At 39.4% G+C, this 288,358-nt stretch overlaps 2 protein-coding genes, 2 long non-coding RNA genes and 5 pseudogenes across 68 annotated transcripts, besides 8 other annotated features; 5 read left to right on the top strand and 4 right to left on the bottom strand.

Moving 5' to 3' along the window:
* On the top strand, window positions 11,366-11,902 carry UBE3AP1 (ubiquitin protein ligase E3A pseudogene 1; annotated as a pseudogene).
* Window positions 15,409-15,909: an enhancer, noted in NCBI's record as "H3K4me1 hESC enhancer chr2:98025423-98025923 (GRCh37/hg19 assembly coordinates)". NCBI's record gives its function as "activates a minimal SCP1, AML or CMV promoter by ChIP-STARR-seq in naive H9 embryonic stem cells {active_cell/tissue: H9 hESC(naive)}" and the evidence as "EXISTENCE:reporter gene assay evidence [ECO:0000049][PMID:30033119]".
* LOC124907860 (uncharacterized) lies at window positions 15,635-23,898 on the top strand. Its single transcript, XR_007087144.1, has 2 exons — window positions 15,635-15,830; window positions 20,616-23,898. It is a non-coding gene; the product is annotated as an uncharacterized LOC124907860 (long non-coding RNA).
* Window positions 27,026-28,065, top strand: IGKV2OR2-7D (immunoglobulin kappa variable 2/OR2-7D (pseudogene); annotated as a pseudogene).
* Window positions 31,180-32,274, top strand: IGKV2OR2-8 (immunoglobulin kappa variable 2/OR2-8 (pseudogene); annotated as a pseudogene).
* Window positions 40,448-40,948: an enhancer, noted in NCBI's record as "H3K4me1 hESC enhancer chr2:98050462-98050962 (GRCh37/hg19 assembly coordinates)". NCBI's record gives its function as "activates a minimal SCP1, AML or CMV promoter by ChIP-STARR-seq in primed H9 embryonic stem cells {active_cell/tissue: H9 hESC(primed)}" and the evidence as "EXISTENCE:reporter gene assay evidence [ECO:0000049][PMID:30033119]".
* Window positions 40,949-41,449: an enhancer, noted in NCBI's record as "H3K4me1 hESC enhancer chr2:98050963-98051463 (GRCh37/hg19 assembly coordinates)". NCBI's record gives its function as "activates a minimal SCP1, AML or CMV promoter by ChIP-STARR-seq in primed H9 embryonic stem cells {active_cell/tissue: H9 hESC(primed)}" and the evidence as "EXISTENCE:reporter gene assay evidence [ECO:0000049][PMID:30033119]".
* On the bottom strand, window positions 71,807-84,968 carry LOC100506076 (uncharacterized). 2 transcript variants are annotated; one of them, NR_103732.1, is made up of 4 exons: window positions 84,941-84,968; window positions 78,900-78,995; window positions 78,678-78,807; window positions 71,807-72,145 (listed from the first exon to the last, which is right to left on the bottom strand). It is a non-coding gene; the product is annotated as an uncharacterized LOC100506076 (long non-coding RNA). The 2 variants fall into 2 exon arrangements; NR_103733.1 differs by lacking the exon at window positions 84,941-84,968 and adding an exon at window positions 79,512-79,750.
* Window positions 84,969-99,163: 14,195 nt separating this feature from the next.
* On the bottom strand, window positions 99,164-250,532 carry ANKRD36 (ankyrin repeat domain 36). 51 transcript variants are annotated; one of them, XM_017004009.2, is made up of 76 exons: window positions 249,749-250,532; window positions 245,507-245,621; window positions 245,168-245,341; window positions 240,692-240,798; window positions 239,088-239,225; window positions 236,551-236,618; window positions 221,017-221,045; window positions 220,850-220,922; window positions 219,139-219,167; window positions 218,973-219,045; window positions 217,169-217,199; window positions 214,324-214,390; window positions 211,746-211,806; window positions 211,151-211,181; window positions 208,944-209,010; window positions 205,518-205,578; window positions 205,030-205,097; window positions 201,547-201,586; window positions 199,374-199,402; window positions 199,216-199,288; window positions 196,080-196,108; window positions 195,918-195,990; window positions 183,919-183,947; window positions 183,752-183,824; window positions 182,059-182,087; window positions 181,892-181,964; window positions 180,198-180,226; window positions 180,031-180,103; window positions 178,341-178,369; window positions 178,175-178,247; window positions 176,459-176,487; window positions 176,284-176,356; window positions 174,570-174,598; window positions 174,395-174,467; window positions 172,679-172,707; window positions 172,504-172,576; window positions 170,799-170,827; window positions 170,632-170,704; window positions 168,931-168,959; window positions 168,768-168,840; window positions 167,064-167,092; window positions 166,897-166,969; window positions 165,194-165,222; window positions 165,027-165,099; window positions 163,323-163,351; window positions 163,160-163,232; window positions 161,455-161,483; window positions 161,292-161,364; window positions 159,589-159,617; window positions 159,422-159,494; window positions 157,717-157,745; window positions 157,550-157,622; window positions 155,846-155,874; window positions 155,679-155,751; window positions 153,976-154,004; window positions 153,813-153,885; window positions 152,111-152,139; window positions 151,944-152,016; window positions 150,238-150,266; window positions 150,071-150,143; window positions 148,356-148,384; window positions 148,188-148,260; window positions 146,480-146,508; window positions 146,313-146,385; window positions 144,607-144,635; window positions 144,439-144,511; window positions 138,806-138,879; window positions 129,814-129,955; window positions 122,206-122,419; window positions 119,656-119,839; window positions 117,614-118,528; window positions 116,057-116,209; window positions 114,471-114,541; window positions 114,040-114,133; window positions 113,512-113,541; window positions 99,164-99,447 (listed from the first exon to the last, which is right to left on the bottom strand). In XM_017004009.2, exons 1-75 carry the CDS (start codon window positions 249,943-249,945, stop codon window positions 113,518-113,520), a joined length of 5,748 nt encoding a protein of 1,915 aa, XP_016859498.1. In that variant the 5' UTR covers window positions 249,946-250,532; the 3' UTR covers window positions 99,164-99,447; window positions 113,512-113,517. The 51 variants fall into 51 exon arrangements, 50 of the variants coding, with proteins under 50 accessions (XP_016859498.1, NP_001341516.1, XP_016859499.1 ...); NM_001354587.1 differs by having other exon boundaries at window positions 99,164-99,356; XM_017004010.2 differs by having other exon boundaries at window positions 99,164-99,356; window positions 138,806-138,876.
* Window positions 115,925-116,510: an enhancer, noted in NCBI's record as "NANOG hESC enhancer chr2:97912912-97913497 (GRCh37/hg19 assembly coordinates)". NCBI's record gives its function as "activates a minimal SCP1, AML or CMV promoter by ChIP-STARR-seq in naive and primed H9 embryonic stem cells {active_cell/tissue: H9 hESC(naive and primed)}" and the evidence as "EXISTENCE:reporter gene assay evidence [ECO:0000049][PMID:30033119]".
* Window positions 249,793-250,022: an enhancer, noted in NCBI's record as "active region_16237". NCBI's record gives its function as "activates an Ori minimal core promoter by ATAC-STARR-seq in GM12878 lymphoblastoid cells {active_cell/tissue: GM12878}" and the evidence as "EXISTENCE:reporter gene assay evidence [ECO:0000049][PMID:35858748]".
* Window positions 250,143-250,272: a silencer, noted in NCBI's record as "silent region_11790". NCBI's record gives its function as "represses an Ori minimal core promoter by ATAC-STARR-seq in GM12878 lymphoblastoid cells {active_cell/tissue: GM12878}" and the evidence as "EXISTENCE:reporter gene assay evidence [ECO:0000049][PMID:35858748]".
* Window positions 250,353-250,732: a silencer, noted in NCBI's record as "silent region_11789". NCBI's record gives its function as "represses an Ori minimal core promoter by ATAC-STARR-seq in GM12878 lymphoblastoid cells {active_cell/tissue: GM12878}" and the evidence as "EXISTENCE:reporter gene assay evidence [ECO:0000049][PMID:35858748]".
* Window positions 250,983-251,082: an enhancer, noted in NCBI's record as "active region_16236". NCBI's record gives its function as "activates an Ori minimal core promoter by ATAC-STARR-seq in GM12878 lymphoblastoid cells {active_cell/tissue: GM12878}" and the evidence as "EXISTENCE:reporter gene assay evidence [ECO:0000049][PMID:35858748]".
* Window positions 262,811-263,098, bottom strand: RN7SL313P (RNA, 7SL, cytoplasmic 313, pseudogene; annotated as a pseudogene).
* Window positions 268,803-284,937, top strand: FAHD2B (fumarylacetoacetate hydrolase domain containing 2B). 14 transcript variants are annotated; one of them, XM_017003471.2, is made up of 10 exons: window positions 268,803-268,984; window positions 271,697-271,822; window positions 271,973-272,223; window positions 273,360-273,576; window positions 277,487-277,546; window positions 277,824-277,986; window positions 279,408-279,516; window positions 279,650-279,737; window positions 280,933-281,012; window positions 281,255-284,937. In XM_017003471.2, exons 3-10 carry the CDS (start codon window positions 271,979-271,981, stop codon window positions 281,277-281,279), a joined length of 987 nt encoding a protein of 328 aa, XP_016858960.1. In that variant the 5' UTR covers window positions 268,803-268,984; window positions 271,697-271,822; window positions 271,973-271,978; the 3' UTR covers window positions 281,280-284,937. The 14 variants fall into 14 exon arrangements, with proteins under 14 accessions (XP_016858960.1, XP_011509047.1, XP_011509050.1 ...); XM_011510745.3 differs by having other exon boundaries at window positions 281,157-284,937; XM_011510748.3 differs by having other exon boundaries at window positions 281,193-281,648.
* GPAT2P2 (glycerol-3-phosphate acyltransferase 2 pseudogene 2) lies at window positions 280,213-282,249 on the bottom strand (annotated as a pseudogene).
* Window positions 284,938-288,358: the final 3,421 nt, after the last annotated feature.

Genomic DNA, 288,358 nt, shown 5'->3' with positions numbered 1-288,358 from the left:
TGAGGAAACATATGGTGTATCAATTATATCACCAGAAAGAGGCTCATTTTAACCGTAAGATTCTAAGAGCAAAGAGAAGTTGGGCAAGAAACATGAAGACTGTATGCAAAAGATCTATTTATTGGGTGTGCCTGGGACCCATTGTTCTGAGAAAAGGTTTGCAAATATTGATATGATCCAACTTTAGAACTAGTGACTGACAGGTTTGTCTTTAAATGGGGTCACCAGAATTCTCCGTGAGGCTCTTCTTCAAGGTGAATGACGATGAACAACTCTCATCACGTATCTACTTGAATTTTACTCATCTCATTTCTATGAATGATATAGCAAGTAGGAAAAAGACTATGTTTTAGTTTCACCTTTCAATGAGTAAAATTGCCAGAGGCTTCAGTGCAGTCTTGGGGGTAGAAAATACTTTGAAGCAAATTGTTCTTGTTCTGTGAATATTACCTAATTTGTTTCATAAATTTAGAGGCACTAAGAATCATTGTTAAGTACGATTCATTTTCAGTACATAGGAATTTCAATTTTTTGCAGTACCAGAAAGACAGGGTGGTGATTCATGTGTCCCTGAGGTCATTTAGACTTTGTGAAACTTGTACGTGGAACCTCTTATATGTGGTGAGATGGACTTATACCTAACATGTGAAAATGAATCTATGATATTATGAAATATAATTTGATGAGATCTTTAAAAAATTCATTTGAAGTTGATTAGTTGAAATGACATTATGCTTTTATAGATTAATTTATTTAATATTTTTGTAGGGTAAATCCCACATATAAAAAACATAACATATTCATAGTATGTACATTTACAAGTCATAAGTGCACAACTTAATGACTTTTCAGACTGAACACACATGGGTGACCACCAAACATACCATGAAACAGAACATCGGCAGTCCACAATTACCCATCTCCCTTCTTATAGTCCTGGCCAGAGAGCCCTAAATTCACACTGGTGCCCTGTGCCCTCCTTTGAAACCATTCCACTCTCAAGACCCTGGCATGCTAGGCCTGTGATGGGAGTGGTAGCCTGATAAATCTCCTAAATGCCTTCAGGGACATTCTTCATTGTCTTGATGAATAGTATCTGGCATCCTTACATGCCCACTATTTTCTGTATCAAAAGTTCACTTGGCCACATCCTTGGTTGTACTCCCTCAAAAAAGCTTTTTCATTCTTCACGATCTGGCGAGACTGAGAAATTTTCCAGTCTTTAAGTTCTGCTTTCCTTTTGATTTTCTTTAATTCATATCTCTCTTGTCACCTTTTATGGTAAGCAGTCAAGAGAAGCCGTGTTGCACCCTCAACACTTTGCTTAGAGATTTATTCTGCCAAACATTCCATTTCATCACTCTTAGGTTCTGCCTTCTACAAAACACTGGGACACAAACACAATTCTGCCAAGTTCTTTACCACTTTATGACAAGAAATGTCTTTCCCCTACTTTCCAGTAGCGTGTTCCTCATTCACCTCTATTCCCCAAAGTAATGCCCTTTATTGTCCATATTTCTGCCAACATTCTCTTCTCATCCATTAGACAGTCTCTAAGGAGACTGAGGCTTTCTCTACAGCTCTGCTCTTCCTCTAAGCCCTCACCAGAGTCACCCTTTGTGGTCTGTTCGTGGCAATACAGGCTTTGCCAGCGCACACTTCCAAACTCTTCCATCATCTACCCATAGCCACTTCCACATTTTAGGAGTTGTGACAGCAGCACCACACTTCTTAGTAGCAATTCCTGTCTTAGTCCATTCTTGCTGCTATAACAAAATACTTAGACTGGGAAATTTAAAAACGTTAGAATTTTATTTCTCATAGGTCTGGAGATGGAAGTTCAATATCAAGGCACTAGAATATTTGGTGTCTGGTGAGGGCCTATTCCTTGTAGATGCTCCCTTCTCTGCATCCTCACATGGAAGAAATGTAAAAAATAATCTAGCAGGCTTTTTTGTGCACTTTGATAAGGGTGCTCATCTCATTTATAAGGGGAGAATGAGATATTTCCTTGTTGCATGAGGCATGAGAAGTATATTTTTCAAGCATCCACACCTGTGAGTCTGATCAAATGTTGTTGGCAATAAAATTGTTCTGAAACCTGGCTGTGCAGCTGAGTCTGAGGAAAAAATCAAGAATCACAATAAAATGTTTGCGGCAATTTACTCCTTACGACTTCCAAATTTTCAAAGAGAGGTAATAATGTTAAAAACCCAGGGGTCACCAAAGCAGTTGTCCACAAAAGCAGCAGCTGGCTTGATCAAAAGAAAAAAAAAATACCTATGGTGTTTGGAAAGGTTTTGTTTCATGCTGAATGAACGTTGTGGGACACACACTGCTATACTGATAAAGTGATAAAGTGCCAAATCTTCAGGCTCCGGCTTGCTGATGGTTCTCCCATGGAGGACCTACTTCCCCATGTCTTGGATCTAGGCTGGGCTCTGGCCTTGTTTTGGCCAGTAGAATGTGGTAAAAGGAAGTCTGTGCCCAAGAGCTCAGACCTTGCAGCTTTCACCTCCCGCTTGGAGTGTAAACTCATCTAACCTATTAGTAGAGGTCACAGAGTGGAGACCCAGGTGCCAAGCAACCACCAGCACCAATGGCTAAATGTAGGTAAAGCGGTTAGTGACATAAAGAGACATTGGGGGATGGTGAGCAGTGGAAATGGTCAGTAGGAAGAAGTATTTCATCTGATATTTATCTGATATTGTTCAGAATTGCCCATGCGTGTTTCTAACAAGAAGCACTTTTTAAAAAAAAAAGACCTTTTTTTGGTGGCAAGACACATTTTTTTTGTCTTAAAATCTTATAGACAGAGACTCTGTGGTCCTCAGGGTGGCTGATAACAGATTCACGGCTGTGGACACCTCTGCCTCCTGGTTAGCCCTGGACACCTGTGCCTCAGTTTCCTACTGAGAGTTAGGCAAAACACCTCACCACGTCACAATGTAATTTCCAAAACTCACTGAGGTCATTATCGCTGTGTCCAGGGTTAAGGCCCCTGCATGGTCTGCAGTGGGAAATGTACTCACCTTGAAAGCCCAGCACCAGGAGGCAGACGAGCAGGGCCAGGAAGCGCATCTTGGAGGGTCCAGGAAAACTGCTGCTTCTGGATCTAAGGGCGAGGAGAATGTGGTTGGGCTGGTCATTCAAGTCTGGGTTTCTCCAGAAGCGGGGCCCAATAAGCACAGGTTTCCTTGGAGTCGATTTGCATGTCTGATGACCTGAACCAGAGCCCTTATCCAGGGCTTCCCAGGGCAGGCAGGCTCATTCTACCTTCAGCTGCCAGGAGGTGGTGGAGGTGATGTTGTGCCTCAGGCCTCATAGTGACTGAGGCTGGGCAGAGCGGGGCCAGTGATGCTGCTCTGTTCACAGGGCTCCTCCCCAGGGGCTGGGACAGAGGTCACCCAAGAACCAGACAGATGTCTGCAGAGAGGACACTGAGCATTCTATTTTTATGGAGATGAGGCTTGTTCTACTTTATGTTCTAAGTAGATGCCAAGTTAAAAGTTGCTCTGAGCCCAGATAAGGCAGAGATCCTAGGAGCCCTCAGCTCTCCTGTGTTCATAGGGAAGCCTCTGGGCTCCGCTGGCCTGCTCTATCACAAGAATCTGTTAGGATATGGATGCAAGAAGTGGGTGGGAAGTGAGTCTCCCTAACAGCTGTCAGCAGTAGCTGAGGCCAGGGGAGGGGCAGATGAGCCAACATTTGATTCTTCTGTCCCAATTTCTAGAGATGATTGGGTATTATATTCCTAAATTAGGGATTTCTCCCATCTACTGTGTCAAAATATGACTAGCAAATGGATTCTTATATACTTTGCAAAACATTTCAAAATGTCTCACGGACTCAACTAAGAAAAAAGGAGACAAAATTATAGACATAGTCATTTCTTTACTTTGGACAATTTTGTCACCTCATTCAGCCCACACCAAATATACTTCCCTAGTCAGTAAAAAGGAGCAAGTGGGAGGCCAAGGTGGAGCTTATCTGAGTCAGGGGCTACCAATCCCTCCATGAGAGCTGAAAACAATCCGAGGTCAAGAGACTCACAGCCCATGACTATGCTCCGTAGAGGCAGCTTCTCCCAGATGGCTGAGGGCTGTCTGTGGCTGTATCTGTTCTCATACATGACAATGAGGGATAGAGCAGGTCTCTATGAAATCCTGAGCAAGGCCATCCTTGTTGTGCCCCTCTGACCTGGACATAGGTGGCACTGGATTCACTTAGAGAAGTAAAGTGACTTGTAATCATGAGAAAAACGAAAAGAAAGGGAGATGGGGAGAGAGCCTGTGGTGTGTGTATGAACAGAAAGAGTTGGTATTTTAATAGTTTAATACACTGAATATGGTCCCTAAGATGCCAGGTCCTCTTCCTTGGAACTTGTGAGTGTCTTTCTTACTATTTAGAGCACATTTGTAGATGTAAATTAAGGATATTGAGATGGAGAGATTATCTGGATTAACCAGGTGGGCCCTAAGTGCAATCACAAATATCCTTATAAGAGAAGCAGAGACAGATTTAACCAAACAGAAGAGAAGACAATGTGAACTCAGAGACAGAGACTGAAGGGAGGTGGCCACAGCCATGGAAACCTGCAGCCACCAGAAGCTGGAAGAGGCAGGGCAGCCTCCCCCTAGAGCCTCTGGAGGAGCCTGGCGGCTAACGCCCAGGTCTCGATGCAGTGAAACTGATTCCAAACTTCTGCCCTCCAGAACTAGGAAAGAATGCATTTCTGTTGTTTTAAGCCAACAAATTGTTGGCCATTTGTTACAGCAGTTCTAGCAAAATAACACAAAATGTGCTCTGGATTTTTCCAAAGTGCAATGGTTGTGTGCAATCTTCTTGTTCAACTTTCTAACGCTATACGTAAATGGATTGGTGGAGGATTTTATGGTGAAAAAAATGCACATGAAACCCATACCGCATAGTGAGGCACCTGTCGTAGAATAAATAATGATGACTTTTAGTTGAAAATGACATCTGGCAAGTAATATCTTACACAGCCTCTTAATTCTAGGAGATTCAGAGGTGCATAAAACAGAACACTGAGTACTTCTCGCTAAAAAGAACAGTTACATTTCATGGCATATCATCTGGTTAAACCCTCAGGACAGCCCTTGATATCTGTAGTGCTCCATTTCACAGATGAGAAAATCTATCATTAGAGGGCATGGGTGGTTTCACCAAAGTCTTATGGTCAGCAAGTGCTAGAGTGGGATTTGAATCCAGGTGTGTCTGACATCAAGTCTGTTCTATCCACAGATGGATCCCACAGCCTGTAAAATGGGAGAAGAGACATTTTCACAGGATGCTGTGAAATTCATAGGTCCCTGCCGCCTCTGCCCCATACCATGTGAACCCTAACATTAAGCTGAGCCTCTTCTGCAGTTTCTTCTATAAAATGCAACTTTCTCCAAGCTTTTACAACTCTGAACAGCTTTATTTCAGACGTGGAGGCAGAAGCACATCTTGCCTTGTCCTGACCCTTCCTCCCCTCTTCTACTCATTTCCATCTCTGACCCTGTCCTTCCCTCTCAGACTGTGTCACAGATCTAATTTGTTCTCCTACTATGAAACCCCAACCTCTCAGTAGCAGTGAAATCTGACCTCTAGGCTCTCACAGATACCCAGAATGTACAAAAGTTAATTGAAGGACTTACCCAGGAGGTTTTCTCCCTAAGAGGAATTCTGGTGCTAGCTCTCCTCATAGTAAACTATACTCTGTCTCTTGTCCAAATTGACTCCAAAGGCTGACAAGCTGGAAAGGGTTGGGAGATCAGAGAGAAACTATCCCCTCAGAAAGACAAATGCCATTCTCTCCCCATGTGTGAGTTTCCTGTAGCTGCTGTAAAAAAATCACCATATCCTTACTGGCTTCAAATAGCATGGGCTTATTCTCTTATGATTCTGGAAGGGAGCAATCTCACACAGGTCTCTCTGGGATAAAATCAAGCTTCCCTGTGGACACCATGGGGAAGAGCTTGTTTCCTTGCCTTCTCCAGCTTTTAAATGCTGCTGTCTCTCCTTCATCATGGCCTTTCCCTCACATCACTCAGCCTCTCCCTCCATAGTCACATCTCCCCAAATTTGACCTTCCTCCTTCCCTCTTATGAGGACAATAATGATTACAAGGAGCCCACGATATACTCCAAGATAGTCTTTCTATCTTAAGATGCTTCATCATATTTGTCAAGATCCTTTTGCCGTATAAGGCAACCTTCACTGGTTCCAGAGATTAGCACATGTAAACTTTTTAATGGGGATGGGAGAGGCAGAGTGCTTTACAGCCTACCAATCCCCCTTATCACCCCTCAACTGTCCTCCCCTAAGGAAGAATCCAGTGTCAGGTGGCTGGGAGAAGGAGAGATCAGGGAGCAGCCAACAGCTTTATAAAGTGAGAGCTGGAGGGATCTGAGTCAGGGCCCTCTGGTCTGGGGGTTTCCTGGGCTGGGGGATTCTTCTTCTGCTGCTGCTCTAATGCAGACATCAGAGTGTGGGGTATTTGTTAGAGGCTCCTCTGATTTTGTGACCCAGAAGAAAGGAATTGGTACTTAATCAGAATCTACGAGAGATTGGTAGAGGAAAATTAAATGTTTTTTTAAATTTTCTGAAGTTCTCTACTCACTATTGTAAGAGTTAAAGAAGGAAGAAAGAAACACGAAAAGTGGCTCAACAGTGAAAGACAGGTTTATTTTGGAGAATAAGCCTGAGAGGGGTGTCTGGTCGAGTTAGGTCAGGAGCACTCTCTCTTACAGACTAAGAATAGTTAAGGGTTCAGGGCAGGAGAGCTTATCACAGGCTTGGAATGTTTCTGTGTCTCTTTGTCTTGCCTATCTGGGAGGCAGAGTTTTTGTGTCTGTTCCCATGCATCTTCCTGCAGCTGCGGGCATACCCCCCAAGTCTGCTTTTAGCATCCCTTTCTTAGTGTACCAAAAGGGAAAGGAATGTGCTTATTAGGGCCCACCATTTTACTGGGGCCCAGTATATGAATGTGAAGTTTGGTGGTTACCAAGAAACTTTCCCTGCTCCTGTACCCAAGCTGTCTTATCTGTGTTTTACTGTCTTGGAGTGAGTTTGCATGTCTGATGACCTGAACCAGAGAAGTGATTTCCTTGAAATGCATGAGGTTAGAAAGGGAGCTGGAACTTTAGATGGTGGTGTTTGTCCAAGATGACGATGCTTCTGCTCTGTCAATTATAAAAGGAGAAGTGGCAAGAATTTGACAGCAGACACCACCACAATTGAGGATTTGCCTATAGTCTTAGGTTAAGTTTCTAACAACAAGGATTCTCATGGAAGTACCTTAATTACAAGCGGCAGGAAACCCTGAGACAGAAGGTGGAACGTGAGAGAGGGAAGAGATGATGGATGGTGAAAGGCCCATCAGCAAGCAGCTACCCATGAGGACCACTAGAGCTCGAGCCCAAGGGGAAACACAAGAAAACGTCTCTGGGCTATTCCACCTGAAAGGTGAGGGAGCTGGGGTATTTATATACCTCACCTTTTCTCACTGATTGAGGACTGTTCTAGGGGATGCTCATTTCAGGCCCTGAGGTCTGCCACATGTGCAGGCAGAGCTGCTTCCCCAACTCCAGCGACAGCAGTGAGGCACAGACATGGCCATGAGGGGTCAGCAGAAGTACAGTGAAGGGGAAAGCCTGCGAGTGAAGACAGACTGCACCATCCATGCAGAAAAGGTGTGGATGTAAAATCTGGATCATCCACTTGTGTTAGCTCTCTATGGAATAGGACCTTGACTGGTCAGTTATAAGCAGATGCCCTAGAAGATCAGACAAGTCTTCCAGGCAGAGCATCAACACCCATAAACCTGGGCTTCCCAGACATGTCTGAGGACCACATGATTGGCAATTATACCTTCTGTGGCAGATGCATTCTGGATTTATGTGGAGATCAAGAGAATCCTTTTTTTTCTAGTATTTGGATCTTTGCCCCCAAGCCTTTTAAAGGCTGTAGTTTAGATTCTCATTCTCTGTATTTAGAAAAAAAAAAATCCTACTTGGAATTCCAAGAGTGGCTTCTCCTTTGTGCTATTAATTCCAACTCACACAATAACTCAGACTCAGGTGTAATCATATCTTTTCCTAATAAAATCAGGAGAGGCATTGCCATGTCTGTGCTGCTGAGGATGCGGAGAAGGAAAGACTGTTAAGGTATAGAGGAAGCTTCATGGCTCCTTCTGCCAAAACTTTCCAGTGATGTCCAAAGCATGGCTGCAATTTGAAAAATGCTCTCTGCAGATGGAGGCACCAGGAGAAGCATCCGTGGCAGCCCACCCTCATACATCTGCTTCCCTTGATGGTTTATGTTATGACTTGTAACACTGTGGGAGTTACTGTTGACAGTAGTAAGTTGCAACATCATCAGGCTGCAGGCTGCTGATGGTTAGAGTGAAATCTGTCCCAGATTCACTACCACTGAACAGAGATGGAACCCCCGTTTGCAAACTGGATACCCTATATATCAGGAGCTTAGGAGCTTTCCCTGGTTTCTGCTGATACCAGGCTAACTGATTGGTAAAACTCTGACTCGCCCGGCAAGTGATGGTGACACTGTCTCCTACAGATGCAGACAGGGAGGATGGAGGCTGGGTCATCTGGATGGCACATCTGGCACCTGAGATTGGAAACATAAAAACAAATTTCCACACAATCAATCATGTTGTAAGAAGCCCTTCCTGAAGACCCAGACAGTACTGAGCACACTGGCTGAGTAAATTCCTAGTGTTCTCCTTCCTTACCTCAGAGCCAGAGCAGCAGGAGCCCCAGGAGCTGAGCGGGGACCCTCATGTCCATGCTGTGTCCTGACTGGGACTGACTTCTGCACAGAGTGTGACCAGTCAATTAAGAAGTCTTCAGGGCAGGGGCCTGTGCTGTAGGACATGCAAATCAGCAGGGGATGGGGCAGGCTGGGCACAGCTGCAGGGCTGGCTCATCTCAGTAACTCAGCACAGGGGAAGTGTCCCCAGGGTCCCAGGTCAGACCAGGGCAGCCCAGATTTGTCTGTAATGAAGCTGTTTTTTCCTGAAGGCCATTTTGTAATGAAGAACCTTTTCTTGATACTTGTCAAAATTTGAAATACTCCTGATTACTTGAGGGAGTAATGTATTCCATTGGTGTATGGCAATTACATAGGTGAATATTCTTCCCTTTCAGAAACACATAGTAAAGTTTTAGAAGGTGGGATCATGAGGTCTTCAATATACTCTGAAAGGGAGGGGGTGTAAAATTGTTCCTTCTTAAAAAAAAAAGAAAATTTATCAAGATAATGCTAAACATATTTGAAAATGTTTTGTAATGACCTTAAGCCATTCTCATTATTACTATAAGGTCAAGCAATTCACTGTAGGTACACAAAGATTATATTGTAAGTCCTCAAAGTATGTTTCACTCACAGATCCACCATAATGCAAGTAAGTAGACCTCTTTAATGCTGGGGATTTTATGGGTTGCATTTTATTTTTGGTGTGGGGACCTCCATATTCAACCCCCTTTTCTGTCATCGGGTATTATTTCCCAAGATTCCTCAACATGAAGGGCTGACTAGTGATGCCAGATCTGATTACTTCAAAATAAGACACTTAATTCTTCTTTCAATTTTAGGAGCCTGGATTAGGATAAACTTGAAATTATCCAAGGATCAATTATCTTAAAAGTATGAAGACCAAGATCATATCCCCTGGGTAATGCTCTGAGCTGCACTCCCCGCCAGCAGGTTCCTTGGGGCTCAGGTGCAGCTTCTCTGGAACCTGAATTCCTGGAGAGCAGGTGAGGGTGAGACCTTGGGAAAGACCAGGACATTGAAGCCTCTCTCTTATTGAGGGCAACTGCTACTTGGTGCATGTCCCTGCCTTGCACAATCAATGCCATTTTCCTCTTTTACTCTTTAGCAGTAAGTAGGGACATCACCGTAACTCAGATGCCAGCCTCCTGTCTCATATCCAGAAGAGAGAATGTCCATCTCCTAAGAAGCAAATGGCCAAGTACATGAAGAAATCACTTGGATCTGGATAAAACTGGACACAGATTTGTACACATTATATCACATCTCCAATGTGGTCCAGGGCATCTCAGCCTGGTTCAGCAGCAGAGGAAGTGGATTCAACTACATCAGCATCAGTGGGCTGCAGCCTGTGGTTCTGGGGCGTATTAATGATGCTTGAGTTAAGAATGGCCAAATTACTGTGGTGTAGCCTGTGCACACACCCTCATGCTGCCTATTCATAGGCTTGGGTTTTAAGGGAAATATCTTGTGTAGAGGGAAAAGTTTCTTTTGCCCTCTAAACGTTTGCTGAAAATATAGAAAAAAAGACAAATTATACTAGAAACAGGCAAATACATTTATTTTGCATGCTTGGAAAAAAATCACAGAAGAGGGATTACCCAGATAACTCAGTGAGGTCTAGGTGCTTATATATCCTTCACAGGGGAGAGGGAAGTGGGGAGTGTCGGCAACCTAGGGAGAGTAAATGACTCAAGAAAAGAAATGGATCCTCAAAAGAATACGTAAAACCCTGCCTGGATGAAGTCAACTTCAAATTTCTTCTGGATTTAATTTCTAGTGCATGTTAATATTCTCTGGTAGAAAAACATTCCCAGAGAGGGTTTTAATGACAATTGGCTTGTTTCTGGAGGATCTGCCTTTAGGAAGATAAGGGCGATTTAGGAAAAGCCCTTTTGTGCATTTGCTCTTTTCTAAACAACTTCAGTTTGAAGTAGTCGCCCTACCAATGTAGCTTATCTTGAGATGTTACTTCCCAGATTCCTTCAGTTGCAACTGACCTGCCAGGAAACACCATTCTAGAGGGATACAGCTCCAGGTGGAAAGTACAGGTGCTTTTTTCTAAATGGTTGGAGCAGTCCCTCTCTGCATCCCATGCCTTTCCCTTTCATTGCGATTCTGCTGATTCCCCATGGCCATCTCTGCCCCTCACTGCTCTCTCTGAGAAAGGCAGCTCTGCCTGCACGCATGGCAGACCACGGGGCTTAGAATGAGCCTTCCCTTGGATGGTGCCATGATTTCACTGTGTCCCCTCAAGTCTATCTGCTGTTAACTTAATCCCCAATGCAAGAGAATTGAGAGGTGGGGTCTAATGGGAAGTGTTCAATCATGAGGGCTCTGCCCTTATGAATGTATTAATGCTACTATAAACAGAGCTTGTGTTATGGATCCACAAGGTATTTGACTGACTTTGTGCAGCAAAACCGGTTATCCATACTGAGTTTGCAGCAGAAGACAGGAAGGCAGGGCAGCTAGCAAAGAGGACCAGGCATCTAATGCTTAAGTCTTGACCTCCCTTATGCCTTACAGGTAAGGGTTTTTAAAAGCAGGGGTAAACTTCAGTAAATCAGAAGTTATAGACAAAATTGTAAATCAATAAATACATAGATAGAGGTCATGTAAGATATTACTAGTCAGGTGTCAATTTCAAATCAAATTCTTCATCTTGGAGTACTTACCCAAAAAGCTGGTAGAGACCAGATTACCAGGAGAACCTCAGCCCGATGACATTGAAGTTAGCCAAATGTCAAAAATCTGTTAAGATCCTGATTTTAGAATTCACCAGCTCCTCAGAAGTTTGGTGAAATATGAGTTATTCAGACTACACTCAGATCAAGTTAGCAGCTAGTCTGGTGTGACAACCTGTTTTTAATCAATGACTCAAAGCTGTGATCACCCTGATGTCAAATCAAATTCTTCAATATTTATTCTACATCTAACAAGTACATCACTAAAGACAGTGAGGTTTCATGCACGTTGCTTCTGTTACCAGTGCATGGTGGCCAGGTTCTTGGCATTTTGAGCAAAGAATTGGACAAAATGCACAAACAAAGCAAGGAAGGGATTTATTGAAAATGAAAGTACACTCCACAGTGTGGGAGAGGGCCTGAGTATAGGGGCTCAAGGGCCCCATTACAGAATTTTTTGGGGTTTAAATACCCTCTAGAGGATTCCATTGGTTACTTGGTATATGCCCCATGTAAATGAAGAGGAGGGAGTAAAGTTACAAAGTCATTTACTTGGTGTAAGCCCTATGGAGAGAATATTTCCTATCATAGCTGAAGTGTGAATCGGCCGTATGTTCCCTGCCTCCAGACCCTATTTTCTTGCCTCATTTCCATCATAGAAACTTCTACCTATCTTTTGCTGCATAGCATGAGAAAGATAAGCAAGATGACAATTGACTATAACACTCTTGTTCTGGGTTGTCCTGGAGCCCCATTTGTGTTATTGTCAACTCTTGGTATCCTAAGACTATGGCCACAGGTCTGAGTTCTAAGTTCCTTCTCACACCCACAGCCTTTCCCAGGAATCACTTTGGCTTCCTTCGTGCTGGGACCCAACCTCTTGCCACCCTCCCTGGAATCCAGCACTAACTACTTGGAAGCTTTTCTAAGAACCATTATTAGTTCATTGATTTTCAGTAGGCTGGAATTTCAATGCTTTCCAGGACAAAAAAGAGAGTGGTGATTCATGTGTCCCTGGGGTCATTAAGATGTTGTGGAACTTGTGGTTACCCAAGAACCTCTTACATTGGATGAGATGGGCTTATATATGACATGTGAAAATGAACCCATATTATTACTAAATATAATTTGATGGGACTGCAGAAAAAAGTTCATTTGTGGTTAATTAGTTGAAATGAGATTATGCTTTATAGATTATTTAGTAAATTTTTGGTAGAGAAAATCTCACATATACATATACATCCACAAACCATAACACATATATTGTATGTACACTCACAAATCATATATGAACTATTTAATGAATTTTCAGCGTGAACACACCTGAATGACCACCAACCATACCATGAAACATAACATTGGCAGTCCCCAAGTACCCACCTCCCTTCTTATAGTCCTGGGCAGAGAGCCCCCAAATCACACAGGTACCCTGTGCCCTCCTTTGAAACTGTTCCACTCTCAAGACCCTGGCATGCTGGGCCTATGATGGGAGTGGCAGCCTGGTAAATTTTCTTCAGGATCATTCTTACATTGTCTTCATGAATAGCATCTGCAGTTCTTAAATCCCTATGATTCTCTTTATCAAATGTTCACTTGGCCACATCCTTGATGTTCTCCCTCAGACAAGCTTTTTCATTCTTTATAATCTGGCCAGGCTGAGAGATTTTCAAAACTTTAAGTTCTGCTTCCCTTTTAATTATAAATTGTGTCTTTAATTCATCTCTTTATTCTCACCTTTTATTGTAAGCAGTCAAGAGAAGCCATGCTGCTTAGAGATTTCTTCTGCCAAACGTCCCACTTCATCACTCTTAGGTTCTGCCTTCCACAAAACACTGGGACACAAACACAATTCTGCCAAATTCTTTACCACTTTATGACAAGAAATGTCTTTCCACTAGTTTCCAATAGCATGTTCCTCATTCCCCTCCATTCCTCAAAATAATGTCCTTTATTGTCCATATTTCTGCCAACATTCTCTTCGCAACCATTAGACAGTCTCTAAGGAGACTGAGGCTTTCTCTACAGCTCTGCTCTTCCTCTAAGCCCTCACCAGAGTCACCCTTTGTGGTCTGTTCGTGGCAATACAGGCTTTGACAGCGCACACTTCCAAACTCTTCCAGCCTCTACCCATAGCCATTTCTACATTAGGGGTTGTGTAGGGGTTGTGAGAGCAGCACCCCACTTCTCAGTAGCAATTCCTGTCTTAGCCAATTCTTGCTGCTATAGCAAAATACTTAGACTGGGTAATTTACAAACAATAGAATTTTATTTCTCATAGTTCTGGAGATGAGAAGTCCAAGATCAAGGTACTGGAATATTTGGTGTCTGGTGAGGGCCTATTCCTCATAGATGCTCCCTTCTCTGCAGCCTCAGGTGGAAGAAATGCAAAAAATAATCTAGCAAGCTTTCTTGTGCACTTTTATTAGGGCACTTCTCTCATTCACGAAGCGAGACCCCCTCATGAACTAATTATCTCTTGAAGGCCCAACTCTTAATATTGCTTTAAGGATTAAGTTTCAACATGAAATTTGGAAGAACACAAACATTCAGGTCATAACTACTTTCTCTGTAACATAATTTGCAATTTTCTCTGTACATAATCTTTTTATTTATGAATCATGATAGTTTTAATTCTTTCTTTTCACTTCTCATTTTTTTGTTTTTTTGTTGTTGTTGCCTTGTTGCATGAAGCATGAGAAGTATGTCTTTTTAAGCACTCACTCTTATGAGTCTGATCAAATGTTGTTGACAATAAAATTGGTCTAAAAGCCTGCTGTGCAACTAAGTCTGAGAAAAATTTGGGAATTAAAATAAAGGAATCAAAATTAAGAAACATTAAAATAAAATAAGTTCAGAGTAAATTACTCCTCAGAACTTCAAAGTTTCCAAATAAAGGCAAAGATACTACAACTGAGGGGCCACTAAAGCAGCTACTCATGAAGGAAGCAGCTTGTTTGAGGGAAAAAAAAGTACCTATGGTGTTTTGAAAGGTTTTGTTTTATGTTGAATAACTGTGAAATTCCAACTACTATACAGATAAGAGTAATCAAGTGCAAAATCTTCAGGTTCCAGGTTACTGTTGGTGAGAGTAAAGTACATCCCAGATTCACAGCTACTGAGCCCCACTGGGATGTCAGTGGCCCTGGTGAATGCACCATGCTTGAGCAGCTGGGGATCCTGCCCAGGTTTCTGCTGGTCAGTCAGAGCAGCCAGTGCTCTGAATGATCCTGCAGATGAGGGAGGCTCTTTGCCCTGGAGACAAAGACAGAGAGGTGGGAGATTGGTCAACGTAATTTCTCCAGTATTCTGACATTGGAATAAAACAAACAAGTCACCTATATAAGCTGCATCAAACCCAGTGTCTTCCCAGTACAGCCAGAATCACTGCTACACTGAATTTTAATTAGGATCCTTGCTCAGCAGTGGTGCCAGGTCAGAGGAACCCACAAGGTTGAGAGAGTTTCACTGATATGCAGCACCATTTCCTTCTCCCCTCACCATGTCCCCCTCATTTGACACCCAGAGTAACAAGAGACAGAGAGGCTGAGCTGGGGCTTCCGTGGTTCCCTATGGGTCCTAACTGAGCAGCTCTTCCCCTGAGCTCTTATCCAGGCATTGATAAGGGTTCTGATCAGCAGGGCAACCGGGAGGGACATGCAAAGCAGCTGGGGCAGGCACTGGGCTTCCAGCTGCAGAGACCACCTGCCTCCTCCTGTCTGCACTGAGCAGCCCCTGCCCAGGTGGTCAGGTCGGGAAAGGCCATTGGCTCAGCCTGAGGGTAGAGCTTCCCTGTGGCTACAGAATTTAATCCCTGTCCTCCTGCCTCACCAGTCACCTACACTCAGCCAGATGGTGTTTTGCACAAGCATGTTGAGCAGAGGTCCCCAATCTTTTTGGCACCAGGGATCAGTTTTGTGAAAGACTATTTTTCCACAAACTGGGGGGTGGGGATGGTTTCCAGATGATTCAAGTGCATTACATTTATTGTGCACTTTATATATTTATTTATTTATTTATTTATTTATTGCGGCAGAGTCTCGCTCTGTCGCCCAGACTGGAGTGCAGTGGCGCGATCTCGGCTCACTGCCAGCTCCGCCTCCCGGGTTCACGCCATTCTCCTGCCTCAGCCTCCCGAGTAGCTGAGTTCAGGTCATCAGACATGCAAATCGACTCCAGGGAAACCTGTGCTTATTGGGCCCCGCTTCTGGAGAAACCCAGACTTGAATGACCAGCCCAACCACATTCTCCTCGCCCTTAGATCCAGAAGCAGCAGTTTTCCTGGACCCTCCAAGATGCGCTTCCTGGCCCTGCTCGTCTGCCTCCTGGTGCTGGGCTTTCAAGGTGAGTACATTTCCCACTGCAGACCATGCAGGGGCCTTAACCCTGGACACAGCGATAATGACCTCAGTGAGTTTTGGAAATTACATTGTGACGTGGTGAGGTGTTTTGCCTAACTCTCAGTAGGAAACTGAGGCACAGGTGTCCAGGGCTAACCAGGAGGCAGAGGTGTCCACAGCCGTGAATCTGTTATCAGCCACCCTGAGGACCACAGAGTCTCTGTCTATAAGATTTTAAGACAAAAAAAATGTGTCTTGCCACCAAAAAAAGGTCTTTTTTTTTTTAAAAAGTGCTTCTTGTTAGAAACACGCATGGGCAATTCTGAACAATATCAGATAAATATCAGATGAAATACTTCTTCCTACTGACCATTTCCACTGCTCACCATCCCCCAATGTCTCTTTATGTCACTAACCGCTTTACCTACATTTAGCCATTGGTGCTGGTGGTTGCTTGGCACCTGGGTCTCCACTCTGTGACCTCTACTAATAGGTTAGATGAGTTTACACTCCAAGCGGGAGGTGAAAGCTGCAAGGTCTGAGCTCTTGGGCACAGACTTCCTTTTACCACATTCTACTGGCCAAAACAAGGCCAGAGCCCAGCCTAGATCCAAGACATGGGGAAGTAGGTCCTCCATGGGAGAACCATCAGCAAGCCGGAGCCTGAAGATTTGGCACTTTATCACTTTATCAGTATAGCAGTGTGTGTCCCACAACGTTCATTCAGCATGAAACAAAACCTTTCCAAACACCATAGGTATTTTTTTTTTCTTTTGATCAAGCCAGCTGCTGCTTTTGTGGACAACTGCTTTGGTGACCCCTGGGTTTTTAACATTATTACCTCTCTTTGAAAATTTGGAAGTCGTAAGGAGTAAATTGCCGCAAACATTTTATTGTGATTCTTGATTTTTTCCTCAGACTCAGCTGCACAGCCAGGTTTCAGAACAATTTTATTGCCAACAACATTTGATCAGACTCACAGGTGTGGATGCTTGAAAAATATACTTCTCATGCCTCATGCAACAAGGAAATATCTCATTCTCCCCTTATAAATGAGATGAGCACCCTTATCAAAGTGCACAAAAAAGCCTGCTAGATTATTTTTTACATTTCTTCCATGTGAGGATGCAGAGAAGGGAGCATCTACAAGGAATAGGCCCTCACCAGACACCAAATATTCTAGTGCCTTGATATTGAACTTCCATCTCCAGACCTATGAGAAATAAAATTCTAACGTTTTTAAATTTCCCAGTCTAAGTATTTTGTTATAGCAGCAAGAATGGACTAAGACAGGAATTGCTACTAAGAAGTGTGGTGCTGCTGTCACAACTCCTAAAATGTGGAAGTGGCTATGGGTAGATGATGGAAGAGTTTGGAAGTGTGCGCTGGCAAAGCCTGTATTGCCACGAACAGACCACAAAGGGTGACTCTGGTGAGGGCTTAGAGGAAGAGCAGAGCTGTAGAGAAAGCCTCAGTCTCCTTAGAGACTGTCTAATGGATGAGAAGAGAATGTTGGCAGAAATATGGACAATAAAGGGCATTACTTTGGGGAATAGAGGTGAATGAGGAACACGCTACTGGAAAGTAGGGGAAAGACATTTCTTGTCATAAAGTGGTAAAGAACTTGGCAGAATTGTGTTTGTGTCCCAGTGTTTTGTAGAAGGCAGAACCTAAGAGTGATGAAATGGAATGTTTGGCAGAATAAATCTCTAAGCAAAGTGTTGAGGGTGCAACACGGCTTCTCTTGACTGCTTACCATAAAAGGTGACAAGAGAGATATGAATTAAAGAAAATCAAAAGGAAAGCAGAACTTAAAGACTGGAAAATTTCTCAGTCTCGCCAGATCGTGAAGAATGAAAAAGCTTTTTTGAGGGAGTACAACCAAGGATGTGGCCAAGTGAACTTTTGATACAGAAAATAGTGGGCATGTAAGGATGCCAGATACTATTCATCAAGACAATGAAGAATGTCCCTGAAGGCATTTAGGAGATTTATCAGGCTACCACTCCCATCACAGGCCTAGCATGCCAGGGTCTTGAGAGTGGAATGGTTTCAAAGGAGGGCACAGGGCACCAGTGTGAATTTAGGGCTCTCTGGCCAGGACTATAAGAAGGGAGATGGGTAATTGTGGACTGCCGATGTTCTGTTTCATGGTATGTTTGGTGGTCACCCATGTGTGTTCAGTCTGAAAAGTCATTAAGTTGTGCACTTATGACTTGTAAATGTACATACTATGAATATGTTATGTTTTTTATATGTGGGATTTACCCTACAAAAATATTAAATAAATTAATCTATAAAAGCATAATGTCATTTCAACTAATCAACTTCAAATGAATTTTTTAAAGATCTCATCAAATTATATTTCATAATATCATAGATTCATTTTCACATGTTAGGTATAAGTCCATCTCACCACATATAAGAGGTTCCACGTACAAGTTTCACAAAGTCTAAATGACCTCAGGGACACATGAATCACCACCCTGTCTTTCTGGTACTGCAAAAAATTGAAATTCCTATGTACTGAAAATGAATCGTACTTAACAATGATTCTTAGTGCCTCTAAATTTATGAAACAAATTAGGTAATATTCACAGAACAAGAACAATTTGCTTCAAAGTATTTTCTACCCCCAAGACTGCACTGAAGCCTCTGGCAATTTTACTCATTGAAAGGTGAAACTAAAACATAGTCTTTTTCCTACTTGCTATATCATTCATAGAAATGAGATGAGTAAAATTCAAGTAGATACGTGATGAGAGTTGTTCATCGTCATTCACCTTGAAGAAGAGCCTCACGGAGAATTCTGGTGACCCCATTTAAAGACAAACCTGTCAGTCACTAGTTCTAAAGTTGGATCATATCAATATTTGCAAACCTTTTCTCAGAACAATGGGTCCCAGGCACACCCAATAAATAGATCTTTTGCATACAGTCTTCATGTTTCTTGCCCAACTTCTCTTTGCTCTTAGAATCTTACGGTTAAAATGAGCCTCTTTCTGGTGATATAATTGATACACCATATGTTTCCTCAATTTAAATTGAACAATTTAATTGTGTTAGTATATTCACAGAGTTATGCAATAATCACATTGTGAAAGGAAAATAACCATGGGGCCCAAAAATCACTAAGCTGAAGGGATTAGTCAAGCTGGGAAATTCTTAGGGCCAATCTGCCTCCCATTCTATTCAAATCATCCCTCTGCTCACTGAGATTAATTCATATCTTATTGCCTCTTTGGAAGCGCTAATCAGAAATTCAAAAGAATGCAACTGTTTGTCTTACCTACCTCTGACCTGGAAGCCCCTTCCCTGCTTGAGTTGTCCCGCCTTTCTGGACGGAACCAATATACATCTTACATATATTGACTGACGTCTCATGTCTCCCTATAATGTGTAAAACCAAGCTGTGCCTCAACTACCTTGGGTACATGTCATTAGGACCAGAGGTTGTGTCACAGGCTCATTTCCTTAACCTTGGGAAAAAAAAACTTTCTAAATTAACTGAGACTTGTCTCAGATATTCGGGGTTTATAACATGAATCACTTACAGAACGTTTCCATCAGCCTTAAGAAACCCTGTGCCTATTAGAAGTCACTTGGATTTTGCCCAACTCCTCAGGCAAACAAGAGTCTACTTTCTACATTTTTAAAATTTGCCTCTTGTGGACATTTCTCATAAATACATTCAGACTACATGTAGTCTTTTGTGACTGGCTTAGTTCACCGACCAAAAGGTATGCCGAGTATTTCTATGTTGTCATGTCTGTGAGTACTTAATTTCTTTTTATGACCTAATAATATTCTATTGCATATACATACCATATTTTGCTTTTCCATGTATCAGTTAATGGATATTTGGTTTTTTTCTAGTTTTTGTCTCTTTGAGTATCACTGCTACGGGCATTCATACACTTTTTTGTGTAGACAAACGTTTTCATTTGGGGGTGTATAATCCTATAAGTGGAATTGCTGGATTATATGGCAATTGCATGTTTTACCATTTGAGAAACTGCCAGACCGTTTCCCAAAGTGGCCGTAACATTAGCCTGTGTAATAAGAAGAAAGAATCTCTTAGTGAATGAGTATTGAGAACAGCTGAAATATTTGAGGGTGTAAAAAATAAATCTGAGGTAGCTCAGAGACGCTCATTCATTACTCTTTTAATTTTTCCCGCTCTTCATAAATGAGGGTCTCCAATTTCTGCCTTGTAGATGCCAACTCACTCCCAGAGTTATTGAGAGGACGGTACAGGCTGAGAACCACACGGGGAAGTTGGGTCACAGAAGGAGGAATTTGCTCAAGACACAAGCTAGGAAAAACAAAACAAAATTAAAATGGGGAGCTGAATAAGGAAAAATGAGAACTTCCTGTGGGAGGAACAAGAAATTGAGAAGGAATGCCTTGTCTTTATGCTGTGTGCCTATCTTTAGGTTTCTGGGCTCCTAAACTTCTGGACAAGAACCCCCAATTTGAAGTTACTGGGACACTAATGTCTACTCCTTTTACTAGTTAACTGTTTCATTGGCTGTCGAAACTCCTCACATAAAGTAGAAGAACCTCAAGAAGGCAGATTTTTTTTTATGCCTGGTTGAATAAATCCCATGAATCTCATATAACAGGAAAAAATATTTTATTAATAAACAACCACTGTGAGTGAGTTCTAACCAAAACAAAGGGAAAATATACGAAGGATCAAAATGCAAAGAAAATACGTTTTGCACGCGCATCTACAGTCTTAAAGTAAACACAGGAAGTTGCCTTCAGGCCTGTGTCTCTGTTTCAGGAAACTCATCCTCCTGCTGAGAGGAAGACGTTGCAGCCTCCTCAGCCTCCATGGTGTTGATGGTGACAGTGAAATGAGTTCCAGATCCAGGGAGATGGAACCAGGTTGGGACCCCAAGACCAGGGTGGAAGCCCTTAACATCCTTACCATGTCTTGTGAGATATTTATTTACTGCCCTTCACAAATTGAGTTTAAAATATTTGCATTTTATTTTCCGCCAACTGTTCTGCTGTCAGACAGCATTTTTTATCATGGGGGAGAGAGAGCAATTAGTCCCTCCTGAACATCTGGTCAGTGGTTAGTCTGATGAGAGGAGTTTTGTTAAGAGAATATTAGTGCTTCAGTTGTCCTGATTTAACATGGATTCTCTTCCCTTGGGGAGTGAATACAGGTTTTACTCAGGCCTTCACAACAGTGTGGAATCCAGAAGTGTTGGTATTAATGCCACTGTGGTGTTTTTTATGATTTTGTTTTCACACTTTGTGTTTTTGTTTTACTCATATTTTAATATAGTTTATTTTATTTGTCTTAAATTTTCCTTTAAAGATAATCACGAAGAAAATGATATATGCATACTTTAATTTTATTAAGCCTACATGAATCTACAATTCTGTATTTCCAAAGTCAAGAAAAAATTGGTGATTAATTTTCACCATATACTTAATTAGCGTAACAGCAAAACTGCTCCTTTTATTGTCTTCACCCTGACTCTGCTTTATGTTTTTGCATAAGGAATGTTATCATTCTTATTTAGATTTTTTAGATTATAATTATGTGGTATCATATTACATACCTTATATTTCAAGAATTATTCCTATACAGTGACTTGCATTTGTAAGTGAATTTTCAACTGACTTAGATTCTTGGTTTAATCATTTCTACTAATCAAGCAAGATTCCTTCCAGCAAGATTGTTTTGTTTTGTTTTGTTTGTTACATTTCCTGGTTTGTTATAAAGCATGCAACTCAGGAAGTGCCTAACTGAAGAGATGCATATGGCAAGATGACGGGGTAGGTTGAGACGGGGTGAGATGGTGCAAAGCTTCCATGTCCTCTCTAGGCAGCCACCTGCCAGCACTTCAATGTGTTTACCAAACCCAAAGGTTTTACTAACAGCCTTTTATTTTTATTTTTTTATTTATTATTTTTATTTTTATTCTTGAGATGGAGTCTTGCTCTGTCTCCCAGGCTGGAGCACAGTGGCACCATCTTGGCTCACTGCAACCTTGACCTCCTGGGTTCAAACGATTCTCCTGCCTCAGCCTCCTAAGTAGCTGGGACTACAGGCACCCACCACCAAGACCGGCTAATTTTTGTATTTTTAGTAGAGACGGGATTTCACCATGTTGGCCAGGCTGGTCTCAAACTCCTGGCCTCAAGTGATGCACCTGCCTTGGCCTCCCAAAGTGCTGGGATTACAGGTGTGAGCCACTGCTCCCAGCCACCAACAGCCTTTTAAAATCACAAGGCACAGCTTCCTTTACTGGAGCATGCTGCTTAAACTCTTGATGAATCAAAATAAATCTTTCAAGATTTTCTATTTTTTTACATGGTCATGAAATTTATGTTGGTGTGTATTTTCAAAATTGCACATTTCCTTCATATTTGATCATTTCCTTAGTTCGCAAGCATGGGCATAATGACTTTTTGTGGTTATGTAGCTATCACTACATTGTTCTCTGGGAACAGAGTTTGTAAACTACATTGCTGAAGCAAGCCTGATTTTTATCTCTGAAGAAAGAACCTCCCTTAGATTTTGGTTTTTTATTGGATCCTGATTTTTTAACATGTAAAAATCACCTGTGTGTTTGCTACCTAATTTTGCCTAGATTTCCGAGTCTGTTAAATTTGCACTCATGAATATATAACAGAGGCATAAATATTTTAAATTATGTTTCTCTTTATCACCCCTGTTCTAATGACTAGTATATAGGGAAATATTTCCTTATTGGGCTTGACTTTCAATCCTGTTTTTCTGTCTGTTTCACTCTTTCTTTTCTTTATTTAATCTCATATACCTCTACTTCATGAACTGAGACTGTTCTTCCAACTTTTATATTACTTATTTGCTCATTGGCAGGGCCAGTTCTGGTTGCTATGGTCCCGCCCCTTAGTTGCTTTTTTAAACAAGTACATTTAGATTTTTATTTTCTCATGTATCAGCAGTGTTGATAGATTACCTTTTCACTCGTTACATCTGAGTGAAATGAGTATGAAGAAATATGTTCGTTCCATTTTCATCCGGGTCCTGATATTTTTTCTTCATTCTATTGATTACATAAAATATTTTGTAGAAATTTTCTTTGAAAATTGGCAGGGTATTTAATTTTGTTTTTTTCTCTCTAATCTTTTAAAAATCAAGCAATTACATTTGTTTATTTCAATTAATAATACTCAACAATGATAATCTGTTAATTATAACGTCTTGATCATGACGCAGTTTCATCTATGGCTATTTGTTGTTTATTTATTCGAAACTCAGTCATTCATTTGGTGATTAGTAGCAATGTGATAAGCTCCTGTGACTCTAACTCACAAAATGCAAGTTGGGGCAATAACTTATATCTCATTTGAGGTTATCCACAATCGCACATTCCTATCTCCTAATGCAGTTTATTTCTTTTATATGTATGTATCAAATAACATTTTGTCATTTATTTCTTTAAAGCTACAAAAATATGTTAATGCAAACTAATTTATTAGTCTTTTCTTTCATGCTTAGTGCTTTGCATATTCTCTTCAAGAAATCTTTCCTACATGCATATTCATGAAATATCTTTTTATACTATTTTCTAAAAGCTTTCTTCTTTTGCCTTTCACATTTCAGTTTCTAATTTAGAGTTGATATTTGTATCAGTGTAGAAGTAAAATGAAGAGGTTAAGATTTATTTTGATGTAATATGGATATCTAATTGATCCAATATAATTCAGTTATTAGAATTTTTTTCTACTACATCACTGCTATGGCCTGAATGTCTGCGTCACCTCCAAAGTTCCTGTTAAAACTGAATCTCAAGGCAACAGTATTAGAAAGTAGACCCTTTGGGAGGTGATTAGGTCATGAGGGCTCAGCACTGGTGAGTGAGATTCCTGTCTAATAAGGTGGCTTTACACAGACTTGCCACTTTTGCCTTTCCACCTCCAACATGTGACAACACAGCCACAGGGTGCAATCTTGGAAGCAGGAACAGTCCTCACCAGACACTGAGATTGCCAGCATGTTGACCTTGGAATTCACAGCCTTTATAACCATGAAAAAAATAAATTTATGTTGTTTGTAATTATCCAATCTAAAGTGTTTATTTTTTTTTGTACAAATGGTTTGAGACAATTGCTGTAGCACTTTTATTGTAAATTGAGTGACTATATATACATGCAGATCTGGTTTTAGATTCTCTGACTCATTGCACAGGGTTATCTGTCTCAGCCTTCACCGATACCATACTGTTTTCATTCCTGTTGCTTAATATAAGCTTCAATACTGGGAAGTGTTAATCTTCCAATCTTGTTCTTATTATGTAAGATTACCATGGTTGTTTTTTTGTTTTTTTTTTGTTGTTGTTGTTGTTTTCTGCCTCTTCGAATGCCCATCTAAGTTAGAAACAGCTTTTAAATTTCAACAAAATTCACAGGATTTTGATTGTCACAGTATTCAATTAATTTGGAGAGAGTTATTATATTGACAATATTAAGTTTCCTAATACAAGAACATGGTAAAACCTTTCGCTTATTGAGTCTCCTTGATTCTCTCTCAGTAACCTTTTGTACATTTGCACATACTCTTTATAACTTTTTATTTTACCATAATATCAAACAGTGACAAGTTGGAAAAACACTGTAAGAAATATAAATTGGACCCAGATTCATCTACTATCAATAGTTGACTTTCTACTTCCATATTCCTTCTGTAAGTTGGTATTCTGGGTACTATTAATACACACGAAACAAACTACCCACCAACTTAATAACACATGAAAACTGCAATCAACTGCCTATCATCTCTATGGTTCTGGATGTTTCCTGGGCTCCACAAGGTTCCTGCCAGGCTTTCCTAAGGATGCAGTCAGTGAGTGGCTAGGGTAGGCGTCATCTCAAAGGTGGATGACATTAGACGTAAGGTTCTCAGCTGGAGTTGTTTGCCAATTCATGTGGCTGCTTGGTTTACTTGAAACTTCCAGAGGAGGAGCAGGCAGAAGTTATGCAGCCTCGATGACCTCTTATAGCCTCAGAAGACAAACAGCATTGCTTCTACACAGTTGCATGCCTACCAAAATTCAACAGAAGGAAGCATAAGGCAGTAGGTTCAATGGGAGGAGAGTCAAGATCACCCTGTTAGAAAAAAATGTAGGATAGGAGATCTTGTCACAGCCTTGTTGGAGAATACAACAGGCATCAGTCCACCCTGTGACCAAAGCAATTCACGTTCCTCCCACATGCTGAACACTCTAATTCTTACCTCAACATGCCCAAGTATTATTCCATGATAGTGTTACCGCATCATCAAAATGATGTCCTAGGGGAGTGATATCAGCAAGATGACTGACTAGGAGACACCAGCCTTCGCCTGCCTACCCCAAAAAATACAAACACAAAAACAAAAGCAAGACCAACAATGGGACAGCTATCCAAGATGGAAAATAGCCCTTGGAGTGTTCAAGAGCCCAGTTAAGAATGTGCAGGAACACAATTAGAAAAAACGCCCAGAATAACCATACAGAAAGCATCGCCAGAAGACGGCATGCCTGAGAGTCCTGAGACCTCTAAAATGAAAGAAGCAGGAGGCAATTGTTATCAGCCAGGAGGCAGGGTCACTGCACTCCCCATGGCCTGCTCTGTGGAGGACGCTGCAGCCTTTGCAGCTAATGACCTAAGTAAACCCCCAGGCAGCCCCGACCCTACAACATTCCCAGTGGATGCCCATTAGGATTCATTGTTGAGGATTACAGCAGCCTGCTCCAGAGGACACTGGTGCTTTTGGCATTAAGGTAACCTGCAGCTATAATCATATCACCCCAGAGAGGAAGATGCTGTGAAACCCTCCTCCCACACTCTCTCAAGAAGCAGCCCCTTCTGTGCTGCCTAGGATGGGGCTTCATTGCCCTAAACCCAGGCTCCAGGGCCTCATCCGTGGCTGGCAACTCAGACACCGAGCCACCTCCATGTGGACCAGCCCAGGCCCATGCCCAGATTTGCTGACACTCCAACTGCACTGTCACTCCAAGTGCACCAGCAGCCTGGCCCTGTGGCTGCTGTGGAAATTGCCTAAGACATAAAACAATATACAGCCACACAGTGGAGTGAAATGCAGAGAAAAACCACACAGAAATGATCACTGGGAGATGGCATACTTGAGAGTGCTGAGAAATAATGGCAAATACATCAAGAGTAATAAAAGACGTTGGTCTATAAGATCAAGACAAAAATCACTGAAAAAATAATGAAACTTATTCAGGATAAATGCCATGCATTATCCTAAATGGTAGTGTAACCATTCAGGATAAACTACAACTATACATATTATATAACTATACATATTATATAATTATTATATTATTTAACAGATAGTGTAACCACTCAGGATAAACTACAACTATACATATTATAGTTAAAACGCTGAACCAGACAAAGAGAAAATCTCAATTGTATCAAGAAAAAACGGGCTCATTTTACCAGAAAAACAATAATAGAATAATTGGCTAACTGTTCACAAGACTGATAGAGGCTAGAAGACAGCGGGATTACATATTTAAATGCCAGGTTCGGGGGACTCAGCAAAGGGTTCAATATCCAGTTAAAACATGTTTCAAAAATAAAGGTAAAGTAAAAACATTTCTTTATTAAAAAATGAAGAGAAATGATTACTTGCAGAGATGTGCTCTATAAAAAATTCAAGAGGAAATTCTTCAAAAATCACAGGAAATCACAGCAGATCGTAGCTTGAACGCACAGCGAGAAAAGAAGACTTCAAAAATAATAAAGAAACAAGAAAGAAGCAAGAGACAGCCAAACAAACGTGTTCACTTCTATTTATATGAGATTGTAGCACAGGGAAAACCAAATTATTATAATGAATATCTGAATACCAGTTACCTTGATTGGGATGGGGGAGCAGTTGATGCCTGGGAAGGTGCACAAGGGATGAATCTGGAGAATTTGAAATATTCTAGAGATTCATCTGGATGGCGAACATACGTAAAACTTAGTTGCATATTTAACATTTCCATCCTTTGTGAGTGTTTTATATCAATTAAAAAGTGTAAGAAGCCAATCCTGCACCCTGAATCCAATATGAATTTAAAAATAAGAATCATCATATGTTTACGGAATCTTAACCTTGCTAAGGAGAAGTGAGAAATGCACCTGGGAAATTCTAAGTAACGAGAAATCTAAGAGAGAAGACAAAGAGAAAAGGGAATTTATCCTACTCATGCAGCACAGATTTTATCTCTATTGGTTTCTCTCTAAACAGAGACAATATTTAAGTCATTTTGCCCTCAAGAGAGGCTCCCACCATCCCCTTGGCTCTTTCCACCCCACTGCACCCATCAGGGGATTTGCATATTGTCCCCTAGGGAGGACCTTCCATTGTGAGTCTGAGATAAAAGCTCAGCTCTAACCTTGCCTTGACTGATCAGGACTCCTCAGGGCACCTTCTCACGATGAGGCTCCCTGCTCAGCTCCTGGGGCTGCTAATGCTCCGGGTCCCCGGTAAGGACAGCAGGGAGATGAGGGAGGAGAATGGGGTGGGAGGGTGAGCTCTGGGGGCCCAATGTCTCCCATGTGTGTTCAGTCCACGTGTTAGATATGCAGGTCTTTTTCTGCAGCATGAGGCATATGATGTACTGATCTCTGAGAGGGAGGAAGATTTTAGAAGGAAGGATATGTGCCCTGAAGAAACACAAGTCTTAGAAAGAGGATGATGGTATGGGAGACCACTTTGTGCCTTGCATCTGTTGAGTTCTTTTTGAAATTGGATATTCCTGAAATTGCAAAGAAATTATACAGGCTGAAATAATAAATGGAAAATTATGAACATGATGCACAATATTTGTACATAACTTTGCCCTTTTCTGTCATCATTCCAGGATCTAGTGGGGACATTCTGTTGACCCAGACTCCACTCTCCCTGTCCATCACCCCCGGAGAGCCGGCCTCCATCTCCTGCAGGTCTAGTCGCAGCCTCCTGCATAGTAATGGAAACACCTATTTACATTGGTAGCTGCAGAAGCCAGGCCAGCCTCCACAGTGTCTAATCTGCAAGGTTTCTAACCGGTTTTCTGGGGTCCCAGACAGGTTCAGTGGCAGTGGGTCGGGCATTGATTTCACACTGAAAATCAGCCCGGTGGAGGCTGCGGATGTTGGGGTTTATATTACTGCATGCAAGCTACACACTGGTCCCCCACAGTGCTACATCCTGGAACAGAAACCTCTCTGCTGGGATTGCCCAGCTGCCCACATGTGCTGCTTGTCTGGGGAGCAGCTCAGCAGGGTCTCTGAGTCTGCAAAAGGGGAGGCTGTTGGAGAACTCAGGGGCAGGTTTGCTGTTGAGGACTCTGGGCCATGAATCCTCAGCTGTACCTCAAGCACTACCTGTTTGTTTACTTCTTTATGTTTTCAAGACAGGGTCTCACTCTGTTACCCAGCATGAAGTGCAGCGGTGTGATTATGGCTCATTGCAACCGTGAAATCCCAAGCTCAAGTGATTTTCCTACCACAGCCTACGGAGTAGCTGGAATCACAGGGGGCATGCCACCAAGCCTGATTAATTTTTGTATATAGTTTTGGTAGTCACGGGGTTTCGCCATGTTGTCCAGGCTGCTCTTGAGATCCTGGGCTCAAGTCATCCACCCAATTCGGCCTCCCAAAGTGCTGAGATTAGAGGCATGAGCCATCGGGCCCAATTCCCGCTCTTGCTGATGTACCTGTCACCTGACACAGCCTTGACAGTCATAAGTAACAGGGGTATGAGGAGGTTCTAGGGCCCTGTGAGTTAAAAATCAGGATGAAAGGGAAAGGAGAATGGAAGCTCATCTTCATCCTCCCTCCTTGCCTACAGTTGTTTATTAAATTTATTCAGCAAAACAGCCAGACAATTGATCATTTCTGGCAAGACACACTGAATACATCTTAGGGTTTAACAGTTTGGGATAGATAGATAGATAGATAGATAGATAGATAGATAGATAGATAGATAGATATAGATAGAGATATAGATATAAATATAGACATAGACATAGATATGGATTGATATAGATTTTTTTTGAGACAGAGTCTCCCTCTATCGCCCAGGCTGGAGTGCAGTGGAGCAATGATCGCAGCTCACTGCAACCTCTGCCTCCCAGTTTCAAGCGATTCTCCTGCCTCATCTCTCAAGTAGCTGAGATTACAGGCTCTCGCCAACATGCCCAGCTAATTTTTGTATTATTAGTAGAGACGGGGTTTCACCATGTTGGCCAGGCTGGTCTCCAACTCCTGACCTCAAGTGATCCACTGGGCTTAGCCTACCAGAGTGCTGGCATTACGGCATGAGCCAGCGCACCCGGCCATATTTTCAAGAAAATATTTGGTTATATTTAAAATTGGCATTTTCCTAGTTTGTTTTAACTTCCGCTTCTTCTATTTAGCACTCATTGCCCACTCCGTAAGACAGGAGAGACAGCATTCTCCACTAGTTCTCCTCAGAGGGAGCTGGCTGAGGACAGTCAGTGAAATCTTGGTAGTGAGCGTCAAATAGATTTTGTAATTTCATAGCAGATACAAGATACTAATACTGAACCTTTTTTTAATTACAATTATCTCTCACTGATAGAAAAATGGAGTTCTTGAAACTCCAAAAGCTGGTTTTAGAAATAAAAAGCAAATCCTGGAAGATGTAGTATACTAAAGATGTAGTATTTTCCATGGATCACTGGGAAAATAAAGGATGATGGAAACTTTTTTATTTCCCAAAGTTCAGAATTCAAGATTGGACAGACTGCAGGAATAGGGGCCTTAGGGGTACAGGAGAGGTCGGCTATTGTTCAATTAAACTGCCCTTGGTTTACGGTGGGTGGGATGTGGATGGTGGTGGTGATGGCAGTTGATGTGGACCCACAAAGGAGCCAAATATGTTTCTTGCGAAGAATCACAGAGTTGAAGGCACTGCTGCGTGGCTTCCTGGGCGGAGCCTGTGCCACTGGGAGTCTCACAGGAAAGTAATGTCGTGAGTAGGGCTTTAGGTGTGTAATCACCAAAGGGTTAGTGAAGTCCCTGTACAAGGAGACCTGAGGTCATGTCACTCAGTCTTAGTGAAATCACAGCAGCCAAGCAGAGCTTCTGAAACTTATTCTATCCTTAGAGGAGGTCTAGCAGAGACCACCGTCTGGGTCTGGGAGATGTCAGAAGCACTGACATGCTGAGCAGAAGGCCCAGCAAGACGTAATCCAGCAGGTTTTGATAAATGACAATTTTGATATTAAGTTGTCATAAAAAACAATAAAAGGTTTTGAAATAAGTAAATGTATTATTTTTACACAATGTGGTCATTGCCTAAAAATAAATCTGATTTCCATATTCTAACAGTAATGGTATAGAAAAATGTATGATTTGCATATAGTCACTTAAAATAATGCTCCAAAAATATTTATGAATTATTCAAGAGCATGTCTGTTACTGCCGTGAGGTGATATGATTAAAGTAATGTTCGTATCAAAAGGACAAAATATCTTTTTTTCTGGTTAAAAAAATGAATCACATCAGAAATTATTGTCTATTCTAAGATGATGGATCCCATTGTGAATGAATTTAAAATTGTATTTCCAAGCAGAAATGTCAAAAAAAAAGGAAATCATGAAATATAGCAAGTAATTTGTCACACGTACAAAGAATGACAAGTCTTTAGAGTAGTTTTCCATTCATGAGTGAGAACACACATCCAACCCAAAATCTACTGGTCTCACTCCCATAATCACTAGTGTGGAGACTAAAGGTAGTGCAATTTAAATTACATTCCTAACCAAAAAAAGGTTCAAAAACAAAGAAAGGATGCTTCATAGAAAATATCTTGCAAAACAAAGAATGACATGTCTGTAGAAGGTATTCACAAGCAGGGACTCACATCTAACCAAAATTCTAGGGATTTCACCATCACAAACACTACTTTGGAGCCTGGAGATGCTGCACATCCTCCTGTGAGCAGAACACTCACTGGGACCCTGCACAGTGTGATGGCCCCAAACATAAAGCTCTCAAGGAAGCTCCGCCTCTCAGCGTGGAAGGAGAGGCTGCGGTGCCAGGGGATGTGTCCACAGAGAGTCGAGTCAGGTGGGCTCAGGCAGTTGCCTGGAGAGTCTTTGAGGAAGAGGACATGAGGCCTCAGTCACAGGTACATGCTCCTCTTCTGTGTGAACAGGGGCCAGGTCTCTCCAGGGCACCTTCCAGAGCCTCTTCCTTCCTAACTCCTTGGGGTGCTCAAGCCCTACAGACCCTCCAGTGTTGGCTGCCACATCCTCACTGGACCAGCCGCTAAGGTTTCCTGCTGTCGTCATGGCTGCAGGGATGCTCAGTCACATCACTGGGAGGAGACCCTAGTGTGTCCCATCCTCAACTGCTACAGGCATACTTGACTTGAACTATGTTTGTTTTGCTCCATTGAACATTTTATGTCACATTGTTCACAGTAGAGACATACCCCCTCCACCACTGACCCTTTCCACACTGCTGCACCCACCAGGTGATTTGCATATTGCACCCTAGGGGAGGACCTTCCCTTGTGAGTCTGAGGTAAAAGCTCAGCTCTAACCTTGCCTCGACAGATCAGGACTCCTCAGTCCATCTCACAATGAGGCTCCCTGCTCAGCTCCTGGGGCGGCTAATGCTCAAGATAGAAAAAATATGAGGTGGGAAAATGGGGTTGGAAGGTGAGTTCTGGGAGCTCCATAGCTTCCCATATTTATTTCAACCATGTGTTAGAGGCACATGGTCTATGCTCCAGGAAAGAGAATTCATATTTTTGTCTTAAGAATAATCAGGATTCACCTCCAAGGAACAATGACCTCTGATTAAGATCTTGAAAATAAAGAGTTCCCTGCTGGCTGGTAAATAATGGGTTCATTTTAGAAAGTCTACTTTCCATGATATAAATCAAAACTTGAAAATATATGTAACTGTAAATCAGTATCATAGAGAAATCATGAAAGCTGCTCATAATGTGTCTATACAAACTTGCACTTCTCTGTTATTATTTCAGGATCCAGTGGTGATACTGTGATGGCCCAGACTCCACTCTCCTGGCCTGTCGCCTCTAGAGAGCCACCCCCATATCCTGTAGGTCTAGTCAGAGCCTCTTGTCCAGTGATGGATACACCTATTCGTATTGGTTCCTGCAGAAGCCAGGCCAGTCTCCACAGCTCCTGATCTATTTTGTTTCAAACCGGGCCTCTGGAGTCCCAGACAGGTTCAATGGCAGTGGGTCAGGCACTGATTTCACACTGAAAATCAGCCGGGTGGAGCTGAAGATGTTGGGGTTTATTACTGCATGCAGGCTCTGCAGCTTCCTCCCACAGTGGTACAGCCCCATAGAGAAACCTCCCTTCTGGGGTGTCCCAGCTGCTCACATGCACTGCTTGTCTGGGGAGCAGCTCAGCAGGGTCTCTCAGTCTGCAGAAGAGGAGGCTGTTGGAGAATTCAGGACAGAGTTTGCTGCTGAGGACTCTGGCCCATGAAAGCCTCAGCTGCACCTCAGTCCCACATGTTAAGGCTCCATCAGCTGCCACATGTAGCCACCTGCTCTGGGAACAGCCAGCTCTGATGAAGGAAGAGTGAATGAAGCTCATCTTCACCCTCCTTGTCTGGCCCACATTTGTTGAGTCCATTTATTTGCAGAACAATCAGATCATGGATGCAGATTAGTGGTAACAGAAGTGAAAAACATGTTGCAAACGACTGGTCTGGGGATAGTTTTATACATGGTAACAGTTGTTCATGTTGAGAAATTGCTATCTTCCCACTTTCCAAACTTTCTCTCTCCTTTACCACTCACACGAACCTGCCCTCCCTAGTACTATGGTGGAGAAAGCATTCTGCACCAGCTATTTTCACGGGAGTATGGCTAAGAATAATTAGTTATAATGTCTGATTGTTTTTTACTACTTATAGATTTTTAAAATCCAGGGGAAATATAAATCCTAATCCCGAAATAGTTTGATTTACCTCAATTACCTTTTGCTGACTGAAAATGGAGTTCTTACAATTCCAAAAGTGGGATTTGAAAATAAACAAAATAACTCAGGAGGAAAACATAAAGTTTATATAACATATCACAGGAACAATGCAGAATTGCATGAGATTTTTATTTTCTTCTCAAATTCTTAGAATTTTAAAAGTATTTTACTGACATAGTACTTTAGAGAGGAAATATCTAGTACTATGTTGTCATAAGAAAATCATTCGAAGAATGAATAAATGCATTATTTTTACATGACCCTATTTTTTTCCTGAAAATAAATCTGAATCGTCTATTTTAGTTGTAAATGCATAGAAAAATTATGCCCTTAATAGATTCTATTAACTCGTCATTTAGCATTAGGTATGTCTCCTAATGCCATCCTTCATCCCTCCCCCCACCCCACAACAGTCCCCGGAGTGTGATGTGCCCCACCCTGTGTCCATGTGTTCTCATTGTTCAATTCCCACCTATGAGTGAGAGCATGCGGTGTTTGGTTTTTTGTCCTTGCCAGAGTTTGCTGAGAATGATGGTTTCCAGCTTCATCCATGTCCCTACAAAGGACATGAACTCTTCATTTTTTATGGCTGCATAGTATTCCATGGTGTATATGTGCCACATTTTCTTTATCCAGTCTATCTTTGTTGGACATTTGGGTTGGTTCCAAGTCTTTGCTATTGTGAATAGCGCCGTAATAAACATACGTGTGCATGTGTCTTAATGGGTGCAGCACACCAACATGGCACATGTATACATATGTAACAAACCTGCACATTGTACACATGTACCCTAAAACTTAAAGTATAATAATAATAAAATTAAAATTAAAATAATAAATAAATAAATAGATTCTATTGACAATAATGTTCTAAATTTATATGCTTTCTTAATATGAGGGCTGCGGTCTGATACATATCTGTATACATTTTGCCATGGAACTTTTAAACCTAACAAATGCTTTCCGTTAAAAAAGCAATAGTGCTTTCTTCACCATAATACTAGAGAGGGCAGTTTCGTGTGAGTGGTAAAGGAGCAAGTTTGGAAAGTGGGAAGACAGCAATTTCCCAATATGACCACCTGTTACCATGTATAAAACTATCCCCAAACCAGTCGTTTCTAACATGTATTTCACTTGTGTTACCACTTGCCTGCTTCCGTGATCTGATTGTTCTGCCAAATAAATTTACATGAACCCGAGTAATGAGTGATGTCTTTTACATGTGAAAACACTGTGTAGAGACACAAAAGGCTCATTGAATCTGATGCAGGCTAACAGCTTAAATTATACTTGAGATGATTTATGTCAAGATAACGGATTCCACAGGAAGTGCAATTAAAATTCCCATGTGTCATTTCTGTTGGGTTGAAAAGTTGCATGGCAAAATGTATATAGATGTTTAGTAGACCATAGCCCTCAAATTAAGAAACATAAGCACTTAATATGTTATTCAAAAATACTAATTAATGTTTCTTTGAGCCTAAATGTTATTACAGAACGCAGTAAAAGAAAATAAGATGTAAGTAGCAACAGCAGGAGATACAGCAATTCCGTTGTCACGTTAGCCCTCCTGTGATTGACAGCACCTAGTCACCTTGAGTTTCTGCTTTTCTGTGAGACAGAAGATAAAATCAAAACCCATTCAAGGCGGTTAGATATATTCTTAGGAAAAGCAAACAAATGTACAACCTACCTGATGCTGATATCCCAAAGGTCTATATTCTCAAGTCAAAATGGTGAAAAGTAAATGATTCCAAATCTGAAAGGAGAGAGACACAAGGAGAATCAGAGCATAATTAAATTTATTACAAAGAAACCTCAAAATATGGTGGACTAAATGTGACAAGGTTTCTGTGTCTGTGCCATGGCAGTGCAGAGGCAGGCACGTGGCCTTGGTGGTGTGGGTGGCTCTGCTCCATGAGGTCACTCAGGTGGACAGGAGGCACGACCACCCTGAGAGCACAGCCTTCCTCCTTCCTCACAGTCACTGCCCCCATGGTCATCCTCAACAGCATGAGGTGGAACTGAATGGAGAGAAAGCTGTTTTCTTCTAAGGATCAAAAATAAATACAGAAACAAATAAAACCTCTAGCTTTCCATCAGGGACAAATGTACTTTTGACTCAGTCACAGATTTGAGAAATTTTCCATTGAGCGGGTCTGCTGGTAAACCCACGTTCATTGTTTGTTTGTTTTAATCTGAAAATGTGTTTACATGATTCTTGAAGATATTCTTTGACAAGAAACTTCCATATGTGGTAGCCTATTTGAAGTTGTCATTTACTATTTCATCATTGCTGCTAAAAAGTCATTTGTTAAAAAATCCGTGACTCTAACTGTTCTTGTTTGAAAGGAATACGTCTTTTTAAGATACTCAGATTCCTTTTAAGCTCTTCATCTGGCCCTCCTTTTTTCTGATTCAATGTATTGTTTAATTTTTTACTTATGACTAATTAATCAATTAATTTTCACAATCACAGAATCAAATGTCCGATAAGTTGCTATGTCAAAGACCTGTCTGAAGATGGCAAAAACACTCCACAATAAACAAAAGACAACACCATGGTCTCAGGAACACTGGGAAAGTAGGAGTGCTGGTGTCCCATTCTCAACAGGGAGCCCGAAAGGTAGAGGCGGGTCTTTCTTGTGACCTGGGCACCGGGGAGGAGCCACCCATGTGCTGAGTTGTGGGAACCTGCCCCATTCTCTGAGACTGGAAGCAAGGCCCCGGCTGTGTCCCACCTGCTATGGACTGAATTGTGCCCTCAGATTCATGTTGAAACCCTAATTTCAATATGACTGTAGAAATTAGGACCTCTAAAGATGTAATTGAGGTCATAAGGGGGGTCCCTGATCCAGTAGAATTCGTGTTTTGTTGTTTTTGCTTTGTTTTGTTTGTTTGCTTGTTTGTTTTTGAGGCAGAGTCTCGCTCTGTCGCCCAGGCTGGAGTGCAGTGGCGCCATCTCAGCTCACTGCAAGCTCCGTCTCCCGGGTTCACACCATTCTCCTGCCTCAGCCTCCCGAGTAGCTGGGATTACAGGTGCCCGCCACCACTCCCGGCTAATTTTTTGTATTTTTAGTGGAGGCGGGGTTTCACCGCGTTAGCCAGGATGGTCTCGATCTCCTGACCTCATGATCTGCCCGCCTCGGCCTCCCAAAGTGCTGCGATTACAGGCGTGAGCCACTGCGCCTGGCAAATTCGTGTTTTTATAAGATTCAGAGAGCTCTCCTTTCTCCCTTCTCTCTCTAATTGCCTTCCGCTCTATGGAAAGGCTGTGTGAAGACACCGTGAGAAGGTGGCATCTGCAAACCAGGAAGAAGGTCTTTACCAGAAAGCAAACCCTGCTGGACATCGATCTGGGCTATTCCAGGCACCAGAAATATGAAAATTAAATTCTGTGGTTTCTGCCATCCAATCCAGTTTTTTTGGTGTGGCAATGCAAGCTGACTCATCCACTTTTCCCACTCTCTCTGAGCAGGATCAGCCTCAGGAGACCCTCGTGGACGTGGGGACCTGGTGTTGCTCCTCTTCCTCCTGCTTTTCCAATTCTCTGGTGAAGAGGGAGAACTCGGGCTTCACCTTCAGTTTCAGTTCTGTGTATTAAACATGAATTTAATGCAGTTTCTTTGCATTAAACATCCTTCAAGATGAAGTCTGTCGCCCATTTTGCTTGTTCATCAGAATTCAGTCAAACTGAATGAAGTAGTTATTTAGAATTAACACTTGGGGATGTTCATAATTGTTCCCCACTTATGTGACAGTTGGGATATTGTGCGGTGCTCATCTCCAGGCCCCTCCCTGTGTTCCAGGAGACAGGGTCACTGTCACCAGCAGAGCCAGTCACGGAAATAACAGTGTCCTAGCCTAGCTCCACAGGAAATAAGGGCTGACGCTGATCTCCTGCTGGCTCCCACTGCCCCCTGGACACGATGCCCGCCTGGGTCAAGGGGGTGAGTCTGGACAGACGTCACTCTGGCCATCAACAGCCTAACTACCTTCATGACCTCCCATTGTGAACAGAGTCCCAGAAGTTGCTTGAGCCATGAAAGTTGGACAGAGAAATCCCACATCACTGCAGTCAGAGGGGGGCTGTGAAAAGACCGTGGGGGGGGGGTTTCATACTATGATCATGCAGCACTGAGCCATGGCTGCCACTCTGTCTGACGGGAGCCCCCGGGGGAAGATCCACTCACACTGTGCTCTAGAGGTCGTTTTTGTCACCATCTTGGTTCTAGCTGGTTTGGGCCAGTTTCTGTAGCGCATCCTCTTTTGTCGAGATCCTGTTCCAGTCAGCGTTGTCATGACCAATGTTGGGATCGGTGCTCAGAACACAAGTCCTGATGATCTCCTACCTTACACTCGCTGCCTTCTGTGAATCAGATATTCTGATAAGGATCCTGTTGGATCCTACTCGAATCAGGGGCCACACAGACCCTCACTGAGGGCTGAGGACCACAGGCATCTGAAGATAAGCAGAGGTCCAGAGAATGATAGCCCCTGACTGTCCTCTGTGAAGACAGCTTCTCCCCAGATGGCTGAGGACTATCTTTGGCTGTGTCCTTCTTTCTGAGTGATAATGAGGGATAGAGCAGGTCTCTAAGCCAAACCACAACATTTCAGGGACAATGATACCTATGCAGGCCCTCCTATGTGTGCTGCTCTAACCTAGACATAGGTGGCACTGGATACGCTTAGGGAAGTGAGGAGATTTATAATCAGAAGGAAGAAAGAGGGAACGAGAGGAGGAGAGAGAGAGAGAAGAGCGTGTGATGTGTGTATAGTACCAACACTGAAGAGTCATTCTATAATGGTTTAGTGCTGAGTATGGTGCTCAAATGATCAGGCTGTATTCCATGGAAACTATACAGGTACCTTTCACAGGAAAAGAGCCTTTGCACATGAAATTAAGGATTATAAAACAGGCAGATTATCCTGTATTGACCAGGTGGGCCCTAAAGGGGCCTGTCTTTGTTAAATGTCATTTTTAAAAATCCTGCAGAAGAGAAGGCCATCTGAAGACAGCAACAGAGATTGAAATGATTTGGACTCAAGCCAATGAAAGCTTAAACCAACAAAAGCTAAGAGAAGTAAAAAAAAATAGACTTGCCCCTGGAGACCCTGGAGCAGCTTTGTCTGATGACAGCCTGCTCCTGGCTGCTGAAACTGATGCTGGACTTCTGGCCTCCAGAACTATAAGAGAATATATTTCTATTTCTTTAAGCTACCAAAGTTTTGGTAATTTGTTATAGCAGCCCAAAAATACTAATACAAATGGGGCTTAGAATAAATCCAGCCTAAAGGTAGTATAATGATTGGGAATCTCCACGTTCGATTCTCTAATGTTACACATATTAGAAGATTTTATGAGGAAATAGCGTACAGGAAACCCCACGGTGTATACTGGAGCATCTGTTAATTATATAATAAATGTTGATAATTCTTAGTAGAGCATGACATCTGGGTAGTAATATCTTATCTAGAATCTTCATTCTAAGATATTCAAGGATGCAGAAAAGGGGCCCTAAGTAGTCTTTTCATACATATATATGCATAGATACATTTCCTGGTGCATCAACTAGAGAAACCTTCAGGACAGCCCTTGATATCCTTGGTGCTACTTTTCACAGGTGAGTAAACTGTTCATCAGAGCACAGGGGTGGTTTGCCCAAAGATACATGGCCAGCAATTATCAGGGCTGAGCTTGGAACCCAGCTTAAATATGTCGCTTCCACATGGCCACATTTGTTCCATGGAGGAATGAATGGCTTTTAAACTCAGAGAAGAGACAAAGCCGGAAGGGTGGTGTGGAATTCTCAGCAAGCGCCTTGCTACCTCTGAACCTTGCCATGATTACCACAATTATAAACTCAGGCCTTTCTGCAGTTTTGTCCACATAGCAAAACTTCCTCCAAGTCTTTAAAATTTAAATGTCTTTCTTTCAGATTTGAGGGCAGGAGCACATCTCGCATTGCCCTGAACACTTTGCTTCTTTTCTACCATCCTCATCTCCCTGAGCCGGCTCTTCCCTCTCAAAATGTGTCCTATCAATCTGATTTCTTCTCCTAATGTGAAAACAAATGAACAAATAGCCCCCTACTTTTGTCATCTCCAGAGAACACAAGAGCTAATCACATACCCAGAGAGTATGAGAGTTTAAAGGATTTATCCAAGAGCTTTTACACATAAGAAGTATTCTGCTGCTAGCCCTCTTCACAGTGAAATGCCTGTGTGTCTTGTTAAAACTGACACTAAAAAATGACAAGATAGAGCCATTTTGAAGAACGGAGGGTGACCATTCCAAGATAATTCAGGTGTTTCCTAAATTTTCTAAATATCCCTATGCGTTAAAAAAAAGATTTGACAAGAATTCAGACCATACCGTCCAAGAAAGAATGTTTTTCTGCTTTCTTAGGTTGGCTCTTTCAGGGATAATGATGCCTATGCAGGCAGCATGTTTATAATGCACAGGAAACACGGGGAGGAAACAAGGCAGTGAAGGAGGAAAGAAAGGAGGGACTCCAAAAGTCTCCTCAGCAAAGAGCTACCGCTGAGGATGGCTGGAGCTCAAGCCCACGTGGAAACAGGGGAAAATGTCTCAGTATTATTCCAGCTGAGAAGAGAGGGAGCTGGGGTATATACACCTCTCCTGTCCTCACTGATTGAGGGCTTTCTGAGAGGATGCTCATTCCAGGTGCTGTGAAAGGCCATGTGTGCAGGCAGGGCTGCCTTCTCCAGTTTGACATAGAGCAGTGAGGAACAGATATGGCCATGGGGAGTCAGCAGAAGTACAGCAAAGGGGAAAGGCAAAGGGTAGCAAGAGTGACTGCTACATTCACCTCCCCGCACAAAAAAAATGTGTGTATTTCAATCCAGAGCTTCTTCTCTCTGAACCTAAATCTTAGCAAGCAGTTTGCCAGTAATTTCCCTTGAAATTCAGGCCCCTGGAAAGCAGCAGGAGATCTGGGTACAGGCTATACCACTGTGGTCTGCTCACTCTTAGTGATGCGTGAGTAATGCTCCCTGGACTCCCCAGGTTCTAGTCTTCTCATGTCGATGTAGTTGATTCCACTTCCCTTGCTGCACAACCAGGCTGGGATGCCTGGGCAGAGGCAGACATGTGAGGTATAGGGGTTCAAATCTGTTTCCAAGTTTTATCCAGATCCCAAGTATTTCTTCACGTACATGGGCGGTGGCTTGGCAGGAGATGCAGATTCTCTCTCCTGGAAGTGAGGCAAGGAGGCTGGCGTCTGGGTAAGGATGATGTCCCCACATACTGCTAAAGAGTCAAAGAGGAAAGTGGCATCGATGGTGCAGGGCAGAGACATGCACTGAGTAGCTGCTGCCCTCACTGAAGAGAAAGTGTTCACTGACTTGGCCTTTCCCCAGGGCCTCTCCCTCCCCTGCTTTCCAGAAAGCCCAGTTTTTTGGGAGCTGTACCTGAACACCTGGGAACATTCCGGTGGGAAAGGCAGCTCAGAGCATTAGCAATGGTAAGTTACCTTGTTCTTCTTCCTGTGGAGACAATTGATCATATGGGTCAGCAAGACGGAGGTGCTGTCCATTTAGTCCCTGGTTATTACAGAGACCTATAGCTCTGGATTATGGAAGATCTGTGAGTGGCACAGGCATTGAGGAATCACAGCATCATTATTGTGCATCTGCAGGGAATGGCTTGAAAATAGACTGGTAATAACAAATGTTTCAGGTCACTACAAAATACCTTTGAATATTTAAATATGCTTCTGACAAAGACTTTTTTCCCACATGAAACAATGGGAGCAACGTGACAATCACAGAGGTGTTGTTAGTATAACAAAGGGATTGTCACTCCCACAATGTCCACTTAAATAACTTGAAGACCTGATAGCCCCATTCTCTAAGACATTATCAGACATTCCCTACAAATGGTCATACTCTCCTATATACTCCCGATACAACTCTAAAATATATGACTCCATGTAGTCCCTAGGTTTGAATTAAATTTTGACTTTTTTCTCCCAAAATATCTCTTGTCGAAACAACGGATGTAGAGAGAAATACATTCCCTCCAGGCAAATCTGTCAGGCCTGGTCTGACCTGGGACCCTGCGGACACTGCCCCTTTGCTGAGTTACCGAGATGAGCCAGCCCCGTGGCTGTGCCCAGCCTGCCCCATCCCCTGCTGATTTGTGTGTCCTAGAGCGCAGCCCCCTGCCCTGAAGACTTCTTAATAGGCTGGTCACACCCTGTGCAGGAGTCAGTTGCAGTCAGGACACAGCATGAACATGAGGATCCCCGCTCAGCTCCTGGCCTTCCTGCTGCTCTGTCTCCCAGGTAAAGAAGGAGAACACTGGGAAGTTAGCCACCCAGTGTGCTCAGTACAGCCTGGCTCTTCAGGGAAATCCTCGCATAACATGGTGAAAAGTGTAAATATTTGTTTTTGTATTTCCAACCTGAGATGCCAGATGTGACATCCAGATGACTCAGCCTCCATCCTCCCTGTCTGCATCTGTAGGAGACAGAGCCACCGTCTCTTGCCAGGCTAGTCAAAGCATTTACAACTATTTAAATTGGTATCAGCAGAAACCAGGGAAAGCACCTAAGTTCCTGACCTATAGGGCATCCAGTTTGCAGAGGGCGATGCCATCTCAGTTCAGTGGCAGCGGATATGGAAGAGATTTCACTCTCACCGTCAGCAGCCTGCAGCCTGAAGATTTTGCAACTTATTAATGTCAACAAGAGAGCATTTTCCCTCCCCCAGTGTGACAAGTCATAACATCAACTGCTAGGATAGCAGATGAGTGAGGCCGGGTTGCCCTAGATGCCCCTCCTAGTGCCTCAATCTGCTGAGTTGTTTTCCAGATGCAGCCAAGTTTTGAAGGTCGTCTGGAAATTTTGGTAAATTGTGATGAGGTGGCTCCTTTGCACCCACTCTCTTTCCTCCTCATCCCCAGAAGCAAAGACATGAAATGCGAGTCCTGATTTAATAAAGAGATTTAACCACCTGAGGAGTCTGTTATGGGATGATTGGAATTCTTGTAGCAAAAGAGAAGCCACTCTAGCCCTTCCAAGCAGGAATCGTTTTAATTTATGAAATCAGTGTCTAAACTACAGCTTTTCAAGGCCTGGTTGATGTTAGTCACGGAAGCAGATACTAGAGACATGATTCTCTGGTGCTCCTGCAGAAACCAGGGTGCACCCTACCCTGCAGGTGTGAGCTGCCTAGCCACATGGTCCTTGGATCTGTCTGAGAAGCCCAGAGTGCAGGTGCTGATGCTCTCAGCCTCCTGCAGTATGTCTCTAGGTGATTCTCTAGGTCTCAACTAAGTCCACTTGTCTGTCTGCAGGTGTCAATGAGCATTGAATCATTCTCTTCTGACTTCCAAATCTCGTGGAAGGACCCCTCAGTGAACAACTCTACAGGAAAGTATAGAGGGAAAGGTGGTTCTGAAGAATGCGCTTTCAGAAGTGATGGTGATAATGAGGAACTGACAGCTGAAAGCCCAACATGGTCAGTATTTTCACAAAATAGTGAAAACTTTTGCCAGTTATGCATGGCCTCAGAATACATTTGAATATACTTGCACTTGTCACATAGCAACATAACTTTATTAAGTCATAGACACAGCTTAAAAATCAGGAAATTGTATGACATACATAACAATCATTTTACAAACAAATGAAAAATATTTCTTAACAAAGAAACCAAAACAACAGAAAAACCTGAACATTGGTGTAACCTTTTTTAAATTATGAAAATTCTTTGCTACTCAACATGTATCCAGAATCCAGCAGGATCATTAGCACACTGAGAGCATGATACATATGCTAAATAGCAGAACGACCTTCAGTTCACTGAATGAGAACCTTTGTTTAGCCATGGTAGTTGATAACAGGTGACCTATAAAAGGTTTAAGAAGCTATGTTCTATGTGATATTTGTTTCAGCTAAAGAGATACCGTGGTGGTGGGCACCATTGGCCCCAGCTACCAGGGAGGCTGAGGCAGGAGAATCGCTTGGACCCAGGAGGTGGAGGTTACAGTGACCCAAGATCATGTCACTGCCCTCCAGCCTGGGTGACAAGAGCAAACTTCTGTATACTATTATGGCAATGAGGCTATTTTTAAAAATTTCAATGGAAAGCCACATGTTGCAGCCACACCCAGCTTTATTTTCTAATCCATGCAACATGACATTTGAAAACAATTGGAAGATTGTAAAGTTGGAGAAACATAATGATCTGTCCATGGAATAATAAAATGCTTTGATGTTTAAATGGAGGAAAAGTTTGTAGGAACCATAATAATTACCAAGGTGAAAGAATAACTTAAAATTGTGTGTATCTGTGTTCAAAATTATTAGACTTCATTCACCATTTCAACTTGGTTTGGGGAGGTTGCCCACTCCTGCTGCCTTCATCAGAATATGGTGCCTGGGTAGATACTGCCCTTTAGCCTTGACCTCAGATGAACACAATCCATAGGTTAGAGACAAGCTCTGCTCCCTGCAGCAAAACCACCCAGCTGAGCCCTGTCTTGAAGAGTCATGTTAATACTAAAATGATCATCCAGAAACACGATAAAACTTGATGTAATACACTGACTTTTAAGTAGTTGGTTATCAATCATCATTGTGCAAAAAAAGTGACCAATGTAATACTTACACATTCACCCATATAGGATGTATCTTATTATAATTAGTGGCAGAAGTATAAATATTTGGTAATGTATTTATAAAGCTACCAATGAGAAATTTAAAAAGAAATTTAAAAAATTATATATAAATAAAAAGTGTAAAATTTACCTTATTTATGGAAACTCCACATATATATATATAAACATTAATGTAGGTACATATATATATATTTATTTGATAAATAGTTGGGTGCGTGTAGTTCCATATGCATATATTCATGTCTAAATAAGGCCATTTACATATATATATGAGAAACATATGCATATTTACAAAATGTTTTAATAAATTAAATCTCTTAAGATAATTCTATTTATTCCTCATCAAAATAGTTGGTTTCTAGAACCAGATATAGTACCTGCTCTGGCTATAGGAATGTCCTTGAAATTTGATGTATTTCTAAAACACTCACCAAATTCATGTGTCACCTTAAAATATTTTTCTAACTTACTTGAGGTGCCAAAGAGTATGAATGGAGATGATTTTCCCTAATGTTAAAAATTATATCCTTGTCTCCTAGGTAAGTCCTCATTCTTTGTATGTCTACAATGATGCTATTCTGGACAGAGTTCTATCCATGGATGCTGGGCTGATGTCACATCATTCTCACAGTCAAGGATGGCCTGGAGAGTAAAAATCATAACAGTGAGCAAAGTGCAAGTGTTATATCCTTGTTCATTTTGCAGAGGGAGATCAGCCATTCAATGACATTGTCTATGGGTTTGAACAAATCATCAGACCTTAGAAAAAACAGAACAGAGGATTAGAGACAAAGTCATGGTGGAAGAGCCATGAGTAGACCTTTCAAAATGGGCCAAAAGTTGCCTAATCTATGGGGTAGAGAGCAAGTTGATCACGTAACTTGCTCAGGAAGAGCTTTTTGGGGTTGTGAAAATACTTTATATCTTGACTTTGGAGGTGGTTAGAAGGATTATTTATTTGCAAAAATTCATAAAAACTGTACATTTAAAAATCAATGTGATTTATTTTAACTATTATTATCCTCAATAAAGATAGTTAACTATATGTAGTCAGGGAGCTCAAGGTGCAACTGAGTAATGCTGTCCTCACATCTTCTATTCTTGCAGTGGACTGCAACTGTGTGAGCAAGAATGTCTGGGAGATTGCCTCAGACCTAAGAGTAAAGAGCTGTGTCTCTCTGGCAAGAGCCCAATTTTCTTTTTACTTTGATTTTGTCTTCTATTGGATGAGAATTTAAATAATTCTCATAGATTAGATCAAAGTAGCGGCTTTTTCATGTACACTTATTATTTATTGAAGCTAAAATTCCAAGCAAAATAAAAACTTATTCCAAAAGTGAAGAAAAGTTTTCACCTGTGAATTGCCACTACTCTTCAGCTTGGGAAACACAGCAAATCCTTGTCTCCAAATTAAAAGAAAAAAGGAAAATAAAACATTTAAATAAAACAATATAAATTTTTTTCTAAAATTAGTTAACTAAGCCTGTCATACCTTTCGTTTTATGACCATCACTCAGAAATTGCTATTATTAAAATTTACCTGAGTTTTAAGCATAAGAGCTGTAATGTGGCTTGCTACACCTGTTTATTAAATAGATAGAAATATACTGACATTCAATTTTATAGGCATACATAATTCAATATAGGGCTACATACATATGTAGCTATATACAGATATGCATTCATATATACATATATGTGCATTAACACACATATATGTACATTTACATATATACAGATATAGATATATTTAGATATCTATAAATACCTATATAGATAGATAGATATTTCAAATATGTATATATATATATGAACTACACATTACACATATATGTGCTTTTTATGCTTTTTATATCTGTGTTCATGTCAGATGCAGGAATTAATTTTTGTTTCTAATGCTTTTATTCGTTTTGGAAATGAAGTTTATTGTGACCACATATAATAATTCTGGAAGCATTTCCTTCTTTTTAATTCTCTTGAAGTTTGTGTAATTTTCACAAGGTTGGTTCCAGTAAACGAAACATAAGATGGAAATTTTCCTTATAGAAAAGTTTTCATTATAGAGTTCCTTTTAGTTTAGTGAAAATAGTTGCCATAATTTATTTCATTGTATTCTACTTTTATGTGTTTGCTATCCTGGGCTCTGTAATAATTTTCCCTTTTTAAATTATAGATTGTGTATTTTGCATCTTTTCTCTGTCTTTTTTATCCACCTTTCCTGCTTCATGAAGCAGCCATGGGGTTTAACTCCTTCCGGGTAATTTTTCTGAACTTTTACGCTCTGCTTCCCTTTTAAACGTAAGTTCCAATTCCAAACCATAACTTTGTAAGTGCATAAAACTGAAGGCTTTAAAGGGCACCCAAGTCATCACTTGAAGGTTTTGCTGCTTTGAAATTTATTTGGCCAGATACCTTAAATTAGGTCTCTCAGGTTCAAAGTTCCACAGATATTTAGGGCAGGGACAAAATGCTGCCAGTCTCTTTGCTAAAGCATAGCAAGAATCATGTTTATTCAAGTTCCCAATAAATTTCTCATCTCCATCTAAGACCACCTCATCCTGGACTTCATGGTCCATATCACTATCAGCATTTTGATCAGAGCCCCTCAACAAGTCTCTGGGAAGTTCTGAACTTTGCCACATCTTTCTGTCTTCTGAGTCCTCCAAACTGTTCCAACCTCTGCCCATTACCCAGTTCTAAAGTCGCTTCCACATTCTCAGGTATCTTATAGCAATCCCCCACTACCTTGATACCAATTTACTGTATTAGTTCATTTCCACGCTGCTATGAAGAAATACCTGACACAGAGTAATTTATAAAGAAAAGAGGTTTAATAGATTCACAGTATGACCCAGGAATTCCACTCTTCTCTATAGACCCAAGAGAACTGAAAACATATAGTCAAATAAAACTTGCACATGAATTCTTATAACAATGTTATTTATGATAGCCAAAAAGTGGAAACAACCCAAATGTCCATCAGTGCATACATGCAACAACGTGGATGAACCTTGAAAACATTAAGTTAAATGAAAGAAGCCAGTCACAAAAGGTCCCACAGTAAATTATTCCATCTCTATGAAATGCCCAGAATAGGCAAATCTATAGAAGAAGAAGGTAAATTAGTGGTTGTCAGGGGCTAGGAAGGAAGAGGATGGGAAATGGCTGCAAACAGCGTGAGGTGTTTTGGGTGGTGATGGAAACATTCTGCAGTGACATTGTGGTGATGGCTACACAACTCTATAGTAAAAGCCAACGAGTTGTTTACTTAAAGTGGGTGAACTTTATGCCATACAAATTATATCTCAATACAGATTTCTTTAAGTCTTCAAGAAGCCCTCTGGTAAAGAAATCAGCCTAACCCAGCCCTGAACTCATCTGACCACCAAAGCTTTTCCTCACATTGGCACCCTGAGAAACTGGTATTCTGAAGAACGCGCTTTAGGAAAAACTGCTTTAGACAACAGGAATTTGGTAAGAAGAACTTTGTTTCTGTGAACACATATTTGCATGTCAGGGTACATCCTTTTGTATTTTATTTATATTTAGTGTGTCTATGTCTTGTCTTCTTGGTAGCTTTACAAGAATTTCGAGGAGAGAAAGTATGATTTTGTCTCTTTGAATTCCTACTTCTCACCACCCATAATGTGGTGCACACATAAATATCTGTAAATATGCAGTTAGAACTTTGCATCACTAATGAGTTAATTAAACTATTCAACAAAGCCAAAAATACATATCATGGACCCTCGAGTGCCAGGCACAGTTTCGGGCACTGGGGATACAAAAATGAGGGAGCTTACGGTTTAGTCTGAGACCAGGCCAGGAGCCGCGCAGTAGAGGCACCTCTCCCTGGGGTGTCTGAAATCATTCCTGTGAACTCTAAATACCTGAGACAGGGCTCAGTCAATTTAAGAAGTTTACTTTGCCAAAGTTAAGGATGCTCCTGTGACACAGCCTCAGGAGGTCCTGACGACATGCACCCAAGGAGGTCAGGGTACAGCTTGCTTTTACACATTTGAGGGAGACACGAGCCATCAATCAATATGTGTCACATGTACATTGGTTTGGTCTGGTAGGGTGGGACAACTCAAAGTTGGGGCTTCCAGGTCAGAAGTAGATAAGAGACAAAAGGTTTCATTATTTTGCATACTCGATCAACCTTCCACTGAATACACAATTTAGTCTGGCTCAGTGAATCTGCATTTTTACATCAACAATAGGGCAGAGGAAGCAATTAGATATGCATTTGTCTCAGGTGAGCCTCAGAGAGATGACTTTGAACAGAATGGGAAGTAGGTTTGCCCTAAGCAGTTCCAAGCTTGACTTGTCCCTTTAGCTTAGTGACTTTGAGGTCCCAAGATTTAGTTTCCTTTCACATTCCCAAAGCACATTTGTCATGTAGTAGAAATTATTGAACACCTTAATGGAGGCACCGTGTTTGAGATTCACTCCCTTGCTATTGAAAAGCAGACACAACCAATTTCTTCTTCATTGTTGGAAAAGGTTGCTTTCCCTTTGGTTGGGCACCAGTGGAAGACTTGCACTGAACAGCTATTTTGGCCAAAACTATGTCTCTCAAAGGTGAGTCCCACTGGGGCAAATCCAGGTGCTCCTGGTCTGAGCAGCCTGTAGGAAGGACAGGCGCAGATAGAGCAAGGGATGCACCCTCCTCTACCCTCCACTCCGCATCCACCCTGTGGTATATCTAGGGTGGCACACAGAATGAATGGCACTGCCTAAATGACTTTTTCTTTATTTAAAAAATTTACTGCATTTGCTTAAGCATGTACGTGAGCTTGTCCTGTGACTCCCCAGTCCCGAAGCTCAGCTGAATATCTGAACACTGGGCTTTGAAAAAAAGAAAGTGACCCTGGAGACCAAAAGGACAGCTGGCTCATAGGAAAGCTGCTCATGGCAGGCAAAACTGGAGGGCAGAGAAACGCACTAACCTTGGTTGATACAGTTTAGATATTTGTTCCCTCCAAATCTCATATTGAAATGGGATCCCCAGTGTTGGAGGTGGGCCCTGGTGGGAGGTGTTTGGGTCATGGGGGAGGATCCCACATTTGGGCATGAAAGTACAAATGCCTGTTCCCATTTAGGGCTGCGGGTTTCCAGACTTGAGGGTGGGGGCGTTTGCTGGGGAACTGCCCTCTTCCACCCAGTATTTCCTTGACTCTTGTCTGTATCACCAAGATAACACACTACAAATATGGGAAGGAGCTTGGAAAGAACCATGGGAAGAAACTTGATGTGATCACAGCACCCCCAGTGAGGGCAGGCGCTCAGCAGGGCAGCTGTCTCTGAGTTAGCAGCATCAGGAAGCCTCCCCTGGAAGACACTGGCTGCAGGACGAGGCTGCCAGCCTCCACCAGGGACATCTGGAAGCCACTCTTGCTGGCTTCTGTGGAGGCCAAGGGCAGCCTTCTTGGCAGGCTGCCAGCTCTCTGGAGGCTCTTGGGGCCCATCCTACCCTCAGGGGACCTGGCAGGAAGGTCAGCTGACTGCTCCTGGGTCACTCACGGATGCCCCCTTTTTATGCCCCAAAATGAATCTGAAGAGAAGAAATCCTAGCCTCTGCCAAGCGCTGTCACCCAGCATTGCAGCCTGAACACATCCAAGGGGCCTGATGAGCAGCACCTGGTCCCCCACTGGCTCAGACGCTTGAAGCTACTGAATTTACATGTAATTAAAGACTCGAGTGCAGACCGCATTTCAAAACAGACACTTGGTCAGAGATAGGAGGCCTTCCCCATCAGATGGTTTTGTTTTGCTTTTTCTCTGCATATGGGCCTTATAATTTGCCAAGGTAAGGTTACAGGGGCCACAGTTGTTTTGTTTGGAGATGAGAAAGCTCAAGAATGACCTAACTCTGTCTTCAAATATGCGGAGGCATTTATTACAAGGAGGGAATGGCTGGCTGTTTTCTTCTTAAACTGCAAGAAAAGGTGGCTCAGCTGAAATCCTGAAGACCTGCACACATGGCCGCCACACGCAGCCCTTCCCCAGAGCACCTTGCATGTAGGAAGCACTTCTTGCCCTAAAGCCTAGGACTGCCTGCCTTTGAGAAGGAAGCTTAGGCCTTGACCATGGTTGAGGAAGGAGGCCCCAGTATCTATTTTGGAGAAGTCTAGTAGGTTCTGCCTGGTGGCTGGCAGCCAGGACACTGACTTTATGGCAGAGGCTTCATTATTTTAAAAAATTAAGGATCCTCAGTGAGGGAGGCCTTATTCATGGCAGGGCCCTTTGTGTGGCTGATAGGTGGGGCATCAAAGCTCTGGCACAGACGTGGCTGAGCTGAACTCCTCTGAATCATAGAGGTGGGGAATATGGAAGCCTATAGCTATGAGAAAGTCCAGGAGGAGACAGGAGAAGCTTTTACCCGTCCAGAAGGAGGGGCAGCCGAAGGAAGGAGAGAGGGAAGAGGGTGGTCCAGTGCAGGCACAGAAGGTTCCAAACAGGCTGCACCTGCACTGGACCACCCTCTTCCCTCCTTCTTTCAGCTGCCCCTCCTTCTGGACAGGTAAAAGCACTTCCGTCTTTTCAGTGTCATGGAGGGAGCCCGAGAAGAGCAAACATTGACATCACCACCGCTGCCCACAGCAGTGACACCACGGGCACACTTTTAAAAGGGTCGTATCCTGGACCGGCACTTCCTCAACTCTCTCTGTCCTAAAGCCTCTGGAGAGCCCTTAAATTTGTGGTCCTTGAAGCTATTGTAAAGGTAAGATCTTTTTTCTCCCCAAGTCCTACTCATCCTGACTTTTCAAGTTTGTGGTGTCTCTGATAATCTCTGCTCCTGTTCTTTGAGACCATCCCCGTCACTCTCCACTCTCCCACGTGACACCTGTAAAGTCTCTTCCAGGGATCTGGGGCTGCATTCCAGGGTCTCTTTGCTCTGAGCTCTCTGAGGCCTCAGGCTGTCATAATAAATCAAATGGCAGGGATCTTCTCCAACATCATCCTTCTTCCTTCTGCTTTCCTACGAGGGTGGCAGGTTCAACGTGTCTGTAGAGGCCTCGCTGTGTGAGGGTCTGAAGGGAATTTCCAATTTGATGCAGGGGAAGGAAGGGAGAGAGAGACTAAAAATTGGTTGATGGCCACCATGTGCCAGGTGCTCCCAATACAGTCTCAAACTCATGACATCTCCCAGCCAATGGATTCACCCCCTTTACCAGTTCCACCTGGAGCTCCATCTCCCAGACAAGCAAAGGCCATGTTGGGGGGCTTTGGAGTCAGCTGCCTGCCATTTCATCTCAGGTGTTACCGTGGGAAAGTTGTTTAACCTCTTTGAGCCTCAGTTCCCTCACATGTAAAATGGACCTACGAGTTTCTCACACAGGGTTGCCCTGGGGCCAGGATTGCCAGATAAAATATAGGATGCCTGGTATAAAAGTTGCATGGGACAGACTTATACTAAATATGCTCCCCAAATTGTTATAGCTCTAAAATATTATGGCTCCAAATCAAATGTCTGAACTCTATGAGACAGAGCAAAAAGCACGAACACAAAGAAGTAACAGGGTCAAGAGAAAAGAGCATGCACTTGGAGGGCAGACATCCAGGAACACCATCTCTGCTCTGTGTCAAGCCAGGCTGTCACTTTAACTGATAATTAAATGCTTCTGTGCCTCGCTGACTCCTCTGTGCCATAGGGACCTAAAGAAAGGCCCTACCTCCCTCACACGGCACAGCTAAGTACTTTGAAAACATTAAAAGCATGAAAACAGTATGTTTTACTCTCTATCTGGGATGGGCCAGGAGCAGTGGCTCACACCTGTAATCCCAGCAGTTTGGGAGGCTGAGGCAGGCAGATCACTTGAGGTCAGGAGTTCACGACCAGCCTGGCCAATATGGCGAAACCCTGTTTCTACTAAAAATACAAAAATTAGCTGGATGTGGTGGCAGGCTCCTATAATTCCAGCTCCTCAGGAGGCTGAGGCAGGAGAATCGCTTGAACCTGGGAGGCAGAGGTTGCAGTGAGCTGAGTTCGCACCACTGCACTCCAGCCTGGGTGACAGAGAAAGACTCCATCTCAAAATAAGTAAATACATAAATATAAATACACAGGATGTGTGCAGTGATATGCCAGGAAGTTCATAGAGTGTCAGTTTTCATCTCTCCCTCCTGCACCAAAAAGCAAACTCATCCATCTAAGAGCACTCAAGACTGAAGGAAACCTTTACAGAAAAATCTAGCCTGTTCCTTCTAATCAGCAGGACTGCACTGAAACCGTCATGGAGATTGGCATCCTTTTCTCTTTCTGAAGACCTCTGGGGAGGCAGATTCTACAAACAGCCTTGGCAGCTGATGTGCTAGCACAGTGTAGGATAACTTATAAATACAGTCAGAGCCAAGGAGGGCCTCCAGAATGCAGCCCAGCATGGTGTGCACTCGTGGAGCCCTGACATACAGCTAAGGAACATTCTGAAAACTCAAGCCATCCCTCTCATCACTCCTCTTCCTTTTAATTGCAATTGACCCTTCAGAAATCAAGTAAATTAAGGGGGAGGGGAAAGAAGAATTTGTGCTAGTAAGACAGATTCCGAAGAATGTAAAATGAAATAATACCAAACACACAGAAATAGAATACTTTAGGCAGAAAGAAAGGGATGAAGAGGTAGAGGGAAGCATTTTTCCTCCCAGTACATAGTAGGTCCTCAATAAACATTTGTTAAATGAATGCATTCTTAGGAAGGACAATCTGCTCATCCATATGAATGAGAAATGTTTTGCTGATACACTATTTGGAAGTGACTGTACTACAGCTGATTTAATGGTAAAGCCATCAAGTCTGCATTTCATCCTTCTACCTGGGTACTGGCTCCAAGAATCTGTTCTCTATCAACACATCAAGACCCTTGACTTAGAGAGCCTCATATACACAGCAGGAATAAAAGGAGAGGAGAAATAGAGAATGAAACTCAGCCTAACCTTCCTCATCTAGCCCTTTTCTAATTCATCCGGTACCTTTTCTAATTCTTCGCAAAGATACTGCGTAAGTTTTCAGAAGCTTTAGCTGGGCCACACCTCCAGGCTTCCAGGATTTGAAGAATTATGTCAATATAGAAACCAGTTTCTGGACAGCGAATAGCAAATCCAAAATCACTCTAAATTGGTGATTGTCAACCAGGATGGTTTTGCTCCTAGGGGACATTTGGCACCACCTAGAGACATATTTTTAAATGGTCACAACTAGCAGTTCTTATTGGCATTTAGTGGGTAGGGGCCAGGGATACTGCCAAAGTGCCTGTAATACACAGGACAGTGGCCCACAACAGAGAATTATCTCAATATCTCAGCAAGGAATTATGTCAACAAAGCCACAATTGAGAAGCACTGTGCTAGATTCAAATCTCTTCTACCGTGTCTTCTCAGACCAAAGTCTTACCCGTGACAACTTATAGTAACCTCTCTGCTTTGGTGTCCACACCTTAATCTACCAAGTCAACAGATATGTACCAAATGCCTATAGCTCTCTACCAGGCATGCAAGCAAGGAAAAAGCAGCAACTTTCCTCAAAATAAAACCACAGAAGTTAGTCAGAAAAGAAAGCGCAAAACAGTGGGTACCTTCTCAAGGAAATAAACCAAACAAAAAATCCAGACAGTAGCCAAGCACAGAAATGCATATAGTGTTTTCATCATTTCTGAGGAAATGAGTTAGAATATGGATGGCTCAGGCCTCCCGGGTTCAATCTGAAGTCTTTTTTTTTTTTTTCTTTTCTTAAGGAAGCTAATAGACAAGAAATTGAGAAAGAATGAGTGGAGGCCGTTTGGTTTAGTATGTTCTCTGGAACACTGTTGCGTTTCCCCCGTAGAAAGAGTTTACAAATGGTAGTTCAGTTCCAGGTCAGCCCAGAAGAGCTTACTGGACAATAGTCCAGCTGAGGTGCCAAAACCACAGGAGTCCGGGGATACACAAGCCCTGAGTTTTCTTGGAAGAAAGAAGGACAAAGGGATTATCTGTTTCTTTTCTCCTTAGACTCCCTAAGTCCCCTTCTCTACACCACCTCTCTCAGAGGTAAGAGTAATCCTAGAAAACCTTCAACTAGTTTTTTTGTTTTAATTTATAAGTAAAGTACATACAAATTAAAAATGTGCTCCTGGAAAAAAAAAAATCCCATCTCAGACCCATATCCTCAGGCTCTTTTCAAAGAGACAAAGTCACTGTTTATTACATTTCTTCCAGAAATACTCTCTGCATATACTCAAACGTATGCATGCATATATCACCTTTCAAATTATAGGCAGAAATGGAAGCATGCAGTCTGTTGTGTACTTTTTTTTCAACTATTTTAAGTTCAGAGGTACACGTGCGGAATGTGCAGGTTTGTTACATAGGTAAACGTGTGTCATAGTGGTTTGCTGTATAGATCAACCCATTACCTAGGTATTAAGCCCAGCATCTATTAGCTGTTTTTCCTGATGCTCTCCCTTCCCCCACCCCCGTGAAGGCACCAGTGTGTGTTGTTTCCCGCCCATATGTCCTTGTGTTCTCATCGTTCAGCTCCCACTTATACATGAGAACATGAGGTATTTGGTTTTCTGTTCCTGAATTAGTTTGCTGTGGATAATGGCTTCCAGCTCCCACCACGTCCCTGCAAAGGTCATGATCTTGTTCCTTTTTATGGCTGCATAGTATTCCATGGGGCATATGTAACACATTTTCTTTATCCAGTCTATTATTGATGGGCATTTGGGTTGATTCCATGTCCTTGCTATTAGGAATAGTGCTGCAATGAACATACGCGTTCATGTATCTTTATAATAGAATGATTTATATTGCTTTGGGTATATACCTAGTAATGGAATTGCTGGGTTAAATGATATTTCTGCTTCTAGATCTTTGAGGAATGGCCATACTGTCTTCCATAATGGTTGAACTAATTTGCACTCCCACCAACACGTATAAAAGCATTCCTTTTTCATTGCAACCTCTCCAGCATCTGTTGTTTCTGGACGTTTTAATAATTGCCATTCTGACTTGGCATGAGATGGTATCTCATTGTGGTTTTTAATTTGCATTTCTCAAATGATCAGTGACGTTGAGCTTTTCTTCATATGTTCGTTGGCTGCATAAATGTCTTCTTTTGAGAAGTATCCATTCATGTCGTTTGCCCATTTTTAATATTTTTTTCCTTGTAAATTGGTTTAGGTTCCTTGTAGACCCTGGAAATTACACCTTCGTCAGGTGGAAAGATTGCAAAATTTTTTCCCCATTCTGTAGGTTGTCTGTTCACTCTGATGATAGTTTGTATTGCTGTGCAGAAGCTCTTAAGTTTAATTAGATCCCATTTGTCAGTTTTTGCTTTTGTTGCAATTGTTTTTGGTATTTTTGTCATGAAATCTTTGCCCATGCCTATGTCCTAAATGGAATTGCCTAGATTTTCTTCTAGGGTTTTCACAGTTTTGGGTTTTACATTTCAGTCTTTAATTCATCTGGAGTTGATTTTTGTATAAGGTGTAAGGAAGGGGGTTACAATTTCCCACATATAGCTAGCCAGTTCTCCCAGCACCATTTATTAAATAGGGAGTCCTTTCCCCATTGCTTGTTTTTGTCAGGATTGTTGAAGATCAGATGGTTGTAGGTGTGTGGTCTTATTTCTGAGTTCTCTATTTTGTTCCATTGGTCTATGTGTTTGTTTTTATACTAATACCATGCTGTTTTGGTCACTGTGGCTCTGTAGTATAGTTTGGAGCTGGGTAGCATGATGCCTCCAGCTTTGTTGCTTCTGTTAGGATTGTCTTCGCTATTCGGGCTATTTTGTTTTGTTTTGTTTTGTTTTTTGGTTCTGTATGAATTTTAAAATAGTCTTTTCTAATTCTTTGAAGAATGTCAATGGTAGTTTAATGGGAACAGCATTGAATCTATAAATTACTTTGTGCAGTATGGTCATTTTCATGATATTGATTCTTCTTATCTATGAGCATAAAATGTTTTTCCATTTGTTTGTTTCCTCTCTGATTTCCTTGAGCAGTGGTTTGTAGTTCTCCTTACGGAGGTCCTTCACTTCCCTTGTTATCTGTATTCCTAGGTATTTTATTCTTTTTGTGTCAATTGTGAATGGGACTTCATTTATGGTTTGGCTCTCTGCTTGCCTGTTGTTGGTATAAAGGAATGCTAGAGATTTTTGTGCATTGATTTTGTAAGTTGAGACTTTGCTGAAGTTGCTTATCAGCTTAAGAAGCTTTTGGGCTGAGATGATGGGGTTTTCTAAATATAGGACATGTCATCTGCAAACAGGGATAGTTTGCCTTCCTCTCTTCCTATTTGAATACTCTTTATTTCTTTCTCTTGCCTGATTGTCCTGGCCAGAATTTCCAATACTATGTTGAATAGGAGTGGTGAGAGAAGGCATCCTTGTCTTGGTACACTTTCTTTTTACCCATAAATCTACCTTACTTCTTTAACGGCTGCAGAATATCCCATGCTATGAATGTACCATTGGTATCAACATTAGGACAGTGACTAGGAATATTTTGAAAAACCAAAAGTTCATCTTTCTCCTCTTACTTACTACCTCTTGTCCCTACCCTTGTCCTCCATATAGAGCTGCCTTGAACCCTTCACCTTATCTCTCTTGACTGGTTTTACTCTATCCCCTTTCCCAAAGGAGTCATCCCCCAAAAGCATGGACTTTCTGACTCCAACCCAAAACTCACCTTCTTTCAGAGTGGCTGGCCTGACTTATTTTATTCCAAAAGAAAGTAATTTGATTCTAACTAATTATTATATGAATTACCACCAACTCCTTAACCCTCACATTTAGAAAGGAGATGTTAACTAAGTTGAACTCATCATTGGAATTCCAGAGAGCAACAACTGATTTAAAAAAAAAAACAAAAAAACAGAAGCTGTCAAGAGCATACAATTATGGGTTGGGATCAGCCATATTGGCTATTATCTCATGTCAGAAAATCTAGGCACAGAGAGCTTCCTCTAACTGATGATATTCTGGGCAATTTCTTCATTTCTTCTAGCTAAAAGTCCAATTACTTTTCAAAAGCTCTAAGGTTTTCCACAATACTCTTAGTAAGGGGCCTGGAAAGAGCAGGCCAGCTGTCTATAGGTATAGGCCATTCATAAATGGGTATCCGTAACATATGGACCCACCGTTCTGAGACTGGCCACGAGTCAATTGAGAAAGAGTATGCCATCACTTGCAGATGCCCACAGGAGAACTTGGACATACAGAAGAGGGATAACTGAGTTGAGACTGGAGTTGTGCAGAATATATGTGTGTGTGTGTGTGTGTGTGTGTGTGTGTGTATGTGTGTAACTACATAATATATTAATATACGTACAGACATAATTTTAAAAGAGCACAAATGGAAACACATACATAACACAAACGCAGTTACATTAAGAGTGGGGGCCAGAGGGTCCTTTTATCACCTACTGTCAGTGAAGGGATCCAAAATGGTCACAAGAGTCTTCTCCTGCCAGTTTCCAGGCCCTATCCTGACGGCAAACACCAGGACGGTGTCTTTAATCAGAGCTGGCCCAAGGCCCATCACCCTGTAATGTGAAAGCTGTCTACTTTAGCCAAACTTTTCGATCAGGACAGGTACTCTTCTTTTGAAAATCCAAGGCGGAGAGGAAAAACGGCTAGGTCTGAACCCTCAGGATGTGCCAGGGCAGTACAAGTGTGGATGGCATCAGATGGTAGGGGGCAGAGAGAGTACCAGGCCAGGGCGGAACTGCACTGAGGGCCATTAGGGCCTTTTGGGGGCCAGGTAAGTGGCCTCAGATGGTGACAGCTACATGGTCCTGGGTAAGTCTGTTCTGGTTGGTTTCATTTGGATCTGGAGGGTCCTACAGGGCAGCCCTGAAGAACATCAAACTGGAGGCACACAGAGTACCAGGCTCCAGGGTCTTTGCCATAAACATAAGAAGCAGGGAAAACAAGAGGCTGACTTTGACAAACTCTTGTGCACTCAAATGTAAAGGGCAGGAGAAGAAAACCAGGTCAGTGGGAGACAGTTGAACCCTGCCACCCCCGGTGGATGGATGATGCCTGTCACCTAAATAGGGCCTAGCTTGTGGGGTGAGGCCAGTCACCATGGTGGATGTGAATGGCCCATGTGCAATCTGGAGGCTACAGAGAGAGAGCCCTAGGCACAAGTTTCTCAAACAACAGAAGAAGAAATGACCTGGCATGTGAAGTCCGATGTATAGATGCCACTATCCAAGCACCTATTCTTACTGTAACCTTAAGCTATTATAAAAGCATCAGCCATCTTGCCTTTGAGTTCTTATATTTTGTATGCCTCATATACATTAATAAATCTGCCTGCCTCTCCTTGTATTCATCTGCCTTTTGTGGGTTGATTTTCAGCATCATTTCACAGGGTGAAGTGGAAGTTGGCTCTTGGCCCATGCAACACATCTATTCATAAAGAAATATAGATATATTTAATTACATATATGTATTTATACATATATAAACAACTATATGTACATATAAAACAAACATAAATCACAAACACAAACAAACACACTGATGTAAATGCATTTATGCAGGGGCCACTAGGCCCTCTTGCCACCTGCTGACAGGGAAGGGAAATGCGAAAGCTACAGGAGTCTTTCTCTGCCATATCCACGTGACCTTACAGTGATGGCAAACACTGGCCCAGCATGTTTTAACCAGACCCAGCCCAGGTGCCACCACCCTCCAGTGCGAAAGCTGTCCACATCCCTAGAATCTGGCAATCAGGATAGGTGCTCTCCTTCTGAAGACCTTAAGTAAGCACATGCGTGGAGTTCCGGTTCAAGTGGGTAGAGAAGAGGCTCTCCCCAGAGAGAAAGAAAGGTGAGGTCTGAGACTTCAGGACGTGCTGTGGGACAGTGTAAATATGGCTGAAGTAAGATGGCCAGATGCTGGAAGGACAGCGAGGCTGGGGAAGGCCTGCACTGAGGACCATTTATAACTTTCAGGAACCAGGAAAATGGCCTCAGACAATGAAGCCACCCAGTCCTGAGTAAGCCTGTTCTGGCCTTTTCATCTGGATCTACAGAACCCTACAGGGCAGGCCTAAGGAACACGTAAGTGTCAAGGAGCTGTTTGGGGAGCTAAGTCTATGAGGCTTCTTCCATCTGTATAAAACATATAGAAAACAGGGTTCTGGCCTTCTACACTCCAAAATAGGTGGCAGGTGAGGAAGAACAAGCCAGAGTAAGTCTTTTTCACACTGCCACCCAGGTGGACAGATAATGCCTGTCACCAAACTAAACCCTGGCTTGTGCTGTGATGTGGGGCTATTGTGGCAGATGTGAATGGTGCGTACACAAGCTGGGAAGCTACAGAGAGCCTTGAGGCCCCAAGCTGGGCATCTGGCCTTGGTCAGAAGCATTGCTAGCTTCTCAGCTGGGCTCTGCATTCAAAGGCTAGGCTGAGGAGTGTGTGGCCCTAGAAAAAGCCCTGTGTTTTCTGCTCTTAAAATCTCATGGAAGTAGAGACCAGATAGGACTTGAATGGAAGGCCACCCGATATTACCTGGTTCCATAGGCTTTTGTCATCCCCATTCTCCCCAGTACAGCCAGCCAACTCTCTCTGCTGTATCCTAGAGCACCAGGAGGCTAATAATCAGTGCTGGAGTGGGACACAGAGGATAAAACCAAGTCTCAGAGGTAAGTGGCTAGGCAGGCAGTGGCTCTTCTGCCTCATTCCCTCTGCATGAACATTGTGGGGAGGTGGTCTGGGTGATAGCCACCCTTTGGAATCTCCCTCCTCCTCACTGAGGAATAGCAAGACCCTGACATCTGTGAGGACCCTACCAACATGGCCTCTGTGAGCAGTCACTCAGCAACCCACCACCTCTGCTCTGGATCTTTGGTACAAATTTTGATGATTTCTGGGGGTGCTGTAGGGCCATCACGTGCCTTCACAGTAAATGTGCAGGAACCAGGTTTTTTTTTGGCAGGAAGAGAAGTATTAATAGCAAGAACTCCTCAGCAGCAAAGCCTCATCAAGAAAGAATGAGTTGTGCTCAGGTGTTCCCTTCAAAAGTGCTTCCTCGCTGCTGCTTCTGCACCTCACTTGAGTGGCGAGAATCTTCTGTGAGGCAAGCCTCAGTCCTGTCTGCGTGGACACTCACCACCCAGCTGTCTCCATCAGAAAGTCTGGCCCAGGCCCTTTCCTGGGAACCAGAGACCCCTCTGCTCTTCTCCTCCAGACCCTGTGGAATAGCGGGGAAGAGGGGAAGGTGGAACATGAACTCTCTTCCTGCTCCTCCAGGATGCCAAGCCAGCTTCCGCTGCTTTTACCAACCTCACACTCCACCCCCTTCCTCTCCTTTATAAGCCCCTGGGGCCCTTCAAGAAACAAAACAAAACATTTTTTAAAATGTGCAGGTCCATTTTACTTCCACCCTGCCATGTCGCTTCCCTGAAGTAACACTGCATAAGTTCTTCCATCGGCTTGTTGGGGAGGAAGTTTCATCTGCTTGTGGAAAAGACAAGACAAACAAGGGATACCATTTAATATTTTAAAGACATACTATTTAAGGAAACCTATCATAAAGACACCGATTTACAAAGCCCACTATTTTGGTATAAATTTGTCAACCTAAAATAATCAAAGGACAAGAATCCCATTTTGAAGAGTTTATACCAGTGAAATGCTAGGAATGGCTTCTTAGCCTGTAAAGTGTAAGAGTGGAAGAAATAGTGCACTGAATTGAGTTCATCATCTCAGTTCGTCATTGGAAATCACCTCTCATTTTTCTCTATTTTCCACCGTTTTTTACCTCACTTGAATTTTCTAATTTTTCCACATAGGTTTTTACTGTCATGTGCTTGATATATGGCCCTGGAGATGTCTTTGAAAGTTACATAACGCTGTGCTTTCTGTGCGCATCTTTTATTTTTATTTTTGAGACAGGATCATCTCACTTTGTCACCCAGGCTGGAATGCAGTGGCACAATCTCAGTTCACTGCAGCCTCAACTTCACAGGCTCAAGTGATCCTTTCACCTCAGCCCCCAAAAAGTAGCTGGGACTACAGGCAGGCGCCACCAGGCCTGGCTAATTTTTCTATTTTTAGTAGAGACGGGGTTTCACCATGCTGCCGAGGCTCATATTACACTCCTGGACTCAAGTGGTACACCCTCCTCGGTCTCCTGAAGTGCTGAGATTACAAGTGTGAGCCGCTGCACCCGGCCATGTGCGTATCTTTTAAATATACGTAAGTTATTTATGTCTAGATAGCCATCTGCTTCTTAGAATATGCTTAATGTATTTGCACATCATTTTAAGCCTACCAATGGTGCTTTGTGAGTATGTATTGTGCACATATGTACATAAATATATATTTCATGTGGAATATATAGTTCATATATGCATATTACATCATGAATTTGTTTATAATAGCTGTTCCATGTCTTATGCATGAAATCTCCAAGTAAAGGGCATCTAAATTCAGTACAATTAGAAGTAGAATAAACTGTTGCAAATAAGATCTTTGAAAATGTCCTCTGATAGACTTCTGTGGCTGCTTCTCAGGGGAATATACCCAGGATGTGATGGTCAGGACGTAAAGTATACACATAATAATTTTCCCTAAGTACTAAGAAAATAATCTCCAAAGGAGTCTGCATCCTTGAAGTAAAACATGAACATGCCCATATCCTCACATTGTCACTAATGTTTGGCGTAATCCAAATTTCTAAAGTTAATAAACAAATATAAAGTGTTATTTTGTGTCACTTATTAGGTCACTAATATTTCTGAGTTGCTGTTCACATATTTCTAACCCATTAAAGTTTCCTCTACTTTGAATTACCTCTTCATATTGTGTTCAGAGTCTGCATTTCCCAAGTTTTTTCTAGGTAATATAAGAGTACCTTAAAAAGGTATTATTACTGTTGTAGAAGGAGTATTATGTGTGTCAAAGGATCCTAGTTTCTTTTTAATATTTATTGAATATTAAATAATAAATATTTAATATTTATTAAATCCCATTTTCCCTTAGAACGCCACACAGTCAGCTGAGAACATTATCATTTACGTAAACACTACGTTTCTTAGCCTCCCTTGGAGGTCATTGCGACCATGGAACTAAATTTGGGAAAGTGAGATGAAGGCACGATTATTTGCCTGTGACTTCCAGGGTCTTTCCTTACAGGAGGGTATCTTTTGTCCTTTCTACTCCTCTTTCATTACTGCAGCTTGGATGCACTTACATTTCCTGGAGCTCCAGCAGCTCTATGTGACTATTAGTAAATGAGACATGCCCTAAGTAAAGCTGGGGGAGTGTGGAGTCCCAGTGGCTCATGAGGCACAGCTGCCACACCAAACCCGGATGGCCAAGCCTCTGTCTAATTTTGTGTGAGCAAGAAGTATACTAACTTGTTTAGGTGACTGCTATTTGGGAGCTCTTCTGCCACCTTCAATTGAGCCTCTTTTTTCACAAAATTATTGTTTATTCAATAAGAACACATTTATCTTGAAATACTTTGTTTTTTTTTAAACTTTTATTTTAAATTCAGGGGTACATGTGCAGGATGTGCAGGTTTGTTACATAGGTAAACGTGTCATAGGAGTTTTTTGTACATATTATTTCATCACCCAGGTATTAAACCTAGTATCCATTAGTTATTTTTCCTGATGCTCTCCCTCCTCACCCTCCATCCTCTGGTAGGCCCCAGTGTGCATTGTTCCTTTCTTTGCGTCCATATGTTCTCATCATTTAGCTCCCACTTATAAGTAAGAACATTTGGTATAATATTTGGATTTCTGTTCCTGCATTACTTTGCTAAGGATAGTGGCCTCCAGCTCCATCCATGTCCCTGCAAAGGTCGTGATCTTATTCTTACTTTTTATAACTGCATAGTGTTTCGTGGTGTATATATACCACATTTTCTTTATCCAGTCTATCACTGATGGGCATTTAGATTGATTCCACATCTGTGCTATTGTGAATAGTGCTGCAATGGACGTATGCATGCATGTGTCTTTATAATAGAATGATTTACATTCCTTTGGTTATATACCCAGTAGTAAGATTGCTTGGGTGAATGTTATTTATTTCTCTAGGTCTTTGAGGAATCATCACACTGTTTTCCACAATGGTTGAACTAATTTATATTCCCATCAACAGTATAAAAGTGCTCCTTTTTCTCCATAACCTTGCCAGCACCTGTTATTTTTGGACTTTTTAATAATCGCCATTCTGACTGGTGTGAGACTGCATGTATGTCTTCTTTTGAAAAGTGTCTTTTCATGTCCTTTGCCCACTTTTTAGTGGGGTTGTTTTGAATTTGTTTAAGTTTCTTTTTTATTTTACTTTATTTTATTTATTTTTTCTTTTCTTTTCTTTTCTTTTCTTTTTTGAGATAGAGTCTCACTCTTTTGCCCAGGCTGGAGTGCCGTGGTGCAGTCTCGGCTCACTGCAACCTCCGCCTCCTGGGTTCAAGCAATTCTTCTGCCTCAGCCTCCCGAGTAGCTGGGATTACAGGCATGCGCCACCACGCCCAGCTAATGTTTATATTTTGACTAGAGATGTGGTTTCATCATGTTGGCCAGGCTGGTCTTGAACTTCTGACCTCAGGTGATCCTCCTGCCTTGGCCTCCCACAGTGCTGTGATTACAGGTGTGAGCCACCATGCCCAGCCAAGTTTCTTACAGATGCTAGATATTAGACCTTTGTTAGATGCATAGTTTGCAAAACTTTTCTCTCATTCTTTAGGTTGTCCGTTTACTCTGCTGTTAGTTTCTTTTGCTGTGCAGAAGCTCTTTAGTTTAATTGGATCCCATTTGTCAATTTTGGCTTTCGTTGCAATTGCTTTTGGCATCTTTGTCATGAAATCTTTGCCCATGTCTATGTTCCGAGTGGTATTGCCTAGGCTTTCTTCTAGGATTTTTATAGTCTGGGGTTTTACATTTAGGTCTTTAATTCATCTTGAGCTGATTTTTATATAAGGTGTGGGGCTGGAGTCCAGTTTCAATTTGCACATATGGCTAGCCAGCTTTCCCAGCACCATTTATTAGAGAATCCTTTCTCCATTGCTTGTTTTTGTCGGGTTTGTGAAATATCAGATTGCTGTAGGGGTGTAGTCTTATTTCTGGGTTCTCTATTCTGTTCCATTGGTCTATGTGTCTTTTCTTGCACCAGTGCCATGCTGCTTTGGTTACTGTAGACCTGTAGTATAGTTTGAAGTTGAAGAGCATGATGCCTCCAGATTTTTCTTTTTGCTGAGAATTGCCTTGGCTCTTCAGGCTCTCTTTGGGTTCCACATGAATTTTAAAATATTTTTTTTTCTATTTCTGTGAAGAACTTCCATGGTAGTTTAATGGGAATAGCATTGGATCAATAAATTATTTTGGGCAGTATGGCCGTTTTCATAATATTGATTCTTCCTATACATGAGCATGGAATGTTTTTCCATTTGTATCCTCTCTGATTCCTTTGAGCAGTGGTTTGTTGTTCTCTTTGTAAAGGTCCTTCACTTCACTTGTAACCTGAATTACTAGGTACCTTATTCTTCTTGTAGCAATTGTGAGTGGGAGCTCACTCATGATCTGGCTCTCAGCTTGATTGTTGTTGGTGTATAGAAATGCTATAACAATTTTTGCACATTAATTTTGTAACTTGAGACTTTGCTGAAGTTGCTTATCAGCTTAAGAAACTTTGGGGGCTGGGCGCGGTGGCTCATGCCTGTAATCCCAGCACTTTGGGAGGCCGAGGTGGGTGGATCATGAGGTCAGGAGACCAAGACCATCCTGGCTAACATAGTGGCTAACCCCGTCTCTACTAAAAATAGAAAAAATTAGCCAGACGTCGTGGCACACACCTGTAGTAGCAGCTACTCAGGAGGCTGAGGCAGGAGAATCGCTTGAACCCGGGAGGCGGAGGTTGCAGTGAGCCAAGATTGTGCCACTGCACTCCAGCCTGAGCGACACAGCAAGACTCCATCCCAAAATAAATAAATAAATAGCTTTTGGGCTGAGATGATGGGGTCAAACAGGGATAGTCTGACTTCCTCTCTTCCTACTCAAATACATTTTATTTCTTTCTCTTGCCTAATTGCCCTGGCCACAACTTCCAATACTATATTGAATAGGAGTGGTGACAGAGGGCATCTTTGTGTCAGTTTTCAAGGGGAATGCTTCCAGCTTTGGCCCATTCAGTATGATATTGGCTGTGGGTTTGTCATATATGGCTCTGATTATTTTGAGGTACGTTCCTTCAATACATAGTTTATTGAGAGTTTTTAACATGAAGGTTGTTAAATTTTATCAAAGCCTTTTCTGCATCTATTGACATAATCCTGTGGCTTTTGTCTTTAGTTCTGTTTATGTGATGAATCACATTTATTGATTTGTGTATGTTGAACCAACCTTGCATCCCAGGGATGAAGCCTACTTGATCACGGTGGATAAGCTTTTTGATGTGCTGCTGGATTCGGTTTGCCAATATTTTATTGAGGATTTTTGCATCAATGTTCATCAAGCATATTGGCCTGAAGTTTTCTTTTTTTTGTTGTATCTGTGCCTGGTTTTTGGTATCAGGATGATGTTGGCCTCATACAATGTTAGGAAGGAGTCCCTCCTTTTCAATTGTTTTGGAATATTTTCAGCAGGAATGGTACCAGCTCTTCTTTGTACATTTGGTAGAATTGAGCTGTGAATCTGTGTGGTACTGGGCTTTTGTTTTTTTTTTTTTCTGGTTGGTAGGCTATTTATTATTGCCTCAATTTCAGAACTCATTATTGGTCTATTCAGGGATTCGATGATTCAATCTTGGAAGGGTGTATGTGTCCAGGAATTTATCCATTTCTTCTAGATTTTCTAGTTTATGTGCATAGAGATGTTTATAATATTCTCAGATGGTTGTATTTCTGTGGGGTCAGTGGTAATATCACCCTTATTATTTCTGATTGTGTTTATTTGAATCTTCTCTCTTTTCTTCCTTATTAGTCTAGCTAGTGGTCAATCTATTTTATTACTTTTTTTCAAGAAACCAGCTCCTCGATTCATTGATCTTTTGAATGTTTGAGTGTGTGTGTGTGTGTGTGTGTGTGTGTGTGTGTGTCCCTATCTTCTTCAGTTCAACTCTTATTTTGGTTGATTCCTGTCTTCTAGATTTGAGGTTTGTTTGCTCTTGGTTCTCCAGTTCTTTTAGTTGTGATGTTAGGTTGTTAACTTGAGATTTTTCTAGCTTTTGAATAAGGTCATTTAGAGGTATAATTTCCCTCTTAACATTGCCTCAACTGTGTCCCAGAGATTCTGGTACATTGTCTCTTTGTTCTCATCGGTTTCAAAGAACTTCTTGATTTCTGCCTTAATTTCATTATTTAGCCAGGAGTCATTCAGGAGCAGGCTGTTCAATTTCCATGTAGTTGTGGGACACTTCTGAGCTTCATGAGCTCTTGTAAAGTTGGTCTGGTGGTAACAAATTTTCTCAGCATTTGCTTGTCTGAAAAGGAGCTTATTTCTCCTTTGCTTATGAAGCTTAGTTTGGCTGGATATGAAACTCTGGCCTGGAGTTTATTTTCACACATTCACTCATCACTTCCCTGCGCAGGCGAAGGGGTTCCCCTTGGCTCTTTGTCGCTTCTGGGTGGGCTGTCACCCTGCCCGGCTTTTTTCCATTCTCCATGGGTGGAGCTGTTTTCCTGATCAGTTCCAATGTGAGTACTTGGATATTTCAGTTGAAGGTGCTGTGTTTACTCATCCCTCTCATTCTTTTCTGTGAGAGCCATGCACCATAGCTGCTTCTAGTTGGCCTTCTTGGCCCCCTTCTGGCTGAGCCTAATTCTGTGTAATAGAGGTTGTACATAGATATGCCCTAGAAACACAGATTATAGAGAAGGATCATACAATATGATCATACAATATGATCCTTACATATGCACATACACGTGTAATATGGCTTTGCATGTGTCATGCATCAGTCAAAATTATTCTGTTTTTTACTTCAGGGTATTTTGACTATAGTGTTTCATATGTGTTTCTATTTTTCTCTGTATCACCATTTTAGATCATTGAATGGACTGCTGGGCTAGACCTGGAAAATTCTTCTGCCAAGTGTACTATATGTCTAGGTTCATGTCACTGTGTGATATCGGTGTCCTTGTGACAACTGTAGGGGGATATAAGAGCAACAGTGAAATAAAGTCATCTCTCACAGCTGGCATGTATATTCCTATAAATTTATGTGAACAGGAAAATAGACACAAATTGGAACCATGGAATTCAAAAAACGGTCTCTTAAATGAAGTCACAGAAACTACTTGGAAATTTAATTTAAAATGTTGAACTCTGTCCTCAATTGTATGCACCTCTGCACAACAGGTCTATCTTGTGGAAGGGCAAGGTATTTCTTCTCACATTTTTTTTCCTTCTGTCTTCTAAAGAGCTTCATGTGAAAGCAGAAGACTCATGAGAAGACATCTAGAGACTAGCCCTAAAGTGCTTTTCTCCACAGGAATGTCACCCAGGCACTACATCCAGGAGTCTCAGGTGCCACTGGGTTCCCATCCTCAGTGAGGCAGAGCTGGGAGAAGGCACGCAGCATTCAAATTTCCTTCAAGTCACTTGCTTAAGGTATACATTGAAGGTTCAAACTAAATTTGAAATCCTTTTTTTGTTGTTTTTTACAATTAGCACTTTTTTGTTATTTTTTTATATATTTTTTATTATACTTTAAGTTCTAGGGTACATGTGCACGACGTGCACGTTTGTTACATATGTATACATGTGCCATGTTGGTGTGCTGCACCCATTAACTCGTCATTTACATTAGGTATATCTCCTAATGCTATCCCTCCCCCATACCTCCAGCCCACAACAGGACCCAGTGTGTGATGTTCCCCACCCTGTGTCCAAGTGTTCTCATTGTTCAATTCCCACCTATGAGTGAGAACATGTGGTGTTTGGTTTTTTTTCCTTGTGATAGTTTGCTGAGAATGATGGTTTCCAGCTTCATGCATGTCCCTAAATAGGACATGAACTTATCATTCTTTATGGCTGCATAGTATTCCATGGTGTATATGTGCCACATCTTCTTAATCCAATCTATCATTGATGGACATTTGGGTTGGTTCCAAGTCTTTGCTATTGTGAATAGTGCCACAATAAACATACGTGTGCATGTGTCTTTATAGCAGCATGATTTCTAATCCTTTGGGTATATACCCAGTAATGGGATGGCTGGGTCAAATGGTATTTCTAGTCCTAGATCCTTGAGGAATCACCACACTGTCTTCCACAATGGTTCAACTAGTTTACAGTCCCACCAACAGTGTAAAAGTGATCCTATTTCTCCACATCCTCTCCAACACCTGTTGTTTCCTGACTTTTTAATGATCGTCATTGTAACTGGTGTGAGATGGTATCTCATTGTCGTTTTGATTTGCATTTCTCTGATGGCCAGTGATGATGAGCATTTTTTCATGTGTCTGTTGGCTGCATAAATGTCTTCTTTTGAGAAGTGTCTGTTCATATCCTTTGCCCACTTTTTGATGGGGTTGTTTGTTTTTTTCTTGTAAATTTGTTTGAGCTCTTTGTAGATTCTGGATATTAGCCCTTTGTCAGATGAGTAGATTGCAAAAATTTTCTCCCATTTTGTAGGTTGCCTGTTCACTCTGATGGTAGTTTCTTTTGCTGTGCAGAAGCTCTTTAGTTTAATTAGATCCCATTTGTCAATTTTGGCTTTTGTTGCCATTGCTTTTGGTGTTTTAGACATGAAGTCTCTGCCCATGCCTATATACTGAATGATATTGCCTAAGTTTTCTTCGAGGGTTTTTATGGTTTTAGGTCTAACATTTAAGTCTTTAGTCCATCTTGAATTAATTTTTGTATAAGGTGTCAGGAAGGGATTCAGTTTCAGCTTTCTACATATGGCTAGCCAGTTTTCCCAGCACCATTTATTTAATAGGGAATCCTTTCCCCATTTCTTGTTCTTGTCAGGTTTGTCAAAGATCAGATGGTTGTACATGTGTGGTATTATTTCTGAGGGCTCTGTTCTGTTCCATTGGTCTATATCTCTGATGGGACGTATCTCAAAATAATAAGAGCTATTTATGACAAACCCACAGCCAATATCATACTGAATGGGCAAAAACTAGAAGCATTCCCTTTGAAAACTGGCATAAGACAGGGATGCCCTCTCTCGCCACTCCTATTCAACATAGTGTTGGAAGTTCTGGCCAGGGCAATCAGGCAGGAGAAAGAAATAAAGGGTATTCAATTAGGAAAAGAGGAAGTCAAATAGTCCCTGTTTGCAGATGACATGATTGTATATCTAGAAAACCCCATTGTCTCGGCCCAAAATCTCCTTAAGCTGATCAGCAACTTCAGCAAAGTCTCAGGATACAAAATCAATGTGCAAAAATCACAAGCATTCTTATACACCAATAACAGACAGAGAGCCAAATCATGAGTGAACTCCCATTCACAATTGCTTCAAAGAGAATAAAATACCTAGGAATCCAACTCACAAGAGACGTAAAGGACCTCTTCGAGGAGAACTACAAACCACTGCTCAATGAAATAAAAGAGGACACAAACAAATGGAAGAACATTCCATGCTCATGGATGGGAAGAATCAACATTGTGAAAATGGCCATACTGCCCAAGGTAATTTATAGATTCAATGCCATCCCCATCAAGCTACCAAAGACTTTCTTCACAGAATTGGGAAAAACTACTTTAAAGTTCATATGGAACCAAAAAAGAGCCCGCATTGCCAAGTCAATCCTAAGCCAAAAGAACAAACCTGGAGGCATCATGCTACCTGACTTCAAACTATACTACAAGGCTACAGTAACCAAAACAGCATGGTACTGGTACCAAAAGAGAGATAAATTGGAAATCTAACAGAAGCATTCAGAACTACATGTCAAGCCCAAGTCACTTTTAGATATTTGAGAATGTGTACAAACCATATGGGTGTACTTTCCCCAAAAGTGTGTTTTTTGCAGTAGTGGTTAGGAGTATTCTTTTGTGAGATGGTATTTTTCTTAAGCAACCACCATTTAGATTCTTAGTTCTCTTAACTTTTAGGTTAACAACTCAATACATCTTCCAAGTGTCCTCGTATACTTTTTCCGGTTTGACTATTAGTTTAGGTGGTGCCTATGGCCCATTTAAACTCGGAGACTCTGAGGCTCTGATGTGTATCCATCTGGTTAGAGTATGTATGAGTAAAGCCAAGGTCAGTCAATGACTTGACCTCACTACCTTTTCCAAAATTTCTAGTTCTAACATTGGCTAGCAATTTTGAATGCTTGTCAGACAAATACCTCAGAGTCCTTGCCCTGCTAATGCAGTCATTATTAAGAGTGAAAATTACATTGTGTTGCCTTATTTAATGATGTAATGCTGAGTAAGCATTTATAGAGCACCTATTCTGGGAAAGATTAAAAATATACAAAGTGATAATAAATGGTCTCGTCTTAAGAAGCTTAAGAGGAAATATGACATATTAACAAGTTGCCATGAATTAAGGCATCATATAATAATACAATAAGAGAGTATAAACTATTTTAATAAACATGTTCTACAAAATGGAGCATTTGGATCCTGAAAGGGGGCTAGAATTTAAAAGTATGAGTTGAGAGAGAAAGCATTCCAGTCAGAGGTACCAGCAGAAAAAGTAGCTCTGAGACAGGCATTGGAATTATCAAATATATTTTTCTTCAGATTTTATGAAAGTATGCTTATCCATGAATGCTGAAGTGCTTATCTATGTCAACATTTTGTTAAAGAGTTACTCAAGCTCAGAAAATATAGGGAAATTTTATTTATATTTTCTCAGAAAATATATTTATTTAATTTAATTTTCTCAGAAAATATATTTATTTCTATATTTTCTCAGAAAATATATTTATTTCTATATTTTCTCAGAAAATATATTTATTTCTATATTTTCTCAGAAAATATATTTATTTCTATATTTTCTCAGAAAATATATTTATTTCTATATTTTCTCAGAAAATATATTTATTTCTATATTTTCTCAGAAAATATATTTATTTCTATATTTTCTCAGAAAATATATTTATTTCTATATTTTCTCAGAAAATATATTTATTTCTATATTTTCTCAGAAAATATATTTATTTCTATATTTTCTCAGAAAATATATTTATTTCTATATTTTCTCAGAAAATATATTTATTTCTATATTTTCTCAGAAAATATATTTATTTCTATATTTTCTCAGAAAATATATTTATTTCTATATTTTCTCAGAAAATATATTTATTTCTATATTTTCTCAGAAAATATATTTATTTCTATATTTTCTCAGAAAATATATTTATTTCTATATTTTCTCAGAAAATATATTTATTTCTATATTTTCTCAGAAAATATATTTATTTCTATATTTTCTCAGAAAATATATTTATTTCTATATTTTCTCAGAAAATATATTTATTTCTATATTTTCTCAGAAAATATATTTATTTCTATATTTTCTCAGAAAATATATTTATTTCTATATTTTCTCAGAAAATATATTTATTTCTATATTTTCTCAGAAAATATATTTATTTCTATATTTTCTCAGAAAATATATTTATTTCTATATTTTCTCAGAAAATATATTTATTTCTATATTTTCTCAGAAAATATATTTATTTCTATATTTTCTCAGAAAATATATTTATTTCTATATTTTCTCAGAAAATATATTTATTTCTATATTTTCTCAGAAAATATATTTATTTCTATATTTTCTCAGAAAATATAGAAAATATAGGGAATTTTTAGTTTATATTCTTTGATTTTACCATGAATCTGAATTTCTGTTATTTAATTGTTTAAATAGTTACTATAATTTTTGTGTTAAAGATAACACATTATAGAATATCTAATTTACTTATCACCTTCAGGAAAATCAAATAAGCATTTGTGAAGTGTCAACTATTTTCTCTGCAGTGGTGCTTTTCAAACTACCCAGAGTGAAAGACTTTTATTTTTTGTAAAATGTAAAATATTGTGGCAATGTCAGATTGCTATAAAAGGTTTTCAAATCTGTACTTCCAGGTACTTCAAAATTAGTTTGCAGATTAGTACCAGTGGTCTTAGTACAATTTGAGTAGCTACAGTAAGTAAGGAGTTGATACAAAAGAAATACAGCATATTGTCACCATCATTGGTATAAGAATGTTGTGGGGAGGACTAGGCTTACCTATGTAACCAGTGGAAAATGCAGCATATGGTACAATTACTAAAGATAAATATAGACATAAAGAAGAGCGATGATAAAACTGTTCTGGATCCCAGTTAAAATCTTTGGGGTTACTGCTTAACTCTCTGGACTCACAGCCCCGACCCACCATCCCCAATGTGCAGTTTCACTCATGGAAAAAAAGTGTCTAGACCAGCAGCTGAGGATGCATTTACTCTATGTTCAGCCCACTCAAAATACAGTTCTGTAATCAGAATACAAAAACAACCACCAACAACAACATCAGCCCAACTTTCTTTACTGTGTTTCATTTAATGCTGAAATCAGACAATGATTAGAACATGAAACTTTGTTTGAAAAAGTATATTCAATAAATTTTGTATTTAAAACAGAGCTCTTGACCTATAAAGTATAAAAAGTAATTACAATGAAATATTCTTCAGTAAATCTGACACTTTGGGATTCCAGGCAAAAGGATCGCTTGGGTGCCAAGAGTTCAAGACCAGCCTGGTCAACATAGTGAGATTCTATCTCTGAAAAAAAAAAAGAACAAAAAACAAAAGTTAAACAAATCAGTAAATCTGAGATGCACTGGTATAATTCACTGGCTTGCCCAGTTGGTACTCTCTTAGCCGTGGCTATTCCTGATGACTAACTGGCAGTAAAAGCCAGGAAATTATGGAGGTCTACTGAGGAGTCCCCTCTCGAAGTGAAGTTTTCCCATTATTTACACTTAAGAAAAAATTAATGTGAGATTGGATTTTAAACATCCCCATTAAAAACAGAAGAATGGAGGGAAGAAGGTGGGTGGGGAGGGAGAGAGAGAGCTGAATAAAACATTTACTTTATCATTTATCTTTTAAAGTCACATGGAATGCCAATTCCAAAATCACTTAATTTTTAGAACCACTGCAATCTAAACACTGTCATCAGAAACATGCCAAGTGTTGGTTCTCTGTGGTAGGTCTCCCATCTTACTTATATTTTCACTGTATTAAACTTTACCCTTGCATGGGTTTACCCTCCAGCCTCTGAGCCTTCATTAACTAGGACCCTATCTACCTGCATGTTTTGCTCTCCACTTTCTTTGCCATTCACTGGCCCCTTCTTTAGTGTTTGGTCTTCAGGTCGCCACTTTCCCTTTTAGCTAATTCCATTACTCTGATTTTCTCTGTTCCTTTAGCTACCCTATCCTAGAACAACTCTCCCAGGGATGAAAATGGGGACTTCAGAATTGAGAAATAAAAGGGAAGATGTTATGACAACCTTCCTATCTTATTTTTTGGTAAATCCACTCTTTCCCTGTCTCTATCTCTCTCTCACACACACACACACACACACTCACACACACACAGAAATTTACAGGGTAAGAGAGATTAGGAAGATAATTTTGGTGGTAGAGTCAAGAAGAGGTTGAAGAGGTGCTAATATTAAAAGAGAGATTTGAATAAAATGTTTTTAGAATTCATAGGCATTATGATATTCTATTGTAAAATGCTATTGGTTAAAATTATCTTTGTATGGGCAAACTGAGTCTCTGTCTCCAGCTGTCTGTGAACAAGCTATTCAGTTCACTAAACCTCAGCACCTCATCTGTGGAATGAGCACCATAGTAGCTCCTGTCATAAAGGTTAAATGATTTTGTAAAGGACAGATTACAAAGCATATATAAAGTATTTGATTTTTTGTTATTAAAATACTTATAATGTCTGTAATATTTTTAAAGTAAAGAGGTATAATGATTTATACTTCTGTTTATTCTAGAAACTGATTCTTAGTTGAGCTCGGAGGTTTTTCAACTTTTCTTTCAAATATTGAGATAAATAACATTGATCTATCTATTTATCTATCTATCTATTTTGAGATAGGATCCTACTTTGTCACCCAGGCTGAAGTGCAGTGGCCTTTGTCTTCCAGGCTCAGGTAGGATCCTCCTACCTCATCCTCCCAAATATCTGGGACTACCAGTGTGTGACACCACCCCCAGCTAATGTTTTTGATTTTTTTGTAGAGATGAGGTCTCACTATGCTGACAAAGCTGGTTTTGAACTCAAGTAGTCCTCGTGTCTTGGCCTCCCAAAATGCTGAGATTACAGGCATAAGCCACTGTGCCTGTACTTTTATTTTATGTAGATCACCATCCCTTACTGAGTATCACATAACTGTTATTATAAATCTTGAATAAGAGATTACATGTTTTGGCCAGGCACGGTGGCTCATGCCTGTAATCCCAGCAATTTTGGAGGCCAAGGTGGGCAGATCACCTGAGGTCAGGAATTCGAGACCAGCCTGGCCAAAATGGTGAAACCCCATCTCTACTCAAAATACAAAAAAAAAAAAAAAAAAAAAAAAAAAATTAGCCAGGTATGGTGGCACATGCCTGTAGTCCCAGCTACTGGGGAGGCTGAGGCAGAAGAATTGCTTGAACTCAGAAGGCAGAAGTTGCAGTGAGCTAAGACCATCCCACTGCACTCCAGCCTGGGCAAATGAGTGAGAATCCATCTTAAAAAAAAAAAAAGACTACATATTTCATACAGTATTCCAAAACCAAAAACAACACTATGCTTTGCTTTTCGTTACCATGAATCTATAAGTTATTAAGCTTTCAGTACTGCAAATATTGTCACATATTAACAGTTTGACTTGAAAATACGTGTAATTTCTACTAAAAATAGAAAAGAAAGGCCTTGTCTTTAGAAGCTTCCAAGGAACATTATAACAGAAGTTATATTTTCCACAATTTGGGTTCAATTAATCTTATATATTGCAATTGACTTAAATAAAATTTTAATTTTTGAACACTTTAAGGTTTACAGAAACATCGTGAAAATAGTATAATATTCCTGGTAAGTACCCAAACTCTGCTTTCTCTATTACTAAAATTTTATATTAGTGTGGTGCATTCATTACAATTAAGGCATCAATATTGTCATATTATTATTATCTAAAGACCATACTTGTTCAGAATTCCTCAGTTTTTATTTAGTTTCCATTTTCTGTTCTAGTGTACATCCTAGAATCTTATATTACATTTAGTCATTGTGAGACAGACTCCAGGTCAGTAAGTGCTGAAACAGGGGATGTTAAAAAAGAACCAACATAGATTACAAAAGGAAGACTCAAAGCTTCCAGAATGATTTTCTTTCTATCTAAAATCATTTTCTATCTTTCATCCTATCAGCACTCATAAATTACACACACTCATAACCTGCCACAATTTACTGGCAGATTGTGAAGCGGGAGCAGGCATGTCACACAGTGAAAGCAGGAACAAGAGAGTGAGGGGGGAGATACCACACACTTTTAAACAACCAGATCTTTTGAGAGCTCACCTGCTATCATGAGGAGTACCAAGGAGATAGTACTAAACCATTCATGAGAAATCCACCCTCCTAATCCAGTCACCTCCCTCCAGACCCCACCTACCACACTGGGGATTACAGTTCAACATGAGATTTGGGTGGGGACACAGATCCAAACTATATCACAGGGGTTTCCCTATGTTGCTTAGGCTGGTCTCAAACTCCTGGCCTCAGGTGATCTTCCTGCCTCAACCTTCCAACGTGCTGGAATTAGAGGTATCAGCCACCATGCCCAGCCAGAAATTTCTTTCTCAAGGGGCTTTTCATCTCACTGGAAATTTTAGTTTAGGGATCTCCCAACTTACAAAGGGTTTGTGTTCCAAAATTTTGTTTCTAAGTCAGGTAGGCTCACTTTCCTACAGAAAATGAGAAGAAGCCAGTCCCAAAGCAAGCAATAAAAGCCTGTTGCCTCACAAGTGAACTATGATGTTGCTAAATCCATCAGGAGTAGTTTTACTTTTGCTCTTTGTTGAATGGGCTACTGTGGGCCTGTGGGGGCACCTAACCACCATTTATCTTATTTCTTTGAAGCAGGTCATGCTGTCACGTGTGGTCAAAAGGGAATTAGTGATGATAATGGAGCTTTCTCTGCCTCTCTCCCTCTTGACTGCCAAGGTCCAGGGAAGTTCACATCTCAGTGGTCACGGGCTGGCCAAGTAGATCCCCACCAGTTGCTGGATAATGCCTGTGAACTACTGGCTAGCATCTATTCTGAAAACCTAGCTTCTGGTTTGCTTGTTTATTCACCAGTATCTCACATAATTTTCTTATGACCATCTGGCACCTAATATAGATCCCAAAAGAGTTTAAGAGGATTTACCCTTTAGGCAAAAAATACTGGCAGTGTTTATAATCCCCTCAAAAAGAGAGAGGGAGAAAAAAAGAAAGAAGAAATGTTTTTAAAGGAAGAGATAGCACCATGTAACTATAAATAACTCTCTATATCAGACTGAAAATAAATTTTTGTTTTTTCTTTATTTTGGCTCATTTGGTAAGCTAACAAACTGGAAGAAAAGAACCAGTTTTAACTAAACAACTCTAAAAGATTTCAGAATTTGAAAACTTAGAGTTATGAATAGATTTGATTCACTTAGCCCCAAAACTATCAAAAGAAGTATATAAAATATTAATAGTCACCAAAACCATTGAGCTATAGAATTCCAGATATTGAAATTCTAAGGAAATGTTGTTTTAGAATCAAATCATGTACTAGGCTGAAATTAAATCAAATACCATTACTGAGTATTGTTATTAGGATAAACATCTTTCCATACTTTGGTGAAATTGGAAATACTCTTGCAGAAGTGTTTTCATCTCTCACCCAGAAAAAGTAAATAATGACCTTCTTCCTTCTTCCACTTAATGTAAAATCCTACATTTACATATATTGTGTCATCCCTTGTTTTGTGATTATTTGCTTACAGATTTTCTCTAGGTGCTCTCTAAGCAGAGAGAACAGGGTACTGGTTAAGATTGTAGATCTAGGGGATCACTGATCTAGGTCCTATTCCAAATTTGATTCCTCACCTGCTAAGCTTGCAAGTGCAACTTATTTAAATTCTCTGAAGGTTAAATGTTTCATCTAAATAGGGATAATAATAAACACCTATAGCATAGAGTTGTTTGAGATTAAATGAGATAATACATGTAAAATTATGTGCCTGGCATACAGCAAGATTGTTGTTGTTGTTGATGATGATGATGATGATGATAATATTTTTCTATCCCCAGTGCACAACTGCTTGAACCTATTAGATAATCAATACATGTTTCTTGAACTGAGATCAATTTCCCCATGTTGTCTGACTGATGAAGCCCTACATTTTCTTCTAGAGGAGATGACATTTGAGCAAGATCTTAAAGAAAATCAGATGCCTTCACCTGACCACTGCTTGGTGATCCCATGGCACTTTGTACATCTCTCCATTAGCTCTCATCTCACCAGCCCATCATTATTGTATGTGCTGCCTTCTGAAGCTTGCAGCTGGCTACATCAGGTAGAATAAAATCATCCTTTCATAAAATAGTGACCTCCTTTTTTATTTGCATTTCCAAAGCCAAGCACGTGGTAGGTAGACAACAAATGCTTGCTCCTGGGCTGCGCTAAAGGCATCTATAACCACTAAGCCCAAAGAGTGTGGTGTCCCTTCAAAAGGAAGGAGCCAGTGTTTATATCACTTTTTCTTGACCTTCACGGCTCCACTCAAAGCCCACCTCCAGCATGAGGCACTATCCAGTCCAATCCACAGTGATCACTCCCTTTCTGAGTCCTTCTAGGAAATCAGACACAGTCATTTGAGGTGTGTGTTAGTAATCTTTCCTCAGATGCCCTGTGAGCTCTTTTGCACAGTACCAAGGCATGTAATAGGCAGGAAACGTATTTAATTGCTTGGCTTAGTTCTAGTTTTCAATGTGTACTTCTCCAGAATTATCCAATTAACCCTAACTTGAGAAGATAGGCAAACTGGATTTGCACACACTGGAGTCAATTCCTGATATCCCCGGGGGTGTGAATGAACAGAGGTCTTCTTGCTGGCTTCTGTAACAGTATCTCTCTTTGGCCAGCACCCAATTTTTGGAACCATTATGAGCACACAAAAACAGCATTTTACACAAATCAAGAAATAGCTCCCAACCATGTCTTTGTGGCATTGTTAAACAACAGTAAATTGTACTTTGAGTTCTATTTCCTCTAATTAAATGAAATGAGAAGTGGGCCCAAGTCCCCCAGAAAGAGACTGGAGGGAACCACGATGTTTCCTGTGATTAGATACACCACTAAGGAAATCTGACCCTGAGCAACTGAAAGCTGCCTATTCTCATTAAGAAGAGCTACAGACTGACCCTTTTCAAAGACTAGTAACTGGACACATTTCTTTCACAAATTATCTTCTTTTCCCTTCTTCATACCAGGAATTCTCAGGGATTATAATCCTCATCAATATAACAAGCCTCCAAAGTCATATTTTTTAACTTTGTGAAATGCCCTCCCACCTAACTACCCCATTTGACACCTGCAACCATCCTCTAGAGAGGCAGACAAGATCGACCGTCTCACTTTACAGAAGTGCAAAGAGTAGCTGGCCTAATGCCACAGCCAATGAACAGATGAAGGAGGCCTACAACCACCTAGTCTTCCCTACTTCTCCTCACTCCTCCCCTCTGACCTCCTTATGTCACCACTGACCAATGGATCACTGTGTGGCCGTTCAGCATCTTCCTATGCTGTGTCAGGCAAGAGAAATTCTGGAAAGAGAGCATCTCATGTTTATTAAGGAGACTGGGTGTCCTTGTAGAAAGTCCTGCCATGCACAACCCCGGTCTTAACTGATGTGTTTCACCATACTGAAGGCAAGTTGCCATCTAACATAGTTGAAGGGGAGCCAGTTGTGGTGATCTTTGTTCCTGCTGAAATATGGAAAGAAAATGAGGAAATGAGCTCATTTTCAAAGAAAATGAACATTCTTTCACATGAAAGAAATAGGAGCAAAGTGACAGGAGAGAAACAAAGCTTAGGGTTGGTGTGAGATACACAGACAGGGTGTTAGCCCCACAAACAGTGCTGCTGGGCCAAGTTAACTCCCTGTTTTTCCCTATATATGTGGTGTGGAAAAGCTATTTATAAAATGTGTTTAAATATTTAGGACCAAATAAATCAACATTGTTAGGAAACATTGACTCTGACCAGAACTCATTTCCTCACCCTAGTCCAATGTGAATAACAAAATGAAGAATATCAGGATGATTCGAGACCAGGAATACTACAGATGTCCAACACTTCCACCTGGAATCCCCAAAGAGGCCCGCTTTTAGCCTCCACACTGGTTGGTGACCTGACATGAGAGAAATGACAGAAATCTCAGAAGACTGGCCTCATGAATAATCTTCAGTTTCAATGTAACAAAGCAAGCCTTCTAGAAATTACCTGCCTCTGCAGTTCACTCTGCTGCTTCAGATGAAAATTTTCAGGTCTGTCTGCCACTGTAGTGAAGCACTGCTTTGGGTAGTGTCTGTGGAGAAACTTTTTAAAGGACATAGTTGAAATATTGTGCTACAAACCAATTCTTGAACACCACTCATTTTGTCCTACCTCTCTGTGACCGTGAAAGACGGCTGTGCTCTTGGCAAAGGTCATCTCTCTGTCATGAGTCTGGATCTCCTTTTCTTCTCCTGATTATCTGTCACTCAGTTATCCCCACTCTCTTCCACAACTTTAACTTCAGCTTCTCTATTCTAAGAGACTCTTCTCGCAGGCTCAAGGCTCTCCTACCCTCCATCATTCCTCCCTCTACCCCACACAGCCAGCATGTGTCCAGCTAGTCTATCCTTCAGCCAAACTTCCTTAGAAAGAGGCCTTACCTCACTGTCCCTACCCATCTACTCTCTGACTCACTTCTTAACTCCATGACTGGGTTCTGGTTTCTTTCCCTTGCCTGTTGTGACTTCCTATGGACACAGCCAAAAACCATCACATAGTCCTGTTGTATGGCATCCCCACCATCTTGAAATGTCCTCTCCCTCAGTTCCTATGTGTTACCACACACGCCTGCCTTGGCTTCTCCCTCTAGTTGTTCCTTCTCTGTCTTCTGTGGGCTTCTTATTGTCTGCTCACTCCTTCTTCAGTGTCCTCTCATGGGCTTCCTTCCCTTCTCAGCTGATGCCATCACCTGGGGAATCACAGTTACTCAGCAGCACTGGGGCCTCTCTATCTCTATGCTGGTCATGCCTATGTGTGAGCTGCAGACCCAGTGGAATTTCCATTTGTGCATCCCATGCCCAGCCCACCCTCCACCAGCCTCGAATGCAGCTGTTCAGCCCTACCCCAGTCCTCAGAAAAGTTCCTCTCCCTGGATCCCCTTTTTCCTTCATGAGTGCCCGGTTGCCCAAGTCAAAAACCTGGGAGTGATATAAACTCCCCACACATCCAGTCAGTCACTCATCAACTCTATTGATTCTGTCTGCTAAATATATCTCAATTGTATTAACTTAAACATATGCATAATACATCTTCTTCTTCACTGCATTTTTGTGGGCTGCACTTACCTTTCAGGTAACAACAACACTGGCCCCTCTTGCCCTTCTAGTCAGAAGTGCCAAAATGATGAGAGCTAGCCATGACAAACCCACAGCCAACATTACACTGAATGTGCAAAACTGGAAGGGCATCCAAACAGAGGAGGGAAGAGAGGAATAGACAGGAAGTCAAACTGTCTCTGTTTACAGATGACATGTTTCTATATCTAGAAAGCCCCATAGTCTTGGCCCCAAAGCTTCTTCTGCTGATAAACTTTAGCAAAGTCTTAGCATACAAAATCAATGTGCAAAAATTACTAGCAGTCCTATACATCAAGTCAAGCAGAGAGTCAAATGAAGAACACAATCCCATTCATAATTGCTACACACAGAAAAAATAAGATACCTAGGAATACAGCTAACCAGGGAGGTGAAAGATCTCTAGGAGATCTCTAGAAGAATTACAAAACACTGCTCAAAGAAATCAGAGAAGACACAAACAAATGGAAAAACATGTCATGCTCATGGATAGGAAGAATTAATGTCATTAAAATGGCTATACTGCCCAAAGTAATTTACAGATGCAAGTTATCCCTATTAAATTACCAACGGCATTCCTCACAGAACTAGAGCAAACTATTTCAAAATTCATATGGAACCAAAAAAAAGAGCCCTAATAGCCAAGCAATCCTCAGCAAAAAGAACGAAGCTGGAGGCATCATGTTACCCAACTTCAAACCATACTACAGGGCTACAGTAACCAAAACAGCATGATACTGATACAAAAACAGCTCATCATTTTGAGCTATGTTTCTTCAATACCCAGATTTTTTAGAGTTTTTAATATGGAGAGGCATTGAATTTTATTGAAAGCCTTTTCTGCTTATATTGAGATAACCACATGGTTTTTATCTTTAGTTTTGTTTATGTGATGAATCAGATTAATTGATATGTGTATGTTGAGGCAACCTTGCATCCTGGGGATGAAGCATACTTGATCATGATGGATTAACTTTTTGATGTGCTGCTGGATTTGGTTTGCCAGTATTTTGTTGAGGATTTTTGCATTGATGTTCATCGAGGGTATTGGCCTGAAGAGTGTGTGTGTGTGTGTGTGTGTGTGTGTGTGTGTGTGTGTGTGTGTGTGTGTCTGCCAGATTTTGGTATCAAGATGATGTTGGCCTCATAGAATGAGTTGGGGAGGAGTTCCTCCTCCTCAATATTTTCAAATAGTTCCTGTAAAAATGGTACCAGCTCTTCTTTGTATTTCTAGTAGAATATGACTGGGAATCCATCATGTTCTGGGCTTTTTTTGGTTGGTAGGTTATTTATTACTGATTCAATTTCGGAGCTTGTTATTGGTCTGTTTACAGCAAATCAATTTCTTCCTGGCTCAGTTGTGGGAGGGTGTATTTCTCCATGAATTTATCCATCTCTTTGAAGTTTTCTAGTTTGTATGCATAGAAGTGTTTGCAGTAGTTTCTGATGGCTGTTTCTATTTCTGTGGGGTCAGTGGTAACATTCCCTTTGTCATTTCTAATTGTGTTTCTTTCAATCATCCTCTGTATTAGTCTGCTAGCAGACTTTCTTATTAATATTTTCAAGAAACCTACCCGGAATTCATAGATCTTTTGAATTTCTTTTTTTCATGTCTCGGTTTCTTTCAGTTCAGCTCAGATTTTCAGTTATTTCTTGTCTTCCTCTAGCTTTGGGGTTTTGTCTTGCTTCTCTAGTTCTTTCAGTTGTGATGTTAGGTTATTAATTTGAGTTCTTCCTAACTTTTTGATGTGGGATTTAGTGCTATAAATTTCCCTCCTAACATTGTCTTAGCTGTGTCCAGAGGCTCTAGTATGTTGTAACTTTGTTCTCATTATTTTCAAAGAGCTTCTTGATTTCTGCCTTAATTTCATTATTTATTAAAAAGTCATTCAGGAGCATGTTGATTGATTTCCATGTAATTGCATGATTTTCAGCAATTTTCTTAGTCTTCTATTTTTACTGCACTGTGATCTCAGTATGTATTTGGTATGATTTCAGTTGTTTTGCATTTGCTGAGGATTGCTTTATGTCCAATTATGTGGTTGATTTTAGAGTATGTGGCATATGATGATGTGAGGAATGCATATTCTGTTGTTTTTGAGTGCAGAGTTCTGTAAAGGTCTATCAGATCCATTTGATCCAATGTTGAGTTCAGGTCCTGAATATCTTTGTTCATTTTTTTGCCTCAATCATCTGTCTAATACTGTCATTGGAGTGTGGAAATCTCCCACTATTACTGTGAAACATACTTTGTAGGTCTCTAAGAACTTTACTTATGAATCTGGGTGCTCCTGCATTGGATGAATATATATTTAGGATAGTTAGGTCTTCTCGTTGAATTGAAGCCTTTGCCATTATGTAATATCCTTCTTTGTCTTTTCTATTTTATTTTAAGTTCCAGGATACATGTACAGGATGTGCAGGTTTGTTACATAGTTAAACATGTGCCATGGTGGTTTGCTGCACCTATCAACCTATCACCTAGGTATTAAGCCCCACGTGCATTAGCTATTTATCGTGATGCTCTCCTTCCCCCTACCTTCCCAACAGGCTCCGGTGTGTGTTCTGCCCCTCCCTGTGTCCATGTGTTCTCATTGTTCGGTTCCCACTTATGAGAACATGTGGTGTTTGGTTTCCTGTTCCTGTGTTAATTAGCTGAAGTTTATGGCTTCCAGCTTCATCCATGTCCCTGCAAAAGACATGATCTCATTCCTTTTTATGGCTGCATAGTATTCCATGGTGTATATGTATCACATTTTCTTTATCCAGTCTATCATTGATGGACATTTGGGCTGATTCCATGTCTTTGCTATTGTGAATAGTGCTGCAATAAACATAAGTGTGCATGTATCTTTAAAACAGAATGATTTATATTTCTTTGGATATAAACCTAGTAATGGGATTGCTGGGTCAAATGGTATTTCTGCTTCTAGATCCTCCAGGAATTGCCACACTGTCTTCCACAATGGTTGAACTAGTTTACATTCCCACCAACAGTGTAAAAGTGTTCCTGTTTCTCCACAGCCTCTCTAGCATCTGTTGTTTCTTGACTTTTTAATAATTGCCATTCTGACTGGCATGAGATGGTATCTCATTGTGGTTTTGATTTGCATTTCTCTAATAAACACTAGTGTTGAGCTTTTTTTTTCATATGTTTGTCGGACGCATAAATGTCTTCTTTTCAGAATGTCTGTTCGTGGCCTTTGCCCATGTTTTGATGGGGTTGTTATTTTCTTGTAAATTTGTTTAAGTTCCTTGTAGATTCTGGATATTAGACCTTTGTCAGATTGGTAGATTGCAAAAATATTCTCCCATTCTGTAGGTTGCTTGTTCACTCTGATGATAGTTTCTTTCCCTGTGCAGAAGTGCTTACGTTTAATTAGATCCCATTTATCAATTTTTGCTTTTGTTGCAATTGCTATTGATGATTTCATCATAAAATCTTTGCTCATGCCTATGTCCTGAATGGAACTTCCTAGATTTTCTTCTAGGGTTTTTTACAGTTCGGGGTTTCACATTTAAGTTTTTAATCCATCTTGAGTTAATTTTTGCATAAGATGTAAGGATGAGGTCCAGTTTCAGTTTTCTGCATATGGCTAGTCAGTTTTCCCAGCACCATTTAAATAGGGAATCCTGGCCAAGTGCAGTGGCTCATGTCTATAATCTCAGCACTTTGGGAGGCTGATGCAGGTGGATCTTGAGGTCAAGAGATCAAGACCATCCTGGCCAACATGGTGAAACCCCGTCTCTTCTAAAAATACAAAAACTAGCTGGGCGTGGTGGCTCGAACCTGTAGTCCCAGCTACTCAGGAGGCTGAGGCAGGAGAATCACTTGAATCCGGGAGGCAGAGGTTGCAGTGAGCTGAGATCATGCCGCTGCACTCCAGCCTGGTGACAGAGTGAGACTTTGTCTCAAAATAAATAAATAAATAAATAAATAGGTATTCCTTCCCCCATTGCTTGTTTTTGTCAGGTTTGTCAAAGATCAGATGGTTGTAGATGTGTGGTCTTATTTCTGAGATCTCTATTCTGCTCCATTGGTCTGTGTGTCTGTTTTGGTAACAGTACCATGCTGTTTTGATTAGTGTGGCCTTGTAGTATAGTTTGAAGTCATATAGCATGATGCCTCCAGCTTTGTTCTTTTGGCTTAGGATTGTCTCGACTATTCAGTCTCTTTTTTGGTTGCATATGAAACTTAAAGTAGTTTTTTTTTAATTATGTGAAGAATGTCAATGGTAGTTTGATGTGAATAGCACTGAATCTATAAATTACCTTGGGCAGTATGGCCATTTTCATGAGATTGATTCTTCCCACCCATGAGCATGGAATATTTTTCCATTTGTTTGTGTCCTCTCTTATTTCCTTGAGCAGTGGCTTGTAGTTCTCCTTGAAGAGGTTCTTCACATCCATCGTTAGCTGTATTCCTAGGTATTTTATTCTCTTTGTAACAATTGTGAATGGGAGTTCATTCATGATTTGGCTCTCTTGCCTATTGTTGGTGTATAGGAATTGAAGAATATTGTCTATTGCTGGTGTATAAGAATGCTTGTGATTTTTGCACATTGATTTTGTATCTTCAGACTTTGCTGAACTTGCTTATCAGCTTAAGGAGTTTTTGGGCTGTGACGATGTGGTTTTCTAGATATAGAATCACATTTTCTGCAAACACAGACAATTTGATTTTATCTCTTGCTATTTGAACATGTTTTATTTCTTTCTTTTTTTTTTTGAAGGGTTTTTCATGTCTCTGTCTCCTTCAGTTCCACTTTGATCTTAGTCATTTTTTTTTTTCTCTTCTGCTAACTTTTGGATTTGTTTGCTCTTGCTTCTCTAGTTCTTTTAGTTGTGATGTTAGGGTGTCAATTTGAGATATGTCTAGCTTTATGATGTGGGCATTTAGTGCTATAAATTTACCTCTTAACACTGCTTTAGTTGCCTCCCAGAGATTCTGGTACATTGTCTCTTTGTTCTCATTGGTTTCAAAGAGCTTCTTGATTTCTGCCTTAATTTTATTATTTACCCAGAAGTCACTCAGGAGCACGTTGTTCAATATCCATGTAGTTGTGTGGTTTTGAGTGAGTTTCTTAATCTTGAGTTCTAATTTGATTGCACTGTGGTCTGAGAGATTGTTATGATTTCAGTTATTTTGCATTTGCTGAGGAGTGTTTTAATTCTAATTTTGTGATCAATTTTAGAGTGTCATATGCCACTAAGAATAATATATAGTCTGTTGTTTCGTGTTGGAGAGTTCTGTAGATATCTATGAGATTCACTTGATCCAGAGCTGTGTTCAAGTCCTTTCTTGTCAATTTTCTGCCTAGATGATCCAATATTGACAGTGGGGTGTTAATGTCTCCCACTATTGTTGTGTGGTAGCCTGAGTCTCTTTGTAGGTCTCTAAGAACTTGTTTTGTGAATCTGGGTTCTCCTGTATTGGGTGCATACATATTTAGGATAGTTAGCTCTTCTTGTTGAATTGATTCCTTTATCATTGTGATGTTCTTCTTTGTCTTTTTTTATCTTTGTTGATTCAAAGTCTGTTTTGTCAGAAACTAAGATTGCAACCCCTGCTTTTTTCTGCTTTCCATTTGCTTGGTAAATTTTCCTCCATCGCTTTGAGCCTATGTGTGTCTTTGCACATGAGATAGGAACCCTGAATACAGCACACCTGAATCTTGACTCTTTATATCCAATTTGCTGGTCTGTGTCTTTTAATTGGTACATTTAGCCCATTGACACTTAAGGTTAATATGGTTATGTGTGAATTTGATCCTGTCACCATGATGCTTGCTGGTTATTTTGCTCACTAGTTGATGCAGTTTCTTCATAGTGTCATTGGTCTTTGTACTTCAGTACATTTTTGCAGTGGCTGGTACCAGTTTTTCCTTTCCATCTTTAGCACTTCCTTCAGGAGGTCTTGCAAGGCAGGCCTGGTGGTGATAAATTCCCTCAGCATTTGCTTGTCTGAAAAGGATTTCTCCTTCACTTATGAAGGTTAGTTTGGCCAGATATGAAATTCTAGGTTAGAAATTCTTTTCTCTAAGAATGTTGACCATTGGACCCAACTGTCTCCTGGCTTGTGGGGTTTCTGCTGAGAGGCCCACTCTTAGTCAGATGGGCTTCCCGTTGTAGGTGACCTGCCCTTTGTCTCTGTCTGCCTTTAACATTTTTTCCTTCATTTTGATCTTGGAGAATCTGATGACTATGTGTCTTGAGGGTTGATCTTCTTGTGGAGTATCTTACTGGGGTTCTCTGGATTTCCTGAATTTGAATGTTGGCCTGTCTTGCTAGGTTGGGGAAGTTCTTCTGGATGATATCTTGAAGTGTGTTTTCCCAACGTGGCTCCATTCTCCTTGTCTCTTTCAGGTAGTCCAATCAGTCATAGGTTTGGTCTTTTACATAGTTCCACAGTTCTTTGAGGTTTTGTTCATTCCTTTTCATTCTTTTTTCTCTAATCTTCTCTGCCTGCCTTATTTTGGCAAGACAGTCTTCAAGCTCTGATATTCTTTTTTCTGCTTGATCAATTCAGCTGTTGATACTTGTGTTTGCATCACAAAGTTCCCCTTATGTGCTTTACAGCTGGCTCTGGTCATTTATGTTCCTCTCTAAACTGGTTATTCTAGTTAGCATCTTCTGTAATCTTTTAACATGGTTCTTAGCTTCTTTGCTGACAGAAGTAGGGTTCAGAAGGTGGGTAATAACAAATTTCACAGAGCTAAATGAGCATGTTCTAACCCAATGCATTGATTTCTCCACCTCCCTTTCAGGGATGCCAGTGATTTGTAGAATTGGCCTCTATATATAACCCCATACTTATTGGAGGTTTTCTTCCTTCCGTTTTATTCTTTTTTATTTTTGTCTGTCTTATTTTAGAGAACCAATCTTTAAGTTCTGGGATTCGTTCCAATATGTTGGGTTAGAGCGTACTCCTTTAGCTCAGTGAAGTTTGCTACTACCCACCTTCTGAAGCCTACTTCTGTCAATTCATCCATCTCAACCTCCACCCAGGACTGTGCCCTTGCTGTAGAGGTGTTGTGATCATTTGGAGTAAACAAGTCACTCTGGCCTTTTGAGTTGTTAGGGGTTTTTCATTCCTTTCTCATCTTCATGAGTTTGTCTCATTTTGATCTTTGAGGCTGCTGACCTTTAGATGAGGTTTTCGTGGGGACTTTTTGGTTGATGTTGTTGTTGCTTTCTGTTTTTCTTTCGACAGTCAGGTACCTCTTCTGTAGGGCTGCTGTGGTTTGCTGGGGATTCACTTCAAGCCCTATTTATCTGGGTCCCTCCCACACCTGAAGATGTCACCAGAGGGTGCTGGAGAACAGCAAAGATGGGACCCCACTCCTTCCTCTGGGATCTCTGTCCTTGAGGGGCACCCACCTGATGCCAGTAGAAATGCTCCTGTATAAGGTGTCTGGTGACCCACTGGGGTGTTTCACCCAGTTGAGGGGCACAGGATCCAGGACTTGCTTAATGAAGCACTTTGATTGTCCCTTTGGGAAGGGGGTATGCTGTGCCGGGGAAAATCCCACTCATCTGGGCTGCCTGGAATCCTCAGAGTGAGCAGGGGGAAAGAACAAGTCTTCCGGTTTGTGGAGACAACAGCCAGCCACCCCTCCCACTAGGGACTCAGACCTAGAGAGATCAGAGTTCTCTCCCTAATTCCCTGGCTTGAGTTGCTGGAGTTCCTGCAGGGAGGCCCCACCCAGTGAGGAGGGATGGGTCAGGGTCAGCCTAAAGAGGCAGTCTGGCCATGATCTGCCACAGCCAGTATGCTGCGCTGTGGGGAATACCTCTTGGGACCAAGCCGTCCAGTCTTCCTGGCATCAGCAAAGGAAAAACAGCAGCCTGGATCTGTAGAAATGGCTGCCGCCCTTCCTCCCCAGGAGTTCAGTGTCTTAGGCAGCTAGCAGCCACAGTGATGGCTGCTGTCCCTTCTTAGGGAGCTCAGTTTCCTCAGGCAGCAGGCAGCTGCAGTGATGATGACTGCCCCTCTCTTGGGAAGCTCAGTTGTCTTAGGCAGCCAGCAACCACAGTGATGATTGCTCCCCCTCCCCCAGGGAACTCAGAGGGTTTAGGCAGCAGGCAGCCACAGTGATGATGACCACCCCTCCCCAACTTGGGAACTCGGTAGTTTTAGGCAGACTCCAGCTGAGTGGCTGTTGAGAATCTGCATGGCTCTGTGGTTGGCACCCAAGGCCCTCGTGGTGTGGTCTCATGAGTGGGATCTTCTGATCTGTGGATTGCAAAGATCCATGGAAAAAGCAGTTTCCCAGGCTGGGTAGCATGCTCACTCACTGCCTCCCTTGGCTGGCTGAGGGTGAGGGCTCCCCTTGCCCCATGTGGCTCCCAGGTGGGCCAATCCACCAGCCCATCTTTCCTTGTTCTCTATGGGTCACGGCAACCACCTAGTCAGTCCTGATCATAGAACCTGGATATGTCAGTTGCTGCTGCAGGATTTGCACACTCTTTTAGTTCTTCTCAGTGGGAGCCTCAAACTGCAGCTGCTTCTAGTCGGCTATCTTGCCCCTGCCCCCTTGTCCTTTTGAAAAATTATTGTTCATTTGAAATCTGTTTTGTCTGAAATTAGGATTGCAACCTCTGCTTTTTTTCTGTTTTCTATTTGTCTGGTAGATTTTTCTCCATCCTTTTAGTTTGAGACGATGAGTGTCATTATGTGTGAGATGGGTCTCTTGAAGACGACATACCATTGGGTCTCGCTTTTTTTTTTTTTAAATCTAGCTTGCCACTCTGTGCCTTTTAAGTGGGGCATTTGCCCATTTACATTCAAGGCTAGTATCGATTTGTGTAGATTTGATCTTGTCATTGTGCTGTTGGCTGGTTATTATGTTGGCTTTTTTGTGTGGTTGCTTTATAGTGTCACCGGTCTGTGTGTTTAAGTATGTTTTTGCATTAGCGTGTAGTGGTCTTTCCTTTCTATATTTAGTCCTCCTTTCTAAAATCTCTTGTAAGGCAGATGTGGTGGTAATGAATTACCTCAGAATTTGCTTGTCTGTAAATGATCTCATTTCTCCTTCATTTAGAAAGCTTAGTTTAGCTGTATATGAAATTCTTGGTTGAAGATTTTCTTTAATAATGTTAAATATAGTCCCCCAATCCCTTCTGGCTTGTAGGATTTCAGCTGAGAGATCTGCTGTTAGCCTAATGGGGTTCCCTTTGTAGATGGCCTGCCCTTTCTCTCTGGCTGCCTTTAACATATTTTCCCTCATTTCGACCTTGGAAAACCTGATGTTTATGTGTCTTGAGGATGGTCTTGTGTAGAATCTTGTAGGAGTTCTTTGTATCTCCTGAATTTGACTGTTGGCCTTTCTAGCAAGGTTAGGGAAGCTTTCAAAGATGATATCCTGAACTACGTTTTCCAAGTTGTTTGATTTCTCCACCTCCCTTTCAGAGATGCCAGTGATTTGTAGAATTGGCCTCTTTATATAATCCCATCCTCCTTGAAGGTTTTGTTCATTCTTTTTTATTTTTGTCCATCTTATTTTAGAGAACCAATCTTCAAGTTCTGAGATTCGTTCCTCAGATTTTTTTTTCTGCTGTTAATACTTGTGATTGCATTGTGGAATTCTTGTATTGTGTTCTTCGGCGCTTTCAGATCGGTTAGGTTCTTTTTTATTATACCAGCTACTTTATCCTTCAGCTCCTGTAACACTTTACTGTTATTCTTATTTTCCTCGGATTGGGTTTTGCCATTCTCCTGAGTCTTGATGATTTTTTTTCCTATCCATATTCTGAATTATATTTATGTAATTCCAGACAGTTCATCCAGGTTAAGAACTCTTGTTGGAGAACTGGTGTGGTTGTTAGAAGGACATATGACACAGAGGCCATTTGAGTTACTGGAGTTCTTGCATTGGTTTCTTCTCATTTCCACCTATGGGTTTTCCTTTAATTGCAGTGTAGATTGAGTACAGTCCGTAGACTTATTTTCGGATGTTTTCACCAGGCTGAGGCTTTGTGCAGGGTCTTTATTTGAAGCTGACTTCTCATTTCTGGTTTCAGAGGGGAGTATATTAGTAAGGTATTTTTGATGCTGAAGCTTTGGGATGTGATCCAGTAGGTGGCACTTGGGCTTACTGGTCAGTTGGTAGACTCTTGCTTGGTCATGTGGCTCCCCTATGTTTCCTTACAGTTGCAGCCATGTTCCCTCTCAATGATCTGAAAATGTGCTTCTCTCCCCCTTGAGTGCTGGCTGTAGGTCATGGCTTGGCACTCCTAGGCTGCCCACTGCAGCTCTGGGGCAATCTCAGTGTTTATATTTCTTTCCTAACTTTGAGGCAGAAGAGGAAGGGACATTAGTAGTGGTTGTAGCCAAGGGTCTTTTGTTTGTCTCCTCAGAGTTCCACCACCCCTGGAGAATACAGCAACTGTTTACTGCAATCAGCAATCAGGATGGAGAATTCGTGCTGTGGGGGCCAATCCAGGGGTTCCCTGTCATGAGCAGTGGGGAGTGTGTAGAACCCATGAGAGATGGGCTTTGGTCAATTAAAGCTTGTTGAAGGTGTAGATAAGGGTGTTAGCTCCTTCATCAGTCTGAGGGTAGCAAGGACAGTTCCACTGCAGAAGCAGTGGCAGAGAGGCTTTCAGTTGCCCCTGGAGGCTCTCTCCAGGGAGTGGCTGAGTTGCTACTGGCTCAACAGTTCTGGTAGGGGGGGTTAGGTAGAGGTCCAGGCCTGCAAGACTTGCCTAGTGAGAAGATATAGGAATGGGAACCCAGGTAACAGTCTGGCCACTTTTCCATAGGGCTGCTGCAGTATGCCCAGGGCCCGCTCCAGTCTCTAGTAGCCTCAGATTTTCCAGTACCTGGAGTTATCATCAGTGAAGCCTGTGAAACAGCAAAGATGGCAGCCTACCGCTCCCTTTGGAAGCTTTGCCCTAGGGAGGTATGAATGAACTTGTTGCTGGCCCAAACACACCTGTAGGAGGTGGCTGGAGACCCCAGTTTGGAGGTTTTGCCCAGTGAGGAGGAATGGCATTGGGAAAGTGCTTAAAAACGCAGTCTGGCCTCATTTTTATAGAGCAGCTGTGGTATGCTGAGGGTCCACATCACCCCCTGGTCTCCTTGGACACTCCAAAGACTGAAGGTTGAAGTGGCTAAGTTGCAAAAACAGCAAAGATGGTGGCCTGCCCCTCCATCAGGGAGCTCCAGCCCAGAAAAAATTGAAATCACTGTCAGCAGGAGAACACCAGTGGGGGTGGTTGGAGGCCCCAGTTGGGAAGTCCCAAACAGTGAGGAGGAATGAATCCGGGACCTACTTAAAGAAGCAGTCTGGCTATGCTTTTGTACAGCAGCTGTGCTGTGCTGGGGGGCCATATCCGCCCTAAGTCAGCTGGGACTCCTTAAAGCCCAAAGGCTGGAATGGCTAAGTTGCCAAAACATCAAATATGGCGGCCCACGCCTCCCTCAGGGCACTCCATCTCAGGGAGAATTCAAATCTCTGTCAGCCTGAGAATACCAGAGTGGGTAGCTAGAGGCCCTGGTTGGGAGGTCCTGCCCAGTGAGGAGGAATGGGATTGGGGACCTTCTTAAAGCAGTAGTCCGGCCATATTTTGGTAGAGTAGCACTGTGCTGTGCTAATGGATCCCTCTGTCCCTGGTCCGCTGAGACTCTCCAAATCCCGAAGGCTGGAGCAGCTAAGTTGCCCAAACAGCAAAGATGGTGGCCTACCCCTTCTCTCAGGAGCTCTGTCTCAGGGAGGCTCAACAGTGTTGCTGGTGGCTGGCTGGAATTCCAAGCCAGTGGCTCTTATCCTGTGAGGTGCTGTGGAAGTGGGGCCTGCAGGCTGTTGCTGCTCAGCTCCCTGAATTCAGCCTCTTCCCTAGGGATATGTATGAGGGTCTCACCTCCCACTTTGCCACAGTTGCAGCTACTTTTGCAGGAAAGCCCAGGTACCTAAGGCTCCCAGGTCTCCATGTGTGCCTGAGTGGCTGCTGTGCCAAGATTCCACGTAGCTCTGTCAGACTGAAGGCCCTGGTAAAGTGGGTTCATGAGAACTCCCGACCCAAGGATTGCAAAGATCCATGGAAAAAGCATGGGTTTCCAGGGTCACACATTCACTCACTGCTTCCCTGGGTGAGAGAGCTCCCCCTGGCTCTGTGGTACTCCCAGGTGGGCTGTCGTTTTGCCTTTCTTTTCTTCATTCTCCCTGGGTCAAGTTGTTTCCTTGGTTAGTCCCAATGTGAGTACCTGGATGTTTCAGTTGAAGGTGCAGTATTGACTCTCCCCTTGTGTTCCTCTCTGTGAGAGCCAAACACACTAGCTGCTTCAACTCGGCCACCTTGGCCAGCCCACTGCCCCCTCACTGCTATATTTTTACATATAACATTTACAACTCTATAAAGTACTTCATTGTACTCATTTTACAGGCGAAGATAGTTTAGACACACAAAGACTGAATAAGATCTAAGTCCTTTCCTTGTAAGATGCAAAATCTGGAATTGACAATGTACATAACTGCTACGTGTCTCAAACCTAAGATGTAATTAGGCATTTCTAAAGCTCACACTTTTTAAATGTTTAAATATTTTGTTAGAGTTTTAAAGAATGATTTAGTTAAAAAATACGATTATGGGGGTGTGTGGCCAAGATGACTGACTAGAAGAAGCTAGGGTGCACGGCTCTCATGGAGAGGAATGAAAAGGGCAAGTCAATACAGCACCTTCAACTGAAACAACCAGGTACTCGCATTACTCACATAATCAAGGAAACAACTCCAGCCAGCCACCAGCAACAGTGTTTTACCTACCTGAGACTGACTTCCTAGGGGACAGGGCAGGCCACCATCTTTGTTGTTTGGGTAACTTAGCCATTCCAGCCTGTTGGGCTTTTGAGAACCCAAACCAACTGAGGGCAGAAGGGATCCCCCACGCAGCACAGCTGCTCTACCAAAATGTGGCCAGACTGCCTCTTTAAGTGGATCCCCAATCCATTCCTCCTCGCTGGGCGGGACCTCCCAACTGGGGCCTGCAGCTACTCCTGCAGGTGCTCTCAGGCTGACGGAGATTTGAATTCTCCCTGGGATGAGTTCCCTGGGGGAGAAGGGGGCCGCCATCTTTGCTGTTTGGGTGACTCAGTTATTCCAGTCTGTGGGCTTTGGAGAGTCCAAAGTGACTAGGGTGGAGGGGATCCCCAGAACAGCACAACTGCTCTATCAAATCATGGCAAGATTCTTTAAGTAGATCCCCGATCCGTTCCTCACTGGGTGAGACCTCCCAAGTGGGGCTTCCACCCCTTAGTTCTAGAGCTGACAGAGATTTACATTCTCCCTTGGATAGAGTTGTCAAGGTCCTGCCAATTAAGAAGAAATGGGTCAGGAACCTGCTAAAAGAATCTGCCTGACCAAGATTTTGTAGAGTAGCTGTGTTGTGCTGGGAGATCCCTTCTGCCCCGGTAGGTATGGATTCCACAAAACCCTCAGGCTGGAGTGGCTAAGTTGCACAAACAGCAAAGATGGCAGCTCATCTTTGGCCATTTCATCCCAAGAATTCAAATATCTTTGGGCCCGAGAACACCAGCAGGAGTGACTGGAGGTCCCAGTGCGGTGATCCCTCACCAGGCAGGACTTTGAGACCGCCATGCCAGGGATAATTGAAATCTCTGGCAGCCTGAGGACACTGGAGGAGGGGGTGGGGTGGTGGCTGGGGGCCCGAGTTGAAAGGAACTTCACTGGGCAGGAACTGGAGACCTCCATGCCAGGGAGAACTCGAATCTCTGTCAGCATGAGAACACAGGTAGGGGTGGCCGGAGGGCCCAGTTAGGAGAACCCTCACTGGGTGGGACCTCAAGAACTCCATGCTAGGGAAAATTCAAATCTCTGTCAGCCCCAGGACACTGGCGGGGGTGGCTGGAGGCCCCATATGGGAGGTCCCTCACTGGGTCAGACACCGAGACCTCCGTGCCAGAGAGAATTCACATCTCTGTCAGCCCCAGAACACTACCGGGGTGGTTGCAGGCCCTAGTTGGGAGGTCCTCACTGGGCGGGACCCCGAGACCTCCATGCCAGGGAGAATTCAAATCTCTGTCAGCCCCAGAACACTGGCAGGGGTGGCCAGAGACCCCAGTTGGGAGGTCGCTCACTGGGCCAGACCCCGAGACCTCCATGCCAGGGAGAATTCAAATCTCTGTCAGTCCCAGAATAAAGGCGGGGGTGGCCGGAGGCCCCGGTTGGGAGGTCCCTCACTGGGCGATACCCCAAGACCTCCATGCCAGGGAGAACTCAAATCTCTGTCAGCCTGGGAACACCAGTGGGGGTGGCTGGACACCGCAGCTAAAAGGACCCTCATTGGGTGGGACCTTGTGAATTACATGCCAGGGAGAATTCAAATCTCTCTCAGCATGAGAACACCAGTGGGGTTGGCTGGAGGCCCCGCTTGGGAGGTCCCTCACTGGGCAGGACCTCAAGACCTCCACACTAGGGAGAATTCAAATCTCTGTCAGCCCCAGAACACTGGCGGGGGTGGCTGCAGGCCCCCGTTGGGAGGTCCCTCACTGGGCAGGACCCCGATACCTCGATGCCAGGGAGAATTGAAATCTCTGTCAGCCCCAGAATATTGGCGGGGGTGGGGGGAGTTGGCTGGAGGCCTGAGTTGGAAGGACCCTCACTGGGCAGGAACCGGAGACCTCCATGCCAGGAAGAATTCAAATCTCTTTCAGCATGAGAACACAGGTGTGGGTGGCCAGAGGTCTCAGTTAGGAGAACCCTAACTGGGTGGGACCTCAAAAACTCCATGCCTGGGAGAATTGAAATCTCTGTCAGCCCCAGAACACCAGCGAGGGTGGCTGCAGGCCCCGGTTGGGGGGGTTCCTCACTGGGCAAGACCCCGAGACCTCCATGCCAGGGAGAACTCAAATCACTGTCAGCCTGAGAACACCAGTGGGATTGGCTGGAGACCCCAGCTAAAAGGACACTCATTGGGCGGGACCTTGAGAACTACGTGCCAGGGAGAATTCAGATCTCTGTCAGCCCGAGAACACCGGTGGGGGTGGCTGGAGGCCACGGTTGAGAGGTCCCTCACTGGGCAGGACCTCAAGACCTCCATGCCAGGGAGAATTCAAATTTCTGTCAGCCCCAAAACACTGGCAGGGGTGGCTGGAGGCCGAAGTCCTTCACTGGGCCAGACGCTGAGACCTCCATACCAGGGAGAATTCAAATCTCTGTCATCCCAAGAACACCGGTGGGGGTGGCTGGAGACCCAATTGGGAGGTCACTCACTTGGCAGGACCTGAAGACCTCCATGCCAGGGAGAATTCAAATCTCTGTCAGCCCCAGAACACTGGCGGGGTTAGCTGGAGGCCCCAGTTGGGAGGTCCCTCACTGGGCCAGACCCTGAGACCTCCATTCCAGGGAGAATTCAAACCTCTGTCAGCCCCAGAACACTGGCGAGGGTGGCTGGAAGCCACGGTAGGGAGGTCCCTCACTAAGCAGGACCTAAAGACCTCCATGCCAGGGAGAATTCAAATCTCTGTCAGCCCCAGAACACTGGTGGGGTTAGCTGGAGGCCCCAGTTGGGAGGTCCCTCACTGGGCCAGACCCTGAGACCTCCATTCCAGGGAGAATTCAAATCTCTGTCAGCCCCAGAACACTGGCAGGGGTGGCTGCAGGCCCCAGTTGGGAGGTCCCTCACTGGGCGGGACCCCAAGGCCGCCATGCCAGGGAGAACTCCAACCTCTGTCAGCCCCAGAACACCAGTGGGGTTGGCTGGAGACCCCAGCTAAAAGGACCCTCATTGGGTAGGACCTCAAGAACTAAGTGCCAGGGAGAATTCGAATCTCTGTCAGCCTGAGAACACCAGGGGTGGGTGGCTGGAGGCCTGAATTGAAAAGACCCACAGCGGACAGGAAGTGGAGACCTCCATGTCAGGAAGAGTTCAAATCTCTGTCAGCATGAGAACACAGGTGAGGGTGGCCGGAGGCCCCAGTTAGGAGAACCCTTACTGGGCGGGACTTCAAGAACCAAGAACTGCATACCTGGGAGAATTCAAATCTCTGTCAGCCCCAGAACACTGGCGGGGGTGGCTGGAGGCCCCAGTTGGGAGATCCCTCACTGGGCAGGACCTAAAGACCTCCATGCCAGGGAGAACTCAAATCACTGTCAGCCTGAGAACACCGGTGGGATTGGCTGGAGACCCCAGCTAAAAGGACCCTCATTGGGCGGGACTTTGAGAACTAGGTGCCAGGGAGAATTCAGATATCTGTCAGCCCAAGAACACCGGTGGGGGTGGCTGGAGGCCACGGTTGAGAGGTCCCTCACTGGGCAGGACCTCAAGACCTCCATGCCAGGGAGAATTCAAATCTCTGTCAGCCCCAAAACACTGGCAGGGGTGGCTGGATGCCGAGGTCCTTCACTGGGCCAGACCCTGAGACATCCATACCAGGGAGAATTCAAATCTCTGTCAGCCCAAGAACACCGGCGGGGGTGGCTGGAGGCCCGATTGGGAGGTCACTCACTTGGCAGGACTTAAAGACCTCCATGCCAGGGAGAATTCGAATCTCTGTCAGTCCCAGAACACTGACAGGGGTGGTTGCAGGCCCCAGTTGGGAGGTCCCTCACTGGGTGGGACCTGGAGACCTCCATTCCAGGGAGAATTCAAATCTCTGTCAGCCCCAGAACACTGGTGGGGGTGGCTGGAGGCCCCAGTTGGGAGGCCCCTCACTGGGCCACACCCCAAGACCTCCATGCCAGAGAGAATTCAAATCTCTGTCAGCCCCAGAACACCGGAGGGGGTGGCTGGAGGCCCCAGTTGGGAGGTCCCTCACTGGGCAAGATCCTGAGACCTCCATGCCAGGGAGAACTCAAATCTCTGTCAGCCTGAGAACACCGGAGGGGGTGGCTGGGGACCCCAGGTAAAAGGACCCTCATTGGGCAGGACCTTGAGAACTACGTGCCAGGGAGAATTCAGATCTCTGTCAGCCCTGGAACACCAGCGAGGTGCTCTACCAAAATGTGGCCATACTGGGTCTTTAAGAAGGTCTGTGATCCATTCCTCCTCACTGGGCGGGACCTCCCAACCAGGGCCTCCAGCCACCCCCACCAGTGTTCTCGGGCTGGCAGAGATTTGAATTCTCCCTGGCATGGAGGTCTGGAGGTCCTGCCCAGTGAGGCACCTCCCAACCGGGGCCTCCAGCCACCCCCACCAGTGTTCTGGGGCTGACAGAGATTTGAATTCTCCCTGGCATGGAGTTCTGGAGGTCCTGCCCAGTGAGGCACCTCCCAACCGGGGCCTCCAGCCACCCCCGCCAGCGTTCTGGGGCTGACAGAGATTTGAATTCTCCCCAGCATGGAGGTCTCGAGGTCCCGCCCAGTGAGGGACCTCCCAACAGGGGCCTCCAGCCACCCCCGCTGGTGTTCTCAGGCTGACAGAGATTTGAATTCTCTTTGGGATGGAGGTCTTGAGGTTCCATTCAGCGAGGGACCTCCCAATAGGGGCCTTGAGACACTCCCGCCAGTGTTCTGGGGCTGACAGAGATTTGAATTCTCTCTGGCATGGAGGTCTTGGGGTCTGGCGCAGTGAGGGACCTCCCAACTAGGGCCTCCAGCCACCCCTGCCAGTGTTCTGTGGCTGACAGAGGTTTGAATTCCCCCTGGTATGGAGGTCTTGAGGTCCTGCTTAGTGAGGGACCTCCCTACCGTGGCTTCCAGCCACCCTCGCCAGTGTTCTGGGGCTGACAGATATTTGAATTATCTTTGGGATGCGGTTCTTGGGGTCCCTTCCAGTGAGGGACCTCCCAACCGGGGCCTCCAGCCACCCCCACCAGTGTTCTGGGGCTGACAGAGATTTGAATTCTCTCTGGCATGGAGGTCTCGGGGTCTGGCCCAGTGGGGGACCTCCCAACTGGGGCCTCCAGCCACCCCCACCAGTGTTCTGGGGCTGACAGAGATTTGAGTTCTCCCTGGCATGGAGGCCTGGAGGTCCAGCCCAATGAGGGTCCTTTCAGCTGGGGCCTCCAGCCACCCACACCGGTGTTCTCAGGCTGACAGAGATTTGAATTCCTGGAATGAGTTCCCACGCGCAAGAGCAAGGAGCCATCTTTGCTGTTTGTGCAACTTAGTCGTTACAGCCCGCGGGCTCTGGAGAATCCATACCTACCGGGGCAGAAGGGATATATCATCAGCACAGCACAGCTACTCTACAAAATCTTAGAAGGCAGATTCTTTTACCAGGTTCCTGATCCATTCCTCCTTACTGGGCAGGACCTCGACAACTCCTTCCCGGGGAGAATGTAAATCTCTGTCAGCTCGAGAACACCGGTGGGGTGGTGGAGGCCCCAGGTGGGAGGTCCCACCCAGAGAGGAGGAAAGAATCAGGGATCTGTGTAAAGAATCTGCCTGGCCACTATTTGGTAGAGCAGTTGTGATGTGCTGGGGGATCCCTTCCACCCCCAGTCATTTGGGACTCTCCAAAGCTGGCCCCATCCTCTCCCCCAGGCCCCAGTTGGAAGGACTCCCACTGGGCAGGAACTCCAGAACTCCCTCCCAGGGAGAATTCAAATTCCTCTCAGCCCCAGACACCAGTGGGGTAGCTGGAGGCCCTGGTTGGGAGGAACAGATTGGGAATCCCCTTAAAGATTCTGTCTGGGGCCGGCCACGGTGGCTCATGCCTGTAATCCCCATACTTCGGGAGGCCCAGCAGGGTGGATCACTTGAGGTCAGGAGTTCCAGACCAGCCTGGCCAACATGGTGAAACCCCATCTCTACTAAAAATAAAAAAATTCGCTGTGCGTGGTGATGGGCACCTGTAGTCCTAGCTACTTGGGAGGCTGAGGCAGAAGAACTGCTTGAACCAGGGCTGTGATGGGTGCTGTAAGCCGAGATCATGCCACTGCACTCCAGCCTGGGTGACAGAGCAAGACTCCTTCTCAAAAAAAAAAAAAAAAAAAAAAAAAAAAAAAAAAAAAAAGGATCTGGGCACATGTTGGGAGAGCAGCTGTGCTATTCTAGGGATCCCTTCTACCCCACCAGTTTGCACTGTCCAAAGCCCACAGGCTGGAATGGCTGTGTCACCCAAACAGCAAAGATGGCGGCCAGCTCCTCCCCTGGGAAACTCATCCCAGGGAGCTCCAGCATCCTTGGCACAAGCTGGCAAGTATTGGCTGAAATGACAGGTGCCCTGGAGAAATTTGAAAGGGTTATCCACATCCGGCTGCTGATTATTTTCACAATTTTCCTGAGATGTCGTTATCATTCTTTGACTCTCCTTTCTATAGTCAGACATTTGGCTCTCAGAGGTGACTTTCTGGCTGAAGAATGTGGATTCGTCACTGTCTTGTGCTCAATGTAGAGGGGGCTCTTAATTCCAGAAATGTCCATATCTGATGAAAGAAAGCGAAGAATGAAACAAAAAGAGATATGTACCGTATTCATAAGTAGATTCAATGCTCTTAATTCCAGAAATGTCCATATCTGATGAAAGAAAGCGAAGAATGAAACAAAAAGAGATATGTACCGTATTCATAAGTAGATTCAATGCTATTAAGATGTCAGTTCTTTCCAATGTATAGATTCAATGCAATTCTACTCTAAATGAAAATGTTTATATGGAGAGGCAAAAGACCTTGAATAGCTAACACCATATTGAAGGAGAAGAACAAACTTGGAGGACAGACACTACTCAATTTCAAGACTTACCCTAAAGCTACAGTAATGGAGACAGTGTGGTATTAGTGAAAGAACAAACGGATAAAATGAGATAGAGAGTTCACAAATAGAAACACATTAATACATTCGATTAATTTTTGACAAAAAAGTAAAGGCATTATGATGATGAAACAGTTTTTTCAGGAAGGGCTGCTGGAATACCTGGATATCCACATGCAAAAAAAAAATAAATTGCAGACCTTACACCCCCACCAAAATTAACTCAAAATGGATCAGCAACATAAATATACAAAAAACTATAAAATTTATAGAAGATAATATAGAAGGAAATACAGATTATCTTGGGTTTAATGATGACCTTTAGAAAAAACACCAAAGTTGAAGTCAATAGAAGAAAGAATTGACAAGCTGGACTTGATGAAAATGTAACATTTTTACACCATTAAAGACACTGAAAGAAAAGAGAAACCACAGATGGAAAAAAATTTGCCAAAACGTATCTGATTAAGAACTATTATTCAAAACATATTAGTATTCTTAAAGCTGAGCAGTAAAAGACATGAGCTAAAGACCTTAACAAGTACCTCACCAAGTAAATTATACAAATGGAAAATAAGCATATGTAATGAGGCTACACATAATATTTCCTCAGAGAAATGCAACCATGAGATGCCACTGCACACGTATTAGAATAACCAAAATCTAGAACCACTGACAACATCAAACGCTGGCAAGGATGTGGAGCAAGAGGAAACTTCATTCATTGCTTGTGGGAATGCAAAATGGTGCAGTCACTTCTTGAAAGTTGTATTCTATGTACCTCAACAGCATGGCCTTCACTGTTCATATTCCTATTATCATTTTGGTCAACCACTTAACCAAGGTCTAATTAAGTTCCACAAGTTTCCTCATCTTCCTGACTTCTTTGCCTATTACCCAGTTCCAAAGCAAATTCTGCATTATCAGGTATTTTTATAGCAAAACCCCACTCCTTGGTACTAATTTCTGTGTTAGCAACACAGAATAACACAGAAAAGAGCAACACGGAAAAACACAAATTTTTGTGTTGCTATAAAAAATTAGCTGAGACTAGGTAATTTATAAGGAACAGAGGTTTGTTTGGCTCACAGTTTTGCAGGCTGTAGAAGAAGAATGGCAGTGGCATCTGCACAGCTTCTGGTCAGGGACCCAGAAGGCTTTTACTTGTGGCTAAAGGTGAAGAGACAACGGGTATGACACACATGGCTAGAGAGGTAGAAGAGACGGGAGAGGTGCCACACTGTTTTAAACAACCACCTTTCGTGTAATGCAGTGAGAACTCACTCATTAGTGAAAAAAGGGCAAGAAGCTATCCAGGAGAGATCAACCACCATGACCCAAACACCTCCCACTAGGTCCCACCTCCAACATTGGGGATCAAATCTTGACACAATATTTGGAGGGTACAAATTTGCAAACAATATCACTCTCTTTTTGTCTTTAACTTTGGACAATTTGATTATAGTGTATCTTGTTGTGAGTCCCTGGATTCACCTTATTTGGTTTCCTTTGGGCTTTCTGGATCAGGCTTTCTGTTTTCTTCCCCATGCTTGATAAATTCTCTGTCATTATTCCTTTAAACACTTTTCCGTTCCTTTCTTCCTCACTTCTCCTTCAGGCATGCCAATAATGTGTGAGTGGTCCTGCTTGATGGTGTCCCATAACTCTCTAAAGTTGTCTTCACTCCGTTTGCATTATCTTTTTTTCTGATCCTCAGGTTAGATAATTTCCAGTGACCAGTCTCAAAGTTCACTGATAGATTCTATTAATGGACACCTCTATTAAATTTTTTCAGTTCAGTTACAGTACACTTTAGATCTATGATTTGTTTGACATTATTGTATAACGTTTTTCCTTTTCTTGAAGTTCTCAACTTGTTCTTGCAAAGCTATCTTGACCTCAGTGATTATTGTTATGACCATTATTTGGAAATCTCTGTCAGATAAATTACATATCTGCACTTCACTCAGGTGCTGGAGATTTATCTTGTTTTCTTGCTTTGAATATATTTCCCTGTTTCTTCATTTTTCCTCGACTCTCTCTGTTGGTTCCCGTGCATTTGATAAGACTGGCCTCATGTAGGAAAAGGATCTCACCAAACTTTCCAGCCAGAGATCTTCAGGTACCTCTCAAGTCCTTGTGTGCTCTAGTATTGACTGTTTTTGGTGGCTCCCTGGAACTTAGGATGTGCCACGCCTTGTCAGTAACCAGAAATTGGTTAAGGTAGGAGCCAGACAATCCAGATGTAGCTAGAAAGTTAGAAGGCTGGAGGAGTGTTTCAGTTCTTTCTAGCTACATGATGAAGATTAGTATGGACATTTATCTCCCACTCTCTCTCCATTAAGCTTGGTAGAGGATCTGTGACAAACACCTATGCACACTCTGGATGCAGCCTCTGATCCTGAGGAGATAGCTTCTGAATGTGGGCCCATTGTATGCTTACTTCTTTGTTTTCTATGGTCTAAATACATTCAAAAATACAAAATCCTGTCGACTCACAGAGCAGAGTTCTTAAGAAAACAGTTCCTTGGGCACTAACCACGGAGGTTGTGGAATTTCAATGCATAATCAAGCTCCTTCTGGGAGCTTGATTCAATGCATAATCAAGCTCCTTCCGGGAAGAATGGGTAGGCTTGGATTTATTACTGGGTTGAACCCGACATAAGACTGGTAGTGTCAAACTATGGTTCCATCTGCCAGATGAATTGTACTTTGTAAGCCACATTAGCCCCCATGATGCCAGTATTTAAATACAAAGCTAGAAATGATTAATAGGGTGAGAAAAGCATGTTGAAAGCTCAGATAGGCTGAAAGCTAGGCAACTTACATCAAACAGTAAACTAAGCTGTGAATGCAAAAAAAAAAAAGTTCTTAAAGGAAATTAAACAGACTACTCCAGTGAATGCACAAATGATAAGTACAATGGTATTATTGCTGATGTGAAGACAGTTTTAGTGGTCTGGATAGAAAATCAAATGAGCCACAACATTTCGCTAAGCCAAAGCTGAATCCAGAGCTAAGCCCTAACATTCTTTAATTCTATGAAGTCTGACACAGGTGAGGAGGCTGCAGAAGACAAGTTTAAAGCTAGCAGAGGTTGGTTCATGAGGTTTAAGAAAAGAATCTTCATAACATAAAAGTGCAAGGTAAAGCAGCCAGTGCTGATAGAGAAGCTGCAGCAAGTTATCCAGAAGATCTAGCTAAGATCATTGATGAGGGCAGTTATGCTAAATAACAGATTTTCAATGTAGACAAAACAGCATTATACTGGAAGAAGAGGATACCTAAAACTTTCACAGCTATAGAGGAGAAGTCAATGCCTGGCTTCTAATCTTCAGAGGACAGGCTGACTCTTTATGTACTGGCTAATGCAGCTGGTTACATTAAAACATTAAAGGCAGTACTCATTTACCATTCTGCTACATTTTTAAGTTCTTCTAAACCTATGCTACCTATACTCTATAAATGAAACAACAAAGCCTGGATGAAAACACATCGTTTACAGTATGGTTTACCAAATATCTTAAGCACACTGTTGAGACCTATTGTCCAGAAAACGTGTGTGTGTGTGTGTGTGTTTGTGTGTGTGTATATGTGTATGTGTGTGTATGTATATATGTGTGTATATATATATATATATATATATATATATATATCTTTTAAAATATTACTGCTCATTGACAATGCACTCATAACCCAAGAGCTCTGATGGAGTTGTACAAATAGATTAATGTTGTTTTCATGCCTGCTAACACAGCATTCATTCTGAAGCCCATGGATCAAGGACATTTTATTATTTAAGAATACATTTTGTAAGCCTATACCTGCCATAGACAATGATTCTTCTGTGTATCTGCACAAGGCAAATTAAAAATCATCTGGATTTTTTTAGAAAGCAATCACTATTCTAGATGAAATTAAAGATATTTGTGATTCCTTGGAGGAGGTCAAAATATGAAGTTTGGAAGAAATTGATTTCAGCCCTCATAGATAGCTTGCAGGGTTTCAAGACTTCAGTGGAGGAAGTAACTGTGAGTGTGATGGAACTAGGGAGAGAACTAAGAGTAAAACTGGAGCCTGAGCCTGTGACTGAATTTCTGCAGTTTCATGATCAAACTTGAATGTACTAAAAGTTGTTTCTTATAGCCCATCCATCTGAGATGGAATCTATTCCTCGTGAAGATACTGTAAACACTGTTGAAATGACAAAAAAACACCTATCTTATTATACAAACTGAGTTGATAAAGCGGTGGCAGCATTAGATAGGATCGACTCTCATTTTGAAAGGTGTTCTACTGTGAGGTAAAATGCTATCCAACAGCATGGCACACTACAGATAAACCTTTCATCAAAGGAGTCAAGTGATGCAGCAAACTTTACTGTTGTTTTATTTTAAGAAATCGCCACAACCACCTCAATCTGCAGCAACCACCACCTTAATCATTCAGCAGCCATCAACACAGAGGAAAGACTCTTTATCAGCAAAAATTAAAATTCACTGAAGGCTCAGATGATCATTTGCATTTTTAGCAATAAAGTAGTTTTTAAAGTATGTAATTGTAGACATAAGGCTATTGCACACTTTATAGACTATGGTATAGTGTAAAAAACTTTTATATGCAGTGTAAAACCAAAAATTCAAGTTCTTATTACATTGTGGTTGCCTGGAATCACACCTGCAATATCCCTGAAGTATGCCTGTACAAGAAATCATGGATAACATACTAAAATAAATTTGGGAAACAATTCATTAACAGAATGATAGTTCTGAAGTAGAAATAGATATGATAACAAAAAAACAAATAGAAATTCTAGATATAGAGAATACAACAAACTAAAAATTTAATACAATGCTTCAGCAGCTGATTTTATTAGCAGAAAAAAAGAATCAGTGAGCTTAAAGAAAAAACATTTGAAATGATTCCATCGGGGAAAAACAACAACAAAAAAGAATAACAAATGCCTATGGCAATTATGGGACTCAATCAAACAACCCAACTTTCATATAATAACAGTTTCTGAAGGAGAAGAAAAAGAAAAAGGCCTAGCAAGCATATTTAATGAAATAATGACTAAAAATTTCCCAAACATGAAGAATGATGACAACATTGAGGTATGAAAACTGCAGAGGTCATGAATCCATTTCAATCCAAGAGGCATTTATCAACACACATCACAATGAAGTTATTAAAAATGAAAAACAAAGAATACTGAAAACAGCAAAAAAACAAGAAATACATCACATTCAAGGGAGCTTCAATATGGCTTTCAGTGGATTTCTCTGCAGAAAACCCTACAGTCCACGAGAGAGGGATGATGTATTCAAAATGCTAAAGCAAACAAGCAAGCAAACAAACAAAAATGCCAATCAACAATACTGTTCCCGGTTGGGTGAACTGGCTCATACCTGTAATCACAGCAGTTTGGGAGGCCAAGGCAGGTGGATCAGGAGGTCAGGAGTTCAAGACCAGCCTGGCCAACATGATGAAACCCCATCTCTACTAAAAATACAAAAATTAGCTGGGCATGGTGGCATGGGCCTGTAATCCCAACTACTCGGGAGGCTGAGGCAGGAGAATTGCTTGAACCTGGTAGGCAGAGATGGCAGTGAGCAAGCTTGAACCTGGGAGGCGAGATCACACCGCTGCACTCCAACCTGGGTGACAGAGCAAGACTCCATCTTGAAAAAAAAATGCTGTGCCTAGCAAAGCTGTCCTGTAGAAATGAGGGAGAGGGAGATATAAAAACCTTTCTATACAAAAAAAAACTAATAAAATTTATAATCAATATCCCTGATTGATCAGAATTACTAAAGGAAGAGCCTTACATTGAAATAAAAGGCTAAATAGTAAGAAAAAACACATAAAAGTAAAAAGCGTCAATGCTATCAGTAATACACAGTCATGTTCCAAATGCTCTAATATTCTAAGGGTGGTTTGTAAAGCAATTTTATCCCTACTAGTAGGGTTAGCAGACAAAGGTATTGAAAATAACTGTAGCTACAATAAATTGCTAAGGTATATAAGTATGAACTAAAAGGGTAAGTTTTGACATAAAATTGTACAATTGTAAGGGAGAGAGAATGAAAATGTAGACTTTTGGATGCAATTAAAGAGAAGTTGCTATCAGAAGTTGTTAGAGTAGTTTGTTATAAGAATATGATATTTTAGGTAAGTTTCATGATAACCACAAAACAAAACCTATCATAACTGCACAAAATAAAAAAGTTTATTTTGCAATTTATCCAAAATTTTAAAGCATACCACCACAGAAAGCCATCAAGCTATAAAATAGTTCAGCAAGAGAGAAAAAGGGAACAAAGAACTCATAAAACAATCAGAAAAAAAATTACAAAGTGGCAGTAGCAAGTCCTTCCCTATAAATAATTACCTTGATAGTAAGTGCATTACATTGTCAAATAAAAGGACATAGAGCATCTCAATGGATAGAATAAAAAACAAGATTCAATCATGTGCTGCCTACAAGAGACTCACTTTACCAGTCAAGACATATATAGGCTGAAACTGAAAAGATGAAAAAAGATATTCCATGCAAATGCAAACTAAAATAGAGCAGGGGAGCTATACTTACTATTAAAAGAAATAAACTAAGTCAAAACCTATAAAAGAGATAGGGTTCACTGCATAACGATAAAGGAGTTAATTCATCATGAAGACATAATACATGTAAATATATATGCACTCAAGGTCACAAGACCTAAATTCATAAAGCAATTATTAAATAATCTCATGAGAAAAATATACTGCAATACTATAATAGTAGGAGACCTCAATACTCCAATTTCAACCATGGAAAGATCATTTAGAAAGATAATAAATTAAGAAACATTAGATTTGAATCACACTTTGGAGCAACTGGATCTAACAGATATACCCAGAACATCCTATCCAACAGCAGAAGTGTACCTGTTCTTCTGAAATGTGGGTGGAACATTCTCCAGTATATGTCATATGTTAGGCCACAAAACAGATCTTAACAAATATTAGAGAATTGAATTATAGAAAGAAAATTTTTGCATCCCAATGGCATAAAGCTAGAAATCCGTAACAGAAGAAATCTTGAAAAATACATAAAATAGCAAAATTTAACATATTCATAAATGGCCCATGAGTTACAGAAAAAATTTAAAAACATATTTTAAGACACACAAAAATGAAAACACAACATACCAAAACTTATAGAATGTAGTTAAATCAATCATTATACCTCAATGAACTAGATGAGAAACAAAGCCAAGAATTAGCAGAAATAAGAAAATAGCAAAGATTAAAGTGGAAATAAATAAAATAGATATGAGAAACCCAATGGAAAGAATTAATACTGAACTTCTTTTTAAGGCGATAAACAAAATCAACCAATCCGTATCTAGACTAACTAGAAAAAGGACTATTCCAACAAATAAGATCAGAAATGAAATAGGAGAAATTACAACTTTTAACTCTAAAATACAAAGGATTACAATTGTTCATATAATGAACATTTGTATGCCAACAATTTGGATAACATGGAAGAAATAAAAACATTTCCACAAACATACAACTTACCAAGACTGAATCAAGAAGAAACAGAAAATCTGAATGGACTAATAAATAATAAGGAAATTGAAGCAGAATTTTTTTTTTTTGAAGCGGAGTTTTGCTTTTGTTGCCCAGGGTAGAGTGCAATGGCACAGTCTCAGCTAACTGCAGCCTCCGCCTCCCAGGTTCAAGCAATTCTCCTACCTCAGCCTTCCAAGTAGCTGGGATTACAGGCGCCCACCACCACACCCATCTGATTTTTTGTATTTTTAGTAGAGACAGGGTTTCACTACTTTGGCTAGGCTGGTCTCGAACTCCAGACCTCAAGCAATCCACCCACCTCAGCCTCCCAAAGTGCTAGGATTACAGGTGTGAGCCACCAAGCCTGGCCTGAAGCAGAAATTAAAAGCCTCCCATGAAAGAAAAGCATAGGACCAGAAGGCTTCACTGCTAAATTCTGACAAACCTTTAAAGAACTAATACTAATTACTCTCAAACTCTTTCAAAAAAGTGAAATAGAGGAAATACTTCCAAACTCATTTTATTAGGGTACCATCATTCCGATACCAAAGACAGACAAGGACACTACAAGAGACGAAAATACTAGGCCAATGTCAGTAACGAACCCTGATTCAAAAATCTTCAACAAAACATTAGCAACCAAATTTAAGAATATATGAATGGAATCATTCACCATGATAAAGTGGGATTTATCCTTTGGATGCAAGTTGGTTTCAACATATGCATATGAATACATGTGATAAAATGCATGAACAAAGTCAAAGACAAAAATCATACGATTCTCTCAATACATGCAGAAAAAGCACATGACAAAATTTAAAACCCTTTCATGATGAAAGCTCTCAACAAATTAAGTGTAGAGAAAATGTATCTCGACACAAAAAAGAACCGTGTATGACAAGCTCTTAGCTAACATTATTCTCAACAGTGAAAAGTGGAAAGCTTTTCCTCCATGTTCAGAGACAAGACAAGGATGACCAGTCTCACCACTTCTTTTCATCGTTAACAGTGGAATTCCTAGGCAGAACAATTAGACAAGAAAAGAAAAGCATCCTACTCAGAAAAAAGTGAAATTATCTCTAATTGCAGACAACATGATCCTGTATACAGAAAACCCTAAATATTCCACCAAAAACTGTTAGAACTGATGCATGAATTCGATAAGGTTTCAGGATACAAAATAATCTAACAAAGATCAGAAGTGTTTCTGTATACAAATAACAAACTACCTGAAGAAATTTTTTAAAAATCCCAAGTATGATAGCAACAGAAATTAAATACTTAGGTGTAAATTTAAGCAAAAAATTAAAGGTCCTGTATATGAAAAACTATAAAACACCAATGAACAAAAATTTAAAAACACAAGTAAATGAAAAAAAAATTCATGCTTGTGGATGGGATGAATTAATATTGTGAAAATGAACAAAATACCAAAAGCAACATATTTGATGCAATCACTATCAAAATTCCAATGCCATTCTTTTACAGAAATGGAAAAAAATCTTGACATTTGTATTGAACAGACCTAAAATAGACAAAATAATCTTGAGCAAAAAGAACAAAGCTAGAGACAGCATGCTACCTAATTTTATTACATATTGTAAAACAATTGTAATCATGGTAGTGGCATATAAATGGACAAATTTGCTAAACAAAATGGAAAACCCAGAAATAAATCCACACACGTCAACTTATCTTTGACAAAGGTGCCAAGGACATACAATGGTTAAAGGATAGTCTGTTCTACAAATGGTGTTGAGAAAACTGAATATCCACAGGAAAAATAAAGTTAGTCCCTTAACTTACACCACATACTAATATCAACTCCAAATGAAGATTTAAATAGAAGGCCTGAACTGTAAAATTACTAGAAGAAAACATAGAGTTAAAGCTCCACAACACTGGTCTCAGCAATACTGTTTTTGATGCAACCCTGATAGCAGTCAACAAAAGCAGAAATAGACAAATTTCTTGTGGCTTAGTTTTGAATTTCTGGTCATTTACTCAATCTGGTCATTACTTTCCCACACTTCATGGTTACAAGTACCAGCCAAGACATGGATCCACCTTCCTACTGCAGTATCTGAAAATCACTGTCTGTTCTATCCTCGGCCTGACCCTCTCTGGCATTCTCGGGATCTACATTTTGATGGAAATGTAATGCTCTGGAACCCTAGGCATATATGAACCAGAAACATGTATGCAGACTCTACTTACCGACAGCAACATAGTTGGAAATACAGTAATCACAGTTGGATAGGAACAAATATTTTATATCTCTTTCTTAGAGATCTGGATTCCACTAAAACGGATTCATGGATGTCAGGGCATTAGGGGTGTGGACTGATAACAAACCTCTCCTTTTTCAGTGCCAAACCAACTTAGAAATAAAAACAAAAGGTCAGATCAATATCCAAATACATTATTCCTCCTAAAGCTGATTTAGAAACTATGGCTTAATGTTGACCAAAAAAGACTTCTAATATTGCCCCCTAGCCTTGACTTTAGAACCTGAACAAAAAAAAGTTCATCTGAAGAACAGTCAGTTACCCACCCAGTGCAGGGAGGGTCTTCACCTGCCTTCCAAGTCTCCTGTTCAGAATCCAGAGGAGAAAGAGAGACTAGATGTACTCATTGATCACTGAGTAAGTTTGCCTTACTAATAGGCAAACGTGGACCAATGGATTTGATGGGACCAATGGATAAGATTTCCCATCCACCAAATAAGTCACATCTTCTCCTGGCTCTGGGAATGAGCCAGATAAAGGTGAAGAGTTGGCAGTGTTTCTACTCAATATTTGTGAGAAGACCGAAGGTGTTGTCAATGGGTAGATAGAACTGGAATGAGGTGGGAAAGTTTTACTCGTTTGACCAACTTCTTTTTATTCAAGTTGTATATGCTGAAGGTAGCCGCTAGAAGAATTGACTTCTGGAAAGATGATTCCCCTCACAATTGCTTGATCTTGAGTATTTTTATTTTTGTGTTAAAGAACTGATGTTGGTTTGTGTACACTGAAATAATGGGGGGAAGCTCTGTATGGAAGGAAAAGAAAGTTTCCTTTCTTTTCTAGAGCCGTCTGTTCAGGTTATCGGAGTCTCCCTATTCATGGGATGAGTGTCCACAACAAACTCCACAATCCTGTGTCTGCTCATTGAAGGTATGTATCAGAGTGACACTTGGAAGCATGGTATAAAGAGGAAATATGCATTTGTCAAATGAAAAATTAAAATATAAGAAAAAGTTTAAAAGGAAAAACAGAATGAGAAGGGCAGGGGCTTGATTAGAGTTTTGTCAACTGGGACAAACTTTGCAGTTTTAGTCAAATATTGCCATCTTTCTAGTGGAAGACTTTGACATGTAAGTTCTAGATTATACTTTCATTTATAAATAACTGTGTAGCTTAATGAGATGGCCCCTGTTAGTATCTTAGGCCATCTATTGAAGGTTTACTAAATTCTTCCAAGGCACGTGAGTCTGCTCCTCAGCAAAGCAGTGACAAACCTGCTTTTCCCTGGTTTCCCCAACTATGTAAAACCTTATTAAAGAATTCCTGAACAATATAAAGTTCCCTCAGCAAGACGGAACTTCCCAAGCTCTTGTCTCAGGAGAGAATGTGGATTATAGAAAGATTGTGGGTGTGAGTGGAGTGGGAAGTTATTTAGGTAGTAAGATTTTCAGGCTCGGTGCAGTGGCTCACACCTGTAATCCCAGCACTTTGGGTGGCCGAGGTGGGCAGATCACAAGGTCAGGAGATGGAGACCATCCTGGCTAACAGGGAGAAACTCCATCTCTACTAAAAATACAAAAAAAAACTAGCTGGGCACCTGTAGTCGCAGCTACTCGGGAGGTTGAGGCAGGAGAACCGCGTGAACCCAGAAGGCGGAGCTTGCAGTGAGCCAAGATCTCGCCACTGCACTGCAGCCTGGGTGACAGAGCCAGACTCCGTCTCAAAAAAAAAATAATAAAAAAATAAAAAGTTAAAGAGGCCAAGAAACATCATTTAAAACACGATATAAATTTTCATCAGACATAAAAGATAAAAAATATTTTCATTTAATAAATACTTTTGCATGTCACACATTTAACGGGAAACAAAATATCATGTTAACAGCCTAGTAATACAATTTTATTGTCTTAGATTTTTTTCGTCAGCATGTATTCTTTCTGTTTTGTTTTGCATTTGAGATGGAGTCACTCTGTTGCTCAGGCTGGAGTGCAGTGGCACGATCTTGGCTCACTGAAACCTCTGCCTCCCGGGTTCAAGTGATTCTCCCACCTCAGCCTCCCGAGTAGCTGAGACTACAGGCATGCACCACCACACCCAGCTAATTTTTGTATTTTTAGTAGAGACAGGATTTCACCATATTGGCCAGGCTGGTCTTGAACTCCTGACCTCAAGTGATCCACCTGCACTGGCCTCCCAAAGTGCTGAGAATACAGGCATGAGCCACTGCAGCCAGACAGCACATATTCTTGTTATGCTTTTAAAACTAGTTATTGATTTAAATTTTACTCATTAGTAGATTCTAGTGCAGAAGCTATAGAGCAGCAGTCCCCAGCCTTTTTGGCACCAGGCAGCAGTTTTGTGAAAGATAATTTTTCCACAGATGGGGGTTTGGGGGATGGTTTCAGGATGGTGATTCAAGCGTATTACATCTATTGTGCACTTTATTCCTATTATGACTACATTGTAATACATAATGAAATAATTACACAACTCATCATAATGGAGAATCAATGGGAGTCCTGAGCTTGTTTTTCTGTAACTAGATGGTCCCATCGTGAAGAGATAGGAGACAATGACATATCATCAGGCATTAGAGTCTCATAAGGAGCATGTGACCTAGATCCCTTGAACGAGCAGTTCACAGTAGGATTTTCACTCCTGTGAGAATCTAATGGCTTTGCTGATCTGACAGGAGGCAGAGCTCAGGTGATAATGTGAGCAACAGGGAGTGGCTGGAAATACAGATGAAGCTTCACTCGCTTGCCTGCCACTCACCTCCTGCTGTGCAGCCTGCTTCCTAACAGGTCATGGAACTGTGTGTGGCCTGGGAGTTGGGGACCCCTGCTATAGAGGATTCAGATTTAAATTCAGAAGTTAGAATGAAAAAGAATTATATTCTTTATCTAAATGATTTCACAGTTAACTAAGAGAAAGTCAGTATATGCTGAAAAGCTTATCAGTGTTAATAAGAATGAAAAATATGTACAATATGCAATTACTATTAAATATAATTTGCCCATAGTTGCACACCGAATTCATTATCATGGCAGTTAAGTATCAGAGCTTCTGGTTTCTCACTCTTCGTTCATGTATTCAGCAACCATGTGCTAAGGTACTAGGACAAGCACTGGAATTACAAGATAAAGATGATACGGTCCGCCCCTCAACAACTGTATGCTATAATCTGAAAAAACAAACAGGCAATTCCCATACAGAGTCATACATACAATGACAAGCATAAGACAGCACTTATTGGAAGACATAGAAGGGATACTAGCCCAGGTTTGTGTCAATATTGTAGGCTTTTTGGTAGAGGCAATTCATAGGTTGATATCTGAAGGGGAAGGAAAACACATGTAGGATAGAGGGAAGAAGTAAATGCAAACAGCTGGAGGTGAAGACGATCACTGTGGAGCTCCATGTAGTCTAGTTTGGCTGGATGCTAGAACAAAGGTGTAGAGTATGGTAAGTGGCGAAAGATAAGGCTGAATAACTTGACAAGAACCACACTGATGTGAGAGTTTTGATTCCATGCTAAGGAATTTTCAACTTTTCCCAGGGGCAAAAGTAAACCAATGACAAAGTCAATGACTAGAGATTTAAAATGTCACTGGTCAAGTGACTGCTTGTGACCTGTAATTGCTTAACTAATTATTATCACATGAGTGTGGGGTCTGTTAGCCTTAAATCACTACCTTAACCTTGAGAAGTTGATAATGCCTTTGTTTTGTGAGAACAGTTTCAGTGTGCAGGCTGATAGTCTATAGGGGTGGCAGAAGAAAAGTGTAGGGCCAGAAAAAAAGGGATACACAGATTTCTTGCGATTTTTTTAAAGCTATGAAACATGATGAATTAACAAAGCATAAGTATACCCTTCACTATGAATGTTTATGTTTTCACATCTTTCACTAGATGTGTGTAAGAAAAAATATTTAATGTAGCATTTATTAACCAAGCAATTGAGAGGGAATACCGTTCACTACTTAGAGTTTATTTCAGAAATCAATGATTTGAATTTAATTCATAAATTTTGGCAACATACCTTCATCTAGCTCTCAAACACCTGCAGCATCTGAAATAAATCAAATATTACTTATAATGTTTCAGTCAAACAAGAGACATTATCATGTAAACCCACTGTAAGTCAAGGAGCATCTGTACTGTAGATTGATCATCCCTAATCTAAAAATCTGAAATCCAAAATGCTCTACAATCTGAAACTTTTTGAGCACGGACATGACACCACAACTGCAACGTTCCACACCTGACCTCATGTGACAGGCTCTGGGGAAAACAGTAAAAACTTTCTTACCTGCAAAAAATTACTGTAAAACATTGTAGAGAATTACCTTCAGGCTATGTGCATAAGGTATATATGAAACACAAATGAATTTCATGTTTAGACTCAGGTACCATCCGCAAGATATTTCATTAGGTATATACAAATATTCCAAAATCTGAAAAAAATCTACTTTTGGTCCCAAGCATTTTGGACAAGGGATATTTAACCCATCCTACTGGAAAAATAAAATTCCTTTTCAGTATGACAGAAATTAAGAGATCAGCTTACCAAACTTGAATGCTGCAGGATTTTCTCAAGCCGCTCAATTTGGTCATCCTGTTTTTTAATAATTTTTCTCATCATCACATGTTCTACTTCAAGCCTAAAATGTGCATTTTAAAATAATTACTCTCACACGTAATTTTTTTTAAATCATGTAAATTCTAAACAAACTTCTGAAGGTATAATTACACAAATTCTTAGCAATCACAAAAGTAGACGATTGGGCTACTGTGTCATTTTCTACCTGTGTTTTGGTGATAATATGCAAAATTTAGGAATAATGTAGAAAAATGATGTATTTCGATATAGCTTACAAATGAAACTTTTTTGGCTTCACAAAGACATACTAATTATCATAACTGATACAATTTTCATACTACAGTGCTCTTTTGCTTTATAAATACTCAAGTTATTTTGTGTGCTGCTTCAAATTTTACTTTTGTGTGTCGCCTTCCATCTCCTTAGTACATCTTATAGTAGCTGTAAGTTGATCCTGTATTTCTTGAAACTGAAACAAAGAATTTTAAAAAATTACATTTGGAAATGACCTAAATGTCCATCAGTAGATGAATGAATCAACAAAATATATATGAAATATTTTAGACTATCACAATCTTTTTTATTTATAAAAGGTCATAATCTAGGAGAAATCATCCCATTACCTGTTTTTTGTAAGTAATTTTAGTGGGACACTGCTACACCCCTTCAGTCTGCATATTGTTCATGGCTACTTTTGTGCTGTAATTGCAGGGCCGAGTTATTGCAACAAGGATCTTATGGCTCACAAAGCCTTACATAACACTATCTGGCCCTTTACAGAAAAGTTCACAGACCCCTGCTCTAGGACTAAAACACAACATTCTTCTTGCTTTTGAATTACATTTTATCAATTAAATACTCAAACTTACAAACTGGTAAAATGTGGAAAGATAAAGGATTACCTCACGCTAAGCATTTATATTTTGAATTCCAAACACTACCACATCAACTATAATTTTATTTTTTGTATGTATGCATTTAGTTTTATTATAGCAAAGCAACTTGCACATTTTTAAATATTTAAAACTAAGCATCATCTTTCCTTTCTAGGGAAACAACAAGAAAATTTAAAAACAAGCAGGAACAAAATTAAAATCGACAAAGTCAGTTCCAAATAAGATCCTACAGGATCTTATTGACTCTCCCATTGAATAGCAGGACTCAGGTCATCATTAGGAGAGAAGTGATTTAAAAGCGTCATCTTAAACTGCAAAGATGTCCATTAAACATGCCAAAGGAGAAGCCCTGTTGTCTAAATGCCCACTTAACCAACCCAAACATCTCAAACCCATCCTTTGCTGACCTTCTATAACCCCCTTTTTAGTTTAGCTTTCTCTACAAATAAGAGAAAATAGATACATGTTGGCAAATGCTAACTGTCCATATTCATATAGAGACAGAGTGTGCTCTCTGAGCCCAATACAAAGGAAGTAAGGATTTTCATCGAAATAAAAATTTATTCAGTAAAATGGCCTTTCTGAACAAGTTAACCTGAAATCTAAGAAATAAGTATACACAGGTTCTTTATACATTCAGAAAAGTAGAGACTAAAAAGAAGATAATTTTCTGAAACATTCCATTAGACATTATCCTCTGAATTAACCTGGCTTGCCTCACCATGCCAATAGAGAAATCATTAAAAATAGACTGTTTAACAGGAAAAAAAAACTCTCTCAACTTCTGTGAGAAATGATGCATAATTCTCAACTTTCCTAAGGTTAAATATTTAAGAAAAAAATATATGTATAAAAAATGGCAGAATGAAAGCCAGAGATTAAGATATAGGTGCATTATAATAAAATCTTAATAAAATTAATAATAAGGAAAATACAGAAGAAAGCCATCCACTATAAAATTTTAATAACATTAATTATCATAAAAATACAAAAGAAAGCCATCCACTAAAATTAGTACCCCAAAACACTTTATATTAGTTAACTAGCTACAGATTAACAGTTGTTGGTGTGCAAAGTTGCATACATACTTGACTTCTCATCTGGTCTAATTTCTTCCTTGAATCCTGCATCCCATTTTCTAAATAGGTGCAGTGACGCGATGAAGCATCCAGCAGAGCTTTTGTTGCTGATCCTTTGTTTAAGACATCATCTCGTTTTTGTTGAAGCTGTCTCACAGCTACCTGATAAGATGTTATTTTTGTTACTGATTTTACAAATCACCTTATTATTAAACCATTAATAATATTTAACTCTAAAGCATACTCTTTGAAAAATATCACCACACAGACCGATTCACCTTCTTTTCCTCATGTGTACACATTCCTGTGTATTACTGAATCCAGTTAAGGATACAGAAGGTGTTATCTTCCTGCCAAACTGGTATTGTTATTCACACAACATATTCAGCCCACTAGTCATTCCTCCCTTGATGAATCTGCAATGCTTAAAAACCTTCTGAAGTCTCAAAAAGAAATGAGTATGTGGGTGAGACTGATGGTAGTAAATTATACATTGTGGAATGATTTCCCTCTTTTTTTAAATTAGAAACTCAAATCAACCTCAGAGTTCCTCACATTAAATCATCTGCTTAAATCCTTCCAATAGATGTCTATCTCAGAAGAAAAGTAAAATTCCAGTGGCCTTAGATGCTCTAAGTAACCCGCCCTCCACCTCCCGCCCTGACTCAGCTGCTATATCTCTCCTCCGTACTCACTCCATTCCTACTCTACGTGAATCCTGCCACTCCTCGTTAGTCTGAAATCCTCCTTAGTCTGAAAATGGGGATCCAGTGTCAAACTAATAAATCACAGATAGCTATGCCTCTCTTTGTCCTGGACAAAGTTATATCCAAATGATAGTAATTGAGCCTTGAAATAAAAATTATGAACAAATTTTTTATTTAAAAACTGAAAGTAAATTATAAATGCCAGTGGGAAGATTAAATCAAACATGATTTGGCTAAAATTTACTGCATTTGCCCCATATTATAATAGAAGTAAAATTAGATGCCTTGAAAGAATAGAATGGTCATATCTATACATAATTTGAGATTGAAATAGTTTCAGATTTAAGTCAAATTGACATGAAGAAAAACAAAATTTTACCAACTAAGACATATTTAAAGCTACTGAAGAAAAGTAATTATGAAATAGGGAATACACTTCAGTTCATCTAGGAAATCTGAAATTCACTGTCAAAGTACCCCACTTAATTGAATCAATTTCAAAATACCATTTTAGGTATGAGCATTTCCATATACCTGATTTATCATGGTCTTAAAATGTTGCAACATAAATACATTAAAATTATTACTTCAGCAGTATAAGACTACATTATTAATGTTAGTCTATGTTAACATTTTATAACTTAAAATTTTATAAGTGACACATTGACTTTAATCAGAGGAAAGCATCTCTCAGTTCTAACTTTGACTTGCTGGAGACAAGGAATGTTTCTAAGCAGATATATTTATCATATGTATCCTTTTTTATATTCAACTAGATCCAACATTCAGCTGTAACCAAATATTACTTTAAATTTTACTTCAGGAAGTTTGAAAAATACTTATTTTTCTTGATACTTACTTCTCTTTCTGCTTTCTCTTTTTCATATTGGCATTCTTTTTCTTTCGAATGATTCAGTTCATTGACCAACATTTTATTGTCTTCTTCTAGTAAAAGACGGTGCTTTCTGCACTCAGCTTGAAGGTTTTGTACTCTAGCATCACATCTGGCTTGAATATTAAGTATTGCTTTTTCTTGATTGTCAGCTTTGTTGCGAGCATCATCCAGTTGCTGTTGAAGCAACATATTTTGTTTTTTTAGTTGACAAAATCTTTCCTGTTTTTCTATGCATTTTTCCATTGTATTGTATCCACTTTTGTACATTTTTTCAATGTCCTTCATTTGACTCTGTTTTTGCTTTAGCTCACTTTGCACGTGTTCAAAAACCAAAGCCTTTTCTTTCAGAGCCTCTCCTGTGTAATGGAGCTCAGTTTTGAGGACTCTGGACTTACTCTCAGCTTTAGAAAGTTGCAGAGAAAGAATCAGAACATGAGAATTCAAATTTTCCTGTAAGTGACGACATTTATCTACTGTGCCCTGGAAAGCAAGCTCTTGGTCTCTTTTTGATGAGTGACTTTGATCATGATCACATCGAGCAGCATTCAGTCTACAATGGTATGATTGCATTTCTGTTTCCAGTCTTTGCCTGCTCTCTCTTTGCTTCTCCAGTTTGGAACGGAGCGTTGTGTTTTCATCTGTCAGAGCAGCAAGCTGTCCACTATAACAGGCTATCGTTTTTGCTAATGTTTCCCCATTCCGTTTTAGAGCCTTTTGAAGGTCTTCATGCTTTCTTTTCACAATTTCAAAGTCTTTTAAGTATTTCTTTTCCAGGTTTTGGTTTTTTATTGTGTCTTTTTCCAGCCTGAGCCTGGCAATTTCATCTTGCATCAAGCGGTTTTCATGCAGCAGGTCTTCTTTTTCATCAGTTTCAGAAACCTAAGTAAAACAAAGCAAACTTGTAACTAGTATCCAATAGGATAACATATTGTGATTGCTTCTGAAATTAAATAATAACCTGTACATTTATACAATGAGAGGTTGCCATAACTGGATATCTAACTGGGAAAAAAGAAGTTAAGTCAAAACCTCAAACCTCATACAGCATAAATTCCCCAAAGTTCAAAAGTTTATTTGAAGACAGTGAATCCATGAAAGCAAAAAAGAAGCCACTAGATAATTTTTTTAAATTTCAGGATAAAAAAAGGCTTTTACTGAATTACAACAAATTGCAAGGCATAAAGAATTAATAACTATGACCACATTAAAAAATTGGGTTTACACTCTAACATCTAAACTATACCTCTCCCTATAGTGAGAGCCTTAGCTTGGCAGATATTTGGACAGATGAATGACATTTTCCAAATTCTTTAAGTTCCCTTTTTCTAAAATATTGTATAGATATTCTACTTTTCTAATATTGTTATGGTCAGTTTTAAGAATGACATTTATTGATAAATGATAAAGCTAGGCATTATACTAAGCACTTTTACGTGCACAAATCAATGAACTCATTTAGTTATAATTCTATAGCAAAAGGTTAAAAATATAAGCAAGCTGCAGGATTTTTCCCAGCTTTTCTGACTCTATTCCTAGTGCTCTTCCACCAAATCAGTAACTTCTGTGAGGTAGATATATACATACAAAAATAATCTTTTATTTCAAGACACCAAAAGTCAAGAAAATTAGATCTATAAAACTCTTCTTAGAAAATCATGACATTATTTGCTATTGTGATAACTTTTATTCCTTTTCCATAACATTTGAAATGTAATTAACATGAAATAGGGGAAATATGCTGAACTATGTCACTAGGAACAAAATACTTACAATATCATTAAGTATATATTGTAGAATAGCATTGTTTTCAAAAGGCCTTTGAACTAAAATAAAATATTTCAAGGTTTATTATAAATAATTATAGCTATAAATGCCATGATTCATTTTTAAGATGAAATAAAATTTGGGGATTGTTCAGGCCTAAATAATATACGTTAAATGAAAGAGATGGTATAAGTAATATTAATAAGAGTAGAAATATGAAGTTTTACCAAACATTAATTTACCTGATTTGAATTATTTCCTCCTGTCTTCAATTCCACCTCTGCTGATTTGAGAGCCGGTTTAATTGGTTTTGTCACATCAGCTTCTATCCTATATTGCTCTTCTGTTATTCTTAACTTTTCCCTAACTTTTTGGTGCACCTCTTCAACATTTCTTCTTTTCTTTTTTTCTTGCTGTATGGCAAATCTGTAAATATACTTATCTTAGAATTTATCTTATCAGTGAGGACTAAGCTCTAATTTTTTATCTTGCCCAAATTCCTACCTAAGGGGTCCAGGGAGTCGTGCCCTACAAACCATGGATTCTCATCAGATGGGTTTTATTTGACCCTGTATATTGTGACTTGCTTTTCAATCTGACTCTGGCATAACCTTACGAGACAAGGAAGAAAATATTTAATCCAAAATATATTTCCTTGCCATGCCTTGAAATTGCCCTGCAAAGTCTCTTGTGGGAAAAATCCACATTCTATAGAGAACCCCCTTTCCCCTTTGTTTTCCTTCCTTTCTATGCAGATCCAGGGGATATTCAGCTGAGAGCCAGGCACCCTTTTGGGTCCGATAAGAAACATTTTACAATCTGCTCTCTCTGAAGTCTGCTGAGAGATTCCTCTGCACAGTAAAACTTGGTCCCCACAATCATTTATCTTAACCTGAACATTTCTTTCCATTAATCCCAGGTCTTCAAATAAACTCAAGCAATTGTCAACCAGAAAATGTTTAAATTTACCTACAGCCTGGAAGCCCCAGCTTTGAGTTGGCCTGCCTTTCTGAACCAAACCAATGTATTTCTTACATGTATTTGATTGCTGTCTCATGCTTCTCTAAAATGTATAAAACCAAGCTGCACCCCGACCACCTCGGGCACATGTTCTCAGGACCTCCTGAGGGCTGTGTCGGGGGCCACGGTCACTCATATTTGGCTCAGAATAAATCTCTTCAAATATCTTACAGAGTTTGACTCTCTTTGTTGATATTAGAAAATAAAACATTCATATGTTGGTTTATTATCCTAATAAAGTTTCTATGTTCTTAAATACTATTTTTCTTTCTAGTTCTCATGTTTTTAATTTCTCACCTCAATCTCATCCAAAGGGCATGTATAAGTTGAAATGTATTGATAAAAGAACATCCTGCATAAGTTTCTATTACTAGTAACTCTAGCAAATATTATGAAAAAGGACGTTGAAAATTATTCAGTAAAGTTACAAGATAAAAATTATCTTTTCTTCACAGTAATTACTCCTCAATTAGGATGAATCATTTAGAGTTAATTAACATAAAGTTACTTTTTATAAACAAGTTGGTACATTCACTAGAAATACATTTTCATCTTCATGAAACATTCATTGCAAGTATCCCTAAACATAATTTACATTGCAAGATAGCATTTTCGATGTCTTTATGAAACATATATCAGCAGATTACTGTAATCCAAGACTAGGTTAAGAAGGTAATATGTTACCCTACACTTTTTCAGATTGTTTTTTGGGTAACACTTTCAGTCTATCCTGCTGATTAGTATGTACTTTATAACCAATTGTAAAATCTGTTTTGGAACAACACAAGATCTAATATTTAATTAAACAATAAAGAATAATACATGTCTTCAGCATAAAACTGAATTAATTTTATCTACATAGCAGAGAGATGTTGAATAAGCTAATCAGTAATCACTTTACATTTTACTTTTCATTCCCTGCATATTAAGAATAAAACTGGATACATTTTTTTTTTTTTTTTTGAGAGGGAGTCTCCTACTATCACTGGGCTGGAGTGCACTGGTGCAATCTCTGCTCACTGCAACCTCTGCCTCCCAGTTTCATGCGATTCTCCTGCCTCAGCCTCCTGCGTAGCTGGGATTACAGGTACAACCACCATACCTGGCTAATTTTTTGTATTTTTAGTAGAGATAGCATTTCACTGTGTTGGGCAGACTGGTCTCGAACTCCTGACCTCGTGATCTGCCCACCTCGGCCTACCAAAGTGCTGGGATTACAGGCATGAGCCACTGCACCCGGCTGATAATTTTTAAAATAATTATTCTGGGTAAAGAAAAATATCTGTTTTATACTCTGTTGGTTGAATTATAAATTAATATGAACATCCTTAAGAACAATTTAGAAATATTGATCACAGATCTAAAACAGATCTAAAAAAGTTTCTATACTTTAACCAGAAGAATTTATCCAATGTAAATAATTAGAAATGTAGAAAACTATGTGTATATAAAAGATGTTCCTTGTAGCATTATTACAAAAACTTTTTAAAACCTGAAATTCAATTCATCAATTAAATAATGAGATTTCCAAAAGGTAAAATTCTATACAGCCATTAAAACTATGATTTAAAAGAATATGCATTTAATTATTAGAGAAGTATTCACAATTAAGAACTTGTGATATTATATCCAATAATTTCACACTCCATAAGATTAAGAAGCTTTCTTCCCTGTTAAATCCTAGAAGGAAAGTTCGCAATTACAAAACTTCTCCTTATACGTCTTTAATATAAAACAAACAGTTCAAACATTTATTTAAAACTAGGTCATACCTCAAACTACAGAGTTCTTTTTCCAATTCAAGTATTTCATGCTTTAACTGCGATTTTATTTCTTCTTTTTCAGATATTCTCTTTTGTAGTACACTAGCCTTATTTTTCAGTTTTCGAATTTTTACTCTAAGTTGCTCACAGTGGTTATCTTTAAGTTTTATTAATCTTTTCCATAAACAAAATGTATTTTTAATTTTCAATAGGTGAACACAATCTGTAACCAGGAAAAAACAAAGTAGAGATAAAATACATGAGTAGATTTTTGGATATAAAGGACTGTGCATTTTTAACATGTATTCATTCATACGTTGAACAAGTATGTACATATTGAGTGCCTACAAGGTGGAAGATATTATAGTAAGGTCTGCAGATAAGACAACACCTCTGCTATTGTTTTAGCTTAAAGTATAGTGAAGAACCAAGATAAAAAGGTGACAGTTATAAACTCAGATAGGTCCTGTAAAAAAAAAAAAAAAAAAAAAAAAAAAAAAAAAAAACATAGTTATGTGATTGCATAAGATAATTTGATCTATACTTCACCCAGGGAAGATTTCCCTGAGGAAGAGATGCTACACTGAGAAATGAAGGATGAGAAAGAAGCAGTTAAGCAAAGAAGAAAGCAAAGCACTCTGGCTAGTTTGCAGCATGTGCTGTGCTGAAGCTCTGCTGCAATCTGTTACTAGCTCTGATGGAGTAACAGATACTGATTTTTCATCTTATCTGAATGAATAAAAAACAAAACAGACACAATACATTAAACTGATTTTCAACACAGTGGACTTCAGGCAATGAAGATGGTAGGTGATCACTGAAAGACAGAAAACAAATACAGCAGGCCTTACAAATATCCCAGCTCTTTTGACAGAGTTTTGACGGAGGTTCGAGGCCATCACAAAGGGAGAAAATCTGACATAGAGCTGGGGTGATGACGCTGAGAGGCCAGTAAAACCAAAGCAGATAGAGATCACAGGACAGAAAACTGGAGAGAAAAAAGCAGTACAGGAAACAAATCCTGGAGATGTGCAGAGATTCCCTCTTGGGTATTTAGTGGAGTAATGAAAAGTGCTTGTGTACTAGGAAACTTCCTAAGAACAATGAAAAATAAAATAAAAAAAAACAACAGTTAAAGAAAATTAGCAGAAACGATGTCTGGGGTTCACACAATGACTGGAAGAGGGTCCATTCCCATGAGCCAGGCCAAAATACCGCATACTTCACAGGACAATGAATACTCCGAAAGGTCTTGCCTCAGGAGTGAGGAATTACCCCAAATCTAAAAGCAAGAATGGAAAGATTATAAGTAAATCTCTGTACTCCAAATAAAACTCAAGATAATAAGTGGAGGCAGGGAAGGTTTTTTTTTAAAAAAACACAAACCATACTTGTAGAGACACAAATTACATTGTCATAAGTAAAAACTATAGTGGATGGAAATAAACACAAATTAGAGATAACAAAGGAAAAATTCCTAAATTTGACACGATAAACTGCAAGAAACTTTCAAGCAGCTAATAGATAACTCCTCAAATAAAAAAGAAGAGACAGAAAAAAAATTAAAGAAAAAATGACCAAAAATATTCTAACCTTAACACAAACCATAATCCCACAGATTCAGGAAGGAAGTGTCTGGGACAGAAAAAAATGAAAATGTATCATTGTCATTTTTTATACCATCTAGGATGTATAATATTACTGAAGGTGAACTGTGATAAGTTAAAATTATATACTAAAAATCCTAAACACTAAGATAGCAAAACAGTTATCGCTAATAAACCCAAAAATATATATAAAATTGAATCATAAAAAACAGTTGACTAATCTAAAGGAAAGCAGGAAAAGAAGGGGAACAGAGAACAGTTGGGACTAATAGCAATCACACAGCTACCAGACAAACATAACTATATCAGTAATCACATTACAAATGACACTTGTCTAAGAACCTCAACTATAATACAGACTGTCAGGCTCAGCAAGAAAGCAAGACCCAACTACAGGCTGCCTATAAGAAATGCACTTTAAATGTAAAGACACAAATTGGTTGTAAGGATGGAAAAAGATACATGCTAACAGTTGGCAAAGGCAGCTGAGCAGGTGTGGCTGTATTAATACCAAAGTAGATTTCATAGCAAAAAAAAAAAAACATTCCAGCAATAAATAACAAAGGTCATGTCACAATAGTAAAAGGTTCAGTTAATCAACAAAACATAACAATCCTCAGTCTTTATGCCCCTAATAACAAACCAGCCTCACAATATATGAGACCAAAGTGGATAGAACTACAAAAAGTGACAGACAATTTCTAGGTAATCTGAGGTTTCAATACCCTTTACTCAATAAGTGATAGAACAAGAAGGCAGAAAATCAGCGAGAATAGACTTGAACAACACTATGCTTTCCAAGTACCCACGGAACACTTACCAAAATAGACCATATTTTAGGCCATACAACAACTCTCAATTAAAGGATTGAGTCAGAAGGATTTAACTCATACAAAGTATGTGCCCTGACCACAAATCAATCAGATTAAAGACCGATAACAAAAATAACTCTGGGAAATACACAAATATTTGGAAACTAAGTAACACACATCTAAATAACCCTGGGTCAAACAGGTAATGAAAATAGAAATAGAAAATAGAAAATATTCTGAACTGAATAAAAATTCATCAACCAGAATTTGTGGAATGCAGCTACAGCTGTACTTGAATACAAATTTTTAGCACTGCTGAATGTCTACATTAGAAGAGTCTTAAATCAATGACTTTGACTTCTACCTTAAGCAACTAGATAAAAGAAGAGTGACATAAACCCAAAGCAAGCAGAGGAAAGGAAATAATAAACATCTGCTGTGGTCTGAATGTTTGTCTTCCCCAAAATTTATATGCTGAAAGCCAATCACAGATGTGACGGTATTAGGAGGGGGGATTTTTACAGGTAGTTGGTCATGAGAGCGAAGCCCTAATGAATGGGATTAGTGCTTAGTGCTCTATACAACAGACCCCAGATCTCCTTCACCCCTTCTGCCAAGTGAGGGCACAGAGAAAAAGCATTCATGAACTAGGACGTGTTCCCTAACCATACACCAAACATGACAGCATCTGGATCTTGGACTTTGCTGAACCCACAACTGCGAGAAATCAACTTCTGTTGTTTGAACCAGTCTATGGTATTTTGTTATACTGTTGGTTCCAGAAGAAACAATAGAAAAAAATCAACAACACAAAACACCTTGAGGAGATCAATAAATGTGATAAAGCTCCATTTAGCCAGGCTGCTCAGAATAAAAGAAACAATACAAATTACTAATTTCAGAAATAAACAATGTGACATAATTATAGATTCTACAGATACTAAAAATATAACAAGATATTATAATTTCTATGTAAGTAAACAGGACAACTTAGATAAAATTAACAAATTCCTTTAAAAATGAAAATTAGCAAATCTCAATCAAGAAGCAATAGATAACGTGAATTGCCCTATATCTATAGAAGAAAGTTAAGTTATAGTTAAAAACCTTCCTAAAAGAAAACTCCAGACCCAGCTGGCTATGCTGGTGATTCTACAAAACATTTCTGGAAGAAATTAATACAATTATACATAAACTCTCCCAAAAGAAACAGAAAGAAGGAGTATATCTCAACTCAGTCTGTAATGTTAGCTTTACCCTGAACCAAAACCAGAAAATATTACCAACAAGAAAATTCCCTCATGAGCACGAATGTAAAAATTCAACCAATTTGTGATGCAACGAAGACATCCTCCCATAGTGGAGTGAATAAACTGTGGTTACACAGCCATACAGTGGAATATCACTCTACACATAAAGAAATGAGCAATCAATTCATGAAAATATGTGAAGGAACCTTAAATGCATATTACCAAGTGACATAAGCTCATCTGAAAAGGCTACTTACTGTATGGTTCCAACTATATGATCAGGAAGAGGCAAAACTATGGATAAAGTAAAAGGGTGCCTAAGGGTAAGAGACAGCAGGAAAAGATACATAGGCAGAGCACAGAGGATTTTTAGGGAAGTCAAAATAATTTATATAACATGGATACACATCATTGTACATTTGTCCAAATCCATACATGTAAAGTACCAAGAGTGAACCCCAATGCAAATTATGGGCTTGGGGTGATTGTGATGTGTCAATTTAGGCTCATCTATCATAGCAACTACCACTATGGTGAAGGATACTGGTAATGAAGGAGGCTAAACATGTATTGGATTGGGGGTATACAAAAAAATATCTGAACCTCCCTCTCAATTTTGACAGGAACATAAAACTGGTCTAAAAAATAAAAGTCTTTATAATAAATTCTAAATGAGACTTTAGTAAACTGTATCCGACAGTATAATGAAAAGGTAATACATCATAAACAAATGGGGTTTATTCCAGAAATGGAAGGTTGGCTTAACATTGAAACATCATCATTATTTACCACAAAACAAACTGAAAGAGAAGACCCATAGGATCATCCCAACAGACACAGGCATCTGATAAAATTTACTCCTGATGTCTCAAAGAAGAAACACTCTCAGTAACATAAGAATCCAAGGGAAGTTCTTCAGCATGATAAACAACGTCTATGATGAACCTACAGCTAACGTGCATCATAGTGAAAAACTGAATGCATTTCCCATAAGATGAGGAAGAACATGGGAATGTCTGCTTTCACTACTTGTTTGTAGCATTGTTCTGAAGATTCTAGTTAATGCAGTCAGGCAAGAAAAAGAAATAAGAGGCATCCAAGTTTAAAAAAAAGAAATAAAATTGTCTTTATACACAACCATGACCATAAAATAGGTATGGGTAAACCCCAACCTGTGGGCCAGCTTCTTGTCCGATAAGCTTTTATTGGAACACAGCTGTGTTCATTAATTTATGGATGATCTATGGCTGCTCTCATACTAAAATGGCAGAGTTTATCAGCTGCAAAAGAGACCCTTTTGCCACAAGCCTAAAATATTCACTATCCTTAGTAAGAGGGTAGTTTGAGAAAGAAAGGTTTAACAACCTTTGGTCTATGAAGAAAATCTGATCAAATCTACCAACAATGTGCCAGAACTAATAAGTGAGTTTAACAAGAATGAAGGATACAAATTCAATACAGAAAAATTAACTGTATTTCTATATGCTAGCGATAAACAATCAAATGAAAATTTTAAAACTATCATTTTCTATAGTTTTATAAAAGTGTATATTTGGATTAGCAATGCTCAACCTGTATAAAGAAAGTCAAATACATCTACACTAATTAAACTATCATTTACAACTTCATCAAAAATGAAATACAGATAAATCTGATAAAATATGAAAAGACCTATAAACTAAAAACTACAAAATACTACTGAGAAAATTAAATATTACCTCTATAAAAGCAGACATACACTTTATTGAGGAGTAGATTCGCTATTGTTAAGATGTCAATTCTCCCCAAATTAATCTATAAATATGACCCAATCCCAACTTAATTTCCAACAAGCGAGCAGTCTTTATTTTATTGATAAGCTGATTCTAAAGTTCATGTGAAAATGCAAAGGATCTAGCATAGTCAAAACAGAACAAAGAACAAAATTGGAGGATTCATTTCAAGAATTACTATAAATCAATAGTAACAAAAACAGTGTGCCACAGGTACAGGCTGAATATCCCTTATTCAAAATGCTTCAGACTAGAAGTTTTTCAGATTTTGGATTTTGGAATATTTGCATATACATGATGAAATATCTTGGGGATAGGACCCAAGTCTAAACACAAAATACATTTGTTTTTCATATTTACCTTGTACACAAAGACTGAAGGTAATTTTAAATAATACTTTTAATAATTTGGGGCATGAAACAATGTTTGTATACATGAGGTCGGATGTAGAATTTTTCCACTGTGCTGTCTATGTTGGCAATCAAAAAGTCTGGGGTTTTAGAGCATTTCAGATTTGGGATATTTAAATTAGCAATGCTCAACCTGTATAAAGAAAGTCAAATTCAGACAATCCCCAACTTAAGGTGGTTTGACTTACTGACTTTACAGTGGGTTTACTGAAGTATTAACTTGCTTTTGACTCAAACACTGGGTTTCCCACAATTTGGGGAGCATCTGCAAATTAATAAAATTCAACAGACAGTCCAGAAATAGATAACACATAAGCAACCAGCTTATGACTGACAAAGGCAGGATGGCAATGCAGTGGAGAAAGGATAGCCTTTTCAACATGCGGTGTTGGAACAATTGGCTGTCCATATCCAAAAAGTGAACTTGAATCCATACCTCACCTCACTCCATAGACAAAAGGAAACTCAAGATGGAGCACAGATTTAAATGGAAGATCCAAATCTATAAAATTTCTAGAACAAACACAGGAACAATCTTTGTGACCTTGTGCTAGGCAAACATTTTTACATATGACACAAAATGCAAAATCTGTAATTCAACAATTAAATTGGATTTCATTATGATTAAAATCTTCTGCTCTTCAAAAGATACTACAAAGCAAGTGAAAAGTCAACCCAAAAACTGGCAAAAATACCCTTGTAAAAAAGTAGCTAAAAGTAATAGTATCCAAATACATACAGAATTATTAAAATTCAACACGTAAGAAAACATCAACCTACTTTTTTATATGCAAAAGATGTGAAAAGACAGTTCAACAAAGAAGATGTACAGATGGCAAATAAACACATGGAAAGATGCTCAACATTTTAGTCATTAGGATCATGTACATTAAACCCATAAGAATATACATAATACACCCATCAGAATAACTAAAATTTAAAAAAATAAATACAGCAGTAGTGTGACAACATAGCAACTGGAATGGTCATTTACTGCTGATGAGAATAGAAAATAGTACAAATATTTTGGAAAACCATTTAGCAGCTTTTAAAAACAGGAATATGAAGGGCCATGAGGAGACGTTAGTGGGTGATGGATATATGTTGACTATCTCGATGATGGTAATAGTTTCACATGTGTATACATCTGTTAAAACTTATCAAATGGTACCTTTTACATGTGTGCACTGTATCGCATATCAATTTTACCACACTAAAGCTACTGATTGTAGGAGCAAACACCTAAGGCACTGGCTGTGGCACAGAGAAGGGTATGCAATGATGCAGTATAAAGCTCGAGGACTGAGATCCATATCTTATAGCAATAAATGGCAGCTGGGTTTTCAGCAAGCAGGTAACATGATCAGGTGTGATTTTTTACAACTATATAATTATGATTGCAGAACAGGCCATGGTTTTGGAAGGTGGAATAGTAGGAAAGACAGTTAGAGGGTTATCACAGTATTTCAGGTGGGAGGAAATGGTAACATGACCATGGGTAAATGGGTAATGGCATAGAAGAGAAGCAGAGTAAACAAACACACTGTGTGTATCATTCACACTGAGAAAAGTACAGTGAAATGATCATAGCTCTTTGGCTGAGAAGGTACAAGATACAGTTGCTTTCATTCTATTTTAACATAAGGCATATTTCTGAGATGAACATTCTTGTAACATATCAGTACTCTATGGTACAGTGTTAAGCAATGTGTGCATACATTGCTATAGGATTTTTAAAAAGCCTTATATTTATGCATTGGTCCTACCTTTACACTTCATTTCATGTTGATCAATGAGTAATATGACATTCTTACAATTACAGCAAAGCGAGTCACCGTCCTCTGAGACTGTTTGAGATGACTGAATTATGTCATCAAGGTCATCCCTAGAATGTATTTGGTTTTTCACCTACAAAATAAATAACACTGTTTCAAAATGTCCCCAAAATATTTATAGCATATACAAAATGTACAGAAGTGGGAATTGCCCATCTGTTTCTATGAGCACAAACACAGGTACCTGTTCCGTACTTTTTTTTTAAGCAATTTCCTTTATGTTGACTCTAGTTCAGAAGACCACATGGTCTATGGATAAATTAGTTTCCCAGTTCCTGTGCTATTTAGAAAACTGACAGAGAGACTTGGGTTAATTAAGGAACAAAGATTAAGAGAATGTCTTCCTGAGCTTGAGTTATTTTAATTGCAAAAACAATCTATTTATACATACAATTAGGTATTTAGATTACCCCATTTTACACAAGAGATTTTCATAAGTAAAAAAATTCAAATGGATCAAATAATTGGTGAAGAGAAAAACCAGAGTAGCAGCAAGTGACCCTCTAAGTCTTTTGGAAGTTGAACTTTCTCCAAAGCCAGGAACTCTACTTTACTTGTAATATGCTTACCTCATTCTTAAATCTTTGCATATATCACTTAATTCCACTTCTAGACATACTGCTGATGTTCTGTCACCATGTGGTGGAGAATAATGCACATTTTCTAATTCAAGTTTTATGCTTTCATATTTATTTGCACTACAGTTGTCACATAACGGCTTCTGGAACACATTCTGTATTGGTTTTGTACTGTTTGTAACAACAGAAACACCATCATCTTTTTTTTTTTTTTTAAATCACATGCTTCATTTCTTTGGAGCAGGTAAGCCACATACCTAAAAGGCTTTTTGAATCACTAAATTGAGGCATATGTCCGATGTTTAATTTCCAATTAGCGGTGTTTTGTTTTTTTGTCATTTGCCTCACAACCTATTTGTCTTCTTTTATTTCATCCATAACTACTTCTGGGTTTCTTGCTTTTGTACTTTCAGTATCATTATAAAAATTTTCCTTGTCTGAGTTAAAAACATGTTCAGTATCTGGTTTGTTGTCGTTTTCACAGTCTACTTTATTTGTATTTAAATAAAGCTCTGAAGGTGACTGGCAAGCATATTCTGGGGACCCAGAGTATGAATGAGAAAGAAAGGCATTTTTGAGACTGGGTTATTTTTGTTCAGGAAATATCTGGACTACTACAGAGACAGACATGCCAGATGCATCACTTTCCTGACAATCAGGTGAATCATTTGTCAAATTAGAAGGTTTTTACTTAAGTTTGTTCTTCCTGTAGAGTTATTATGTAGTTGCTCTTCCTCAATACAAGCAGTTTTGTAATTTTCACAAATTTCACCAAAACTCTGCTTTAACTTATTTGTGATGAATTTTAAAGGTTTTTTTTACCCTAGTTTGTCTTGTTTCATCCACATTCTCTCATACTTTTGTGCACAAGTAAGTCCTGCATATATAAAGAGGTCCTTTCTATCACAACACTTTTTCACTACTAGTTGTTGAGACAATTTTTGCACATGCAAAAGTGGAAGATAAATTTGCTAGTTTTCTTTCTTAGATGTCTTTTCTGTCAGAGTACATGTTTTAAAAATAACTTTATCTTTAAATAATCAAGTGTAAAAAGAGAAAAATTTTAAAATAATTAAAGTTTAATATCAAACTTCTTAATCTATGTTTACCTACTCCCAAATCACTGGATTGTAACTAAGAAGTGAAAAATAATTTGCATTAGCCTAAAATCAGTGAAAAACATAAACCATGAAACTTTAATTTGTCACTGTTTGTTTGGACTAAACTTGAATAATTCATTATGTGTTAAATTTCCCAAAAATGAATTAGGAGATGACTTGTGGTACTATAAAGGCACTGTCACTTTAAAAGATTTTATCACTATATGAACAGTGTACACTTGAGTGCTTTTTCCTAATATTACTAACTAATGATTAGGCAAACTTTAAATTATTAGGAGCCAAAATCACCACCAGTCAGTAAGAAAAGCAAATTCTTTGTCTGGCAGCCAAGACTGCTGAATAGGAACAGCTCCAGTCTACAGCTCCCAGCGTGAGCGACGCAGAAGATGGGTGGTTTCTGCATTTCCATCTGAGGTACCAGGTTCATCTCACTAAAGAGTGCCAGACAGTGGGTGCTGGACAGTGGGTGCAGTGCACCGTGTGTGACCCAAAGGAGGGTGAGGCATTGCCTCACTCAGGAAGTGGAAGGGGTCAGGGAGTTCCCTTTCCTAGTCAAAGAAAGGGGTGACAGACAGCACCTGGAAAATTGGGTTACTCCCACCCTACTACTGCACTTTTCCGACGGGCTTAAAAAACGGCACACCAGGAAATTATATCCTGCACCTGGCTCAGAGGGTCCTGCGCCCATGGAGTCTAACTGATTGCTAGCACAGCAGTCTGAGATCAAACTGCAAGGCGGCAGTGAGGCTGGGGGAGGGGCACCTGCCATTGCCCAGGCTTGCTTAGGTAAACAAAGCAGCTTGAACTGGGTGGAGCCCACCACAGCTCAAGGAGGCCTGCCTGCCTCTGTAGGCTCCACCTCTGGGGGCAGGGCACAGAGAAACAAAAAGACAGCAGTAACCTCTGCAGACTTAAATGTCCCTGTATGATAGCTTTGAAGACAGCAGTGGTTCTCCCAGCATGCAGCTGGAGATCTGAGAATGGGCAGACTGCCTCCTCAAGTGAGACCCTGACCACTGACCCCCGAGCAGCCTAACTGGGAGGCACCCCCAGGTAGGGGCAGACTGACACCTCACACAGCCGGGTACTCCTCTGAGACAAAACTCCCAGAGGAACGATCACACAGCAGCATTCGCGGTTCATGAAAATCTGCTGTTCTGCAGCCACCACTGCTGATACCCAGGCAGACAGGGTCTGGAGTGGACCTCTAGCAAACTCCAACAGACCTGCAGCTGAGGGTCCTGTCTGGTAGAAGGAAAACTAACAAACAGAAAGGACATCCACATCAAAAACCCATCTGTACATCACCATCATCAAAGACCAAAAGTAGATAAAACCTCAAAGATGGGGAAAAAACAGAGCAGAAAAACTGGAAACTCTAAAAAGCAGAGCGCCTCTCCTCTTCCAAAGGAATGCAGTTCCTCACCAGCAACAGAACAAAGCTGGACAGAGAATGACTTTGACGAGTTGAGAGAAGAAGGCTTCAGACGATCAAACTACTCTGAGCTACAGGAGGAAATTCAAACCAAAGGCAAAGAAGTTAAAAACTTTGAAAAAAAATTTAGACGAATGTATACCTAGAATAACCAATACAGAGAAGTGCTTAAAGGAGCTGATGAAGCTGAAAGCCGAGGCTCGAGAACTACGTGAAGAGTGCAGAAGCCTCAGGAGCCGATGCAATCAACTGGAAGAAAGGGTATCAGTGATGGAAGATGAAATGAATGAAATGAAACGAGAAGGGAAGTTGAGAGAAAAAAGAATGAAAAGAAACAAACAAAGCCTCCAAGAAATATGGGACTAAGTGAAAAGACCAAATCTACATCTGATTGGTGTACCTGAAAGTCACGGGGAGAATGGAACCAAGGTGGAAAACACACTGCAGGATATTATCCAGGAGAACATCCCCAATCTAGCAAGGCAGGCCAACATTCAGATTCAAGAAATACAGACAACGCCACAAAGATACCCCTTGAGAAGAGCAACTCCAAGACACATAATTGTCAGATTCACCAAAGTTGAAATGAAGGAAAAAATGTTAAGGGCAGCCAGAGAGAAAGGTCAGGTTGCCCACAAAGGGAAGCCCATCAGACTAACAGTGGATCTCTCGGCAGAAACTCTACAAGCCGGAAGAGAGTGGGGGCCAATATTCAACATTCTTAAAGAAAAGAATTTTCAACCCAGAATTTCATATCCTGCCAAACTAAGCTTCATAAGTGAAGGAGAAATAAAATACTTCACAGACAAGCAAATGATGAGAGATTTTGTCACCACCAGGCTTGCCCTAAAAGAGCTCCTGAAGGAAGCACTAAACATGGAAAGGAACAACCGGTACCAGCCACTGCAAAATCATGCCAAAATATAAAGACCATCGAGACTAGGAAGAAACTGCATTAACTAATTAGCAAAATAACTAGCTAACATCATAATGCCAGGATCAATTTCAGACATAACAATATTAACTTTAAATGTAAATGGACTAAATGCTCCAATTAAAAGACACAGACTGGCAAATTGGATAAAGAGTCAAGATCCATCAGTGTGCTGTATTCAGGAAACCCATCTCACGTGCAGAGACACACATAGACTCAAAATAAAAGGATGGAGGAAGATCTACCAAGCAAATGGAAAACAAAAAAAGGCAGGGGTTGCAATCCTAGTCTCTGATAAAACAGACTTTAAACCAACAAAGATCGAAAGAGACAAAGAAGGCCATTACATAATGGTAAAGAGATCAATTCAACAAGAAGAGCTAACTATCCTAAATATATATGCACCCAATACAGGAGCACCCAGATTCATAAAGCAAGTCCTGAGTGACCTACAAAGAGACTTAGACTCCCACACAATAATAATGGGAGACTTTAACATCCCACTGTCAACATTGGACAGATCAATGAGACAGAAAGTTAATAAGGAGACCCAGGAATTGAACTCAGCTCTGCACCAAGTGGACCTAATAGACATCTACAGAACTCTCCACCCCAAATCAACAGAATATACATTTTTTTCAGCACCACACCACACCTATTCCAAAATTGACCACATACTTGGAAGTAAAGCTCTCCTCAGCAAATGTAAAAGAAGAGAAAGTATAACAAAGTGTCTGTCAGACCACAGTGCAATCAAACTAGAACTCAGGATTAAGAAACTCACTCAAAACCGCTCAACTACATGGAAACTGAACAACCTGCTCCTGAATGACTACTGGGTACATAACAAAATGAAGGCAGAAATAAAGATGTTCTTTGAAACCAATGAGAACAAAGACACAACATACCAGAATCTCTGGGACACATTCAAAGCAGTGTGTAGAGGGAAATTTATAGCACTAAATGCCCACAAGAGAAAGCAGGAAAGATCCAAAATTGACACCCTAACATCACAATTAAAAGAACTAGAAAAGCAAGAGCAAACACATTCAAAAGCTAGCAGAAGGCAAGAAATAACTAAAATCAGAACAGAACTGAAGGAAATAGAGACACAAAAAACCCTTCAAAAAATTAATGAATCCAGGAGCCGGTTTTTTGAAAGGATCAACAAAATTGATAGACAGCTAGCAAGACTAAAAAAGAAGAAAAGAGAGAAGAATCAAATAGATGCAATACAAAATGATAAAGGGGATATCACCACCGATCCCACAGAAATACAAACTACCATCAGAGAATACTACAAACACCTCTACACAAATAAACTAGAAAATCTAGAAGAAATGCATAAATTCCTGGACACATACACACTCCCAAGACTAAACCAGGAAGAAGTTGAATCTCTGAATAGACCAATAACAGGATCTGAAATTGTGGCAATAATCAATAGCTTACCAACCAAAAAGAGTCCAGGACCAGATGGATTCACAGCCGAATTCTACCAGAGGTACAAGGAGGAAGTGGTACCCTTCCTTCTGAAACTATTCCAATCAATAGAAAAAGAGGGAACCCTCCCTAACTCATTTTATGAGGCCAGCATCATCCTGATACCAAAGCCGGGCAGAGACACAACCAAAAAAGAGAATTTTAGACCAGTATCCTTAATGAACATTGATGCAAAAATCCTCGATAAAATATGGGCAAACCAAATCCAGCAGCACATCAAAAAGCTTATCCACCATGATCAAGTGGGCTTCATCCCTGGGATGCAAGGCTGGTTCAATATACGCAAATAAATAAATGTAATCCAGCTTATAAACAGAACCAAAGACAAAAACCACATGATTATCTCAATAGATGCAGAAAAGGCCTTTGACAAAATTCAACAACGCTTCATGCTAAAAACTCTCAATAAATTAGGTATTGATGGGACGTATTTCAAAATAATAAGAGCTATCTATGACAAACCCACAGCCAATATCATACTGAATGGGCAAAAACTGGAAGCATTCCCTTTGAAAACTGGCACAAGAGGGCACAAGACAGGGATGCCCTCTCTCACCACTCCTATTCAACATAGTGTTGGAAGTTCTGGTTAGGGCCATTAGGCAGGAGAAGGAAATAAAGGGTATTCAATTAGGAAAAGAGGAAGTCAAATTGTCCCTGTTTGCAGACGACATGATTGTATATCTAGAAAACCCCATTGTCTCAGCCCAAAATCTCCTTAAGCTGATCAGCAACTTCAGCAAAGTCTCAGGATACAAAATCAATGTAAAAAATCATAAGCATTCTTATACACCAATAACAGACAAACAGAGAGCCAAATCATGAGTGAATTCCCATTCACAATTGCTTCAAAGAGAATAAAATACCTAGGAATCCAACTTACAAGCGATGTGAAGGACCTCTTCAAGGAGAACTACAAATCACTGCTCAAGGAAATAAAAGAGGATACAAACAAATGGAAGAACATTCCATGCTCATGGGTAGGAAGAATCAGTATGGTTAAAATGGCCATACTGCCCAAGGTAATTTATAGATTCAATGCCATCACCATCAAGCTCCCAAAGACTTTCTTCACTGAATTGGAAAAAACTACTTTAAAGTTCATATGGAACCAAAAAAGAGCCCGCATCACTAAGTCAATCCTTAGCCAAAAGAACAAGGCTGGAGGCATCACGCTACCTGACTTCAAACTATACTACAAGGCTACAGTAACCAAAACAGCATGGTACTGGTACCAAAACAGAGATATAGACCAATGGAACAGAACAGAGCCATCAGAAATAACGCCGCATATCTACAACTATCTGATCTTTGACAACCCTGAGAAAAACAAGCAACGGGGAAAGGATTCCCTATTTAATAAATGGTGCTGGGAAAACTGGCTAGCCATATGTAGAAAGCTGCAACTGGATCCCTTCCTTACACCTTATACAAAAATTAATTCAAGATGGATTAAAGGCTTAAACGTTAGACCTAAAACCATAAAAACCCTAGAAGAAAACCTAGGCATTACCATTCAGGACATAGGCATGGGCAAGGACTTCATGTCTAAAACACCAAAAGCAATGGCAACAAAAGCCAAAATTGACAGATGGGATCTAATTAAACTGAAGAGATTTTGCACAGCAAAAGAAACTACCATCAGAGTGAACAGGCAACCTACAACATGGGAGAAAATTTTCGCAACCTACTCATCTGACAAAGGGCTAATATCCAGAATCTACAATGAACCCAAACAAATTTACAAGAAAAAAACAAACAACCCCATCAAAAAGTGGGCAAAGGACATGAACAGACACTTCTCAAAAGAAGACATTTATGCAGCCAAAAAACACATGAAAAAATGCTCACCATCACTGGCCATCAGAGAAATGCAAATCAAAACCACAATGAGATACCATCTCACACCAGTTAGGATGGCAATCATTAAAAAATCTGGAAACAACAGGTGCTGGAGAGGATGTGGAGAAATAGGAACACTTTTACACTGTTGGTGGGACTGTAAACTAGTTCAACCATTGTGGAAGTCAGTGTGGCGATTCCTCAGGGATCTAGAACTAGAAATACCATTTGACCCTGCCATCCCATTACTGGGTATATACCCAAAGGACTATAAATCATGCTGCTATAAAGACACATGCACACATATGTTTTTGCGGCACTATTCACAATAGCAAAGACTTGGAACCAACCCAAATGTCCAACAATGATAGTCTGGATTAAGAAAATATGGCACATAGACACCATGGAATACTATGCAGCCATAAAAAATGATGAGTTCATGTCCTTTGTAGGGACATGGATGAAATTGGAAATCATCATTCTCAGTAAACTATCGCAAGGACAAAAAACCAAACACTGCATGTTCTCACTCATAGGTGGGAATTGAACAATGAGAACAGGTGGACACAGGAAGGGGAACATCACACTCTGGGGACTGTTGTGGGGTTGGGGGAGGGGGGAGGGATAGCATTAGGAGATATACCTAATGCTAAATGACGAGTTAATGGGTGCAGCACACCAGCATGGCACGTGTATACATATGTAACTAACCTGCACATTGTGCAAGTGTTCCCTAAAACTTAAAGTATAATAATAATAAAATAAAAAAAGAAAAGCAAATTCTTACATTTTAATGCAAATTACACATTGTAATATGATTGACAGTGTTATATATTTATATAGATTATAGGCTTAAGTTCTAAGGTCTACTAATGACAGTGGATTTAATAAATTTAACAATATTTAGAGATTTTCTATATTGAAATACATTAGGCAGTTATTGTTTGTACACTAATACCAAAGGTGCCATTCTGCAAGGTATAATTCTCTTGATAGCCAGTTGGGTTGATTTTATAACGCATTCTCTCCCTGAACATAGAAACTGAAGTCAGAGATCAAAAAGGAAAATAAATTTTTAACCTTGGTATTAGTGACTGGCAATAAAAAAACTGCAAAGTTTGAACCACTAGCAATAATTACTCCTTTAATCTGAATCCAGTACGGTGGTCATCACTGTTAAATTGTTCATAATTTCTATTGCTTAAAATTGTAATTCAATATTTGATGTTACCTTCTTTATTATAATAGGAAGTTATAAAAATAGAAGTGCAAACAATATCAGGAACTTTTTAACTCAGTTCCAAGAGTAAAGATAAGATACAAGTTGCTATAGATTCCAACACTATTTTAAGTTTTATAACTAGTTAAATGTTTTTAAAATGAAATATTAAATTATAATCAACTGATACTAAAAGGCTAATCCAAAGGTAAATTCATTTCAAATATGCTGTATTACCAAAGCTAGGAAAACAAGATTAAACCAGAAATTTGATTTTAAATTTTTACATACCTGTGGCTGGTTATTTTCATATTCTTCAAGCCTCTTTTGCTCTCCCTCTGATGCCATTTCTAAGTCTTGTTCTGCTAAAAAAATTATATATTTAGTTAAAATGAGCTACACAGAACAGTTAGATAAAAGCCATGGTCAGCGGTGGCTCACGCCTGTAATCCCAGCACTTTGGGAGGCCGAGGCAGGTGGATCACGAGGTCAGGAGATCGAGACCATCCTGGCTAACAAGGTGAAACCTCGTCTCTACTAAAAAATACAAAAAATTAGCTGGGCGTGGTGGCGGGCGCCTGTAGTCCCAGCTAGTCGGGAGGCTGGTGCAGGAGAATGGCGTGAGCCCGGGAAGTGGAGCTTGCAGTGAGCTGAAGATCTCACCACTGCACCTCCAGCCTGGGTGGCAGAGCGAGACTGTGTCTCAAAAAAAAAAAAACAAAAAAACAAAAAAACAAAACGATAGTCTTTCTAAAACCAGAAAATAAAAGTGTTTCAACGAAGCTTAATCTTTAGTATAATATTTACTTCTTTAAGAAAGGCTTTTAATCCTCCAAAACTTCAGCAAACCACTTGGGGAGGCACTAGATGTCACCAGGTTCAAGCCATGCAAACGTGGTCAAAGATTCACTCACAAATTCACCCACCCAACATCAATGAACGAAACCATCAGAAATAAAACAAAATGTAAAAATCCAATAGAAACAGAAAAAGTAACAGCACACTGTTCTTTACTTCACAATAGTACCTTTAGAACAGCACTTTGAGCCTGCTGTTCATTATTAATCATTTCCAAAATGACTGCTACTGTTTACACTTTCATCAATGTACAGTCTCTTCTTTATATCTAAAATATTTTCCTCAACTATTCTGACAGATTTCTTTCATAATTTAAGACTCAGACAGCTATGTGAAGTCTTCCTTGATTCTGGCTATCTTTCCTCAGATAAACGGTTTTATTTAATACAGGTTTTATAACATATGTAGTTAAGGTTTCTAAAGTGAGATTATGTCTCAACTAACTATAACTGAAATAGAAGAGTGTATCTATTCCAATGTAAACATGTTGACTGATAATGAGAAAAATGATCCTTATAAAGAATAGCAAATCATGATCCTGAGAGAGTAAGTATCAAAGCTGATGGGAGGATGCTATGGCCTATCTTTAATGCAATACTTCAGATTCAATTACACCATTATACTACAAGCATTTATCATGTCCAACTGTTTTTCCTATTATTTAGGAAGTACAAAATTGTGAGGACACTTCCAATAAATATACAATTTATTTCTCATCAGAGAAACTGTTTAAAATTAATCAGCTTAGATAGACAGTTGTAGAATAAAAATTAATAAAACTATTCATTTTTTTCATTCCTAGGTAGGCTACTGCTATGTCTACATTGCTTGTATCCTGCAGTTTGGCCCTGTCAAGAACTTTCTGAATCCACTCATGCAAGAAGATATGTAAACCACATCAAAAATAGTGTATAGGCTGGGTGTGGTGGCTCACGCCTGTAATCACAGCACTTTGGGAGGCTGAAGCAAGTGGATCACAAGGTCAGGAGGTCAAGACCAGCCTGACTAACATGGTGAAACCCCATCTCTACTCAAAATACAAAAATTAGCTGGGCATGGTGTCATGTGCCTGTAATCTCAGCTACTCAGGGGGCTGAGGCAGGAGAATCGCTTTAACCCGGGAGGTGGAGGTTGCAGTGAGCCGAGATTGTGCCATTACACTCCAGGCTGGGAGACAGAGCAAGACTCTGTCTCAAAAAAAAAAAAAAAAAAAAGTGTATAATAAGCTTTCAATATGTAAATAATTGTCAAAAATGAAAAAATTAAATTTCCACAGACTTATTAATAACATTTTATACTTCAAAATCAGTGCAACGTTCACTGATTATTTTGGTTTTGTTATTCAAAGAATGAATGCTATAACTTTTTGTTTCTAAAATTAGTTTGATTTGATATACCATGCTAATCTCTAAGGCACTTTCATGGAACTGTGATCTTATTAAAAAAATAGGTTTCTTAGTAAAATCAGTCAAAGTTTCTTAGTTCAAATAAATTTCATTTGATTAACTAATATCAACACTTCTATATAGCTCTCATAAATTATTCCCACCACAAATGAAGAGGAAAGCCTCTTAATTTAGCAGTAGTACCTTACATGTATAATTTCTATTTCCTAAATTTGTGTTCCTTTCCCTCTGGCTAGAAACATGCTCAGAAATAGTAGCAAAATGACACTGTTATGTTTCAAACTGCTATCAGAAGGCAAACAGGTATATGGAAAGGTGCTCGACATCACTGATCATCACAGAAATGCAAATCAAAGCTACAATGAGGTATCGTCTCACCTCAGTTAAAATGGCTTTTATCCAAATGGCAGGCATTAAGAAATGCTGGTGAGGATGTGGAGAAAGCAGAACCCTCCTACACCATTGGTGGCATTGTGAATTAGTACAGTCACCATGGAGAACACTATAGAGTCCTCAAAAAATTAAAAATACAGCTACCCACATGATCCAGCAATCCCATTGCTAGGTAACGATTCAAAAGCAAGAAAATCTCTTCACAGAATTGGAAAAAACTACTTTAAAGTTCATATGGAACCAAAAAAGAGCCCGCATCGCCAAGTCAATCCTAAGCCAAAAGAACAAAGCTGGAGGCATCACACTACCTGACTTCAAACTATACTACAAGGCTACAGTAACCAAAACAGCCTGGTACTGGTACCAAAACAGAAATATAGATCAATGGAACAGAACAGAGCCCTCAGAAATAATGCCACATATCTATAACTATCTGATCTTTGACAAACCTGAGAAAAACAAGCAATGGGGAAAGGATTCCCTATTTAATAAATGGTGCTGGGAAAACTGGCTAGCCATATGTAGAAAGCTGAAACTGGATCCCTTCCTTACACCTTATACAAAAATCAATTCAAGATGGATTAAAGATTTAAATGTTAGACCTAAAACCATAAAAACCCTAGAAGAAAACCTAGGCATTACCATTCAGGACATAGGCGTGGGCAAGGACTTCATGTCCAAAACACCAAAAGCAATGGCAACAAAAGCCAAAATTGACAAATGGGATCTAATTAAACTAAAGAGCTTCTGCACAGCAAAAGAAACTACCATCCGAGTGAACAGGCAACCTACAACATGGGAGAAAATTTTCACAACCTACTCATCTGACAAAGGGCTAATATCCAGAATCTACAATGAACCCAAACAAATTTACAAGAAAAAAACAAACAACCCCATCAAAAAGTGGGTGAAGGACATGAACAGACACTTCTCAAAAGAAGACATTTATGCAGCCAAAAAACACATGAAGAAATGCTCATCATCACTGGCCATCAGAGAAATGCAAATCAAAACCACTATGAGATATCATCTCACACCAGTTAGAATGGCAATCATTAAAAAGTCAGGAAACAACAGGTGCTGGAGAGGATGTGGAGAAATAGGAACACTTTTACACTGTTGGTGGGACTGTAAACTAGTTCAACCATTGTGGAAGTCAGTGTGGCGATTCCTCAGGGATCTAGAACTAGAAATACCATTTGACCCAGCCATCCCATTACTGGGTATATACCCAAAGGACTATAAATCATGCTGCTATAAAGACACATGCACACGTATGTTTATTGCGGCACTATTCACAATAGCAAAGACTTGGAACCAACCCAAATGTCCAACAATGATAGACTGGATTAAGAAAATGTGGCACATATATGCCATGGAATACTATGCAGCCATAAAAAATGATGAGTTCATGTCCTTTGTAGGGACATGGATGAAATTGGAAATCATCATTCTCAGTAAACTATCGCAAGAACAAAAAACCAAACACTGCATATTCTCACTCATAGGTGGGAATTGAACAATGAGATCACATGGACACAGGAAGGGGAATATCACACTCTGGGGACTGTGGTGGGGTCGGGGGAGGGGGGAGGGATAGCATTGGGAGATATACCTAATGCTAGATGACACGTTAGTGGGTGCAGCGCACCAGCATGGCACATGTATACATATATAGCTAACCTGCACAATGTGCACATGTACCCTAAAACTTAGAGTATAATAAAAAAAAAAAAAATTAAAAAAAAAAAAGAAAATTAAAAATTAAAAAAAAAAAAAAAAAAGCAAGAAAATCAGTATTATAAAAGAGAAATCTGTCCTGACATGTTTATTGCAGCACTTTTCACAATAGCCATAATTTGGAATCAACCTAAATGTACATCAACAGAAAAATGGGTTCTAAAAATGTGATACATATACGGCTCAGCCATGTGAAAGAATAAGATCCTCTCATTCGCAATGACATGGATGGAACAGGAGGACATTATGTCAAGTAAAATAATCCAGGCAAAGAAAGGAAGGCTTCACATGTTGTCAATCCTTTGTGGGTGTGAGAAATTTAAAAAATAGAGCTCATGGAGATGAAGAGAAAAATCACCATTACCACAGTCTAGGAAGGGTGTGGGGGTGGTAGGAAATGAGGATGCTTAATAAGTACAAACTATAGTTAGAAACAATGAATAAAATGTAGCATTTTATAGCACAAAAACATGACTACAGTCAGCAATAACTTGTCCATTTTAGCATTACTGAGGAAGTACAAATGAAAAGATAGCACAAAGAAATGGTTAATGCTTGAGGTGATGGATAACCCATTAACCATGATGTCATTATTACACATTGTATGCCTGTATCAAACTATCTCATCTACTCCATAAACATAAACACCTACAATTTACTCATTAAAATTAAAAACAAAAAAATAAAACACACACACACACACACACACACACACACACACAGTGTGCTAATCAGAACATCCGATTGGCTTAATATAATAAGTGTAACAAAATTGACCAGAACCAATAAAAGTTAAAACAAAATATGTTACAAAATAAAACATTTCATTAGCTAAAAGCCATAATTTTAATTGACTTTTAAAGCAAAACAAATATTTTACAGTATCAAAATTGATCTCTTTAATTCGCTAAAAACTATTGAAATTCCAAATTGGAAACTTCAGAGTATCAAAATGTAAAAGTAGAAACATCTGAATAAAACCTTATATTTTTAGGCCAGGCATGGTGGTTCACACCTGTAATCCCAGCACTTTGGGAGGGCGAGGCGGGAGGATCACCTGAGGTCGAGAGCTCAAGACCAGCCTGACCAACATGGAGAAAGCCTGTCTCTACTAAAAATACAAAATTAGCCGGGCATGGTGGGGCATACCTGTAATCCCAGCTACTCGGGAGGCTGAGGCAAGAGAATTGCTTGAACCAGGAAGGTGGAGGTTGTCGTGAGTTACAATTGAGCCATTGCACTCCACCCTGGGCAACAAGAGCAAAGCTCTGTCTCCAAAAACAAAAAACAAAACAAAACAAAAAACAAAACAAAACAAAAAAACCTTATGTTTTAAAAATATATTTTCTTTATGCATGTAAATCTCATTTTTGAAAATATAAATAAAAATGATAACAGCTGCATTATTTAGATGAAATCCTGAAATAAAATATAAAAAGTGAAATAATTGAGAATAGAAAGACTATGAGCATTACAAACAGATTAATGTACTTCTTTCCAGAGTTAAATCTACAATGCAAAGTTTACCTGGTGTGGATGTTTGTACATCCTTCATTTTGGTGGCTGTATTCAGAACAGAATTTTTATTTTCAATTGTAGCCTGAATGGGTTTTAAAACAAAGTGATTAGCACATGATGTATATTGGTATAGGTTATGCAGTTAATAATTAAAAATATAAATGTAAGAGTAATTACCTTCAAGGTGGGCAGATTCTCAGGATACTCTAACAAGCAAGAGAAATATATAATCAATCATATGTAAATATGGTAAGGCCAACCATACATTCGTGGAGTGTTAGCATCAAACTGAATACTCTTGCCTGTATTAGTGTAGGGTTTCATATTTTTCTAGTTTGTTTCTTTGGGACAGTAATATGATAGAAATGCAATGAAGAAAATAGGAATACAAGCTTCAAAACATACAGTTACAAGTTAAAAAGTGAGATTATGCACCACATCTATTGCTAAAAAAAAGTGTTAATATCAATGTGGGTATACTGATTAACAAGGAGAAATGTGATCTAAAATCAGAGGAGCAAGTCATAACCCTAGAAATAAGTGTAAAAGCTAGTGCTAACTGCGACTGCATGACTTTCATACAAGACATCAGAAGGCTTTATACCAGTATAACATAAACATTCATCATGCTCTATAGCTTGTCTGATAACTGAGAAGGTACACAATTACAATGACACTTCAGTTGAACATACACTTCACGTGTCTTCAGTGTAAGTGTCCTGAATTGATCTGCTTGGATATATGTTTGGTGAATCCTAGTAGTTAATATTCATTATTTATCATGCCCATGTGGTGTAATAATCTGCCTACATTTCTTATATCCTCTAGTTTAGCCTTCAGAAACTTTCTTCATCCACTAATGGCAAGAAGGTATAATATATAAACCCCATCAAAAAGTATAATAAATTATACATATTTATACAAAATGGAATTACTCCAGGCATTAGATATTAATAAACTTATACATTTGGAAATCAGTCTAATATTCATTGAAAATAATCACTTTAGGATTCAATTAATGAATTCAACATTATTTTTGTCTGTAAAATTAGTCTGCTCTGGAATATCACTTTACTATAAAGAATTTTCATTAAATAGCTATTTTAACAAGACAGCCAGCACTTTGGAAAAAAACTAAATATTCATATTAAACTTCAACTCATTTGAATAACTAATAAAAAATATATGTGTGATGTCTGATACTAAGAAACATGAATAATGAGGCACTGTGGTTTATCCCAATTCTAGCACTCCTTCCTGATTCCAGTAGTCATTGGAGCAGCCAGAAATCAGATGATCCGGTATGCAAATATTCAAAATGCATCTGAAGTGAGTTCACTCAGGCTTCCTCAGCAGAAACCCCAAAATTACCTAAATAACTTCTTCCTTCCCCTCTTTCTTGCCTTGCAATCCCTCTTTCTTGATGAAAATAATTACTACATCAGTGGTCACCTTGCTCCTCATTCTCCAGTGTTTATGGGTTATTATGACAACTTCCTCCCTCTGGTTTAAGTAGTACCATCTGACATCTATAATTTCTATTACTTTTTTCTCTTTCTCCTTCCCCTTTCCATAGAAACATGCTCTGAAATAAGAGCAAAATTATGCTGTCCCCGGATCCTCTTATCTCTTATGTCTTGAACTGTTTTCCAATGGTTCTTCTACACAATTTCCATGTAGGGAAGTCTATAAGCTTGTTACTAAGATCATGGCCAAGGACCAGCAGCATCAACAACACCTGACAACTCAGTAGAAATGCACAATCTCAGGCCTGCTGAATCAGAAAGTGCATTTTCAATGAGCACCCTGCTGATCTATTCAGGGGTGGGATGTTGTCTTCTATCTTGAGTGCACATGACATTAAATGTATATTGCTAAATTACCTGTTCCAGATTTCCAACCGCCTGTTATTCTTGTGGCAATATTCAAAAGAGAAACTTTCTTTTTAAATATAACCTGAATGGAAAGAGAAACAAAATAGTCAATACATAATATATATTTCATAGGCTATGCAATAAATAATTCAAAATATAAATGAAAGAGTAACTACCTTCTGGGCCGATTGTTTCTGAGGAGACACTGAAAAGTAAAAGAAATATATAATTCATCATATGTAAATATGACAAAGTCGTCCATACATTCATGCAGTGTTAGCATCAAGCTGTATCCTTCTGCCTGTATTAGGGTAGGATTTGATGTTTCCTACTTTGTGTCTGGGGATTGGAACATGACAGAAATACACTGAATAAAGTAATACAGCCTTCATGAAAAATATACTTACAATTTCAAGCATGGTATGATTTGTCATATGTCTAAAACTAAAATAAAACCGTGTCAATATCAACGTGGATATGCTGAGTGATGAGGACAAATGTGATCTAAAATCAGAGGATCAACTCATACAATTGAGAATCAATGTCAAAGTAGGTGGTACTTGATCCCACAGGTCTTTCATGCAAGAAATCAAAAGGATTTACACCATTATACTACAGACATTCATCATGCTCTTTAACTTGCCCCATAACTGAGAAGGTACACAATTACAATGACACTTCAGTTGAATGTACACTTCACGTCTCTTCAGTGGAAGTGTCCTAAATTGATCACCTTGGATATCTGTTTGCTGAAACTGAGTAGATAATATTTATTATTCCTCACACCCACGTGGTGTAATAATTTGCCTAAGTTTCTTGTATCCACTCGTTTAGCCTTCCAAAATTTCTTCATCCATTCATGGCACCAAAGGATAATATATTAGCCTCAATAAAAATATCATCAATTATCAATTTTGACATACTTCTACAAAGTAAAACTGCTACAAGCGTTAGATATTAATATGTTTTACATTCACAAATCACTCCAATATTCATTGAAAATGACCACTTTAGGAGTTAATTAGAATTCCACATACTTTTTGTTTCTATAATAGTCTTGTTGGGAGTATCATGCTATTCTCTAAAGAAGTTTCATCCAATAGCTATTTTACCCAAGAGTTAGCTCCTTGAACAATGAAGCCAATGTATTCATATTCAAGTTTATCTCATTTTTATAACTAAAATCAACAAAACATGTATCTCTGATGCCTAACAGTAACAAAGAGGAGTAACGAGTCAGTGTGCTTTATCCCAATTCTAGCATTGTTTCCTGCTTCCAGTAGTTCTTGGAGAAGCCAAAATTTAATATTCTTTTATGCAAATATTCCAAATTTATCTGAAGTGAGTTCACTCAGCTTTCCTCAACAGAAACCCCAAAATTACATAAATAACTTCTTCTTTTCTCTCCTTCCTGCCTCACAATCCCTCTTCCTTGCGGAAAATAATTACTACTTCAGTGATCTTGTTCGTTCTCATTCTATGCTGTTTTTGAGGTATTAGGATCACTTTTCCCTCTGTTTATAACAATATGATCTGACGCCTATAATATCTATTACTTCATCTCTTTCTCCTTCCCCTCTTGATGGAAACTTGCTGTAGAATTAAAGCAAAATGATGCTGTCCCCTGAGGCTGTTATGTGCTGAACCGCTCTCCTATGGCTCTTCTTCCCAATTTCAATGTAGGGAAGTCTACAATCTTACTACTCAGATCATGGTCAAGGACCAGCACCATCAGGGTCACCTGAGGACTTATTACAAATGAAGAATCTCAGGCATGCTGAATCCAAACATAAAACTTCAATGAACCCCCCGCTGATTTATTTAGGGAAGTGAATTTCTCTTCTATTTGATCGAACATTACATTAAAGGTGTATTCCAAAATACCTGTCCCACGTATTTGTCCATCCTTTATTTCTGTGGCTATATTCGAAACAGAATCTTTCTTGACACTTGTAGCCTGAATGGGATTTGAAACAAAATAATCAATACATAAAGTATATATTCATAGACTATACAGTTAATAGTTCAAAATATATATGAGTGTTTAATTACCTTCCAGGCCGGTTGTTTCTGAGAAGACACTGAAAAGCAAAACAGATACATAATCACTCATATGTGCATATGATAAAGTTATTCAAACATTCATGCAGTGTTAGCATCAAGCTGCCTCTGTCTGCAGTTATTAGTGTAGGCTTTGATGCTTTATACTTTGTGTTTTGGGATGGGAACATGACAGAAATACACTGAAGAAAACAGGAATACAGGTTTCAAGAAATATACACTAAGCATTTCAAACGTAGTATGATTTGTCATATGACTAAAACTAAAATAAAAGTGTCAATTTCAATAAGGATATGCCGAGTGATGAGGACAAATGTGGTCTAAAATCACAGAAGAAACTAATCACCTGGGAATCAATGTCAAAGCAGGTGGTACATGCACCCGCATGACTTTCATGCAAGATATCCGAATGATTAAACCATTATACTGCAAACATTCAACATGCTCTTTAACTTGCCCAATAACTGAGAAGGTACACAATTACAATGACACTTCACTTGAACGTGCACTTCACATCTCTTAAGTGGAAGGGACCTAAATCGATCAACGTGGATGTATGTTTCCTGAATCCAAGTAAATAATTCATTATTTCTCACACCCATGTGCTGTAATAATTTGCCTAAGCTTCTTGTATTCTCTAGTTTAGCCTTTTGAACATTTCTTCATCCACTCGTGGCAACAAAGTATAATATATAACCTCAATAAAAAGCATCATCAATTATCAATTTTGACATAATTCTACTAAATAAAACTGCTACAAGTATTGGATATTAATAAGCTTTTACACTTGGAAATCACTCCAATATTCATTGAAAATTACCATTTTAGGAGTCAGTTGTTGAATTCAACATTATTTTTGTTTCTAAAATAGTCTTGTTAGGAATATCATGCTATTCTCTAAAGAATATTCATTAAATACCTATTTTATCCAAGAGTCAGCTCTTTGATCAATGAAGCCAATGTATTCATATTCAAGTTTATCTAACTTCTATAAAAAACTAAAATCAACAAAACGTGTTTAAGTCTGATATCTAACAGTAACAAAGAAGAGTAATTAGTAAATGAAGTTTATCCCAATTCTAGCATTATCTCCTGCACCCAGTAGTTCCAGCAGCTGCCAAAATCAAATCTTCTTTATGCAAATATGCTAAATGCCTCTGAAGTGAGTCCACTCAGGTTTCCTCAGCAGAAACCCCAAAATTACATAAATAACTTCTTCTTTTCCCTCCTTCCTGCCTCACAATCCCTCTTCCTTGGGAAAAATCATTGCTATATCAGTGGTCTCCTTAGTTCTCATTCTACAGCGTCTACAGGTTATTAGGATCACTATTCTGTCTTTTTTATAGCAGTATGATGTGACGTCTGTAAAATATATACTTCATGTCTTTCTCCTTCTACCCTTATTGAAAACATGCTGTAGAATTAAAGCAAAATTATGCTGTTCCCCTGAGCCCCTTATGTCTTGAACTGCTCTCCATATTTCTTCTTCCCAATTTCAATGTGGGGAAGTCTATAATCTTACTGCAAAGATCATGTCCAAGACCAGCAGCATCAGCGTCACCCAAGAACTTATTAAAAATGAAGAATGTCAGGCCTGCTGAATCAGAATGTGCAGTTTTGATGAGCCCCACACTGATTTGTTCGGGGAAGAGAAGTACTTTTCTATCTGGACTGAACATGACATTAAATGTGTTTTGCAAAATTACCTGTTCCAGATTGTTGTCCATCCTTTATTTCTGTGGGTATATTCGAAACAGAATCTTTCTTGTCACTTGTAGCCTGAATGGAATTTGAAACAAAATAATCAATACATAAACTATGTTTCATAGACCACACAGTTAATAGTTCACAATATAAATGAGAGTTTAATTACCTTCAAGGCTGGTTGTTTCTGACAAGACACTGAAAAGCAAAAGGGATACATAATCACTCATATGTAAATATGATAAAGTTATCCATACATTCCTGCACTGTTGGCATCAAGATGTATCTTCCTGCCTGTATTAGTATAGGCTTTGATGTTTTCTACTTTGTGACTCGGGACTGGAATATGACAGAAATACACTGAAAAAGGTGAATACAGGCTTCACAAAATATACTTACAATTTCAAACATGGCATGATTTGTCATATGTCTAAAACTAAAATAAAACCGTGTCAATATCAATGTGGATATGCCAAGTGATGAGGACAAATGTGATCTAAAATCAGAGGAGCAACTCATACAATTGAGAATCAATGTCAAAGCAGGTTCTACATGATGCCACATGTCTTCCATGCAAGAAATCAGAAGGATTTACACCATTATAGTACAAACATTCATCATGCTCTTTAACTTGCCCAATAACTGAGAAGGCACACAATTACAATGACACTTCAGTTGAACGTACACTTCACGTCTCTTCAGTGGAAGTGTCCTAAATTGATCAGCTTGGATTATGTTTGCTGAAACCTAGTAGAGAATATTCATTATTTCTCACACCCCTGTGGTGTAATAATTTGCCTAAGTTTCTTGTATCCACTCGTTTAGCCTTCTGAAAGTTTCTTCATCCACTCATGGCACCAAAGGATAATATATTAGCCTCAATAAAAATATCATCAATTACCAATGTTGACATATTTCTACAAAGTAAAACTGCTACAAGCATTAGATATTAATAAGTTTTACATTCAGAAATCAATCAAATATTCATTGAAAGGACCACTTTAGGAGTTAATTAGAATTCAACATATTTTTTGTTTCTAAAAAGTCTTCTTTGGAGTATCATGCTATTCTCTAAAGAAGTTTCATTCAATAGCTATTTTATCCAAGACTTAGCTCCTTGAACTTTGAAGCCAATGTATTCATATTCGTTTATCTCAGTTTTATAACTGAAATCAACAAAACATGTATCTCTGATGCCTAATAGTAAATTACTCCTAAAGAGGAGTAATGAGTCACTGTGGTTTATCCCAATTCTAGCATAGTTTCCTGCTTCTAGTAGTTCCTGGAGCAGCCAAAATCAAATCTTCTTTTATGCAAATGTTCCAAATGTATTGAAGTGAGTTCACTGAGGTTTCCTCAGCAGAAATCCCAAATTACATAAATAACTACTTTTCCCTCCTTCCTGACTCACAATCCCTATTCCTTGAGGAAAATAATTGCTACATCACTGCTCTTGCTAGTTCTCATTCTACAGTGTTTTTGTGGTATTAGGATCACTTTTCCCTCTGTTTATCACAATACAATCTGACGCCTCTAATATCTATTACTTCATCTCTTTCTCTTTTCCCTCTTGATGGAAACATGCTGTAGAATTAAAGCAAAATGATGCTGTCCCCTGAGCCTGTTATGTGTTGAATTGCTGTCAGATGGTTCTTTTTCCCAATTTCAAAGTACAGACATCTATAATCTTAGTACTTCCATCATGGCCAAGGACCACAGCATCAGGGTCACCCGAGAACTTATTACAAATGAATAATCTCAGGAATACTGAAGCAGAACATGAAGGCTTGACGAACCCCCCGCTGTTTTATTTGGTGAAGAGAAGTTCTCTTCTACCCTGACCGAACATCATATTAAATGTGTTTGCAAAATTACCTGTCCCAGATATTTGTTCATCCTTTTTTTCCGTGGCCATATTCGGAACAGAATCTTCCTTGTCACAGATAGCCTGAATAGAATTTGAAACAAAACAGTCAATAAATAAAGTATATTTCATATACTATACAGTTAATAGTTCAAAATATAAATGAGAGCTTAATTACCTTCAATGCTGGTTGTTTCGGAGAAGACACTGAAAAGCAAAAGGGATACATAATCACTCATATGTAAATATGATAAAGTTATCCATACATTCATACAGTGTTAGCATCAAACTCTGTCCCCCAGCCTGTATTAGTGTAGGCCTTGACGGCTTCTACTTTGTGTCTGGGGACCAGAACATGACAGAAATACACTGAAAAAAGGGAATACAGGCTCCATGAAATATATCCTTACAATTTCAAAGATGCTATGATTTGTCATATGTCGAAAACTAAAATAAAGCCCTGTCAATATCAATGTCGATATGCCGGGTGATGAGGACAAAGTGATCTAAAATCAGAGGAGCAACTCATACACCTGAGAATCAATGTCAAAGCAGGTGCTACAGGATCCCACATGTCTTTCATGCAACAAATCAAAAGGATTTACACCATTATAGTACAAACATTCATCATGCTCTTTAACTTGCCCAATAACTGAGAAGGCACACAATTACGAAGACATTTCAGTGGAACGTACACTTCACATCTCTTCAGTGGAAGTGTCCTAAATTGATCACCTTGGATATCTGCTTGCTGATACCTAGTAGATAATATTCATTATCTCTCACCCCCATGTGGTGTAATAATTTTCCTAAGTTTCTTGTATCCACTAGTTTAGACTTCCAAAAGTTTCTTCATCCACTCATGGCACCAAAGGATAATATATTAGCCTCAATAAAAATATCATCAATTATCAACTTTGACATACTTCTTCAAAGTAAAACTGCTACAAGCATTAGATATTAATCAGTTTTTCATTCAGAAATCACTGCAATATTCATTGAAAATGACTATTTTAGGAGTTAATTAGAATTCAACATCATTTTTGTTTCTAAAATAGTCTTTTTGGGAGTATCACGTTATTCTCTAAAGAAGTTTCATTAAATAGCTATTTCATCCAAGAGGTAGCTCCTTGAACAAGGAAGGAAATTTATTCATATTCAAGATTATCTCATTTTTATAACTAAAATCAACAAAACATGTATCTCTGACGCCTCCTAGTAACAAAGAGGAGTAATGAGTCAGTGTGGTGTATTCCAATTATACCATTGTTTCCTGCTTCCAGTAGTTCCTCGAGCAGCCAAAATCAAATTTTTTAATGAAAATATTCTAAATGCATCTGAAGTGAGTTCACTCAGGTTTACTCAGCAGAAACCCCAAAATTATATAAAAGAATTCCTCTTATTCCGCCTTCCTGCCTCACAATCCGTCTTCCTTAGGAAAATAGTTGCTACACCAGGGGTCTCCTTAGTTCTCCTACACTGTACACGGGTTATTACAACAAGTTATCTGTCTGTTTTTAGCAGTACGATGTGACGTCTGTAAAATCTATACTTCCTCTCTTTATCCTTCCACCCTTACTGAAAACAAGCTGTAGAATTAAAGTAAAATTATGTTGTTCCCCAGAGCCCCTTATGTCTTGAGCTGCTCTCCGTATTTCTTCTTCCCAATTTCAATGTGGGGAAGGGTATAATCTTAGAGCGAAGATCATGTTCCAGGCCAGCAGCATCAGCACCACACAAGAACTTATTTGAAATGAAGAATCTCAGGACTGCTGAATCAGAATGTGCAGCTTCAACGAGCCCTCCGCTGATTTATTCAGGGAAGAGAATTTCTTACCTATCTGGACTGAACATGACATTAAATCTGTTTTCAAAATTACCTGTCCTAGATTTTTCTCCATCCTTTTTTTCTCTGGCTATATACAAAACAGAATCTTTCTCGTCACTTGTAGCCTGAATGGAATTTGAAATGAAATAATAAGTAAGGTATCTTTCATAGGCTATACGTTTACTAGCTCACAATATGAATGAGAGTTTCATTACCTTCAAGGCTGGTTTTTTCCGAGAAGACACTGAAAAGCAAAAGGGATACATAATCACTCACATGTAAATATGATAAAGTTATCCATACATTCACACAGTGTTAGCATCAACCTCTGTCCTCCTGCCTGTATTAGTGGAGGCTTTGATGGCTTCTACTTTGTGTCTGGGGATCAGAACATGACAGAAATACACTGAAAAAGGGAACACAGGCTCCATGAAATATACCCTTACAATTTCAAACATTATATGATTTGTCACGTGTCAAAAACTAAAATAAAACCGTGTCAATCTCAATGTGGATATGCCGAGTGATGAGGACAAATGTGATCTAAAATCAGAGGAACAACTCATATACGTGAGAATCAATGTCAAAACAGGTGCTACATGATCCCATATGTCTTTCATGCAACAAATCAAAAGGATTTACACCATTATACTACAAACATTCTTCATGCTCTTTAACTTGCCCAATAAATGAGAAGGCACACAATTACAATGACACTCCAGTTGAAAGTACACTTCACATCTCTTCAGTGGAAGTGTCCTGAATTGATCACCTTGGATATCTGTTTGCTGATACCTAGTAGATAATATTCATTATCTTTCACACCCATGTAGTGTAATAATTTGCCTAAGTTTCTTGTATCCACTAGTTTAGCCTTCCGAAAGCTTCTTCATCCACTCTTGGCACCAAAGGATAATATATTAGCCTCAATAAAAATATCATCAATTATCAACTTTGACATACGTCTACAAAGTAAAATGGCTACAAGCATTAGATATTAATCAGCTTTTCATTCAGAAATCACTGCAATATTCATTGAAAATGACTATTTTAGGAGTTAATTAGAATTCAACATCATTCTTGTGTCTAAAATAGTCTGGTTGGGAGTATCGTGTTATTCTCTAAAGAAGTTACATTAAATAGCTATTTTATCCACGAGGTAGCTCCTTGAACAAGGAAGCAAATTTATTCACATTCAAGATTATCTCATTTTTATAACTAAAATCAACAAAACATGTATCTCTGATGCCTCCTAGTAACCAAGAGGAGTAATGGGTCAGTGTGGTGTATTCCAATTATACCACTGTTTCCTGCTTCCAGTAGTTCCTGGAGCAGCTAAAAGCAAATATTTTTTATGAAAATATTCCAAATGCATCTGAAGTGAGTTCACTCAGGTTTCCTCAGCAGAAACTCCAAAATTATATAAATGACTTCCTCTTTTCACACCTTCCTGCCTCACAATCCGTCTTCCTTAGGAAAACTGTTGCTACACCAGGGGTCTCCTTAGTTCTCCCACAGTGTCTACGGGTTGTTACAACAAGCTTTCTGTCTTTTCTTGGCAGTACGAGCTGAAGTGTGTAAATTCTATACTTCCTCTCTTTCTCCTTCCACCCTTACTGAAAACAAGCTGGAGAATTAAAGCAAAATTATGTTGTTCCCCAGAGCCCCTTATGCCTTGAACTGCTCTCCATAATTCTTCTTCCCAATTTCAATGTGGGGAAGTGTATAATCTTACTGCGAAGATCATGTTCCAGACCAGCAGCATCAGCATCACCCAAGAACTTATTTGAAATGAAGAATCTCAGGACTGCTGAATCAGAATGTGCAGCTTCAACGAGCCCCCCGCTGATTTATTCAGGGAAGAGAACTTCTTATCTATCTGCACTGAACATGACATTAAATCTCTTTTCAAAATTACCTCTCTTAGTTTTTTCTCCATACTTTTTTCCTCTGGCTATATTCAAAACAGAATCTTTCTCGGCACTTGTAGCCTGAATGGAATTTCAAATGAAATAATAAATTAATAAAGTATGTTTCATAGACTATACATTTACTAGTTCACAATATAAATGACAGTTTCATTACCTTCAAGCCTGATGGTTTCTCAGAAGACACTGAAAAGTAAAAGGGATTCATAATCACTCATGTGTAAAAATGACAAAATTATCCATACATTCATACAGTGTTAGCATCAACCTCTGTCCTCCTGCCTGTATTAGCGTAGGCTTTGATGGCTTCTACTTTGTGTCTGGGGACTAGAACATGACAGAAATACGCTGAGAAAATGGAATACAGGCTCCATGAAATATAGTCTTAGAATTTCAAACATGGTATGATTTGTCATATGTGAAAAACTAAAATAAAACCGTGTCAATATCAACGTGGATATGCCGAGTGATGAGGACAAAGTGATCTAAAATCAGAGGAGCAACTCATACACCTGAGAATCAATGTCAAAGCAGGTGCTACATGATCCCACATGTCTTTCATGCAGGAAATAAAAAGGATTTACACCATTATACTACAAACATTCATCATGCTCTTTAACTTGCCCAATAACTGAGAAGGCACACAATTACCATGACAATTCAGTTGAACGTACACTTCACATCTCTTCAGTGGAAGTGACCTAAATTCATCACCTTGGATATCTGTTTGCTGATACCTAGTAGATAATATTCATTATCTCTCACCCCCATATGGTGCAATAATCTGCCTAAGTTTCTTGTATCCACTAGTTTAGCCTTCCGAAAGTTTCTTCATCCAGTCATGGCAACAAAGGATAATATATTAGCCTCAATAAAAATATCATCAATTATCAATTTTGACATACACATACAAAGTAAGACTGCTACAAGCATTAGATATTGATCAGTTTTTCATTCAGAAATCACTGCAATATTCATTGAAAATGAGCATTTTAGGAGTTAATTAGAATCCAGCATAATTTTTGTTTCTAAAATAGCCTTCTTGGGAGTATCATGTTGTTCCCTAAAGAAGTTTCATGAAATAGCTATTGTATCCAAGAGGTGGCTCCTTGAACAAGGAAACCAATGTATTCAGATTCAAGTTTGTCTGATTTCTATACCTAAAATCAACAAAACATGTATCTCTGATGCCTAATAGTAACAAAGGGGAGTAATGAGTCAGTGTGTTTTTATGCCAATTCTAGGATTGCTTCCTTCTTCCAGCAGTTCCTGAAGCAGCCAAAATCAAGTACTTTTTATTAAAATATTCCAAATGCATCTGAAGTGAGTTCACTCAGGTTTCCTCAGCAGAAACCCCAAAATTATATAAATGACTTCTTCTTTTCACACCTTCCTGCCTCACAATCCGTCTTCTTTGGGAAAGTGATTGCTACACCAGGGGTCTCCTTAGTTCTCCTACAGAGTGTACGGGTTATTACAACAAGTTTTCTGTCTGTTTTTAGCAGTATGATGTGACATCTGTAAAATCGATACTTCCTCTCTTTCTCCTTCCACCCTTAGTGAAAACAAGCTGGAGGATTAAAGCAAAACTATGCTGTTCCCCAGAGACCCTTATGTCTTCAACTGCTCTCCATATATCTTCTTCCCAACTTCAACGTGGGGAAGTGTATAATCTTACAGCGAAGATCATGTTCCAGACCAGCAGCATCAGCATCACCCAAGAACGTACTACAAATGAAGAATCTCCGGCCTGCTGAATCAGAAAGTGCAGCTTCGATGAGCCCCCCGCTGATTTACTTGGGGAAGAGAACTTCTTATCTATCTCGACTGAACATGGCATTAAATCTGTTTTCAGAATTACCTGTCCTAGATTTTTCTCCATCCTTGTTTTCTCTGGCTATACTCAAAACAGAATCTTCCTCATCACTTGTAGCCTGAATGGAATTTGAAACAAAATAATAAATAAATAAAGTATGTTTCATAGACCATATATTAACTCGTTCACAATATAAATGGGAGTTTCATTACCTTCAAGGTTGGTGGTTTCTGAGAAGACACTGAAAAGCAAAAGTGATTCATAATCAGTCATATGTAAATATGATAAAGATATCCATACATTCAAGCAGAGTTAGCATCAACCTCTGTCCTCCTGCCTGTATTAGCATAGGCTTTGATGGCTTCTACTTTGTGTCTGGGGACTAGAAAATGACACAAATACACTGAGAAAAGGGAATACAGGCTCCATGAAATATACCCTTACAATTTCAAACGTGGTAAGATTTCTCATATGTCGAAAACTAAAATAAAACCGTGTCAATATCAATGTGCTTAGGCCGAGTGATGAGAACAAATGTGATCTAAAATCAGAGGAGCAACTCACACACCTGAGAATCAATGTCAAAGCAGGTGCTACATGATCCCACATGTCTTTCACACAACAAATCAATAGGATTTACACAATTATACTACAAACATTCATCATGCTCTTTAACATGCCCAATAACTGAGAAGGCACACAACTGCGATGATGCTTCAGTTGAACTTACACTTCACATCTCTTCAGTGGAAGTGTCCTAAATTGATCACCTTGGATACCTCTTTGCTGATACCTAGTACATAATATTCATTATCTCTCACACCCATGTGGTGTAATAATTTGCTTAACTTTCTTGTATCCACTAGTATAGCCTTCCAAATGTTTCTTCATCCACTCATGGCACCAAAGGATAATATATTAGCCTCAATAAAAATATCATCAATTATCAATTTTGACATATTTCTACAAAGTAAAACTGCCACAACCATTAGACAATAATAAGTTTTACATTCAGAAATCATTCCAATATTCATTGAAAATGATCACTCTAGGACTTCATTGGAATGCAACATAATTTTTGTTTCTAAAATACCCTTGTTGGCAATATCATGTTATTTTCTAAAGAAGTTTCATTAAACAGCTATTTTATCCAAGAGGTAGCTCCTTGAACAAAGAAGCCAATGTATTCATATTCAAGTTTATCTCATTTCTATAACTAAAATCAACAACACGTGTATCTCTGATGCCTAATAGTAACAAAGAGGAGTAATGAGTTATTGTGTTTTTATGCCAATTCAACCACTGTTTCCTGCTTCCAGCAGTTGCTGGAGCAGCGAAAATCAAATATTTTTTATGAAAATATTCCAAATGCATCTGAAGTGAGTTCACTCAGGTTTCCTCAGCAGAAACCCCAAAATTATATAAATGACTTCCTCTTTTCACACCTTCCTGCCTCACAATCCGTCTTCCTTAGGAAAACTGTTGCTACACCAGGGGTCTCCTTAGTTCTCCTACAGTGTCTACGGGTTGTTACAACAAGCTTTCTGTCTTTTCTTGGCAGTGCGAGCTGAAGTGTGTTAATTCTATACTTCCTCTCTTTTCCCCTCCACCCCTACTGAAAACAAGCTGGAGAATTAAAGCAAAATTATGTTGTTCCCCGGAGCCCCTTATGCCTTGAACTGCTCTCCATATTTCTTCTTCCCAATTTCAATGTGGGGAAGTGTATAATCTTACTGTGAAGATCATGTTCCAGACCAGCAGCATCAGCATCACCCAAGAACTTATTTGAAATGAAGAATCTCAGGACTGCTGAATCAGAATGTGCAGCTTCAACGAGCCCCCCGCTGATTTATTCAGGGAAGAGAACTTCTTATCTATCTGCACTGAACATGACATTAAATCTCTTTTCAAAATTACCTGTCCTAGTTTTTTCTCCATCCTTTTTTCCTCTGGCTATATTCAAAACAGAATCTTTCTCATCACTTGTAGCCTGAATGGAATTTGAAATGAAATAATAAATTAATAAAGTATGTTTCGTAGACTATACATTTACTAGTTCACAATATAAACGACAGTTTCATTACCTTCAAGCCTGGTGGTTTCTCAGAAGACACTGAAAAGTAAAAGGGATTCCTAATCACTCATATGTAAAAATGACAAAATTATCCATACATTCATGCAGTGTTAGCATCAGCCTCTGTCCTCCTGCCTGTATTAGCGTATGCTTTGATGGCTTCTAATTTTGGTCTGGGGATTAGAACGTGACAGAAATACGCTGAGAAAAGCAATACAGGCTCCATGAAATATAGTCTTAGAATTTCAAACATGGTATGATTTGTCATATGTGAAAAACTAAAATAAAACCGTGTCAATATCAATGTGGATATGCCGAGTGATGAGGACAAAGTGATCTAAAATCAGAGGAGCAACTCATACACGTCAGAATCAATGTCAAAGCAGGTGCTACATGATCCCACATGTCTTTCATACAGGAAATAAAAAGGATTTACACCATTATACTACAAACATTCATCATGCTCTTTAACTTGCCCAATAACTGAGAAGGCACACAATTACCATGACAATTCAGTTGAACGTACACTTCACATCTCTTCAGTGGAAGTGTCCTACATTCATCACCTTGGATATCTGTTTGCTGATACCTAGTAGATAATATTCATTATCTCTCACCCCCATATGGTGTAATAATCTGCCTAAGTTTCTTGTATCCACTAGTTTAGCCTTCCAAAAGTTTCTTCATCCAGTCGTGGCACGAAGGGATAATATATTAGCCTCAATAAAAATATCATCAATTATCAAATTTGACATACACATACAAAGTGAAACTGCTACAAGCATTAGATATTGATCAGTTTTTCATTCAGAAATCACTGCAATACCCATTGAAAATGAGCATTTTAGGAGTTAATTAGAATCCAGCATAATTTTTGTTTCTAAAATAGCCTTCTTGGGAGTATCATGTTGTTCTCTAAAGAAGTTTCATGAAATAGCTATGGTATCCAAGAGGTAGCTCCTTGAACAAGGAAACCAATGTATTCAGATTCAAGTTTGTCTCAATTATATAACTAAAATCAACAAAACATGTATCTCTGATGCCTAATAGTTACAAAGGGGAGTAATGAGTCAGTGTGTTTCTATGCCAGTTCTAGGATTGCTTCCTTCTTCCAGCAGTTCCTGCAGCAGCCAAAATCAAGTATTTTTTATTAAAATATTCCAAATGCATCTGAAGTGAGTTCACTCAGGTTTCCTCAGCAGAAACCCCAAAATTATACAAATGACTTCCTCTTTTCACCCCTTCCTGCCTCACAATCCGTCTTCTTTGGCAAAATGATTGCTACAACAAGGGTCTCCTTACTTCTCCTACAGTGTGTACGGGTTATTACAAGAAGTTTTCTGTCTGTTTTTAGCAGTACGATGTGACGTCTGTAAAATCGATACTTCCTCTCTTTCTCCTTCCACCCTTACTGAAAACAAGCTGGAGGATTAAAGCAAAACTATGCTGTTCCCCAGAGCCCTTTATGTCTTCAACTGCTCTCCATGTATATTCTTCCCAACTTCAATGTGGGGAAGTGTATAATCTTACAGCGAAGATCATGTTCCAGACCAGCAGCATCAGCATCACCCAAGAACTTACTACAAATGAAGAATCTCCAGCCTGCTGAATCAGAAAGTGCAGCTTCGACGAGCCCCCCGCTGATTTATTTGGGGAAGAGAACTTCTTATCTACCTGGACTGAACATGACATTAAATCTGTTTTCAAAATTACCTGTCCTAGATTTTTCTCCATCCTTGTTTTCTCTGGCTATACCCAAAACAGAATCTTCCTCGTCACTTGTACCCTGAATGGAATTTAAAACGAAATAATAAATAAAGTATGTTTCATAGACCATACATTAACTCGTTCACAAGATAAATGGGAGTTTCATTACCTTCAAGGCTGGTGGTTTCTGAGAAGACACTGAAAAGCAAAAGGGATTCATAATCAGTCATACGTAAATATGACAAAGATTTCCATACATTCGAGCACTGTTAGAATCAACCTCTGTCCTCCTGCCTGTATTAGCATAGGCCTTCATGGCTTCTACTTTGTGTCTGGGGACTAGAACGTGACAGAAATACACTGAGAAAAGCGAATACAGGCTCCATGAAATATACCCTTACAATTTCAAACATGGTATGATTTCTCATATGTCGAAAACTAAAATAAAACCATGTCAATATCAATGTGGATATGCCGAGTGATGAGAACAAATGTGATCTAAAATCAGAGTAGCAACTCACACACCTGAGAATCAATGTCAAAGCAGGTGCTACATGATCCCACATGTCTTTCATGCAACAAATCAAAAGGATTTACACCATTATACTACAAACATTCATCATGCTCTTTAACATGCCCAATAACTGAGAAGGCACACAATTGCGATGATGCTTCAGTTGAACTTATACTTCACATCTCTTCCGTGGAAGTGTCCTACATTGATCACCTTGGATACCTCTTTGCTGATACCTAGTACATAATATTCATTATCTCTCCCACCCATGTGGTGTAATAATTTGCATAAGCTTCTTGTATCCACTAGTTTAGACTTCCAAAAGTTTCTTCATCCACTCATGGCACCAAAGGATAATATATTAGCCTCAATAAAAATATCATCAATTATCAATTTTGACATATTTCCACAAAGTAAAACTGCCACAACCATTAGATATTAATAAGTTGTACATTCAGAAATCATTCCAATATTCATTGAAAATGATCACTCTAGGACTTAATTGGAATGCAACATAATTTTTGTTTCTAGAATACCCTTGTAGGCAGTATCATGTTATTTTCTATAGAAGTTTCATTAAACAGCTATTTTATCCAAGAGGTAGCTCCTTGAACAAGGAAACCAACATATTCATATTCAAGTTTATCTCATTTCTATAACTAAAATCAACAAAAGATGTATCTCTGATGCCTAGTAGTAACAAAGAGGAGTAATGAGTTATTGTGTTTTTATGCCAATTCAAACACTGTTTCCTGCTTCCAGCAGTTGCTGGAGCTGCCAAAGTCAAATATTGTTTATGCAAATATTCCAAATGCATCTGAAGTGAGTTCACTCAGGTTTCCTCAGCAGTAACCACAAAATTATATAAATGACTTCCTCTTTTCCCACCTTCCTGCCTCACAATCCGTCTTCATTCAGAAAATAATTGCTACATCAGGGGTCTTCTCAGTTCTCCTTCTACAGTGTCTACGGGTTATAATGAACAGTTTTCTGTCTGTTTTTAGCACTATGATGTGACGTCTGTAAAATCTGTACTTCCTCTCTTTCTCCTTACACCCTTAATGAAAAGATGCTACAGAATTAAAGCAAAATTATGCTGGGCCCCAGAGCCCCTTATGTCTTCAACTGCTCTCCATGTTTCTTCCTCCCAATTGTAATGTGGGGATGCGTATAATCTTACAGCGAAGATCATGCTGCAGACAAGCAGCATCAGCATAACCCAAGAACTTGTTAGAAAAGAAGAATCTCAAGCTTGGTGAATCAGAACGTGCAGCTTCAACCAGCCCCCGACTGATTTATTCGGGGAAGAGAACTTCTTATCTGGACTGAACATGACATTAAATGTGTTTCGCAAAATTACCTTTCCTAGATATTTCTCCATCCTTTTTTTCTCTGGTTATATTCGAAAAAGAATCCTTCTCATCACTTGTGGCCTGAATGGAATTTGAAACAAAGTAATAAATAAGGTATGTTTCATAGGCTATACGTTTACTAGCTCACAATATGAATGAGAGTTTCATTACCTCCAAGGATGGTTTTTTCCGAGAAGACACTGAAAAGCAAAAGGGATACATAATCACTCACATGTAAACATGATAAAATTATCCATAGATTCACACAGTGTTAGCATCAACCTCTGTCCTCCTGCTTGTATTAGTGGAGGCTTTGATGGCTTCTACTTTGTGTCTGGGGATCAGAACATGACAGAAATACACTGAAAAAAGGGAACACAGGCTCTGTGAAATACACCCTTACGATTTCAAACATGGTAAGATTTGTCATGTGTCGAAAACTAAAATAAAACCGTGTCAATCTCAATGTGGATATGCCGAGTGATGAGAACAAATGTGATCTAAAATCAGAGGAGCAACTCATATACGTGAGAATCAATGTCAAAACAGGTGCTACATGATCCCACATGTCTTTCATGCAACAAATTAAGAGGATTTACACCATTATACTGCAAACATTCATCATGCTCTTTAACTTGCCCAATAACTGAGAAGGCACACAATTACGATGACACTCCAGTTGAACGTACACTTCACATCTCTTCAGTGCAAGTGTCCTGAATTGATCACCTTGGATATCTGTTTGCTGATACCTAGTACATAATATTCATTATCTCTCACACCCATGTAGTGTAATAATTTGCCTGAGTTTCTTGTATCCACTAGTTTACCCTTCCGAAAGTTTCTTCATCCACTCTTGGCACCGAAGGATAATATATTAGCCTCAATAAAAATATCATCAATTATCAACTTTGACATACTTCTACAAGGTAAAATGGCTACAAGCATTAGATATTACTCAGTTTTTCATTCAGAAATCACTGCAATATTCATTGAAAATGACCATTTTAGGAGTTAATTGGAATTCAACATCATTCTTGTGTCTAAAATAGTCTTGTTGGGAGTATCGTGTTATTCTCTAAAGAAGTGTCATTAAATAGCTATTTTATCCAACAGGTAGCTCCTTGAACAAGGAAGCAAAATTTATTCACATTCAAGATTATCTGATTTTTATAACTAAAATCAACAAAACATGTATCTCTGAGGCCTCCTAGTAACAAGAAGAGTAAGGGGTCAGTGTGGTGTATTCCAATTATACCATTGTTTCCTGCTTCCAGTAGTTCCTGGAGTAGCCAAAATCAAATATTTCTTATGGAAATATTCCCAATGCATCTGAAGTGAGTTCACTCAGGTTTCCTCAGCAGAAACTCCAAAATTATATAAATGACTTCCTCTTTTCACACCTTCCTGTCTCACAATCCATCTTCCTTAGGAAAATAGTTGCTACACCAGGGGTCTCCTTAGTTCTCCTACAGTGTCTACGGGTTGTTACAACAAGCTTTCTGTCTTTTCTTGGCAGTGCGAGCTGAAGTGTGTAAATTCTATACTTCCTCTCTTTCTCCTTCCACCCTTACTGAAAACAAGCTGGAGAATTAAAGCAAAATTATGTTGTTCCCCGGAGCCCCTTATGCCTTGAACTGCTCTCCATATTTCTTCTTCCCAATTTCAATGTGGGGAAGTGTATAATCTTACTGCGAAGATCATGTTCCAGACCAGCAGCATCAGCATCACCCAAGAACTTATTTGAAATGAAGAATCTCAGGACTGCTGAATCAGAATGTGCAGCTTCAACGAGCCCCCCGCTGATTTATTCAGGGAAGAGAACTTCTTATCTATCTGCACTGAACATGACATTAAATCTCTTTTCAAAATTACCTCTCTTAGTTTTTTCTCCATCCTTTTTTCCTCTGGCTATATTCAAAACAGAATCTTTCTCGGCACTTGAAGCCTGAATGGAATTTGAAATGAAATAATAAATTAATAAAGTATGTTTCATAGACTATGCATTTACTAGGTCACAATATAAATGACAGTTTCATTACCTTCAAGCCTGGTGGTTTCTCAGAAGACACTGAAAAGTAAAAGGGATTCATAATCACTCATATGTAAAAACGACAAAATTATCCATACATTCATACAGTGTTAGCATCAACCTCTGTCCTCCTGCCTGTATTAGTGTACGCTTTGATGGCTTCTACTTTGTGTCTGGGGACTAGAACGTGACAGAAATACGCTGAGAAAAGGGAATACAGGCTCCATGAAATATAGTCTTAGAATTTCAAACATGGTATGATTTGTCATATGCCAAAAACTAAAATAAAACCGTGTCACTATCAACGTGGATATGCCGAGTGATGAGGACAAAGTGATCTAAAATCAGAGGGGCAACTCATGCACCTGAGAATCAATGTCAAAGCAGGTGCTACATGTACCCACATGTCTTTCATGCAACAAATCAAAAGGATTTACACCATTATACTACAAACATTCATCATCCTCTTTAACTTGCCCAATAACTGAGAAGGCACACAATTACGATGACAATTCAGTTGAAGTACACTTCACATCCCTTCAGTGGAAGGGTCCTAAATTGATCACCTTGGATATATGTTTGCAGATATCTAGTAGATAATACTCATTATCTCTCACCCCGATATGGAGTAATAATCTGCCTAAGTTTTTTGTATCCACTACTTTAGCCTTCCGAAATTTTCTTCATCCAGTCTTGGCACCAAAGGATAGTATCTTAGCCTCAATAAAAATATCATCAATTATCAATTTTGACATACCTATACAAAGTAAAACAGCTACAAGCATTAGATATTGATCAGTTTTTCATTCAGAAATCACAGCAATACTCATTGAAAATGACCAGTTTAGGAGTTAATTACAATGCAGCATAATTTTTCTTTCTAAAATAGGCTTGTTGGGAGTATCATGTCATTCGCTAAAGAAGTTTCATGAAATAGCTGTTGTATCCAAGAGGTAGCTCCTTGAACAAGGAAACTAATGTATTCAGATTTAAGCTTGTCTCATTTCTATAACTAAAATCAACAAAACATATATCTCTGATGTCTAACAGTAACAAAGGAGAGTAATGAGTCAGTGTGTTTTTATGCCAATCCCAGAATGGTTTCCTTCTTCCAGCAGTTCCTGCAGCAGCCAAAATCAAGTATTTTTTATTAAAATATTCCAAATGCATCTGAAGTGAGTTCACTCAGGTTTCCTCAGCAGAAACCCCAAAATTATACAAATGACTTCCTCTTTTCACACCTTCCTGCCTCACAATCCGTCTTCTTTGGCAAAATGATTGCTACAACAGGGGTCTCCTTAGTTCTCCTACAGTGTGTACGGGTTATTACAACAAGTTTTCTGTCTGTTTTTAGCAGTATGATGTGAGGTCTGTAAAATCGATACTTCCTCTCTTTCTCCTTCCACCCTTACTGAAAACAAGCTGGAGAATTAAAGCAAAACTATGCTGTTCCCCAGAGACCCTTATGTCTTCAACTGCTCTCCATATATCTTCTTCCCAACTTCAAAGTGTGGAAGTGTATAATCTTACGGCGAAGATCATGTTCCAGACCAGCAGCATCAGCATCACCCAAGAACCTACTGCAAATGAAGAATCTCCGGCCTGCTGAATCAGAAAGTGCAGCTTCGATGAGCCCCCCGCTGATTTATTTGGGGAAGAGAACTTCTTATCTATCTGGACTGAACATGACATTAAATCTGTTTTCAGAATTACCTGTCCTAGATTTTTCTCCATCCTTGTTTTCTCTGGCTATACCCAAAACAGAATCTTCCTCGTCACTTGTACCCTGAATGGAATTTGAAACGAAATAATAAATAAATAAAGTATGTTTCATAGACCATACATTAACTCGTTCACATGATAAATGGGAGTTTCATTACCTTCAAGGTTGGTGGTTTCTGAGAAGACACTGAAAAGCAAAAGGGATTCATAATCAGTCATACATAAATATGACAAAGATATCCATACATTCAAGCAGAGTTAGCATCAACCTCTGTCCTCCTGCCTGTATTAGCATAGGCTTTGATGGCTTCTACTTTGTGTCTGGGGACTAGAACATGACAGAAATACACTAAGAAAAGGGAATACAGGCTCCATGAAATATACCCTTATAATTTCAAACATGGCATGATTTCTCATGTGTCGAAAACTAAAATAAAACCGTATCAATATCAATGTCTTAGGCCGAGTGATGAGAACAAATGTGATCTAAAATCAGAGGAGCAACTCACACTCCTGAGAATCAATGTCAAAGCAGGTGCTACATGATCTCACATGTCTTTCACGCAACAAATCAAAAGGATTTACACCTTTATACTACAAACATTCATCATGCTCTTTAACATGCCCAATAACTGAGAAGGCACACAATTGCGATGATGCTTCAGTTGAACTTACACTTCACATCTCTTCAGTGGAAGTGTCCTACATTGATCACCTTGGATACCTCTTTGCTGATACCTAGTACATAATATTCATTATCTCTCACACCCATGTAGTGTAATAATTTGCTTAAGTTTCTTGTATCCACTAGTTTAGCCTTCCAAATGTTTCTTCATCCACTCATGGCACCAAAGGATAATATATTAGCCTCAATAAAAATGTCATCAATTATCAATTTTGACATATTTCTACAAAGTAAAACTGCCACAACCATTAGATAATAATAAGTTTTACATTCAGAAATCATTCCAATATTCATTGAAAATGATCACTCTAGGACTTAATTGGAATGCAACATAATTTTTGTTTCTAGAATACCCTTGTTGGCAGTATCATGTTATTTTCTAAAGAAGTTTCATTAAACAGCTATTTTATCCAAGAGGTAGCTCCTTGAACAAGGAAGCCACCATATTCATATTCAAGTTTATCTCATTTCTATAACTAAAATCAACAAAATATGTATCTCTGATGCCTAATAGTAACAAAGAGGAGTAATGAGTCATTTTGTTTTTATGCCAATTCAACCACTGTTTCCTGCTTCCAGCAGTTGCTGGAGCTGCCAAAATCAAATATTGTTTATGCAAATGTTCCAAATGCATCTGAAGTGAGTTCACTCAGGTTTCCTCAGCAGTAACCCCAAAATTATATAAATGACTTCCTCTTTTCCCACATTCCTGCCTCACAATCCGTCTTCATTCAGAAAATAATTGCTACATCAGGGGTCTCCTCAGTTCTCCTTCTACAGTGTCTATGGGTTATTATGAACAGTTTTCTGTCTGTTTTTAGCACTACGATGTGACGTCTGTAAAATCTGTACTTCCTCTCCTTCTCCGTACACCCTTAATGAAAAGATGCTACCGAATTAAAGCAGAATTATGCTGGGCCCCAGAGCCCCTTATGTCTTCAACTGCTCTCCATATTTCTTCCTCCCAATTGTAATGTGGGGATGCGTATAATCTTACAGTGAAGATCATGTTCCAGACCAGTAGCATCAGCATAACCCAAGAACTTATTAGAAATGAAGAATCTCAGGCCTGCTGAATCAGAATGTGCATCTTTGACCAGCCCCCCACTGATTTATTCGGGGAAGAGAACTTCTTGTCTGGACTGAACATGACATTAAATGTGTTTCGCAAAATTACCTTTCCTAGATATTTCTCCATCCTTTTTTCCTCTGGTTATATTCGAAAAAGAATCCTTCTCATCACTTGTAGCCTGAGTGGAATTTGAAACAAAATAATAAATAAGGTATGTTTCATAGGCTATACGTTTACTAGCTCACAATATGAATGAGAGTTTCATTACCTTCAAGGCTGGTTTTTTCCGAGAAGACACTGAAAAGCAAAAGGGATACATAATCACTCACATGTAAATATGATAAAGTTATCCATACATTCACACAGTGTTAGCATCAACCTCTGTCCTCCTGCCTGTATTAGTGTACGCTTTGATGGCTTCTACTTTCTGTCTGGGGACCAGAACATGTCAGAAATACCCTGAAAAAAGGGAACACAGGCTCCGTGAAATATACCCTTACAATTTCAAACACAGTATGATTTTTTATGTGTCGAAAGCTAAAATAAAACCGTGTCAATCCCAATGTGGATATGCCGAGTGATGAGGACAAATGTGATCTAAAATCAGAGGAGCAACTCACACACCTGAGAATCAATGTCAAAACAGGTGCTACATGATCCCATATGTCTTTCATGCAACAAATCAAAAGGATTTACACCATTATACTACAAACATTTTTCATGCTCTTTAACTTGCCCAATAAATGAGAAGGCACACAATTACGATGACCCTCCAGTTGAACGTACACTTCACATCTCTTCAGTGGAAGTGTCCTGAATTGATCACCTTGGATATCTGTTTGCTGATACCTAGTAGATAATATTCATTATCCCTCACACCCATGTAGTGTAATCATTTGCCTAATTTTCTTGTATCCACTAGTTTAGGCTTCTGAAAGTTTCTTCATCCAATCTTGCCACCAAAGGATAATATATTAGCCTCAATAAAAATATCATCAATTATCATTTGACATACTTCTACAAAGTAAAATGGCTACAAGCATTAGATATTACTCAGTTTTTCATTCAGAAATCACTGCAATATTCATTGAAAATGACTATTTTAGGCGTTAATTGGAATTCAACATCATTCTTGTGTCTAAAATAGTCTTGTTGGGAGTATCGTGTTATTCTCTAAAGAAGTTTCATTAAATAGCTTTTTTATCCAAGAGGTAGCTCCTTGAACAAGGAAGCAAAATTTATTCACATTCAAGATTATCTGATTTTTATAACTAAAATCAACAAAACATGTATCTCTGATGCCTAATAGTAACAGAGGAGTAATGGGTCAGTGTGGTGTATTCCAATTATACCATTGTTTCCTGCTTCCAGTAGTTCCTGGAGTAGCCAAAAGCAAATATTTTTTATGAAAATATTCCAAGTGCATCTGAAGTGAGTTCACTCAGGTTTCCTCAGCAGAAACCCCAAAATTATATAAATGACTTCTTCTTTTCACACCTTCCTGCCTCACAATCCGTCTTCCTTAGGAAAATAGTTGCTACACCAGGGGTCTCCTTAGTTCTCCTACAGTGTCTACGGGTTGTTACAACAAGCTTTCTGTCTTTTCTTGGCAGTGCGAGCTGAAGTGTGTAAATTCTATACTTCCTCTCTTTCTCCTTCCACCCTTACTGAAAACAAGCTGGAGAATTAAAGTAAAATTATGTTGTTCCCCGGAGCCCCTTATGCCTTGAACTGCTCTCCATATTTCTTCTTCCCAATTTCAATGTGGGGAAGTGTATAATCTTACTGCGAAGATCATGTTCCAGACCAGCAGCATCAGCATCACCCAAGAACTTATTTGAAATGAAGAATCTCAGGACTGCTGAATCAGAATGTGCAGCTTCAACGAGCCCCCCGCTGATTTATTCAGGGAAGAGAACTTCTTATCTATCTGCACTGAACATGACATTAAATCTCTTTTCAAAATTACCTGTCCTAGATTTTTCTCCATCCTTGTTTTCTCTGGCTATACTCAAAACAGAACCTTCCTCGTCACTTGTAGCCTGAATGGAATTTCAAATGAAATAATAAATTAATAAAGTATGTTTCATAGACCATACCTTAACTCATTCACAATATAAATGAGTGTTTCATTACCGTCAAGGCTGGTGGTTTCTGAGAAGACACTGAAAAGCAAAAGGGATACATAATCACTCATATGTAACTATGACAAAGTTATCCATACATTCATGAAGTGTTTGTATCAACCTCTGTTCTCCTGCCTGTATTAGCGTAGGCTTTGATGGCTTCTACTTTTAGTCTGGGGACTAGAACGTGACAGAAATACACTGAAAAAAGGGAATACAGGCTCCATGAAATATACCCCTACAATTTCAAACATGGTATAATTTGTCATATGTCAAAAACTAAAATCAAACTGTGTCAATATCAATGTCCATATGCCAAGTGATGCGGACAAATGTGATCTAAAATCAGAGGAGAAACTCATACACCTGAGAATGAATGTCAAAGCAGGTGCTACATGATCCCACATGTCTTTCATGCAACAAATCAAAAGGATTTACACCATTATACTACAAACGTTCATCATGCTCTTTAACTTGCCCAATAACTGAGAAAGCACACAATTATGATGACACTTCAGTTGAACGTACACTTCACATCTCTTCAGGGGTAGTGTCCTAAATTGATCACCTTGGATATCCATTTGCTGATACCTAGTAGATAATATTCATTATCTCTCACACCCATGTGGTGTAATAATTTGCTTAAGTTTCTTGTATCCACTAGTTTAGCCTTCCTAAAGTTTCTTCATCCACTCATGGCACCACAGGATAATATATTAGCCACAATAAAAAATCATCAATTATCAATTTTGACATATTCTACAGAGTAAAACTGCTACTAGCATTAGATATTATTAAGTTTTACATTCAGAAATCATTCCAATATCCATTGAAAATGATCACTCTAGGACTTAATTAGAATCCAACATAATTTTTATTTCTAAAATAGCCTTGTTGGGAGTATCATGTTATTCTCTAAAGAAGTTTCATTAAATAGCTATTTTATCCAAGAGGTAGCTCCTTGAACAAGGAAGCCAATATATTCATATTCAAGTTGGTCTCATTTCTATAACTAAAATCAACAAAACATGTATCTCTGATGCCTAATGCTAACAAACAGGAGTAATGAGGCAGTGTGTTTTTATGGCAATTCTAGCATTGTTTCCCACTTCCAGTATTTCCTTGTGCTGCCAAAATCAAATATGTTTTATGAAAATATTCCAAATGCATCTGAAGTGAGTTCACTCAGGTTTCCTCAGGAAAAACCCCAAAATTATATAAATGACTTCCTCTTTTCCCACCTTCCTGCCTCACAATCCGTCTTCCTTGGGAAAATAATTGCTACAGGAGGGGTCTCCGTAGGTCTCCTTCTACAGTGTCTATGGGTTATTACAATCAGTTTTCTGTCTGTTTTTAGCAGTACGATGTGACGTTTGTAAAATCTATACTTCCTCTCTTTCTCCTTCCACCCTTACTGAAAACGCTGTAGAGTTAAAGCAAAATTATGCTGTTCCCCAGAGCCCCTTATGTCTTCAACTGCTCTCCATATTTCTTCTTCCAAATTTGAATGTGGGGAAGTGTATAATCTTACTGCGAAGATCATGTTCCAGACCAGCAGCATCACCATCACCCAAGAACTTACTGCAAATGAAGAATCTCAGGACAGCTGAATGATAATGTGCAGCTTCGACGAGCCCCAGGCCAATTCATTCAGGAAAGAGAAATTCTTATCTATCTGGACTGAATATGACATTAAATGTCTTTTGCAAAATTACCTGTCCCAGATTTTTCTCCATCCTTTATTTCTGTGGCTATGTTCGAAACAGAATCTTTCTCATCAGTTGTAGCCTGAATGGAATTTGAAAGAAAGTAATAAATAAATAAATCAATGAAGTATATTTCATAGACTATAGATTTACTAGTTCACAATATAAATGAGAGTTTAATTACCTTCAAGGCTGGTTGTTTCTGAGAAGACACTGAAAAGCAAAAAGGGATACATAATCACTCATATATAAACATGATAAAGTTATCCATACATTCACACAGTGTTAGCATCCAGCTGTATCCTTCTGCCTGTACTAGTGTAGGCTCTGATGTCTTCTACTTTGTCTCTTGGGACTGGAACATGACAGAAATACACTGGTAAAAGGGAATACAGGCTCCATGAAATATATCCTTACAGTTTCAAACATGGTATGATTCGTCATATGTCGAAAACTAAAATAAAACCGTGTCAATATCAATGTGGATATGCCGAGTGATGAGGACAAAGTGATCTAAAATCAGAGGAGCAACTCATACACGTGAGAATCAATGTCAAAGCAGGTGCTACATGATCCCACATGTCTTTCATGCAGGAAATCAAAAGGATTTATACCATTGTACTACAAACATTCATCATGCTCTTTAACTTGCCCAATAACTGAGAAGGCACACAATTACCATGACAATTCACTTGAAAGTACACTTCGCATCTCTTCAGTGGAAGTGTCCTAAATTGATCACCTTGGATATCTGTTTGCTGATACCTAGTAGATAATATTCATTATCTCTCACACCCATGTGTTGTAATAATTTGCCTAAGTTTCTTGTATCCACTAGTTTATCCCTCCGAAAGTTTCTTCATCCAGTCGTGGCACCAAAGGATAATATATCAGCCTCAATAAAAATATCATCAATTATCAATTTTGACATACTTCTACAAAGTAAAACTGCTACAAGCATTAGATATTAATCAGTTTTTCATTCAGAAATCACTGCAATATTCATTGAAAATTACCATTTTAGGAGTTAATTAGAATTCAACATAATTTTTGTTTCTAAAATAGCCTTCTTGGGAGTATCATGTTGTTCTCTATAGAAGTTTCATGAAATAGCTATTTTATCCAAGAGGTAGCTCCTTGAACAAGGAAGCCAATGTATTCATATTCAACTTTATCTCATTTTTATAAGTAAAGTCAACAAAACATGTATCTCTGATGCCTAATAGTAACAAAAAGGAGTAATGAGTCAGTGTGCTTTATCCCAATTCTAGCATTGTTTCCTGCTTCCAGTAATTCCTGGAGCTGCCAAAATCAAATATTTTTTAGGCACATATTCCAAATGCATGTGAAGTGAGTTCACTCAGATTTCCTCAGCAGAAACCCCTAAATTATATAAATAACTTCTTTTCCCTCCTTCCTGTCTGACAATCCATCTTCCTTGGGAAAATAATTGCTACATCAGGGGTCTCCTTAGTTCTCGTTCTACAGTGTCTATGGGTTATTACTATCAGTTCTCTGTCTTTTCTTAGCAGTACTATGTGACGTCTGTAGAATCTATACTTCCTCTCTTTCTTCTTCCACCCTTAGTGAAACCATGCTGTAGAATTAAAGCAAAACTATGCTGTTCCCCAGAGCCCCTTATGTCTTGAACCTCTCTCCATGTATCTTCTTCCCAATTTCAATGTGGGGAAGTGTATAATCTTACTGCGAAGATCACGTTCCAAGCCAGCAGCATTAGCGTCACCCAGGAATTTATTACAAATGAAGACTCTCAGGCCTGCTGAATCAGAATGTGCAGATTAGGCGAGCCCCCCACCCACCCTCCGCTGATTTATTCGGGGTAGAGAAGTTCTTTTCTATCTGGATTGAACATGACATTGAATGTGTTTTGCAAAATTACCTGTCCCAGATTTTTCTCCATCCTTTATTTCTGTGGCTATATTCGAAACAGAATCTTCCTCGTCAGTTGTAGCCTTAATGGAATTTGAAAGAAAATAATAAATAAATAAATCAATGAAGTATGTTTCATAGACTATAGAATTACTAGTTCACAATGTAAACGAGAGTTTAATTACCTTCAAGGCTGGTTGCTTCTGAGAAGACACTGAAAAGCAAAAGGGATACATAATCACTCATATGTAAATATGATAAAGTTATCCATACATTCACACAGTGTTAGCATCCAGCTGTATCCTTCTGCCTGTACTAGTGTAGGCTCTGATGTCTTCTACTTTGTCTCTTGGGACTGGAACATGACAGAAATACACTGGTAAAAGGGAATACAGGCTCCATGAAATATATCCTTACAATTTCAAACATGGTATGATTCGTCATATGTCGAAAACTAAAATAAAACCGTGTCAATATCAATGTGGATATGCCGAGTGATGAGGACAAAGTGATCTAAAATCAGAGGAGCAACTCATACATGTGAGAATCAATGTCAAAGCAGGTGCTACATGATCCCACATGTCTTTCATGCAGGAAATCAAAAGGATTTACACCATTGTACTACAAACATTCATCATGCTCTTTAACTTGCCCAATAACTGAGAAGGCACACAGTTACCACGACAATTCAGTTGAACGTATACTTCACATCTCTTCAGTGGAAGTGTCCTAAATTGATCACCTTGGATATCTGTTTGCTGATACCTAGTAGATAATATTCATTATCTCTCACCCCCATGTGGTGTAATAATTTGCCTAAGTATCTTGTATCCACTAGTTTAGCCTTCCGAAAATTTCTTCATCCAGTCGTGGCACCAAAGCATAATATATCAGCCTCAATAAAAATATCATCAATTATCAATTTTGACATACTTCTACAAAGTAAAACTGCTACAAGCATTAGATATTAATCAGTTTTTCATTCAGAAATCACTGCAATATTCATTGAAAATTACCATTTTAGGAGTTAATTAGAATTCAACATAATTTTTGTTCTAAAATAGCATTCTTGGGAGTATCATGTTAGTCTCTAAAGAAGTTTCATGAAATAGCTATTTTATCCAAGAGGTAGCTCCTTGAACAAGGAAGCCAATGTATTCATATTCAACTTTATCTCATTTTTATAAGTAAAGTCAACAAAACATGTATCTCTGATGCCTAATAGTAACAAAAAGGAGTAATGAGTCAGTGTGCTTTATCCCAATTCTAGCATTGTTTCCTGCTTCCAGTAATTCCTGGAGCTGCCAAAATCAAATATTTTTTAGGCACATATTCCAAATGCGTGTGAAGTGAGTTCACTCAGATTTCCTCAGCAGAAACCCCTAAATTATATAAATAACTTCTTTTCCCTCCTTCCTGTCTGACAATCCATCTTCCTTGGGAAAATAATTGCTACATCAGGGGTCTCCTTAGTTCTCGTTCTACAGTGTCTATGGGTTATTACTATCAGTTTTCTGTCTTTTCTTAGCAGTACTATGTGACGTCTGTAGAATCTATACTTCTTCTCTTTCTCCTTTCACCTTAGTGAAACCATGCTGTAGAATTAAAGCAAAACTATGCTGTTCCCCAGAGCCCCTTATGTCTTGAACCTCTCTCCATATATCTTCTTCCCAATTTCAATGTGGGGAAGTGTATAATCTTACTGCGAAGATCATGTTCCAAGCCAGCAGCATTAGCGTCACCCAAGAATTTATTACAAATGAAGACTCTCAGACCTGCTGGATCAGAATGTGCAGCTTCGGCGAGCCCCCCCACCCGCCCTCCGCTGATTTATTAGGGGTAGAGAAGTTCTTTTCTATCTGGATTGAACATGACATTGAATGTGTTTTGCAAAATTACCTGTCCCAGATTTTTCTCCATCCTTTATTTCTGTGGCTATATTCGAAACAGAGTCTTCCTCGTCAGTTGTAGCCTGAATGGAATTTGAAAGAAAATAATAAATAAATAAATCAATGAAGTATATTTCATAGACTATAGATTTACTAGTTCACAATATAAATGAGAGTTTAATTACCTTCAAGGCTGGTTGTTTCTGAGAAGACACTGAAAAGCAAAAGGGATACATAATCACTCATATGTAAATATGATACATTTTCCATACATTCATGCGGTGTTAGCATCAAGCTGTATCCGCCTGCCTGTATTAGTGTAGGCTTTGATGTTTTCTACTTTATGTCTTAAGCCAGGAGCATGACACAAATATACTAAAGAAAACAGAAATAGATGTGCCACGATATATTCCTAACTATTTCAAACATAATATGATTTCTCGTATATCTAAAAGAAAAATAAATCAGTGTCAATATCAAAAAGGGTATGCCAAGTGATCACGACAAATGTGATCAAAAATCAGAGGGGAAACTCAATCACCTGGGAAAATGTCAAAGCAGGTGGCACATGCACCCACATGTCTTTTATGCAAGATATCCAAATGATTTACGCCATTATACTGCAAACATTCATCATGTTCATTAACTTGCCCAGTAACTGAGAAGGTACACAATTACAGTGACACTTCAGTTGAATGTACACATTATGTCTCTGTCTCTTCAGTGAAGTGTCCTAAATTGATCAGCTTGGATATATGTTTCCTTAATCCGAGTAAATAATATTCATTATTTCTCATATCCATGTGGTGCAACAATTTGCCTAAGTTTCCTGTATTCTCTAGTTTAGCCTTCCTGGACATTTCTTCATCCACTCATGGCCACAAAGTATAATATATAAACCTCAATAAAAAGCATCATCAATTATCAATTTTGACATACTTCTACTAAATAAAACTGCTAAAAGCATTGGATATTAATAAGCTTTTATATTTGGAAATCACTCCAATATTCATTGAAAATGACCATTTTAAGAGTCAGTTGATGAACTCAACATTATATTTGTTTTTAAAATTGTCTTGTTAGGAGGATCATACTATTCTCTAAATAATATTCATTAAATAGCTATTTTATCCGTGAGATAGCTCTTTGATGAAAGAAGCCAATGTACTGATATTCAAGTTTATCTAATTTTTATAACAAAAATCAACAAAAGATATATGTCTTATGCCTAATAGTAGCAAACAGAAGTAATTAGTCAATGTGGTTTATCCCAATTCTAGCTTTCTTTGCTTCATCCAGTAGTTCCTGGAGCTGCCAAAATCAAATCTTTTTTGTGTAAATATGCTAAATGCATCCGAAGTGAGTTCACTCAGGTTTCCTCAGCAGAAACCCCAAAATTGCATAAATAACTTCATCTTTTCCCTCCTTCCTGCCTCACAACCCTCTTCCTTGAGGAAAATAATTGCTACATCAGTGGTCTCGTTAGTTCTCATTCTACAATTTTTACTGGTTATTACGATCACTTTTCCATCTGTTTTTAGCAATAAGATGTGACGTCTGTAAAATCTATACTTCAACTCATTCTCCTTCCACCCTTGGTGAAAACATGCTGTAGAATTAAAGCAAAATTATGCTGTCCCCTGAACCCCTTATGTCTTGATCTGCTCTCCAATGTTTCTTCTTCCCAATTTCAATGTGGGGAAGTCTATAATCTTACTGCGAAGATCAGGTCCAAGACCAGCAGCATCAGCATCACCCGAGAACTTATTACAAATGAAGAATCTCGGGCCTGCTGAATCAGAATGTGCAGCTTTGACGAGCCCCCCGCTGATTTATTCAGGGAAGAGAAGTTCTTTTCTATCTGGACTGAACATGACATTAAATGTGTTTTGCAAAATTACCTGTCCCACACTGTAGTCCATCCTTTATTTCTGTAGCTATATTCAAAGCAGAATCTGTCTTGTCACTTGTAGCCTGAAAGTAATTTGAAGCAAATTATCAATAAAGAAAGTATGTTTCATGGACTATACAGTTACTAATACAAAATATAAATGAGAGTTTAATTACCTTTGAGGCTGGTTGTTTCTGAGAAGACACTGAAAAGCAAAAGGGATACATAATCACTCATATGTAAATATGATAAAGTTATCTATACATTCATGAAGTGTTAGCATCAAGCTGTATGCTCCTGCCTGTATTAGTATAGGCTTTGATTTTTGTGTCTGGGGACTGGAACATGACCAGAAATACACTGAAAAAAAAGAAATACAGGTTTCACAAAATAAACCCTTACAATGTCAATCATGGTATGATTTTTCATATGTCTAAAACTAAAATGAAACAGTGTTACTATCAATGTGAATATGCTGAATGATGAGGACAAAAGTGATCTAAAATCAGAGGAGCAACTCATACACCTGAGAATCAATGTCAAAGCAGGTGCTACATCATCCTCCATGTCTTTCATGCAAGGTATCAAAAGGATTTACACTACTATACTACAAACATTCATCATGCTCTAACTTGCCTGATAACTGAGAAGGTACACAATTACAATGACACTTCAGATGAATGTACACTTCACGTCTCTTAAGTGGAAGGGATCTAAATTGATCAGCTTGGATATATGGTTGGTGAATCCTAGTAGATAGTATTCATTATTTATCATACACATGTGGTGGAATAATCTGCCTACATTTCTTGTATCCTCTAGTTTAGCCTTCAGTAATTTTCTTCATCCACTAATGGCAGGAAGGTATAATATATAAACCTCATCAAAAAGTACAATAAATTACACATATTTATACAAAATGCAATGGCTCCTGGCATTAGATATTAATAAGCTTTTACATTTGGATATCAGTCCAATATTCACTGAAAATAACCATTTTAGGATTCAATTAATACATTTAGTATTATTTTTGTCTGCAAAATTAGTCTACTCTGGAATATCATTGTATTATAAAGAATTTTCACTAAATAGCTATTTTAATGAAAAAGCCAGCACTTTGGAAAAAAGCTAATATAATCGTATTAAATTTTAACTCATTTGAATAACTAAAAAAAAATATATGTCTGATGCCTGATACTAATAAACAGGAATGAGGCACTGTGGTTTATCCCAACTCTAGCACTCCTTCCTGATTCCAGTAGTCATCGGAGCAGTCAGAAATCAAATCTTCTGGTATGCAAACATTCTAAATGCATCTGAAGTGAGTTCACTCAGGTTTCCTCAGCAGAAACCCCAAAATTACATAAATAACTTCTTCCTTCCCCTCTTTCTTGCCTTGCAATCCCTCTTTCTTGATGAAAATAATTACTACATCAGTGGTCACTTTGTTTCTCATTCTCCAGTGTCTACGGGTTATTATGACAACTTCCTCCCTCTGGTTTTAGCAGTACCATCTGACATCTATAATTTCTGTTACTTCTTCTCTTTCTCCTTCCCCTCTCCATAGAAACATGCTCTGAAATAAGAGAAAAATTATGCTGTCCTCCGATCCTCTTATGTCTTGAACTGTTTTCCAATGGTTCTTCTATCCAAATTCAATGTAGGGAACTCTACAAGCTTGTTACTAAGATCATGGCCAAGGACCAGCAGCATCAGCACCACCTGACAACTTACTAGAAATGCATAATCTCAGGCCTGCTGAATCAGAAAGTGCATTTTCAATGACACCCCACTGATCTATTCAGGGGTGGGACGTTCTCTTCTGTCTTGAGTGCACATGACATTAAATGTGTATTGCCAAATTACCTGTTCCAGATTTCCCACCACCCATTATTCTTGTGGCAATATTCAAAAGAGAAACTTTCTTTTTAAATATAACCTGAATGGAAAGAGAAACAAAATAGTCAATATATAATACATATTTCATAGGCTATAAAATAAATAATTCAAAATATAAATGAAAGAGTAACTACCTTCCAGGCCGATTGTTTCTGAGGAGACACTGAAAAGTAAAAGAAATATATAATCCATCATATGTAAATATGACAAAGTCATCCATACATTCATGCAGTGTTAGCATCAAGCTGTATCCTCCTGCCTGCACTAGTGTAGGATTTGATGTTTTACAGTTTGTGTCTTTGGGACGGGAACATGAGGAAATACACTGAAGAAAACAGGAATACACGCTTCCAGAAAATATACAGTCAGAAATTACAAAGAGGTATTATGCATCATGTGTGTATTACTGAAATAAAAAGTGTCAATATCAATGTGGATATGCCGAATGATGAAAAGAAATGTGATCTAAAATCAGAGGAGCAACTCATACACCCAGGAATCAATGTCAAAGAAGGTACTAAATGCTACTGCATGTTTTTCATGCAAGACATCAGAAGGATTTATACCATTATACTGCAAGTATTCATCACGCTCTTTTAACTTGCCTGGTAATTGAGGAGGTACACAATGACAATGACACTTTAGTAGAATGTACACTTCACGAGTCCTCGGTGGAAGTGGCCCAGCCTCAACAGCTTGGATATAGGTTGGGATAATCCTGAATATAATATTCTTTATTTCTCAAACCCATGTGGTGTAATAATGTGCCTACATTTGTTGTGTCCTCTAGTTTAGGCTACAGAAAGGTTCTTCATCCACTCATGGCAACAAATATAATACATAAACCTTATCAAAAAGTATAATAAATGATCAAATTTGACATACTTATACAAAATAAAGTTGCTACAAGCATTAGATATGAATAACCTTTGACATTTGGAAATCCCTCCAATATTCATTGAAAATAAGAATTTTAAAAGTCAATTAATGAATTCACCATTAATTTTTTTTTCTAAAATAGTCTGGTATAAAATATCATGTTATTCTCTAAAGCATTTTCATTAAATTGTTATTTTTATCCAAAAGTTAGCTAATTGAAAAGCAAAGCCAATATATGCATATTCATGTTTATCTCATTTGAATAACTAATATCAACAAAACGTATATCTCTGATGCCCAACAGTAACAAAGAGGAGTAATGAGTCACTGTGGTTTATCCCAGTTCTAGTACTCCTTCCTGCTTCCACTGTTTCCTAAAGCAGCCAAAATCAAAGCTTCTTTTACAAAAATGTTCAAATATGCAACTGAACTCAGGTTTCCTCAGAAGAAACCCCAAAATTACATAAATAACTTATTTTCCCTCCTTCCTGCCTGACAATCCTCTTCCTTGAGGAAAGTCATTGCTACATCAGTGGTCTCCTTAGCTCTCGTTCTACAGTGTTTATGGGTTATTACCATGATTTCCCCATCTGTTTTTAGCAATACGATGTGATGTCTGTAAAATCTATACTTCATCTCTTTCTCCTTCCTCCCTTGGTGAAAACATGCTGTAGAATTAATGCAAAATTATGCTGTCCCCTGACTCCTTATGTCTTTAATGGCTCTCCAACGTTTCTTCTTCCCAATTTCAATGTGGGGAAGTCTATAATCTTATTGCAAAGATCATGTCGAAGACCAGCAGCATCAGTGTCACCTGAGAACTGAAGAATCTCAGGCCTGCTGAATCAGAATGTGCAGCTTCAATGAATCCCCTGCTGATTTATTCGGGGAAGAGAAGTACTTTTCTATCTTGACTGAACATGACATTAAATGTGTTTTGCAAAATTACCTGTCCCAGATTGTTGTCCCTTCTTTATTTCTGTGGCTATATTTGAAACAGAATCTTTCTCGTCACTTGTAGCCTGAATGGGATTTGAAACAAAATAATCAATATGTAAAGTAGGTTTCATAGACTATACAGTTAATAGTTCAACATATAAATGAGACTTTAATTACCTTCTCAGCTGGTTGTTTCTGAGAAGACACTGAAAAGCAAAAGGGAAACATAATCACTCACATGTACATATGATAAATTTATCCATACATTCATGCAGTGTTAGCATCAAGCTGTATCTTCCTGCCTGTACTAGTGTAGGCTTTGATGTTTTCTACTTTTTGTCTGGAGACTGGAACATGACAGAAATACACTGAAAAAAAAGGAATACAGGCTTCACAAAATATACCCTTACAATTTCAAACATGGTATGATTCGTGATACATCTAAAACTAAAATAAAACCGTGTCAATATCAATGTGGATATGCCGAGTGATGAGGACAAATCAGAGGAGTAACTCACACACCTGAGAATCAATGTCAAAGCAGGTGGTATATGATCCCTCATGTCTTTCTTGCAAGAAATCAGAAGGATTTACACCATTATACTTCAAACATTCATCATGCCCTTTAACTTGCCCAATAACTAGGAGGTACACAATTACGATGACAATTCAGTTAAATGTTCTCTTCACATCTCTTCAGTGGAAGTGTCCTAAATTGATCACCTTGGATATGTTTCCTAAAATCTAGTAGATAATATTCATTATTTCTCACACCCATGTGGTGTAATAATTTGCCTAAGATTCTTGTATCCACTAGTTTAGCCTTCTGAAAGTTTCTTCATCCGCTCATGGCAACAAACGATAATATATTAGCCTCAATAAAAATATCAATTACCAATGTTAACATACTTCTACAAAGTAAAACTGCTACAAGCATTAGATATTAATAAGTTTTACATTCAGAAATCACTCCAATATTCATTGAAAATCACCACTTTAGGAGTTAATTAGAATTCAACATCATTTTTGTTTCTAAAATAGCCTTGTTGGGAGTATCATGTTAGTCTCTAAGGAAGTTTCATTAAATACCTATTTTATCCAAGAGTTAGCTCCTTGAACAAGGAAGCCAATGTATTCATATGCAAGTTTATCTCATTTTTATAAGTAAAGTCAACAAAACATGTGTCCCTGATGCCTAATAGTAGCAAAGAGGAGTAATGAGTCACTGTGGTTTATCCCGATTCTAGCACTGTTTCCTGCTTCCAGTAGTTCTTGGAGCAGCCAAAATCAAATCTTCTTTTATGCAAATATTCCAAATGCATCTGAAATGAGTTCACTCAGGTTTCCTCAGCAGAAACCCCAAAATTACATAAATACCTTCTTTTTCCTCCTTCCTGCCTCACAATCCCTCTTCCTTGAGGAAAATAATTGCTACATCAGTGGTCTTCTTAGCTCTCGTTCTACAGTGTTTATGGAGTTATTAGGATCACTTTTCCCTCTGTTGATAACAATATGATACGATGCCTATAATATCTATTACTTCATCTCGTTCTCTTTTCCCTCTTGATGGAAACATGCTGTAAAATTAAAGCAAAATTATGCTGCTCCCTTAGCCTGGTATGTGTTGAACTTCTCTCCAATGGTTTTTCTTCCCAATTTCAATGTAGGGAAGTCTACAATCTTACTACTCAGATCATGACCAAGGACCAGCAGCATCAGGGTCACCTGAGAACTCACTACAAATGAAGAATCTCAGGTGTACTGAATCAGAACGTGCAGCTTAGATGGACTCCCCACTGATTTATTTGGGTAAGGGAAGTTCTCTTCCATCTTGATTGAACATGACATTAGATGTGTTTTGCAAAATTACCTGTCCCAGATATTGGTCCCTCCTTTATTTCTGTGGCTATATTTGAAACAGAATCTTTGTCGTCACTTGTAGCCTGAATGGGATTTGAAGCAAAATAATCAATATGTAAAGTAGGTTTCATAGACTATACAGTTAATAGTTCAACATATAAATGAGACTTTAATTACCTTCTCAGCTGGTTGTTTCTGAGAAGACACTGAAAAGCAAAAGGGATACATAATCAATCATATGTAAATATGATAATGTTATCCATACATAAATGCATGGATAGCATGTTAGCATCAAGTTTTGTACTCCTGCCTGTATTACTGTAGGCTTTGATATTTTATACTTTGTTTCTTGGGACTAAACATGAAGGAAATACACTGAAGAAAATAGGAATACAGGCTTCAAGAAATATACACTGACAATTTCATATGTGATATGACTTTCTCCATATGTCTAAAACTAAAATAAAACCATGTCAATATCAATGTGGATATGCTGAGTGATGAGGACAAATGTGATCTAAAATCAGAGTCCAACTCATACTCCTGGGAATCAACGTCAAAGCAGGTGATACACGCATCCGCATGTCTTTCATGCAAGATATCAGAATGATTTGGAACATTTTACTGCAAACATTCATCATGCTCTTTAACTTGATTGATCAGTGAGAAGGTACACAATTATAATGACACTTTAGTTGAAATCTCTTCAGTGGAAGTGTCCTAACTTAATCAGCTTGGATATATGTTTGGTGAATTCTAGTATGTAATATTCATTATTTCTCACACCCATATGATGTAATAATGTGCCTACATCTCTTGTATCTTCTAGTTTAGACTTCTAAAAGTTCCTTCATCCACTCATTGCAACAAGGTATAATATATAAACTTCATCAAAAAGTGTAATAAATTACCAAATTTGACATACTTATACAAAATAAAGTTTCTACAAGCATTAGATATGAATAAGCTTTTACATCTGGAAATCACTCCAATATTCCCTGAAAATAACCATTTGGGAGTCAAGTAATGAATTCAACATTATTTTCACTTCTAAAATAGTCTGGTTAAAGTATCATGTTATTCTCTAGAGAATTTTTATTAAGTTGCTTTTTTTTATTATACTTTAAGTTTTAGGGTACATGCGCACATTGTGCAGGTTAGTTACATATGTATACATGTGCCATGCTGGTGCGCTGCACCCACTATCTCATCATCTAGCATTAGGTATATCTCCCAATGCTATCCCTCTCCCCTCCCCCCACCCCACAAAAGTCCCCAGAGTGTGATATTCCCCTTCCTGTGTCCATGTGATCTCATTGTTCAATTCCCACCTATGAGTGAGAATATGCGGTGTTTGGTTTTTTGTTTTTGCGATAGTTTACTGAGAATGATGATTTCCAATTTCATCCATGTCCCTTCAAAGGACATGAACTCATCATTTTTTATGGCTGCATAGTATTCCATGGTGTATATGTGCCACATTTTCTTAATCCAGTCTATCATTGTTGGACATTTGGGTTGGTTCCAAGTCTTTGCTATTGTGAATAATGCCGTAATAAGCATGCGTGTGCATGTGTCTTTATAGCAGCGTGATTTATAGTCCTTTGGGTATATACCCATTAATGGGATGGCTGGGTCAAATGGTATTTCCACTTCTAGATCACTGAGGAATCTCCACACTGACTTCCACAATGGTTGAACTAGTTTACAGTCCCACCAACAGTGTAAAAGTGTTCCTATTTCTCCACATCCTCTCCAGCACCTGTTGTTTCCTGACTTTTTAATGATGGCCATTCTAACTGGTGTGAGATGGTATCTCATTGTGGTTTTGATTTGCATTTCTCTGATGGCCAGTGATGATGAGCATTTTTTCATGTGTTTTTTGGCTGCATAAATGTCTTCTTTTGAGAAGTGTCTGTTCATGTCCTTTGCCCACTTTTTGATGGGGTTGTTTGTTTTTTTCTTGTAAATTTGTTTGAGTTCATTGTAGATTCTGGATATTAGCCCTTTGTCAGATGAGTAGGTTGCAAAAATTTTCTCCCATTTTGTAGGTTGCCTGTTCACTCTGATGGTAGTTTCTTTTGCAGTGCAGAAGCTCTTTAGTTTAATTAGATCCCATCTGTCAATTTTGTCTTTTGTTGCCATTGCTTTTGGTGTTTTAGACATGAAGTCCTTGCCCATGCCTATGTCCTGAATGGTAATGGCTAGGTTTTCTTCTAGGGTTTTTATGGTTTTAGGTCTAACGTTTAAGTCTTTAATCCATCTTGAATTGATTTTTGTATAAGGTGTAAGGAAGGGATACAGTTTCAGCTTTCTACATATGGCTAGCCAGTTTTCCCAGCACCATTTTTAAATAGGGAATCCTTTCCCCATTGCTTGTTTTTCTCAGGTTTGTCAAAGATCAGGTAGCTGTAGATATGCAGCATTATTTCTGAGGTCTCCGTTCTGTTCCATTGATCTATAGCTCTGTTTTGGTACCAGTACCATGCTGTTTTGGTTACTGTAGCCTTGTAGTATAGTTTGAAGTCAGGTAGTGTGATGCCTCCAGCTTTGTTCTTTTGGCTTAGGATTGACTTGGCGATGTGGGCTCTTTTTTGGTTCTATATGAACTTTAAAGTAGTTTTTTCCAATTCTGTGAAGAAAGGCATTGGTAGCTTGATGGGGATGGCATTGAATCTGTAAATTACCTTGGGCAGTATGGCCATTTTCACGATATTGATTCTTCCTATGCATGAGCATGGAATGTTCTTCCATTTGTTTGTATCCTCTTTTATTTCCTTGAGCAGTGGTTTGTAGTTCTCCTTGAAGAGTTCCTTCACATCCCTTGTAAGTTGGATTCCTAGGTATTTTATTCTCTTTGAAGCAATTGTGAATGGGAGTTCACTCATGATTTGGCTCTCTGTTTGTCTGTTGTTGGTGTATAAGAATGCTTGTGATTTTTGCACATTGATTTTGTATCCTGAGACTTTGCTGAAGTTGCTTATCAGCTTAAGGAGATTTTGGGCTGAGACAATAGGGTTTTCTAGATATACAATTTTCATATCCAGCCAAACTAAGCTTCATAAGTGAAGGAGAAATAAAATACTTTACAGACAAGCAAATGCTGAGAGATTTTGTCACCACCAGGCCTGCCCTAAAAGAGCTCCTGAAGGAAGCGCTAAAAATCGAAAGGAACAACCGGTACCAGACTCTGCAAAATCATGCCAAAATGTAAAAACCATCAAGACTAGGAAGAAACTGCATCAACTAACGAGCAAAATAACCAGCTAACATCGTAATGACAGGATCAAATTCACACATAACAATATTAACTTTAAATGTAAATGGACTAAATGCTCCAATTAAAAGACACAGACTGGCAAATTGGATAAAGAGTCAAGATCCATCAGTGTGCTGTATTCAGGAAACCCATCTCACGTGCAGAGACACACATAGACTCAAAATAAAAGGATGGAGGAAGATCTACCAAGCAAATGGAAAACAAAAAAAAGGCAGGGGTTGCAATCCTAGTCTCTGATAAAACAGACTTTTAACCAACAAAGATCAAAAGAGACAAAGAAGGCCATTACATAATGGTAAAGGGATCAATTCAACAAGAAGAGCTAACTATCCTAAATATATATGCACCCAATACAGGAGCACCCAGATTCATAAAGCAAGTCCTGAGTGACCTACAAAGAGACTTAGACTCCCACACATTAATAATGGGAGACTTTAACACCCCACTGTCAACATTGGACAGATCAACAAGAGAGAAAGTCAACAAGGATACCCAGGAATTGAACTCAGCTCTGCACCAAGTGGACCTAATAGACATCTACAGAACTCTCCACCCCAAATCAACAGAATATACATTTTTTCAGCACCACACCACACCTATTCCAAAATTGACCACATACTTGGAAGTAAAGCTCTCCTCAGAAAATGTAAAAGAACAGAAATTATAACAAACTATCTCTCAGACCACAGTGCAATCAAACTAGAATTCAGGATTAAGAATCTCACTCAAAACCGCTCAACTACATGGAAACTGAACAACCTGCTCCTGAATGACTACTGGGTACATAACAAAATGAAGGCAGAAATAAAGATGTTCTTTGAAACCAATGAGAACAAAGACACAACATACCAGAATCTCTGGGACACATTCAAAGCAGTGTGTAGAGGGAAATTTATAGCACTAAGTGCCCACAAGAGAAAGCAGGAAAGATCCAAAATTGACACCCTAACATCACAATTAAAAGAACTAGAAAAGCAAGAGCAAACACATTCAAAAGCTAGCAGAAGGCAAGAAATAACTGAAATCAGAGCAGAACTGAAGGAAATAGAGACACAAAAACCCCTTCAAAAAATTAATGAATCCAGGAGCTGGTTTTTTGAAAGGATCAACAAAATTGAGAGACCACTAGCAAGACTAATAAAGAAAAAAAGAGAGAAGATTCAAATAGACGCAATAAAAAATGATAAAGGGGATATCACCACCGATCCCACAGAAATAAACTACCATCAGAGAATACTACAAACACCTCTACGCAAATAAACTAGAAAATCTAGAAGAAATGGATAAATTCCTAGACACATACACTCTCCCAAGACTAAACCAGGAAGAAGTTGAATCTCTGAATAGACCAATAACAGGATCTGAAATTGTGGCAATAATCAATAGCTTACCAACCAAAAAGAGTCCAGGACCAGATGGATTCACAGCCGAATTCTACCAGAGGTACAAGGAGGAACTGGTACCATTCCTTCTGAAACTATTCCAATCAATAGAAAAAGAGGGAATCCTCCCTAACTCATTTTATGAAGCCAGTATCATTCTGATACCAAAGCCAGGCAGAGACACAACAAAAAAAGAGAATTTTAGACCAATATCCTTGATGAACATTGATGCAAAAATCCTCAATAAAATACTGGCAAAACGAATCCAGCAGCACATCAAAAAGCTTATCCACCATGATCAAGTGGGCTTCATCCCTGGGATGCAAGGCTGGTTCAATATATGCAAATCAATAAATGTAATCCAGCATATAAACAGAGCCAAAGACAAAAACCACATGATTATCTCAATAGATGCAGAAAAAGCCTTTGACAAAATTCAACAACCCTTCATGCTAAAAACTCTCAATAAATTCAGTATTGATGGGACATATTTCAAAATAATAAGAGCTATCTATGACAAACCCACAGTCAATATCATACTGAATGGGCAAAAACTGGAAGCATTCCCTTTGAAAACTGGCACAAGACAGGGATGCCCTTTCTCACCACTCCTATTCAACATAGTGTTGGAAGTTCTGGCCAGGGCAATTAGGCAGGAGAAGGAAATAAAGGGTATTCAATTAGGAAAAGAGGAAGTCAAATTGTCCCTGTTTGCAGATGACATGATTATATATCTAAGTTGCTATTTTATCCAATAGCTCCTTGAAAAACAAAGCCAATGTATGCATATTCACGTTTATCTCATTTGAATAACCAATGTCAACAAAACATATACCTCTGGTGCCCAATGGTAACAAAGAGGAGCAATGAGTCACTGTGGTTTATCCCAATTCTATCACTCTTTCCTGCTTCCAGTAGTTCCTGGAGCAGCCAAAAATCAAATCATCCCTTATGCAAATATTCTAAATGCATCTGAAGTGAGTTCACTTAATCTAAGAGTTATAATTTTAAAAATCATTTTATTTATACTCATGAAGACTCCTGATGTTTTTACATTTCCTGGATTCAGCAGTTCGACTTTCTCACTGTCTCTTCGTCCACTTTTGCAAAAACATACACATCAATGAAATAATGTGTAATCAGATTCCTATGAAAATAAACTAAACAAAGTTTCTAAATCACTAGAGACTTCTTTTCTTATAAATAACCAACCAATATGACATAATACATATATATACATATGTCATGATTGTCATGATTATTGGCAGTTATCTGTTTAGTACTCTTAAAATACATTCTTTGATTCCTTTTTTTTTTAAATCTAGTTTCACATGATATACCATCGGGGTCTCTCAGGTTCTTTTACAAAATAACTACCTCAGCAAACACAGCTTTCAAAAAAAAACCAAAAAACAAAAATCTGATGTGAACAAAGCATGTATCACTGATGTGCAAAACTTCTAGGGAGAAGAAATGAGACCCTGTGGGTTACCCTCATCCTTCTAACTTCTGCTTCTGCTTTCCATTAAGCGACTTCCCACAAGTCTCCTCATCAGAAACCTCCAAATTACCTCACTAGCTGCTTTCTTTGTTTACACCTGCCCAATTTGACATACACTCTTTTTTGTTCATAAATCTAACATCCATATTGGTGGACTTGATTCTTTGACCTCCACATTCGTTTCTTCATTATTTTCACCACCACTGTATGTGACATCTGTACAATCCCATTCTGACACATGTGAGGATAAGGTTTTGCTTTATTAAAATGTTAAATGTGTCAGACACTTGACTAACGTGTACAAATTCCTTCTTCACAAAAGCAGCCCCATGGCCTCCTCTCTCCCATAGACACTCTTTCACAGCTGTTCTTCACTCACATCGGTTTGAGTATCTATCATCTCTCATTTTGTCTCTATGCTTTCACCTCATATTATGAGTTATTATCATAGGCTCAGCAGCCTATCCTACCTGTTTTCCTCTCCAGCAGACAGTACTGAGCAATAAACTAGAATTTTCCAGGATATGAACACTTTTATGTACACAACACTTTGTGGAGCTATTTTATGTTTAACTACCCATAACACCACTATGTCTATGCTTTCCAGAGAAACAAGCTCTGAAATTTTATTCAATATAACCTATTTAGAAACTTCTTTAACTACAATGACAGTCTCTCCTTGATGCACCAAAATCTTCAGAAATAACTTGTGAAGACTTGAAAACATGTCAGTAATTGACATGAAAAATGAAGCACTGACATAATTTTTTGCAGGTATAAAAAAGACAAGCTGAGATCCTTACTAGATCCAAGAAGAGCAAAGTACATTAGACAGGAAATAAATATGGAACAGAAACATTTTCATTTGTAATGAAAATTCCTCTATTTACAGTTTTCAGAAGAGAAAAAAATACACACACATACACACACACACACACACACACACACATTCACACACAAAAACCAGAGCAATATGGCTTTACGGGGTGTTTCTTCATCAAAGTCCTATTTGCCATTTGACATCTGGGAACACTCTATAGGGATCAACAAAGGGGTTCTAAATTGTGATCTGAGTAGTTTAGAGTTTAACATTCATGAAGGGGAGCCAAGAGGACAAGTAACACTTTGACCATTGGCCATTTCCACTCCTTACTGTTAGTCTCTGAAAAGCACACACTGGATTTTCTCAGAGTCAGGACATGTCAAAAAGACATGCTTTAAGGGGGAAACAGGTGCAATCAACACAGCCATGGGAGAGATACAGCTATGCTTGCTAGGATTTCCAATACTTCTGTTTCATTTCTAATATAGTACAAATCAATAAAAGCAACCACATAAGCATATCCATGTTGGTATGTCATCATATTTAAGTCTATATGGTATCGGCATGAAGAGAGCATAATATGCTGTAGTCATCACATGGCATATCATGAGATCATACAATAAATCAAGAAATACCTCACTGGGTCAATGTGGATAGATCTGAAATATATATCACTGATTTTACAAAGACCAAGTTGCATTCATTAAGTGCACTGCCTGAACTTTTCTACAAGTTTTTAATATACAAAATCAAGTCCTACATGTTATCTATGAATGTGCACATGTGTTGTAAGAGGTTTTTAATGTGCATTTGGGTGATTTTTTTAAATTAATTCAAGCTCTTGATTACATGTCAGCAGTAAGCTTCAGTATTATAGGAAACCCAAAACCGTAACAGCTCAGAATCACCGTCTTAAAAGGCTGTGTCTACCAAAGAGTCAGGAAAGCATGACCACTTACTTTCTTCATTTTTGAAACTCAGAGGTACCTCATGCACACTCCCAAATAAAACTGCACAAGTTCCTTAGTTTAATTAGATCCCATTTGTCAATTCTGGCTTTTGTTGCCATTGCTTTTGGTGTTTTAGTCATGAAGTCTTTGCCCATGCCAATGTCCTGAATGGTATTGCCTAGATTTTCTTCTAGGGTTATTATGGTTTTAGGTCTCACTTAAACGTTTAAGTCTTTAATTTATCTTGAGTTAATTTTTGTTTTTTTTGTTTTTGTTTTTTTTTTTACAGAACACTTTTTTTTTTTAATTATACTTTAAGTTTTAGGGTACATGTGCACATTGTGCAGGTTAGTTACATATGTATACATGTGCCATGCTGGTGCGCTGCACCCACTAACTCGTCATCTAGCATTAGGTATATCTCCCAATGCTATCCCTCCCCCCTCCCCCCACCCCACCACAGTCCCCAGAGTGTGATATTCCCCTTCCTGTGTCCATGTGATCTCATTGTTCAATTCCCACCTATGAGTGAGAATATGCGGTGTTTGGTTTTTTGTTCTTGCGATAGTTTACTGAGAATGATGATTTCCAATTTCATCCATGTCCCTTCAAAGGACATGAACTCATCATTTTTTATGGCTGCATAGTATTCCATGGTGTATATGTGCCACATTTTCTTAATCCAATCTATCATTGTTGGACATTTGGGTTGGTTCCAAGTCTTTGCTATTGTGAATAGTGCCGCAATAAACATACGTGTGCATGTGTCTTTATAGCAGCATGATTTATAGTCCTTTGGGTATATACCCAGTAATGGGATGGCTGGGTCAAATGGTATTTCTAGTTCTAGATCCCTGAGGAATCGCCACACTGACTTCCACAATGGTTGAACTAGTTTACAGTCCCACCAACAGTGTAAAAGTGTTCCTATTTCTCCACATCCTCTCCAGCACCTGTTGTTTCCTGACTTTTTAATGACTGCCATTCTAACTGGTGTGAGATGGTATCTCACAGTGGTTTTGATTTGCATTTCTCTGATGGCCAGTGATGATGAGCATTTTTTCATGTGTTTTTTGGCTGCATAAATGTCTTCTTTTGAGAAGTGTCTGTTCATGTCCTTCGCCCACTTTTTGATGGGGTTGTTTGTTTTTTTCTTGTAAATTTGTTTGAGTTCATTGTAGATTCTGGATATTAGCCCTTTGTCAGATGAGTAGGTTGCAAAAATTTTCTCCCATTTTGTATTGCCTGTTCACTCTGATGGTAGTTTCTTTTGCTGTGCAGAAGCTCTTTAGTTTAATTAGATCCCATTTGTCAATTTTGTCTTTTGTTGCCATTGCTTTTGGTGTTTTGGACATGAAGTCCTTGCCCATGCCTATGTCCTGAATGGTAATGGCTAGGTTTTCTTCTAGGGCTTTTATGGTTTTAGGTTTAAATCTTTAATCCATCTTGAATTGATTTTTGTATGAGGTGTAAGGAAGGGATCCAGTTTCAGCTTTCTACATATGGCTATGTAGAAAGTTTTCCCAGCACCATTTATTAAATAGGGAATCCTTTCCCCATTTCTTGTTTTTGTCAGGTTTGTCAAAGATCAGATAGTTGTAGATATGCAGCGTTATTTCTGAGGGCTCTGTTCTGTTCCATTGATCTATAGCTCTGTTTTGGTACCAGTACCATGCTGTTTTGGTTACTGTAGCCTTGTAGTATAGTTTGAAGTCAGGTAGTGTGATGCCTCCGTTAATTTTTGTATAAGGTGTAAGGAAGGGGTCCAGTTTCAGTTTCCTGCATAAGGCTAGCCAGTTTTCCCAACATCATTTATTAAATAGGTAATCTTTTCCCCACTGATTGCTTTTTGTCAGGTTTGTCAAAGATCATACGGTTGTAGATGTATGGTGTTGCTTCTGAGGCCTCTGTTCTATTCCATTGGTCTATATCACTGTTTTGGTAGCTGTACCATGCTGTTTTCATTACTATAGCCTTGTAGTGTAGTTTGAAGTCAGGTAGCGTGATGCCTCCAGCTCTGTTCTTTTTACTTACAATTGTCTTGGCTATATGGGCCCTTTTTTTGTTCCATATGAAATTTCCAGTAGTTTTTTCTAATTCTGTGAAGAAAGTCAATGGTAGTCTATAGCATTGAACCTATAAATTACTTTGGGCAGTATGGCCATTTTCATGATATTGATTCTTCCTATCCATGAGCATGGAATGTTCTTCCATTTGTTTGTGTCCTCTCTTATATCCTTGAGCAGTGGTTTGTAGTTCTCCCTGAAGAGGTCTTTCTCATCCCTTGTGAGTTGTATTCCTAGGTATTTTATTCTCTTTGTAGCAATTGTGAATGGGCGTTCACTCACGATTTTGCTATTTGTCTTTTATCGGTGTATAGGAATGCTTGTGATTTTTGCACACTGATTTTGTATCCTGAGACTTTGCTGATGTTGCTTATCAGCTGAAGGAGATTTGGGGCTGAGACAATTTGGTTTCCTAAATATACAATCATGTTATCTGCAGAGACAATTTGACTTCCTTTCTTCCTATTTGAATACCCTTTATTTTTTCCTCTTGTCTGATTGCCCTGGCCAGAACTTCCAATACTATGATCAGAGTGAACAAGCAACCTACAGAACAGGAGAAAATGTTCGCAATCTCTCCATCTGACAAAAGGCTAATATCCAGAATCTAAAAGGAACTTAAACAAATTTATGAGAAAAGAACAAACAACCTCATCAAAAAGTGGGTGAAGGATATGCTCAAAAGAAGACATTTATTCAGCCAGTAAACACATGAAAAAAAGGCTCATGATCACTGATCATTAGAGAAATGCAAATCAAAACCACAATGAGATACCATCTTATGCCAGTTAGAATGGTGATCATTAAAAACTCAGGAAACAACAGATGCTGGAGAGGATGTGGAGAAATAGGAACGCTTTTATATTGTTGGTGGGAGTGTCAATTATTTCAACCACTGTGGAAGACAGTGTGGTGATTCCTCAAGGATCTAGAACAAGAAACACCATTTGACCCAGCAATCCCATTACTGAATACATACCCCAAAGATTAAAAATCATTCTACTATAAAGACACATGCACATGTATGTCTATTGCAGCACTATTCACAATAGCAAAGACTTGGAACCAACCCGAATGCCCATCAGTGATAGACTGGATAAAGAAAATGTGGCATATACACATCATGGAATACTATGCAGCCATAAAAAAGGATGAGTTCATGTCCTTTGCAAAGACATGGATGAAGCCTGAAACCATTATTCTCAGCAAACTAACACAGGAAAAGAAAACCAAATGCCACATTTTCTCACTCATAAGTGGGAGTTGAACAATGAGAACACATGGACACAGGGAGGGGAACATCACACACCGGGGCCTGTCAGGGAGATGGGGTCCTAGGGGAGGGACAGTATTATTAGAAATACCTAATGTAGCTGATGGGTTGATGGGCACAGTAAACCACCATGGCACATGTATGCCTATGTAAAAAACCTGCATGTTCTTCACATGTATCCCAGAACTTAAGGTATAATACAAAGCAAACAAACCAACATTAATTCAGGTTGTTGGTTACCTGTAGGCAATGAATTGTAGTAGTATCAAAGACTCTAAGGCTAAAACAGCTCAGAGTCATTGCTTTAAAACCCTGTATCTACCAAAGAGTCACGAAAAAATGATTAATGACTTTATTCATTTTCCAGAATCAGAGGTATCACACACACCCAAACTCACAAACAAAAGCGCACACACACATACACATGCAGAAATTCAAGCTGGTAATCAGAGCATGTGATTGGGTGAAGACTCGAAGGTTCTCAGTGTGACAACACCGACATAAAGAAGATGAAGTTCTAACACAATTGTAATGTCAGCTGGTATAGCTTTTCTCTAGGTAAAGGACAGTATTGCAACCAGAAATTGAAGCACTGAAAAATATTTATAGTTTCAAAATTCATCTCCTTGAACCCCTAACATGCACACAAATTCCACATTGGGATCTTTATCACAACCTAAAAGGAAAAGCATCTGAGCTAGAGCTCACATTTTTAAAATTTCTTTTCCTTGTTCTTCTAAATATCATTTTATAAGCATAGACACTAACAACAGCATCAGCATCATTTAGATCAAATCCTTCTATCTTATTGGGGTAAAAGAAGTAAGAATCAGAAGGCTATGAACATTTCCAGTATATTCATGTCCTTCTTTCCAGATGAAATTTGTATTGGCAAATTTACCTTTTCCTGGAGGTGGTGAATCCTTCCTTCTCATGGCTGCTTTTGAACTGGGATCTGCCTCTTTCAGAGTAAGCTGAATGGGTTTTACAACATAATGATTAATATGTCATGTATATATCACAAAGCATTTTGTTAATTAAAAATGAAAATATATTTGTTTACCGTGGATAAAGGAGGTCGCTCAGAAGATTCTACAAAGCAAAAGGGACACATAATTAAGTTTTCATAAAACATGTAGTCCAGATTTCAAGAGAGAGATTAGGTTTCACATGACTACAACTAACACAGGAAAGTACTTCTACCAATGTGATCCTCTTAACTGAAGCCAAAAAATGTGATGTCAAAAGAAAGGACCAAATAGGACCCCAGAAGGATAAATGTCAAAGCCCATGGTAGAATACTATGGTGTACCCTGAAGAAAATCACCCAAGAACCATTTATACTATAATACTACAATAGTTCTCCTGTTCTTCATTTTGTCCTCTAACTTAAAAACTATCAATTTCATTAAAATCTATCATTCACTTCTGCTTGCAGGATGTATTCTCAGTTCATTAGTTCAGATATCTACATACAGAAGCATAGTTAACAAAAATACTCATGTTGTCCACAGTCATGCACGCTTCTGGTGTTTTTCCATTTCCTGGATTCTCAACTTTAGCCCTCCTGCCATCTCTTCATTCACTTATGCAAAAAAGTATACATTACACTCCAAATACCTAATGTGTAATTAGATTCCCATAAAACAAATCTAACCAAAATATTTGAAACATCAGAGGCTTTTTTCATGTTAATCAAAATATTTGCCATGATTATCGACAGTTACATTTTAACAAACCCGCACATTGTGCACATGTACCCTAAAACTTAAAGTATAATAATAAAATAAATAAATAAATAATACTTAAGAAATATATTTCTTGATTGTTTTGCTTCCACAGTCAGTTTGACATGCAGTGCATCACATTTTGCTAACATGAAGCACCTGTCCTATTGTTGCTGTGTGACCCCTACAGAGAGAAGAATTGAGTCCCTGTGGTTTACTCTCATTCTTCCACCTCTGCTTCCATTAATCTCTGAAGCAACAATAATCCAATATTCTGTTCGAGTGCGAATATACCAGGTCCACATAAAGTCAGTGTTCTCAGGTTTCCTCATCAGAAACCCCCAAACACCTAGCCAGCTGCTATCTTTATTTACACCATCCCACCCCACTTGTACTCTTTTTTGTTGATAAATCTAATCTCACTATCTGGTCTTCATTCTTTGCCTTCCACATTTTGTTCTTCATTATTCTCACCACCCCTGTGATCAAACCAGTAAAATCTCATTTTTATAAATATGAAGATATGGTTTTCCTTTATTAGAATATAAAAGTTACAGAAAATGGACTAACTTGTACAAATTCCTTCTTCACAACAGCAGCCCCATGTCCTCCTCTCTCCCATAGACACAGTTTCATAGTTTCTATTCACTCACATCAGTTTCATCGAGTATCAACTCTCATTTTATCTTTACGGCTTTATTTTACATGAGGGTTATTATCAAAGACTCAGCAAACTATGTTACATATTTTCTTCTACACAAGAGATTACTGAGCAGTAAATAAGAATTTCTTTGGATATAAACACTTTTATGTACACAAACTTTTTGTGAAGCTAATTTATGGTTAAATACACATTACACCATTATGTGTTATGTGTTCCAGATAAACAGAACTCTAAAATTTTATTAAACATATTTAATTTTAAAACTTCTGCAATTACAATGACATAGTCTCTGCTCAATGCAGCAACATCTTCAGAAATCACTTGTGAAGACTTGGGAAAATGTCAGTCATTTACATGAAAAATGAGAGCATTAAGTGACAACACTGCTTGCTGGTATAAATAAGACAAGGCTAGATCCTTACCAGATTCAAAGAGATCAGAGTGCCATGGACAGAAACAAATATATAAAACAGAAAGATTTTCATTTCTACCAAAAATTCATGTATTTAAAGTTTTCAGAAAAGCACAAAATACAGGAAAACACAGCGGTGAGGCATTATAGAGCATTTCTTTATCTGGAGACTATCATTTGACACCTGGAAACCCTTTATAGGGCCCAACAAAGGGGTTCTAAACTGTGATTTGATCATTCCTGGAGTTCATCATCTATGTAAGGAAGCCAAGGTACCAAATGATACTTTGGCCATTTCTTCTTTCCAATGTCATTCTCTGAAAAGCATACACTGGAGTTTTTCAGCTATGGCAGTGTATACAGCTATACTCGGGGTATCTGAAATACTTCTATTTAATTTCTTTATAGTACAAATCAATAAAGGCAACCACATAAGCAAATCTATGTTGGTATGTCATCATATTTATGTTCATTTTGTATCAGCATGAAGAGATTTTAATTAATTGTGGTGCAGTCATAAAACAAATCAAATATGTGGTGCAGTCATAAAACAAATCAAAGATGACCAAACTGTGTCAACCTGGACAGATCTGAAATATATTCCACTGATTACAAAAGCCGAGTTGCAGCTATTATGTACACTGTGTGAAATCGTATAGAAGACTTGATACTTGGAAACAGATTCCACATATTACCTATGAAAGTGCAAGTATCTTGTAAAGTATTTTTAATGTGCATTGCAGTGACTTAAAAGTAAAAACGTTAATTCAGGCTGTTGGTTACCTGTAGGCAATAAATAGTAGTAGAAGAAAATATTCTAAGGCCAAAACAGCTCAGAATCATTGTTTTAAAACACTGTATCTACCAAAGAGTTACAAAAGAATGATTAATCATTTTATTCATTTTTAATCAGAGATACACACACACACACATGCAGAAACTCAATCCGGTAATCAGAAGATGTGATTAAGATTCTCAATGTAACAACGCTGAAATAAAGGCGTTGAAGTTCTAAAACAATTGTAAAGTCAGCAGGTATAGCTTTTCTCTAGATGAAGAAGACAGAAGAGTATTGCAATCAATTTTGAAGCACTGAAAATATTTAGTGTCAAAATACACCTCCTCAAATCCCTAACATGCACAGGAATTCAAAACTGGGATCTTTAGCTGATGACAACTTTAAAGGAAAAGCATTTGGGCTAGAGCTCACCGTGTAAAATGTCCGCCTTATGCCTTAAAAATCATTTTATAAACAAAGATATTAACAAGAACATCAGCATATTTACATCAAATCCTTCCATCTCACTTGGATAAAAAGTGGGAATCAAAAAACTATGAGCATTTTCAATATTTTCATCTACATTTTCTAGAACGAAATTTGTAGCGGCAAATTTACCTTCACTGGAAGTTAGTGAATCCATACCTCCTAAGAATCTAGTTGAAATGTGATCTCTGTCTTTCACCGTATGCTGAATGGGTTTGACAACATAATGATTAACATATCATGTATATATCACAGAGCATTTTGTTAATAATTAAAGAAAATATGTTTACCGTGAATAAAGGCGGTTGCTCAGGAGACACTACAAAGCAAAAGGAACACATAATTGACTACAGGTAAATATGACACAGCCTACCATCAATCATGCAGTGTTTGTATCCAGCTGAAATCTTCGTGCTTGCCCTTGAAATTGTTACCCATTAGGCTTTGGGTTGCTTTGCTCTTGTTTTGGTTAGCAAACAAACATGACAGGAATATACACATGAAAAATCACAATATAGATTCTATAAAACATGCAGTCCAGATTGCAAGGGTGAGATTAGGTTTCACATGACTACAAGTAACATAGAAAAGTATTTCTACCAATGTGAATCAGCTGGATGAAGCCAAAAAAGATGACGTCAAATGAGAGAACCAAAGCGGACCCCAGAAGAATAAATGTTAGAAACTATGAAGTTGCAATGAGAGTGCATGAAAATGTATCATTCGCGGCCGGGCGCGGTGGCTCACGCCTGTAATCCCAGCACTTTGGGAGGCCGAGGCGGGCAGATCACAAAGTCAGGAGATGGAGACCATCCTGGCTAACACGGTGAAACCCCGTCTCTACTAAAAATGCGTAAAATTAGCCGGGTGTGGTGGCAGGCGCCTGTAGTACCAGCTACTCAGGAGGCTGAAGCAGGAGAATGGCGTGAACCCGGGAGGCGGAGTTCGCAGTGAGCCGAGATCCCGCCACTGCACTCAAGCCTGGGTGACAGAGTGAGACTCCGTCTCAAAAAAAAAGAAAAGAAAATGTATCATTCGCTTCTGCTGGCAGGAAATGCTCTCAATCATTACTTTAGATATCTACTTGGAGAAAAATCGTTTCTAAAAATACTCATGTCATCCACAGTCATGAAGGCTTCTGATATTTTCAACTTCTGGATTCTCAACTTTAGTTCTCTTGCCATCTTTTCATTCACTTATGCAAAAAAAAAAGTATGCATTACACATCAAATAACTAATGAGTACTCAGATTTTCATTTACAAAATGTAACCAAAAATCTCTGAATCACCATTGACTTTTTTTTCATAACAATCAACTTTCTTTTTTTTATTTTTGACATGGAGTCTTGCTCTGTTGCCTAGGCTGGAGTGCAGTGGCACAATCTCGGCTCACAGCAACCTCCGCCGCCTGGGTTCAAGTGATTCTCCTGCCTCAGGCTCCCTAGTAGCTGGGACTACAGGCACATGCCACCACGCCTGGCTAACTTTTTGTATTTTTAGTAGAGATGGGGTTTCACCATGTTAGCCAGGATGGTCTCCATCTCCTGACCTCATGATCCTCCCGCCTCAGCCTCCCAAAGTGCTGGGATTACAGCCGTGAGCCACCGTGCCCGGCTTAATCAACTTTTACCTATCAAAATATTTGCCATGATTATTGACAGTTACACTTTTAGTACTCAAGAAAGAAATTTCTCGTTTGTTTTTTTCTAAAGTCAGTTTGATATGCTATAGCATAGCAGCCTCTGAGGTACATTTATACAATGGCTATTTCATCAAAAACAGCACTGTTTTTAAAGAAAACTGCCAATGTTTTGATATCCAAGTGCATCCCAGTTCACTAACAAACATGAATGAAGCGCATATCATTGATGTGTAACCCCTATAGAGAGAAGAAATGAGTTCCTGTGGTTTCCTGTCGTTTTTCTACCCTCTGCTTCCAGTAAGCTCCAAAGCAGCAATAATTTAATCTTCTCTTTGAGTGGGAATATACTGAGTCTACATAAAGTGAGTTCCCTCAAGTTTCCTCATCAGAAACCTCCAAATTACCTAGCCAGCTGCTTTCTTAATTTACACCATCCCACCTCACATTTTTTTGTAAATATACTAATGTCCATTTCTCAACAATGAACATTATATTTTGATCTACAAGTTTAAGTGTTCACCAAAGTTTTAAGAAAAAGTATGTTTAAATTAAATTATATTTACTATTAAAAATTAATAAATTATATTTATAATTTAATTAAAATTAGGCTTATAATTTAATGTAATTTAACAATTAATTTAATTTTAAATTTATTTTAAATTATATTTAAATTAGTTATATTTATTTTCAAAAATTATATTAAAGCATAGAAAATTATTCAGCTATATTCACTACCTCACCACCTTTGTTTCTTTGTACACAAAAAATAACATTATCATTATTTCATTGCTCTCATGGAGCACTTTTTATAATACCAATACCATTTGCTTTTTGTCCAGTTGCTGGTAGTGCTTTTCCTTCCTATTAAAAAAAAAAAAGAAATCTTCAGAAAATGTTATATTTACTACTCAATCAGTCAGTAATTCAAGAAACATTTTCTGTGTCTATAAATTCATAAGGTCTATACTGGAAAATCTGATAATATGAATAAAATACTAATTTTATTTATTTATCAAGTGAAAAAAGAAACTTATAAAAACAAAAGCAGAAAGACACAATTCATTATTTCTACAACTCAAGTCAATAAAATACAGTGACAGCACAAAGGCAATAACACTTATTTCTACTTGGGAAGCTTCTGAGACACTGCAAATTTAGGGTCCTATTTTTAAAATAGACAAGTGAAGACTAAGAGTGTGAAGTGTTTCTAGTGAGGGCAGCATGTGCAAAAAAATGAAACAGCATAGCCAATAAGAACTACCACAATAACGTGGTAAAACTTGGGCACAGACAGAGAAAGTGGAGTGGAGAGATAAAATGGGAGAAACAGGCCAAACCGCAAAATAAGTGTTATGCTAGAATGTAAATGTTTCTTTCGTGTAATGAGGGTCCAGCCATAAGCAGATGAGTTAGATCAAAGTAAACATGTTTAAGAAAGGTCACCCTGAAAGACATATACAGATAAACATGGGGAGAAGAGAGAAACAAAAACGAACATTCCAAAAGTATAGGGCAGACAGTGTATTACAGTAATAAGATATGAGAAATGGTTAAAGGTATTTTAAAGGTATTTTAAAGGTAGAAAATACAAAATTTGGTGAGTCACTGGATTGGCAATGTGAGGGAAACCTGGAGTGCAGTTTTTCTGCTTCAATGTTTCATTGCTACTTTCTTGGTGTTATTTACTAAAATTGGGAAGCCAGATGACAGAGTAGATTACAAAGAGTCAGGAAAGAATCTGGAAGGCAGTTTGAGACCTGTCAAATTTGAGGCACAAAGGGGACTTAGAAGACTGATCTGGGTAAATACATTTGGAGTAGAAATAGATGACCTTACTCAAAAAAACCATATGTTGTTGAGAAGGTCAACATTTGTAAAATATACTAAACTGGTAGGATTCGATAATTTAAACCTATGAAGAACCCTGAAGTTTTGAAAATAAAAAGAAAACAAAATATGGGATTCAAAATTTCAATTATATATTTCTATACTGGATTAAAAGATATAAAATATATTTTCTTAATGTATGCAGACATTTATTTCTGGAATATTATGGTCATCTGCACTTTTGAACTTAATGAAAACAGTTATCTAAAGGAATAATTCAAGTTATCCTAAGAAAGCTCATTTTTAAAAAATCATCTTAAAAGTTTTTAACTTGTATGAATGTTTATTCTATTATGGAATTATAAGGCATTTTAAGTACTACTAAAATATAAGAGAGAAATGTAAAACCTATTTTAAAGTTCATATGGTTTTCTGATTCTCCTGTAAATGATATACTAATAGCTCTAATTGCCTACTTATGCCATAAAGATAATAGTTAAAAATCAGAGAAAGGATCAAGTAAAATAATCATGTCACCATGCAAGCTGAAGATTTACATGTCTTCAAATACACTATGCCTGTCAGTCAGGACCCAATACTCACATGAAGAGAGAAGAAATTTATTTGAAACATCAAGTCAAAAGGATTCCTGAGCTTTAGAGCTGAATAAATTTATGTGCAAGGTATAACAACTATAAATACTAAAGTTAATAATGCTTCCAGAGAATAACACAAAATGTCCCAACTGTAGGAGATAATTTTAAAAGTAAAAAGTAATATTCCAGAGATAATTCTGTGTACTCTGTTGGCAATATTTCTTTCCTTACGATTCTATAAAAATAGGTACTTTGTTTAGAAAACAATCATGAGTGTTGACTGCATTCATCACATGTATGTTCTTAAGTACAGATGTTATCAGCACAAGGTAAGTCAGACTAGCTCCAGAAATAAGTAATAATTTATTTCTTTAAGAGGGTTCCAGGTTAAAAATATATTTTTTCTCATTCAATGAATATAAATTAGAAACCTCCTATAAAATTAACCAGAAATGGCTAGGCGTGGTGGCTCACGCCTGTAATCCCAGCACTTAGGGAGGCCGAGGCGGGCAGATCACGAGGTCAGGAGATCGAGACCATCCTGGCTAACACAGTGAAACCCCGTCTCTACTAAAAATATTAAAAAAATTAGCCGGGCGTGATGGCGGGCGCCTATAGTCCCAGCTACTCGCGAGGCTGAGGCAGGAGAATGGCGTGAACCCGGGAGGTGGAGCTTGCAGTGAGCCGAGATCGCCCACTGCCCTCCAGCCTGGGCGACAGAGCGAGACTCCGTCTCAAAAAAAAAAATTAACCAGAAATTTTAATTTTTATTAATTTATGTATTAATTAATTTTTATTATTTTTTATTATTTAATTACTTATTTATTTTCCCTCTTATTATCAAAAAAGGCTAAAACAGCTCCAAGATTATGGAAAAGTGAAATAAATTAGTTAAGCAACTTAGGAGTATACCAAATATTACTTTAAAAAACTTTTAACAAGAGTCAAAAAGTAATGATTCATTCAAAATCTGATATAGCCTAAAACACATTTTATTTTGCATTATCTATGAACACAGCATTCACTAGATAAAATATAAGACATCACTTTACTGAAATTTAAAAAAGTGAGGATGAAATTTTCTTTCCATTTAGAATTTTTAAATTAATAAATAGATGCATATATTTTCAGTGTACGTGTGATGATTTGATCCATCTATATAATCTAATGAGGGTAACAGAGATACACATTACCTTAAATATGTATGTTTTATTTAAACTAGAAATATTGAAGTTATTCTCTCCTGGCTATTTTTAAATGTAAAACAGAATGTTAAATACAGTCACCCATAAATTTTCTTCCAATCCTTTATTAAAATCACCCGTAAGTCACTCAGAAGAATCTGAGAATTTTTCAATTACTTGGCTTTCTTTTCTTAATCTATATTTAAAATAATTCTATAATTTGATATGGAGACATTCTACTGTCATTTAAATTCACTGTTTTTGAGGTGTTTTATACTAATCTTTGTCATCTTGACACTCTTATTCAACTCTGTATTCTTACTTCTTTCCCCTCCTCACCTTTGTATTTGTGGAGCTGTTCTTTCAGGTTGCTTTCTACTTCTTTCCTTCCCTAATGGCAAACCTAAGAATCATTTACTCCCATGACCTTTTAGGAATCCTAGTCCCATGCATACATTTCCCTTGTTGTCACACTTCTTTTCTATTATTACCTTGAGAACTTCCATTCCTTTATAGGATCCTTGTCATCGTTATAAAGACAGGGAGATGGCAAGTGAATAAAGCACGGGAAAAATATTTTCCAAATAAAACAATTTACCATTGTAAAACTAAAGATCATTAACAGATAAGAGTGAGTTGGTGAACAGGACTGGACTCTGATTATTCTATGTTGGCTTTTAACCACATCTTCATTTACCTTATCAACATTTTGGTCTTCAAACATGTTTCCATTTTCTGTTTTGTCAATGCCACATGCAGCATCTACTACAGTAAAAACAAAGTCAAGAGTAGATGAAATGCATGTAATTAAGAATCAAGAAATAAGAACCGGGTGTGGGGGCTCACAGCTTTAATCCCAGCAGTTTGGGGGGCCAATGCAGGCAGATCATATGAGGTCAGGTGTTCAAGACCAGCCTGGCCAACATGGTGAAACTCCATCTCTACCAAAAATACAAAAATAGCCAGGTGTGGTGGTGCACACCTGTAATCCCAGCTACTCAGGAGGCTGAGGCAGGAGAATCACTTGAACCCAGGAGGTAGAAGTTGCAGTGAGCCAAGATCATGCCACTGCACTCCAGCCTGGGCAACAGTGAGTAACACTCTGTCTACAAAAAATAAGAAAGAAAAAGAAAGAAAAAAAAAGATTCAGTAGATAATATAATAGTCAGGTTTCAAATAGCTTACAATTTTCTGCAGATTGTTGAGAAATAGTCCTTCTGTTCGTAAAGTATGGTTCTGAAATATTCTAGAAGACACAATAGGTTTAAGAATAACATGCAGCAAGTTAAAATAATGATAATTGCCACCATTACTACATGATCTAACACAAAAAGGATGGACTTTGAAGTCACTCATATGTAGATTCAAACCTCAAGTCTGCCATTTACTTATCTACATATTCACATGGGATGATGATTATGATTGGTGATACAGATATTCTCAAAATGTTACTCCTTTCAACCCCAGTTGAGTTATTATACAAATACTATGATATCCATTAGTTTCTTTTATTAACCACAACAAACTGGGAAAAAAATTTACTCATCTGTAATTTAGAGTATGACTGAACAAAACTAATAATAAAAAGTCAATTAATCACTTTATTTTTCAAAATACTTAGGCATGATATATATTTGTGTGAATTACTTTCTGCGGGAAAAAATGTGAGAATGTAGTTTTTAGTAGTACTATCTTTAAACAGTGTAAGTTGCTTCTATTCTGTGTGTCAAAAGCTAAAAACAAATTATTGTATAACCTCCGCTCCTTCCAAAAAAGACAGAACAAAGCAACCATCCACCTTATGGAGCAATGATTCATGAATGAAGGCCACACATAGTTACTAAATAGAAAGTTGTAACTAAGTATCCTGACAACAGAAACAGAGGTGAAATGAAAGAATAGACACTAAAGACATGCGGTCTGCAAGGAAAATATTAGACTGAGGTAAGTTATTTTTAAACAAAGGGGAAGGAGGGAGCAACAAACAAAAAAAGAGACATGACCAGTCAATCAAATATGAGCTTAAAAGAAAAGCTTGTGTTCATAATATATGCCTAATAATACTGGTTAGCATTTATTCGACAATTTGTTTTGTGTAAATACTTATGTAATAAAAAGTTTAATTTGTTTACTATAAAATAACACATCCCAAGAATTAACCATGATCATTCACCTGAAAGCTGAAACATTCTTACTACAAACAGAGAGAGAGAGAGAGAGAGGAAAAAAAAACAAAAACCAATAAAATTCCAGCAACTTAACACCTGGAGAAAGGATTTTTATTCAGAATTCGAAAGAGTAATGTATGTCCTTGAACAGACACTTCTCAAAAGAAGACATTTATGCAGCCAAAAAACACATGAAAAAAACGCTCACCATCACTGGCCATCAGAGAAATGCAAATCAAGACCACCATGAGATACCATCTCACACCTGTTAGAATGGTGATCATTAAAAAGTCAGGAAACAACAGGTGCTGGAGAGGATGTGGAGAAATAGGAACACTTTTACACTGTTGGTGGGACTGTAAACTAGTTCAACCATTGTGGAAGTCAGTGTGGCGATTCCTCAGGGATCTAGAACTAGAAATACCATTTGACCCAGCCATCCCATTACTGGGTATATACCCAAAGGACTATAAATCATGCTGCTATAAAGACACATGCACACGTATGTTTATTGCGGCACTATTCACAATAGCAAAGACTTGGAACCAACCCAAATGTCCAACAATGATAGACTGGATTAAGAAAATGTGGCACATATACACCATGGAATACTATGCAGCCATAAAAAATGATGAGTTCATGTCCTTTGTAGGGACATGGGTGAAATTGGAAATCATCATTCTCAGTAAACTATCGCAAGAACAAAAAACCAAACACCGCATATTCTCACTCATAGGTGGGAATTGAACAATGAGATCACATGGACACAGGAAGGGGAATATCACACTCTGGGGACTGTTGTGGGGTGGGGGTAGGGGGGAGGGAGAGCATTGGGAGATATACCTGATGCTAGATGACGAGTTAGTGGGTGCAGCGCACCAGCATGGCACATGTATACATATGTAACTAACCTGCACAATGTGCACATGTACCCTAAAACTTAAAGTATAATAATAAAAAAAAAAGAGTAATGTATGTCCTGAAAAATATGTATTTAATAGAACATGGTTGGGGCTTTAAAAATTTAAGAAAATTTAATCTAAAATCCTAATCTAAGCTTCCAGTTGGAAGATATTAGAAAACACGCTGTATCCGCCTTTCCTATTTCCTTTCCATCTTTTCCAATTTTCATTTTCTTCTATAACATATTTTCTCAGGATAACTCACCTCAACTTATAGATTCTCAACATTAGAACAAAAGATAAATTCAGAACATTCAAGACATTTAATAGATTTAATTATTAGATATCTTAGGCATATTATGTTACCTGTAACAGTCCATTAAAAAAAAGCCCATTTCCCTGTTTGTTGATTCACATTAAAAACTAATAAAATATTTCTTACATGCAAGACATTATTCTGGGTGCTTAAGATACATACAAATAGGTTTTCTAGCTTCAAGTGGCTCATAGTAATGCAGGAGTTTTACAATTATTTTTTCAATAACTAAGCACAAAAGCCTCTGAAATTTGAAATTTAGAATGAGATACAAAGACCCTGAGTGGATTTTTTTTAATTACAACGCAGAAACCATGAGAAATTAAAGTCTGATCATAGAAATATGAAGAGTCTCTGCTTATCAAACAGGTTGTTATTTTAAACAAAATGCATATTCTTCAATTAGATAAAGAGTTTAAAGTATACTCTTAATAAAAAAGACTTGGAAAACACACTGTAAACCCTCTCTACTGTAGATCTGAGAACAGAATTTAAATTTCTAATATTCCACAATTTTTTAAATTAGAGATAAGCTCTTGCTGTATTGCCAAGCTTGGTCTTAAACTCCTGGGATTAAGAAATTCTCCTGGCTTGAACTCTTGAGTAGGTGGGACTACAGGCACATGATACCATGTCTAGTTAAATTTCCACAATTTGTAATATTATTTTAGCCTAAATATATAGAACCAAGAATAAAAATAAAGAAGTAGCTCTCTGCAAAAATACTGTATGATGTTAAAATAGGTGTACAAGAAATGAAAAGAAACTATATGCTATGTGTAACAGGGTGATTCCATGATTCCCATAATAAGTCATCTGATGTAACAAAGATTCATTTAAACAGAGGTATTATTAGTCATACTCATATGATATACAACTCAGATTAAAAACACTTACTCAGATAAGCCTAGACCAAAATTTGTATCTCCTCTGTTGTGGGAAAGTGTTCCAAAACCATATTTTCCTGTCACTATGTATTTTCCAGCAATTTTTTTTTCAGATCACACCTCTCAAAGTATTTATCAACTATTTCTTATTTGCAAAGTAAAAAAAAATTAAAATTAACCCCCCCTATTTCTTTAAAATGGTTATCTCTAATAAAAGTTTTAATACTAACATAAAACAATGATAGGTAGACAATTGCTACCTATTATTTGCTAGAAGAAAATAATACAAAAAATGAGATTCAGAATGAGAAAATTAATTTCACAAGAGAGTACTCTACCTCAGATTCCAAAGCAAACTTATCCTTTGTCACAGGCTGTGCAAAACGGTCCAGTAGGTAGAGACACCTACAGAGCAAAAAGATATTACAAAAATGAGCACGTTCATTTCTTAAAAGAAAACAAAAACCGTCAGTCTATACATGCAGGTCCCCTCCAAAAAAAATGGTAAAACAAAGTCTGAGGAAACTCAGTTATCTGCATATTAAATAATATTTCTTGGTATAATTAAGATATGGCTTCCATTTTAGAAAACATTTCAGTTACCTATTTCTGCTGCCACTTCTCCCAACCTATGAAATATCCAATGCAGACTCACCCTTAAACCCATAACAAATAGTGACAGGCATTATAATGGCACAGCCAGACAATAATTTGTCCTTATAAATTATCTACCCTAAAGACTAAACTGAAAATCCAATTGATATCTGACACAACTTTTGTTACTGAACTGCAGTAAACCTGATAACCTAAAACAAGGTAGAAAAGGCACGGTCTCTTCTCCATTATCTATTTCTGATTCAAAGACTAATCTGTGTCACTGGAAAATGGGAGTCTTAGATCTTCAGCATGTAAGCTACTTAAAGAGGGCCCATTGATTCTCTTCACCCTAGAACACTACAGGGAACCCCCTGAAACACTGCAAATGTTTGAAAGCTGAGTGTACAAAAGTCAAAGTACAAATGTACTTTGGGAATATTCTTCACAGAAGATTAAAACATTAAAAATTATAAAATCCAATTATTGTCATTATATAGATCCTGCCTTATTCAGGTCCACAAAAACCAGCAAGCTTAAGAACCTTCATAGACACTCAGATATCCAAGAGAGGGACTAGTGGAAAAGTCTCCCTCCTGAGTACTTAGAGCTTCATTTCATTCATCACTATCTAAATATCTTCCTTCCTATGGGCTCCCCCTTCTGGATCCCTCTTCAGCAGGGATCCATGGCAATCTCCAATCTACATCTTCAAATTTGGCTGTCCCCTGCAAATTCCATTCTTATCCACTTTCATTGGGTTCAACAGCTCATTCAATTCTCATCCTCTTCCACTGTGTTCACTAGAGCCACTCCTGCTTTCTAAAACTAAAATCACTCAATGACAGAATGATGTAAAAGAAGACTGCGTTTTGAACTAAGAAACCTGAGTGCAATTCTCATTTCTCTGATTTACTGTATCCAAATAATTTTCTTTCTTTGAATTTCAGGTTCTCCACCTGAACAACCACTTGATCAGGATGTTGAGCAAGGATTCAAGTATAGAAGATATTTTGTTTAGTCTCTAGGATTTCTTAACATTCTGAAATTCTATGCACCTCTGATTTTGTCTATAGGAAAATGGGGACTACTTAGCTGTCTTAAATGAAAACTATAATAGAAGATCATAAACCCTTAGAAAAGCAGAAAAGAAAGTAAAAAGAAATCAAGAAAATATTATTAAAATGTCACAGAAGGAAAAAAAAGAATCCAGAAAATAAGAAAAAGCTTCAGCAAACTAGGCAGGGTACTCACTTAAAGAGAAAACCTAACTGGGTAGGGAGTAAGTGGAGAAATGAATTAGAAATATCCTTTTAATATATGCTAAATATAGTTAACATAACATGGACTATATTTAGATATTCTCCAAGCACAGTAAGATAATATTTTTCTAGGACTGGCCTGGTCTTGCTTATGAAAAACTTAGGGTCCTGTGGCCACAGATAACTGATAACTGCCTTTAAAATTTGATGGTTAAAAAAAAAAGTAATATGGTTACCACTGCCATTTCAAAATATTTGGAAAAACTTTTGGAGTAGCCAGGCTTCTAAATAACACTCTAAAGACAGTTAATATATAACAAAATGTGACTTTCTGAATTGATCTGATGTAAATAAGTACCATGGCCCCATTGCTGCATAGGCCTCTATCCATCTATGCTTAGGGGCAAATGAAGTGATTTGAGAGCCAGGCAGCATGATGGTCTAATGTTGGGTTGGCTACCTGTTAACTGTGGAATCATGAGCCAATATTTCAACCTCTTTAAAGCAGAGTTGCCTAATTAGTAAAAAAGCAATAACAGCACAAATAGTTTCTAAAGTTGTGTGACATGATAAATGTTAAGCATGTAATATGGTGTCCAGCACAGAGTAGAATACTAAACAAATACTAGTTTCTCTTCTCTCTATTCACTTAGTTAACATATCACTTTAAAAAATCTCTGAAATCATACCTGTCAACAGCCTCTTCAACAGGAGGAAGCACTATTAAAGAAAAAGTAAAATGCATTTTAAATCAACAATAGAACACTATAGAATACTAAAAACATAAAAGAGCACAGTGGCTTGTTCCTATAATCCCAGCTACTCAGAAGGCTGAGGCAGAAGTATCACTTGAGAAGCCAAGGAGTTTGAGACCAGCCTGGGTAACATAGCAAGACTCTATCCTTATAAACATAATAATAATAATCAACAAGGCCTGGTGTGGTGGGTCATGCCTGTAATCCTAGCAGCTTGGGAGGCCTAGGCAGGGGAATCACTTGAGGTCAAAAGTTTGAGACCAGCCTGGACAACATGGTGAAACTCCAAATCCACTAAAAATACAAAAATTAGCCAGGTGTGGTGGTGCACGCCTGTAATCCCAGCTACTCGGGAGGCTAAGGCAGGAGAATCACTTGAACCCAGGAGATGGAAACTGCAGTGAGCCAAGATCGCACCACTGCACTCCAGCCTGTGCTGCAGACTAGTAAGACTGTGTTTCACAAAGAAAAAAAAAAAACAAATGAAGAATCAGTAAATACTACAATAGGCAGCCTTCAAATAACTTACCATCTTTTATAGATCGTGGAGAAATAATCTTTCTCTTTGGGATGTATAGTTTTGAAATAATCTAGAAGAAAAACACAATAGGTTTAAGAATAACATGGAGCAAGTTAAAATAGGATAATACCCACCATTACTACATGATCTAACAGGAAAAGTATGGACGTTGAAATCACTCATATGTAGATTCAAACCTCAAGTCTGCCATTTACTAATCTACAGATTCACATGGGGTGATGGTTATGATTGGTGATACAGATATCTTCAAAATGTTACTCCTTTCAACCCATGTTGATTATTATACAAATACTATGATATCCATTAGTTTCTTTTATTAACCACAACAAACTAGGACAAAAATGTACTCATATGTAATTTAGAGTATTGCTGAATAAAACTAATAATAAAAAAAGTAAATTAATCACATTATTTTTCAAAATAGGTATGCATGATGTATGTTTGTGCGAATTACTTTCTGTGGGAAAAAATGTGAGAATGTAGTTTTTAGTAGTACTATCTTTAAATGGGTTGGCATCAGAAACAGCACAAGTTGCTTCTATTCAGCGTGTCAAAAGCTAAAAACAAATTATAGTACAACTTCAGCTCCTTCCAAAAAAGACAGAAAAAAGCAATCATCCACCTTATGGAGCAATGATTCACGAATGAAGGCCACACATAGCTACTAAATAGAAAGCTGTAACTAAGTATCCTGACAATAGAAACAGAAGTGAAATGAAAGAATAGACACTAAAGACATGTGGTCTGCAAGGAGAAAGTTAGACTGAGGTAAATCATTTTTAAACAAAGGGAAAGGAGGGAGCAACAAACAAAAAAAGAGACATGACCAGTCAATCAAATATGCGCTTAAAAGAAAAGCTTGTGTTCATAATATATGCCTAATAATACTGGTTAGCATTTACTCGACAATTTGTTTTGTGTAAATACTTATGTAATAAAGAGTTTCATTTGTTTACTATAAAATAACACATCCCAAGAGTTAACCATGATGATTGATCTGAAAACTGACACATTCTTACTACAGAGAGAGAGAGGGGGAAAGAAAAAAAAAAAAACAATAAAATTCCAGCAACTTAACACCTGGAGAAAGAATTTTTATTCAGAATTTGAAAGAGTAATGTATGTCCCAAAAAAAAGGTATTTAATAGAACATGATTGGGGCTTTAAAAATTTAAGAAAATTTAATCTAAAATCCTAATCTAAGCTTCCAGTTGGAAGATATTAGGCTGTATCCACCTCTCCTATTTCCTTTTCATCTTTTCTAAATTTTATTTTCTTCTATATGACATATTTTCTCAACATAACTCACCTCAACTTATACATTCTCAACATTAGAAAAAAAGATAAATTCAAAACATTCAAGACATTTAATAGATTTAATTATTAGATATGTCATGCATATTAGGTTACCTGTAACATTCCATCATGAGAAAGCCCATTTACCTGTTTGTTGATTCACATTAAAAACTATTAAAGTGTTTCTTACATGCAAGACCTTATTCTGTGTATTCCAGGACACATACAAATAGGTTTTCTAGTTTCAAGTGCCTCATAGTAATGCAGGAGCTTTACAATTATTTTTTCAATAACTAAGCACAAAAGCCTCTGAAATTTGAAATTTAGAATGCCATACAAAGACCCTGAGTGGATTCTTTTTAATTACAATTCAAAAACATTGTGAAATTAAAGTCTGACCATAAAATATGAAGAGTCTCTGTTTATCAAACAGGTTATTTAAACAAAATGCATATTTTTCAATTAAATAAAGAGTTTAAAGTATACTCTAAATAAAAAAGGCTTGGAAAACACAGTGTAAACCCTCTCTAATACAGATTTGAGAACAGAATTTGAATTTCTAATATTCCACAACTTTTTAAAATTAGAGATAAGCACTTGTTATATTGTCAAGCTTGGTCTTAAAATCCTGGGCTCAAGAAATTCTCCTGACTTGATCTCTTGAATAGGTGGGACTACAGGCACATGATACCATGTCTAGTTAAATTTCCACAATTTCTAATATTATTTTAGTCTAATTACAGAGCCAGGAATAAAAATAAAGAAATAGCTCTGCAAAAATACAGTATGATATCAAAATATGTGCACAAGAAATAAAAAGAAACTATATGCTATGTGTAACAGAGTGATTCCATGATTTCTTTGATAAGTCATCTGATGTATTAAAGATTCATTTAAACAGAGGTATTATTAGTCATACTCATATGATATACAACTCAAAGTAAAAACACTCAAATAAGCCTAGACCAAAATTTGTATATCCTCTACTGTGGGAAAGCATTCCCGAACATCATTTTTCTGTCACTGTGTATTTTCCAGCAATTTTTTTTCAGATCACACCTCTCAAAGTATTTATCAACTATTTCTTATTTGCCAAAGTAAAAAAAATTAAAATTAACCCCTCCCATTTCTTTAAAATGGTTATCTCTAATAAAAGTTTTAATAGTAACATAAAACAATGATAGGTAGACAACTGCTAAGTTTTAGAAGAAAATAATATAAAAAATGAGATTCAGAGGGAGAAAATTAATTTCACAAGAGAGTACTCTACCTCAGATTCCAAAGAAAACTCATTCTCTGTCACAGGCTGTGCAACAGCATCAGGTCTGTAGAGACTCCTACAGAGCAAAAAGATATTACAAAAATGAGCTCATTCATTTCTTAAAAGAAAACAAAAACCGTCAGTCTATACACGTATGTCCACTCCAAAAAAATGGTAAAACAAAGTCTGAGGAAACTCAGTTATCTGCATGTTAAATAATATTTCTTGGTATAATTAAGATATGGCTTCCATTTTAGAAAACATTTCAGTTACCTATTTCTGCTGCCACTTCTCCCAACCTATGAAATATCCAATGCAGACTCACCCTTAAACCCATAACAAATAGTGACAGGCATTATAATGGCACAGCCAGACAATAATTTGTCCTTATAAATTATCTACCCTAAAGACTAAACTGAAAATCCAGTTGATATCTGACACAACTTTTGTTACTGAACTGCAGTAAACCTGATAACCTAAAACAAGGTAGAAAAGGCACGGTCTCTTCTCCATTATCTATTTCTGATTCAAAGACTAATCTGTGTCACTGGAAAATGGGAGTCTTGGATCTTCAGCATGTAAGCTACTTAAAGAGGGCCCATTGATTCTTTTCACCCTAGAACACTACAGGGAGCCCCCTGAAACACTGCAAATGTTTGAAAGCTGAGTGTACAAAAGTCAAAGTACAAATGTATATGTTGTTAGATTGTTATTGGGAATATTCTTCACAGAAGATTAAAACATTAAAAATTTTAAAATCCAATTATCGTCATTATATAGATTCTGCCTTATTCAGATCCACAAAAACCAGCAAGCTTAAGAACCTTCATAGACACTCAGATACCCAAGAGAGAGACTGCTGGAAAAGTCTCCCTCCTAAGTACTTATAGCTCCATTTCATTCATCCCTATCTAAATATCTTCCTTCCTATGGGCTCCCACTTCTGGATCCCTCTTCTGCAGGGATCTGTGGCAATCTCCAATCTACATCTTCAGCCTAGGAAAGCCCAGATTTCTCAAAAGATGGGCTAACATAATTGAGAGTAGGAGCTCTCTATTCCTCTGCTTCTGGAAAGTAAGTTAGTCTCAGTCATCCACCCCAAGCATACGCATGTTACCAACTACCCAAATGAAGCTTCATTGCTGGTTTGCCGGCCAATCCTACATTTGTCCCACCCTACATGTACATGAGAGAATTGAGAAAAGAGTCAGAAAAAAAGAGACATCCACCCTGGATCACAGATCTATGTACTTAAGCAATCTCCAGCTCCCTGGTTCTTGAGGGATTCTAAGCCCTCTGTAAGCTGGGATGGAAGAAGATGATACCACATTCCTATCTCCTCTGGAGACTCTTTCCAGTGGCTCAAATTCTTTTAACATTTTTCAATAAAACCTTGAAGTTTGTTAGTTCCTCCAGTTAAACAAACAAAAAGGCAGCAAACTCTTCAGAACTCCTTGAACGCCATATTCTAATATGCCTTTCTTGATAGCTCCCAACATCCTGTGTTATCATTTCCCTTATCTTTATCAAACTTGCATTAAACCAAATATTCAGATTTTTCCCTAAAATCCTCATTTCTATCAAACTAAGAGTTTGTTTCTCTTCAAATTTGGCTGCCCCCTGCAAATTCCATTCTTATTCACTTTCATTAGGTTCAACAGCTCATTCAATTCTCATCCTCTTCCACTGTGTTCACTAGAGCCACTCCCTCTTTCTAAAACTAAAATCACTCAATGACAGAATGATGTAAAAGAAGACTGCGTTTTGAACTAAGAAACCTGAGTGCAATTCTCATTTCTCTGATTTACTGTATCCAAATAATTTTCTCTCTTTGAGTTTCAGGTTCTCCACCTGAACAACCACTTGATCAGGATGTTAAGCAAGGATTCAAGCACTAGAGGATACTTTGTTTAGTCTCTAGGATTTCTTAACATTCTGAAATTTTATGCACCTCTGATTGTGTCTATAGGAAAATGGGGAATATTTAGCTGCCATACATGAAAACTATAAAAGAAGATCTTAAACCCTAAGAAAAGTGGTAGAGAAAGTGAAAAGAAATCAAGAAAATACTAAAATGTCATAGAAGGAAAAAAGAAGAATCCACAAAATAAGAAAAAGCTTCAGCAAACTAGGCAGGGTGCTCACTTAAAGAGAAAACCTAACTGGGTAGGGAGTAAGTAGAGACATGAATTAGAAATATCATTTTAATATATGCTAAATATAGTTGTCATAACATGGTCTATATTTAGGTATTCTCCATGCACAGTAAAATAATATTTTTCTAGGACTGGCCTAGTCTTGCTTACAAAAAACTTACGGTCTTGTGGCCACAGGTAACTGATATCTGCCTTTAAAATTTTGATGGTTTAAAAAAAAGTAATATGGTTACCACTGCCATTTCCAAAATATTTGGACAAAGTTTTGGAGTATCTAGGCTTCTAAGAAATACTCTAAAGAGAGTTAATATATAACAAAATGTGACTTTCTGAATTGATCTGAGTTACACCAGTACCGTGATCGCATTGCTGCATAGGTCTGTATCCATCTATGCTTAGGGGCAAATGAAGTGATTAGAGAGCCAGGCAGGATGATGGTCAAATCATCGGTTGGCTACCTGTTAACTGTGGAATCATGAGCCAATATTTCAACCTCTTTAAAGCAGAGTTGCCTAATTAGTAAAAAAGCAATAACAGCACAAATAATTTGTAAAGCTGTGTGGAGATGACATGACATGATAAATATTAAGCATGTAATATGGTGTCTAGCACAGAGGAGAACACTAAATGGATACTAGTTTCTATTCTCTCTATTAACTAAGTTAACATATCACTTTAAAAAATCTGTAAAATCATACCTGTTTAAACACTGTTCAACAGCAGGAAGCACTATTAAACAAAAAGTAAAATGCATTTTAAATCAACAATAGGAACCTATAAAATATTAAAAACATAAAAGAGCACAGTGACTTGTTCCTATAATCTCAGCTACTCAAAAGGCTGAGGCAGAAATATCACTTGAGAAGCCCAGGCATTTCAGACCAGCTTGGGCAGCACAGAAACACGCTATCTTTATTTTTAAAAAGTTAAAAAAAAAAAAATCATGTAGGCAGGGCTCGGTGGGTCACACCTGTAATCCCAGCACTTTGTGAGGCTGAGGTGGGTGGATAACTTGAGGTCAGGAGTTCAAGACCAACCTGGCCAACATGGCAAAAGCCGGACTCTAGTAAAAACACAAAAATTACCAGGTTGGTGGTGCACATCTGTAAATTCAGCTACTCAGGAGACTGAGACAGGAGAATCACTTGAACCCAGAAGGTTAAAGTTGAAGTGAGCCAGGTTCACGCATATCTTTCATACAAGACATCAGAAGGATTTAAACAATTATACTACAAATATTCATCATGCTCTTTGACTTGCCGGACAATCCAGCAGGTACACAATGACAATTACACTTTAGATGAACGTGCACTTCAAAGCTCCTCAGTGGAAGTGTTCTGAATTGGTCAGCTTGGATATATGTTTGGTGAATCCTATTATATGCTATTCATTATTTTTCATACCCATGTGGTATAATAATGAGCCTACACTTTTGTATTTTCTGGTTTAACCTTCAGAAACTTTTGTCAGTCACCAATGGGAACAAGGTATTATATACAAACCTAATCAAAATGTATAAAAAATTATCAAATTTGATATACTTACACAAAATAAAGTTGCTACAAGCATTAGATCTGAATAAGGTTTTCCATTTGGAAATCACTCCAATATTAATTAAAAATAAATATTTTAGGTGTCAATTAAAGAATTTAATATTATTTTTGGTTCTAAAATAGTCTGGTTTGAAGGATCATGTTATTCACTAAACTGTTTTCATTAAATTGCTATTTTGTCCAAAAGTTAGCTCTCTGAACAACAAAGCCAATGTATGCATATTTACATTTATCTCATTTGACTCACTGATAACAACAAAACATATATCTCTGATGCCCAATAATAACAAAGAGGGGAAACAGGTGACTGTGGTTCATCACAATTCTAGCACTCTATCCTGCTTCCAGTAGTTCCTGGAGCAGCCAAAATCAAATTTTCCTTTATGCAAACATTCTAAACACATCTGAAGTGAGTTCCCTCAGGTTTCCTCAGCAGAAACCCTAAAATTAAACAAATAACTTCTTTTCCCTTCTTCCTGACTCACAATCCCTCTTCCCTGAGGAAAATAATTACTACATCAGTGGTCTTGTTACTTCTCATTCTATAGTGTTTATGGCTTATTACGATCATTTCTTCCCTCTGGTTTTAGCAATGTGATCAGGCGCCTATAATTTCTAGTACTTCATCTTGTTCTCCTTCCCCTCTTCATGGAGACATGCTGTAGAATTAAAGCAAAATTATGCTGTCCCCTCAGACTCTTGTATCTTGAACTGCTCTCCAATTGTTCTTCTTCCCAATTTCAATGTAGGGAAGTCTAAAATCTTACTACTCAGATCATGGCCAAAAATCAGCAGAATCACCATCACTCCAGAACTTATTACAAATGCAGAATCTCAGGCCCGCTGAATCAGAATGCGCAGCTTCAATGAGCCCCCTGCTGATTTATTTGGGGAAGGGAAGTTCTCTATCTTGACTGTACATGGCATTAAATGTGTATTGCAAAATTACCTGTCCCAGATTTTTGTTCATCTTTTATTTCTGTGGCTGTGTTCGAAACAGAATCATCCTTGTCACTTGTATCCTGAGTGGGATTTCAAACAAAATAATCAATACCTACAGTATATTCCATAGACTATACAGTTAATTATTCAAAATATGAATGAGAGTATAATACCTTCAAGGCCGGTTGTTTCTGAGAAGACACTGAAAACCAAAAGGGATACATAATCACTCATATGTAAATATGATAAAGTTATCCATACTTTCATGCAGTGTTACCATCAAGCTGTATCCTCCTGCCTGAATTAGCATAGGCTTTGATGTTTTCTACTTTGTGTATTGGGACAGGAACATGACAGAATTACACTGTAGAAAACAGAAGTATAGTCTTCACGCAACAAACACTTCCAATTTCATATGTGATATTATTCTTCACATGTCTATTACTACAATAAAACAGTGTCTATATCAATGTGGATATGCCGAGTGATGAGGACAAATGTGATCTAAAATCAGAGCAGTGACTCATACACTTGGGAATCAATGTCGAAGCAGGTGATTAATGCTCCTGCATGTTTTTCATGTAACACATCAGAGGGATTTATACCATTATACTACAAATATTTATCATGCTCTTAAACTTGCCTGACAATTGAGCAGGTACACAAGGACAATGGCACTTTAGTTGAATGTACACTTCCCAAGTGCTCTGTGGAAGTGTTCCGAATTGATCAGCTTAAATATATGTTTGGTGAATCCTAGCATATAATATTCCTTATTTCTCACACCCCTGTGGTGTCATAATGTGCCTACATTTCTTGGATCCTCTAGTTTAGCCTTCAGAAAGTTTCTTCACCCACTCATGGCAAGAAAGTATAATATACAAACCTCATCAAAAAGTATAATAAACCATCAAATTTGGCATACTTATACAAAATAAAGTTACTGAAATCATTAGATATGAATAAGCTTTTCCATTTGGAAATTGCTCTGATATTCATTGAAAATAACCACTTTAGGAGTCAATTAATGAATTCAACATTATTTTTGTTTCTAAAATAGTCTGGTTTGAAGGATCATGTTATTCTCTAAACTATTTTCATTAAATTGCTATTTTATCCAAAAGTTAGTTCCTTTAAAAACAAAGCAAATATATGCATATTCATGATTAGCCTATTTGAATAGCTAATACCAACAAAACATATATCTCTGATGCCCAATAGTAACAAAGAGGGGTAATGAGTCACTGTGGGTTATCACAATTCTAGCAATCTATCCTGCTTCCAGTAGTTCCTGGAGCAGCCAAAATCTAATCTTCTTCTATGCAAATATTCCAAATGCATCTGAAGTGAGTCCCATCAGGTTTCTGCAGCAGAAACCCCAAAATTACATAAATAACATCTTCTTTTCCCTCCTTCTTGCCTCAATCCCTCTTCCTTGAGTAAAATAATTACCACATCAGAGGTCTCCTTAGTTCTCTTTCTACATTGTTTATGGTTTATTCCAATCACTTCTTCCATGTGGTTTTAACAATCTGATCTGACACCTATAATTTTTATTACTTAATCTCTTTCTCCTTCCCTTTATGATGGAACTATGCTGTAGAATTAAAGTAAGAATATGCTGTCCCTTTGCCTGTTATATCTTGCACTGCTCTCCAATCATTCTTGCCAATTTCACTGTGGGGAAGAACATAATCTTAATACTGAGATCATGGCCAAGGACCAGTAGCATCGGCGTCACCCGAGAACTTATCACAAAAGCAGAATCTCAGGCCTGCTGAATCAGAATGTGCAGATTCAATGAGCTCCCTGCGATTTATTCAGTGAACAGAAGTTCTCTTCTATCCTGAGTGAACATGACATTAAATGTGTATTCCAAAATACCTGTCCCAGATTTTTGTCCATCCTTTATTTCTGTGGCTATATTTGAAATAGAATCTTCCTTGCCACTTGTAGCCTGAGTGGGATTTGAAACAAAATAATCAATACATAAAGTATATTTCACAGACTATATAGTTAATAGTTCAAAACAGAAATGAATGTGTAATTACCTTCAAGGCTGGTTGTTTCTGAGAAGACACTGAAAAGCAAAAGGGATACATAATCAATCATATGTAAATATGATAAAATTATCCATACATTCATGCACTGTTACCATCAAGCTGTATCCTCCTGCCCCTATTAGTTTAGGTTTTTATGTTTTATACTTTGTGTCTTGGGACTGGAACATGACAGAAATACACTGAAGAAAACACCAACACAGGCTTCATGAAAAATACACTTACAATTTCAAATGTGATATGATTTTTCATATGTCTAAAACTAAAATGAAACAGTGTCAGTATCATTGTGGATATATGGAGGGATAAAAACAAATGTGGTCTAAAAACAGAGAAGCAACTCATGCACCTGGGAATCAATGTCAAAGCAGGTGGTACATGCTGTCACATGTCTTTAGTGCAAGAGATGAGAAGGAAATACACCATTATACTACAACCATTCATCATGCTCTTTAACTTGCCCGATAACTGAGAAGGTACACAATTACGATGACACTTCAGCTGAATGTACACTTCACATCTCCTCAGTGGAAGTGTCCTAAATTGATCAGCTTGGATATATGTTTGGTGAATCCTAGTAGACAGTATTCATTATTTCTCAGAACCATGTGGTGTAATAATTGCCCAAGTTTCTTGTGTTCTCTAGTTCAGCCTTCTGAAAGTTTTTTCATCCACTCACGGCAATAAGGTATAATATATAAACCTCAATAAAAAGTATCATCATTTGTCAATATTGACATACTTCTACAAAATAAAACTGCTACAAGCATTAGATATTAATAAGCTTGCACATTTGGAAATGACTCCAATATTCATTGAAAATAACCATTTTATTAATCAATTAATGAATTCAACATTATTTTTGTTTCTAAAATAGTCTGGTTTGAAGTATCATGTTATTCTCTGAAGAATTTTCATTAAATTGCTATTGCATCCAAAAGTTAGCTCCTTGAAAAACAAAGCCAATGTATGCACATTCATGTTTATTTCATTTGAATAACTAATATCAACAAAATCTATGTCTCTGATTCCCAATAGTAACAAAGAGAAGTAACGAGTCACTGTGGTTTATCTGAATTCTAGTACTCTTTCCTTCTGCCAGTAGTTTCTGGAGCAGCCAAAATCAAATCATCTTTTATGCAAATATTCTAAATGCATCTGAAGTGAGTTCAGTTATACTTAGAGTCATAATTTAAAAAATCATTTTCTTTGTACTCATGAAGGCTCCTAATATTCCTACATTTCCCGGATTCAGCAGTTCAGCTCTTTTGCCATCTCTTTTTCCACTTTTGCAAAAACATACATGTCAAAGAAATCATGCATAATCAGATTCCCATGTAAATAAGGTAAACAAAATCTCTAAATCACAAGAGACTTCTTTTCTTATTAATAACCAACCAAATATATATATATGTAAATATATATATATATGTCATGATTGCCAAGAATATTGGTAGTTTTTTTTAGTACTCAAGATATACATTATTTTATTACTTTGTTTCTAAAGCTAGTTTGATATAATATACCATAGGGGTCTCTCAGGTCCTTTTATGAAATAACTACCTCAGCCAACACAGCTTTCCTAAAGAAAAAAAAAACACTTTTTCTAGATTAAGCTGCATCCCAATATGCTAACTGATGTGAACGAAGAACATATCATTGATGTGCAAAACTTCTAGGGAGGAGAAATGAAGCCCTGTGGGTCACCCTCATCCTTCTAACTTCCACTTTCCATTAAGTGACTCCCCACAAGTCTCCTCATCAGAAACCTGCAAATTACCTAACTAGCTGCTTTCTTTGTTTGCCTAATTTGACATACACTCTTTTTCATTCATAAATCTAATAACCATATTGGTGGACTTCATTCTTTGCCCTCCACATTCATTTCTTCATTATTCTCACCACTACTGTATGTGACATTCGTACAATCCCATTCTGACACATGTGAAGATAAGGTTTTGCTTTATTAAAATGTTAAATGTATCAGACACTTGACTAACGTGTACAAATTCCTTCTTCACAAAAGCAGCCCCATGGCTTCCTCTCTCCCATAGACACTCTTTCACAGCTGTTCTTCACTCACATTGGTTTGAGTATCTATCGTCTCTTATTTTGTCTCTATGCTTTCCCATCATATTATGAGTTATTATCATAGGCTCAGCAGCCTATCTTACCTATTTTCCTCTCCAGCAGACAGCACTGAGTAGTAAATTAGAATCTTCCAGGATATGAACACTTTCACATACGTAAGACTTTGTGGAGCTATTTTATGTTTAACTACACATAAAACCACTATGTCTATGCCTTCCAGAGAAATGGGTTCTGAAATGTTATTGAACATAACCTATTTAAAAACTTCTTTAACTCCAATGACACTGCCTCTCCTCAATGCACCAACATCTTCAGAAATAACTTGTGAAGACTTGAAAACATGTCAGTAATTGACATGAAAAATGAAGAATGGTGTAATTTTTTGCAGGTACAAATAAGACACGCTGAGATCCTTACTAGATCCAAGAAGAGCAGAGTGCCATGAGACAGGAAATAAATATGGAACAGAAATATTTTCATTTGTAATGAAAATTATTCTATTTACAGTTTTCAGAAGAGAAAAAAATACACACACACACAAACACACACACACATTCACACACAAAAACCAGAGCAATACAGCTTTACAGGGTGTTTTTTCTTCAAGGGCCTATTTGTCATTTGACATCCAGGAACACTCTATAGGGATCAACAAAGGGGTTCTAAATTGTGACCTGAGTAGATTAGAGTTTAACATTCATGAGGGGGAGCCAAGAGGACAAGTAACACTTTGACCATCGGCCATTTCCTCTCCTTACTGTCATTCTCTGAAAAGCACACACTGGATTTTCTCAGGGTCATGACATGTCAAAAATACATGCTTTAAGGGGGAAACAGTTGCAATCAACACAGCCATGGGAGAGATACAGCTATGCTTGCTAGGATTTCCCATACTTCTGTTTCATTTCTAATATAGTACAAATCAATAAAAGCAACCACATAAGCATATCCATGCTGGTATGTCACCATATTTATGTCCATATGGTATCAACACGAAGAGAGCATAATTAAATATGCTGCAGTCATCACATGGCATATCATTAGATCATACAATAAATCAAATACCTCACTGGGTCAACATGGATAGATCTGAAATATATATCACTGATTTTACAAAGACCAAGTTGCAGTCATTTTGTGCACTGTCTGAACTTTTCTACAAGGTTTTAATACACAAAATCAAGTTCTACATGTTATCTAGGAATATGCACATATGTTGTAAGAGGTTTTTAATGTGCATTTGGGTGATTTCTTTTTCTTTTTTTAAAAAAAAATTTAATTCAAGTTCTTGGTTACATGTCATCAATAAGTTTTAGTAGTATAGGGAACCCTAAGACCATAACAGCTCAGAATGACTGTCTTAAAGGCTATGTCTACCAAAGAGTCAGGAAAGCATGACTACTTACTTTCTTCATTTTTGAAACTCAGAGGTACCCCACACACACTCCCAAATAAAACTGCACACAAGTTCTTTAGTTTAGTTAGATCCCATTTGTCAATTTTGGCTTTTGTTGACATTGCTTTTGGTGTTTTAGTCATGAAGTATTTGCCCATGCCTATGTCCTGAATGGTACTGCCTAGGTTTTCATCCAGGGTTTTTATACATTGAGAACTTACTTTTAAGTCTTTAATGAATCGAGTTAATTTTTGTATAAAGTGTAAGGAAGGGGTCCAGTTTCAGTTTCCTGCATAAGGCTAGCCAGTTTTCCCAACACCATTTATTAAATAGGGAATCCTTTCCCCATTCCTTTTGTCAGGTTTGTCAAAGATCAGATGGTGTAGATGTATGGCATTATTTCTGAGGCCTCTGTTCTGTTTCATTGGTCTATATATCTCTTTTGGTACCAGTACCATGCTGTTTTCATTACTGTAGCCTTGTAGTATATTTTGAAGTCAGGTAGCATGATGCCTCAAAATTTGTTCTTTTTGCTTAGGATTGTCTTGGCTATATGGGCTCTTTTTTTGGTTCCATATGAAATTTAAAGTAGTTTTTTCTAATTCTGTGAAGAAAGTCAATGATAGTTTGATGGGTATAGCACTGAACCTACAAATTACTTTGGGCAGTATGGCCATTTTCAAGATATTGATTCTTCCTAACTATGAGCATGGAATGTTTTTCCATTTGTTTGTGTCTCTTATTTCCTTGAGTGGTGGTTTGTAGTTCTCCTTAAAGAGGTCCTTCAAATCCCTTGTGAGTTGTATTCCTTGCTATTTTATTCTCTTTGTAGCAATTGTGTATGGGAGTTCACTCATGATTTAGTGCTCTATTACTGGTGTATAGGAATGCTTGTGAATTTTGCACATTGACTTTGTATCCTGAGACCATGAGGAAGTTGCTTATCAGCTGAAGGAGATTTGGGGCTGAGACAATTTGTTTTTCTAAATATACAATCATGTCATCTGCAAACAGAGACAATTTGACTTCCTTTCTTCCTATTTGAATACCGTTTATTTCTTTCTCTTGCCTGATTACCCTGGCCAGAACTTCCAATACTATGATCAGAGTGAACAGGCAACCTACAGAATGGGAGGGAATGTTTGCAATCTGTCCATCTGAAAAAGGCCTAATATCTAGAATCTACAAGGAACTTAAATAAATTTACAAGAAAACAAACGATCTCATCAAAAAGTGGACAAAGGATATGAACAGACACTTCTCAAAAGAATACATTTATGCAGCCAACAAACATCTGAAAAAAAGCTCATCATCACTGATCATTAGAGAAATGCAAATCAAAACCACAATGAGATACCATCTCGCGCCATTTAGAATGGCAATCGTTAAAAGGTCAGGAAACAACAGATGCTGGAGCAGATGTGGAGAAATAGGAATGCTTTTACACTGTTGGTGGAAGTGTCAATTAGTTCAACCATTGTGGAAGACAGTGTGGTGATTCCTCAAGGATCTAGAACCGGAAATACCATTTGAGCCAGTAATCCCATTACTGGGCATATACTCGGTGTGTGTGTGTGTGTATATATATATATGTACAGTGGCTTGTTCCTGTAATCTCAGCTACTCAGAAGGCTGAGGCAGAAGTATCACTTGAGAAGCCCAGGAGTTTGAGAACAGACTGGGCAACATAGCAAGACTCTTTATTAAAAAAAAAATCATGCAGGCTGGGCACAGTGGCTCATGTCTGTGATCTCAGCATTTTGGGAGGCCAAGGTGGGTGGATCACATGAGGCCAAAAGTTTGAGACCAGCCTGGCCAAACATGGTGAAATCCCATCTCAACAAAAATACAAAAAAAAAGTAGCTGAGTGTGGTGGCACACGTATGTAATCCCAGCTACTCGGGAGGCTGAGACAGGAGAATCGCTTGAACCCAGGAGGCAGAGGTTGCAGTGAGCCAAGATTGTGCCATTCCACTCCAGCCTGGGTGACAAAGTGAGACTTCATCTCAAAAGAAAAAAAAAATTATGAACTTTTGTACATGCCTTAGACCTTGTAGGAAAAAAAGTATAAGACTTTGATGCTTTATTACAGAGACTCTCATGATTTGTTACAAAGCAGTTCTTTAGAAACATACTTGGAGGCTACACTAAAATTATTATTTATACTATTTGTAGGCAACTAATGAATTAAGAACCCTTTTTCCTTTCTTATGTGCTTAGCATATACTTATCAAATGCAAAGAAGATTATCAAAATTTGTTACCTTACATGTGAATTGCAGTATAAAATAGTCATAATTCTAACAGAATCCTATCACACTGACAGAAAATGGCATCATTAGTAGAATCAATATAATGAGCAGGCATTGTCAAAGAACATGATTTCTGGACAAATGAACCAGGTGCAGCTAGAACAGCAGTCCCCCTTATCTGCTGTATGTGTAGAAAACACATATTCAACATGATGTTCCTCTTCTCTCACACCGCAACAACAATCATCAGCACAGAAGATTTCTGTGACCAAATATGTATTTTTCCCCAGCAACAAGCAAACAATCAATTCCTATGGGTGCCCTGTAATTCTGGCACTACCTACTTGGGGATTGTGTCAGATCCCACATTTTGAGGGCTCAGTACCACAAGGCTATTCCCCCACAGCAGTTACAAGTCTGGGCCTCCAGAACTTCTAATCAACTTCCAGTTGGACTTCAAGTTGGGTTTCCCAGGACCCCCTCTTTGGTTTGATTAATTTACTAGAGTGGCTCAGAGAACTCATGGAAACACATTTACCAGTTTCTTATAAAGAATATTAAAGGATACAGATAAAGAGATGCATAGTGCAAGATACGGGGGGAAAGTAACATGCTTCCATGTCCTCCCAGGGCACTCACCCTCTGGGAACATCCATGTATTCTCCATATGCCTTCATGTATTGGAGAGCATCCAGGTAGCTGAATACAGCTACCTGGATGCTCTCCAAATCCAATCCTTTTGGGATTTTATGAAAGCTTCATTACATAGGCATGACTGATTAATTGAACATTCAGCCCCTCTCACATCCCAGGAGGTGAGGGGTGGGGCTGGAAGTCCCAACCCTCTAATCACACCCTGATCACTATGATGATGAGCCCCACCCTGAAGCCATCTGGAGGCTGCCTGCCATAAGTCAATCATTAGCATACAGATGATATCATCTTGGAAATTCTGAGGATTTTAGGAGTTGTATGACAGAAAATGGGGTTGAAGACCAAATATATATTTCATAATATGACATTGGTGGTTTTACTGACTGCAGATTCAGTTACCCATGGTCAACCATGGTCCATAAATAAAATTCCAGATGTATACACATCATAAGGTTTAAATTGCCTAAGATTCTGAGTAGTATGACAAAATTTGAGCCATTACATCCCAGTCTGCCCAAGATGTGAATCGTCCCTTTGTCAAGTGCATACACATTATATATGATATCTACTCACTAGTCATTGACATAATCTGTACCTAACATCCAACCAACAATATCATCATGGTTCACGGATCCAGGATCACGTGAAGCAGATGATCTTCTTTCTGACATATAGTCAAATAGAAGGTCAATAGTAGCCTAAGACTACATGGCAATGCCTACTGCATTTGCCTCACTTATCACATAGCCATTTTATCATCTCACATCAGTGCAGAAAGTAGGGTGACTATAGTACATGATATTTTGTGAGCTCACATTCACATAACTTTTACTACAGTATATTGTTACAATTGATCTACTTTACCATTAGATATTATTAATCTCTTATTGTGCCTAATTTATGCATTAAATTTTATTATAGATATATATGTATTTTTAAAAATTATTGTACACATAGAGTTCAGCACTATTCATGTTTTCAGGCATTCACTAAGGGTCTTGAAATGTATCCCCCATGTGTAAGAGGAAATTACTGTACTTATTTTGTTGAAACACAACAGTTTCTCCACCTCTTCAGTTTAAACTATTTAGGATAAAGCACTCTAATTCAAAAAATCTAGATCTATGAAAACTGTACTCTATTCTATGGCAAAACACAGGATACAGAGCAGGGTCAAGGATCCCTGCAAAGACTTTTCAGCTGCCAGTGCAGAAGAGCCTAAGAGAGATCAGTGTCCTTACTCTCACTAATCCTCTCCTAGGGAAGATGCGGTAAGCTTGCTTAGTTCTAGCTATTCATTCACCCTATGTAGGGCACAAACAATCCTTAAATTCAGCTTTCTTTTTTAGCTCCTTCAAAAAAACACACACAGAGAAAATATCACTCCCTTAAAAGTTTATCCAATCTGAGTCTTGTTTCCTTGTCAGAGAGAAGCTTACAAAGAAATACTGGGAATGGTATGGCAAGTTGCCAGGGAGTACTTTCTAATATATAAAATATATATAAAGGAACCATAAACTCACTGGAGCTACCAAGATGTGCCAACAGTTGTCTCACTACCTAGTGGGAAAAACAACAACAACAACAACAAATCTTTGTCACTTTATGTAAACAAAAATAGTATGACTCTCTTGGCATTTTTCATGATGGAGAACCTAGTTATAAGTGAGTCATGTTATAATAATATAGACTGTCTTCAAAGTGATCCCTCAAAGAAAGAAGGTGAATAAGAAACATATTTGTATGCCTACAGTATTTACTAGCTGGTCTTATTTCCAACTGCAAGGTAAATAGGAAAGACTTTCTGACTCGTTTTATAAAGTACAACGTCTTGAGATTGTCCCTTTCCACTGCTAGTCTATCTGGACCCATCTCACAGAGAAGGATGATCCAGTTAGTGCTGTGTAGTACACAGCATGAAGTCATTTTCCTCAACCCTCCCCATTATGTGGCAAATGTCTATATAAATTATGCTTTTTCAACATGTAAAGCATATGCCATTAAATCCTACATTAATAAACTAAAAGCAAAAAAGCACAATGGATAGCTTAATTGAATACATTCAACTATCTTGGAAATTATGTTCTGTAATATTGAAAAAGATATCCACTATGTTATCCTTAATATATGACTATGCTGGACATATCAAAACTATGGGGACAGCAAAAATATTAGTAGTTGACAGGGGTTAGTTGTGAGGGAGGAATAAAAAAAGAGACAAATTTCAGGGCAGCAAAAGTATTCTAATGGCGGGTACATTTATTATACATTTGTCCAGCTTTATAGAAGGTACAATACCAAGAGGGAACTTAAATATAAACTATGGACTTTGGGTGATTATTATGATGCAACAATGTAAGCTTCTCAGTTGTAACAAATGTACCACTCAGGTGGGAGATATTGAAAATGGGGGGAGCTATGCACGTGAGGGGGGATGGCGTATATGAAAAATCTCTTTAGGTTCTTTTCAATATTGCTGAGAATATAAAACTGCTCTTAAAATAAAGTTATTAATTTTTTAAAAAGATTTTCACTGAATCTTCTATTACTAATATATTGCTATATTAACATATATTATGGCAATATGTACTCAATTTGAAACACAATATGAATATTCTCTCCAGAATTATAGTATATAAAAGTACATAAAGCAAATAACTTAACTGTATTTACAGGCAAGAAAATAATTGATAAATGATTGATTTTTTAAATTTCATAATTATAAACAGAAATTTAACAAAATATAAAACAAAACTGAACCATCTATATAATTAAAATGAAACAAATTTTTTATTTTAATTTTAAATGAGAAATCATTACTTATTTTATCTAACCATTTTACTGAAAGGTTAATCGAATAAGAACAGATTATAATTATCTAATATTGCCATAGTAACTTCTGTATAGAGACCTGTTAAATATTCACCAAAATTCCAAAATCTAACAGCACAGAAACTTAGTATTTCATATTAAGTTGCAACTGACGCAAATGAAATAAGCACCATGCTATGTTATATTACCATGTTATTCACTATCAAATAGAATTTTTAAGACACCTAAAATTAAGTTGGGGCTGTAACTGCTGTGAAGAAAATAATGCATATAACAGTCATAAGACTGTCATTCTTAGAAAGGCCTACATGCAAAACTGGCCCTTCGCTGGTGTTTGGAAATTTGTATTTTAAAGGTTTGTCACCATTTCCTGAGAAAAGTAGCTCACTGTACCTAAACTGTTTGCATAAACAATGTGGTTGACTCTGAACAGCTGCTTTTCTTCTGGAAGTGTGGAATTTTTGTATATGTGTGAGACAGAATGCCTATGTAACTAGCTTCCATAAGAACCTTGGATACTGTGTAAGTCTCTAGTCAGACTCATACTGGTAGACAATATTGCCCATGTGCTGTCAAAATTCGAAGCTACAGGAATTCAGCACATCCTGGTAACTCCACAGGAGAGGGCTCCCGGAAGCTTGTGCCTGGCTTCCCCAAGACTTGCCACATGCCCCTTTGCCCTGAGTCAATTTTACTATGTATTCTTTCACTGTAACAAATCAAAGCCCAGAGTAGCACTGTTTGCTGAGTCCTTCCAAGTGAATCGCCAAACACAGAGGTGGTCTTGGGAAACTCTGACATAATGGCATTATATGAAATTAGTTTTCTTTAAGGTGATGTGACCTGTGACTACGATCAGAAGGCTGTTTATAAAACACCTTTCCCTAATCTGTTCTCCTTAACGGTTGCCTTTGAGATTCCTGTATTTCCGCATGAATAAATCCATAAAGGAATAGAAATAATTATGCCAAAAAATAATGAAAAACAAGCAGCAATCCTATTTTAACCAGAATAAAAATTTGAGAATATGGATGATTAAAAATATATCCCATAGTATGAAAGCTTCTAGAAGAGAAACAAAAAGATCACAGCCAATTGTCTTCAACTCACCAAGGTTTCTTTTATAATAATTGGGGATCAGGCCAGGTGCAATGACACACACCTGTAGTCCCAACTACTCCAACGGCTGAGGCAGGAAGATTGCTTGAGATCAAAAGTTTGAGGCTGCAGTGGAGATTGTGCCTGTGAACAACCATTGCACTCCAGCCTGGGAAACAGAGTGAGACCCTGTCTCTAAAATGTATTAGTAGGCTGGGGGCGGTGGCTCACACCTGTAATCCAAACACTTTGGGAGGCTGGGGCGGGCAGATCACAAGGTCAGGAGATGCAGACCATCCTGGCTAACACGGTGAAACCCCGACTCTACTAAAAATATAAAAATTAGCTGGGCGTGGTGGTGCAGGCCTGTAGTCCCAGCTACTTGGGAGGCTGAAGCAGGAGAAGCGCTTGAACCCAGGAGGCAGAGTTTGCAGTGAGCCGAGATCGTGCCACTGCACTCCAGCCTGGGCAACAGAGCGAGACTCAGCCTCAAAAAAAAAAATCTATTAATAAAAACATACATAAAATAATTTGCATCATTCAGGTCATTGTGATAATTATAGAAATATATGTAGCCATTGGCTATAACACTGTACTATCGATCATAGAGCTCATTTAATTTGTTTCTAATCTTTTTTCTTAAGTTCTTATAAAACTAAAAATATCTATTAAAACTAAAAATCATCTGTTAAGGGCAGTTCTTCATAGAACAGGTCAAAAAGTCAAAAACTGCATTTAAAATGTAGGATGAGTTATCCACTTCGGCTCCCAAACAGTGGGTTTTTCTTATTAAGGGCCAATAGGACTTTAAACTCATTTTGGGGAATAAAGGAAGTTATAGACCAGCACGATGGCTCGTGACTATAATTCCAGCACTTTGGGAGGCTGAGGCAGGAGGATCACTTGAAGCCAAAAGTTTGAGACTGGCCTGGGTAAGAGAGAGAGACCCTTGTCTCTAAAAAATAAAAAATAAAAAAGTTAGCTTGGTGTGGTGGCATATGCTTGTAGCAGTCTCACCGACTTAGGAGGCTGAGGTAGGAGGACCACCTGAACCCAGAAGTTTGAGGCTGCAGTGAGCTATGATCACACTATTGTACTCCAGCCTGGGAAACAGCAAAAGACTCAATCTCAAAAAAAAAAAAATCAAGAAACTTATATATAAATGGTTAAAGGTGTGGTAATCCAACTGACCAAATATTCCAGCTAAGTAACAGATTACCAATATTTGAAGAAATATAATACCAGAAAAGTGTTTTACATTAAAACTATGTCAAGTTTGAAAATTTTAAATACACCTTAAGTGTCTTAACTTAATTTGAAAATTTAAAAGACATATAAAGTTTGAAAATTTAAAAGAAACTTAAAATCTTAAAGGAGCAGCATCACTTACACTGTCACTGTGCTAAAGATATAAAGAAGTTTAGCATTAAAGATTAATAGAATACCAGATATACTTTAGAACAGGTAGCTAATTCTCTTAAAAGAAAATCATATATAGTTGTCAAAAATACCTGTGTTAGAAATGTGTTCTAATAATATTTTCTTTAGGGGTGAAATTAAAAAAGAAAACAGTAAAAGCAGAGATATTACAAGAGGTCATGAAAAGGGAATTGCACTAAAACAAAGTGTCCCAGAACACAGAGACTTGGTATACTTAGCATATCACCTTATATTTTTCTCCATGACATTATTATAAAAGACATCAGCTTCTCCAAACTGCTCGTATGTAGGCTACTTCTTTTTTTTTTTCATACTTTTAGGGTACATGTGCACAACGTGCAGGTTTGTTACATATGTATACATGTGCCATGTTGGTGTGCTGCACCCATTAACTCATCATTTAGCATTAGGTAGATCTCCTAATGTTATCCCTCCCCCCTCCCCCCACCCCACAACAGTCCCCGGTGTGTGATGTTCCCCTTCCTGTGTCCATGTGTTCTCATTGTTCAATTCCCACCTATGAGTGAGAACATGCAGTGTTTGGTTTTTTGTCCTTGCCATAGTTTGCTGAGAGTGATGTTTTCCAGCTTCATCCATGTCCCTACAAAGGACAGGAACTCATCATTTCTTATGGCTGCATAGTATCCCATGGTGTATATGTGCCACATTTTCTTAATCCAGTCTATCAGTGTTGGACATTTGGGTTGGTTCCATGTCTTTGCTATTGTGAATAGCTACAAACCACTGCTCAATGAAATAAAAGAGGATACAAACAAATGGAAGAACATTCCAGGCTCATAGGTAGGAAGTATCAATACTGTCAAAATGGCTGTACTGCCCAAGGTAATTTATAGATCCAATGCCATCCCCATCAAGCTAACAATGACTTTCTTCACAGAACTGGAAAAAACTATTTTAAAGTTCATATGGAACGAAAAAAGAGCCCGCATTGCCAAGTCAATCCTAAGCCAAAAGAATAAAGCTGGAGGCATCACGCTACCTGACTTCAAACTATACTACAAGGCTACAGTAACCAAAACAGCATGGTACTGGTACCAAAACAGAGATACAGACCAATGGAACAGAACAGAGCCCTCAAAAATAATGCCGCATGTCTACAACTATTGATCTTTGACAAACCTGACAAAAAGAAGAAATGGGGAAAGGATTCCCTATTTAATAAATGGTGCTGGGAAAACTGGCTAGCCATATGTAGAAAGCTGAAACTGGATCCCTTCCTTACACCTTATACAAAAATTAATTCAAGATGGATTAAAGACTTAAACGTTAGACCTAAAACCATAAAAACCCTACAAGAAAACCTAGGCAATACCATTCAGGACATAGGCATGGGCAAGGACTTCACGTCTAAAACACCAAAAGCAATGGCAACAGAAGCCAAAATTGACAAATGGGATCTAATTAAACTAAAGAGCTTCTGCACAGCAAAAGAAATTACCATCAGAGTGAACAGACAACCTACAGAATGGGAGAAAATTTTTGCAACCTACTCATCTGACAAAGGGCTAATATCCAGAATCTACAAAGAACTCAAACAAATTTACAAGAAAAAAACAAACAACCCCATCAAAAAGTGGGCGAAGGATATGAACAGACACTTCTCTAAAGAAGACATTTATTCAGCCAAAAAACATGAAAAAATGCTCATCACCACTGGCCATCAGAGGAATGCAAATCAAAACCACAATGAGATACCATCTCACACCAGAGTTAGAATGGCGATCATTAAAAAGTCAGGAAACAACAGGTGCTGGAGAGGATGTGGAGAAATAGGAACACTTTTACACTGTTGGTGGGACTGTAAACTAGTTCAACCATTGTGGAAGTCAGTGTGGTGATTCCTCAGGGATCTAGAACTAGAAATACCATTTGACCCAGCCATCCCATTACTGGGTATATACCCAAAGGATTATAAATCATGCTGCTATAAAGACACATGCACATGTCTGTAGACTACTTCTGATTGAAACTTGAAACTCTCGAAATGCGGCTGTGTTATGATTCCATGTTGGAGGGAGTTGGGATGTATGTGCTTTGGACAAGCTGGTTCCAGTTACTACTGCCAGACTTTTGTTTCAGAATGCATCCAGAAGAACTTATCAGGGATTTCAGTACAAACTAAGTATTTCCACAAGGAGCAGATAAGAAGACCACAGTTTTTCTCACACATTACCCTTAGGTTTTGACAATTCTGTAAAAGTGTGGGCACATGTACTCAGAAGTCAAGACCATTTTCCCTGACCCTGTGCACGTAGCTTCTGCAGTTACAAAAGGGTTACACAGGATCTTGGTAGATTTGTTCCCCATATTTGGACAACAGACATACCAATCACATCAATAGCCCACATTACACCTCAAAAATGGTTCTTTTGAAAAGGGTACCGCCAAAGAGCTTTTAAAAGTTAAATCTAATTGGCTTTTGAGTAATCTTACTTGTTAGAATTCATACTCCCTCCTTAAAATTCTCACTTTTTTTATTTTTGCAACATCACTTCCTCTGACTCCTCTCCTAGTTTTCTCTAGCCACTGCTCATTCTCCTTTACCAACTCTTTTTTTCCTGGGGGTTGGGAGGGAATGTTGACATTCCCAGGGTTTTGTCACAGGATAGCTTCTCATTCTACATCTGCATCATGGACAGCTCATTGAGATCGATGACTTTGCCTAATAATTATAATAACATCATTCTACGTCTGCATCTCCAACCTCAGATTTGTAGGAAAGGGAAGTTATTCTTCCCTGTTGACCAGCTGTACTTCTCCATTCAGTGAACACGTCCTACTCCTTTCTTGTGTGCAGTATAAAGGCCAGTACACAACCCGGAAACCTATGAATGATCCAAGATTTCTCTCTCCTCACTAATGTTTTACATTCAATGTTCACTAAATCATATTAACTAACTGTACCTATTTTCTGCTTCTGCTTTATATTTCTACTGCCACCAAATAAATACTTTTATATTTCCTAGATCAACATGGCCTCTTCACTGATGGTTTTCACAGGAAAAAAAAGTCCCTATCAACTATTATTGTTTTTTTACAAATAAAAAATTAAGTAAAACAAATGAAGAAGGCATGCGGGCAAGAAAAAGACCAACATTTTAAAATGAGTAAATGGAGTAAATTTACTTTATTTTACCATGGGTGGGTGAACACCTTACACTAGATTGAGAGTAGTTCAAGCATCGAACTACAAGGAAACTACAGCTGTAACTACTGCAAAAGCTTTCTTTCTCTAGCTTACTTTCTTGTACTCAGAATACAATATATAATATATACAACATACCAAATACGTATTTTCAACAGCATGGGGATTGGCAGCACTAAATCCCATGTTGTTCAAGGGCCAACTGTAATTATTGATTCATTTAGTAATTGCAAAGAATTTATTTTACAAATTAAATAGAAGTTCTAATTATATAAAAAGTCTAATTCATTATTATGTGACTATAAAAAAACATACAACATAATAACTTAAAAATTTGTTTTCTTATTTACACAAAAAGGTCATCTAGAATATTAGGAACCATAATTAAATAATAATTTTTTTCAAACAATACTGACATTATAAATTACCTACAATTAACTTTTTAAATAATTATAAAATCTAGACTACTAAGTATTTTTTAAATGTGTGCAATTTAAACAGTGATTTTTTTAAACTGCTTTTTTGTAATCAAAACATCTTTATTCTTTTTTATCTATGGTAGTACCATCAAGAGTAATTCACTATCAGAAATCTTACCTGGATTGCTATTTATAGGAAGATCTTCATATCTCTTTCTTTCGTATTCATAAATTAGATCAAAAATGCTATGCATAAAAATAAATGAAATTAATATTTTAATACTATTATCAAAAACATTTACCAAATATACTAAATTATTAGAGTATCTTGAACAATATCAGGATGTTAATTATCCTATACACTTCTCTTTTGTAAGCTCTACAAACTTCTTAGTACCTTTCTAATTAAATAATAAAAACAGGTGAAGTACTCATGAAGTGAAGGCAGTATAGCTCAGCAAACTATCTCACATCAGCTTGACATAATGGAAAGTCACCTTCCTGGCTCTTACTGGAAGGTCCTGGCTCTATAGCCAACAGGTATTTGCTCTTAAACAAGTTGCTTCTCTTAGGCACAATGTCTTCTTCTAGATTTTACTATCTTCTTTCACTAGGTTGTTATATAGGTTTAATGAAGCAGCATTTTTAACATTCACAGAGAAATAGTAAAGCAGTGGAGTTTGTTCTTGAAATTTATTGCTGAAACTATTTTGAAATCCCAAATCAAACCCAATGTGTATTTTTTCATAGGTTCTAATATTCAAATGCTTCAGTTTAAGAAAAATGTTAAGTCCTAATTTTGCTTATTGTTCTATTATTTGTGGCTTATAATTCAGGTTATCTCAACTATTTCATAATTCATAAATAACTTATGAATACATTATTTCATTAAAATAGGTAACACGATTGTTAACTATTATTGAGCTCATCAATTCCAAGGGCAGAAAACTAACAGATGTCAAGATCTGGCTTGGGCTACCACTATTACTTCTCTACAGACTCTAACTGAATGAGCAGATGTTTGCTAGAATGATGGTTCATCTCCATCAGTGATGTTATCTCCAACTGACATGGAAGACAAAACCCTACTTTCATTTTTTTTAAGTTCCATGAAGTAGATGCAAGTTGACATTTTCTCATTTCCAAGATACATACTAACAAAATATTTACACAACACCCCATGTGTTACTTATCTCCATTCTCAGTTTATAGATCACCTTACACAAATGTTTTTGTAGTGAAAAATCACAATTCTAATATAAGGGGCCACCCATTTTGTTTTGATTCAAACTATGACTTAGCTAGCCAGCAAACAGTCAAATGACCTTCCCGTGACTGCAAAATATGAAATGCTTCACCATGCTAATTTTCTCCGTATTGTTCCAATTTTAGTATTTGTGCTGCCAAAGCAAGCACAAAGCCTTACTTTTACATATAACTGCTGATAAGTCATAGATGAGGGTTAGCTCTGTTAAATCTAACTAACAAACTTGAGACTCAGATAATTCCGATGAATGGCTTCCTGTGAAATAGAATCCGAAAATATTTTATAAACTTGAGATACTGATGCAAGCAGCTTGAGAGATCTTCATTATTATAGATAACAGATCACTTGAGGGGCCAACCACAAGTTGATACCTACTACTCTAAGGAAGGATGGCATAGAAGCTTCCACTACCTGAGAAAAGCTCTTACGCTGTTTATATAAAAAGTCTCAGGGTACAGATCTGGTAGCAATAAAGAAGAACACTGTGATCTCTTTCTACAACATTATTTGAATATCTCTGACAGTTTAGAACTATCCCAACTAATATTTGCTTTAAAGAGAAAAAAAAGGGACTCAAAAAATAACTCACCATGAAGGTCTAGAAGCCCAGGTTAAAATGTGGGCTTTACATAAGGTTTTGAGTGTGGGTGAAAGTGTCAATTTGCTCCGTATGTGTGTTGATAAAGTTAGAATATCCAGCTAACAGAGCAAGGTTCTGCTGTTTTGGAAACAATGGCTGAGCATATAAGTATGTGCAACTGAACTAAAAAAAACCAGTTGTAACTTTGAAGCCTTTTTATGGATCAACATGAAGATTGAGGGATGTCAAACAGAAAGGGCATGCTGGTAGCAAAGGTTAATCACTACCAGACTGCAAGAGTACTTTCAATGGTAAGAAAGCAGCAACAGAATCAATGAAAACAAAGCAATGATTAGAATGTCCTTTCCCCTTCTCCTTCTGACTTGTAGACACTGATTGTCTTCCTTGGACTTAGGGAACCCCTTAGGTTCTTGAAAAATTCCATGATCAGGCTATAGTAGATGGTCCCCAGTACACAGCTCAAGGTTTTTTGATAAACTGGACATTTTGAGACCCAAATAACTAATTAGAAAAATCAAAGATGTGAAACTACTTTACCCTATGCATAGGGGTTATACTAGAAATAAAATGGACAACATTGGAATCCCTAAGGAGAAAAGTCCTGAAAGTTTCAATATCAAGAATCTTGCACCTACTGCTACTTATCTAGCCTTTTTCTTGATTTCTTTTGCTTGATTTCTGGCTGATGAAGTTGCACAACTCTCGAAAACTTAAAAACTTGAAAATTTGTCACTTGAAAACTACTTGAACCAAACTATGAAATCTCACCTGATATATAAGATGCAATTGTTACAATTATTTTAAACTTCAATTTAGTGTTCACTAGCCTTTTTATGTAAAGACTTACACTCTATTCTTAGCCTCAATGGCATAATCTCCTGCAATCTTTCGAAACGCATCTCGAGAAAGCACATCAATATTGTGCTGCAGAAGAAGAATGACTATATCTTTTTCTCCAAGAGTAACAGCATGTATGAGGGCTGATCTAAAATAACAGAGAGGTAATTAAAAACTTTAATGACATTTTAAAAGCTAAGTTTATATACTTTATCAACTTAATATGTTGCCTGTCCATGTAGAATTAACCCAATTACATGTACTAAGAAACAAGCATCTTGGGTGCTCAAGGGTTTATCTTTGCAAGTTACCACAAAGGTTAAAAGCAAGGAACAAAAAGGAAGCCTCTTGTCCTACTGTGGGTGGTATGACATAAAGTTGCTAACTTAAAGTCCTTTGATGGGCAAGAAACTATGCTCAGGCCACCTATCTACAGTAGGCAAATTTAAGTGAAAAATTATTCATTTCTTCCCTAGTATGATACTATACATTATAATGCAAAATCAGCTGAAGGGTCAGATAAGAGCTATCTGCAGGCTTAAAACAATAATATTAATAGGAATGCTAATAGTAGTAGTCATAGCTTCAGTTAATGATGCTGATAAGCGTGTGATAGGCATTTAATTAAACACTATATATATATATATATAAATATGGAGGATAATAATATATCCTTCAAGGATGGTTGTGTATAAGTAATATCACATATATATAAAATTAGTATATATAATCTATAAAATATATAATATACATTGTATATTATATATTATCTATAAAATATATAATATATAGTGTATTATATATTATCTATAAAGTATATATTGTATATATTATATATTATATATGATGTTACTTACATTATATTCTTACATACATATGTGTGTATATATAATATATGCACATACTTATATGCTCAGCCATTGTTTCCAAAACATCAGCACCTTGCTCTGTTAGCTGGACATTCTAACATTATATATATATATATATATATATAATGTTACTTACACACAACCACCCTTGAAGGATATATTATTACCCTCCTTTTCACAGAAGAAAACATACTTGGCAATAAGTAATGTTACCAAGGTCACACATCTAGCAAGTGGGAAAGCTAGGGATTAAACCCAGTCCTGTGTGAACCTAAAGCTTGTCTTCATTAAAGTTTTATCCATTTAAAGCTATCTTTTCTCCCCCTCCCCATATCAATTAAAAACAACATCAAAACACAGTAGAAATGAAAAACTAACATGAAACCCCTTTAGCTAATGTAAGATCATACAATCAAAAGCATCACATTATTACATTGTAAATAACACCACATCATATTACAAATAACAAACATCTATCAATATACAGAGCTTTCTATATATAGAAGCCTTTTATGTGTATAATGTCTATAGAGAGAGACGAATCCTGCTATACACTGTTCTTTATGTTACTCAGTCCAAATAATTGTTTTCCTACCTAAGTGATGATCTGTGTTATTTCTCACTATATCCCAATAATTACAAGTTAGTCTTCTTATTAATGTAATATTTGTGACTTGAGGGACTGCTACCACACTAAAATGACACTCAGGTTTAAAAACGACACAATAAGAACTAAGGTCTGTACCTGCCAAGATAATCAATGGCATTTACATTTGCTTTTTTCTTTAATAAAAATTCCACCATTTTCACTTTTCTTCGACTCACAGCAAATAACAGTGGCTGATATTCACACTGTAAAATAACAGCAACAATTTATAATCACAAAATTACATATTTATCAACTGAACTGAAAACCTTATGTAAGTAAGATCCTGTGAGCTTCAATATATACAATTGAAAGGTCATAAGAGGTAGTCCCTTTCTTTTCCCTCCTCGGTGCTTTTCTATGTTCTGCTCCTTCCCCTGGAAACAACCTCCTCTGCCTCACCACAAGAACTCTGGTCATCTCCAAAACTCACTTCAAACATTTCCCAGTTCCAAGAATCTTTGCTTCTGTCCCAGCATTTAGCATGGCATGTTTCAAGGATTTAATTGTTTCCCACCTGAACCAAGAGCTTCTTGAGGGCAGCAGCTGTATTTTTTTCTCTATGTCCTCAAACTCTAAGACACAGTAATAAATGTTTCAGGTATTTTTATTAATGATCTAAATTATTATCTATAGAGCGGTGTTTCTTAAACTATTAATATATTCCAAAGGATATTTACTTTACCAGAATTTGAACATTATACCCCAAAAGAGAGACTCCATGATCACCCATGTTTGAAAAATGTTACAAAACTGCATTATGTGTCTAGTATTTGAGAAATCTTTTGAACTTCACCTAATCCCTATTTGTAAATACTTATTTTGGAGAATGTTAACATTTGAGAAATGAGAGTTTCAGGGATACAGTTGTGAGAGCTTACCAGTAAAGGTAGAGGTTTCCTCTGGGTGATACACACTTGCCTCATTCTCTTCTATCGATGGTGTAAGAATCTCAGGTGACAATGTCAGGAGCTCCTGAGCACCTGAGCACCTGACATTGTCATCTGAGATTCTGACACGATTGACAGTTCATTTGAAGCCTATCTCTTTTTAATTCGGAGAGCCGGGCTCTGAATTAATAGAGATAGGCTTCGAGTGAACTTTCACTGCTTATTATTAAATAGTCCATGGGTTTTCTCTAGTAATATTTTTATCTTAGCTGTCAGAAAGCTCTGTATGAAATGTTATTCTCAATTACAATCTTAGGACCCTGATGCAAATATTTATGTAATTATAATCTTAGGACCCTGGTACATAACTCCTTTAAAAATCTATTTGTATTCTAGTTTCCAATTAATTCTTACTTTTTTTATTTTAGGTAAAATATCAATCAGAAATAAAAATACAATGGCTTATCAATTAAAGCTCTAATAATGACCTATATGAATTATTTATAGCATAATGAAAGCCACTAAATTATTTGCATCTTTTATTTATTTATTTATTTGGGATGGAGTCTCGCTCTGTCGCCCAGGCTGGAGTGCAGTGGTGCCATCTTGGCTCACTGCAACCTCCGCCTCCCGGATTCAAGCACGAGAAATTCTCCTGCCTCAGCCTCCCGAGTAGCTGGGACTACAGGAGTGTGCCACCACACCCAGCTAATTTTTTGTATTTGTAGTAGAGAGGGGGTTTCACCGTGTTAGCCAGGATGGTCTCAATCTTCTGACCTCGTGATCTACCTGCCTCTGCCTCCCAAAGTGCTAGGATTACAGGCGTGAGCCACTGCGCTCGGCCAATTACTTGCATTTTTAGGAGGCAATGCTGAAGAGAAAAATATAATGTTGTCTGCAATATGCATAACCTATGCAACCATACCATGATTCACCTTAAAAAGCTTACATGCATTCTAATGGGAAGATGATTATTTATGGTATGTATAAAGAAAAATAGTTTATAAAACACCACCATCTAAATTCAAAAGTTCAACCCGATTACCAAAGGATTTATATAAAATATAGACTCTACATTTAAATAAATATAAAATGTCTTAAAAACCTTGAAATATTTACTAAAATATATTATAAAACAGGGCTTGTAAAGTCATCCCTACAGAGGCAAGGGAGATGACCTGAGGAAGTGAAGTACCTAGGTAGGCACAGTAGCAAAATGGAGACCACATGCCTCATAGAAAGGGGCAACCTCTGCACAGCATCCAAAACCTGAGATAGGCTCAAGGGACACCAGATTGGATTCTTGAAGAGAAGCCTGGAATCCAGATCTGTGCACGAGTCTCCTAAACCTTCCATGTTGAGACAATTTGTAGACACAAACTAAACACATGTATGGGACACATTTGGACTATATACCTTGTATTTTTATATTTGCTATGGATATGTCTCCAAGCAATTGTATGTAACACAAGTATTTTCATGTAAAATACTTCCTTTCTTTAGTTTCAGATTTTTTTTTCCAAAATAGGCCCAAGAATACAATAAAAATTGTTACTAAGAGTCATAATACCCACTTTGAGCACTTTTACAACATTCATTCATTTATAATTTATGTTTAATTTTCCCAGATTGTTCACCAAATGGATAATTAGTTCATAAGACTGCTGCAACTAAATTATTAAAATAATATTAAATTATAATTCTAGTTTCTATATTGTAACCTAATTTTTTTATTTTAGGGAAAATATAAATCAGAAATAAAAATACAATGGCTTATCAATTAAAGCTCTAATAATGACCTATATGTATTCTTTGTATTCTTACTAACTTCATGGTTTTCAGTGTTTAAAACTGCTATCCTGATTATGCCACAGTTCTATGTACTTAACTGACATACTGAGGCAGTCCATAATAGAGCTTCAGCTTTAAAAAAAGGTTTAGAATTTTTTGCTATTGTAATTGAGAGAACCCCGCTTTTAATAATGATGTATTGACCTAATCACCAGAATGATAACAAAGAGACTCAGAGTCCTGAAAGAGTCAGTCTCTACTTATTAAAAGAGTCCACAATAGCAAATTTCTAATGACCCTATGAATGGCAGTGAATAAGTGATGGTGGCAAAGAAAAGGTGTTATTCTTATGCTGATAGATACTGCAAATAATAGTCCTTTCCACTTCCCAACCACAGAGGTAGAGACAGGTAAAAGTCAGGCCAATATTATTGGAAAGGAGAAATTTAAAGGAAGCAGCACCTATCTCCAGCTCTTCTAGAGATTTTTTGTGTGTTTGAGATATGGGAATTTATATTACACTTATCTATTCAGTGGTTCTTAACCAGCAGCGTATCAGTGTCCCAAGAAATGTTTTATTGTTGTTGTTGTTGTTGTGTTGTTGCTGTTAGAGGCAGTGTCTTAATCTGTTGCTCTGGCTAGAGGCACCACCATGCCCAGCTTCAAGGAAATATTTTAAAACATACATGCCCAGTAATATTTAATAGTAAATATTAGATTTACCATATTAAAATCTTCAGGGGATATCCTAGACTTAGAGATTTGCTTTTAATTTCCCCAGGTTACTGCCATGCACAATTCTAACTGCGAACCAGCACAGTTGATAATCACTTCAGTCTCATTTCTCACCCACGTGGCAAATTCCCTTTATCGTTTGGGATTTGGCCGAAAAGAGGAAAGAGCAAAAGATAGAGCCATTCACTGAAGACTTCATTTACTTTTCCTGGGTAGGGGTAGGGAAGAGACTAGTAAGCTCAAAATCCAACTTGATTTTACTATTTATAAGCTCCGTATCTCCCACCTGCCCATCAAGACATTCTGGACTTGAGAGTAGAGTTTAGATGCTTATCTGAGTGGCTGTTTCTGCCAGAATTGAATAATGTCCATTAATTATGTGTTCTTCTCTCTGCTGAACTGTGTGCCGCTTCATCACCACTATTCACTGCCAACCTGGTTTCCTCAGAGTCTTACCAAAATTGATCCCTGGGCAATTTCACAACTCACAAACTCTTTCCCAAAGTAAGAATAATCATCCCCAAAACTGAAGCGATCTTTGTCTAAACATATAAATTGAAAACAAACAACAAAACACACAAAAACCCTCTCCACAGTATTTTCCCTCATTACCTAATTTCCAAATTAGCTTGTGCATTTCTGATTGCTCTCCTTTTCTTCATTTTTCCCTCTTAAGCCTTTCCACAGAGGAATCACTTTCAAATGAAATCACCTTCACATACAACACTTTCAACAGCAACAACATGTACATTTATTGTGAAATTCTTTAATTTTCTTTGACATTTAAAATAAAGCCTATTTATAAGGGACAATTTTACTTTCCTGTGTCACTTCACACTGATTAGAAAAAAAGTAATTTAGTGGAAAAACACTTAACTATTACCTTTCCCAAATTCAGTTGTCATGAATTATAAATTTATTGTAATTCATTTGTTTTTATAGTTATTTACCATAAGTGCATGAAAAAAGGCTGTTCCCTATAATGCTTCTTTAAAAGTTCCAATATTTAAAGTAAAATCTTAGACAGTTAAGGCATTTCAAAATATTTTCATTCAAGGAATGTTTGAGCTTCCAAATATGAAAAATTGACCCTTACATGTGTCAATGTTAAAATAAATGCATTTCAGATAGTTTGAAAATAACATTGGTTGACCTATACCTTGCTGCATTCTTCAATATTTGTACCATGTGAAAGAAGTTTTTCTATCATGGATGTATCTTCATTATACACAGCGTAGTGCAGAGCAGTCCTTCCAAAGAAATCCGTAATATTTGGATTGGCGCCATTTTGCAGCAGAAGAGTTGCACAAGCCTCCTGCCTCAGTTGTACAGCCTGTCAGTATTAGACCGAGAAACATGCAAATACTGAAAAATCAAAATAAACACTCCGTAGGATTTCCTACTAGTTATATGGTGGTATTCCAATGAGATAAATTCATTTTATCCTATGTACTTCAACCAAATCCATCTCATGCTCAAAGAGTCAGCTACTATATACCTTGATCAGAGGTGTCCTGTCTTCACGGTCGCAGAGGTTAAGCTCACATCTTCTGGACACCAGGAGATGTACCATTTCCGGTTGGCCAGTGGCACAGGCCAAATGTAGGGCGGTCCTGTGAGAGTGACAGGACTTTTTAAAACATGTAACTGTAAGCATTAATTAGCATGTCATTTCTCTGTCTTCAAAACAAATATGTAATTTTCTTGTGAAGAAAGTACAACATTTGTTAGCGCTTATTACTCACCACATTAATGAAAGAGCAGGCTATTTAATAGAAAAGCCTTGGCTTTTGGATTCAGTTTAATTGGGGCTTAAAATTTACTGTAAGCTCTGTCACTTAGCTGTTATTTAGCCTTTCTTTGCTTCAATTTCCTTATCAATAAAATATATAAGAGAATAGTAGCTAGCCCACAGAACACTGCTGTGATGCTTACATAAGAATCTATGCACAGCATTTAGAACACTTTCTAACACAAATAACAGCTCAATAATTTTTAGATATTACTACCTACAAAGACATTTTAATTAAGTAAAATGATACAATCATATCTACATTGAGGTATCTATTAAAGATTAGATGTATCATTGTATTTCAGTCATTCTCAGATGCTCATTTTCTCACCATTCTCTTATATAAGCTACTATTCTCTTATATATTAACATCTCCTGACATTGGAATACTGTTTACAATTAATTGTTTATTACATTTATAACTGGCAACATTTTAAACATTATCTTATTGATATATAAAGTAATGTGGCATCACCCAATCCGTGATGCCTTACATTAAGTGGGATACAGTACATAGAACAGGCAGTTCTACTCATATAATTGGCACCTAAATAAAGTACTGTGGAAAAAGAAGGCAAAAATAAAAAAACAAATTTTTAAAACAAAGTAATTCTCACTTCAATTTAAAAAAAAAAATAATCCAAAGAAAACTCAGGATTCAAATGAATAGGTATGGCCCATTTTTTTCAATACTTACAGAATGTTATGTAAATTAGGTATTTGCAACGATTAATAGTAGTATTTGAGAGTGTCATAAGTTTCTGAAATGGCAGTTAAAGGTTATCTTTCACTATTTTCTAACTTCAGAATTGCTTTTGTTTAAAAAAAAAAAAAAAAGGAATAAAAGATCCAACTGGGATTAAGTCCTAACGCTTCCATTTTAAATCTCAGCTTGCTCAGGCTGGGCAGGTAAACATGAAGTTGTTAAGGGTGGAAGAGTCCTGAGAGATGGTGGAATCTGTCTGCTACATAATAGGTATTCAGGTTATGCTTGATGAATAACTGGATTGAAAGAATGCATACATACAGTTGGGAAGTTTATTATGAAAAAAACTATAAATTAAAGCAGTGCTTTTGGAATAGTGATAATCACTTATATTTGCTCATTTTCATTTTCATGAGGACACTGATAAACTAAAATAATTAATTTAAAATTGTTTCCTTATATGTAATAAAACTATAATAAAAACCTATTTATGTACTAAAATCTATGCATAATAAAATAATCAAGCACAAATAAAAATATTCCCTCTGCCTCTGAAGAGGCTAAAAGTTCACAGAAGATACCAATAAACAAAAAAATAAAAATAAGGCCAGGCACAGTGGCTCACACCTGTAATCCCAGAACTTTGGGAGGCCGAGGCACGGGGATCACCTGAGGTCAGGAGTCTGAGACCAGCCTGGCCAACATGGTGAACCCCGTCTTTACTAAAATATACAAAAATTAGCTGGGCATGGAGGCGCACACCTGTAATCCCAGCTACTCAGGAGGCTGAGGTGGGAGAATCACTTGAACCTGAGAGGCAGATTGCAGTGAGCCGAGATCATGCCACTGCACTCCAGGCTGGGCAACAGGGTGAGACTCCATCTCAAAAATAAACAAACAAACAAAGACATAAATAATAAAATAAAATAGAAACTGAGAATTATTTTTTCTTTGCAAGATTTATATTTCTTCTTTTTCCAAGGATAATTTCATTAATAAAAAACATTTACTAGAAGTTTTAAACATACTGATCATTTATACATCACAGATAAGAGAAAATATCACAATACACCTGCCAGAAAAGAAGAAATGTTACATTTTGTACACATATTTGGCTTACAAACACCATAGATTGTTTGTGTGTATGTATAATCAAACCAACTTTTTTTCAGAGTACATCTTCACACCTCAACATACATCTGTATCTACTGACATCTGCAAAGGTCCCATATTGTCCCATCCTATGGATGCACTGAAATTTATTGATAAATTTATAAAATTTATAAAATCCATTATAAGGGGTTTTCCAAATACATTGCTATTTTAAGCAGTGCTGAGAAAAACAAATTGCATGTATCTCTATTTCCTAGAGATATTTTAGTATAATGGAATTGATGGGTGAAGGGCACATACATTTTTACAGTGTGATACTTACCAAAAAATTGTCTATTTGAAAAGTCATCAGAAATGTAAACTTTCAACAGCAGTATATGTACTGCTACCCTTTACCCTCACAAACTTGTGATAGAAAATAGTATTTCATTCCTTTTTTAACTTAAATACCTTCTCCTCCCAGGAACACTAAATATTTTTTCCCATGTGCATAGGTTGCTTGAACATCTGAAAAATAAATGCTTTGCTCTATTTTAAATGAGAGTTCTTGTTTATTTGAAGAATTCTCTGTAAAATGAAAATCACTTTTTTATCTAATATGTATATACACATATTGTCTTTTGTTAATTTTTTCTTATAAACTGGATTTTTTTTATTTTGCTAAATCGACCTTCAGAATGTGTGCTTGTGATATTTGTAGGAATATAAACATGCATCAATATAAGTAGGCATTTGTGTTTTTTTCTGTTATCTTTCTTATTTTGTGCATTTAAAATTTTTAATCTACATTCCATAACGAATTTATTTCTGTGACATAAAAATCTAGCCAGATTTCTCCAAATAGTTAGCAGGCACTTCATTTATGAGTAATTCATCTTTTCCTACTAATATGAAATGTCACCATTATCCAATTCTATTAGATTGGTGCAAAGGCAATTGCGGCTTTCGCCATTACTTGTAATTGCGGCAAAAACCGCAATTGCTTTTGCACCAACCTAATAAATTCTTACACATATTGGTGTGTTCCTGGATTTTCTAACCTGTTCCATTCACTGATTTGTTGTTTCAGCTGTTAGTAAATAACTTGTGGAAATTAACAGCACATTTTCATATCTAGAAAGGCAAGTCTTTTTTGACTCCATTTCAAAAGTTTTCTTGATGTCGTCACAATAGTAAAAGACAGCATGAGTAATTCAAAAATGTTAACACTTTGATAACTTTATTTGGATTATGTAAAATTTATAAACACAGAAAGAGCTCAGAACTTTAGAAAAATGTGTCTTTCTATTCAAGAACACAGACCATCTTCCCACTTCAAAGTTTCCCTCTAAGGTCCCTCAGTGAAAACCAAATTGACATAGGTGTCCATTGATATCAAATAAATATTGGATTTTTATCCAAAGAATTTTTAGCCAGGAAGTTGATATATTATGGAAATGATTTCTCTCATTATGCACCTTTCCATAATGTATGTAACATTATGCTTTAAAATGTGCACGTTAAAAATAAAACGCTGTACATGCTGAATTTTATTAGTGAAATCACTTTAAAATGATTTATAAAGAAGCAGCATGGTGAGTGATTGGAAACCAGCTGAAGTTTTGTTTTTGTTTTGCTGCTTGTGAAAATGACCTGGGTGCTCGCCCCCGCCAAGGTTTCCACATCCCAGGTGCGGCTGAGCCTGCCAGGAAAGAAAGTCCAGCCCCTTTGGTGACAGGACTCGCCCCCCTCACCTCTGCACCCCTTTCCCCCACCCCATTCACCCCCACCCCTCACCCCCACCTCCAGTCCTCTATCCCATTGAACCCTCACCCCATCTCCCCACCCCACACCGTCCACGCCCCTACCCCCCAAGCCTTCATTCCGTCCACCTCAGCCCATTCACGCCCCCACCCCATGCACCCCCTACTCCCCACTCCCATCCCCCAACTCACTCCACACCCCGCCACCCCATATACCGCCACTCCCCAGGCCCCGCTCCACTCACTCCCACCCCAGCCGGGCACCCCCTAGCCCCCGTCCAAACCCCGAGCCCCGGACCATCCGCCCCGCAGCCCTCAGCCTGGAAAGGGGTACTTCTCCACATCCACAGGCCTCCTCCCGCAGCCCCGGCTCCCGGCCCCCATTACCTTTCCTTCCTGTCTCTCTTATTGGCGTCATAATACGTGAGCAGAAGGTACTTCAGTTTCTCTAGATTACCATGTAAGACAGCTCTGTGGATCCTCTTCAGATGATACGGTTTAATGGGGTATTGGGGAAATGCGAAGCCATCCGAGCACAAGCGCTCCATGAGGGTGGGCCACCTCTCCCGCTTGCCGTCTTCCATAATCGTCGGCTGCAAATTGTAGCCTGCAGCCGTATTTCAGCTCGCCTTCGGGGATCGCCGCCTCCGAAGAGCAACAACGAGCAAAGCAGTCTGTCCACGGACCTCCGCACAGACTCTCAGCGCCTCCCGCCTCTCAGCAGAAACGCCCAACAGAAGGGTTAGAACCAGCGAGCACGCGCACCTTAGCCGGCCCTGCCCAACAGGCCCGAGGCAGAGAAACCGCCCTAGCAGCTCTCGCGCGCCCAGTGCAGGCGGCGGTTGCTGCGGAGGTGCCGCGGGAGGGCGGGGCTCCCTGGAGCGCGAGGCGCGCCCTGCCCCAGGGCCTGTTTAACTGTCGCCCGCGCGCTCTTCTCTTCCACAGGCTCCCGACGCTCGGAGTCCCCCGCGCTGGGCCCTCTGCAGCCCAGGGATGGGGTTGAGTGGTGCTTCTCCGCCTGGTGCCACCGCTGGGCCCACAGCCCCACTTCGCCACTGCGTCGCCCCCGGGGTCCGCGCTGATGGGTGCGAGGCGGGAGGACGGGATCCGGGGTTGCCACAGCTGCAGCCAGCGCACCACTTGTAGGCGGCACTGCAGCTCGGGCTCCGGCGGGGGCTGGCGGGGCTCCCGTGGGATGGCCTCCTGGGCCCTGAGTGCGCCCCCATCCGGCCGGAGGGTGCGCGCCTCCTGCACCCCCGGCGGAAGCCCATGCCCGGCGCTCCTGCCGCAGACTGCCTGACTTGCCGCGGCCAGGCTGGCCCCGGGGTCCGCGCGGCTGGAGGCGCAGGCCTGGTCGGGGATTCCCAATCCTCGGGGACCCCTGCTCCATGTGCTGGTGGCGGCTGCAGCTGCAGCGCCCGTGGGCTGACGTGGCTTCCCGGAGCTGCGGCCGGCCGCGCCCAAGGGCCCCACAGGCTGCGCTGCCCTTGCCAGCTGCTCCTGACCCGCGCCCAGAGCGCAGGACCTGACGCTTGGCACTCTGCAGCCACGGGGATGAGGCTGAGCGCCTGTTTTCGGCCTCGTGGCGCCGCTGGGGCCACAGCCTGACTTCACCACCCTGTCGCCCGAGTCCTGTGATGGGCAGGTGTGAGGAGGGGCAATCGGGGTTCCCAAGGCTGCTGCCTGCATGCCACTCCGTGAGGAAGTTGAAATACGTGATCTCTAAGATTCCTCCCAGTTCTTCACCTCATGAGACAAATATAAATCAAGTAACATTCGCTATTGTGATTAGAAAAGCTGCATTTACACACGTTAGCCACTAGATGGGGACGTGCGATTGTTACAATGCTGAAGGTTTCCCGTATTTCTTTATTTTTTATTTGGCCGCTAGAGGGCACGCCTGCACTGCACTTAAAGCTGACTATTAAGGAAAGACAAAGGAATTCTTGGATTTTTCCATTTTCCTCATCACCTGTGCTTATCAGAGAATTCCAGGGGCAAGCTACCCTTTCCAATTCATCACTAATTTATAAACAAAATTCTAAGGAGTAAGGAATGCTTCTTACTTACTTCCTATAACATATTTAAGAATGAACGCTCAAAATAAAAGTAATTTATTTAAAACGTGTTGAGTAATTATAACTGCAAAATTTTTGCTCATGTTTTTCATATGCTGTTCATTTGCAAATTATTAGAAATCTACATATTCTGTTCATCTCAGCATTATTTATAACAGGGAAAAATTAGACACTAGCCAAAAATCTAAAAACAGGGAACAGTAAGGAAAAAACAAATGGTTCTTTTAATCATCATCACTAAAAGTGCTTGTGACTTAAAATAATGACATAAAAGATGCTTCTACGTTGTTGAGTAAAACATCAAGATAAATTTAAAATTCTATTTCAAGCTTAACTATATTCATTTAAAAAGAGAAAAATTTTAGAGGGTTTATCTTGTTGGATTATCAGATGTTATTTTTCTCTTTTTAATGCCATATACTTTTCAAATTTTCAGTGGGCTGGTATTACTTTTGTATTTAAAAAAGAAAAATATAAGGAAAAAGAAACCTGTCACACACTTTTTAGTGGATTTTACTGATCAGTCATCTCTGTATTTCTGGCATCAGCAAACTGAGCCAGAAACTCAGTGCCTCCCATTTCTTTCTTTTTTTTTTTTTTTTTAGACGGAGTCTTGCTCTGTCGCCCAGGCTAGAGTTCAGTGGCTCAAACTTGGCTCGCTGCAACCTCTGCCTCCCAGGTTCAAGTGATTCTTCTGCCTCAGCCTCCCAATTAGCTGGGATGACAGGTGCCCACCACCGCACCCGGCTAATTTTTCTATTTTAGTAGAAACAGGGTTTCACCATCTTGACCAGGCTGGTCTCGACTCCTGACCTTGTGATCCACTGGCCTCGGCCTCCCAAAGTGCTGGGATTAACAGACCTGAGCCACCGCGCCAGGCCAAGTGCCTCCCATTTCTTGTATTTACCTTTAAAACTCCTGCAATGAAGGACTCCCTCCTCCCTCATCTAACCTATTATGTGTGTGGTGAGTTCTGACTATGATATCATTCCTGATGTGAAACCGAAGTCTCTCTCTTCTAAGTCCATCCATTGGTTCAGTTCTGTCTTCTGACAGAGTCCACGCCAGACTTCACATTTCTCCCAATCGTCTTTGTCCTACAAGGGCTTTCTATTCTTCAAGCTAAAGAGATACCAGTGATTCCATTCGTTCATTCAGTTAACGTTTAGGGGCCACATCTTGTGCTATGTCCTGAGATTTGCCAATGAGCAGAGCTCAGAGTATTGAAAAGACAAACACATACACCAGGCATTTTACTATGCTGTGTTGTGTGCATGACAGGAGCACACAGGGCATCCAGGCACCAGTGAGAAGGGCCATTCACCAGACTTGAGAGGTCAGCAAGGGTGCTCTGAGGAAACACCTTCTAAACTGAGAGCTGGAAAGAGTGAGACAGGAAAGCAGTAAGAGGTAGCGTTCTGAGGAGGAAATCTCCGAGGTGGGACAGGGATGCGTGTGGAGAGAATGCCCTTCCCATCCCCACTCTTCATGAAGTCTCTACTCTGTCAGGGTCTCTCTGCCCTGTGAGCTGCTTGAGGACAAAGACTGTTTTATAAAAATTTTTATTTCCTCCCTCTGTCTTCCTTAAACACCTAGCCCAGTGCCTGGAACATAAGAAGCCATAATGAATTTTTGTTAGATGAGTGAAGAGTGCTGAGTAGAGCAGAAATGTCACATGCCTCAGTTTAAATATGGGTCATCAGTTTTCTTTCTTTTTTAACATAGAAGTCAAGACTTGATGATCTCTTACAGCTTCGAGATGCTATTAAAGATATAATCATCCTCATGTATTTGAGCTTTGTTTTCACCCATTATGTTATGACTGCTGTCCATTGTTCCATGACACAATTCTCCATCTTTCCTCATTTTCTTCCATTTCAATTAACTCATTTATTTACATGTGGGAATGGAACATACAACGTAAAATCCACAAGTAAGACTTCCCAGATCCTCAGCTTCTTTCTCTGGCATTAGCCACTGTTTCTACTTTCATGAGCATCTGCTATGGTTTGAATGTATCCCCTCCAGAAATCAAATATTACAAATGTGATAGTATTAAGAGGTGGGGACTTTTGGAGGTGATTAGGCTATGAGGGCTCTGCCTTCATGAATAGGATTAAATATGCTTAGAAAAAGGAATGATGGAGGAAGTTAGACTCCTTTTGCCCTTCAGTCTCCTGCCATGTGAGGACACAGCACTCCTCCTCTCTGGAAGATGCAGCCTTCAAGGCGACATCTTGGAAACAGAGACCAGACACTCACCTGACAATGAATCTAATGGCCCCTGGATTTTGGACTTCCCAGCCTCCAGAACTGTGAAAAAACCAAATTTCTGTTGTTTATAAATTACTCAGTCTATGGTATTCTCTCATAGCAGCCCAAAACAGACAAGACTGTAGGAAATCAATTTGTATTCAGCACATCAACAAAATTCTTTACAAATGGGACTCCCCCCAATAGGTGGGTGTCACTAAAGAGAGGTGCCCATAAGCATGAGACAATGACCACGTGGCATGAGCAACGAACTACGATGAATGAGCACGTTACCACCACTAAAGACAAAACTTACATGACTAGATGACAACAAAATAATTTCTTATAATGAATTTCTCATTGTATTTTTTCTTAACCTTCCCTCCATTTAGTCAGGAATCTGGCTCTGACTCACACCTGAAGGACAGACAAGGACTTTTGTTTCCAAAAGCATAAACTGAAAGGAGAACTCGCAGAGTCTACAGAAAAGAGAAAAGACATTTGTCAACAGGGAGTGTTTATCTTTTTTAACTGGAGGGAGAGAGCAGGGATGAGGAGAGGAGATGCCTTCGGTATTGGAAAAAAACAATATTGTAGAGTTTTCCATCCCGGTACTAACAAAATTATAAAGGCCAATAAGAAATAACTGATAGCAATAAAACAAGGAAAGGGGCATAGCCTAATACAGTAAAGAAACTGGTGACTCAAAGAGAGAAAGGAAAAGAACATTCTGGAGCAAAATAGAGAGGGTCAGCATTTAGCTCCTAAGTTCCTCTTCCATCCTCCAGCCCCACCCTCCACATCCACCTCCAAATCCGGTGATTTTGAGCATAGTGAAGCACACTGACACTGAAGGGTGTCCTTATACGATCCTTCACTTGCTGGTGACTGGTGGAAACAGATGCTGGGGAGAAACAGGAGAAACAAGGTGGAGGGACATCAGGGTGCACTTCCTCTAAGAGAAGTCAAGGCTACACATGGAATGAGGAAAGCAAACCAATGCCCAGGGGAGTCCTCATGGTACTGAAACAGGAAGAGCCATCTGTTGCCCAAGCATTCTAACCAATGCTCAGAGCCCTCAGCCGCCCTTTCCCTCTACTGTCTCCTCATTCCCTTGGGCTACCAGGAAAAGTGGAGATGTTAATGGGCTCCAATCAAAGGCCACCATGAACACATCTGTAGTTGAAGAAGTGAGTTATTACTGGTTAAGTGAGGGAGAATACAAACTACAGGGAACAGTGGGGTGTCTCACTAAGAGGACATCAGAAAGGACTTAGAGGATTTGGGGTTGTGTTAGGCAATAATCTGGGAGAAGGGTTTAAGGAAATGGGGCTTTGTTCTGAATTGGGTGTTGTCAGGAAGTGGGGGTAATTCTAGCATAGCAGGGTATCTTAATAAATCTTATGTAGAAAGATGTAAACCTGTATTAAAGCCTTAATGGGTTAAGGCTATAATTGGTAAAGAACGTTAAAGCTGTAGTTGGTGAAGAAACAGTAGTTACTCTTCTTAGCTAGAATAGAGACATTGGTCATTTGTGTGATATGAACAATGCTCATGCTTTGCTCATGCTCAGACATGATTATGAAGAGGTCTTGTTTTTGTCTTAAGTATTGGCACAAAATGATATGGTATGAAGCAGATGTTCTATGGAATTGTTTATGCTCACAAGAGAACATCAACATCCATCTGTGGGTGCCAGGCAGCTCACAGCATCGCCAACTCCCGGCAGATAGGACCAGGTCAACTCCTGGCTGCCAGACACACCTCTTCTCTTTCTCAGAGGAACACAAAATACCCAATGCTCATTCTGTAGCTCAACAGGAAAACACATTCTCAGGTGAGCTGGAAAGAAAGTCGCTCATCTAATAATGACACAATTTTAAAAGACTGGTCAATTCAACTACATCAAAGACAAACAAAACAAAATTTTTTGCATGGCAAGAAAAGACTACCACCACAGTCAGAAAACAAATGAAAGAGTAGGAAAATAGGTTTGCAACTTATATCATAGACAAAGGGGTGCTATCTCTCATATACAAATAGTTCTTACAAATTTAGGGGAAATAGACCAACAATATATTGAAAAAATTAAAAAGATACGCATAGAGATTTCATAGGAAAATAATTGGAAGTTGATCTTAAACATGTGAAAAGTTACGCAACATGGCTCATAAGAAGATAAGTGTAAATTAAACATATTTCTATGCTCTGTTGTTAGGTGCATACACACATGCAGGATTGTCATGTCTTCTTGGAGAATTGACTCCTTTTTCTTAGGTAATGTCCTTCTGTATCTATGGTAACTTTTATTGCTCTTTAAGGCTGCTCTGCCTGAAATTAATAGAGATATGTTGGGGGTGTTTTTGATAAGTGTTAGTATGGTATATCTTTCTGCATCCCTTTAATTTATGCAGGTGCATCTTTATATTTAGAATGTGTTTCTTGTAGACTACATATAGTTGAGTCCGACTTTTTAATCTACACTGACAATCTCTTTTATTTTATTTCTGTCTTCCCACCTTTTATTTTAGGTTCAAAGGGTACGTACGTGCGAAGGTTTTTTTTTCTCATATGATTTTTTATTATACTTTAAGTTCTAGGGTACCTGTGCACAACGTGCAGGTTCGTTACATATGTATACATGTGCCATGATGGTGTGCTGCACCCATTAACTTGTCATTTACATTAGGTATATCTCCTAATGCTATCCCTCCCCCCTCCCCTCACCCCATTGACAGGTCCTGGTGTGTGATGTTCCCCATCCTGTGTCCAAGTGTTCTCACTGTTCAGTTCCCAACTATGAGTGAGAACATGCGGTGTTTGGTTTTCTGTCCTTGTGATAGTTTACTCAGAATGATGGTTTCCAGCTTCATCCATGTCCCTACAAAGGACATGAACTCATCCTTTTTTATGGCTGCATAGTATTCCACGGTGTATATTTGCCACTTTCTTTAATCCAGTCTATCATTAATGGACATTTGGGTTGGTTCCAAGTCTTTGCTATTGTGAATAGTGCCACAATAAACATAAATATAAAGCATGTGTCTTTATAGCAGCATGATTTCTAATCCTTTGGGTATATACCCAGTAATGGGATCACTGGGTCAAATGGTATTTCTAGTTCTAGATCCTTGAGGAATTGCCACACTGTCTTCCACAATGGGTGAACTAGTATACAGTCCCAGCAACAGTGTAAAAGTGTTGCTATTTCTCCATATCCTCTCCAGCACCTGTTGTTTCCTGACTTTTTTAATGATCGCCATTCTAACTGGCATGAGATGGTATCTCATTGTGGTTTTGATTTGCATTTCTCTGATGGCCAGTGATGATGAGCATTTTTTCATGTGTCTGTTGGCTGTGTAAATGTCTTCTTTTGAGAAGTGTCTGTTCATATCCTTCGCCCACTTTTTGGTGGGGTTGTTTGATTTTTTTCTTGTGAAATTGTTTAAATTCTTTGTAGATTCTGAATATTAGCCCTTTGTCAGATGGGTAGATTGTAAAAATTTTCTCCCATTCTATAGGTTGCCTGTTGACTCTGATGGTAGTTTCTTTTGCTGTGCAGAAGCTCTCTAGTTTAATTAGATCCCATTTGTCAATTTTGGCTTTTGTTGCCATTGCTTTTGGTGTTTTAGTCATGAAGTCCTTGCCCATGCCTATGTCCTGAATGGTATTGCCTAGGTTTTCTTCTAGGGTTTTTATGGTTTCAGGTCTGACATTTAAATCTTTAATCCATCTTGAATTAATTTTTGTATAAGGTATAAGGAAGGGATCCAGTTTCAGCTTTCTACATATGGCTAGCCAGTTTTCCCAGCACCATTTATTAAATAGGGAATCCTTTCCCCATTTCTTGTTTTTGTCAGGTTTGTCAAAGATCAGATGGTTTTAGATGTGTGATATTATTTCTGAGGGCTCTGTTCTGTTCCATTGGTCTATATCTCTGTTTTGATACCAGTACTATGGTGTTTTGGTTACTGTAGCCTTGTAGTATAGTTTGAAGTCAGGTAGTGTGACACTTCCAGCTTTGTTCTTTTGGCCTAGGATTGTCTTGGCAATGCGGGCTCTTTTTTGGTTCCATATGAACTTTAAAGTAGTTTTTTCCAATCCTGTGAAAAAAGTCATTGGTAGCTTGATGGGGATGGCATTGAATCTATAAATTACCTTGGGTAGTATGGCCATTTTCATGATATTAATTCTTCCTATCCATGAGCATGGAATGTTCTTCCATTTGTTTGTGTCCTTTTTTATTTTGTTGAGCAGTGGTTTGTAGTTCTCCTTGAAGAGGTCCTTCACATCCCTTGTAAGTTGGATTCCTAGGTATTTTATTCTCTTTGAAGCAATTGTGAATGGGAGGTCACTCATGATTTGGCTCTCTGTTTGTCTGTTATTGGTGTATAGGAATGCTTGTGGTTTTTGCTCATTGATTTTGTATCCTGAGACTTTGCTGAAGTTGCTTATCAGCTTAAGGAGATTTTGGGCTGAGACAATGGTGTTTTCTAAATATAAAATCATGTCATCTGCAAACAGGTTAATTCCTATAAACCAAGCTGACCTAATAGCCATCTATTTGGCTATTTAAGGTTAAATATTGTTTAACCTTAAATATGACATTTAAGGTTAATATTGTTATGTGTGAATTTGATCCTGTCATTGTTATAATGTTAGGTGGTTAATTTGCTCGTTAATGGATGCAGTTTCTTCCTAGCATTGATGGTCTTTACAATTTGGCATGGTTTTGCAGTGGCTGGTACTGGTTGTTCCTTTACATGTTTAGTGCTTCCTTCAGGAGCTCTTGTAAGGCAGGCCGGGTGATGACAAAATCTCTCAGCATTTTCTTGTCTGTAAGGGATTTTATTTCTCCTTCACTTATGAAGGTTAGTTTGGCTGGATATGAAATTCTGGGTTGAAAATTCTTTTCTTTAAGAATGTTGAATATTGGCCCCCACTCTCTTCTGGCTTGTAGAGTTTCTGCCGAGAGATCTGCTGTTAGTCTGATGGGCTTCCCTTTGTGGGTAACCCGACCTTTCTCTCTGGCTGCCCTTAACATTTTTTCCTTCATTTCAACTTTTGGTGAATCTCCAAGACAATTATGTGTCTTGGAGTTGCTCTTCTCAAGAGTATCTTTGCGGTGTTCTCTGTATTCCTGAATTTGAATGTTGGCCTGCCTTGCTAGGTTGGGGAAGTTCTCCTGGATAATATCCTGAAGAGTGTTTTCCAACTTGGTTCCATTCTCCCCGTCACTTTCAGGTATACCAATCACATGTAGATTTGGTCTTTTCACATAGTCCCACATTTCTTGGAGGCTTTGTTCATTTCTTTTCACTCTTTTTCTCTAAACTTCTCGCTTAATTTCATTCATTTGATCTTCAGTCACTGATACCCTTTCTTCCACTTGATCGAATAGGCTACTGAAGCTTGTGCATGCATCATGTAGTTCTCATGCCATGGTTTTCAGCTCCATAAGGTCATTTAAGGTCTTCTCTACACTGCTTATTCTAGTTAGCCATTTGTCTAATCTTTTTTCAAGGTTTTTAGCTTCTTTGCGATGGGTTCGAACATATTCCTTTAGCTCAGAGAAGTTTTTTGTTTTTTGTTTTTTTTTTTTTTTGAGAGGGAATCTCACTCTGTCACCCAGGCTGGAGTGCAGTGGCACAATCTCGACTCACTGCAAGTTCCACCTCCCGGGTTCTGGCCATTCTTCTGCCTCAGCCTCCTGAGTAGCTGGGACTACAGGTGCCTGCCACCATGCCCAGCTAATTTTTTGTAATTTTAATAGAGACAGGGTTTCACCATCTTAGCCAGGATTGTCTCGATCTCCTGACCTTGTGATCCACCCGCCTTGGCCTCCCAAAGTGCTGGTATTACAGGCATGAGCCACCACGCCCAGTGGAGAAGTGTGTTGTTATCGATCATCTGAAGCCTTCTTCTCTCAACTCCTCAAATTCATTCCCCATCCAGCTTTGTTCCATTGCTGGCGAGGAGCTGCATTCCTTTGGAGAAGAGGTGCTCTGATTTTTAGAATTTTCAGCTTTCTGCTCTGGTTTCTCCCCATCTTTGTGGTTTTATCTACCTTTGGTCTTTGATGATGGTGACGTACAGATGGGGTTTTGGTGTGGATGTCCTTTCTGTTTGTTAGTTTTCCTACTAACAGTCAGGACCCTCAGCTGCAGGTCTGTTGGAGTTTGCTGGAGGTCCACTCCAGACCCTGTTTGCCTGGGTATCACCAGCGGAGGCTGCAGAACAGCAAATATTGCAGATCGGCAAATGTTGCTGCCTGGTCCTTCCTCTGGAAGCTTCATCTCAGAGGGGCACCTGGCCGTATGAGGTGTCAGTTGGCCCCTACTGGGAGGTGCCTCCTGGTTAGGCTACTTGGGGTCAGGGACCCACGTGAGGAGGCAGTCTGTTCATTCTCAGATCTCAAACTCTGTGCTGGGAGAACCACTACTCTCTTCAAAGCTGTCAGACAGGAACGTTTTCACATGTGAAGGTTTATTATTACATCAGTAAACTGTATGTCATAGGAGTTTGGTGTACTGGCCATTTTGTTCCACAAGTAATAAGCAGAGTACTCAATAGGTAGTTTTTCAATCCTCACCCTCCTCCCAACCTCCACCCTTAAGTAGGCCCCGGATGTCTGATGTTCCCTTCTATGTGTCCATGTATACTCAGTGTTTAGCTCCCACTTATAAGTGAGAACATTCATTACTTGGTTTTCTGTTCCTGTGTTAATTCACTTAAGATGATGGCCTCCAGCTCTATCCATGTTGCTGCAAAGGACATTGATTGCATTCCTTTTTATGGCTCTGTGGTATTCCATAGTGTGTATATAGTCTATCATTGATGGGCATCTAGGTTGATTCCATGTCTTTGCTATTGTGAATAGTCCTGCGATGAACATATGCCTGTATGCGTCTTTATGGTAGAATGGTTTATATCCCTTTGGGTATACACTCAGAAATGGAATTGCTGGGTTGAATGGTAGTTTTGTTTTAAGTTCTTTGATAAATCTCCAGACTACTTTTCACAGTGGCTGAACTAATTTATGTTCTGACCAGCAGTGTATAAGCATTCTCTTTTCTCCACAACCTCTCCAGCATCTGTTATTTTTTTACCTTTTATAATAGCCATTCTGACTGTTGTGAAATGGTATCTCATTGTGGTTTTGATATTTAGTACTTTTTCATATGTTTGTTGGCTGTGCAGGTGTCTTTTGAGAAGTGTGTGTTCATGTCCTTTGCCCATTTTTAGTGGGGTTGTTTGTTTTTTCCTTGTTGATTTAAGTTCCTTATAGATTCTAGATATTAGACTTTTGTTAGATGCATAGGTTGTAAACATTTGCTTTCATTCTATAGGTTGTGTGTTTACCCTGTCGATAGTTTTTTTGCTTTGCAGAATCTCTGTCTTAGTTGGTGTATTTAGACCACTGCATTCAAAATGATTATTGACATAGTTAGAGTAATATCTACCTTATCTGTTACTGTTTTTCTATTTGTTGCCTTTTTATTTGTTCCTATATTTTTGTCTTCCACTCTTTTTTTGCCTTTTGTGACTTTAGTTCCACATTTTATATGACCAAAAAATAAATACATTGTCAACATATTTCTGCTATGGTCTCAATATGTTCCCTTGAAATTTAATCACCAATATAAGAAGTGAGGCCCTTAGGAGGTGATTAAGTCATAAGGGTGGAGCCCTCATTAGTGGATTAGTGCTGTAATAAAACAGGTGAGAGGGGGCTATTCACCTTTTCCACCACACAAGGACACAGCAAGAAGGTACCATCTTGGAAGCAGAGAGTGAGCCCTTATCAGACACCAAATCTGCTCTTGCCTTGATCTTGGACCTCCCAGCCTCCAGAACTATGAAAAATAAATTTCTCATAATTATAAATTATGCAGTCAAAATTATTTTGTTATAGCAGCCCAAGTGGAAGAAGGCAACTTCTTTAAAAAAAAAATACTTTTCTTCTTATTTTTTTCACTTCTTTTAGTGTTTTCCTTAGATTTGCAATATACATCTACAACTAATGCAAATCCATTTTCAAATATCATATACTACCTCATGGGTTGTACCAAGTACCTTATAATAACAAAATAATCCCAATTCCTGCCTCCTATCTCTTATATCACTACTGTCATTCATTTCACTTATACATAAATGTACTTAAGTATATATGTTTCTGTAGATATATATACACATATATGAATACATAATTGAATACATTCTTGCTATTATTATTTTGAACAAACTGTTATCTGTTAGATCAATTTGGAATAAAAAAATAAGTTACTATTTTATCTTCACTCATTCCTTCTTCAGTGCTCTCTTTCTTTATATAGATCCAAGTTTCTGACTTGTATGTTTTTCTTTCCCTTGGAAGAACTTCTTTCAGTATTTCTTACAAGGCACATGTACTAACAATAAATTCCCTCAATTTTTGTTTGTCTGAGAAAGTCTGTATTTATTCTTCAGTTTTGAGGAATAATTTTACAGTGTACAGAATTCAAGGTTGTGTATTTTTTTCACTCAAGATGTTAAATATTTCACTTCACACTCTTCTTGTTTGCATGGTTTCCGAGGAGAAGACAGATGTTATCCTTATCTTTGCTCCCTATAGGTAAGGTGGCTTTTTCCTCTGGCTTCTTTCAATAGTTTTTGTTTGTTTGTTTCTTTGTTTGTTTGGAAAAGAGTCTCACTTTGTCACCAGGCTGCAGTGCAGTGGTGCAATGTCAGCTCACTGCAACCTTGCAACCTTCACCTCCTGGGTTCAAGCGAATCTCCTGTCTCAGCCTCCCAAGTAGCTGGGATTACAGGCGCCCACCATTTATGTCCAGCTAATTTTTGTGTTTTTGGTAGTGATGAGGTTTTGCCATGTTGGCCAGGCTGGCTCAAACTCCTGACCTCAAGTGATACACCCACCTTGACCTCTGATCAACCTGCCTTGGCCTCCAGTAGTGTTTTATTTATCTTTGATTTCTACTTTGAATATGCTATACCTGGGTGGAGTTTTTTGGCATTTATTCTGGTTGGTGTTCACAGAGCTTCCTGGATCTATGGTTTGGTGCCTGATATTAATTTGGTGAAAATCTCTGTCATTATTCTTTTTTTGTTTATTTATTTAAAAGGTGGGGTCTCGCTGTGTTGGTCAGGCTGGAGTGCAGTGGCCTTTCACAGGTGTGGTCAGCAAGGAAATTTTGACCTGCTCCGTTTCTGACCTGGGCCAGTTCTCCCCTCCTTAGGCAACCTGGTTATCCGCCTTTCCCCAGAGGTCACCATACTAATGCCAAACTTAGTGCAGACACCCAATCGGCATAGTGCATTGCAGCCCAGAACTCCTGTACAGACTCAAGCGATCCTCCTGCCTCAGCCTCCCAAGTACCTGGGACTACAGGTGTGTGCCACCACATCTATTTATTTTTTGAGACAGGGTCTCACTCTGTCACCCAGGCTGGAGTGCAGTGGTGCAATCATGGCTCACTGCAGATTTGACCTCCCGGGCTTACATGATCCTTTCACCTCACCCCACCGAGTAGATGGGACCAGAGGTGTGCACCATGCACCCCTAATTTTTTAATTTTCTTGTAGAGATGGGGTCTCCCTATGTTGCTCAAGCTATTATTATTTTAAATATTTTTTCTGTTTCTTTCTCTTCTCTTTGTTTCTCTTCTCTTTCTTGCATCCCCATTATGTGTATGTTATTTTTTTTCATAGTTGTCGCACAGTTCTTGAATAGTCTGTTTCACTTTTTCAGTCTCTTTGTTCTTTGCTTTTCTGTCCTGGAAGTTTCTATTGATATATCCTCAAGCGTAGAGATTCTTTCTTCAGCCATGTCCATTACACTCATGGGCCTATCAAAGGCATTTCTCATCACTAGAACAGTGTTTCTCATCTCTAGCCTTTCTTTTTATTCTTTCTTAGGATTTCCATCTCTCTGCTTCACAGGTTCTTGCATGCTGTCTACTTTATTCATTAGAGCCCTTAGTATATTAGTTATAATTGTTTTAAATTCCCGGTCTGATAAGTCTAACACTCCTGCCATATCTGAGTCTGGGTCTGATGCTTGCTCTTTTTCTTCAAACTTTGTGTTTTGCCTTTTAGTATGACTTGTAATTTTCTTCTTGACATCAGACATGAGGTACTGGGTAAGAGGAACTGCAGTTAGTAGGCCCTACAGTAATATCGTAGTAAGATGGCAAAGGACAGAAGAGTGATCACAGTCCTATGATTAGGTCTCAGCCTTTTAGTGATCCTCTGTCTCTGAAATGTTAACTTCACAAGTGCTTCTTGGTTTTCCCCCTTTGGATGGAACAGGACAGTTAGAGCTCTGTATACACCTAAAAAACATAAACAAATATTGAACTTTAGCCAATGTATGCATGTTGAAATGTTTGAGGGGGACAGGGAAAGTGTACTGATGTCTATAACTTACTTTGAAAGTCATCAAAAGACAAGATGGATTGATAGATAGGTGGAAGGATAGATAGACATGTGATAAAGCAACTATAGTAAAACATAAATTGTAAGGTCTAGGTGGTGAGTATACAGGTTTTCATTGTACTTTTTTTTCCAACTTTTTTGTATGTTTGAAAATTTCATAATACAATGTTCAAAAAATAAGCCTAACAGCCTAGGGAGATAGGTCAGAGTCAGTAGGATGAAATTTAATGTCAGTGAAGGGCAAGTGGTCTCTTCAGGTGTAGATGCTCTTTTGCTTAGATGAAGAATGAGGAAGTCATTTTCTGCCAGCTGTTCATGTACATAAGGAATGGGTTGCACTCAAGGTAATTATGATGTGCTTCTGTAAGAGATGCTGAATTCATAAATGTTTCCATAATCTCTGGACAAGGAATTGGGCATGCTATCCTACTCCAGACCATTCACATCCTCTTAAGGTGAGATATCCCACTTTCTAAGAGACTTTGGCAAATGAGTCATATCAGTCAGGATGGGCTGAGTTTTGCTGCAATAACAAAAGACTCCCAAATCTCAGTGTCATCTCCCTCATATTCCACATCCAATGTGAGTTGGCTGTGGCTCCATCTATGGCGTTTTTACTCTGGAACACAAGCTGACAGAGTGGTTTTTATTTAGAGCATTCTATCTAGTAGCAGAGGGAAAAGAGACATGGCAAACACAGGCCGGCTTTTACAGAAGCCTTGTAAGGGGTCTATGATGCTCCTACCCACATAGCATCGGCCAAAACAAGTCTGATGGCCAGGCCTTAGTTCAGCTAGATGTGAACACCCCATGCTCCAGCAGGAGGAGGCACAGCTGATGATGACCAACGGTGATTGAATCTACCCCAAGGAGATTATCAGAATGATGTGAGGTCTAAGAAAGGTGAGGGAACTAGGGGAGAGGTGGCAGAGGAATGACATGCTGGTTTTATTCAAACATATTAGAAAATGCAAGACAAGATGTGTTCTGCACAGCTCCAGGGGCAAGCTGAAGACATTTCTACCAGCTAGGAGTCACAGGCTTCAGGTTATCATGGGAAGCACATTCTGACAGGAAGGACTACCCAGCATTAGGGAATACCGAGGGCACGTTGTTACCTGGGCTGCTCCATGCGCCCAGGACAGTGATGACACTTGAAGACAGTGTTGCCTTCCATTCTCCCCCTCCCCATAAAATACTGGGCCCAGCTGCCCACACAGCAGTGAGCTCCCTATCCCTGAAAAAATGTAAGCACAGCCTGGGTGCTCCTGGACAGAGGGCTGTGGATGGAGCCCCTGCATCGCAGGGTGAGGCCAGACCACAGCAAGCCAGAGGAGGGTGTGTCTAGCCCAGGGTACACGTAGGACAGATAACCTGGCAGGGATGCTGTGCTCCTTCTTGCTAACATGTGCCCCTCTCAAGCTTCCAGGAAAAAAAAATCACATAATGAGGTTGCTAAGATCTACAGAAAGAATGAATCTTCTATCCATGAAATTGTGAAGAAGGGAAAAGAAATTTGTGCCAGTTTTACTGTCACACCTCAAAGTGCAAAACTTATGGCTACAGTGTGTGAGAAGCGCTTAGGGTAGAAAAAGCATTAGATTTGTGAGTGGAAGATGTCAACAGAAACGTATTCTGATTGACAGCAACCGTGTAGCACCAGATTAACTTCATCTGGATTAAATTTGTTCACTGGCATCAATGTATAGGAAAAGATGTGGCAGATGTAGGGTTTGGTACTATCTGCAGTTTCAGGCATCCGCCAGGGGTCTTTGAAGATATCCCCCAAGGATACTCCATATAAATGAAATCATCCAATATGTACTCATTTTTAATCTACCCTTTTTCACTCCAAATAATTATCTTGATATATATCCATGTTGTATCAACAATTCATCCCTTTTTCTTGCTAAGTAGTATTCCCTAGTGTGGCTAAACACAGAGTGTTTACACATTCACCTGTTAATGGAAAATTGGGTGGTTTCCAGTTTGGGGATTTTACAAAAAGCCTGCTGTGAACACTTCTGAATACATCTTTGCATGAGCATATTTTTCTTATTTCTCATGTAATTACTATCAAACAAAAATATAAATCTGGATTCCATAAAAAGAGAATTTATTCAAAAGGATTGTTGTGGGGGTTGGGGGGGGGACTATTACAATAAGGAGACAGTCTGACGATGTGATCCTCAAGTGTCTCAGAGGTTAGGCAAAGGGCTGACCTTGTATAGGGAGGCGTAAACGTGGCTAGAAAGAACTGTTATGGGAAAGTGAGCTGAGCAAGAGTGTCATGATCGAGCAGGTCTTACCATGCAGATAGCCTGTTCTCAGGAGGGACCCTCAGGAGGGCGGTGGGTTGGCACAAGCTGCGGGTGGGCCAAAGCTCAGGGGCTTGGAGAAGGAGAGAATCTGAACCAAGGTTTGGTTACAGGCATTTTGTTCTTATTGATCTGTGGGAACAAGCAGTCCAGCTAATCATTTATGATGCCAAGAATGGGAATTTAGAGGGTCTGTGTATGGTCTGGTCATGAGGGGACATTCAGGATTCTTATCCAAGCTATATGGAAAGTCACTGGTTCTTTCCAGTAGGGTGTTTTCTGGAACAAAGGAGTGGAGGGATTCCTTAATCTTCACTATTTCTAGGAGCAAAGGGCTAAGGTGCAACTCAATACTGTCAATAGTTAGGATTGAAATGGCTAGGTCATATGGTAGGAGTATGTTTAACTCTCTTCATACACTGCCAAATGATTTTCAATTGTAGTGATACTATTTTATAATCCCATAAGCAGTGTACAAGAATCCCAGGTCCTCCACATTCTTTCGAATACTTGGTATAATCAGTCTTCTTTGTCCATTCTAGTAGGTGTGAGACGGTGTCACACTGTGCTTGTAATTTGCATATCCTTAATTATTAATGATGTTGAGCATCTTTTCATGTCTTTCAATTTTCTATCTGTATATCTTCTTTGGTGAAGTGTCTGTTTAAATATTTTGTCCATTTAAAAAATTGAATTGTTTGATTTTATCTATTGATTTTAAGTGCTCTTTCTATATTCTGGATACAAGTCTTTTATCAAATATAGCCTCTGAAGATCTTTTCTTTCAGGCTGTAACTTAGCTTTTCAGAAAGTCTTTGGGAGCTATGGCTTAATGAAACACTTACGCCAGGTTCTCCTCAGCACATCCCCCTGATCACAGCCACCCCCATAGGCTCCATTTCTTTTTTTTTTTTTTTTTTTTTTTGAGACAGAGTCTCGCTCTGTTCCCCAGTGGTGTGATCTGGGCTCACTGCAAGCTCTGCCTCCCGGGTTCAGGCCATTCTCCTGCCTCAGCCTCCCGAATAGCTGGGACTACAGGCGCCCGCCAACACGCCCGGCTAATTTTTTGTATATTTAGTGGAGACGGCGTTTCATAATGTTGGCCGGGATGGTCTCGATCTCCTGATCTGATTCGCCCACCTTGGCCTCCCAAAGTGCTGGGATTACAGGTGTGAGCCACCGCACCCGGCCATAGGTTCCATTTCTATATCAGTGGTGACTTTCTGCAAGCTAGGCTGAAGTCCCAAGCTCCAGACCCACGTCTCCAACTGCCCACCGTTCAATGCCCTTTGGATGTCCCATGCAAATTGGAGCTCACTATCATCTCCCCAGACCCGCTGCTCCTCCAGAAGCCCTGTCTCCATGAACGGCCCTGCACCTACCGGGCTAGAGACCCAGGAGCCGGCCTTGTACCTGCTTCCTTCTCACTTCCACCTCCTGTCATCCAGAGCTGTCAGTTCTTCTTCCTGAACATCTCTGGACACTCACCTTCTCCGCCAAGCACCGCACCACCATTGTTCTCACCCGCACCACCCACCCAGATACCTTTCCTTAGACGGGTGGCCAGAGAAAAACTTCTCAAATAGAAGTCGGGCCATGGCACGCCACTGAGGACCTTCCAGCGGTCTCCTGTGCACTTAAACGAGGTCCAGACTCCTTTGTGGGACAAGTAAAGCTCTTGATGATCTGGTCCTTGAGTAATGTGGGGGCCTCTTGCCCAGAGCCCCTCACACTCTTCAAAGCCGGCAGCTGAAGAGCTGAGCAGTAGCTGTCTGTGGAGTTCAGCCACCGCTCCCCGCACGCCTGCCCTCTGCAGGGGATGGAGCACCGTTTCCCCACTTCCCCACCTGCGCCCAGCAGTGCAGGTGAAGGCCTGGCTGCGGAGAGTGGCTGGGAAACGCTGAGCTTTGGGGTCAGGAATGCCAGCTCCACTACTCACCGCCTGTGTCACCCTGGGAAAACAGCTCTGGCCCCAGGTTCTCCATAAGTAAAACAGGGTCACTCATCCCTCCCCTCCTTAACGACATATGTCAGAATCAGAAGCCACAAATCATTCTCTCCCACCCAGCACGCTGCCTTGGTCTCCTAGACCACTTTCCCCAACAATGGGAAAGGCGCCAGGCCCAGAACAAGGCCGAGACCGGATGAGGCCAGCGAAGCGCCCAGGGACAAACTTTCAGGCAGCGCCCACTCTCGGTCTCGGGCAATTGCAGGGTCCCTCCGAGAGCGACCGTCTCCAGAAAACGCGGCCGCCGCCTGCCTATGCCCTGAGCCTGAAGAGCCCCCGGCGCCGCCCGCCCCGCACTGGGCCCGCCCTCCGGGATTGGTGCCCTGCTAGGGGTGGTTGCCTGTGACGTCACAGGACGCGCCCGCTTCTCGCTGGAGTGCGCACCGAGCGGCAGTGACTTCGCCGCTGCTGTAGTTCCCCGGCTGGATGCGGTGACTGGTGCCAGTGCTCAGGCGCCCGCTGCCCTTGACCTCCCGCCCCGCGAGCCCTAACTCAGCGCAGGAGGACCGGCTGCCGCCGCCGCCGCCGCCAGGTAGACCAGGCCTGGCTGGGTTAGGCCAGAAGGGTGTCCCTGGCGCAGGTCTCCCGCGGAGGGCAGAACTAGAACCAGGTTCCCGGCCGTTTCCGACCACACGGATGGGGCGGACCCATGTGAGCCCTCACTAATTGCAGGGGACGAAGCTGGGCATATGGGGAAACTGGGGGTTTCCAGGCGAGTGGACGGTGGGATGGGATCCGACGTGCACACCCACGTTTCAGGCTACTGTTTCCACCTCACGTCGCCGCCCCTTTGCTTATGGACTCTTGCAGAGTTGGATTGAGCTCGGACTGTGTGACATAGTGGTTGTTGCAGAAGCCCCAGGGCCACTTTCTGACTAGTACCTTGGGCACCTGACGTCATCCCTTTGAGTCTCAGTGTCCTCTTCTGTAAAGTGAGGGCGCTTTACCTGAGGGGATTGCTGTAAGGTTGGAATGAACCTGCATGTGTGTGTCATGTGGGAAGGGAACAGTCAATGGGGCCTGGAGTTCTCTTGGAGAGCTGGTAACCAGCCTCGTCCCTGAGGCAATAGCCAGAGAGCGCCTGTAGTTTCCCCACGCATGGCTGTTTGCAGGGCCTCTGGAGGATCTCCTGTGGGAGGTCCCTACTTCTCACTACAATCTTTAGGGCCTTTGGAGGATTTCCTATGGAAGGTCCCCACTTCTCACCACAACATTCTGGGTTAAAATGTCCTTGGTAGGAAGATGGGGCTGAAGCTAGATTTTCTTGCTTGCATTACAGGCTTCTGAACCAAGGACTTCAATGTCACCTGGACTTGGATTCACATCCCAGCTCCCTCCCCTCCTAGCTTTAAGACTGTGTAACCTTGGGCAAATCCCTTAACCGCTTTAAGCCTTAACTGTTTCATCTGTAAAATGGGACTAACAGTACCTACCTTCCACAAGCGTCAAGAATTAAATCAGGCCGGGCGCCGTGGCTCACTCCTGTAATACCAACAATTTGGGAGGCCGAGGTGGGCGGATCACAAGGTCAGGAGATCGAGACCATCCTGGCTAACTCAGTGAAACACCGTCTCTACTAAAAATACAAAAATTAGCCGGGCGTGGCGGCATGCGCCTGTAGTCCCAGCTGCTGGGGAGGCTGAGGCAGGAGAATGGCATGAACCCGGGAGGCAGAGCTTGCAGTGAGCCAAGATTGCGCCACTGCACTCCAGCCTGGGCGACAGAGCGAGACTCCATCTCAAAAAAAAAAAAAAAAAAAAAGAATTAAATCAGACATTGTAGGTAGAGCACTTAATAGTTGGCATTCAGCGGCAGCAGTTACTGTTATGTTAGCATGTGGAGTGTCTGAGTGTGTGCACTTTGGCTCGAACAGCCTTTTGACAGTGGCACAGTTGGTGCTTGTGTAAGATAGCAGGGCAGAGAAGTCAAAACTCTGTTTTCTAGTCAAACTGGCGGGCCACAACAGTGGTGACCTAAGTCTAATGAGTCTTTAACTGAACAAGGCAGATTGAATCTCCAAGTGAGGACCAAGAGTCTGGGGCTCAGCTGCCTCAACATTTTTGGGCATAGAAGGCTGTACAATACAAACTGCCTTTGTTGGAAGAGCAAGGAACCATTCAGGGAAGGCACCATGTGGTAAGGAATAGTGGCCAGACTTGGATTCAGAACAAAACAAGAGAATAGTGTTTGTCTTTAAGTGGAGCCTTGGACTCAAAACAGGACCTGAGCTCTGTGGATAATTTCTTTTTTTTTTTTTTTTTTTTTTTGGAGTCGCTCTGTTGCCTGGGCTGGAGGGATGTGGCATGTTCTTGGCTCACTACAACCTCTGCCTCCTGTGTTCAAGTGATTCTCTTGTCTCAGCTTCCCTAGTAGCTGGGATTACAGGTGCCCGCCACCAGTCCTGGCTAATTTTTTTGCATTTTTAGGGGATACAGGGTTTCACCATGTTGGCCAGGCTGGTCTTGAACTCCTGACCTCAAGTGATCCACCCACCTCGACCTCCCAAAGTGCTAGGGATTTCAGGTGTGAGCCACTGCGTCTGGCCCTTGTGGATACTTTCTAGGTGATTTGAGGAGGAAAGGCACAGCCATGTCTCCTGAAGTTAACAAGCATTAAGCTTTCCCAAGTAGTGAAATGTCAAGCCCCTGCTTCTGTCACTTATTTGTTCATTTAGCAGAAAGTCACTGAGAGCCTTCTGTGCACCAGGCACAGTGCTGGGCAGTGAAAGAGACAGACATGTGCCCTGGATCCAGGGAGGAGATGACCAAGTGATGGCTGTCAGGCCTAGACCTTGCTGTTTGTCTGCAGCCTCTTCCCTCAGGCAACTTGTTCTCTATCAGGAGAAATGAAATAATTATTATCTGGGGAGGCAGGTGGGGGTGTTGCTCCTAGAAGACAAGGACAGCCTGGTAGAGGTTCTAGCTTGATCATGTGAGCAGTGGAAACCATTTTAAACAGGACCAAAATAGCATTTAAAAAATTGCTTATGGCCACTGTGAAGCCAGTTTCACCAGCGTCACTTGCCCATGCTAGGCTGCCACCCAGCTAATTCCTGGTCCTGCTCATTTAGCCCAGCTCAGCTCACATCACTTCCTCCAGAAACTAGACAAGGGTAGAGCCCCTGACCATCTTCACAGCATTAGTCCTGATAGCTGAATCTTACGTCAGTTGTTAACATCTGTGACCTGTGCAGGGAGAATGGCAGGGCTGAGTTTGACCTACATTGTTTCCCCAATACCTACAGCAGAGCCAAGCACAGTGGGAACTTTCAGAAAGCACTGGTTGAAGGAACGCTGGAATCCCTGGGACTTACTGCGTAGCATGTAGTAGTTGCTCCTCTACAAAAGTTTCACCTTATGAAGTATAGCAGGTAAAATACAAGCCTGGACCGCTTCCCGTGTGGTATGCAGGGAACGGTTGATGGGGCAAAGGGCCTTGGGCTATAGCCCTAGGAATATCAGGGATGCTGATGATGGCTCTGAGATCCTCCATCTCCTGGATCCTGTGTTTTTCTCTGCAGGCTCTGATGCTGGTGTCTGGTAGAAGAAGATTACTCACAGCTCTGCTGCAGGCTCAGAAGTGGCCCTTTCAACCCTCCAGAGACATGAGACTAGTGCAGTTCCGGGCACCCCACCTGGTGGGGCCTCACTTGGGCCTGGAGACAGGGAATGGTGGAGGGGTTATCAACCTCAATGCCTTTGACCCCACACTCCCAAAGACGATGACGCAGTTCCTAGAGCAGGGAGAGGCCACCCTCTCAGTGGCAAGAAGGTAAGTAAGTGGGCAGCATCGCCCTGAAGCAGCTGCCCTGGTCCCCCTGCACCCTCCCCGCTCTGGGAAACAGCACCAGCAGGTAGCTCTTTTGCAAGGGAGCAGAGTAACCCCACCTTTCCTTTTCTCCCGTTCTCTTAAAAGATCCTTAGAAATCTTACATAATAACATCTTCAGTTTTCAGAGGAGAAAACAGAGAGCTAGGGGAGGTGATTAACAATTTCAAGGCCATACATGTGGTGCTGGAACCAGGACTCTATACTTCATCACACTGCCTCCTCTGGGAATGAAGTCCTGGACTGACTGACGGGTCTGGGCCCGGGGGTCCTAAAAGGCATCTTATGCAGCTGGGGGAGTGATATAGACTCCCAGCTCCTACAAGGAGAGAGGACTGCAAGGAGGTTTTCTATAAGACACTTGGTTCCTGGGTTTGGACTAGATTAGGTGAGAGTGTCCCTGAAGCCTGGACCCCTATAGAATCTGGTCTAAGGAGCTGATGAACAATAAATTAAAAATACTTTAAGATGTCATTTTCATCTATTAAAATGGAAAAAAATACAAATGTTTCACAGCTCACAGTATTAACAGTATGTTCCCATATTGCCATATTCTGCAAAGACTGGAAATCTCCATGCCCCTCATTAGGGACTTGGGTATATCTCTATAGAGCAGTAATATGCAGCCACAAGAAATAAAGAGGACACTCTCTATGTATTGTTACATATTGTTAAGCAGAGATCTCCAAAGTCAGTTGTTTTTTTAAAAGATGTAAATAGTATGCTATCATTACATACAAAAGGGTGGGAGAAGAATATCCATAGAGTAGCTGCGAAGAGCCAGGGGAACGGGGTAACCAGAAGGGGAAAGGGAGACCTTTCCATGTATTCCAGTTTGTATCTTTTACATGGACATGAGTTACCTAAGGGGGAGAGGAAATCAATACTGGATAAATAAAAGCCCTGCTCTGACAGCAAAGGACAATAGTCAGTGGTTTTCACACTGACTCTGATGGTTGATAGAGCTAGGAAATAGATTTCAAAAAGCAAAACCTGTAGCTGCTGCAGGATCTGCCCAGCCTGCCCGGGATTGCCCACCTGTTCCCAGCCAGACCCTCTCACCTGCTCTGGTCTCTACAGAGCCTTGGCTGCCCAGTTGCCAGTCCTACCATGGTCGGAGGTAACCTTCCTGGCTCCAGTCACATGGCCAGATAAGGTGGTGTGTGTGGGCATGAATTATGTGGACCACTGCAAAGAACAGAACGTGCCCGTGCCCAAGGAGCCCATCATCTTCAGCAAGTTTGCCAGCTCCATCGTGGGGCCCTATGATGAGGTGGTCCTCCCACCACAGAGCCAGGTCAGTGCCTCCCCACTGCCCTCCCTAGTCACTGGGCCCATCACAAGGGCATTCTGAGCTCAGTATTGAGCCTACTGGAGCCACCTCTCGCTCAGTAGTGCATTCAACAGAAACTCTACAGGATTATACACACAGTAGTAACACTGGCCTTGGAAAAAAAAAGTTAATGTACGTGTTTTCCTGGTTACAAAAGCAATACACCTTCACTGTAGATAAAACAGAGATAAACATTTAAAAATTACGTCACCCATAATCCCACTGCCCATGGCTCGGAATATTAATGTTTTTCTGTCTACCTTCCCAGTGTTTCTCCACTCCTGTATATGTTTATACTGTACATATACTTACCTTTTACTTAAGACTCCATCAGGAGCATTTTTTCATGCCATTAAATATTCTCCCTGACATATTTAGGTTACCTTGGAGTTTTGTGATGTACAGGGTAGTTTATATTCCTGAGTACCTTACTGCTGGATACTTGTTTCCAGTTTTTGGTTTCTATAAATAAATGTCGCAATGAACATCCTTATGTAGAAAAGACTTTGCATGTCCATTAATATATTATTATTTCCTTTTTTTTTTTTTTTTTTTGAGACAGAGTCTTTCTCTGTTGCCAGGCTGGAGTGCAGTGGTACAATCTTGGTTCACTGCAACCTCCGCCTCCTGGGTTCAAGTGATTCTCCTGCCTCAGCCTCCCGAGTAGCTGGGACTACAGGCGCATGCCACCACGCCCACCTAATTTTTGTATTTTTAGTAGAGATGGGGTTTTACCATGTTGGCCAGGATGGTCTCAGTCTCTTGGCCTTGTGATCTGCCTGCCTCAGCCTCCCAAAGTGCTGGGATTACAGGTGTGAGTCACCACACCCGGCCTTATTATTTCCTTTGAATGAACTCTTAGGATTTGAATATTATCAAACTACAGGCAGTATTTCAAAACCCTTGAGAAAATCTCCCAATTGTCCTTTAAGCAAATTGTAAGAGCAACTTACACATCCATCGTTAGTGTATATACCCTTACTAACACTGGTTACTTTTCCTCGCAAATTTTTATTTTAGAAATGTCTTGGGAATTATAGAAAAGCTGAAATAATACAGTGAATGCTCATATACTTTTCACCTGGTTTCACTGTAGACATTTGCTGTATTTGCTTTCTCTCCCTTGCCCTCTCCCTGCCCTTCACATGGCAAACACACATTTTTTTTTTGGCAGGGGTTGGGGTGACACATTGCAAATATTGTCATAAAACTGAAATAGACACTTTATAAGGACAATGGCTTGCATGACCATACCATTATCACAGCCAAGAAAATTAACTTGAATGATATTTAATATGAAATCCAGTTGCCCCAAAGATGACTTTTAATTTGGTTACTTTGTTGCTCTGTGATCAACCAAGGGCACACACTGTATTCAGTTATATCTCTTTAGTAGTTTTAACCTAGAACAGGGTTCCATAGACTTTTTCTTAAAGGGCTGTATTAGTCTGTTTTCTTGCTGCTAATAAAGACATATCCGAGACTGGGCAATTTACAAAAGAAAAAGGTTTAATTGGACTTACAGTTCCACGTGGCTAGAGAAGCCTCACAATCATGGCAGAAGGCAAGGAGGAGCAAGTCACATCTTAGGTGGATAGCAGCAGGCAGAAAAGAGCTTGTGCAGAGAAACTCCCGTTTTTAAAACTATCAGATCTCGTGAGACCCATTCACTATCATGAGAACAGCACGGGAAAGACCTGCCCCCATGATTCAGTCATCTCCCACCGGGTCCCTCCCATAGCACATTAGAATTATGGGTGCTACAAGTTGAGATTTGGGTGGGGACACAGAGCTAAACCATATCAAGAGCCAATTAGTAAATATTACGCTTTGAGTGTCATATGGTCTGTTTTGCAACAATTCAACTCTGCTGTTATAGTGTGAAAACCACCAGGGACGATACAGAAATGAATGATGGGTTTCCAATCAAAGTTGATTATAGCAGACAGTGAGCTGGCCATAGTTTGCCAACTCCTGACCTCAAACAATCCCCCCTGCCCTTTCCTTGAAGAATCCAGTTGTCTCATAGCATGTTTCACATCCTGGGTTTGTCTGGTTGTTTCTTCATGATTAGTGTCAGGGTAAGCATTTTTATCAAGAGATCTACAAAGATGTTATACATTTCCCATTGCATCTGACTGGGAGGCTCATGTCAGTGGTCCCAGAATTTGACCACTTGGTTTAGCTGACGTTCACTAGGTCCCTCCATTGTGAAGACGCATTTCCATTTTTGTAATTAACAAGCAATCTATGTGGTAGTTTGAGATCACATAACTATCTTATTGCCCCATAGATTCTCATCCAAGGATCCTGTAGTCATCCTTACTGGACCCATTATTGCATTGGGGGATGAAGAGCAATGACTTTTCTTTTCTTTTGTGATGGAGTCTCTGTCACCCAGGCTGGAATGTAGTGGCACCATCTTAGCTCACTGCAACCACTGCCTCCCAGGTTCAAGCAATTTTCCTGCTTCAGCCTCCCTAGTAGCTGGGATTACAGGGATGCACCACCACACCTGGCTAATTTTTTGTATTTCTAGTAGAGACAGGGTTTCACCATGTTGGCCAGGCTGGTCTTGAACTCCTCACCTCAGGTGATCCACCTGCCTCAGCCTCCCAAAGTGCTGGGATTATGGGCATGAGCCACTGCACCCGGCCAAGAACAATGATTTTTCTAAATCATGCAGTTTTTGTTAGCTGGCATTCTTCTATGAAAAAAGCCTGGCCAGACACATTGGCTCACACCTGAAATCTCAGCACTTTGGGAGGCCAAAGCGGGCAGATCACGAGTTCAGGAGATCAAGACCATCCTGGCTAACACAGTGAAACCCCATCTCTACTAAAAATACAAAAAATTAGCCAGGCGTGGTGGCAGGTGCCTGTAGTCCCAGCTACTCGGGAGGCTGAGGCGAGAGAATGGTGTGAACCCAGGAGGCGGAGCTTGCAGTGAGCTGAGATTGCACCACTGCACTCCAGCCTGGGCAACAGAGTGAGACTCCGTCTCAAAAAAAAAGAAAAAAAGCTGCCTCCCTCTTTATTCCTGTGTCTTCAATATCACTGTGAATTCCTTTTTGTTTTTATTCAATTGGTTGTAATCCATCATTTACATTCTTCAGGTGACCTCAATTTGGCCAATGAGGGACCTTCAAGTTTGTTCCATCCCCAAGCTTTTAGCATATATTTGCTTTCTGGCCAAGACGTTCCAGGCTCATCATGTACTGTCTGTCTTGGACCAAGGAACCCAGTGCTCCTTAGTGGGGAGTGGTATTAGAGACCAACATCTGGATGTCAGGTGTACTTATACCAACTCTGGTTATTATTAGAAAGAGCCACCAATTTTGAAGGCCAAATTATATCTATTTTATAGTGTATTTTATGGATTATGGGAGAGGCTGAGCATTTTTTCATGTTTTGTGGCCATGTCCGTTACCTTTTTGTGAATTGCTTACTCAAGTCCTTTGTGGCATGTCAATCTTTCTCTTACTAAAGTGAGTTAATAGATTAAAACACTTAGAACAGTGCCTGACACACAGTAAGGTTACATATTGCTAGGGGATATTACTTCGTATTTATCCTTTGTTAAAAGTATCCAGAGTGACTTTTAAACTCAGTGCCCTGGACACGTGTTGCTCTTCTGCAGTCACAGTGGTGTGGGGACCTGTGCCTGTATTCCATGATGCTGTCTGCCACTGCCCAAAATGTATGGGTCTACAAGTCACACCTCCCTTGTCATTCACTGGGCTCTGGTTCAGGGTGATGGCAAACGTGGGATGGCAGCCAAGCCATACTGACAGAGATCCATGGCGTACAGCCTCTGAGCATAGATAATGGGCCCCGAAGCCACTGCGGCTCACTATTCCTCTCCCACCCTACAGGAGGTAGATTGGGAAGTGGAGCTGGCCGTGGTCATTGGAAAGAAAGGCAAGCACATCAAGGTGAGGTGGAAAGGGTGGGCTCCCAGGCCAGAGTGCAGCAGAGGCCCCAGCTCCTGCCTCTCCTAGTTCTGACCTCACTCACCGACACACGGCACCAGCTGTCCCTGACACTAGGAAGCAGTCAGCCTCCTTGCTCCCTGACACTGCCTTTCCCTTCACCCACCTTTGGCTGGCTCTGGCTACTAACATGGGATAACAGCTTTGAGATCCCTTGCCACAGGTGTTGGTGTCACCCGTGATCTAACCTCCTGTATGGCCAAATCCCCTGCCCCCATAGGCCACAGATGCCATGGCCCACGTGGCCGGCTTCACTGTGGCTCATGACGTGAGTGCTCGTGACTGGCTAACAAGACGCAATGGGAAACAGTGGCTGCTGGGAAAAACCTTCGACACCTTCTGCCCTCTGGGCCCTGCCTTGGTGACCAAGGACAGTGTAGCAGGTAGGTCCCTGGTCCCTGCCCCCTGGTACCTACCATTGCACAGATGAACAGCCCTCCAGGGAGGAGCATGGGTTCAGGTACATGTGGCACCTGCCCTCCCTGGCTGCCCTTTGACTGCTGACTCCATACAGGGAAAGTCTTTTATCCTCAGCCACCAGTTCTCCCATGGGCTTCCTTCCCAAGCCCCCTAGAGGGAACACAACTGCAGAGGATGTGAAACTGCATGCGTGAAGTAAATTACAAAGAACACTGAGCTGATGGGTGGATCGGGCTTCCTGCGGCTGCCACCATCTGAAATAATCTAAGTTGAGCATCATGGAGCATAGCTATCGCAAGGCCCAGGCATTTTCCACACTACAGATGAAAGCCAGTGTGACTCACCCAGCCACTGTGGAAACAACAGCATTGACCACACACAGTGAGGGGACAGCGCCAGGTTGGAGGCAGTGTGCCAGAGGGCAGAGCGCAGCCTCTTAACACACAGCCACCCACAACTGTGGTGGAGGTGGGGGGTGTCCACATGGGCCAGCCATGCCAGGATACCAAAGACCCCAGTGCCTCACAGCACCCACACAGAGTCCTCGGCAAAGTTAAATTGTGTTTCAGCTGCTCTACTTAAGGGTGGTAGAACACTAAGACCAACACCAACAGTTAAAAGTGCTGGTTAGCCAGGATGTTCTTACAGTAATCCATCCCCTGCCAGCGGCTGATACACGAGGCTTCTCTGTCCCGGCTAGAACCACTGCCTCACTGCTTTATAGATTCTGAGTCTTTTTTTTTTTTTTTTTGGCATGGTCTTACTGTGTCACCCAGGCTAGAGTGCAGTGGCCCAATCCCAGCTCACTGAAGCCTCAACCTCCTGGGTTCAAGCGGTTCTCCCACCTCAGCCTCCTGAGTAGCTGGGACTACAGGCACGCACCACCACGCCTGACTAATGTTTTTATTATTTTGCATAGAGACAAGCACTCACTGTGTTACCCAGGCTGGTTTTGAACTCCTGAGCTTAATCAGTTCTCACCTGTTTTGCCCTCCCAAAGTGCTATGATTACAGGTGTGAGCCACCACGCTTGGCCCTGCCCGGGAGTCATTTTTGTATCTACAGGTATCTTCCTATGCTGTAGACAGATGCCCTTTCTTGAGGCAAAAACCCTAGCCATTTTTCTCTTCTCCTTCAGAGTCTGGAACATCCTCTCAACTCATTCAAGTGACTACTGCCTGGTGCTCTTGGTGGGGATGCAGGGAGGCCTGAGAAGGCCAGTGTCTATACAGAAAGTTCTAACATAGTGCACTGAGTCAATGTGGGCACTTTAAAGCCCTTTCACCTGCCAAGTCACGAAGCGCCCCTACAGTTGTGTTTGTAAAACACTGGGGGGTTTGAGGGGGAAAAGGGATAACTCCAAGGTTCCATCTTTGCATTTCAGATCCACACAACTTAAAGATCTGCTGCCGAGTGAATGGGGAAGTCGTCCAGAGCAGCAACACCAACCAGATGGTATTCAAGACAGAGGACCTGATAGCCTGGGTCTCCCAGTGAGTGACAAGGGCTGTCCTGCCAGCCCCGCTCCACCTGCCACACATGTGGAGGCTGACCTGAGCCCTCCACCTTTGGCTGTGGCCACTCAGCCAGCCCCTGGTCTCACTGGGTCCTTTTGCTTTGCTCCAGGTTTGTTACCTTTTACCCAGGGGATGTCATCCTAACTGGGACCCCCCCAGGTGTCGGTGTATTCAGGAAACCTCCTGTCTTTCTCAAGGTAGGTTAGCGAAAAGCAAAGAGAGCAAGGGCCCCAAAGGCCTGGCAGGCTTGGCTCAGACTTGAGAAGTACAGGCTTGTGTATGTGTCTGACGGAAGGGCTGACACCGTCATGGCCTGCTCTGTTGCAGAAGGGGGATGAAGTCCAGTGTGAGATTGAAGAACTAGGTGTCATCATCAACAAGGTGGTGTGATGGCTCCTGCACAGGCCCGACATAGGATGAGGGCATCTGCTCCCACTCAGCCTAGCCCAGGGAAAGGCCCAGTGGCAGGTGTGGGCAGGTGCCAGCCCTGCAAGCCGCCTCTTCTCGGTAGAAGGGAGAAGGACAGAGCTCTCTTCAATAAATGCGTCGGGTCAAAGCAGCAGCTTGGCTTGTGCTGTTTGTCTTCTTTTGGGCTTTGTTTCATGGAACAAGTTGGGGCATTTTGTGGGACTGGGAAGAAGAGAGCAAATACACACACATACGCCAAAAAGATGCTGCTGGGCTGGGGAAAAGACAACTCGTCTCGTCCCCTTGTTTATCACATCAAAGGAGGGAAAAAGCAAGAGATGGCAAGGGACAATCAAGCCTCAATGATTATATTTATAGAGCAGCTAAGGGTTTGCAGCCTCCTCTCCATCTTCTGGCTCTAGGACACAGCTGTGTTCTGGGGCTGAGAAGTCTCAGCACAGGCTCCTCCTCACAGTTCTAGCTACAAATGAACTGCCGGATGAACTGTTCTAGTTTTTCCTGATTGTCCTGGCTGGCAAAAGTAGGGGATAGGTGGAGCCTGGGGCCTGCAGGGCTCGGCGTCTGCTGCAGAACCTGGGCCATGGAAGATGCGCCATGAGTGCGCTCACCACAGGGACTGTGTCTGCATGGCTCAGGGGCCAGGCCTGTCCCCCAGAAACCTGCCTTGAGACCTCTGGCCCCTTAGACCTCAGTGTTTGCATGCAAATGCTGCCGCAAAGCAGCCCCACCTAGAAAGATGAGCCAGTGATTTGGGAGACCAAGAGGCAGGAAACCATCCCACCTTCTCCAACCCATCACCACATCTGTTGCTGGAAGACACCAAGTAAATCCCAGGGTCTTAATGAGGCACCATCAGGCCAGCCCTGTGGAGTGATGGGGACATAGCTGGGTTTCCCTGAGCCACTCTATTGGGGTGGGAGCAGGGGGACAGAAGATGGTGACACTGGCTCCTCTCACCCCTAGGTCTCTGAAGGTCCAGATAGCACTGATGGCAAGCTTTGGGTCCGCACACTCTGGAAAGAAGAGAGAAGTGAAGGCTCTAGGTAGGGAGGACAGGGAGCCACTGGGCACAGGCTTCTCTCCTCTTGTTTAAAGAAGCCCCGGGAGGGATAGAACTCAGACTGGACAGAAGACTGTCTGTACTCTGCAGCCCACCTTCCTAGACTTGGGTTGTCACTGTCTGGCAGGGGGCAGCAGCCACCAGCAAACACCACTGCCTGCAGGAGCCTGGGCTGACTGGTTGAGACTCACCGAAGATCCCTTCTTCCTGGGCGGTGGCCTGCAGGAACTGGAACAGCTGGTCTGTGTAGCCCGACTCTGCAGAAGAGAGAAGACCTAGACCTGGCACCCAGCACAGACACAGCCTGCCTCGAGGACTGCAAGGGAACAAGGGCCTCACCAGTATCGGGCAGCTGGCCCTGGCGGAGGAAGGCGGCAGCCTGTGCAAAGGCCTTGAGCAGCGGGCTGAGCAGGCGGCAGAGGAAAAGAAAGAAATCTGGGCAGTGTGACTGCTGGCTGAGCTGGAGGGGACAGGCCGGGGTGAGTGCAGCTCCCCACCACCTCCCTACCACCTCCCTCCAGGGGCAGCTTTTTGAAACACACCCTGGAGTACTGGCCCTCGGTCTCTTTGAAGTCATCACTGTCACTATCAGTAAAATCCCCACTCGGTTTCCACAGCAGCTTTCTGCTCAGTCGCCGTTGCCCTGTGTCACAGGCTGGCCGGACCCGGAGCCATTGTTCTCTGACAAGCTGGCCAGGGATCAACCCTACACCCCCAGACCAGGTACATGCAGGTGAAACCAGTAAAAGCAGACCTAGAGACCCAAGAGGATGGCCAGAGCCATGCCCCAGCACCTGCTGGGCCAACTTGCAGAGTGAGAGGAAGTGAATTCCCACCCTCAAGGGCAGTAGCCCTGTGGCCAAGAAATGTGGGGAGCAGGAGGTGTGCAGAGAACCTCAGAGGCACACATGTCCAGTGCTATCCAGAGAGACACACACAGAACCGGGGCATAGGTGGCCATATCCCAAGGCACAGGGAGCAGAGGTGCGAGCTAGGCTTCCCCGCTGCAAGGCCAGGGGCTGCCCACCCCCACAGCACACACAGGGCAGAGGAGGAGCCTGGGGCAGCTGGCACTCAGGGTGGGAGGCTGGAGGAGGCCAGGCTCCAGGCAAGGATCTTGTCTCCAACTGCCCTGCCTACCTCCTCAGCAACCAGGAGCCCGCATTGGATGAGCCTGTCCAGCACCTCCTGACAGTAGCAGTAGGAAGACTGGCAGGGCTGGGAGAAAAAGGCACCCATGTGGCCTCAGGAGAGCCAGGCACATGGGCAGGGGCCTAGCCAAAGACCGGGCAAGGCCAGACCTACCACCCAGGAGGTTTCAGAGGTAGAGCATGGGCAGGGATGGGCCATTCCTACCACCAAGAGGGGAAGGCCTAGGACCAAGTGGGCCGTAGGGGAGGCCTGACCTTTAGCAGCAGCAGGTCTTGCGGCAGCAGGTGCATCAGCAGCAGGATCTGGCGGTACAGCTCATTCTGGCTCAGCAGCAATATGCCCTGCAGCTCCCAGGGCCCCTGGGGCGGCACTCTGCCTGCCAGCAGCCCCCGCACTGCACAGGCTGGGGGCGGAGGGTCCATTATGAGGAAGGAGCCGTTCCCTTCACCACTGCACACACATCCCACCTCGGCCTCCAGAAGTGCTGGGATCACAGGCATGAGGCACCGCGCCCAGCCCCCAAAGCTTCTTAAGCTGATAAGCAACTTCAGCAAAGTCTCAAGTTACAAAATTAATGTGCAAAAATTGTTATAGCATTTCTATACACCAACAACAATCGAGCTGAGAGCCAGATCATGAGTGAGCTCCCACTCACAATTGCTACAAGAAGAATAAGGTACCTGGCAATTCAGGTAACAAGGGAAGTGAAGGACCTTTACAAAGAGAACAACAAACCACTGCTCAAAGAAATCAGAGAGGATACAAATGGAAAAACATTCCATGCTCATGTATAGGGAGAATCAATATTATGAAAATGGCCATACTGCCCAAAGTAATTTATTGATCCAATGCTATTCCCATTAAACTACCATGGAAGTTCTTCACAGAAATAGAAAAAAAAATATTTTAAAATTCATGTGGAACCCAAAGAGAGCCTGAAGAGCCAAGGCAATTCTCAGCAAAAAGAAAAATCTGGAGGCATCATGCTCTTCAACTTCAAACTATACTACAGGTCTACAGTAACCAAAGCAGCATGGCACTGGTGCAAGAAAAGACACATAGACCAATGGAACAGAATAGAGAACCCAGAAATAAGACTACACCCCCACAGCAATCCGATATTTGACAAACCTGACAAAAACAAGCAATGGAGAAAGGATTCTCTAATAAATGGTGCTGGGAAAGCTGGCTAGCCATATGTGCAAATTGAAACTGGACTCCAGCCTCACACCTAATAAAAAAATCAGCTGAAGATGAATTAAAGACTTAAATGTAAAACCCCAAACTATAAAAATCCTAGAAGAAAGCCTAGGCAATACCATTCGGAACATAGACATGGGCAAAGATTTCATGACAAAGATGCCAAAAGCAATCGCAACAAAAGCCAAAATTGACAAATGGGATCTAATTAAACTAAAGAGTTTCCACACAGCAAAAGAAACTAACAGCAGAGTAAACAGACAACCTAAAGAATGAGAGAAAAGTTTTGCAAACTATGCATCTAACAAAGGTCTAATATCTAGCATCTGTAAGAAACTTGGCTGGGCATGGTGGCTCACACCTGTAATCACAGCACTGTGGGAGGCCAAGGCAGGAGGATCACCTGAGGTCAGAAGTTCAAGACCAGCCTGGCCAACATGATGAAACCACATCTCTAGTCAAAATATAAACATTAGCTGGGCGTGGTGGTGCATGCCTGTACTCCCAGCTACTCGGGAGGCTGAGGCAGAAGAATTGCTTGAACCCAGGAGGTGGAGGTTGCCGTGAGCCGAGATTGCACCACAGCACTCCAGCCTGGGCAAAAGAGTGAGACTCCGTCTCAAAAAAAAAAAGAAAAGAAAAGAAAAAATAAAATAAAAAAGAAATTTAAACAAATTCAAAACAACCCCACTAAAAAGTGGGCAAAGGACATGAAAAGACACTTTTCAAAAGAAGACATACATGCAGCCAACAATCATATGAAAAAAAGCTCAACATCACTGATCAGTAGAGAAATGCAAATTAAAAACCACAGTGAGATACTATCTCACACCAGTCAGAATGGTGATTATTAAAAAGTCCAAAAATAACAGGTGCTGGCAAGGTTATGGAGAAAAAGGAGCACTTTTATACTGTTGATGGGAATATAAATTAGTTCAACCATTGTGGAAAACAGTGTGATGATTCCTCAAAGACCTAGAGAAATAAATAACATTCACCCAAGCAATCTTATTACTGGGTATATAACCAAAGGAATGTAAATCATTCTATTATAAAGACACATGCATGCATGCGTCCATTGCAGCACTATTCACAATAGCACAGATGTGGAATCAATCTAAATGCCCATCAATGATAGACTGGATAAAGAAAATGTGGTATATATACACCACGAAATACTATGCAGTTATAAAAAGTAAGAATAAGATCACGACCTTTGCAGGGACATGGATGGAGCTGGAGGCCATTATCCTTAGCAAACTAATGCAGGAACAGAAATCCAAATATTATACCACATGTTCTTACTTATAAGTGGGAGCTAAATGATGAGAACATATGGACGCAAAGAAAGGAACAATGCACACTGGGGCCTACCAGAGGATGGAGGGTGAGGAGGGAGAGCATCAGGAAAAATAACTAATGGATACTAGGTTTAATACCTGGGTGATGAAATAATATGTACAACAAACTCCTATGACACATGTTTACCTATGTAACAAACCTGCACATCCTGCACATGTACCCCTGAATTTAAAATAAAAGTTTAAAAAAAAGTATTTCAAGATAAATGTGTTCTTATTGAATAAACAATAATTTTGTGAAAAAAAGAGGCTGAATTGAAGGTGGCAGAAGAGCTCCCAAATAACAGTCACCTAAACAAGTTAGTATACTTCTTGCTCACACAAAATTTGATAGAGGCTTGGCCATCCGGGTTTGGTGTGGCAGCTGTGCCTCATGAGCCACTGGGACTCCACACTCCCCCAGCTTTACTTAGGGCATGTCTCATTTACTAATAGTCACATAGAGCTGCTGGAGCTCCAGGAAATATAAGTGCATCCAAGCTGCAGTAATGAAAGAGGAGTAGAAAGGACAAAAGATACCCTCCTGTAAGGAAAGACCCTGGAAGTCACAGGCAAATAATCGTGCCTTCATCTCACTTTCCCAAATTTAGTTCCATGGTCGCAATGACCTCCAAGGGAGGCTAAGAAACGTAGTGTTTACGTAAATGATAATGTTCTCAGCTGACTGTGTGGCGTTCTAAGGGAAAATGGGATTTAATAAATATTAAATATTTATTATTTAATATTCAATAAATATTAAAAAGAAACTAGGATCCTTTGACACACATAATACTCCTTCTACAACAGTAATAATACCTTTTTAAGGTACTCTTATATTACCTAGAAAAAACTTGGGAAATGCAGACTCTGAACACAATATGAAGAGGTAATTCAAAGTAGAGAAAACTTTAATGGGTTAGAAATATGTGAACAGCAACTCAGAAATATTAGTGACCTAATAAGTGACACAAAATAACACTTTATATTTGTTTATTAACTTTAGAAATTTGGATTACGCCAAACATTAGTGACAATGTGAGGATATGGGCATGTTCATGTTTTACTTCAAGGATGCAGACTCCTTTGGAGATTATTTTCTTAGTACTTAGGGAAAATTTTTATGTGTATACTTTACGTCCTGACCATCACATCCTGGGTATATTCCCCTGAGAAGCAGCCACAGAAGTCTATCAGAGGACATTTTCAAAGATCTTATTTGCAACAGTTTATTCTACTTCTAATTGTACTGAATTTAGATGCCCTTTACTTGGAGATTTCATGCATAAGACATGGAACAGCTATTATAAATAAATTCATGATGTAATACGCATATACGAACTATATATTCCACATGAAATATATATTTGTGTACATATGTGCACAATACATACTCACAAAACACTACTGGTAGGCTTAAAATGATGTGCAAATACACTAAGCATATTCTAAGAAGCAGATGGCTATCTAGACATAAATAACTTACGTATATTTAAAAGATACGCACATGGCCGGGTGCAGCGGCTCACACTTGTAATCTCAGCACTTCGGGAGGCCGAGGAGGGTGTACCACTTGAGTCCAGGAGTGTAATATGAGCCTCGGCAGCATGGTGAAACCCCGTCTCTACTAAAAATAGAAAAATTAGCCAGGTGTAGTAGGACCCTCCAGATCCAAATGAAACCAACCAGAACAGACTTACCCAGGACCATGTAGCTGTCACCATCTGAGGCCACTTACCTGGCCCCCAAAAGGCCCTAATGGCCCTCAGTGCCATTCCACCCTGACCTGGTTCTCTCTCTGCCCCCTACCATCTGATGCCATCCACACTTGTACTGCCCTGGCACATCCTGAGGGTTCAGACCTAGCCGTTTTTCCTCTCCACCTTGGATGTTCAAAAGAAGAGTACCTGTCCTAATTGAAAAGTTTGGCTAAAGTAGACAGCTTTCACATTAGAGGGTGATGGGCCTTGGGCCAGCTCTGATTAAAGACACTGTCCTGGTGTTTGCCGTCAGGATAGGGCCTGGAAACTGGCAGGAGAAGACTCTTGTGACCATTTTGGATCCCTTCACTGACAGTAGGTGATAAAAGGACCCTCTGGCCCCCACTCTTAATGTAACTGCATTTGTGTTATGTATGTGTTTCCATTTGTGCTCTTTTAAAATTATGTCTGTACGTATATTAATATATTATGTAGTTACACACATACACACACACACACACACACACACACACACACACATATATATATTCTGCACAACTCCAGTCTCAACTCAGTTATCCCTCTTCTGTATGTCCAAGTTCTCTTGTGGGCATCTGCAAGTGATGGCATACTCTTTCTCAATTGACTCGTGGCCAGTCTCAGAACGGTGGGTCCATATGTTACGGATACCCATTTATGAATGGCCTATACCTATAGACAGCTGGCCTGCTCTTTCCAGGCCCCTTACTAAGAGTATTGTGGAAAACCTTAGAGCTTTTGAAAAGTAATTGGACTTTTAGCTAGAAGAAATGAAGAAATTGCCCAGAATTATCATCAGTTAGAGGAAGCTCTCTGTGCCTAGATTTTCTGACATGAGATAATAGCCAATATGGCTGATCCCAACCCATAATTGTATGCTCTTGACAGCTTCTGTTTTTTTTTTTTTAAATCAGTTGTTGCTCTCTGGAATTCCAATGATGAGTTCAACTTAGTTAACATCTCCTTTCTAAATGTGAGGGTTAAGGAGTTGGTGGTAATTCATATAATAATTAGTTAGAATCAAATTACTTTCTTTTGGAATAAAATAAGTCAGGCCAGCCACTCTGAAAGAAGGTGAGTTTTGGGTTGGAGTCAGAAAGTCCATGCTTTTGGGGGATGACTCCTTTGGGAAAGGGGATAGAGTAAAACCAGTCAAGAGAGATAAGGTGAAGGGTTCAAGGCAGCTCTATATGGAGGACAAGGGTAGGGACAAGAGGTAGTAAGTAAGAGGAGAAAGATGAACTTTTGGTTTTTCAAAATATTCCTAGTCACTGTCCTAATGTTGATACCAATGGTACATTCATAGCATGGGATATTCTGCAGCCGTTAAAGAAGTAAGGTAGATTTATGGGTAAAAAGAAAGTGTACCAAGACAAGGATGCCTTCTCTCACCACTCCTATTCAACATAGTATTGGAAATTATGGCCAGGACAATCAGGCAAGAGAAAGAAATAAAGAGTATTCAAATAGGAAGAGAGGAAGGCAAACTATCCCTGTTTGCAGATGACATGTCCTATATTTAGAAAACCCCATCATCTCAGCCCAAAAGCTTCTTAAGCTGATAAGCAACTTCAGCAAAGTCTCAACTTACAAAATCAATGCACAAAAATCTCTAGCATTCCTTTATACCAACAACAGGCAAGCAGAGAGCCGAACCATAAATGAAGTCCCATTCACAATTGACACAAAAAGAATAAAATACCTAGGAATACAGATAACAAGGGAAGTGAAGGACCTCCGTAAGGAGAACTACAAACCACTGCTCAAGGAAATCAGAGAGGAAACAAACAAATGGAAAAACATTTTATGCTCATAGATAAGAAGAATCAATATCATGAAAATGACCATACTGCACAAAGTAATTTATAGATTCAATGCTATTCCCATTAAACTACCATTGA

Source organism: Homo sapiens, chromosome 2 (genome assembly GCF_000001405.40).
Source record: "Homo sapiens chromosome 2, GRCh38.p14 Primary Assembly".
In the NCBI taxonomy this organism is placed as follows: Eukaryota; Metazoa; Chordata; class Mammalia; order Primates; family Hominidae; genus Homo; species Homo sapiens.
Note: the sequence above shows the minus strand (reverse complement) of the source record. Positions and strands in the feature narration are given on the sequence as shown.

Coding starts and splice junctions, on each gene's coding strand:
- ANKRD36 (XM_017004009.2), bottom strand. CDS start 249,945: ATGGAAGACGGCAAGCGGGAGAGGTGGCCCACCCTCATGGAGCGCTTG. Junction 209,011..211,150: donor GTTGAAGAGGCTGTTGACAG/GTATGATTTCAG, acceptor TTTGCTCTGTAG/GTGTCTCTACCTACTGGACC. Junction 119,840..122,205: donor AAAGAACTCTGTAGTTTGAG/GTATGACCTAGT, acceptor GTATATTTACAG/ATTTGCCATACAGCAAGAAA.
- FAHD2B (XM_011510747.4), top strand. CDS start 271,979: ATGCTGGTGTCTGGTAGAAGAAGATTACTCACAGCTCTGCTGCAGGCT. Junction 273,577..277,486: donor TCCTCCCACCACAGAGCCAG/GTCAGTGCCTCC, acceptor CCCACCCTACAG/GAGGTAGATTGGGAAGTGGA. Junction 277,987..279,407: donor GACCAAGGACAGTGTAGCAG/GTAGGTCCCTGG, acceptor TTTGCATTTCAG/ATCCACACAACTTAAAGATC.